Raw genomic sequence first — 288,358 nt, 5'->3', positions numbered from 1 at the left:
AATACAAAAAGCAGCTAGAAGTGAGAAATGTTCAAAATCAAACAATCAGTTTGAACTTATTTTTATTATCAAGCAAAAACAAATCAAAATACTGCCCTACATGAAATCTAGTAATGGTTATATTAACTACAAACTGAGCTAATAATTAATTAAGCCACACATCATGTTATAACAGATTTGAGCACACTACAATCACTCAAATAAGTACCAAATTCTACTCCTCTATTTAAGTATGATGCTAGGCAGCTATAACAATATGCAACTAGGCAAGATAAATTGGAACATCTTCAACATCACTGCAACCATGCCCTTATACCATGCCAGGATATTTTCAATATGCATGTGGCAAATAACAATCTGGAATTTGGAGGTAAAATGGTAGGACAAACAATTACTTTAATGTTATAGTCATATCTCTCAGTAATTTGCCACAAAAGATGTTGGTTTTAAGCAAGCATATCATCATATGCCTGTCCAATTGACTGAAGAAAAACCAAAACAATAATTATATCAATTTCATGATTGATAACAGCCTTGTTGAATACCACATTAGATAACAATTTTTTTTTTTTTTTGATAAGTGAAAAAAAAAAAAAAAGCTGAAAACTAACCTCAATTTCAGATAAGTAAGCCTCATTTTCTTCATTTTTGGATTTTAGAACATCAATTAGCCTAGAGGTATTCTTGGAATAGCAGTAAACAATACACTTGGTAAGAACTTTTATGCCGTTATCAAGTTTATACAATCACCACCTAATGCTAGAATATCAGCCTGCCGGTTAATATAAAGCACCATAGATCCTTATGATGCTAAATGATAAAAAAATAAAAATAAATAAAAAAGAAAAAATCATTAAGTCTTCACACAAAATACCAACAGGCTTAGTAAACTTAGAAATATATAGGAGAACTAAACTCAAACAAGAGAATGGGAAAACTCCTAAATCTAGTCCCCAAAGAGCAAAAAAAGAATTAGAAATAAGAAAAATAAAAGAAGAATGTACATATTAAGGAAAACTAGTTACCTAAAACACAATTTGAAATGAAAATGCGAGTGAGCAGTAATGAAGTGTCATGTTTCAAACACAACACTTCATTTAGGAAATAGCCCTCCCCCCACCCAAGCCAAAAGAAAAAGCAAAGATAAAAGTATCTCAAACATCATACAATTTCACATAGTACATGTAACTCGGGTCCGAAGCTCGAGTACAAATTTTTTTACTTTATTTTATTTTCTCTAGGATTTCAACGACCTAATTAGGCATCATCTCATGCACGTAGAATCTCCCTTAACTAGGGTTACTCTCGTCATCGGTTTTCTCCGCGGCATGCACGTTCCTATCTCCACAATATACACGACAATAGTGAGATTTACATTCATGATTATGAAGTTTTTCTCCCTCTCTTTTCCTCTAGATTTTTCATTTAATCACCTATAAATATGCATGTTTTCCTCCCATGCACTGGAGAAACCACCACTACCGTAAACCACACACCCACGTTGCCGTGACCTAAAGCTTCCCGCCGCTGCATTCTAGACGGACCGAGAGAAAAGGGAGCAAAGCCACGGTTCACTACACGAGGTCGTCCACTGCTCAGCCCCACGAAGGAACTGCAACCACCATGTTATCTCCATTTCCACCCCAAAACTGCCAGCCTCCATCTCGTGTAACCACCCTCTCCCCACCGCAAACCACTCCAGCGCATAGGTTCTTCTTCCACGCACGTTCAGGGTGGAAATGGAGATAACATGGTGGTTGCAGTTCCTTCGTGGGGCTGAGCAGTGGACGACCGCGTGTAGTGAACAACCACTCTCCACGCACGTTCAATGACTTTTAGCCACCACATCGCAGCCTCCTCCCACTGATCAGCCATCGTGCAACGAAAACATCCTCCACAAAATTGCCCACGTCTCCATGTGTAGCCACCGAAAGGAAACCTGAACTGTTGTGCTCTGTTTTTGCACACCCAAAACAGAGGAAGTTTCCTCCCACCTTGAACCACTGCACCCACTCTCCACCGAGAGCTCCATCACGTTGAGGCCCCACAGAAATCACTACTGCCACTCATTCCACCGCAACCCAGCTCTGCCACGACCTCTTTCCCCCACGGTGTCGCTGCCTCTTAGTTTTCCTTGGGTAAGTGCTGTTGCCGCACTCACATCTTGGTCCTTTGTTTCTGTGGTAGTTTACTTAAAAGGAAATATTTTTGTGTCCCAGTTAACCTAATAGATGAGATGTACTATTATCATTTTGCCCCTTAGTATGATGTTTCCAGATATATTATTTCGAATGTTTAGGTTAATAGATTTATATTTTAATGAGTTGATTATGTATATTGGGTTTGAAATCTTGAGTTTTATATTACGTGCAGTAACATTTTTATTTGGACTTATAGTACTAAGTCAGTGTACTAATGCTTTTAATAGAGTAATTATAATTATAAATTGATCATGTTTTAGTTTTTATATATTAAACTCATTTTGTATGGGTTTTGTTTTAAATACAGATTAAATAAATATTTGAAATATATTATTAGTATTAATATATTATTTTAGAAGTACATGGTGGTGCAATGTTTTTATTTTGAACTCTTTAAAGAGAAACTAATTAGTCTATTTTTTATTAAATGAAATATTTGCTCTCCTACTTTAATCAGGTTTGTTATAATGAATCTTTAAACTAGAATTGAATTTTGTGGCATAGTTGAGTTTTGCTAATATTATTTTACAGTTTTAGAAAATGTCTTAGAATTTAATAGCTTAGTCAGAGCACTTTTAGTGGTTATTGTTGGATTTGGAGAAGTGATGGTATTTCAGGGTTAAAGGTTTTGAGGAATTAAAATAGGTTATTTTAGCATCTTAGGCTTAAATATTGAAATACGTGTTCAATTGAAAATTTATGAAAATTGCGTGATTATTTTATAGGTGACGAGTAATTCTTGTTCGACATTATTGAGGAAAATGGCTGAAAAGTTAAGAAGTCCAGGTAAGCAGGGTTTATATACTAGTTTTGCATAAAAAAAAATGAAATGAAATTGACTTTGAAAATATGCATGTTTGCTTTTGAAAAGAAATCTGAAAACGACCTCAAATGTTTGTTCTGCAAATGCATAAATTCTATATAAGAGAAAGTATTTTTTGTCATAACTGGTGTAGACATGAGCTAATTTTGTGCATTTTGTTTCTGAACTAAGCAAAAAGAGCAAATATGAAAATCCAAAAGTTTTTGCTATGAATAAATGAAGATGTTTTGGTTCTGTTTATGTAATATCCTGCTCTTTCCTTCTTACGTACGCTTCTTCCTTCTTACGTACGCTTCTCTCTTTCTGACGTACGTTCCTTCTTTATGACGTAAACAAATCCTAAGAGTAGAGATTATGTGAATTATCTGCCCCTTCTATCTAGCGACTGCGAGACTCGTTATGCATGCTGAACCTCGATGGCGTATTCCTAAAGATACTATGTGACTTCTAAGGCACGCCCAGTGTTTTAAATATGCTGGAAATAATTATAAGGAGTATTTTCAATGTTATTGAATTAAGTTTGATTTTAAATACGACAATTACAATATTTTTGAAGAGCTCCAACAATATTATAATTGTCGAAAAGCTTTTATTAATTAAATGATTTTATCCTTTTAAAGATATTAAATAAGACTTCATCATTTTATTAATGATGAAGAAATATTATTTTATAAACTAAAGTTAGTTTAATTAATATTCTGTTCTTATTACTTTTAATACTTTTAATTAAGTTAATGTTTTATGCATTTTCAAATCAGTGTTTTAATCCCCCATCGTTAGATCGTTTTGAGGATCTCCAGACGAAGGGATTGGATTAAATACCCAGACCCCCTCCCTTTCCTCCTCACTTTTCCCCAGCTCTCTCTCTCTCTCTCTCTCCTCCCTCTCCTTCAAGTGTACGCGGTACGCTGCTTCTCTCCTCAGTCGAATCCTCCTTTGCAAAGCCCGGCGCTGCCGTGCGTTGAAAGACCTCACCACTGCCACCACTAGCTTCACCTCCCTCTGACGAGCTCAACCATCTTGGTCTCACTCTCTCGCGCTCTCTCTTCCTCTCCTTCGACAGTGCACAGCCCGAACGGGCTTCACGTTGCTGTGTCGTCGTGCGCCGTCCAAAGGCGCCACCACCTCCACGGTAGCTTCTCCTTTCATCGGCCATCACCCTCCAGTGAGCTTGGCCTCTACCTTGCAGCCATCTTCCCCGTCACACGAACATAGAGACCCAAGCAGGCTTCACCATGCGCGGCTTCTAGCACCGCCGTATGCGGCCTCCATGGCCACCTAGCGCCATCATGGACTCCCCCTTTTCCCCATTCCTCCTCCACATGACCTGAGGCCCGTAGCCCCCCCCCCCCCCCCTCCACCACACAGCTTCCTCCCCCTCACACGCACGGGTTTCACACCCTCCACCGCCATGCACCGCCACCCGCGGCGTGTAGCTACCATCTTTAGCCTCCTCAGACCACCACCGAGCCATCCCAACCGCCCATAGCCCCGATCAGCCACCCATGCACGCACACTCTCCCTCACTCTCTCACGAGATTCTCCCCCTCTCAGACGGCCATTTCCCCTTCCACCACCGTGGACCGCAGTGCCACCACCATCGAGCCTCCACGGCTCCACCAGCACCCCTTCAGTCTAACCCTAAGCCCGAACCACCACTTTATGTGGTGGGTAGCCATTGCACGTGATGGACAGCCACTGCGCGTGGCTGACTACCACTGTACACGGCTAGATCCGCCGTATTATGCTCCTTGCTGCCATCACAAGACCACCACGAGCCCTTCCAAGACCACACCTAGCTATCTAAACACCTAAACAGCCACTGTACATGGCTGGCCGCCACGTACGACCCTTCTGATGTCAACGGTGACAGACAGCGAGCAACGCACGGGTTATCCCGTCGATGGTATAACCCTCCATCCCTCGCTATTTATGTTAGATGTTAATTAGTTGATTAGGTTGTGGACTGTGCTGTTAGTATTGTGTAGTTTGTTGTGTTGGGATGTTCTGTGTAGTGAAGTGTTGGGTATTCTGTGTAGTGAAGTGTGGAGCATAGTTGGGAAGTGTGCTGTGAAGTGTGGTGGACTGCGCTGTATAATGTGGTTGTGGAGTATGTGCTATATTGGTGACGTGGCATGTGGAATGGAAACAGTACACGCTGAGTGTATTCTGTGTTTGGCGTAGCGTGGGATAAGGAGAATATATGCAAAATATACCCTCCTGACGTATTGTGGAATGGGAAGAGTACACGTGGAGTATATTCTGTGTGGCATGGTGTGTGTGAAGGGAGTACATGCGAGTGTACTCCATGTGGTGGATTGATGCACATATAGCGTGTATGCCATAGTGGTGATGGGTCGTAGAATGTGTGAAGGGAGTACACGAGAAGTGTACTCCGTGTAGTGGAGTGATGCACCATATGGCGGGTATGCCATAATAGTGATGTGGCGTAGTGCGTGTAAAGGGAGTACATGCAGAGTGTACTCCATGTAGTGGAATGATGCACCATATGGCGAGTATGCCATAATGGTGATGTGGCGTAAAGTGTGTGAATGGAGTACACGTCCAGTGTACTCCATGTGGTGGAGTAATGCACCATATGGCAAGTATACCCTAATGGTGATGTGGCATGGTGTATGAAGGGAGTACATGTGGAGTGTACTCCATGTGGTGGAGAGATGCACCATATGGCGGGTATGCCATAATGGTGATGTGGCGTGGTGTATGAAGGGAGTACACGTGGAGTTTACTCCATGTGGTGGAGTGATGCACCATATGGCGGGTATGCCATAATGGTGATGGGTCGTAGTATGTGTGAAAGGAGTAAAGTGTACTCCATGTGATGGAGTGATGCACCATATGGTGGGTATGCTATAATGGTGATAAGTCGTAGCATGTGTGAGGGGAGTACATGCGGAATGTACTCCATGTGGTGGAGTGATGCACCATGTGGCGGATATGCCATAATAGTGATGTGGCATGGTGTGTATGAAGGGAGTAGGCATGGTGTGTATGAAGGGAGTACACGTGGAGTGTACTCTATATGGTGGAACGATGCACCATATGGCGGGCATGCCATAATGGTGATGTGGCGTGGTGTATGAAGGGAGTACACGTGGAGTGTACTCCATGTGGTAGAGTGATGCACCATATGGCACCATATGGCGGATATATCATAATGGTGATGGGTCGTAGCATGTGTGAAGGGAGTACATGTGGAATGTACTCCGTATGGCGGAGTGATGCACCATGTGGCAGTTATGCCATAGTGGTGATGTGGCATGGTGTGTATGAAGGGAGTACACATGGAATGTACTCCGTATGGCAGAGTGATGCACCATATGGCATGTACTCCGTAATGGTGATGTGGCGTAGCATGTGAGAAGGGAGTATGCATGGACTGTACTCCATGAGGTGCAGAAATACACCGTGTGGCGTGTTGCAAAGATAAGGATGGTTGTGTGATTGATGGGCATGGAACATGATGAGTAGTGTCGGGAATTGTGGAACAGTGTTCCGAAGTAGTTATAGCATAGCCTGTAGTTTGAGGTGACAAGTGTCACCGTGATGGACTTATGGCTAGGAGTATGCGTGAAGTAGAAGAACAAGTGTAAGAGTACGCAGCGGAAGCATAACTGGGCAATGTCACGAAGTGATGTGGTTATTAGCAGTCATGCTTATGATGGGTGAAGTGTTAGAGTGTAGGAATGGCATAACGGGAACGTGACAAGATGTCATGATGTGACAGGAGTACGTGAGGAACCGTACTCGTGATGAGTTAGGACTTGACGTAGTAGAATGTTGGGTAACGCGACAAGGTCACGGTGTGGCTTTGACGTGACATAAGGCGTAATTGTGAAAGGAGTCTTGTCGCTCTAAGTGTTGGGATGAACTGTCAAAAGGGACGGGTAGCATGAAGAGTCATGCTAGCCGGGTTAAGAGAAGGTTGGTATCGAAGTATGGCGTTTGTCCCTACGAGCAAGTGATCAACATGTTATATGTTGGTCTCAGGTGATAAAGGGGTGAGGTACATGTGTAATCTGGTTAAGCATATGTGCCGGATGGATTCACCATATGTAATGGGTAATCTGTCCTAAGCATAATTGCACGGTGCTTAAGCCTCAGAGTTGGCTTAGAGCCATGTGGCTTGTATGGATGAGAATGCGGATTAGTATGGGCTAAGGTGCATGAAGATAGTGATGGGTATATTATCTAGGATTGGGATGTGTGATTCCATCAGTCGGAATCATGCGTCGGGATGTGGTTAGTAAGGAGAGTAAGACGAAGGTCCTAGTGTCTTAATCCTAAGGTGAATCATGGGTTCACTTTAGTGGATGAGCACTCAAGGCAAGACTTTGAGTTGGAAGATGTGGTGACCATAATGGGTCCCCGAAGGTCTTGTCATAGTAAGGAACACGTAAGAGCACGAGATGGATGGAGAGTGTTCCAAGTGAAGCATAGTTCTATTTCTAGGTTAAGTTACTTATGCATTAGATAGAGAATGACATTAAGGTTATGTGTATGCATGTAGGTTGTCATCTGACAAGCACATGAATGGACTGCATGATATGAAAGAAGCATGGAGTCCGGGTAAGTGTTACGTTCATACTCTTCTAGAGTTTTCTTAAATAAAAGAAATGAAAACGAAAGCTTTTCTTTTTAAGAAACGAAAGACGCTTTACGAAAGAAAATGCTACGTGTTCAAAGGTATAAGTATGTACAGCCCCTCCTTGGCAGCCCATGTTTACGCACCCAAAGTATTAATTGTACGCATGTGAATGGATGACTATACGCTGTAGCTGTTGTATGTATCTTCTAAGAAAAATCCACAAACTGATATTTTATGATCATAAAACTATGTTTTTCCCATAAAACGATATTTTCTCACGAAAATGAATGTTTTCTCACGAAAAGAAAAGAAAGGCATGAGAACTGTGGCTTGCACGGATCCTACGAACTGACGCTTTCATGGATGCCATGAGGTGATGCTCATAGATGCCGTGAAAGACGACGTTCAAGGTGATGCTTATGGATGCCGTAAGAGACGAAGTTTAAGCCCATGTTTTAAGCGATGCTTTTCCCATGAACTGAACTGTTTTCTCATGAAAGGGCATGTTAAATGAAAGATAAGAAACGAATGGAAGCTCCAACTCTTTGGAGCTGCCATGAATGAAAGAACGAAAAGAAAGCATGAGATGTATGAAGATACGTAACGGCCACATAAATGAATGAAAAGGGGTACCCAACGAATGAATGGGCAGATTGCAATGCCGGGCCGTAGTACTGGTAGTGCACCCAGTACTGCACCCTAACGGAATGGGATTCCAACCCGTGGCCACGGGAGAATCCATTGGCCATAGGGCCGCTAACCCTAACACACGGGGCATAACAGTGTGTACTGGCCTATGAAAGTGATAAGAAAGAATGTATGTATGCATGAATGCACGAATGAAAGCACGACTCTTTAAGAAATGAAGGCACTGACGGGAGACACGTTTTACGACAAGAAAGCCTTTTAAAGCAAAACATTGTCCAATGACATTTTCAAACGAACGCACCTATGACACGTATGAATGCACGTATAGTATATATGGAATGATGAATGCATGAATGAAAACCTATGTTGTTATATTTTAACTGTATGAAGTAATGCTTACAAGTCTTCGACTCATTTTAGTTTTTATGCATGCCCCTCCCCCTCACAGGGACAGGATGAGAAGCACGCATCAAGACGGACATAGCCAATGGGGAAGAGCACGGAAGTCTAGGCATGAATTTTAAATGTACAAGAGGCCTTTTTATTTCACGATTAATGTTTCTCGCTGTAAACCTCTTTTATTCTAAAACACATTTTATTTTATAAACGTAGAGTCTTGCACCCTAGGTATGCACGTAAAAAGTTTTAAATCGAACGGTAATTCTCGTCGTCCTTTCTAAAAATATTTATAAAAAGTCCCACCACAAGGACGGGGGTTACAATTTATTTCAAGCATGTAAAATGATTTGAAGCTGTTCAGTATTTGGTTTTGATATGATATGGCATCTAAAAACCTTGGCATGAATTTCTGACTCTGTATCTGAATATGATCTAGTTCTTATGTTGTTATGTTATGTTTCTGTTAAGACCCTGCCACGAGTATAATGGTGGTTTATAACCCTACCACGGGGTGAAATATGGTATACGGCCCTGTAACGCCCGTCCTTGCGGTGAGAATTTTTATAAAATGGTTTTAGAAAAGGACGACGGGAATTACCGTTCGATTTAAAATTTTTTACTTCCATACGCAGGGTGCAAGACTCTACGTTTATAAAATAAAATGTGTTTTGACAATAAAAGAGGTTTACAGTGGAAAACATTAATCTTACAATAAAAAGGTCTCTCGTACAATTAAAATTCATGCCTAGACTTTCGTACTCTTCCCCATGGGCCGTGTCTGTCCTGACCATTCCGTTCCTGTGGGGGGAAGGGACATGTATAAAAACTAAAATGAGTCGATGACTCGTAAGCATTACTTCATACAGTTAAAATATAACAACATAGATTTTCATTCATGCATTCATCACTCAATACATACTATACGTACATGTATACATGCATACGTGAGTTCTTTTGAAAACATCACTGGGCGGGATTTTTCTTTAAAAATGGGCTTTCTTTTCTTAAAACGTGTCTCCCGTTAGTGTCTTCATTTCTTAAAGAATTTCATGCATTTATGCGTTCATACATACATTCTTTCTTATCACTTTTATAGGTCAGTACACACTGTTACGCCCCATGTGTTGGGGTTAGCGGTCTTCCTTTGGACCCAGACTCCGCCCGTGGCCACGGGTTGGGAATCCCTTTCATGGGGGGCAGCACTGGATGCATTGCCAGTACTACTTACCCGGCATTGCAATCTGCCCATTCATTGGTACCCTTTCCATTCATTCATGTGGCCGTTACGTGTCTTCATACATTAACCTTCAGTTCATTTCAATCCTTTCTTACAGTTCAATCCTTTTCATTTAATCAGTTTGTTCATTGAAAAAACATCTTTTAAAAAGTATGGGCTTAAACGTCGTCTTTCATGGCATCCATAAGCATCACTCATGGCATTCATAAAAGCATCGGTTCGTAGCATCCATAAAAGCATCGGTTCGCAGGGACATTTTAACATTAGTTCATAGGGACCATTTCAAAACACTTTCTTCGCATCGTTTAAAGCATCGATTTAAAGCTCGAGGCATGGGCCTCAGCGTTTCTTTTCTTTTCTTTAGAAAATATATACAATAGATACAACGTATAGTCATCCATTCACATACGTACAATTAATACTTTGGGTGCGTAAAAAGGGGCTGCTGAGGAGGGGCCGTACATACTTATACTTTTGAACACTTAGCATTTTCTTTCGTAAAACGTCTTTCGTTTCGTTTAGTAATGCATCCTAAAGGAAAAACATTTCGTTTTCATTTTTGTATATTTTAGAAAACTCTAGATGAGTATGAACGTAATACTTACCTAGACTCCATGCTATTTGCATATCATGTAGTCCATTCATGTACGTGTCAGATGGCAACCTACATGCATACACATAACCTTAACATCATTCTTTATCTAGCACATAAGCAACTTAAACTAGAAATAGAACTACACTTCACTTGGAACACTCTTCTTCTATCCCGCGCTCTTATGTACCCTTTACTATGCTAAGGCCTTCGGGGACCACTTACGGTCACTACCTCCTCCAAACTCGACGTTCTACTCCGAGTGCTCATCCACTAAAGTGAACTCATGATTTGCCTTAGGGTTAAGACATTATGACCTTTGTCTTACTCTCCTTATTGATCTCATCTCGATGCATGACTTAGACAGACTAAGACACGCATCCCAATCCTAGACAATACACCCGTCACTGCCTCCATGCATCTTAGCTCATACTAAATCCTCATTCTCATCCATACAAGGTACACGACTCTAAGCCAACTCTGAGGCTTAAGCACTGTTTAACTATACTTAGGACAGATTACCCATTACATATAGTGAATCCATCCGGTACATGTGTTTTACCAGTTTACACATGTACCTTACCCCTTTATCACCTAAGATCAACATATAACATGTTAATCACCTGCTTGTGTAAACAAGCACCATACTCCGATACCAACCTTCTCTTAACCCGGCTAGCATGACTTTTCATGCTACCCATCCCTTTTGACAGTTCATCCCAACACTTAACACGACATGACTTCATTCACAACTATGCCTTACGTCACGTCATATAGCTCGAGACTACTCCCAAGCTATACCGTGACCTTGTCACGTCATCCGACATCCTGCGAGTACAATCCTTCACGTACTCCTATCACATCGTGACATCTCGTCACGTTCCTGCTACGCCATTTCCACACTAACTTCTCACCCATCACAATAACGACTGTCAGTAACCACGTCACTTCGTGACGTTGCTAGGTCATGCTTCCGCTGCACTACTCTGATACTTGTTTTGCTACCACACCCATACTTCCAGCCATAAGTCGAATATGATGACACCTGTCACCTCAGACTACAGGCCACATCATAACTACCTAGGGACACTGTTCCACAGTTCCCGATACCACTCACCACGCTTTGCACCCATCAACCACACAACCATCCTTATCTCTGCGACATGCCACTCGGTGTGTCGCTACACCCCTTGGAGTACACTCCACGTATACTGTAACACCCCGACCCCGAGGGTCCAGAGAGTTAACTCATAACACCTGATAATCAACTCTAACAAGGCTAGAGTACTTCCAAATTCAAGAATATATCCATTTTTCCAAACCTCAAATCGAACGTAAATACTTCAATTAAATAAATTCAATAAACTCATTTATCCAATATTCAATCCAACAACCCAAATAAAATCAATTCTTCTTCATGTCTCAATTAACAACTAGAAATTATATAACATTAACATAGTCTCCATAAACCGTCTAAATTCATTGAAGTAAACTTAAGAAAGATAATTACCCTCCAACACCAACACTAATATCATGAGATACTCGACAACAATACAATGTTAATCTTCTCCATAGATTCTAATACTGATCTTCAGTTGTGCCATCGATGTCATCTGAAATATTATGAAGATTAACGGGGTGAGTTATCAACAACTCAGCAAGCAGAGAGCATATACTAGCATGTAAACATGAGCATTTATAACATTTGATAAGCCGAACAAAACGTTTACTTTCAGAATGCAAAAACAAAACTTGTACAAAAACTTTAGAGCGAAATTTTTCAGAAAAATATACTTATTCCAAAAAGAGAATCCGTTGACATTTCTAAACTGAAACATTATAATCTTATCATCATTTAATATCACATCGGAACAATACCATGTTTAACCCCGTGGTAGGGTTATAAACCACCATTATACCCGTGGCTGGGCCATTTTCCATGTTTCACCCCCGTGGTAGGGTTATAAACCACCATTATACCCAGCCTGGTAGGGTTATAAACCACCATTATACCCGTGGCTGGGCCATTTTCCATGTTTCACCCCCGTGGTAGGGTTATAAACCACCATTATACCCGTGGCTGGGCCGTAACAGAAACAGAACGGATTTCATCGAAAATCCGATTACAATCATATACAGAATCAGAACTTCATGCCAAGGTTTTCAGATGACACATCACATCAAAACAAAACATTGAAAAGCTTCAGATCATTTCACATGTTCGACATAAACATAAACAAAATATTCTCATTTGTTCATAACAAAACTTTTAGAATTCCTTATTCGCTCTTTTACATAGTTCAGAAATAAAGTGCACAAAACTAGCTCATGTCTACACCAGTCATGACAGAAAAACACTTTCTCTTATGTAGAATTTATGCATATGCAGAATAAACATCTGAGGTTGTTTTCAGATCATCTCTTTTCAAAAAAAAAATAAACACATTTATTCTCAAAGTCAACCTCATTTTATTTGTTTTATGCAAAACTAGTATATGAACCCCGCTTACCTGACTTCTTCGTATTATCAACACCTTGAGCCGGAACTCTAATAGTAACACCACCTAAACAAAAGGAACATATATCCATCATTTAATAACCAATCTAGTAGGCTGCTATTTATTGAGTAATAAATCAAAACAGTCCCTTCACAGCTCCATAACTATCTAACAATTTAAACTTGAACAACTCTCTCTTCAAACCATTCGCATTTAAAACCCAAAACAGCCACCACCTTCTATTAACACCAAACCAATTATAATTATTTCCAAAACCAACAACTGCAACTCCAATAATTAAAACATAACCCAAACCAAACTTCACTTCCAACCTCCGAATAAAGTAATTTCAGTGTAAGCATCAATACTCTAGTCATTCAATAATTCAAAACTTGCATAAAAGTTCAATACAACTAGCTCAAAACACCCATCCTTTTATACCAAATAGTCTCAAATATAATCCAAAACAGTTTCACAATTCATCCAAAATTATACTCCTCACACTCAGAATTCCAACACACTCTACCGCAATCCAACAAATAAAACATCAACTCAAAAATAAATGTCAAAAATTCTTTTACTGAAAATGCTAATGGTCTGCGCAGAGGGGAAATTATGACTAAGTGTGATGCACGACCAAACCAAGCAGCGTGTGTGTGTGCGATAGACAAACCGAAGGAAAGAGATAAAATGATTTATGGAATGTGTAACGGCAATCAAGAATTAAGAGAAACTAAGGATTTAATGGGTGGCGGAAGTTACCGAAAATAACTTCAAAAACAGAGGCAACCCCGGCTCCCAGACTTGGTGCCCACAGTCTACTGCAAAGTGCCAAAATCCCACGAAGCAAAATCACAAACAGATGGTGAAGCCCGAGAAGAAAACATAGAACGGAAGAGCGAATGATGGCTCACCTTCGAAGAACCAGAAAATTCGAGACCCGCGGAAACAGATATGTCGGCTAAGGATGAAACACCAGTCCACGCAAGAGAGAGAGTCTGAGTGGTTTGTAAATGTGGTGAGGAAGGCTCTTCATGTGCGGAACCGAAAATAGAAATTGTGGGGCATGGGAAGCAGTTGCACGGGAAGGGAGAGAATCACGGAAAAGCAGACCGAAATGCAGAATGAAGGAATCGGCGGAAGAAGAAGAAAAACAGTGCACGGCAGAAAGGAAATTTAATCCCTCCCCAAAACGACGCCGTCCGTCCATCACATGCTGCTCGTGGGCTGGGCTTCGTCCTGACTTCAAAGGGGCTGGGCCTAAAGCCCGATTATCACATATACTCTTTTCTCACACGCTATGCCACATCTCCACTATGGCGTACACACCATATGGTGCATCATTCTACCACATGGAGTACATTCCGTGTGTACTCCCCTCATACACACCACGCCACATCACCATTATGGCATACCCACCATATGGTGCATCACTCCACCACATGAAGTGTACTTCATGTGTACTCCTTTTACACACACTACGCCACACACAGAGTGCACTCAGTGTGTACTCTTCCTATTCCACACAACGCCACGCCACCATTACAGCACATGCTCCACAACCACACTACACAGCACAGTCCACAACATTTCACAGCACACATCCCAACTATGCCCAACACTTCACAGCGCACTACACAGATATGCCCAACACTTCACCTACACAGTACAACACAACACAACGAACTCCACAAATACTAATAGCACAGTCAACAACCTAATCAACTAATTAACATCTAACATAAATAATGAGGGATAAAGGGTTATACCATCAACAGGATAACTCGTGCGTTGCTCATTGATCGTCACGGTTGATGATGTTGGAAGGAATGTACGGGGCGGCTATACAGCGTACGGTGACTGTTTAGGCGGTTGGATAGCTAGGCGTGGTCTTGGAAGGGCTCATGGTGGCCTTGGAGCGTAGCACCGCGGATCTAGCCGTGTACAGTGGCTGTCCATCATGTGCAGTGGCTACCTACCACATAAAGTGGTGGTTTGGACCTAGGGTTCGGCTAAGGGAGGTCAAGGGAGGCTGCTGGTGGAGCTATGGAGGCTCGGTGGTGGTGGCACGGCAATCCATGGTGGTGGAGAGAGGAATGGCCGTCTGTAAGAGGGAGAGATTCGTGAGAGTGAGGGAGAGTGTGCATGCATGGGTGGCAGATCGGGGCCATGTGGTGTTGGCCTGAGGATGCCTGAGAGGGTGGTCACATGCCGTGGGTGGCGGCATACCGTGGTGGAGGGTGAGAAACCCATGCGGTGGAGGAGTCCCGTGCAGTGGATCTAGGGGAGGCTACCGATCGTGGGTCCAAGGGAGGAGGAAGGGGAGACCAGGAGGAGCTCATGGTGGTGTCCGGTGGCCAAAGTGGCCACGCACGATAGTGCAAGGGACGTGCACAGTGAACCCATGCATGGGTAAGGCTGTGTACGTGTAGGTGGAGAAGGTGGCTGCATGGAGGGGGCGAGCTCGCTGGAGGGTGATGGCCGGTGGGAGGAGGAGCTACCGTGGAGGTGGTGGCGCTGGAGGACGGTGCACGACAGCGTAGCAGCATCAAGCCCATTCGGGCTGTGCACTGCCAAGAGACAGAAAGAGAGAGCGTGAGAGAGGGACACCGGTGTGGAGGAACTCGCCGGAGTGAGGTGGTGTCGACGGTGGTGGAGGTAAGGCTTGCCGGCTCATGACGGCGCCAGGCTGTGAGATGGAGGAATCGGGTGAAAGAGGGTGTCGTGCAATGCAAGCTGAAGGAGAGAGAGAGGGGAGGGAAAAGTGAGGGAGAAGGAAGAGGGGTATGGGTATTTAACCTAGTCCATTCGTCTTAGGGATCCTCAAAATGATCTAACGGTAGGGAATTAAAACACTGATTTGAAAATATGTAAACATTAACTTAATTAAAAGCACTTAGAGGAATTAAGGTAGAATATTATTTAAACTAACTTTAGTTTATAAAATAATATTATTCATCATTAATAAATGATGAAGTCTCATTTAGTATTTTTAAAAGAATAAAACCATTTAATTAATTAAAACTTTCAACATAATTTAAATCTCATAATATTTAAATAATTGAAATCATTTTAATAATAATATTAAAATAATTTTCGACAATTATAATATTTTTGAAGCTCTTCAAAGTATTATAATTGTCGTATTTAAAATCAAGCTTAATTTAATAACACTAGAAATACTCGTTATAAATATTTTCAGCACATTTAAAACACTGGGTGTGTCTTAGAAGTCACATAATATCTTTGAAAACACGTCATCGAGGTTCAGCACGCATGACGAGGCTCACAGTAGCTGGATAGAAGGGGCAGACAATCACATAATTTCTGCTCTCGGAATTTGCTTACGTCAGAAGGAAGAAGCGTACGTAAAAATGAAGGAGCGGGGTGTTACAGGGCCAGCCACGGGTATAACAGTGGTTTATAACCCTACCACGGAGGTGAAACATGGTATATGATCTAGCCACGGATATAATAGTGGTTTATAACCCTGACACGGGGGTTAAACATGGTATTTGTCCCCATGCAATGCTCCGATATATATGAAGATGATGTCTCAGTTTATGATATGTTGAAGGATTTTTGAACAAGAAAGTTTTTCTGAAAGTTTCACTCTGATGTTTTGTAATGATTTTTTTTTATGCATTCTAAAAGTAAATATGTTGTTTCTGCATTCTGAAAGTAAATGTTCTTGTTCTGCATACCGAACTTTATAAATGCCCATATTTACATACTAGTATAAGTTCTCTGCTTACTGAGTTGTTGATAACTCACCCCTTATCTCCACAATATTTTTCAGATATTTTGATGACTCAACTGAGGATCAAGATTATAAGACATTAGATGAGATGATTTAAGTATAATGGATTAAGTATAGAAAGTTGTATGCTTCTGATTTTACATTTTCCGGCATCGGACCGGACTCGTTTGTATGTATATATATATATATTTTTAAATTAATTTTTAATATTATATATAATATTTTTTATATTATATATAATTTTTATAGTATATATAATTATATATGAAATAATGTTATATTATAATATATAACATAAATTTTAAATCTTAAATATCAACATTTGTTTGATAATATGCTTTAAATATAAAATGTGTATGTATTACTTACATTTTATGGCTTAATAAATTCTTAACATATTTATTTTGATAAATACATTAGTAATACTAATACTAAAATTGAAAAACTGGACCGAACCAGATCGGAACTTGTAAAACCGGAAGTACCGATTTAGAAGGGTAACTGGTCCGATATCAGTTTTTGAAAATGCAAAACTAGTGTATACCGATTTGGTCCCAAAATTTATCCAAAACCGGACCAATTACACCCTTACTAATTTATACCTTTCACTTTTTCTTCTTGACTTATTATAAAAATTAAAAACACAAACATAAAATGGTAGAGGGAATATAGGATTTTAGTCTTCCTCTTTTTAGATTTTTGTACGTAATTTTATTTTGAATAAATATTTTTAAATTTTTTTAATAAGCTACATGGAACCAAAAGATTCCACATCGGTCAACCTTATTTTATTCAATTTCTAATAACCGATAAAGATAGTTGATATATGTAGGATCATCATCAGTTTTTGAAACACAGATTTTCAAGGGCTCTTAACAATGGAATCTGATTTTTCGAAACCAAAGTGGCATCACAATTATGTTCCTGTTAAATCAATATCATCATCAATTTTAAGTCTTGAAAACTATAAACCAAGGCACCCACAAGCTAGAGTGTATGAGAGAGAGAGAGAATAAGACACATACATATAAGAGTGTAAATCGATCCGGTCTGGTAGTTTTTGGTCCATTTTTTTTGGATTGGATCGGACCGAACATCGATAAGGACCGAACCGATAGCTATCGGCCCAATCCAGTCCGGTCGGTCCGTTCGATTCGACCTAATCATTTTATATTCTTTTATTTTTTTAAAATAAATTAATAAAAAAATTATTTAAATTACTAAATTGAAGTTAAGTGAATTATTAATATGGATTATATAACTAACTCATTAAAAAAATATTTTACTATAATTATATTTATGATGTTGATAGTTGTTACTTACTAACTTAGACTTTACTCTTTAGTAGAGTTGTACAAGAAACTGAAAAAATGACCGGCACAGACTCAGACCGGCCACCAGAGCTCAGAACCAGACGAAACTGGTGTACAACCGGTCGGACAACGGTTGAATTTGGTCAAAACTGATGTCCAGTGGTTCAGTCCCAATTTGAGCTTGGACCTGACTGCTAAACCGACCGATACTTTAAATGTTTTTTTTTTTTAAATTATACATATATGAGACATCGTTTCACTTAAGTGAGTGAAACAACATCGTTTTGGGACTTGACGTTAAAAAAATATAAAGGAAATTAAGTCAAATGGCGCCGTTTCACTCTAGGTTTTAAACACACGCACACACCCTTCTTTTTCCTTGCTTCTTTTTTCTCCTTTCTTATTTCACTTCACAGTTCACACTTACAGTGCCGCCCCCTCCTCTCTCAATCTCTCTCTCTCTCTCTCTCTAATCTCACCTCACAACTTACGGTGTCATCTCTCTCAAATCACAGCCACCTGTCACCACCAAAGATGCCGACAAACCGACCAGAGTTACGCCGAGACTGATGTCGACGGTTTTCTCCCCCTTTACCGACCGGTTTGGGTTGAGGTTTACACCATTTTAAGGTGTCGGTGCGGTTTTGGTTTTGGACCGAAACCACACTGATAGCTTCGGTTTTCACCACTACTCTTTGGTATACATAATTATTAATAATGTCATACATTTTATATATTTTCAATGAATATCAAATAATTTCATTGTACATAAACTATTCATGTTTGCTTGCAACTTAAGCATTTTAAAAAAAAAAATTACCTAATTATTTTAATTAAGTGTAAATAGTAGAATATTTATGAATGTATGACGTATTAACTATTTGCATATAATGACATAAATTATCACATGATTTATGATTTATTATTAATTGATAGCATATATTATTTTATATTTTATATGGTCAATGATAATAAATTTGATTAAAATTACATCATTAATTTATATAATTACTTTATAAAAATAATATATTAAATTATTAAAAATATTTGTAAAAATTTATATAGGATTTCGATCCGGTCAAAAATTCGTAGACCATGAGACCGGACCAAATTTCATCGGTCCATATATTTTGTAGACCAGGTCGCACTAAATGCGGTGTATTTCCCCTTCATAACTCTTCTCGTCTCATTAATGCGGTGTGGTCCCAACCAGGCATTCCTACCTTCCTGTCATGTCTGGGCGCCGATGTTTAGGGTCAGGGAATGTCTTTGTCTGTCGGCCAGTGGGGTGTCATATTGTCCCTCCTGCCATATGTTTATCATTGTTTCCTATCTAACCATCCCTTCTATTTGGGCCTCTTGAGTATGCTCGGCCCAACCCATACCTCATATTTGGGATAGAGACCAGGCCTTTCTCTTGGTCCGGCCCAGGGACCCTGGTTCCTTCTCTTGGTCTGGCCTTGGGGATAACTCCCCCTCACAAAACCTACTTTTGTTTTACGTAGAAAACAAATGGTGTTAGTAGTAGTGTGTGATAATTTTGTGAGAAATATAATTTAAATTGATGAGATATGCAATGGTAGAGTTGACTTTAGTGAAACTTATGAATTTTGGCTCATGCATGCTGGTTATATCGACGAAATTAATATTGTATAAAATAAATGTACTTTCTGATCTTCACTGTAGGCAGCCATTTGGTTCTTTCTATGTGTTTTTTCAATTTACATTTTATTTTTATGTGTTTTAGTAGCCCAATTTTCAATGAGGTTTAAAAAATAAATAATGAGATCGATAATTCACCCTTCGATTGGTCCAATTAATTTGTCATATTCTTTGTCCGATACTGCATACATGAATATTTGACCTCTTATTGGTTATCTCAGAATCATCAGTCATATATAGATATTAGGGGTGTGCAACTAGATCCGGATCCAGATATCCGACCATAACTGGAGCTGGATTCTAAGAACTGGGCAGTTATCTGTCTGGATTAATCCGGAAATAATCCAGAAGGATAACAGGATTTTTTTTTCCCTTTTTGACTATTAATTTGGATATCTAGATTGTAACAAGATTTAATCCGGATTTAGATAGCCGGATTTATTAATACTTTTTTTAAAAAAAATTGTTTAAACTTTAAAAAATATTTTTATAGCACTTTTTTCTTTTTTATAAAATAAGGGACTAGTTATTGCCCTTAGTCTAAGGAAGATATTAAGTTTTTTCTTCCATATTTGTACAGATTCATCTTCGTAAGGTAGTATTTCAATGCAATCAACATAGAATCTGGACTTAGATATCTTATATCAATTTGGGTTTGCATTATTCTCACTAGCTTTGAGAGAATTTGTAACACCCCGCTTCCCAAGTTTAAGAATAAAATCATAGAAATTTCCTGAGAGCTGGAGTGATACTATTGAACCTTGACTTAAAAATATTTTCTTTTATTCTAAAGGAATCGCCAGGTACAAAGATTCTATAAATAAAATATTTTTTCATTAAAATATTGAAATCATTAAAAAAAGTGCACGGAAGCATTTATCAAAATTTTTCAAAGTCCGTACCATAAAAATTCATAACTTAAAATCTATGTACATGGTCTAGGCCACTATCACACCTCCTTGGACTAAGTCCAGTCCTGCAGTTGTACCCTCATAAACATTTTGACCAAGAGTGGTTTAAAAACATAAAACAAACTAAAATAGTCGATGACTCAGTAAGAAATCAATCACAACGTAAACATAATTAACGTAAGATTTTAATAAAATATTTCATGCTGAGAACTAAAAATCATGAGCATTTATACGTATACTTATGTCTTGCATGACTTGTCTTAAATTATCTGACTTATTATATTTATTTTACTGGTCCACACACTTAACCCTGCATGCAAGGTTATACACCAACCCCACATCCCGCGGCTGTGAGGGGAGCTGCTAATAGTATTCTAGCATACCATGGTGGACCACGCTTACATCCATGGCTTGACATCCACTCATAAATCGCATTGGTACCATGTATCTGAATGACTATCTAATTAACTGTTTTGACCTTATCTTACACTTGATCTTATGAAAACTTATGTGTCTTATGCAATGTGAGATCTATGAGATGCATAATACATAAATAACTATAATATGCAAGATAAAACATGATGAATGACGTGCTTGCAAATATTATGACATGCGTGGTACATAAATGCTAGCTTCCGAAGAACTGGCTTAAATAAAAATATGTATAACTAGCTAACGTATGATAATCCTAATTTATGATCAAACTACTTACCTCGCAGCGTTAACCCAATTTTTTTAGCATGGAATCGATCATGTGAACTAGAAGGAGAGAAAAAATGTGATGGATGTTATGAGAGGAATTAGGTAGTTGGCTAAACTTGCCGTGGTGAACGTGGGACACACACGGTGTTGAACTGGGTATCTTGGGTTCGGCCGCTGCACTTACAAGGATTTATGGTTTTTTCCAAATAACACATGGAAGAGATATATTTATAGAGAGATTTGGGAGAGGGTGCTAAGGAGTTCGAGTTCGAGTTGGACTTGGTCTCGATCATTCAAGAAAATAGTTTGAATTTAAAAACATGATCTAGAAGTTCATTCAATGTAAGATTGGCAATGACTGAGACTGCGTAGTAGATTTCAATCAGTGATGATTTTAAATTAAATTAAATTTATAATGGCCTATCTTTAAATAATAAAACGAATCTAACTCGTTCAATAAATAATAAATGAGATTTAACTTAGTTATTGAGCCTAATTAAAGCTCTTAATCAACCTCAATAAATGAGATAGTATGCCTGATGAGGTTTCTCCCTAATTCTGATAACTACTCTTCTTTTGTAGCTCCAAGGTGAAAGTCAAAATCTGATGGGTGACATATTCAGATTGGTGTTTAAAGCCAAAATCTCTGTTTCTATAGTTTTAAATTGGGACTCAATTGATTTCTTTAAAGAATTTAATCCATCTTTTGTAGTTGGTTGGATAGTGTACCTTCAACCATTGTTGTAATTGAAGGATCGATGTCTCTATTACCAATTTATAATAGTCAAATGAGGAAAGAAAAAGACAAGTGTCACTTCAAGTGTGAGGGGCCTCCAAAGAAAGAGAGAATGAAAGAAAGAAATAGAGTTTTGGATTAAAATCATCAGTAGCTATTGTTCCCTTATAAAGGGTATCTGAAACAAACTCTATGAAATAACACTATAAAAATAAAGTCTTCTAGAAGAGTTCCTCCACGTCAACAAGATACTACTTGCATATTGCTCTGATCACCACCATTCCTCCCATCAACGGTCCGCAACCAATCTTAATCAAAATTACATCTCTGAGTCGAAGCCTAAGTCAGACACCAGACTTGATCTGTAACAGATCACTCTCCCATCCACTACTTTCAATTGCAACTCTGACAGGCAAGTTGTGTTCATATCGGGCAACTCAAGGTCTAGCATTCATCGGTCATGTACGTCTTCTGTGGCCACCGAAATTGGCATTGTTGAAGAAAATTGTGCGGATACAGCAATCTAAAAAATAAATGCGACTTTGAGGTGTGTCGAATAATATCTTTAAGGTGATAATTGCCCCCACTCGAAAGAATTTACTATCAGGTTACAAGCAATTCACTTCTAGGATACAACAAAATCACCAACTGCAAATATCAATTCTGAAGTTTTTCCTTCAGAGTTTCTCTACAAAATTGCGTAAGTGACTGAAGATATGGGAGAATAGAATGAATAAATTCGTGGGTCTCATCCCTTATTTATAGAGAATGAAGTGACACCATGTGAAAGATTACAACTCTTAACTTGTGACTTTTCAACTGACAGTTACTGGTTTAAAAGTTATGATGTTTCACTTAAAGACCAAAGGGTATGTGCCTAGCCTAGTGGTCAACAGGTGCCTCCCTTGAGAAGGGAGGGCATTCGTTCGAGTCTCCATAAGTGTCTTTTCAATTAAATTGATTTTTGAAAGATTGTACCCTATCAAAGTGCTTATTCAGCCCATGTGCAAACACCCAAGTGTTGTGACTCTTTGGCCCACGTGCAAGGCTTGGCCGGCCCAAGCATTGTGTCGGTCCAAGTCCAACACTTTACAAAATTATAAATCAAATTGCACTTTGGAGTTTCGAACCCCTACCATTTCATTTGAAATAACACACCATTACCACTGAACCAATTCATCTCTTTGAGATAATGGTTCATGTAAGTAAATAATAACTCATATTCAATAAACTCACATATTTAATATCACAATCTATAATAAATATAACAATCCCCCACTTAGATTGTGATATTAAATTTTCAGTCAAATACTGATATCCTCATGCATACAAGAAGGTATCTCTTGACTTAAACCTTCAATTAGTGTAAGTATTTCAAATTCTTAATAAAGTCAATGGTGGCCTAGGCTTAAACCAAGACTCTATATGCTAAGAACGAAAATACCACACACGATTCTATCCAATTTTAGCGAGATAACTCACCAATAATTTGCACTAATCCATGTGCTCCATCATGACATTCATGAACATTTACAAAAGTAAACCTTAAACTTTTGTTAGAAATTGTCCCCACCTCTTATGTTCACATAGGTAAAGTTTCTTTCTATGTCTCTGTTACTTCAGACACTTATACAACTATTGAACTTCATTAAGAGTATAATACCCATCCTACATTATTGTAACAGCCAGCACTGACCATCCTAGAAGGGTTTCTCATATTAAATTAAATTCCAATGCTATCCCAGCCACATAACTATAACTTGTTATTACCCATTAAATCTTAGACTATTTATTAATAGTGTAAGATTGGATTCCTATTACAGGTGACTTTTAAAAAAAAGGCTTCAAACCCATTCCACTAGATGTATTATTCACCATATCTCTTGAGAGTCCCTTTGTGAAAGGATCAGCCAAGTTTTTACTTGACCACACATATATAATAGTGATAATACCATCACTTATTAATTGTTTGACATATTCATGTCTCAAGCTAATATGTCTAGATTTTCTATTATAGACCTTACTATAAGCCCTAGACATAGTAGCTTCACTATCACAATACACAGAAATGGCTGACATCGGTTGTGGCCACAACTTTATGTTAAATAACAAATTCCTCAGCCATTCTACCTCTTTGCCTGTTGCCGCCAAGGCTACAAATTTAGATTCTATTGTAGAATGTGAAATACTAGTATGTTTCTTAGAAGCCCATGCAACAGCTCCACTACCAAGGGTGGAAACCCAACCAGACGTTGCCTTATATCATTTGCACTAGTAATCCAACTAGCATCACAATATCCTTCTAGTACAGTAGGAAAATTGGTATAATACAGTCCTAACGAATTAGTTCTTATAAGGTACCCAAGGACTCTACCAATTGCTTTCCAATGCTTCGTACTAGGATTACCCGTATATCTAGAAAGTTTACATACTGCAAAGGAAATATCTGGCCTAGTGCAATGCATTGCATACATTAAACTTCCAATTGCACTAGCATATTCTAACTGAGCAACCGCTCTCCCAACATTCGAAGTTAATTTAAATGAATAGTCGTATGGGGTATTTGCTTCTTTAATTCCTAAGTGTTGAAATTTAAAAAGCATTTTCTCAACATAATGAGATTGACATAAAGCATAAACCCCACTATGTTTCTTTACTTTGACACCCAAAATAGTTTCAACTTCATTAAGATACTTCATTTTGAACTTTGAAGATAAATACTTCTTAGTTTCAAATATTTCTTCTATATTTGTTCCAAATATAAGCAAGTCGTCCACATAAAGACATATTATAACACCATAACAATCTGTGAATTTAGAATAAATACACTTATTAGCATTATTATGCCTAAATCCATGAGATAAAATTACCGAATCAAATTTCTCATGCCATTGTTTTGGTGCTTGCTTTAATCTATACAATGACTTAATTAATTTGCAAACTTTCTTTTCCGACCCATGCATAACAAATCCCTTAGGTTGTTCCATGTACACCTCTTCATCCAATTCACCATTTAGGAAAGCAGTTTTAACATCCATTTGGTGTACATATAAGTTATATATTGAAGCCAGTGTCATAAGCACTCTAATGGCTGTAAATCTAGCCATTGGGGCATACGTATCAAAATAGTCTATGCCCTCTTTTTGTTTAAAACCTTTGGCTACTAATCTGGCCTTAAAAGTTTGAAGAGACCCATATGTATTGTATTTTCTCCTAAATACTCATTTACAACCAATAGGTTTTGATCAAGGAGGCAAGTCTTCTAAAACCCAAGTATTGTTTGACAATATTGAGTCCATTTCATCATTTATTGCATCTTTCCAAAATGCAACATCTCTAGAAGTCATAGCTTCTTTAAATATTTTTAGATCTTCTTCTATATTTAATAGAATGGGTATCTTATTTAAAACATTATCTCTATTTCCTTCCAAAAGGAAAACAATAGCATGAGATGACACAAAATCTAGATCCAAACTTTTCTCTTTTCTAACTCTTTGACTTCTCCTTGATTCAGTCAATGTGTTAGGAATTATACAATTTCTTTTCCGACTCAAGTTAGATTCTAGTGTTTGAGTAGGATCTAATACTGCTTTAGAGTTATTATAGAATTTATCTTCAATAAATTCTACGTCTTTTGATTCTACAATAACATTATAATCCAAATCCAAAAGTCTATATGCTTTTGAATTTTCAGCATATCCTACAAAAATACTCTTGATTGCTCTTGGACCTGATTTTATTCTTTTTGGGTCCGGAACTCTATAAAAGGCTAAACAACCCCATACCCTTAGGTATTCCAGATTTGGTTTCCTACATTTCCACAATTCATATGGTGAAATTTTTGAATTTCATAGAAGGTATTCTATTATGCAAATAATATGCCATAGGCAATGTTTATCTCCACAAATTAAAAGACAATTTTGTAATCAAAATCATAGCATTTACCATATCAACTAGTGTCCTATTTTTTTCTTTCTGCTAAACCGTTTTCTTGTGGGGTATAGGGTGCACTAGTTTGATGTATTATGCCATTCTCCTCGCAATACAAAGAAAATTCAGTAGGAAAATATTCACCGCCTCTGTCACTGCGAAGAATCTTAATTTTATTTTCCTTTTGATTTTCAACAACAGACTTAAAAGATTTAAACATATTGAAGGCTTCATTTTTACTTTTCATTAAATATACATATGTATATCTTGAGAAATCATCAATAAAAGTAATAAAATATCTATTGCCTCCTCTAGTTAAAATACCATTTAATTCACAAATATCAGAATGCACAAGTTCTAATAATTGTGTATTTTTGTCTGTTTTAGGAAAAAGGTTTGTTTGTCATTTTTGCTTGAACGCAAATTTCACATTTAGCATCATATACATGATTATATGGAATTAAACTATGTTTAGATATAAACTTTAAATATTTAAAATTCATTGTGCTAAACGATTATGCCACAAAGTAGAATACTCAACAATATAAGCAGAATCAGAACGTATTTTATTAATACTTAGTTTATACATTCCATCACAAGAGTACCATTTTCCAACAAACACTTCCCCTTGGAAAGAATTACATTATCAGACTCGATTACGGTCTTAACACCCTTCTTACAAAGCAAATTTGTCGATACAAGATTTTTCTTTATTTCTGGAACATGAAGAACATTAACAAGAATAAGTTTCTTCCTAGAAGTGACTGAATTTCCATAGTTCTTTTTCCCACAACTTTTGCAGAGTTGTGATTTCCCATTAGTACTACATGTCCATCTGCTCCATCTTCATAATTTTTGAATTGAGATCTCTGATTGCAAACATGAATGGTAGCGCCTGATTCATACCACTAATCAGAAGACTCGGTTGTTGTAGCCATATTTAACTCTGTAATCATACTAATGTGCATTTCAGAGACCATGGCCTCAATTTCTAAAGTCTCATTTTCGATCAGATTTGCACTATTGGGATTGCCATTTTGTTTCTTGTATTTCTTCTTGTACCTGTGTTCACACTTAAAGTGCCTATTCTTTCCGCAATTGTAACAAGTTTTTATTTTCTTGGACTTGTCACCATTGTTGGAAAAGTCATTAAATTTTCTCTTGTTTCCTCCAAAATTACCTTGAAACTTATTTTTTTCATCAACAAAGTTCACTTTAGAGTCATTTTGAGAAAATAGTTTCTTATCACGAATTTGAGTTTCCTTTTCAATTCATAAATGTTTTTGAATTTGCTCTATAGTGAAATCTTCTGTTGTGTGCATAAGTTTCTTTCTATATTTATTCCAACTTGGAGGAAGTTTGGCAATAATAGCCCCAACTTGTAAAGGATCGGAAACTTCAACATTAAGATCTCAAAATTTATTCACCAAAACTTGCAATTCATAGACTTGATCCATCAAAGAAGTATTATCATTCATTGTAAATTCAAAATATTCCATAATAAGGAATTTATCCGTACCTTACTTTTCTGTTTTATATTTTAATTCCAATGCATCCCAAATCTCTTTTCGTGACTTGATTGAACTAAACAAGTCGTAGAGACGATCAAAAAGTGTATTTAGAATGTGTCCTCTACATACCACTTCATATTCTTTGCGCTTCTTGTGTTCCGCCTTGATTTGATCATTATCGTCATGTTTGGGTTCTGGAAGTACTAGCAAGTTCGAATCCAAAACATATGCAATCTTCAATGTAGTAAGAATGAACATCAACTTGCCTTTCCAGGGATTAAAATTCGTTCCATCAAACCTATCTAGTTTGACAAAGTCTTGATTCATCATCTTGGAAGTTGTCATATCAGATTCTGATCCCATTGCAATTATCACCTTAAAATTGTTGAAGAAAATTGTGCGGATATAGCAATCTAAAAAATAAATGCGACTTTGAGGCATGTAGAACACTATCTTTAAGTTGATAATCGCCCCCACTAGAAAGAGTTTGCTATCAGGTTACAAGCAATTCACCTCCAGGATACAATAAAGTCACCAACTGCAGATAACAATTCTAAAATTTTTCCTTCAGAGTTTCTCTACAAAATTGTGTAAGTGACTGAAGATATAGGAGAATAGAATGAATAAATTCGTGGGTCTTATCCCCTATTTATAGAGAATAAAGTGACACCATGTGAAAGATCATAACTTTTAACTTGTGACTTTTCAACTAGCAGTTACTAGTTTAAAGGTTATGATGTTTCACTTAAAGACCAAAGGGACTGTGCCTAGCCTAGTGGTCAACAAGTGCCTCCCTTGAGAAGGGTGGTCATTGGTTTGAGTCTCCAGAAGTTTCTTTTTAATTAAATTGATTGTTGAAACATTGTACCCTATCAAAGTGCTTATTCGGCCCATGTACAAACACCTAAGTGTTGTGACTCTTTGGCCCACGTGCAAGGCTTGGCCGGCCCAAGCATTGTGTTTGTCCAAGTTCAACACTTCACAAAATTATAAATCAAATTGCACTTGTGGAGTTTTAAACTCCTACTCTTTCATTTGAAACAATACATCATTACCACTAAACCAATGCATTTCTTTGAAATAATGGTTCATGTAAATAAAAAATAACCCATATTCAATAAACTCACATATTTAATATCACAATCTATAATAAATATAACAATTGCCAAGTTGAAGCCCTCTACAAGAATGGCATCGTAAAATTCTTTCACACCATTCTCTGCTAACTATATATGTTGATTTTCACCAAAGACGCGGGCGCGGATGCTATGGATGCTAACTCAAACCCTGTTGTCGATAGTTGATCAGATTTCTTTGTGAAAGTTATTCTAGCGGATTGAGCAGTACTACCCGCATGCAACATGTCAAATAGGGGTGTTCAACCGAGCCCGATTTTTTTCCGGTCGGGTCCGAAACCCGGAATCCGGGTGGATCCGGGCTGTTATCCGCCCGATTAAACCCAGGTGGGTAAAAAAACTTTTGTACTTGCCCGAATCCAGTTTTTAACTCGGTTTCCATAACCGGTTTTTTTTTAAAAAACATTGCTTATGATTTAAAATGGCGTCGTTTTTGCTAATGGAAAACTACGCCGTTTGCACTCAATGAGATTTAATCCTCATTTCTTTGAGTCCTCTGCTTTCCTAAGTTTCCTTCTCGTCCATACTCGTTTCTGTGTCTGTCTCTGAAACGGTGAAACCCTAGCCCTCATCGCATTGGCTTAAACCTTGCTTGAGCGCCTCTCTTCCTCTCATTTCACTCGAGTCCTCGAAGGCTCATAACCCCTTTCTCTCAACCGAGCTGAAAAGTGAAACCCTAGCCACTAGCCGTCACTGCGAGCGCCGAGTCTGCGAGCCCCATCTCTCTCTCAACTCCGAAACCTACGGTATGTTCATCTCTCTCGCTCAGTTTGTATAGATATTTTTTTGTTGTGTTTAAAGTTAGATGCACTTTGGATTTGAGTAAGTGGGTTTGGATTTGTGTGAGCTATTGGTTCGTTTTTGGTTCATTTAAAAATGGATAAGAGAGTCATTGATCTGCTTTTGGTTCGTTTAATTTGGGTCAAAATAGTATATACAAATCTAATGCTGTGTTTGTTTGCCGAGAATATTCAAATTGGACAATTTTATTGAATCAAAAATAAAATTGTAGAAAATTCATGTTGGCATTTTTTTGGTTGGTAATTGTTTTTAATTCCCCATTTTCCATTTATCTTTTCTTTTTAATTCTTTTCGGGTTTATCAGAAATCAAAACTACTGTTTGTTTATTGTGCAATACTTCATAGGGAATACATGAATGCTCTGAAGGGAAAGTACTAGAAAATTTCTAAAAATATATATTAGAAAGTAGAAATATATATTTATTGAACTAATGAATTGTGGGTTTCATTTTTTTATTAATAATTAATAAATATATATTAGAGAGATGCATGCACACAGAATATATATATATATATGCAGGTTGTAGATGTTGTTGTAGCCTGATCTTTTTTCCCTTTTTTCTTTTCTGTGAGTGTAGTCAAATGACTCAAATCAGCCTTTAGTCACCCACAAACTTATATAATATATATATATATATATATATATGTATGTATGTATGTATATTCAACATGAGAAAATAATATTGGACTCGAAACCATTTTATATGTCATTTATATATAATATTAATCGAAGATGATCAAAAGTACATTAAAATAAATATTGAATGCAGTGAAATTTTTGGGAGGTCGAGAAGCATGTAGAACGCGTTGACATCGAAAGTAAACACTTTTATTTGTTAAGTTTGATTTTTTATTATTAATTTATCCATTGAACTTAACCTCTATATATTTTTTTTTGCTTAAGGTAACCCTCTTCCTTCAACTTCAGCAACTTAAGCAACTTCAACTTCAACTTAATCCTCTTCTTAAGGTTCCCTTTATTTTTGTAATAATTCATTGTAATACTCTGTTTGTTTGGATTAATGAATTGCTGGTTTGTTCTGATTTCTTGTTTATATGGTCCAGATTTTGATGCCAATAACTGCAAGGTATGATCATATAAGACAGATTTTGATGCCAATAGCTGCAAGGTTTATATGGTCTCAGCCTAGTCTTTTGTTTCAACTTTTTAATGCTCCACTCAACACAAAGGTATCTATCTAACAGATATATGAAACGTTTTACTTGTTATTTCTGTCTTTTTTATACTTTATGATCTTAAAACTCAGATTGAAACTCTTAAATATTTTTTTTCTATAAAATGAAAGCATCACCAGATCAAAGAGAATATGAATTGAATGGACTAGGAAAAAAAAAAGAGGAAGAAAAGAGAGAAGATTGGCATTCTAATACTTACACTACTCCTATATATCTAACCAGTTCTTATGTAACAGTAACACTATACAGTGCTAGAAGATCAAAATTGAGAGTAAAGAAATATATATTCTCATAATTTGTACATTGCTGAAGGCACATAGATAGATCATTAGGGGAAGTTATTTAATAATGCTTTTTCTTTTCAAGTCTCTTCATGCCAGTGGCTGAGTAGCTGAGTAGTGTATCATTTGAAATGAATAGGGGAGGACAATGGAATTCAGGTGGGAATTGTGAGGAAGCTACTCAGCACCTCAACAAAACTTCAATCACCAGCTACCCTAAGAAGAATATCATTGTAGAGCAAGTCATAAAGCAGATGAAAACTCCTGTGACTTTCTTGAATATTACTCATTTATGAGTTTTTTTATCTGGATCCATTTTGCAGGCAGCTTCATTTGTATATTCATCCATGTGGTGCCACCAAGAAATAGTTTAATTAGTTGTGATGTATTATTATTTCTTTTGTTTTTTGTAAATTTATGTTTTAGTTTAATTAGTTGTGATGTATTATTTATTTATTTATTTATTTTTGTAATTTATGTTTTGCATTGTAACAACAATATTATTTATTTTGTTTTTTAATTGATTTTTTTTTATAAAAATCTTTTATAAAGTGTTTAAATTATTTTTTTAAAACAATCTCGGCAATTTAAGCATATTAGAATTTAAAAAAAAAAAAACAAGTGCTATAAATCATTTTTTTAAGTTTTAAAGTATTTTTAAAAAAATAAAATAAAATAAAATAAAAACCGGATTTACCCGGTTATAATCTGGATTAAATCTGGTTATTATCCGGATCCTGATTTAATCTGGATATCCGGTTAAACCAGATATCCGGATTTCATTCGGTTATCCGCCTGGATTAAATTTGGATTAATCCAGCCGGATAACGCTCGGATTTTAGCATCCGGATCCGGATCCGGTTATGACCGGATATCCGGATCCGGATGAACACCCTAAATTGTCCAACACAGAAAGCCAACATATCCATGAGTCTGAAAAAATAAATGCTTAATGACAAAATAAAAGCAATATTTTGGTTCGTGCTAAAACGGTCAAAGAGGAATAAGAAGGCCAAGACAAGGCACGGGTTTCAATGCATCTGGCGTGGAAGATAGTGGCGGAACCATAGATACTTGACATTGGGGGAGTCATATCGGTCTATACGTATAATGATCAAGCTTGCATACATGCATGCGTATGTGTATGTATATACTATACACCTTCTTGTTTATAATTATAAAATGTAAATTGTAGATGCAATTTCATTTCATATTCCTTCAATTTATAACAAATATTGTTTTAATGTTAAAGTTTTTAATTTAAATAAAATAAGGAATCCCACTGTATATTTTTGTTCATGTATTTTTCATTATGTAAAAGAGTGATTCATTAATATTGAAGAAACTTAGGAGAGGATATGCGCGCAAACGTTTAAAGGTTTAAAAAAGACACTTTAATATTTTAAAAAATGAATGACTTTTGGGTTTTATAAAAGAATTATATATATGAATGCATATAGATTTATAAATTCGGCCTGGAGTTGTATTTTTGGATATATATGAATGCATACTCATTTTTATATTTAGAAGGCAAAATTTATAGGCTTAAAGAAAATGTAGAAACTGTGTTTTTTCAAACTTATAAGAAAAACTCAAGAATTTTAGATAGGGTTAGAAGAAAGTTTTCATATTTTTTAAAGATTTGAAGAATTTTTGAAATTTTTTTAGATCAGTGTTTATTATTTATTATTATTATTATTATTATTTTTCAAATTCTGGTGGCGAGCTCGAAGCCCATTATCCTCTCATTGTATTCTGTCAATGGCGAACTCAATGGCTTTTTTTTTTTTTTTTTTTTTTTTTTTTTTTTTTTTTTTTTTTTTTTTTGGTGATACAGACACTAATAAAATGTTATCACAATTTAGAAAATCTGGTTCTGAATCTTGGGCCTACATATGACAATTTAAGCCACTTCTTTTCAAGACTGGATTAATTGGCTTAAGCTTGCGAACCCAAATCTTTTAAGCCCAGATACAGAAAAATGCTCAAATCTTTCATAATTTCTTTCATCTTTTTTATTATCATCTGGTAAACCATGAAAGCCGGCCTCGTGTTATGGGTTAATTTTGATCGATGCAAACAGAGAGATTTTGTACTCCCATGAATGAATATATTGTTGCATACGAAGATGGAGTACGTAGCTGCATACAGATCAAAAGCACTAGAAATTTATATAATTTTTCCATTTATTTAAGAATTTTCTATATGTAGTAATTCATTTTTATTTGTTACACAGTCCATTATTACTATAAGTATTAAGCTCAGAACGCATGCAATATGCATGCATGAATAATTCTTGATCTCATCTCATGATCAAGTACTTCAGGGGAAGAAAGTGATAACATAATTAGGTGCACCAGAGCAAGTGAAGGTGCTGTTCACATCATCATAAGCGTAGCTATAAGCTTGAGGGCACTGGTTCTCGAAGATCATGGAATAGTTCGTGGGAGGACATGTTTGTGGAGTATTGAAATCGCCAGTGCAGCAATATTGTGGCTGATTGAATGCTGTGCATGCGCTCTTGCATGCGACTACGCTCCCATCCGCAGCTTTCAGTTGCAGCTCTGCTGGGCAAACCACGTTCACATTGGCCGGGCAACTCGAGGTCTTGCACTCACCACTCCCGCCTTCTGTGCTCACTGAAACAGGCAGGTTGAAGCCGTCGACAAGGCTGACTACGTAAAAGTCTTGCCCACCATTCTCTACTATGTTTATTTCTACCAAAGGTGCCGGCGGGACAGCACCATTGCCATTGCATGCAACTTGGCCGGAGGCACAATCCGCAGTAGCACAAGAGAACCTTCCCGAGGCGTCAGTGGAGCAACCAGTTCGTGCCCAAAACCGGCCTTTCCAAGGAGCTTGGGCATCCAATGATGTGGATACTTTGGATGCTAACTCAAATCCGGTTGTTGATAGTTGAGGTTTCTGATCAGCGGTTAGGGTTCCCGGCCAGATGGTATAGGGACAGTTGTTTGTGAAAGTTATTCTAGCGGATTGAGCACCTGCAATATTCATATATATGCAACATCAAACAAAATAATTCATTGTCACCATGCATATATGTCAAAAATGAAAGCCAACATATATATCCATCTCAGCAAATGAATTCGATCGTAAATCACACATGCATGCTTATCACCGTGATACATGTGCATATATGACATAGTACTTATGTAAACCACCAATTTTGGTAAGCATGTCATTTTATGATAGGAGAACCATACGAGAGAGAGATTGTTGATCAATAGAAAAAAAAAATTAAAATGTGATCCATATATATATATAATCCATTTTCCAATAGTTAAAGCGTTGAAATAATTTAACATGAGACATACCAGAGAGAAAAAAGAAGGACAAGGCAAGGCAGGAGATCATGAGTGAAAGGGTCTTCATGATTAATGGATAGATAGTACCTAATATTAAAGCCCACGCGTCAAATTAAATTCTTCCTTCTAAATTGGTCAAGAGCCCATATGTACTTACTCAATATTAATTAAGGTGGCTTATGTGACACCCCCAAACTTCCGCTTAGGATGAAACAGATCAGACTTGGAGCGTCGGAATATGTAACATATGGTTACATACCCCTGTTCATGACATTTAATAAAAATTAATAATATTTAAGCCGTCGCCTCAAATTAAATTCTTCCTTCTAAATTGGTCGAGAGCCCATATGTACTAGCTCAATATTAATTATGGTGGCTTGTGTGATGCCCTCAAACCCCAACTTGGGATGGAACAGAGATTTGGAGTGTCGAGACATGCAACACATGATTACATACCCACATTCATGACAGTTAATATACAATGCAACCTAGTATGCAGCTAGCAATATGTAGAAACACAGCCCTTGATTCTCAAGGTTTTGTCCCATTTTAAAACATCTCCAACAACTCCAAAAGTTCAAAAATTTCTTCCAATATGTTCATAACACACTCGAACTAACATGCTTTGAATCATCAAACAAACATCACAAAATCACAAGATCTAACACCAAACTTTCAGCTTCAACACTTATACTCAAAATCGATTGTCTTAAGGTTTGGGTTTTGATCAAATCCTTTGATCCTAAACATACCATGACAAAAATCACAAACCAGCATCCCATGGTTTAAAATCATGTCCTAGAGTAGATCCAAGCATTAAACTCAAGATCATCACATTGCCAAAATTAAACCAAAACATAGATCTATCCAAAAACCTCAAATTTGTGACTTAACCGAATCTCTTCACGCATAAAAAAACATATCTTTAAACCCAACACCAAAGATATTCAAACTAACATCCTAACATGTAGATCAAAGAATTAGGATCATCATATAAAAATATCAAAGCCATTGGAGCATGATTTCTCATCAAAAGATTCAAGCTTACACAAAACAGAAATTGTTTTACTCCTTCTAGTTCATAGATCTAAGTAAAACTTTCATCAAAAACTTATAACATGCAACAAATCCCCATCAACATTTCATATAAGCATGTTAACTATACTCCATAAAAAAATAAGACCAAGAGCTTGCCAATAACTTGGTCAAAATCATCAAAATATTATACACTGTCCAGTTTACCGCTCAGGATGACCTTTCCAAACTTATAACAACTTTTAACCAATTAAATGACCATGAAAATTAACACAAAATCTTCAAAAAGGGTAAAAACTCTTGTGATGGTAACGCCATGAGAAAATACTTACAAAAGCTTCAAAAAGGGAGTGCAAAGTGACTTGGATGAAATGAAAGGAAATGGACTTGGTTGCCTTCTTATGAAATTGAAGGGTGATGAGAGGGTTGTGAATGACAATTTAGTGATGGTTGTGTTAGCCAAAACAAGGGGAAAACACGTAGGCAATAGTGAATGGCTTTCAGCCAAGGAAGCTTCCTTGTGAAAGGTGGTGGTGAGGTGGCCATAGCCTCATCAAGTACAATTTGGGGCAACCTTGGGCCTCAATTTGGGGTTTAAAGAGGGTTTGGCTTGCTTTTAAGCCCAAATATAATTTTTCATGGTCTAATCAAATTTCAAATGTTTAAAGGATTGAATAATGATGTCAGAACATAAATTTGAGTGGTTAATAGCATGTGAAAGTAATTTAATCAAGTAATTAAATACTAAGCTAGAAACTGAATCCATTTACAGTTTGGAAGCAAATTTGGGGTTTGGAGAAACCATTTAGGGTTTCAGTTTCAACCAAGTTTTTGAGGTTTTAATTGGATTCTAAGTGTTTAGTGTTTCTTTAGGGTTGAAACCCTATTTGATTTGGCACAAATTGGATGGTTAGATGGAATAGCATTTTGCTTAGATGGCATGATCTCAATGCTTGATTTCCTTTACATTTCCATCTCATGGTTCCTCTTGATACCAAGTGTCCAATACTATCACCAGGTGTACCTAAGATCTTTTCAAGTGTCTAAATAAAACTTCTTTAACCTAATTTAGACATTTCACACTATGATTTTGAAAACACTGCACTTAGTGCTACTATAAAACTTATTATTCACTCTGAAAAAGTGAAAATAAATTTTATACTGCAAAATCTTAAATATACATACAAACCTTAGGGTACAAATAATTTATCGAAATTTGACTCTAAAGTACTTCGAAATAATCAAAACGCATTTTCGAATAAGAGTGTTTCGTCTGGAAATTGAAAGTGGTTTTATTGAGCCATAAAAATCCTAAATATTCAAAAGAAACCAATAACGTAGACCGTATCTCATTCCAACACTCCTAAGTATCTCAAATAAATAAAATCGTTCTTCTAGCACCATAATAAGTGGCAACACTGACTATGCTAACAGACTAAAACCTACGCAATTGGATTGATTCATGAAAACTTTCAGATTTTCACAATATTTCTAAAGCCTAAAGAAATTCGTTCATTGAATTTCAGGTAGGCTGTTACAAAAGCTCCCCAAACTGTAACAGCCCGCTAGAAATTCAATGGTGGAATTTCTATAGACTTTAGGAACCTCGTGAATCGACCAATCACATAGGTTTTAGTTTGTCAGGAAAGTCAGTGTTGCCACTCACTATGATGCCAGGAGTGCAATTTATTTATTTGAGATAGTTAGAAGTATCAAAATGCTATATGGTCTGTGTCATTAGTCTCAGTTGATTATTTAGGATTTTATGGCATCATAATTTCATTTTTAGTTTTGGACAAAACACTTGATTGAACACATGTTTTATATATTTCAAGGCACTTTGGGGTTAAATTTTGATAAATGGATTGCACAGTTAGTTTAGTATGTATAGTTTTCATTATAAAGTTTATTTTTCACCTTCCCAGAGTGAATAGTAACCTCAATAGTAGCCCTAATGCAGTGTTTTTAGAATCACAGTGTGAAATGTCCAAATTAAGTTAGAAAAATTTTATTTGGACAGTTGGCAAGATCTTAGCCACCCTTGGTGAATAGTATTGGACACTTGGCACCAAGAGGAATCATGAGGTGGATTGTGAAAGAAATCAATGTGTGAGATCATGTCACCTAAGCAAAACCCTATTCCATCCAACCATCCAAATTGAGTCAAACCAAAGAAGGTTTCAACCCTAGTGAAACCTTAAATGGTTGGAATCCATTTGAAACCCCAAAATCTTGGTTGAAACTGAAACCCTAAACGGTTTTCCCAAACCTTAAAGTTGGCCTCCAGACCCTAGTTTTTGATCTGATTTCTAGTATTATGTTTAATCATTTGATTAAATCACTTCCTCATGTTATTAATTCCTCAAATTCATATTATATTAATGGGTTTGGAGATGCTAGAAACTTGCATCCTGATTCAACACTTCTCAAGTTAAGGAGAAACCCCTATCTACCTACTTCGTACATGGCCTACAAATTAAAGAGATCATGGCCTTGAGCGAATAGAAAGGAGACCCTCATTTCTTTATTTATAGCTTTTGGGTGCTGTTCATGACCCGAATTAATTCTTTTATTAACTTTTATCAATGAATTTGAAGCACTGCTAATATATATATATATATATATGTAATTTATGCTTGGCTAGGATTAGATGCGTATGCTGTTAGGAATAAATGTAATCTTAATTGGACTCTAGGACTGTAGTGATCCGATAAGAATAAGTATTTGAATTGTAGCTCTTATCAAATCTTGTTTGTATTATTTGATAAAAGTCAACAAGAGTCCTATGTGTGCTTCGAGTCTAAAAGATAAAGATGCAAACTTTATTGAAGAAACTGAAGCTGATTTGAAACTCGATGCAATCTAGAAGAAGTGATCTAGTCCGAGATGTTCATAAATAGTTAGCAACGTATCTGACTGAGATTCTGGATCTGTCAGCAGAGTCCTTTTCCAAATCCATCACAACATTGCCTATTTATTGTAACGCCCCGTCCCCGAGGGTCCGGAGAGTTAACTCATATCACTTAAGATCATTTCCAAATAATACTTTTAAAATAAACCAGAATCTCCATAACATATTAACCTATTTGTTCAACACAGATATCCACGTTCCTACATAAGGGCACATCAAAAGTGTCTCATTGATATACATAAACTTTTCCACAAAGATTAGACATATCCATTACTCAAAATACCTAGGCCACATAAAATATCAACACTACCAAAAGATTCTCCAAAAATCCTTGTACCCCAAGGCACTTAGCCTTCCATGATCAACAAAACTTGCAAGTACTCTCTATTCCTCATTTCTAGCTGTTGCATCAAAATTATCTGAAACATATTATGGATATAGGGGTGAGTTATCAATAACTCAGTAAGCAGAAAATGTATACTAGCGTGCAAACATGAGCATTTACAGAGTACAATATGCATAACAAAATATTTTCCAGAGTTGTCATGTAGAACAAAACATGTTTTCAAAAGTAACAGAGCGATGGCTTTAAGTCAAGTAAAACCCAGAGTACTTTGGCATAACATAACCTAAACATCATCATCATATCAAAACAGAGCATCTTACAGAGCAGAGACCATATTTCACCCCCGTGGTAGGGTTGTGCTATCCCTGGTGGCCAAACCAGGCAGAGACAGAGGTGAAATATTTCCCTTATTCTTCTCGGAGCCCCGAGTGTGCACACAGGAAAGACCACAAATAAACCACTTTGTTTTCAAAGTGGGTGCACTTAGAGACAGAGAAGTTGGTACCAACCCAAACAGAGCAGAACATAACAAAGCAGAGCAGAGATAGAGTCAGATACAAAATCAGTACACCATGCCAAAGGTTTTCAGATGCCATATCAAAATAAAACAGAGTACCAAAACATAATCAGATCATTCTCACATACTGAAAATAAAAGTCGGAGCATCTTTCCAAATAAATGCACAATTTTTCAGATTCTCAATATCGCTCTCTTTTCAGATTTCAGAGACAAAATGACAAAATTTAGCTCATGTCTACACAATGCATGTCAGAAAATATTTTCTCTTTTTTCATACAAATTTCATGAGTAATGCAAATAAGTGACCGAGGTTGGTTTTTCCCAAGTTCTCATTTCATCACAAAAATATGCAAAGTTTTCAGAAAGTCAACCTCAGTCTCACTAATTCGTGTAAGGTCTAACATAGGAACCCTGCTTACCTGGACGTCTTAGCTTTTCAAAAATTTCTTCAATAACGCTGAATAAAATTAATCGTCACCTATAAAATAATCACATAAATTTCCAATTTATCTCTCATTTCGATATTTAGGCCTAAACATCTATAATAACCTCTTTTAACTTCCTCAAAACCCAAAATTTTCATTCTTCTTAGAATACCAACATCATTGTTTAAATAATAATAAAACAAAAAAATTCTTTTTTTTTTTAGTATTACTTATCAATATTTACTTAGTAACCATTCTAATAAAATATTAGTCCTTTAAAAATACCCACTTAACAAAGTAAATCCACACGTCTACGTCCAAATAAAAACATACTCTACAACTCACGTAATATCTTCATGATTTCAACCCCAAGTACATGATATAACCTTATTAAACTATTCACCCGAAACAATAAATCTGGAAGGAGATACTATAAGGGGTAAACAGGTAATATTACTTCCTATTATATGGTTAACGTAAATACACATATATATATATATAGACCATAAAATGAACTGAATAAAAAAAATACAGAGAACAAAAATGCAACAACAGTGCAGCGGCAGCACTTACGGGGAGATGGGGATACAACGGCACGGAGCTAGCGGTTGACTACAGTGGCGCGACTGGAGTGCAACGGAGGACGTACGGCGGCAAGTCCACCTATGCTGGGCGGCAAGAGCGAGAGAGAGATATGGTGAGACAACGAGGGAGAAACCGAGAGAGAAGAGAAACCAACAGAAATGGCGTGCTCTTACCGGGGAACTCAAGGCGGCGCGCGACGGACTAGGGTGATGGGATGCCCTCCCCGGCAGTTTCTGTGGGAACAAAACGTGGTGGAGCTCACGATGGAGGGCGGTTGCAGCAGCTTGAAGGTGGCTGAAATGCTCTGTTTTTGGGTAATAAAACAGAGGAAAACGAGGCTTGAAAACAGATGCTTCAAGGGCGCTGGTGGCAGCTTCGAGTGGCGGGGCACGGTAGAGGTGATGAACTCAGAGTGGCTGAGATGCAAAAGAGAAGGCAGCGGCAATGAATTTAGGGTTGAGAAAAGCATAGTATATAAATAGGCTATAAATGGTAAACAGATAAAAACCTCAAGAGGATGAACGGATGGACGTGCATGAAAGAGGAAATATGGCGTGAACCCGAGCGACGTGAAATCTGGAGGCGTTTCCCACAGGCCTGGGTCCGGTAGTGGGCTGGGTCTCACATTTATAGAGGAGTCGACTGAGGGTTTTAAATGACACTTGAACTGCACATATTCACAAGTATTTGAGAGCTTGAAGATCTAGGTAGAACTTCAAGAGATCATGCAAGAGAAAATTCTTGAGAGAAGGATTTTTCGAAAAGACTCAATCCGGTAGTTTGAGTGAGAGCATACTCCAAGGAGGAGTTGCCGTATTCAAAGTTCAACCACTGGAGGTTCCAGAAGGAAAGAGAAAGGTTAGAGAGTATCATAGGTTCTGACTACCTACTGCGATAAAAGACAAGCAGGTCGCATGTCTTGGGTAAACGTGTCTAGTTACAAAGGTTTTGTACACGTTTTACTTGTAGTACTCTCAATCGATAAAATATGCTTTCCTGGGTTTGGTTGCCCTGTAGGGTTTTACCTTTGAGGAGTTTTTCAAAGGGTTTCCTTTCGTAACCAAATTATTGTGTTAATGCTCTTAATATTTTAAATTAGATGATGTAATTTAGACCAATAAACACATCGCTTAATATATATTATTGTGGGGTTTATGTTATTTAAAATTATATACGGACATTATTAACTACTTACTGAATGATTGACATAACGTGTCTATCTCTCCAAAATAAAAATAAATCGAATTCATTCACGTTTCTCAATTGAATATGAATCATAACGTAATAGACATGAATTCGATACATACGGATCATTGCCTGGCCGGTATGAATTGGAAGATAGTGTTGGATCAAAGAAGCCCGACACTTGACCAAAATGAAAACATTTTTGGGACCTTTGGTGTTTCTCCAACAGGCAAACTAAGGCGATTAGGCACGGCCGCCCACTAGATATTTTGGTATTCACGACTAAATTAGCTTTGTTTCAAAGTTACATCCATTTGGGAATAGAAATTTGTGTGCGGCATGATGGCATGCACGATGGCTGGCTGGCATCCCAGACTTTCAAATATTGGCTACCTACAATTAATGGTTCTTTCTTCCATTTACTTTTGATAGGATCGGATCGTCAACTTTGGTAAACCCAAGTTAGCTTATGTTAACAAATCTAGCAGGCTTTGACTTCAACTTGGTTTGGTATGTTTAAGTTTTTGTAATTAAAATGATTTCTAATCTATTCTTTCTAATCTATTCCTCGTGTTGAGAATTTGACAAATGAAAGATAGAAAAACTGAAAATTAGAAAACAGAGAGAAGAGGATGAAAAACTATCGTATATTGTATTGAATGGACTGAATTGAATTGATACAAGTGCTTTACATGTATTTATACAGAAATGAAACTAGTAACAGAAAATAACATATAATAACTCTCAAGCTCATTCTCTATTTTGCCATTTTCATATTTTGACTTTAATTCCGTATCTTCTATTTTTGAGGCTATACTCCAACACGCCCCCCTTAAGATGAACATGAATATTAAGGATATTCATCTTGTGAAGAGTATGATGAAAAGATAAAGAACCAAGTGGTTTTGTAAGGATGTCTGCCAACTGTAGTTGAGATGGAATGTAAAATAATTTGATGAGGTTTTGCTGTAGCTTTTCATGAACTAAATGGCAGTCAATTTGAATATGTTTGGTTCTTTCATGCTGAACTAGATTTGAGGCTATGGACATTGCAGACTTGCTATCAGTATACATTAAAGTTGGCTAAGAATGGGTGATTTGTAAATCCTGTAGTGCATAATCCAACCATTGGACTTCACATGTTGTGGCTGCAAGGGCTCGATACTCTGTTTCAGTAGAGGATCGACTTATAGTTACTTACTTGCTTTTTGGACTTCCATGAGATCAATGAGTCTTCCAAAAACACTGCATACCCTGTGACAATTCTCCTTGTATCAATTCACCCTGCCCAATCACTATCTGAAAATGCCTTGAGTTGCAATTTTGAGGATGCCGAGAAAAACAATCCTGTCCTGGAGTTGCTTTCAAGTACCTTAACACTCTAACTGCTGCTAGATAATGACTTACAGTAGGCTTAGCAAGGAATTGGTTGAGGACTTGAACTATATATGCAAGGTCTGGTCTTGAAGTTTTAAGTATAGGAGCCTCCCAATGAGTCTTCTGTAGGCTGATGGATCTTCATACAAATTAAAATCAGTAGCTGTGATTTTTAAATTGGTCTTCATTGGAAAGGCAACAGGCTTTGTACCAATTGTTCCCACGTCTTGAAGAATATCCAATGCATATTCCTTTGGCAAAGAGAAAGGCCTGCTTTTGATCTTGTTATTTCCAAGCCAAGGAAATATTTTAGTGGCCCCAAATCCTTTATAGTGAATTGATCATGCAGAAACTCTTTTAGGAGTTGAATTTCCTGTATGTTATCACTAGCTAGCAACACATCATCAACATATACCAGCAATGCCATGAAGGATGTTGTGGATTTCTTTATAAAAAGAGAGCAATCAGAGGTTCCTTGAGTGAAACCATAGCTAATGAGGGCAGTGGATAGTTTTTCAAACCATTTTCTAGATGCCTGCTTGAGGCCATAATGGCTTTTCAAAAGATGACAAACCTTATTTTTTGGATTTGGAATTCCAGGGGGTAGCTCCAAGTAAACTTCTTGTACATCACCAAGTAAGAATGCATTGTTTACATCCAATTGATGAGGATGCCAATTCTTAATTGCAGCTACAACAAGTAATAGTCTAATAGAAGTCACCTTTGCCATAGGAGAAAATGTATCAAAGAAATCCAAACCCTCTTGTTGATTATAACCCTTTACCACTAATCTAGCCTTGCGCCTTTATATGCTTCTATCAGCTTTATATTTTACTTCGAATACCCATTTACAACCAATAGTCTGTTTATTTTTAGGTAGAGTGACAAGGTTCCAAGTTTTGTTTAACTCCAAAGCATCAATTTCATTGTTCATAGCTTTTTGCCATTCAGGAAATTGTGCAGCTTGTTTATAGGATTTAGGTTCTAGACAGTTTGAAGTTGAAGCAAGAAAAGCTCTATGTGAATTAGACAGCCTACTAGCAGATAAGAAAGATGAGATAACAAATATTTGTGGAATTTTTAAACTGATGCCATGTTAAGAACTTGACAAATGAAAGATAGAAAAACTGAAAACTAGAAAACAGAGAGAAGAAGTAGAAAAACTATCGTATGTTGTATTGAATGGACTGAATTGAATTGATACAACTGCTTTACATGTACTTATACGAAAATGAAACTAGTAACAGAAAATAACAGATAATAACTGTCAAGTCTCATTCTCTTCTATTTTTTAGGCTATACTCCAACACCTCGCATAAACATGTAACTACTTCTATACGTTCCTAGCATTCCATCGTTCATTCCTTCTCTTCTAACTACCTCCACTCTCTATTACTTTCTTTATCTCATGCACTTAACATACTACTCCTAGTAAGTGCCATTCTGACAAGCATGTATTGACTATGTCATACCATAAAATATCATAACATTAAAACATAAACTTTTCATAAACTTACTGCAGGACAAGACATGCCTTGGGAAGACTTCAACCTAGGTTTTTCCTTCACTTTCAGTTTGGCCTTTTCAAAAATTTTCTTTCTTAAAAAAATATTCTCTTTTATTTTGAAAAGTTTATAGAATCTTTCATACCCTGGGTTTTGCTCTGATACCACCCTATAACGCCCATCCTCATGGTGAGAATTTAGAAAATGAGACGAGAATTACTTACCCTTTCAAAACGTTTTCCCTTCCTTCCCATGATATGAAAGGTTCTAAGTGTGAGATAAAAACTGACTCTATAAGTTAAAAGAGAGTTTGCAACGGAAATCCTTAAATTAAAATAGAAGTCCTTTTGCAAAATTACCCTTTCATACCTTACATAAAGCCCACCTAGGCTTCAATCACTCTTCTCTTAGGTCAAGTCTATCCTGACGCTTCTTCCTCACTTTGTCCCTAAGATGGGGAGGGACATACATAAAACCTAACGTGAGTTTAATACTTAGTAAGTATTACTTCATATAGTCAAAAATATATTAACATAGGTTTTCAGTCATACATTCACATTCATCTACATACTTTACATAAGCATTCATTTCATTTAAAACATTACAAGGTGGGATTTTCTTTATAAAGATTTTCCTTCCATAAAGAAACTAAAGCATACATGCATTCATTCATACTTTTCACTTTTCCTCTGGTCGGTACACATTATTACACCCCATGTGTTGGAGTTAGCGGTCTTTTGGATCTGGATTCCACCTGGGCCATAGGTTGGGAATCCCTTTCAATCAGGAGGTAGCATTGGGTGCACCACCAATACTACTTACCCGGCATTGTAATCTACTTAGTCCTTTGGTACCTTTCATTTAGTCATGACTGTTACATATTTTCATACATTAAAATATTCATTTCCTTTCATTCATTCAGTCATTTCCTTTTCATTACTTTCATCAGTCCATTCATTTCATAAACATCGTTTAAAAGCATAAGCTTGAGCCTCAACATTTAAAACATCCTTTAAAAGCATAAACATGAGCATCATCGTAAACATCAGTTCATGGCTTCATTTAAAATTGTTTTAGTCTCGTTTAAAATCCATTTCATAGCGTTAGTTAAAAATACACTTTCATCACGTCAGTTTAAATATCATTTAAAAGCATTGAGCATAAACCTTAACATTTCATTTCATCATTTAAAATAAAGACTGTAGTTACTACATATAGCATCCATTCACATGCATACAACTATTACTTTTGAGTGTGTAAATAAGGGCTGCCAAGGAAGACCATACATACATATACCTTTAAACACTTATACTTGGCGTACTTTCATAAAACATTATTTTATTTCATTTCATGAGCATCATAAGGAGAAACATTTCTTTTCATTTCATATCATTTAGAAAACTCTATAAAAGTATGAACATAATATTTACCCAGACTCTATGTTATTTACATTTCATTGAGTCCATTCATGTGCATGTCAAATGGAAACCTAGATGCATACATAACCTTAACATCATTTCCTTTTCAAGTGCATAAGTAACTAAACTTAGAAAATACATAAACTTCTCTTCACTAGGATTTCCTTCACTTAGACACACTTTATCATCCATGTCTATCTTCTATGCTTTCCTTTATCACGTTTCCTCAATCTTAGGGTCGTAATTTGTGACCCACTTGAGGTCACCTATCAAACACAGAGCCTCCTACTTCACGTTCTTATCCTTCAAAGTGAACCTTCTTGATTCACTTTAAAGGCCAAGATACATAGTCACCTTCGTCATGCTCTTCCTACCAAACCATCCATCCCGATGCATAACATGGACCAAACAAATTATACAACCCAATCCTAGTCAATATATACATTCCTTCTTTCCTTCATGTATAACCTAACCAACACTTCACCGTAATCTTAACCATGCATAATACACAATTTTAAGACAACCTTGAGGCTTAAACATCATGTACTCATGCTTAAGATAGATTATCCATTACATACGGTAAATCTGTCTGGCACAAGTGTCCAACCAAATTCCACATGTACCCTACCTCTTTTATCACCTAAGATCAACATATAATCCACTAATGTCTGCTTGTATAAATAAGCTCCATACTCCAATGCTAACCTCCAACTTAAGCCCATACAACATGACACTTCATACAACCTGTCCAACTACTTAGCTTGTCCTGACACTTTACATGACATACCCTGTAACGCCCGTCCTTGTGGTGAGACTTTTAGAAAATAGTTTTTAAGAAAATAATATAGGAATTACTGATCCTTTTAAAACTTCTTACTTCCATACCCAGGGTGCTAGACTCTACGTTATAAAATAAAACATGTTTTAAGAATAAAAAAGGTTTACAGTAGAAAATATCAAACTTATACTAAAAAGACCTCTTATACATTTAAAACTCTCATGCCTAGACTTCCGTGTGCTTCCCCTTGGGCCATGTCCGTCCTGATGCGTTCTGCTCATTTAGCTCCTGTGGGGGAAGGGGCATACATAAAAACTAAAATGAATTGAATACTCAGTAAGCATTACTTCATACTGTAAAAATATACTATCATAGGATTTCAGTCATGCATCCATCACTCGTACATACATACATACAAGACAATAGGCATACATTCATTTTGAAAACATCACTAGGTGGAGATTTTATTACAAGGGCTTTTCATTTCATAAAACATTTCTCCCGCCAGTGCCTTCTCTTAAAGAACTAAAGAATACATACATTCGCTTATCACTTTCCTTTCGCTGGTACACACTGTTACACGCCGTGTGTGAGGATTAGCAGTCTTCCTTTGAACCTAGATTCCGCTCGTGGCCACAGGTTGAGAATCTGTTTCAGTCAGCGGGTAGCACTAGGTGCACTGCCAGTAATACTTACCCATCATTGCAATTTGCCCAGTCCTTTGGTACTATCATTCACTCAATCATGGCCGATATGTATTTTCATACATTAAAACATTTCTTTCCTTTGCGTTCTTTCCTTTTCAGGCCTTTTCATTTATCAGTCCATTCATTTCATAAACATCATTTAAAAACATAAGATTAAACATCATCTTTTCAAGGCATCCTTCAAAACTCAGTTCATGGCATCCTTTTAAAACATCATCTAAAAGCATAACGCATAAACCTCAACATTTCATTTCATGGAAATAAAGACAATAGATACTACGTATATCATCCATTCATATGCATACAATTATTACTTTGGGTGCACAAACAGGGGTTGCCAAGGAAGGCCATACATACATATCCTTTAAACACTTCGCATACTTTTTATAAAACATCTTTTCATTTCATTATGTAAAGCATCATAAAGAGAAACATTTCACTTTCATTTCATATCGTTTACAAAACTCTAGAAGAGTATGAACATAATACTTACCTGAATTCCATGCTATTCTCATATCATGCAATACATTCATGTGCGTGTCAGATGGTAACTTACATATATACACATAACCTTAGCATCGTTCTCTATCTAGTACATAAGCAACTAAACTAGAAATAGAAGTACACTTCACATGGGAACACTCTCCTTCTATCACGGGCCTCTACGTGTCCCTTACTATGCTTCGTCTTTTGGGACCCACCTAAGGGTACCTCTTCCAAATTCAACGTTCTACTTCAAGTGCTTATCCACTTAAAGTGAACCTCATGATTCACCTTAGGGTTAAGACACTAACACCTTCATCTTATTCTTCTTATTAACCTCATCCAGATGCATGACTCAGGCCGACTAAGTTACACATCCCAATCCTAGACAATATACATGTCACTTCCTACATTTGAGCCTACGCTTCCTCAATGTCATCACCATCCTCATCCACGCATATCACACGACTCTAAGCCAACTCTGAGGCTCAAACATGATGTACCTATATTTAGGACAAGTTACCCATTACATATGGTGAATCCGTTCGGCACACATATCTCACTAGATATCACATGTACCTTACCTCCTTATCACCTAAGATCAACATATAACATGTTGATCACCTACTTGTATAAACAAACATCATAGTCCGATACCAACTTTCTTTTACTCGGTTGGCAGGACTCTTCCTACTTCTCGTCCCTTTACAAGTTCATCCCAACACTTGGCACGACAAGACTCCATTCACAACTATACCTCTTGTCACATAACGTACCTTGAAACTACATCCAAGCCAAATTGTGACCTTGCCACGTCACCTAGCATCCCGCTACTTCACTTCTACACCAACTTCCCATTCATCACAAGCACGACTTCTCACTTAGCCATGTCACTTCGTGACATTCTCCCATCATGCTCCCACTGCGTCACTACTACACTACTCCATCCCTTCACACGTACAACAGCCATAACACTGCTATACGGTGACACTCGTCACTGGGACTACCAGTCACATCACAACTACTTCAAGACACTATTTCATAGTTCCCGACACTCTACATCATGCTCTACGCTCCTCAGCAATGCTATCATCCATTCCTTCGTGACACACCACACGAAGTACACTCTTAGTGTATTGCCTCCAATCCACACTACGCTACATAGAGTACACCCCACATGTACTCTTCTCATTCCACACTACGCCATGCATCACCAATACAACATATACTTCACAACCACACTTCACAGCACCACACTGCACGTCGAACTCCATAACACAACGAACTCCACAAATACCAACAGCACAATCTATAATCCAACCAACCAACTAACATAATAACGAATACTATCGTCAGGACATCTCGTGCATTGCTCGCTATCCGTGATGGCCCGTGGAGTTAAAAGTCGTTGGCTTGGGCAGTAGCCGCTTTGTCAGGGTCACTGTCGTGACCTAGAGGAGCCATACGTGGGCTATTTGAGGGTGGCCGACATGGTGGGGAGTTCATGGGTGGCTCAGGAAGAGCCATACGTGGAGGCTAAAGCCGTGTACGGTGGCGGTTAGCCAAGTACAGTTGCTGTTTTGGGCATTTGGGAGCTGTTTGGGCATTGGGCTAGGCTATTAGGCATTGGGTTGAGGTCCTAGGGTGGTGGCCTCGTAGTGGTGTCAAGGGGGCACACGGCAGAGACACGGTGGCTCGTGGAAGAGCCTGGGCCATGGGTCTCAAACAAGGAAAATGGAGGGAGAGCTTGGCTAGCTATGGTGGGGCATGGAGTGGCAAACGGAGGTGTTGGGAGGCAAGTGGTGGCGTTTAGGAGGCGGCATAGTGGTCTAGGCGGCAGATCTGGTCATGAGGTGGACGAGAAGCCGTGGGAGAGTGAGGGTGCATGTGTAGGCTAGGGGCCTTGACTGGGCATAGGAAGGGTAGAGGGAGGTCGCTGGTGAGAGAGGAGGCTGATGGTGGTGGTGCGATGGCGTAGGGGTGGCTAGCGGCAGTGCTATAGAGAGAAACTCGTGGGTTTTGTGCGGGTCTAGGGAGCAGCTATGGCCTTTGGGTCAAGGGGAGGAGGTTGGAGGTGGTTGTGGCGACGTCATGGTGGTGCTCAGTGGGGTTGGAGGGGCGTTGCATGGTGGCTGAATGGGTGGAGAACCCATGTGAGAGGCTCGATTTCGGGGAGGAAGAGGGAGAGAGAAGGCTGCGTAGTGGGGTTGGATCCTTGAAGGGTGGTCGCTAGTGGTAAGGGGGGATCATGTGGTTGTTGTTCGAGGCAGTGCAGCTGGCCTGCGGTGGCTCTACTACCCGAAGGAGAAGAGATCGGGAAGGGAGAGGGCATCGTGCGGCTACTGAAGAGAGGAGAGAGAGAGAGAGGGGGAAAGGGAAAGTGAGGGAAAAGGAGAGGGAGCTAAACCTGATCCCGATCCTTATTTTGTTGAGGATCCTGATTCCCTTTCTTCGATCTTTCGATACCCTGACCCTCACTTCGAAGAAAAGAAAGCTGCTACTCTCTCCCTTCTGAGTTGAATAGCTGAGCACCTTCCCGCCTCTAAAGAAGAAGGAGATATGGCTCTTGCCATCTCGTTATTCTCCGGCTTAGTACCTATGAACTTCCTTCGCCCATATCCTAATGAGTCAAGCATCTCCCCTCAACCCATATTATCAGAAGATTGCCTTTTAATCCCAACTCTTCATCTTGGGATCTCCGGTCTGATCTAACGGTAAGAGTTTAAACACTGTAATAACTAATTAAACAGAAAGGAATTAAGATAAAAATACTATATCATTAACTGAAACTCAATTTTAGTTTATAAAATAATATTGTTTCATCATTAAATAAATGATGAAGTTTTGCTAAATACTTTTAAGAGAATAAAACCATCTAATTAATTAGAGTTTTTAACATAATTTAAGTACCATAGTATTTTAAATAACTAAAATTATTTAGATAAAATGATTTTCTAGAATTATAATATTTTTGGAGCTTTTCAAAAATATTATATTTGTTTTACTTAAACTCTGGCTTGATCCAATAACACTGGAAATATCCCATGTAAATATTTTCAAGAGATTTAAAATATTTTGAGGGCTTTAAAACACCGGGCGTACTTTAAAAATCATCTGCTAACATTAAAACACATCATCGGGGTTTGACATGCAGAACGAGACTCATGACCACTCATGACTGTTCAAGAGAGAAATGAGCGGGTTGTTACATACCTCCTGACATATGACCACGTCAAGCTTACACATCAAATCACTTTACACAGTTCGCAACCCCCGAATTGTATAATGATCCCATCAACTCACATGGCATCCGGGCATTACATAAATTGCGTAGTGATCACATCATTGTGCACAACACCATCACATCGCAACTCCATTCTTGGTCCCATCACTTCATAGCATACTGCCATATCACTAACTATATCACATGGCACAACACCCTGTCACTTCACACTACTCACGGCCATAATAAAAACTACAAAGTAATGCCCAACACTTTAACCACGTTGCCATAGAACACACTTAACAACTACGCAACCTTCCCAACACTTCAAACTACATAACTTCACACCTCAAGGTGGCACTTGGATTGAGTCACGGGGCTTACCCCGAGTGGCCATGGGTGGCAACGATCGTGGCTGGAGGCAGTACATGGTGGCAGCACAGCTCATCGCGTTAGATCCGTGAGGGAGAGAAAGGCGAGGGACTACTGGGCTGGAAGATCTAAGGAGAGGAAGTGGCTTCTGGTGGGGCATGGTAGCTCATGGTGGTTTGGCGCCACGATCTTGTTAGAGTTGCGGTGGCGATGGGGAACCTGAGGGAGAAAAGAGAGATTGGGAGGGAGAGGAAGAGCTACGGTGGGGTGGTTAGCGAGGCTTAACGACGAGCTCGTGGGCTGCTTGCAGTGGCGCGATGGAGAGAAATCGAGGGAGAAGAGAAAGAGGGCTACGAGGATGATTCGAGGAGGAAGAGAGGGAGAGTCAGTCAGAGGTGGAGGGTCCGGCGTGAAGTGACAGTGGAGGGGTGATGCTATCAATAAGCGGCGAAAGTTAGGTCTGGGCCGCTACGGAGATGCCGAGAGGAAGAGAGGGAATCGGGGCAGGGGGCATTGGCTAAAGGAGGGGAGGAGAGAAAGAGGGAAAGGAAAAGTGAGGGAATTAGGGTTTCCCTTAGGGGTTTTAATCCTAGCCCTACATCCTAGTGATCCTAATTTAATCTATGGGTGGAGATTTAAAAACTTAAAATGATTAACTATATAGTAGGGAAATAAAATAGAAATGCAATGGGGTCTGGTCTAATTTAAACTTCCACTTTGTTTTCTTAGTCCCAAAATAATATTTTTTATCATAAAATAAAATAATAAAGTTCACTAAATATTTTTAAGAGAAATAAAACCATCTAAGTAAATAGAGCTTTTAACATAAATAAAATAATGAATATTCAATAATATTCTTAAAGAACTAAAATTATTTAAATAAAATGAATTTCTAAAACTATATGATTTTCTTTTGTAGCCCCTATTTATGCACCCAAAAGTAATAATTGTACGTATGTGAATGGATGTTATATGTAGCATCTATTGTCTTTATTTTTCCATCAAATGAAATGTTGAGGTTCATACTTGAAGCTTTTAAATGATGTTTAAATGATATGATGAAAGTGTATTTAAATGACGCTATGAATTGGTCTTTAAATGAGGCTATGAAATGAGTTTTAAATGATGCTATGAAAGGATGTTTAAATGATGCCATAAAAGGATGCTATGAAGTGATGTTTACACTTGTGCTTTTAATTGATGTTTATGAAATGAATAGAATGATGAATGAAAAGAAAATGACTGAAAGGAATCAATGAAAAGAAATGACTGAAATGAATGAATGTTTAATGTATGAAAATACTTAACGGCCATATTTGAATGAATGATGGTAGCAAAGGACTAGGTAGATTGTAATGCCGGATAATTAGTACTGGTAGTGCACTCTGTGTTGCCCCCTGACTGAAAGGGATTCCCAACCTGTGGCCACGAGTGGAATCTGGGTTCAAAAGACCACTAACCCCTAGCACACGGAGCGTAACAGTGCGCATCGTCCAAAGAAAAGTGAAAAAGTAAATGAATGTATGAATGGTTTTTAGTTTCATTATGAATGAATGTACAAGGTGTGGGAACGTTTCAAGAAATGAAAATGTTTTCTAAAGAAAACCCTACCTTGTAATGTTTTCAATTGAAATGAATGTTTTAGGTAAAGTATGTAGATGAATGCATGAATGAAAAGTTATGTTAGTATATTTTTACAGTATGAAGTAATACTTACTGAGTATTCGACTCCTCTAATTTTTATGTATGTCCCTCCCCTTCTCAAGGACAAAACGAGGAAGAAGCGTCAGGACATACATGGCCCAAGGGAAGTGTGACAGAAGCCTAGGTAAGTTTTATTTAACTTATGAAAGAGTATTTTTTGTAAAATGACTTTTTAGTTAACTTAATGATTTCCCCTGCAAAACTCTCTCTTATATTTATAGAGTAGATTTTAGTTTTAAACCTAAAATCTTTCATATCCTAGAAATGAAAGGGAAAAAGTTTTAAAAAGTTCAATAATTCTCGTCTCCATTTCCTAAAACTATTTTCCAAAGTCCCACCATAAGGACAGTCGTTACAGATCATAAGTTCCATACTCAAGTTATATATAGAGGCTCCATATGTCGAGAATTGAGGTCGCGACCGTGACCTTCATACATGTCAATCGGACGTATACGTTGGGGCTATGAGAAATTGCAGTAAATGTCAAGTTGTCCTGCATTAAGGTGCCAACCTGCATAGTTTGTTGGTTGCTCGAATTAAGTACCCAACTTTGGCCACTTATTACTTTCTCAAATTTGATTAGTGTGTCATCTACTTAACTTTTATTGAGGAGTAGTAAGTGATCAAAATTTGGCTACTTAACTTTTACTGAGCATGCACGAGTCAAATTTGAGTTTATTTTCAAACTTGATGAACAACTCATTTATTTACTTAATGGCCAATTACTGGTTGAGTGATATTTATGTCCTTGAATTACCTAGAGGGCTGGAGTTCGAGTCACTTCCATGCGTAGGACGGGTTTTTAGTAGAGAGAGGCGATTGGGGTGATTTTTTCCTCCTCTCAAATCTTTCTGTTTTGGAAGGTGTGGATTTCTTGGGCTTTCTTTTCTGGGGTGGCTTCTAGCGGTCATAAGGCTAGGGTTGGCTGCTCTTCAGTGTTCAACCCTCTGATGGGCTTGCCATGGGCGGGGAATGCTGACGCTGGAGATGTTTTAGCAAGATCGTATGCTGTTGTAGTCTCAAAATCGGCATATAACTCATCGTTCCAAATTCCTTTACAGTTTCCTGTGGAGATAAACGGCGAACTAGGCTTTGTTTTTTCAGAAATAAAGATGACGAAAGCGGCAGAAGAGTACAAGTTTGCGATTGTTATGAAATTCCTGCGAGTTCGGCCTTCTATTGATGTGATCAGATTGAACGTGGTGAAAAGGTGGGGTTCAGCAGAGATTCCAACGATCAGTTTCATGGACGACTATCATGTTTTAATTCAGATGAAGAATGAACGTGATTTTATGCATGGATGGGCTCGAGAAGGAAGAGTGATGGAAGGAAACTCATTTCTGCTATTTAGGTGGACAAAGGATTTTGATTTACACAAGGAATCTCCATTGACTCCTTTATGGATTTTCTTACTAGGATTACCTATGCACCTTTATCGTCATGATTGTCTTCAAATTTTTGCAACACGTTTTGGTCATTATCTAGGGATGGATATGCAACTTTGAACCGTTCAAGAGCCACGGGTGCTAGAATTTGTGTAGAGGTGGATTTGACTATGGAACCAATGAAAGGTTTTCCTGTTGTAGTTTCGCCTACAAAATGCATTTGGCAAGAGGCTAGATAAGAAAAACAGGGCTACTATTGCATGAAATGCTTTCGACAGGGTCATAAGGCTATAGTTTGTAGGGTTGAGGAGAGACACAAGGAGGATAGGAAGCCGAAAGATAAAAAAAAAAATATGGCAACTGAAAAATGTTGATATTAAAGATAGTTCCTTGGGGACTAAAGATGACAAAGAGATGGAAGCAAATGTTGAATTACCAGGTGAGAGTTTGCAGGTCACACGAGAGGATAAAAATGCCAATGTAGTCCAAGTTGAAAATATTGAGGGAGCGCCTAATTCTATACATGAAGGGATGGCAGTGAATATTGAGGGTGAGTCTGCATAAACAAATCAGTTTGGACAAGTGCTGAGTAAGATGTCGTAGGAACCTCGCCAGGAGTTGGTAAAAGTAATGGACAATCAAGAGGATGATAGCGATGAAGATTGTGAAGAGGTTTGGTGTGATAAAGATAATGAAGTGGTTCTTGAGACTATGCAGTTGAAAGATAGTGAGTTTTATGTCGTGCCAAAGTCACCAGTTGTGTAATGCCCGTCCTTGTGGTGGGTCTTTTTATAAAATATTTTGAGAAAGGACGACAGGAATTACCGTCCAATTTAAAACTTTTTGCTTTCTTCCCAGGGTGCAAGACTCTACGTTTATAAAATAAAATGTGCTTTTACAATAAAAGAGGTTTACAGCGGAAAACATCATTTTTAATAATAAAAGGCCTCTCTTACATTTAAATGCTCGTGCCTAGACTTCCGTGCTCTTCCCCATGGGCCGTGTTCGTCCCGACGCGTACTTCATTTCCTTCCCTAGGGGAAGGGACATACATAAAAACTAAAATGAGTCGAAGACTCGTAAGCATTACTTCATGCAGTTAAAATATAATAACGTAGGTTTTCATTCAAGCATTCATCATTCGTACATACTATACATACATGCATGCGTGCATACGTGGGTTCATTTGAAAATGTCACTGGACGGGATTTTTCTTTAGAAATGGACTTTCTTTTCATAAAACGTGTCCCCCGTCAGTGCCTTCATTTCTGCAAGAGTGCAGTGCCTTCATTTCTTAAAGTGCATTCGTGCGTGCGTGCATACATACATACATACGTTCTTTCTTTTCACTTTCATAGGCCGGTACACACTATTACGCCCCTTGTGTTAGGGTTAGCGGCCCTATGGCCAATGGATTCGCCCGTGGCCACAGGTTGGAATCCCATTTCGTTAGGGTGCAGCACTGGGTGCACTACCAGTACTACTACCCGGCATTGCAATCTGCCCATTCATTCATTGGGTACCCCTTTTCATTCATTCATGTGGCCGTTATGTATTTTCATACATTTCATGCTTTCCTTTCATTCTTTCGTTCATTCATGTCAGCTCTAAAGAGCTGGAGCTTTCATTCAGTTCTTTCTTTCCTTTAACAGTCCTTTCATGAGAAAACATTTCTTTTCATGAGAAAACATCAATTCGTGAGCATGGGCTTGAACATCCTCTTTCATGCCGTCCACGAGCATCACCTTAGGGCATTCATAAAAGTATCAGTTCGTACCGTCCATAAAACATAAAGCACGGGCTTAAACTTCGCCTTTCACGACATCCGTAAGCATCACCTTGAATGTCGGCCTTTGCGGCGTCCACGAGCATCACCTCGTGGCGCTTGCGACAGCGTCGGTTCGTAGGATCCATGAAGGTGTCAGCTCAAGCTCGTCTTTTGTGCATTTACATCAGTTCATTTTCTTAGAAAATACGTACAATAGATACAACGTATAGTCATCCATTCGCATGCGTACAATTAATAACTTTGGGTGCATAAAAAGGGACTTTCATGGAGGGGCCGTACGTACATATACATTTGAAAGCATAGCATCTTCTTTCGTAAGCATTTTCTTAAAGAGAAAAGCGTTTCATTTTCGTTTCGTAATTTCTAGAAAACTCTAGAAGGGCATGAACGTAATACTTACCTAGACTCCATGCTACTTTCATACCATGCAATCCATTCATGCGCGTATCAGCTGGCAACCTACATGCATACATAACATTAGCGTCATTCTCTATCTAGTGCATAAGCAACTTAACTATAAATAGAACTACGCTATACTTGGAACACTCACATTCTATCCCATGCACTTACGTGCCCTTCAGTATGTTAAAACCTTCGAGGACCACTTACGGTCACCACATCTTCCAACTCAAAGTCTTGCCTTGAGTGCTCATCCACTAAAGTGAACCCATGATTCATCTTAGGATTAAGACACTAAGACATTCGTCTTATTCTCCTTATTGAACTCATCTTGATGCATGACTCAGACCAACTAAGTCACTCATCCCAATCCTAGACAATACACCTGTCACTACCTCCATACATCCTAGCCCATACTAATCCTCATTCCCATCCATACAAGCCACACGGCTCTAAACCAACTCTGAGGCTTAAACACCGCGCAACTCTATTGTGGACAGATTACCCATTACATATGGTGAATCCGTCTGGTACACGTGTCTCACCAGATTACACATGTACCTTACCCCTTTATCACCCAAGATCAACATATAACATGTTGATCACCTGCTCGTAGGGATGAGGACCATATTCTGATACCAACATTCTCTTAACTCGGCTAACATGACTCTTCATGCTATCTGTCCCTTCTTATAGTTCATCCCAACACTTAAGGCGACAAGACTCCGTTCACAACTACGTCTTATGTCATGTCATATAGCTCGAGACTACTCCCAAGCTACACCATAACCTTGTCACGCCACCCTACATCATGTTACGTCATTTCTACGCCAACTTCTAACTCATCACGAGTACGGTTCCTCACGTACTCCCGTAATATCGTGACATCTCGTCACGTTCCCGTTATGCCATTTCCACACTAACTCTTCACCCATCATAAGCACGACTGTCAGTAACCACGTCACTTCGTGACGTTGCCCAGTCATGCTTCAACTGCGCACTCTTACACTTATTCTGCTACTACACCCATACTTCCAGTCGTAAGTCAATTACAGAAACATTTGTCACCTCAGGCTACAGGCCGCGTCACAACTATTTTGGGACACTGTTCCACAATTCCCGACACTACTCACCACGTTCTACGCCCATCAACTGCACAACCATCCTTACCTCTGCGACACATCACACGGAGTGTCGCTGCCTCATGGAGTACACTCTACGTATACTCCGTTTCCACACGCTACCACCTATCATCAATATGGCATACATGTCATACTATGCATCACTCCACCACATAGAGTACACTCCGCGTGTACTCCCTTCATACACACTACGACCCATCACCATCATGGCATACTTGCCATATGGTGCATCTTTCCACCACATAGAGTATACTTCACGTGTACTCTCTTCATACACACTACGACCCATCACCATCATGGCATACTTGCCATATGGTGCATCTTTCCACCACATAGAGTACACTCCATGTGTACTCTCTTCACACACATTACGTCACATCACCCTTATGGCATACTAGCCATATGGTACATTACTCCACTACATCGAGTACACTTCACGTGTACTCCATTCACACACCATGCCATATAGAGTACACTTTACGTGTACTCTTCCCAATCCACAATATGCCAGGAGAGTATATTTCACATATACTCTCCTTATCTCACTTTATGCCACACACAGAGTACACTCAGTGTGTACTCTTCCCATTCCACCTGCCACGTCATCCATACAGTACATGCCCCACAACTACACTGTACAGCACAACCACGCCCTAATTATGGCACAACCTCCACAACTGCATTACACAGCACAGTCCACAACATTTCACAAATATGCCCAACACCTCACAGCGCACTACATAAGATGCCCAACACTTCACATACATGGCACATCACATCACCACACTACACAGATATGCCCAACACTTCACACCGCACTACACAACGCATCTCAATACTACACAGTCATTCCCCTAATACTAATAGCACAGTCTACAACCTAGTCCACTAATTAATATCTAACATATAAATAATAAGGGTTAGAGAGTTATACCGTCGATGGGGATAACCCGTGCGTTACTCGCTGATCGTCACGGCCGATTACGTCGGAGAGGTCGTACGTGGCGGCTAACCCACGTACGGGAACCATTTGGGTGTTTGGATAGCTAAGTGTGGTCTTGGAAGGGCTCGTGAAGGCCCTATGTTGGTGGCTGTGAAAGGATGTACATAGCGTACCTAACCGTGTACAGTGGCGGTCAGTCACATGCAGTGACTGTCCATCACGTGCAGTGATTACCCACCACATAAAGTGGTGGTTTGGACCTAGGGCTTGGCTAAGGGAAATGCAGTGGATCTCGTGGTGGCATCGAGGTGGCGCCACGGTGGCTCACGGTAGCAGATCTGGCCGCACGATGGAAGAGAGGTCGTGGGAGAGTGAGAGAGAGTGTGCACGCATGGGTGACAAATCGGGGCCGTGGGTGGTTGATATAGCTTGATGGTGGCCTGAGGATGCCGGAGAGGGTGGTTACCCGCCGTGGGTGGCGGCGCATAGCGGTGGAGGACGCACAACCCGTGCGTGCGTGAGGAGGAGCGTCCGTGCGATGGAGGAGGGCTACTGGCCATGGGTCACGTGGAGGAGGAAGAGGAAGGGAGAGGGAGGCTCACGGTGGTGCCTGGTGGCCGTGGGAGTTGCACACGACGGTGCTAGCAGCTTCAGTAGCTTGAAGCCGTGCGACGGAGGGGAAGGGGGGCTTCCTGAGGCTTGGGTTCCATGGGAGGGGTTCACCGGTGAGAGGGGAGGTTGTTGGTGGCGGTGGTGGCGCCGATAGGTGGCGCACGACGGTGGAATGTGCATCATGCCCATTCGGGCATTACGCTTCCAGCGGAGAGGAAGAGAGAGCGTGAGGGGGAGAGATTTCCACGGGGAGGCTCGCCGGAGTGGGAGCAAGCCTTTGGTGGTGGAGGTGACGATCACCAGCGCACGGCGGCGCCAGGCTGCGAGGGAGAAGCTTCGGCGTGGGAGAGGGTCGCGTGCTGCGTAAGCCGAAGGAGAGAGGGAGGAGAGAGAGAGAGGGCTGGGGAAAAAGTGAGAGAAAGAGAGAGGGGGTCTAGGTATTTAACCCAGTCCTTTCGTCTTGGGGTCCTCAAAACGATCTAAAGTTGAGATATTAAAATAATAATTTGAAAATGCGTAAACGTTAACTTAATTAAAAGCACTTAGAGGAATTAAGGTAAATATTATTTTAAACTAACTTTAGTTTATAAAATAATATTTCTTCATCATTAATAAAATGATGAAGTCTTATTTAATATCTTTAAGAGAATAAAACCATTAAATTAATTAAAACCTTCAACATAATTTAAATCTCATAATATTTCAAATAACTATAATCATTTTAATAATTAATATTAAAATGATCTCCGACAATTATAATATTTTGGAGCTCTTCAAAATATTATAATTGTCTCATTTAACAACAAGTTTAACTCAACGATACTGGAAATATTTAGTTTAACTCAACGATACTGGAAATACCTCATATAAATATTTCCAGTACATTTAAAACACTAGGCGTGCCTTAGAAGTCACCTAATATCTCGAGAGGCACGTCGTCATGGTTCAGCACACATGACGATGCTCGCAGTCGCTAGAAAGAATGACAAACTGTTGCATAATTTCGTCATCAAAATTTGCTTACGTCAAAAAGAATGAATCTTACGTAAGAAAGAGAGAAGCTTACGTAAGAAGAAAGGAGCGGGGGTTACAAGTTGATGAAACAGAAAAGGTGCTAGCTGAAAATGGATTGCAAGGGGACTTAGCTATGGGATATTTTTCGGACCAAGAAGAAGGAGAATTAATTGGAACAAGGGGTAAAGAGAAGGCTTATGATTATGAGGGAGCTGATCGATCTGATGCTGTACAATTAAAAATTACTTCAGAAAAAATGGTGAAAAAGTCCCAAAGGGTTCACACCAGATTACAAAAGCTGATTTATGATCAAAAACATTTTATACCAGAATGTCAGAGGGTTGGGGAGTTAGAAGAGGAGATTAAAGTCGTTAATTATAAAAAAAAAAATTAATATTTGTGCGATTGCTGAACCTTTTATCGATGACAACCGGATGGCTGCTACAAGTTCTTTTTTGTCTCTTCATTATTTTTGTTCTAACGTGTCCACGGGTGGCAAGTTGTAGATTTTTTGGAAGGAGCCGAACAAGTTTCAAATGGTTTTTGGCACTTCTCATACAATTTATGGATGGTTGTCTTTGGTGCGTCAAAGATTGCTTATAACATTTGTTTATGCAAAATGCTCTTATACGGAAAGAAGAGGCTTATGGGAAGAGTTAGAGAATCGTCAGTTGAATAATATGCCTTGGATGGTGATAGGTGATTTCAATACTATTCGAATCGAATCTAAAAGAATTTGTGGTCATCCTCGGCCATTAATTTCTATGTCAGAGTTCAATGAGTGTTTAGATAAATGCTGTTTGTTTGACCTTCATAGTAATGGGCGCAATATGTCTTGGTGTAATGGCCATTTGGGGGTAAGCAGAAGTTCGGCAAAGTTAGATAGAGTGGTCAATAATAACACCTTCTCTTATCAGTATGTTTTGGCTCAAGTTGTTTATTTGAGGTGGAAAACCTCGGATCATTGTCCTATGGTGGTTCACTTGGAAAGGCCTTTTTCTTTATATGGTCCAGTTCCTTTCCGTTTTCAAAATATGTGGTACTTACATGAGACCTTTTTAGATTGTGTGAAGGAAGCTTGGGAAAGACATGACTCAGGTTCTGGGTTGCAAAAATTGGCTACTAGGCTCAAGCGTCCTAAAATTGCCTTACGAGCTTGGAATAAGCATGTTTTTGGCAAGGTTGATGCTAATCTAAAAATTCTTGAGGAGAGGCAGGAGATTTTAGAAAATTAGCTGCAATTGGGATACTCTGAAGATGTGGAAACAGACTATCTTGTGACTAACATGGAGCTTGCTACTTGGGAAAAAGAGAGGCAGTCTGGTTGGGACAAATTTCTAAAAAGAAGTGGTTGGTGGAAGAGGATCATAACACAAAATTTTTTCACTCTATGATTAATCAAAGGCGTAAAAAGGCTCAAATTTCTCGGATGGTTTTATCGAATGGCATAACACTGGATACTGCCGAATCTGTCCACTTGGGCACTACACAGTATTTTCGGGACTTTCTTTCCACGTCTTGTGACGTGGTGCAAGCTGAATTATCAAGCTTGATTGATCTGATTATTTCAGACGCGGACAATCATATGTTGTGTGCTGAATCGATGGAGCATGAAGTGAAAGAAGCTGTTTTTTCAATTCCTCAACAAAGCAGTCCGGGGCCAAATGGGTTCGGGTTTCGTTTCTATATAAAATGTTGGGAGATTATTAAAGATGACCTTACTGAAGCTGCTAAGGAGTTCTTCCAAGGTGGCCCTTTATCCAAGTTCTTTACGTCATCCTTTATTGTTTTGATCCCGAAAGTGCTTGATCCATCTAGTTTTAATAAATTCCATCCTATTAGTTTGTGTTTAGTGGCCCATAAGGTTTTTTCAAAAATTATTGTGGCTCGTTTAACTCAGATTATTCGGAAGTTGGTTTCTCATGAACAAGGAGCATTTGTTCTGGGACGTAGTGTTTTTGAAAACATCATGCTTGCCCAAGAGATGGTGCACTCTCTTCATAAGAAAGTTTTGGGTGGTAATGTCATGTTAAAGATAGATATGGCTAAGACTTATGATCGGGTGGATTGAGGATTTCTCTTGGAAGTCCATAAGTCCTTTGGCTTCTCCAATATTTTCTGTAAGTTGATTGGTGAATGTATAAGGTCTCCCTAGTTTTCTGTGATGATGAATGGGACCGTTAAAGATTTTTTTCAATATGCTCTGGGGCTTCGACAAGGGGATCCTTTATCCCCTTATTTATTTATTATCATGGAGGAGGTGTTAACCAAGCTGCTTATAAAAATTTTCGAGAATGGTCAAATTGGGAGATTTTATCACCCAGTGGGGGCTCCTTTAGTTTCTCATTTGTTGTATGCTGATGATCTATTGATTTTCTCGAATGGGGAAAAAATCTATTAAAAGGCTTGTTGAGATTCTTGCTCTTTATGAAAGCTGGTTCGGTCAAAAGATAAGTCATGAGAAATCGGTGTTTTTTCCCTCTAAATCTATAAACCCATCTCGGAAGCATGATTTGTTGCGAGTGATAGGATTTAAGGAAGGTCATTTTCCTGTGACCTATTTGGGTGCACCGCTTGTTATAGGTAGACTTACTTATCGCATCATTGAGCCACTAGTTTAGAAAATACGGAAAAAAGTGGTGGGCTGGAAATTCCAGTTGCTTTCACAAGGTGCTCGCTTAATTTTATTGAGACATGTGCTATCTAGTTTACCTATACATATCCTCTCGGTGATCAATGTTCCAAAGGTGACTGTTGATCGGATAAATTTTGTATTAGCCAATTTCTTTTAGGGCAATGTGGAGGGAAGGAGGAAAGTGCATTGGAGATCATGGTCTAAAATTTGCAAACCCACTAATGAAGGTGGGTTGGGGCTGAAGGATTTACATGAGGTTCAGAAGTCTCTACACATGAAGTTTGCCTACCGCTTATTGACATCCGAAGGTTTGTGGGCTGATTTTTTTAAGGCTAAATATCTAAGGGATGGCCATCTTTTGTCTTGTGCTCTCAAAGCTACTAATTCGAGAATGTGGAGATCGCTATTGAAGCTCGTTCCGGAGGTTATAGCCAACGTCCAGATTCTATTTCATAATGGAAACTCCTTTTGGTTTGATAGATGGTTAGCTTAGGTCCCTTTATCAACCAGAATTCAAGATTAATAATAAGTGACTTCATATCAGAGATTGTTGAATGGATCAGGCATGGAATGTGGAACTCTTGAAGGAGCTTGTGGGAGAGGCAATCATGGAAAAAATTGTGTAGACCAAAATTTCTGGGCGCATTGGTTTGGATATTTGCCTATGGAAACAAACTTCGGATGGTAAATTCTCTACTGTTACCGCTTGGGACGTAACTCAGGAAAAAGGGACTCAAATGTCGTGGCATGAGTGGTTTTGGAACAGATGGTTGCCAAAAAATGTTTCCAGCTGCAACTGGAGAGCTCGGTTTCAAAGTCTAACAATAGATGAGAGGGTTCTAAGGGGATCTCTCTTGCATCAGCTTGTGATTGCTGTATGCCGCAAGCTAGGGAGAGCATTGATCATGTTTTAGCCACAAGTCAAGTAGCCTCTCAGGTTAGGGAATTTGCTAGTAGGCTTTTGAAGGTGCCGTGTTTGATGTTCAATACCTGGAAAGCAAGAATATCGGCTTGGATGATTTGTGTTAAAAAGTCCTCTTTTGCGGGTAATCTCATTGGTATGCTACCTTTTATTATCACCTGGTGTTTATGGACTAGAAGATTTAAAGTTCGTATGGAGGGGCTGAAAATTAATGCGATGCAAGTGTGGACTTCAGTTAAAATGTGGCCCAAAAGGTGGCTGCTGAATTGAAAGTGCATAGGCAACTCAACAAGCAGGATTTTAATTTACTAAATGATTTAAATTTGGAGATGCCGAGACTTGCTACCTGGAAATGTCGGCTTGTTAAATGGTCAAAGCCTCCCTCGAGATGGGTCAAGCTTAATTGCGATGAGAGTTCTCGTAATAATCCAGGGTCTTCGGGAGGTGGGGGTATCTTGCAGGATATGGATGGAAATTTTAAAGCAGCCTTCTCGACTCATTTTGGTCTTGGTACTAATAATAAAGCAGAATTGAGGGCTATGTTGGAAGGGATTCGACTTTGTAAACGTCTATCTTTTCCAAAGGTTATTATTGAAAGTGATTCCAAGTTGATTGCGGACTGGTTCCGGATAGGGAAATGCACTCTTTAGTATTTATGGGACTATTGGAATGAGCTTAGTCATAAATTGCAAGGTATGGATACTTGTGTCACCCATCAATTCCATGAAGGGAATCAAACGGTCGATTTTTTAGTTAAACAAGGCGAGCTAGGAAGTAATGTAGTTTATGTAGATCTTCAGCACTTGCCGAGGTTCTTAAAGGGTGTTATTCGGATAGACAAGGCGGGGCTGCCTTCTATACGCACCTAAGGTTCGTTTTTTATTTGTTTTGGTTATTTGTTTGCTTTTTTTAGGCTGGTTTAGAGGATTGTTCTCTAGGCCTGTTTAGTTTCTTTTATTAGGCCTCTTTAGCTTGCTTTTGTTTCTGGTTTTGGTCATTTGTTTTATTTTTGTTTGTTTTGTGTTTGGAAGGTTTTTTTATTTTTTTTTTTCTTATTTGTAAACTCCCAGATGCTTGGTTGTAACCACAGTATTCCTCCGCCATAAGTGAGGGCTGCTTAATAAACTTGGGACGAGGTCGCTATGACGGTGGCTACCGGGCTCTTCAAAAGTAAAAAAAAAAAAAAAATGCTTAGATTTGTTCATCACTAGCTAATTAATTTGGGTAAGATAGAGAACTTGATTTGCTATTTTTAACAAATAAACTTTGAGAGTATGATCATTAGATAATTTTTATATATATATATATAGACATATCCATGACCATATTTATAAAAATTTGAGTAATATGCATTGTAGAAAATGATTTCCCTAATTATTGTTAATTACTTAAGATATTCTAATTATAAAGTTAAATATAATGCTATAAAAAAGTAACTATGAAGTTATTCAAGTTTGTACGTACTCATAATAGTACTCATGAATTCGAGTTTTTTTTTTTTTTTTTATGCAAACATAATCTTCCTTCATGAATATCACAAATCAGTCATTACAATATTTTTCCACAACAATATCATTAGCAATTTCCATTGGACTATCCTCTATCCATACCTTTTCATCACCAAAATTAAGAGCTAACCTTGCTAATTTGAGTGCAGTGTTGTTTGCTTCTCTAAACACCAAACGTAAATCCCAACTCAATCTCCCATTCATGACTCTCCTCACATCATCAATAATGCAACCATACTCAGCCCCTATCTCTTCCCTAGTCTTAGTAGCATTCACAATTAATAATGAATCCCCTTCCAACAATACATCTGATAATCCCAATTCAGTACAAAAGATTACTACCCTCCTTAAGCCCTAGGGCTTCAGCTACATTCGGGTTGATGTTATGAGCGAATCTGGAGCAGAGGCAAGAAAGAATCTCTCCATTTGAGTCCCTGACAACCACTCCAATTCCCACCCAATTGTCCACTTTGGAGTGTTTAAGAATTGAGTGGTAGCCCCTAAGTTGACAAAGAGCAGTCAATGGGCTTCGAATGAGTTCTATTTAAGGAACGCCGGAACGAAGTCAATATGTTATGACACCCTAATACTGGCGGGTGTACACGTTATGATGTTATGTTATGGTACCAATGCATTAAGAACGATGTCTGCATATAATGATGTAGTGCCAACATGAGTTGTGCTACGGTCACCGTCAGGTGTTCATGGTGCATATGGGGAATCATGTTGCTACTAAACGTATGTTAATGATGGCTTTAATAAATGATGAAATGTTATGATTTTTAAAAGTAATGAGGTATTAAATATTCTCTTTCGAAATGCCATATTTTTGGAATGAGAAAGTGAAAATGTTCTCTAAAAGCAAAAGTGCATCAAGGTTTTTCTAAAAATGTTGAAGAATATAGATGGGAGACACATGCACATTTTTTGACATTTCAGGCAATTCATATTTATCATTCTTCATTTATAATTTATCTTTGTGCAAGTTGGTTGTTTAACTTACTGAAATTTCAAGTAAATCTCGCCTTTTGTGAGACCACATTCCCTCCGGAATGATAGAAGTTGTGACAGGACCGGTAGAGGATGAACATGATGGATCGCTGGATGCGGATGGTTGAAGAGGAGCCGAACCTTGAATGAAGACTGCAAATAATTTTCATGCTTATAAGCATTAACTCTTCATACTTTAGAGTGTATAAAATAGTTGATCCAACCATGGAACTTGGTTTAAGTAGTTTGTATTAAGGAAATGTTATCCTTAAGTTTGAACTTATGATGGTTATTAATGCTATTGGGATGTTTTTAGTCTATTTTGGCATAAGTTATAACTAATCACCCTTATTCTGCTGCGATTATTGCATACTATTAGTTGCATACTAGGATGCATTACATATTAATTGTCATGTACAAGGGTATGTAATCTTGTGTTGCATGTCCCGACACTCGAAATCTCCATTCCATCCCAAACGAAGGTTGGGGCGTCACATGGGCTGTAGGGTAGAGATTAGTGAGCAATACATGACTAAGAAGGAGATAGTCATGTGGAAACTCAACTGTATGAATTGGTGTCCAACCATCCCAATTAATTTCATACCCACACAAGAAAGTGGCAATGGCAACCTTACTGGGAGCAAAATTGGAAGAATATGGATAAGGGGAGTTGGTTACACGAGGGACGTTAAGCAAATTAGTTAACATGCTCGGAGTTACTCGGAATTGGATGTTACATAGGCTAACTCCAAATGAGTAATTTTTGGAGATGGCATAAATATTGGAGTAAAACTCTTGAACCAACTCCACAAAATGGAAGAGATGACCAATATAAGATAATGACACCCACTAATGAGAATCAAAGATGCGAGACACTATGGTCTCGTGAAGCTCACTAGAAATCTCACGCTCAAAATAGAAATGTGTTTGGATTAACTTTTATCTCCCGTGATAGCATCATAGAATTAGCTTAAAGTTCACTCCAAACTCAAATATGCCTTTAAATTTTAATCCAAGTAATTTATCTCCCGTGAGTGCCCTTTGGAAGCTAGAGAAATGATAAAACACCAACTTATCTACAATTTATTTTCAACCATTTAACAAAATAATATATTTTTGTCAAATATTATTATATTATTATTAGTTGCAGGTGAGTGTCACTTTTGGTTGGAACTATATTATAAGACCATTACAAAGCAACTAGTTGTTGCCTGTTGGAGATTCAACTGATCCTCAGAATTGATGGGTTTAGCGAGTGGAAAGCAATTTAATGGACTTGAGATGACAAATCTTTCAATTTACTAAACTAAGTTCTCAATGTAGGAATTTAATCAGAACTAAAATTTTCAAATTGTCTTATCGGGGAAGTGGGCTAAACAAATACATGAACCTGCCCAAAGGTAGCCAAATTGCAATGATGGAATGGGACACACCCAGGCCTTATACTGTGTTAGACATTGAAAAAACATCACTAATTGTTACAAAAGTAATGTGGTCTGACCACAAATTGGGTTTCATCTAATTGTTAGGAAGTCAAGTTTGGTAGGCTGTAAAGTAACATTAAAAACAAACAAAGAAATATATAATTAGCCCTTCATCTAGTTTTTGTTGTTGTCGGATTCCTTTGTTCAATCACATGGTAAGGGTCCACAAAGAAATATTAAACATACAATTGATGATGACTTTTCCACCAATGTAAAAGAAAAAACAGGGCAAGTAATCAATGGCACTATCACTGCAACTAATCACTCCATCTCTGCAAAGGAAAGAAACAAAGCAAGTCAATGTAGAGAACGATAACTTCACAAATATGGAAAACTCCATTACGGCAATCAAAGAGCTGACCACTGGTAGGAAAACATTCCATAATGAGTTCCAAACAGAGCAACCAATATCTGCTTCTTTAATGTATTTATCTTTTCTTTTTAGGTTGTTTACAGCTTGCAAACCATTATAAATACTCTTATACAATCATGATTAAGGGCTAATTTGAATAATGAAGTATATTGTTTAGTATTTTATTGTTATTTTTTTTACATACTTTTCACTACTATTCATTATTATTTAATATTTTATAATTACCTTTTTATTACTATTCACAGAATATCTGAAATCACCTCACTACCCAAAACGCAACCTAAGACTTCGTTTGGATCCTTGAATGAGCTTAGTTCATCTCAATTGGGTTTTGTTTTAGACTTATCCTAACATCCAAAAATATAACTCATAAATCACTAAATATCACTCAACTCAAAATCTCTTTACAAGTGAGATCCATAATTTTTGTCAACTCAACACCTCTTTACACGTGTGACCCACAACCTCTTTTCAACTTCTCATAAATACATCTACTCATTAATATCCAAACATATAAACTCATCTTAGGTAGGCCCCATAAAACTCACTCAACCATCTCAACTCACTACTATTCATAAAAAATTCAACTCATCTCAAATCAACTCAACATCCGGCCCTATAAAACTCACTCTACCATCTCAACTCACTACTATTTATAAAGAATTCAACTCAACTCAACATCCAAACTGAGCTTAGTGGATATCCGGTATCGATAGTTGTTTTACTCAGAAGGAGTTTAGTTCAAATTTGTGTAAATGGGTGCAAGTTGGCTTGTCAAGCATGCTACGTTTGTGCTTGAAGAATATATAAACAAGTTCAAGTATTGAAAAAGAACTTTCTCAAAAAGACATAAGAAGCCCTTGTTCTGACTATCTATTATATATACCATACGGAGTGTTTAAAGGAGTCTAGGTGCATTTATGTAGAAAACAACACAAAATACAAAGAAATTACGAGAAATATGCATTATGCACATCAATCCATGAGAAAAGCGCTGCCTTTTAATGTGGAGTAAAAATGTTGATTTCAGAAGAGATGAATCCAAGAAAAATGCATCCCTATTCCCAAACTACCTCTAATATCCTGGATCTCACTCATAATTCTGAAGAATTTTCTCTGTGTTTCGATCCATCTAGGCTGAAAATGAGATATTAAATAGGTGCTGATGATCGTTTTTAGCATAAACTTGTTGTAATAAGAAAATTTTCAGGGCAGCACAACACTTAAATTCATAATCCAATAAACAAACTAATGGTTATAAGTAAAAGAACAAAGTGAAAAGCTTACAAACTAATTGGTAGCAGGAAGATTCTCCACTTTTAGCAATGTTGAAGGTTAACTCCAAATTGTTCAACTGTATAAATACCTAGAGAGAGAGAGAGAGAGAGAGATGGATGACAGTGGCAGTAGTGGAGTGGTCTTAAGATTCAGCTCTTTTAAATGTACAAGTCATTCATCCATCGCAAATAATGGATTGTGTTTGATTCCAAGTCAAAGCTATGACTCCAATTGGAGTCCAAGGTCATTCAAAGTTGAAGATAGATGAAGATATTCCAACCAAAAGAAATAGTAGCAACAGAGGGGTGACTTGGGCTATCATTAATTCATTTGTTGAGGACTTCATGGAAGATCGGTTTCATCCATTTTTCTGTTTTTAACTTTGTCTTCTTTCAAGCTTGTATACCACATAGGCTTAAAGCGGTACCCCTCCTTGGATTATCATTGGGATAAAATCGAACTCGCAAATCGTCCAAAATCTTTAGCCCAAAAGATGCTACATCGGCGTACCCCAACCATACATGATATCCAGATCTCCTTCTAATCCAAAAATCATTAACCAATTCCACTTTATTTTCTTGACATACATGATTTGAGCCATTATAAGTTATCTCAGCATCATAAATAAAACACCTAGACATATCATGTTCTTAAAATAACAGAAAAGGAAACAATACAATTCCACTTATCTCTTCAAACTAGTGTGGCCCTTCAACATCTATTACCCATGCTTCTCTTCCCTTCAATTGGGTACTAATTGAACTCTTAACAATTTCAATTTCTAATAAATCATAAAGTTCGTTGGTATACAAAATTGATATAAACACAAAATACAGAGGGTTAGTACTATATGAGACTGGAGTTGGATGATGAATTTAGAAAACAACACAAAATACATAGACATTACGACAAATATGTATTATTCACGCATATCGATGAATACTTATTTGTTTTTGAAGTATATGTTGCTCTCCAACTTAATGGGATTTTTTTAATGGAACGAGAATAGGTGTTTTCTGATTTTTCAGCTAAGTGTTTTTAGCATATACTTACCATAATAAGGATACAGAAGAAAACTTTCAAGGCAGCACAACACTTGAATTCATCATCCAAGAAACAAACTAATGGCTATAAGTAAACGAACAAAGTAAAAACCTTACAAGCTAATCAATGTTTGAAACGCATGCTTGATACCATGTCAAAGCTCTAACTCCAAGTTTACCTTTGGAAGTTTGATGCCCCCAGTTTAAGAATCCCTCTTTTCTTCTGTGTAAGGTTACGGATTGGATTCCAAGAGTACTGTGAGATATGACATCATTGAGCTAATAAATTGGGCTCTTGTTTCCGGTGGCAAATACCAAATCAAGTCTAAAAGGCAAAGAAAACAAACAAAAATGAAAGGGAAGTCTCACCTGAAAATTCCAAAATAATTCAATCCATTTTTTTTCTTTTATGTGCTCTACTCTTGTCCTTGTATACAACATTGGCTTCGCAACTTCTATAAAAGGGTACCAGCAAAGGATCCCAAACATTGGGATGAGGACGAAGGTGAACTCTCAAATTGTCCAAAACCTTTAGCTCAAACGATTCTAAATCGGAGTACCCCACCTTTACGTCATATCCGCTTCCAGTTGTATAATAAATATTAATCAAATTGACCACTTCATATCGATACGGTGTACATGATTGGAGTTGTTATTGGTTATCTCAGCATCATAAATAAAATCTGAACTTTCATGAGCTTCTTTATTAAACACAAGGGCATATACTACAATCCCACTTATATCTTCCAAATAATGTGGCCCCTCAATATTTATTACCCATTCTTCATTTTTCCTCAACTGGAAATCACCATCATTCCCACTCTTGGCAATTTCATTTTCTAAAAATTCTTTCTGATACCAGAACCACTCTGGAATCTCATTTTCCGATAACGCAGTGGCCTTATAATGTCTCTGTTAGACCAATATCATCATCATCATCATCATCAGTTTAAAAGGCATGCATCTTACAAAGAATTGAGAGAGAATGAGAAACATATATACATACCTTGCACAGTAAAGGATTTGGCTCTTTATAATTCCAAATCTTCTCATGCATTTTTTCGCATCCACCCAATTGAATCATTCTTAGCGACCTGATGTGGCTTCCATTGAATTTCAATATTCTTGATACTTTAGAAAATCTTTGTAACGACATGCATCCTGTAGCATCTACACTTCGTATATTTGGTGGAAGTTCTAAGATTTCTTCAAGTTTCTCGCAATCCCGCAAGTAGAGTTCACGGAGTGCAACAAATCCTTTGATGCACGTGGGAAGGCTAACCATCTCACTTTCTGATAGAATTAACTTGTTCAAAGTGGCTAAGGAATTAAACACAGTAAAGAAACTTGATTTTGGAAAGAAACTTGATTCTAGTTGGGGACAATTTGGAAGATTCAGCACTTGTAATGCAGTGCTTGAATTCGTTGGACGCAACAATTCAAGGAGTTTTTCTTCCCTCGATAAAATCTCGTCTTCCACCATTGGACCACCAAGTCCAAGCTTGCGTAAATTTTGCAGTAAAGGAATGCTGTTAATTGGGAGACGCACAAGGCTTTTACAACCATTTATAAATAAAAGTTCAAGTCCAGTGAGGTTCCTAATAGATATAGGTAGTTCTTCCACTGCGGTGCGAAGTAGATCTAATGAACGTAAATACTTCATTTCACAACCAATTTCAGGAAATTCACGAAGGTTTGAGCAATCACAAAGATTAAGGTAGCGTAAAGATCTCAACTCGAGTCTTCTTGGAAATATTCAGAGGTTAGAGCATTCATGGAAACTCAATTTTAAAAGATTATCCAGGTATCCAACGGAATCATGCACCTCAACTAAACTTGTACACTTTTCAACAATCAATTCCTTCAAATTTGACATGCTTGAAAGATCCGAGACTTTGGTTAACAAATGACAATCATCGAAACCCATAGTTGTCACATTCTGTTAAAAAAGGAAAAAATTAAATTGAAAGGAGTTTACCACATAGATTAAAGAAAAAATTTATTGAAGATTATATTGTACGTACCTTGAACTTGATGAAGCTTAACTCCTTGATGAAGCTACCATGCATTTTAAAGATAATGAGCTTATTTCCATGAAAATTGGGTGGCAAAGATTGTAGCGGATATTCAAACCAATCAAGTACTCTTAACTCGTTGGAGAGATAATTAGGTCCACTTGAAAAACTTGCATTACGATTGATAAACACTCTAAGTCTTTTCATCTGTACAAATGCTTTGGGACTCAAAATAATCATTTCCTCGCCTTTGGGCATTTCTACTATAATGGCTTCGATTTTGTTTGTACCTTGGGACGTGAGAAAATACATGACAAGAGTGTTAGTAAAACTAATGCATAAAATGAAGCTATTTTTGGTATTTTCTGATTGCTGAAATGTAAAATACTAAATAGTTTTGCGTATAGAAAAAATAAAAAATAAAAAACAAAGAATGTCTCTTCCCAACTCACATGACTCTAAAACTTTCCACAAAATAAAGACACTCGTGAAGAAAATAATAGGATATTTGAAATCAAAAAGGACATTTGATACTTTTATTGACGCATCTTAATTAAAATGATTCTATATATAACTAAAAATCATTTCAATTTACAAGATATATATATATATATTCCAGTAGGTTTCACTACTAAAAAAGGAAATAAATGTATAACTAAATAATTTTTTTTGTGACTCTTACCGTACTTTCTTCCAACACGTGACAAAACCATAATCTACTACGTTCGTCAGGTTCTTTTGGTGATTGTAATCAAACAATTTCTCGACCCATAGATTGTAGCAAGTCATGCATCCAAACACTTTTATTCCACTCATCAACAGTGATAAGACACTTGTCTACAAGCCTCCAGATACCATAATCAGGAGAGAAACCTCAATTGTCAAATATTCTAATGACATCAGCCAAAGGTCCTCCTTTGAAGAAACATGCAATATCAAGAAACATGTCCTTCTCATTATCTTCCAATCCATCGTAACTTACTCGAAGTACACTTTGAATATTTACATCGGGTATTTGTTTATATTTATTCAATACACTTTTCCATTGATGAATGCTTTGATCTTTTAGAGTTGAACCTATCACTGTTAAAGCAAGTGGAAGACCTTGAGCATATTCCAATACTTGTTTAGAGAGTTCCACATAATCGTCAAGCGGTTCATCTTTCTCAAAAGCATGCAAGCTAAAGAGTTTAAGAGCTTCATCATTAGCCAGAATCTTCAACTCATATTTTGAAACAGCTTTAGAGAAATTTAATAAATGTTGATCTCTTGTTGTTATGATGATTCTACTTCCTGAACCAAACCAATCAAGAGCTCCAGCTAATGTTTGTAGTTGAACCAAATCATCCACATCATCAAGAATTAGGAGAACCCTTTTAGAGCAAAGTCTATGCCTAATCACATTAATGCCTTTGTCAATGTCATGAAAATCCAAACTTATTCCCAAAATCTCATAAAGAAGTGTTTTTTGCAGCTGGATCAGACCACCTGCTTTTGAAGTTTCTCTAATATTTTTCAAGAAATAACTTCCTTCAAATTGATAAGAGATCATGTTATAGATTTCCTTTGAAATAGTTGTCTTACCAATTCCACCGGTTCCAAATATCCCTACCATGCATATAATATCATTCCTTCCTATACTTAAATGTTGATAAATGTCTCGTACACGTGACTCTATTCCAACTGGATACTTTGCAACATTAAGAAATGTACGATTCACCATTATTGAGTCCACCCATTTAATGATGTCCTGAATAAACTCTTATTCATTCCTATCAATATAAAAGACAAGAAATTAAAATAGTTAAGACTTTTCACCGTAATACACACATAAAGATGATTTGGTAAACATTGTCTTTTTTTATCCATTGCAAAATGACGCTAGTAGATTACCATGTCAAAGGTAGCCTTTCTTCTTCCCAGTGCTCTTCTCATTCTTACATTTTTCATTCTTTATATGAATTATTAAATATTTTAACTATTTTTTTCCGTTCTTGAATTTCTCCCTCCCATAATTCTGAAACTTATAACTAAGGATATTTTTCAGTCTGTATATCTCTAAACAAATTGATGCATAAAACATTTGTTTATTCTTTATAGAACCTAAAAATAAAAGAAAAAAAAAATAGAGAGAAGATTTCGATTTGTATATTTTCATGTTCTTCTGTTCCGTTTCTCATATAAACTTCACGTGGCAGTACGATCTTAAATCCCTCAATAAGAAAAGATTTCTAATTTTAAGTATGGTATGCAAAAGACTGATAAATATCAAATAGTTTGGCAACACATCATATCTCAATCAATTTGCGAATTCTTAGATTCTCTTTAACATCACATGTAAACAAATATAAAAGCATAGCTCATTAAAAGTACCTGTCCCCTAATGTGAATCCGAAAAAATTGGCTACTTTTTGTAAAGCTGCCTTCCACTTTGTAACATTTTCTTCATCCTTGATCTTACATCCAAGTTTAGCAAATGCTTCTCCAAAATTTCCTTTTTGATGTCGTACTTCTGACGAAGATACATCGTAAAACAAGGGTAGAACAATTTGTTTTACATTTTCCTTACACTCAATGATCTTTAATAGCTCATCTAAACACCATCTGGACTCTAAATAGTTTTTAGAGAGTACAATGATAGAAATCATTGATCTTTCAATAGCTTTGAAAAGTTCTGGCGAAATCTCTTCCCCTCTTTCAAGATTCTTGTCTATACCGGTGTTGATTCCCCTGTGATGCAAAGCATGGTATAGATGAGAAATAAATTTTTGGCAAACATCCTCACCTCTAAAACTCAAGAATACATCGTGAGTCCATGAATGGATGGAGGAAGAAGTAGACGAGAGCGAGGAAGAAGCTCCTTGTAAGGCCATGGAAGAAGTCATCTTCTAATGCTCATGAGAGATCAGGTGCAATTATAAAGAAGTGGGTCAAAGAAAGGGGAAAAGTGGGGATGTGCTATTGATAGTAATGGTTGTTTAGAAACCGCGTATGTGGCCCTGCACCTGAGCTCCCCTGTCCGTCCTTTACATAAACAGTACTCTTTCATGCACCTGCCTTGCACATATTTGGAACCTTTGATCTCTGATTTATGCGAAACTAGTCCAACCCCTGAGAATCATATAAGATGTTTGATTAATTAAAGATAATATATATATATATTTTTATAATATTCACTATTTTTAAATATTATAATATTCTTTTAAATGTTTTAAAGATGCAAAGAATTTTTTGTTTATTTTTATATTATATACCGCAAGAAATCAAGAACAGAGTTGAGGAACCATGCATTCATCTTTGTGAAACCATTTTTATTACAATGTCATCTATTAATGAAATTAGTCATAGCTTTATATTCTTTATCAGGTTTATTTTTCTCTTTATAAAAAAACACGTTAAATATATTATCCTTAGATAATATCCCTTAGATAATATCCCTTAGATAATATCCCTAGTTATTTATTGTATATTGAAAGTGGAAATGATCCACCTTAAACTCTTGTAATTTCTTTATTTACCCTATAACATGCTTGATTAGGGAAAAAAAAAGAAGTTGGAGTAGGTGCTTACTTAATGTGATAAAATCTACAATCCTCCCACATTAAGAAATCTCGAAAGTCTAGTAGTTATCGGGTCTGGACGTTTATCTTACACAGAAGAACGTTCAGAACTCTGTGTGAATGGGTGCAATTGGCTAATCAAACATCCTTGTAATGCATGTTTGTGCTTCTGTCCGTCCTTTACATAAACAGTCCACTAGTACTCCCTGAGGATAATATAATAAGATGCTTCATTAATTAAATATAATCTATATTTTTATAATATTCACTATTTTTAAAGAGAAGTGTTTTAGCCACAAAAATATCCCACAAACTGACTTTTACTTAACTCCCTCTCCATCTGTGCATTGTAGTTACTATATTGGAGCTTTTATATAGGGTATCTCACCTCTTCTTGCGTTGCTGTTTTAATTTAATAAAATTTTAATTATCATAAATAAATAATCATATTTTCATAATTTTATTTAAAAAAAACTATCAACAGTTGTAATTGTATCATTTTGACATTTTCCATCAAGCAAACAATATTTATATGGTAACGTGGCACTACCATATGTCCACTCATGGCAGTGCCACGTCTGGCGTGAAATGGTGTTTCTATCCCTTAATGATCCATTGCATATCAAATTGTGAGAGGAGAAATTGTGTTCTTGTTTGTTTACGTTATAAAGAGTAGGGGTATAATGGGTCCGGTCTGGTCTGATTTTGAACAAAATTTAAGATCGAACCGATATGTACCGGTTTTGTATTTTTAAAAATCGATTACGCATCAATTACCCTCCTAAACCGGTACATCCGGTTTTACCGGTTCGGTCTGGCTTTCCAGTTTTAATTTAGTGAATGCATGAGATTTGTGAGAGAGAGAAGCATTGAAAGTAGCTAGCAATGTGGAACTTGGAACAAATATATGTGTGTGAGAGAGACTAATAGCTTAAGACAAATGCATGGAATCTGAAACTACATCAAAAGGATACCTAGCTAGAATATTATTACAGATTAGATTCATTACTATATATGAAAGCAGGTGCTCTTGGAGAACAATATTGTTGATGGATGAGAGTCCAATACAATGCTTGGGAATGTATCCTATCTTCAGAGGTAAAATGCTGCTCTTTGCCCTCACATTTGCATAAACCTTTTGAAAAAATTATATGTTTAGTAAATTTATAACAAATTATTTAAGAAAGGAATAATAATAGTAAATTTAAGAAACACAAAAATTTAAAAAAATTTATAATACAAATTCCTAGAAAAGAATATAATATGTTTAGTAAGTTTATAAAAAATAATGATCTTCGCTATTGACGTTAGACAAATAAAGATCCTCAAGAAGATGATTTTAACCTTTTTTTTTTTTTTTAATCTTGAATCCATCCATGTATGAGAGCAAATAAATTTTTCAAAAGGGCATCCAACTAGTAGGTACGTTTTTTTAACAATTCAGTAGATGTTTTATTTTTCATTTTTGACTTGGTAGAAATGGGAGATTTCATCTTTGGAAGTCATACAAGAGATATGGGACTAAAGGCAATGGAGCAAAGCCACTTGAAAGCTTTCATTCAACTCAAATGCTTGATCAAACATAACAAACAGAGCTTTAAGCTAACGTGATCCTTAGAAAAAAAAAAAAACCTAGGAAGTCCGCAACCCACTATATCATTGCAGATGTAAGAGTCTCACTCAACTTGGAAGTATTAGACTTTATTTGTTGTGTTTGAAATCGACAACCCAAAGTAAAATAGTTTCTCTGTTCTGCTTTCTTTTAACAACTGGGAGCATATGTCTAAACAATCATGACCTCAAAGAAAGATGCACAAAATTGTATAGGAATTAAATCCAACGAGCAATGCCTAGAAAAAAATTCTCAAAGATGTCCAAAGTTCTCATTTAACTAATAAACATTTGAAACAAAAAAGTTCACATAACAATTAAACCAACGGAGATTAAAAATGATATACACATCCGAAATTGTTCCAAGAAAAATTACTGTCGAAGACAGAGAGACATGAGAGAGGGGTTGTCGGCTGCGTGAGAGATGGGAAGACTGCGTGAGACAGTGAGAGACAGAGAGAGCAGCGCGTCGTTGAGAGAGGGGTCGAGGGGTTGTGTGTGCGACTGGAACGGCTCGAGAGGTGAGGTCGTGAGGGGAGATGCAATGGCGAGAGAGCGGGTATGTGTTTCTGAGGGGGCGACGACAAGAGGGAGGGGACTCAGGCTGAGGGGGTGACGACAAGATGTACACAGTGCAACGGCGTGGGTCATGGCCGCGTGAGAGGGCAAAGATGCAGAGAGGCTGCGAGGCAGAGTGAGAGAGTGAGAAAGAGAGGGGCAGGTCTTAGGGTTTGGGAGACTAGAGGTGCAATGGCGCCGTTTAGTAATAATATCAAAATTATTACTAATAGTCTAATTAGACTAAACCCTTATACTATAAATCTATAACTATATCAATAATTTTGTATAACTATAGTCTATATTAGACCATTAGTAGTAGAATAAATATTAGTATTAGTTATAGTTATATCATATATTAGACTATATATTATTATTAGACTATTAGTATAGCTATATATTAGTATTAATTATAGTGATATAGTATAACTATATTAGTATAAGTATAACTACTATATTAAACTATTAGTATTAGAATAAATATTAGTATTAGTTATAGCTATATAATATATTAGACTATATAATAGTATTAATATTAGACTATTAGTATATATATGAGTATTAGTTATAGCTATATAATATATTGAGCTATAAAATAGTATTAATATTAGGCTATTAGTATAGCTATATATTAGTATTAGTTATAGTGATTTAGTATAACTATATTAGTATAACTATAGTCTATATTAGGCTATTAGTATTTGTAAATATATTAGTATTAGTTATAGTGATTAGAATAACTATATATTAGTATTTGTTATAGTGAGTTTAATTTATTATACCTATATTATTGATAGTATTATAGTGATAGTATTAGTACAGTAATTTATTATAGTGATGGTATTAGTACACTAATTTATTATAGTAATAGTATTAGTATAGTAATTTAGTATTAGTAATTAGTATTACTATATCATTCTTTTATATGTGATTATTTAGTATAGTGATTATTTAGTTATATATAATATATCAGTATTAGTTACAACTTAGTTTAACTATAAATAAAATGTTATTAATAATTTAAATATATATTTTATATTTAAAGCATATGATAAATTATATTTTCATCTTTAAAATTAAACTTTTATTTTATAAATTATAATAACATTATCTTATATATAATTAATTAATAACATATGATTAAACAAATTACAAATGTTCGTATTTAATATTAACATTTTATGTTACAATTTATAAATTATAATATGAAATTATTTCATATATAATTATATCTTATATATAAAATTATATATATATAAATCTCATATATAATTATATATTATATATAAAATTATATATATATATAAATATCATATATAATTATACATTATATTTAAAACTTATATATAAAAAATATTTTGTATAATATTAATTTTGTATAAAACTTATATATAAAATATTAATTTTTATATTTTTTTTCCCAACCGAACTGGTCCGATCCAATCCCAAAAACCATGGAACGGGGACCGATTGGGTCCGGCCGGTTTTAATGTTACAAGAACCAGTCCCAAATTGGAACGGTTCAAACCCGGTCCAACCGGTCCGATCTAAACCGGTTTTTCGGTTCAAATTTACACCCTTCAACAGGTGAAAGATACAAAACTGCTAACTGCCTTGTTGGTTTGTCTCCGGCGATTACGGAGAGTTTGGTAACTGCCTTGTTGGTTTGTCTATTTCGCTCAATTTCGGCCTTCTGTCGTGATTTGAGTGTCTATTTTCTTGTCTCTAGTGCAAGATCGTTACTTGTAGTGGTCTACTTTGTTGTTTTGTTGGTCTGATGGAGGACGATTTAGCTGATAAATGGAAGTCTTTTTCCTTGTCTAAAGTTGAGCAGGCAAATGTTGGTATTCAAGACTCGCTGCAGGGGTCCATTGATGATCATAAAGATTATTGCCTCATTTTCAGTTTACTCACCGTAAATTCTTTAACAAGGAGGCTTTTAAGTCTGTTATGCGCACTGTCTGGAGTCCTGTGAAATGGGTAAAATCCTTTGATTTGGGTGAGAACATTTTTCTTGCTTAGTTCACTGATCAGGGTGATAAAAAGAAGGTTTTTCTCAATAGTCCATGGTCCTTCGATAAGAATTTGGTTCTGCTTATGGACTATGTTGGTGAGTTTCAACTGTCACGAATAAAGATGAATTTCGCTTCCTTCTGGGTCCGATTATATGATTTTCCTCTAATGGGGATGAATTCTGAGACAGTACGTAGCATTGGGGAGTCGATTGGTAATGTTGAAGACATTGATTTGTCTAGTCAATCTCCTGGTTGGGGAGTGTTTTTGAGGGTGCGAATTCGAATTGATGTTTGTTTTTCATTGCCCCTTGTTAAGAGACTCTGTTTGAGGAATGGTGAGGTTCTATGGGTACATTTGAAATACGAGCGATTACCCAACTTTTGTTATTGTTGTGGGAAGTTAGGGCATTCTGATAGAGACTGTGAGTTATGGGTGTCTAAGAGGGCTTTATTTGAGAAGAATGGGTTTCCCTATGGAGCATGGCTGCGTGCGGAAGGAAGAAATAATGTAGATGGGCAACGTAAATCCTTTTCAAGAGTTTTATCACGGGCAGTGAACAAAGAAAATACTAACAAGGATATGAGTATGGGTGCTAGTGATCCTTTGCAGACGATTATTGATGAGGAATTACGAATACGGGAGTTTAATGTGGGTGGTTTAAAGGAAATCACGCAGACAAATTCAGGTGCTACTAATGGAATCTGCTGTGGAAGGTTGAAGACGACTGACGTGGGCCTACTTCATGTTGGTGGGCCATATGTTGTGAGTATGAATAGTCTGGATGTGGAGGGCTCTACAAAGCTGTCTGAAGGGCCATTCAAGCCCAGTGGTATGTGGGATATGAAGAAGCATGGATCCTTGGATTTTGGGTCTTTCAAGCCCAGCGGTATGCGGGATATGATGAGGCATGGCTTCGTGGATTTTGGGCCGTCTGTCTTGGGACTTAAGGCTTTGAATATGGTTGACTTGAGTGGGCTAACTGAAGGCCCGTGGGTTGCTAAGGATAATGAGGGGTATGTATTCTTACCAGCAGTGGACAAAAGTGGATGCCAAGTCGTGACGATTGACGATGCGGAAGTGAAGGTTAGGGCTCCAGCTTCTGACCGGAATAAGAAAGGGAGGCCACGACGGAGGGGGGTTACGGCTTCAACAAGGCACAAAGGTAAGACTCTTTCAATTTTACCTCTTAAACATGACGGGGATTTGGGGTGTTTGCTTGGGACATCCACTGGTGATTTCAAGAGGATTAAATCCTTTGATGCCAACAGTTTGGATGAGCTTCAAGTGGCATCGGCGGAGGCTGGAAGTGAGCCCCGCCGACAACCATGAAGATCCTTAGCTGGAACTCCCATGGGCTTGGGAACCCAGGGGGAGTTTGTGTTCTTCGTGATTTGATCCGAAGAGAAGTTCCCAATTTGGTCTTCATTATGGAGACTAAATCTGTTGCTGCCTCAATGGAGAGGTTGAAATTTACTCTGGGTTTCTCAGGGGTATTGTCGGTGGATTGTTCGGGGCGTAGTGGAGGGTTGGTTTTATTTTGGAGGAAGGATGTGGATTTAACTCTGATGTCCTACTCTAAACATCATTTTGATGCTTGGGTTGTGGATAGTGTCACGGGCTTGAAGAATCGCATTACTGCCATTTATGGGCATCCTATTGTCAGTAGACGACAGTTAGTGTGGAATTTGTTGAAAGGCTTATCGGTGGCAACTCCCACTCCTTGGTTGTGCTTTGGTGACTTTAATGAAATTATTTCTAATACTGAAAAGAAAGGGGGAAGGGTACGCCCGAGTAGTCAGATGCGTGTTTTTCGTGACGCCTTGGATTTTTGTGGGTTGAAAGGGATTGACTCTCAGGGTCCCTTTTTCACATGGTCTAATTTACGTGAAGATGGTGTATTGGTTGAAGAGCGTCTAGATCGTTTTCTTGCTAACTCAGATTGGTTCTCTTTGTTTCCACATGCTACAGTTGATAATTTTCTGACTTCACATTCTGATCATCATTGTTTGGTTTTGAATACTATGGGTGGTTTGGAGTGCTCAAGAAGGGGGCGTAGACCATTCAGATTCGAGGCAATGTGGGTTGGTAGTGTTGGGTGTGCTGAAACTATTTCTAGTGCTTGGCAAGAGGCTGATAATGGGGATGCTCTTAGTGGTTTAAATTCTGCTTTAACTTTCTGTCGACTGGGTTTGATGGTGTGGAATGTTGTTCAGTTTGGAGAGATTAAAACCCAGTTGAAGAATAAAAGGGTGGAGTTATCTAGAGCAGTGGGTAATTCTTCTAGTGGTTCTTCTGTGGCCTTAATCAAGTCACTCCGTCATGATATCAACTTGTTATTGGAACAGGAGGAGTTAATGTGGAAGCAGCGATCTCGTGTTTTATGGTTGGATTCTGGTGATCAAAATTCTAAATTTTTCCATAGAAATGCATCACAAAGAAAGACAAGGAATCATATTCGCAAGCTCCGTGATAATGAAGGTATTTGGCATGACGGGCAAGCTTTGGAAACTGTTGTTTGTAATTATTTTGAGGAGCTGTTTGTGAGTTCTAGTACGGGTGCTATGACCAATATTCTTGATGTTATTCCTTTGAGAGTCACAAATGAGATGAATGTAGAATTATTGAAGCCATATATTGAGGATGAGGTCAGATTTGCATTATTTCAGATGCAACCTTTGAAAGCTCCAAGTCCCGATGGTATGTCTCCTTTATTTTTCCAGAAATATTGGTCTACTGTTGGGGATTTGGTGACTAAATCTGTCTTGTGCTGTTTGTCTAATGGGTCTGTTCCGGCTATTCTTAATGAGACTTTTGTTGTGCTTATTCCCAAGAAAAAGAATCATGAATGTATGAAAGATTTTAGGCCTATTAGCTTATGCAATGTGGTCTATAAGATCATTGCCAAAGTTATTGTTAATAGGCTTAAAATTATTTTACCTAAGGTGGTCTCAGATTGTCAAAGTGCTTTTGTGCCAGGACGATTAATTACGGACAACGTGTTAGTAGCGTATGAATCTGTCCATGCAATAAAAAACAGAAATAAGGGTCGTAAAGGTGTGATGTCAGTGAAGTTAGACATGAGTAAAACATATGATAGAGTAGAATGGGGCTTCTTAGAACAAGTTATGTTAAAGCTTGGTTTCCACCAGCGATGGGTGAGCTTAGTACTGTCATGCATTGGTTCAGTTTCTTATCGAGTACTGCTTAATGGTTTGCCTACTAAGTCTTTTGTTCCTTCACGTGGTTTGCGTCAGGATGATCCTCTATCACCTTACTTGTTTGTTTTATGCACTGAAGCTCTTTCCTCTTTATTGAGGAATGTTGTTACTTGCCATATGATTAATGGAGTTAAGGTATGCTCCCGGGCACTTGCCATTAGTCATTTATTTTTTGCGGATGATAGCCTACTATTCTGCCAAGCCACTTGTGCTGAGAATTTGGTTTTGAGGCAGCTTTTGGCACTCTATGAATCTGTTTCTGGACAGCAATTAAATTTGGATAAAACTGAGTTGCTTTTCAGCCCTAATGTGAGTGCAGATGTTATTTCAGCTATTATGGATATATGGCATGTTTCTTCCGCACAGCATCACTCTAAGTATTTGGGGCTTCCTTCCTTTGTGGGGAGGTCTAGAAGTGCTACCTTTCAAGATTTAAAAGAAAAGGTATGGGGTAAGCTTCAAGGGTGGAAAGAACTTTTACTTTCTCAAGCCGGCAGGGAGATATTGATTAAAGCAGTGGTTCAAGCATTCCCAACATATACTATGAGCTGTTTTTTGTTGCCTAAGCGAATTTGTAGTGAATTGGAGTCTATGTTTGCTCGTTTTTTGTGGGGACAAAATAATTCTCAACGTAAGATGCACTGGCTGAGTTGGAAACAGTTGTGTAATTCGAATTTTAGAGGAGGGATGGGTTTTAAAAATCTCAAAATGTTTAATTTAGCTTTACTTGCTAAACAAGGGTGGAGGTTGTTGTTGGAACCTCAATCTTTGTTCTCTCGGGTCTTTAAAGCTAAGAATTTTTCCAATGGAGATTTTTTGCATGCTAGTTACCAAGAAAGCATTCTTATGCATGGAGAAGCATTTATGCTTCTAAACAAATTCTTTGCTCTGGTTGTAAGTGGAATGTTGGTAAGGGTGATAAAGTCTGGATCTTGATAGATAAATGGTTGCCTATGAATGTTCAATTGCGAGCTCAGTCCACTCAGCATATTATTCAATCGGATACCACTGTTGATTATTTATTAATGTAGAATTTACCTTTGTGGAATAGGGAGCTGGTGTTTTCTACTTTTCCTACTAATGTGGCTACCTCTATATGTTCTCTACCTTTGCTGTCCAGACAGGAAGATGATAGACTCATGTGGTTGGGCTCTAAGAATGGGGTATATTCTGTCAAGTCTGGATATTATGCAGCTCTAAAGTTGCTGTCTCAACATGATGGTCCTGAGAGCTCTCATTTAGAAGCTACCAAGTGGTTTTGGAGAAATTTATGGAACTTAAAGCTGCCTAATAAAGTGAAGAATTTTGGATGGAGAGCATGCAAGGATAGCTTACCAACAAGCTACAATCTGCTAAGAAGAGGGATTTTACAATCAGCCCTTTGTGTTCACTGCAAGCAGTCGGAGGAAGATGTTTTTCATGCAATTTGTGGCTGTCCTTTAGTTCATAAAGCTTGGGCACTACGCTGTCCACAGATTTTGCATCATTTATAGAAGGTGGTAAGCTTTTCAGAGTTGGTAGAGTTGGTCTGGATTTTGTTGAAATCTGATCCTAGCGTAGTCCCTATATTTCTCACCATTTCATGGGGAGTTTGGAAGTATAGAAATCTGAAAATTTCCCAGAACTCTAATTGTTGTATCCTTGAATTTATAAATAGATGTCTTGGTTATGTTGAGAGTTATCTTCATGTGAAGAAGTGCCATGTAGTGCTGTATAAGGAAAAAGTCTTTTCGTGGACGGGTCCTCCTCAAGGAAAATTGAAGCTTAATTTCGATGGTGCTTTATTTCATTCTTTTGCTTCATCTGGTATTGGTGTTATTTTACGGAATGATAAATGGGATGTTTTGATGGCTGCAAGTCGTAAGGAATATGGGATTTTTAAAGTTGATGATATTGAAGCTCTAGCAGCCTTGCGGGGTTTGCAGTTAATTCGTCATTTGGGATTGTTGAATCTGATATTAGAAGGTGACTCACTTAGTATTGTTGAAGCTATTTGTTCCAATGAAGTTAACTTAACTAGAAGAGGGTCTGTGATTGATGAAATCAAAAGCCTTCTTAGTCGTTTTAATTCTTTTGAAGTTCTCCATGTTGGTCGTCAAGGGAATGAGGCTGCTCATCTATTGGCAAGACATGCTTATTTTATTGATGATACTTTGCAATGGTGGCATTCTTGTCCAGAGTTTATACAAGCTAGAGTTGCCTTAGACATTGCTGGTAACTATGCAGTGTTTTATTTGTATTGACTTTCTTTTATGAATGAAGTTATGCTGTTGTTAAAAAAAAAAAAGGTGAAAGATACATCATTACAAGAATTCCTACCTTTCTCAACGATTATAAAATTGCCGCCAAACAAATCATTTCGAACTTCTTGTGGCGTCTAAAATCGCATGTGCATTTACACGCTGGGTTTTAATTAAAATATAATATAAAATATAATAAATAATTTAATTTTTTTAAATTTTAAAATAATAATAAAAAAAATAATATTTTAATAATATTTTATCATCTCAATTTAATTCAATTTAACTTACGAACGCACTCTTAACGTGTTACTTACGACCATTTTGTGCGTCGCAAGATAAAAGATTTTATTTCGCTGTGATTTTCCCGGGATTAAAGCATAGGGGCGCCAAAAGCCATGTTTCTCCCCAACTTATTTACCCACATGTTTTCCCTCCTTCACTTCGGCCCTGTGCACGAACAGACTCCATTTTCAAATGCTGCAAGCTCTACCCTTACAGTGTTCTCTCATGGAGTCTACTCCTCCGTAGTGAGCTTTTGGCCCATTTTCCTAGTTCCATTTCCCCCACACCGGCCTTCTCCCTTCCGTCGTTCTTGGTTCACCAATTTCACAGAACTTCAAATCCCACAATCGGCTACCCTAGTGTGCACATGACCTTCTCTCCACTGGAATATTGTCTCTCTTTGGGAAGCTAGGTCCTACGTTTTCGGCTTCCCTTACAAATTTCACTTTTGTGCCTCCATTTTGACATAGAAGTTATGATTTTGGGGTTTTCAAGGATGATCGATCGAGGCTCCAGGTATCTCTTGTTGCCATTGCATTTATCAACCCCCTTCACGAGTAGGTTGCATTACAAAAGTAGTTGTTTTTAGACGTACAATCATTTTTTTCCACTGTGAAATTGATGAGCATGTTACTCTGTTTGAGGTTTAATGTTGTGTATCTGCCTCTTGTGTTTGCGCTGCTCAATCAGTTGTGGGTATTAGATAATTTTAATTCACCAAATATTGCTTGTTTTTGCTGAATCAGAAGCATTTTCTTGTAGAATTTATGGCCCTGTTTTTTACCTTATTTATTGTAAGTAAGTTAATTCTTATAATGCTTGAAGAAAGTGTTGCCATTTTTCCTAGAGTATATGAATTTGTGAAGTTGCTGCACAAAGTTGGGGATTTCCACACGATACGGGGCATTTCACGTAACTGGCCATTGTATATTTCACTGAGTTACCCACCTTGATTGTTTTGTGGGTTCTGTTATGCTGCTAAAAAACATAAAGATAAACAACGTGCAAAGTTTGAACTTGCTAAAAACTAGAAAGTTCACTATCATGAGCTATAGGTCAAATGGCATCTCTTTCCCCTGTACAAATGTTCAGAGGGTGTCATGATTGTTTTAAAAATATACTGGTCTGCTTATATAACTTGCTAGTGACAAGGAAAGAAAAAAAAGTTAAGGCTAGAGTCTAAAGATCCAAAACTTTGCCTCATAAAGATATAGGGATTGATGATCACACCTCAACTATTAGTAATGCTTAATCCACTTGTCTGTACCATCACCACACATAGAAGAAATATACGCTTGGACTTTTGGCAACGAAAAAACCCCTTTTCATACTGACATTTAAAACACGTATAATAAACAATGAATAGGGTAACATACAAGAATTGTGGGTCAAAAGAAATCTGGCCACTACAACAGAACTTTCCCAAACCCCATACAACTGGATATTTCACCCTTTGAATCAAAACATCTATAACATGCAAGCTGCTTAGTCTGAAAGAGAAGTCCAAAGTTACTTTATTCCAGATATCAGGCTTGCATAATGCAGCGATTAATATTTGAAAACTTGAAAGTTGGGAATGCAAAATAACATTAAGCATCCATAACGTAAGGATTGTGCAAAGTAGAAGCAACCTTTTACTTTAGAAGTAAAAAGCAAATTGTTTCTTAAGAAATATCAAAAGAGCACTAGTTTTCATGCTTTGTGAAGCGTTTTGTAAAAGAATAACTTTTCCTTCTTTGATTTTCGTATCCCCAGCAGTCTCTTCTTTGAAAAGCATTGTCAAGTTTTGGTATTAGGGCACAAAATAAATAAGTTAAAGTTAACAAGGCATAAAAAAAACAGGGTTATTGAGAAAATCATAGATGAGCATCTATTCCTTAAACCTTAATTATGTTGCTACTTTAAAATCACCAAAAGATCATTATCTTCTCTACTTAAATTGTTGAGGTGTTAAAAGCATAAGAAGGGAATTTTTTGCTTGTGGCTTTTCAAAAGATTAGGAGTTTGTGTTATTAATGCATTTTGTGGAGGACCAAGGTGGGTTTTGATCACTCCTAAACTCTCTCGCTTTCTCTCAAGCACAAACTAAATCTCCTGATCTATGTTGTTATATTCTCTTCTACTTTTAATCTGTTATTTCTTGTATAACTTTGCTCCCATCTATGAAGAAGCTAGCCACCCTCTATCTTATACTGCTTTTACTTTCATTTTACAAGATTTCCCCTTTTATCCAATCTTTTTCATTTATTTACTGGGAAATGTTTCTCTTTTTTTTTCTTTTAAAACTGCTTCCTGATCCTCCCTTAGCTGATCTCATCTTGATTCTACTTTTATTATCCTTCCAAAAACTATTACTATCTAGGGGTACGAATGATCTATTTTAACCTAACAATAATGTGCAGTCTACCTTCACTTGCTCTAGAAGCAGCAGGAAATAAAGTGAAAGAAATATAAATGGTTTACCTTCGTTAATATGAATTGCAGATTTCTGCTTTATGGTTTCTTTAGCCTTCTGTACTGCATTTCATCTCTAAGCTGTGCCTTCTTGGAAATAACATCTCTATAAGTGAATCAGGACTAGTTTTTTTAACTCCTCACTTTCATGCCTCTCCTCATTGTCCATACAAGCATATTTGGGGGATCCAATTAGCCCCCCCGGGGTGCTCTTTCCCTCAATTATTGTTATAGAAATTTTTTTAGCCTTTCTCTCTCAAAAATGCAAAATTAGTTCCTACATTTGTTGGTGTAGTCAATTATTATTAAGAAAGGATACGAGAATAAGAACATACCTGTGTTATCTTCAATCTGGTTTAGAACCAATCTATCTCACCTTAGTTTCCCCACTTTCCTTCTCCACTTCAAACTTAGGCCTTCTGACTAAGTAATAAACCAGTACGTCGCTGGTTTCTGCCTTACTTTCCCCAATTTTCACTTTTGTGTCTCTGTTGCTTCAATAAACCAGTGGAAGATTGCTCTTCCACTGGGTTATTTTGTGGTAACATATCCTGCATATTGGTTGTCTTCCACCAAAGGCTAGGCTGGATTCATTTGCACTCTGTTGCTTTTGGTTGGGTCAAGCTTTCCTTGGTATATTACATGCTCATTCCTTGATATAATCATCCTGAACTAGCAGATAAATTACAAGCAGACCAACACAGCAAACATGTTGGACAAAATGGATTGAGATCCACTAGGACCACCTCTCAGAAAGGCCTTATCCTCTTCCTCTCCCTCTCTCTCTCCCTCTTGCTCTCTATCTCTCAACATTAAAGGGTTTATACACAATGCCAAAGTCCATACAGACTGTATGTTTAAAATAGGTAAGGATTGGAAGGCACATATATATTTGTGATTGCATATATATCGTTGTCAATATATATGTAATGTATTACCAACTATCCATTCCAATCCTTTATACATAAATCATGAGGACTTTATTTCATATAATATCCATGGAAGCAATGTCTGTAGTTCTGACTTGCTTCTACCAGTATTTTACAATGGCCTTGCTCCTATTAGAAACAAAGTTTTGTCTTTGACTTCTTGAACTTGAGAGTATAGTGCCTTTATGTAAGAAGGGAGTGATCCTTCTTCTTTCACAAATGGCTAGTATCAGATCTTTTGCTGTTAGTGTACTCATATATAGGAGTGTATATATATTATTTTGAGTATAAAACGAACTATTGCTACTGGTCTGTCTAGTAAATATATTTCTATGCTTAATTTCCATAGAAATCTGTTAAACACATGCACCAGCTTAATATATATGACTATATATCTGGAAATTCAGATTTTATTTTATTTTTAATACGATAATGAACTTCCATTCATGATGTCACATTACAAAGTTTTCCTCTGATAACCTTATGCACAACTTACTCAGCACCCTCCTCAGTCCAACATTGAAATCATTCCAAGATAAAGCAAATTTTTATAATATATGTGAAACCCTGTTGTTGCCTTCCCTCTTCACAAACTTGATCTGCCCATTCCTAAAAGCTCTATCAGGTTCATCTTGGCTTGCCTGATTATATATATGCATATACCAGGTCCAGCAACCTACTTCACTTATCGCAGCCTTAAGCTCTATGCTTAGCAACAGATGCTCCTATCTTATCACTGTATACAATTATTATTTTTTGAATAATTTTAATTACATACGATAAATTGCAAGTATTATACTTTCAATATTTATAGCCTGAATTGCAGTGGCTTGTTAAAAATCCATAGTTCTGATGCTCTTGTTGACTATGCAATGAGGAGGATCTCACCGGAACTATTAATGTAATTCACGGGAACAAGTGTCATTGCTGCAATTGTTGTCCATCCGGTCATCATTCTAGTACTACCCCCAACCTTGTAGTTTATTACCTTTTGGGAGAGACATAAAACCAGTAAAATAAGAAAAAGAATGTGAATGAAGAGGACAGGTGCAACATTGCACTCTCCCCCACAAACCACAATTGTAAGACAAGTGTGAATTTTGGCAGATACCTGATAAGCCTACTTCTTGCTAGATCTCAATATTTAGAGTTTGAAGGCAAAAATAAGTGTTTCCATGGAAAAAAGGTTGACTATGACTTCATAAATTACACCCCAAAATTTGTAACAAGTAATGGCTAGAGGCGGTAACCAGGGAACCAACGACATCCATGGGAAGCAACAGAGGAGACGACAGCAGTAGAGAGGAATGATTGAGAAGGATCCTAAATTGAATTTAGGAATCCGTAGGTGTTCTGGGCTCATGGGCTTTGGGCTCGTGGACCTTGGGCAGGGTTGGTTAGAATAATAAGAAGGTTGGGCCGTATGGTTTGAATGCATGTAAGGGCTTGGCCCATAGTCTCTTGTGACCCTTTTTAAGGGACGTAGCCTGTAACAAGTGGTCTGTTATTTACTTCCTGATAGTCATGGTAACTTTAGCTTTTCTATTGTAGTTTGTTACAATTTGTTACAAGTCTGGGAGCATATAGCTACCCGTCAGTAGTGTATTCTGTTCCATCGAAAATCAATACAAGAATATTTCCTTTTCATTTCTCTGGAGGCTCTCACCCTCGGAGTGAGTTATTCCTTTTCATCAATTCTAGTAGGCGTATAACAGTGGTATCTAGAGCCAGCTTATCCTTGGCAGCTTCATTTCCCATGGCAGAAGGTACTAGAATGAACCAGTTGCAGGATGGCTCGAATGGATTGAAGAAGTCCACAGAATCCCAATTCAAAACACTGGAAACTGAGGTGATGGCGTTGAAACGGCAGTCTGATGCAGTGGTCCAGCAGCTTGCAGCGTTAACCATGGAACTGCAGAAAAAGAATGCTAACAATCAGTCTGAAGGATCATTTTTAGGAGGGCACAATAGACAGGAGAACAATGGGGAACTGATTCCGAGGTCAGTAAGGTTAGAGTTTCCTTCATTTCATGGGGATGACTCCCTAGGTTGGTTGTATAAAGCCAATCAATTTTTTTTATTCTACAACACTTTACCAAGTCAGAAACTCAGGTTGGCCTCTTTCCACATGGAAGGGAAGGCCATGATTTGGTTTCAAGATATTGAAAGGTCAGGATCCATAGTGGATTGGGAAGGGTTTGTTAGGGCTTTTCTTGTGAGGTTTGGCCCTAACACGTATGATGACCCTATGGAAGCACTAACTAATCTGAGACAAACGGGTACAGTGGAGGAATACAAGGTTGGGTTTGAGAACTTGTCTAATAAGCTGCATAGATTGTCGGATCCACACAAGTTAAGCTGTTTTTTGAGTGGATTAAAAGATGAAATTAGGTTGGCAGTTAAAATGTTTAACCCACCTAATCTCTTGTCAGCTTTTAGTTTGGCAAAGATTCAGGAAGAACTTGTTAGAGTTGGTAGAAAAACATTCAGGAACCCTGCTGTTGGGGGGTTGGAGTCAGGACAGCTTAAGGGGGGTGGAAGCCTAATGGGGCAGAATGTTAGTAAGGCCATAGTGCCTATGCAAAAGATCAATGCAGGCCAGATGAAGGAGAGGAGAGAACGGGGATTATGTTATTATTGTGACTCTAAGTGGAACCCAAGACACAAGTGCAGAAATCCTAAACTATTTCTTATAGAAAAGGTGGAGGAGGAAGAGGAAAAGAATGGAGCTGAGAGTGATGTAGTAGAGGTGGTGGAAGAAGGAAAGCATCTGATAGAATTTACTGAAATAAACACGAAACCAGAAATATCTTTACACGCTTTAATTGGGTCCAATAATCCAAAAACGATGTGGGTAATGGGGAAGTTAGCTGGCCAGTGGGTTGTTATTTTAATTGACTCGGGCAGTACACGCAATTTCATTGATATTACAACAGCAAAGAAGGCTCGGGTAGTAGTCTTTAACGAAGAGGCAGTAAAGGTGAGGGTGGCTAATGGTAAACAGTTGATAAGTGAAGGGAAAAGTAAGGGAGTTCAAATAAAAATTCAAGAACATGCATTTTCTATGGATTTTTTCTTGCTGAAACTTGCAGGGTGTGATGTGATGCTAGGTGTACAATGGCTACAAACCTTAGGCACTATTTCTTGGAATTTCAGGAAACTTACCATGCAATTTAACCATCGAGAAAAAGATGTTGTGTTGCAGGGAATGATGTCCACTTAGTTGTTGGAAGAAAGTTCCTGCAATGAAATCAACCAGTTAGAAAAGAAGGGAGTCATTCTGCAGCAAATTAATGAAACCGAGGAATGTAAGAAGGGGCAAAGGTGGCCAAAAAATGTGCAAGGCATACTGAACTAGTTTGATGATGTTTTCAAGGAACCCAAGGGGTTGCCACCAAGCAGAGAGCAAGATCACTCTATCAATTTGCTGCCTGGAACTCAGCCTGTGTCTGTAAGACCATACAGGTATCCATTTTTCCAAAAAGATGAAATTGAAAAAATTGTTAAGGAGCTTCTAAATTCTGGGGTAATACGCCCTAGTCAAAGTTCTTATTCTTCTCCTGTTTTATTGGTAAGAAAGGCCGATGGCACATGGAGGATGTGCGTGGATTATAGGGCCTTGAACCAAGTAACCGTGAAAGATAAGTTTCCCATACCCGTGGTAGAGGAGTTATTGGATGAGCTAAGTGGGTCTAAAGTGTTCTCTAAACTGGATTTGAGGTCCAGTTACCATCTAATCAGGGTTAAACCTGATGATGTGCACAAAACAGCCTTCAGGGCCCATGAGGGTCATTATGAATTCTTAGTCATGCCCTTTGGGTTGACTAATGCCCCATCTACTTTTCAAAATCTCATGAATGAAGTTTTTAGACCCTTCCTAAGGAGATTTGTGCTGGTTTTTTTTTATGACATCCTAATCTATAGTAAGGATGAGGAGGAGCATTTGCAACACCTACAAGTGACCTTGGAAACACTAAGGAGACATCAGTTATTTGCTAAGGAGTCAAAATGTTGTTTTGCATGTTTTGAAGTAGCATATTTGGGTCACTTGATTTCGGGTAAGGGGGTAAGAATAGATCCTGAAAAATTAAAGGCCATGGTGGAATGGCCTCAACCCAAGTCGATTAAGTCCTTGAGGGGCTTTCTAAGGTTGACAGGGTACTATCGAAGGTTTATAAAGAATTATGGGGTCCTAGCTTCTCCTCTTACAGCACTGTTAAAGAAAGACAATTTCAAATGGGGGGAAACAGCAGATGAAGCTTTTTTAAGGCTTAAACAGGTAGTAAGTAGTCCACCAGTGTTGGCCCTTCCTGATTTTGCCAAAACCTTTGTAATCGAGTGTGATGCTTCGGGAAAGGGGATAGGGGCTGTTCTGATGCAGCAGGGTCAACCTATTTCTTTTTACAGTCAAGCCTTAAAGGGCAGGGCTCTTTTACTGTCCACTTATGATAAGGAGTTGTATGCTTTGGTTACAGCTATCCAGAAGTGGAGACCCTACCTTGTAGGTAGGTCCTTTGTGGTGAAAACTGACCACCACAGTCTGAAATACATTTTAGACCAGAAGATTGGCACCCCAATGCAGCAGAAGTGGATGAGTAAGATGATGGGATATGATTTTGTGGTAGAGTTTAAAAAGGGGGCTGAAAATAGGGTAGTAGATGCCCTTTCTAGACAAATGGAGGAAGAAGAAGTATCTATAGCCTTGTTGTCAGTACCGAGCTTAGAGTGGCTAGAGGACATTAAGGAGGGGTATAAAGGAGATCCTAAGGCATTAGAGATATTATCCCTGTGTCAGAACAGCAAGGCACCTTATCAGTATTCAGTGAGAGAGGGGGTGTTGTACTATAAAAACAAGGTTTATATTGCCAACAACTTAGAACTTAAGAAAAGGCTTTTAGAGTTCTTGCATGCTATCCTGTGGGGGGGGGGGGGGGGGCATTCGGGGATGGAAAAGACGATTCATAGAGTAACCAGAGAATTTTATTGGCACAACATGAAATCTGAAGTCAAGAATTTCATCAGAAATTGTCAGATTTGTCAACAACAGAAAACAGATCATGCTTTTCCTAATGGGTTGCTACAGCCTCTTCCTATTCCCCTCAACCATGGACTCACATAACCATGGATTTCGTTGAAGGGTTACCAAATGCGGGTGGTTTTAGCACACTGTGGGTGATTGTGGATCGTTTAACTAAATACAGCCATTTCGTACCCCTGGGACACCCATATACAGCTAAGTCAGTTGCCCAGTTGTTTGTGAAACATATATTCAAATTGCATGGTTTACCACAATCAATTGTATCGGATCGTGATAGCGCCTTCACCAGTGTCTTTTGGAAAGAATTGTTCAAGGCCCAGGGGGTTAAATTGGAGTTTAGCACGGTTTACCATCCACAGACCGATGGGCAGTCAAAAGCTGAGAATAAGAGTTTGGAAACCTATTTGAGGTGTTTCGTGGGAGATCGCCCGAAGGATTGGGTGAAATGGGTGCCTTTGGCTGAGTGGTGGTACAACACCACTCAACACATCTCTACAAAGCTCACACCTTTTGAAGCTTTGTACGGGTACAAACACCCTAAGCTAACCTCTTACATTCCAGGGACAATTAAAGCAACAGAAGTTGAAACAGAACTCAAAGATAGGACACTCATCATGCAACTGCTCCGACAACATCAACAAAGCACAAGAAAGAATGGTGAAATATGCTAATTTGAAGAGGAAAGAGCAGAGCTTTACCATTGGAGATTGGGTTTATTTACGATTACAACCTTACCGACAGGTTTCTGTGCCTCAACGCAGAGATTTGAAATTATCACCTCGTTTTTATAGCCCTTTTCAGGTAGAAGCCAGAGTTGGGGAAGTTGCGTACAAACTGAAGCTACCCGAGACATCCCAAATACACCCGGTATTTCATATCTCGCAACTGAAGAAACATGTGGGAGAGCAAATCGAGACCACAACCGTACTACCCCCAGTGAATCAGCAAGGAATCCTACAACTAGAACCAAGTGAGGTGTTAGCTCGAAGGATGCGTCTAGTAAACAACTGACCAGTCGTGGAACTGTTAGTGAAATGGCAGGGGCAAAGAGATGAAGACGCTACCTGGGAGAACTTCTACCAACTCAAGGCGGCGTTTCCCCACCTTGCGGGCAAGGTGTTTTAAGGGAGGGCACTGTAACAAGTAATGGCTAGAGGCGGTAACTGGGGAACCAACGACAGCCATGGGAAGCAACAGAGGAGACGACAGCAGTAGAAAGGAATGATCGAGAAGGATCCTGAATTGAATTTAGGAATCCGTAGGTGTTCTGGGCTCATGGGCTTTGGGCTCGTGGACCTTGGGCAGGGTTGGTTAGAATAATAAGAAGGTTGGGCTGTATGGTTTAAATGCATGTAAGGGCTTGGCCCATAGTCTCTTGTGACCCTTTTTAAGGGACGTAGCCTGTGACAAGTGGTATGTTATTTACTTCTTGATAGTTATGGCAACTTTAGCTTTCTATTGTAGTTTGTTACAATTTGTTACAAGTCTGGGAGCATATAGCTACCCGTCAGTAGTGTATTCCGTTCCATCGAAAATCAATACAAGAATATTTTCTTTTCATTTCTCTGGAGGCTCTCACCCTCGGAGTGAGTTATTCCTTTTCATCAATTCTAGTAGGCGTATAACAAAATTGGACAAAGATTCAGTGAGCTACACAATAATAGAATTGGCCATCTTTTTTTTTTTTTTCTTTTTTTTAAGAAAATAGCCACCATGCACCCACCAATTAAAAAATGGTAGCATGTTGTTTAATTTGTATTTTATAGAGTTATTTATAAAAAAACAAATAGAATGGTATAGAATTATAATATAAAGATTATGATAGACATGTACATGAAGACATAGTATGTTCACTGGAAAATTCAAAACAAATATGCTTTTTTGTTAATGATGGATCTTGAAAAGTTCCCGGTATGAGGTGAAGGACACTATCCACATTTTGGGAATCCAATGCTTAATTTTTTTTTAATAAGAAAAACATGGGATTGTATGCCACCCTCACTAGCTAATCCTAAACCATTTCACCTAAATCAGTCATTTCTATCTTTAAAAAGCTCTAGATAAAGTCACTTTTTTATGGAGTTAAGTGCAGTGGATTAGAATATGAACACTATAGTTGATTGCAAATGCAAAAATAATGGACAAAGCTCTAATTATATGTCATTTTTGTTTTTATTGGTTTTGAACAACATGATGGATATATGTTTGATAAAGAAAGATGGATGCTCATTATTCCTAAAAGGGAAATTATATGTCAATATGTACTTGTTCAAATTACATATGATTGGTTGGGGAATTGGTATTCCTTCTCATGAGCTTACACTCATGTCTTTAATGTTAACTCAAATGTTTTTCACTAGATAAATGATGCTTCCACTGTAACAGGAGGCGGCTACTGTTTATACACTCTCTTTGTATTGACATTATGCAATCTGAGAATAGTCCCAATAGGAAAAAGTTACTTTATTGATGAAGATTTTCAGCAACCAAGTTCCCTTCATTTCAACTTTCTATAAAGTTGTTGTTTAATAATACTAATACTTATGGCATCTACTCAACTAATTTTTATTCTCAATGTTGAACCCCCATGCACGACTACTCATGTTGTTATTGTGGTGCATGTTTTTCCTTATTCCTTTTTTTTTTTTTTTTTTTTTTTTTTTTTGATGGATTAAGGGATAGGACTAGATCATGATCAGGTTGCACCATTTAGGTGTCGTTTGGATTCGAAGATGAGTTGAGATGGGTTGTGAATAGTAGTGAGATTTGTGAGTTAAAGTTGATGAATAGTAATGAATAGTAGTGAGATGGGTTGAAATGAGTAGAGTGACTACTTTTGTCATTGACATTGACATGTTTGCTATTGGAATTACATTGTAATTTTTTTTGAAAATAAATGTTTACAATTTATTCATCTTCCGTTCATTTATCATCCTCTCATTATTCCATAGGGTGATATTAAATGCTTGATAAATTTTTTGCCTTATTTTCCACTTGTTAATCAATCATTAAATCCAATATAATGATAAGCTGGTATCACTCAAATAATATTTTTTTTAAATAATAGTTATGATTAGAAAATAGTAAAATAAAAATGAGTCGAGACGAGCTTTCATATTATAGATGCTTTGTCATATCAAGATTATACAGATTGAACTCTTTGATTTAATAGATCTCTTATAAGAAAACGCAATATGGATGAGTGAAATTCATAAACTCCACTCCACTTGACACTCATCCCAGGGTCTAAATCATTTAGATAAAAGTAGGTTGATTCCAAATCACAATGAGTTTGTGATATATACATTGGGACCCAAATAAAACATTTTTCATGTTTTGGGTAACCAACCTTTAATTTTCTATGGAAGCTTATGAAAAAAAAAATTAACATTATTCTATCCTCTTATCTTTGTGGAATGGATCACATGGAATTTGACTAGAAATATTGTCTTCTAGGGTTACTTAATTAGTTTTATCAAATCTTCATATTTGATGACAAGTTCCTACTTCCTAATTCATACAAATTACAGTCCATAATTAAACTATAAAAATCTCTTAACAATCTCTTGAAATCTCTTACCATATGTTGGTTGGACAAGCATATCTGAACAGATTATTGTTCTCTTTCCTATCTTTACTATTGGTCTCTATATATATGTTGCTGGTATTAATATTAGATTCTGGTAAATATATCATGGCATTTTCTTTATGCATTCCTTTTTATTTCTTATGATTAGTTGTTTCCTAATCAAATGTGTATGTGTATAATTAGGAAAATTTAAAGGATGAGGTGACAAAGATAGTTGGCGCTTTCCGTGCGAGCGTTTTCTTATTATATTGGAAGGGGGCCCTTTTAAGGTAATTACCGTAGACATAATTTTCCATGACTGTTTATTTTTTCTACATAAATTGTTTATATCTGAGGAACAATAGGCATTTGTTTGACTGAATTGTGCTATGCCCATCTCGGCCAAGCCCAGATGTTGTAGCATACGGCTTCTTTTACATGTATACCTTACTTTAATGTAAAGACTTGGTTTTAAAACTAAGTTTTCTTAATTTCTGGAAAAGAAGCATACCTTTGATTAATTTGGACGTACTTTGTATTGCTAAGTTCTAATACACAAGGGGAACATGACATAATGCAACGATGAGCCATAATTTTTATCCAATATTGGTAACATTTTGCATTAATTGTGGTTTGATTCAAGTTAATACATTCTATTGTGGTATTATGGTGTGTATATATGTTCATGAAGATATGTCTCAGATGCCGACATCATGGTAGTTTCGGTTTGCAAGGTTTTCAAGCATGGGTTTAGGCATAATTCTCATATAGTGAAATGTGCAAATTAGAAATTTCAAATGCATTTTGGGTTTGCCAAAATTGGTTTTGTGATACTCATATTTTAAGTCCATCACTATTTAGAGTATAATTACATGTAAGTTTGTGAGTCAAGGTAATTTTCGGCAGGTCAAAATGCAACTTCTCAAACATTTATAGGTCCAATTGAAATTTCTGAAAATTTAGTATATGAGCATATTGCTGTTTTTAGACGTTTAGTAGTGGATTATGAGTAACAAAAGAGGTGTATTAAGGCTTCCTAACCTTAATATACCATTATTGAAGTCGTGGCCAATTTTTATGCACTAACTTGCTTCCATACCCAGAGTATATGCTTCGTGTTTAAGGAAACATTTGACCAATTGTTCCTGCCAATAACATGTATTACTCTCACATCATGTGATCTCAAGGTTTAACTGAGATTAAAATTTTTACAACGTTGAATGAACTTCCTTTCTGAACCATATATCCACACTCTGTCGCTCCCTCCATATTGCGGATGAGGTCGACATAAAAGTACCATATGACATGAAAGGATGATCATTCCAGAACACTAATAATGGTCAAAGTTGTAAAGCAATACTGAATACGATTTGGTTATTAGAGAAAAACAATCCCCCCCTATCGCATCACGCTTTGCTAACTCCTCCAAAATTAAAGCCTCGTTAGATGTTATGGCTACCTCCTGCCATTATAAATTCATGATCAATGCGGGGAAAAGGCGTCCATAAACAAAAGTTCATTTAAAAATTAGTTCTACAAGAGTCATTAACAGCACGTCATTAAACAATCATCCACATCAAGAAACTGGTCCTTCCTTTTCACAACCTCCCTATTACTGCCCAAGTACCGTTGTTTACATTCAAGTACATATGAGCATGAACTTATTCATTGATTAAATAATTAGTGAATATCTTGCCTGGATGCTTGTTTTACGCGAAAGGACTTCAGTTCAAAACCGTGCGTAAATGGGTGCAAGTTGGCTTATGAAACATACTTGTAATATATGTTTGTGCTTGTAAAGAAATAAGAAGCCGGCCTGGTCCTGGCTGTGAATCTCTGCATATATACTGCATATATACTATATACGCAGAGTCTTACAAAGTTTACAAGTCTAGGTGCACTTTTATGCTAAGTTTTGAGCCCAGTGTCCAATAGATCGAATAAAAAGTGATATATATAGGCACAATACCAAAAAGGTTACTATAAGCGAGACGTTACAATAAATATCCGTTATGCATATCAATCCATGAGAACAGTGCTGCCCTTAAATGTGGAGTAATAATGTTGATTTCAGCTGAGATGAAGCCAAGAAAAATACATCCCAGTTCCTAAACTACCACTAATATCATGGATCTCAATCATAATTCTAAAATACTGAGAAAGCATCAATTCTAAGTTGTCACACTACTATTAAACCTATTCTAAACAAGGTGTACAATACCAAAATATTACTAATAATGCATATATAATATATAATTATTTTGAAAATATTTCCAACAAGTATAGCTCCTGAAAATTATTTAGGAGATTAAATTGGAAGGGAACAACCCAAGTGAAAGAGCTAGGAATAGGGGTGCATTGGCTGTTTCCTCACTCCAACGACTGCAGTAGCTAACAGACAAACAAAATCCATTGATTCAATAATTTAGTTATGTTTTAAAATTTCATATAAGAAGCTGTTTCAGTCTACTGATGTAATGCTCTCAAACTCTTGCTTGGGATTAAATGGAGAGTTGGAGCATCGGGATATGCAATATATGGTTACATATTCCTGTTCATGACAATTAATATGTAATGCCATTTTAGTATACAACTAACATTATGCAATAATCGCTGCGGAATAAGGGTGACTTTCAAAAATTTTACGCCAGAATGAACTAAATATCCCAATAGATGAATTAACCAACAATAGGTACTATCTTACTTAAGAGGTCCACATAGTAATGCATGTTTAAACAAAAAGTGGGAGATAGAATCTCCTTAATACAGATATTGCATCAAAGTTCGTAGTCAAATCAATTCTCTCATCCTCTCGATGGTGTATAGAGCCATTGCTATAAACACTAATCCAGCCTCCACTCAGGATCGGGCTCATCCTCAACCATGGTTCATCCTGTTCGTCGTATGCTAGTCCTGATACAACTTCTACCATTCCAAAAGGAATGATAGTGGGACTACCACAGTGAGATTTCTTGAAATCCCAGTAAGTTAAACAACCAACTTGCACAGAGATAAGATATACATGATTATGATAAACATGAGACGCATGCAGAAAAATTTGTATTTGTTTCCCATGCATCCAGATTCCTCAACATCTTTTATAAAAACTTTAATGCACATTTTCTTTTAGAGAATATTTTTTACTTCATCTTTTTAAAAACTTAACATTTCATAGTTATGAAATCCATCATGAATATAACATATGGTATCGTCACAACTCCCTTATATGCACCGTGAGTACCTGCTGGTGACCATAGGACAACTCATATTGAAACTACGTCTTTATCTGCAAACATTGTAACCTAATGCATTGGTATGATAACATATCATCATCATAACATATCATCATAACGTATGAACCCACCAGCATTAGATGTCATATACGACTTCGCTTCGGCATTCTTTAAAAAGAATACATTCGAAACCCGTTGACGATTCTTTGTCAACCTAAAGGTTACGACTCCATTTTTACTCACTCTAGAGTGTACAGATGAGTTCCACTATGATGATTCTCCATCATAGCCTTTGGGGTAGTAACAAAAATTTATTCCATACCATACTTGAAAAATATAGTTCATGACATATGCATATGTAGTAAACTTCATGTGAAAAATGACATTTATATGCAATATGCTAAAATTGTGAGAATTTCACATATCATGTAAGCAAGTAATCAAATGTTCAATGATGTATCATATGATGTTTCATGCTCAAATGACATTTAATAATAAATGTGGCATTTACACAATAATCATAAATAAATTCTCTAATAGTAAGTTTTTTCCGGGTACTTAGTAATTTGGTGCGACTTTAATAAGAGTCATTATAAGTTGGAATTTGTAAAGTTAAGGAAGATCTTCATAATCAAAAGGTTCAAACAATGATATTTACAAAATTGGTCCTACATTTCTCGAAAAGTAATGCTACTCATCATCCCAACTTTCATCATCCTCCCATCATCGTATGATGTGTCATTAGATGATTGGAGATTATTTATTATATTTCACTTATAAACCTATCATCTAATGCCACATCATGGGATGATGGGAGGATGATGGAAGTTAGGATGATGAATAGATTTTTTCTTCTCGAAATTGCCACTTAGGCCCAAAACATTCATTATTTGCATTTTAGACCCAAATTTTAACTAATTTCACAAACCTTATATTTTCCCTGTTCTAAATCTATATATGATCTTAGAATTGCAAGAATCCATCAACTACTATACAAAAATCTATCCAACCCGTGACATGCATTTTGTGGGCCTTTTTGTGATTTCTAGCATATAACCTCTTTGGATGCATGTGTGATCAAGTTTCATCAAGTAGAAAACCTTAAATCTAATCTTGGAAACATGTTTGTAACTTAGGTTCAAGTCACACGAGTTTAGCCCAACACTTATACATTGGTTAACACCAAATCATCATAAAACCTTTAAACTGAGTGCATGCATGATGTTTCTAGCTTCTTTTTGTCAATGTGGGTTTTAAAGCCTAAATAAATCATGCATTCTAGCTCTCATCTTGATAACAAAGCATTTCTAGATGCTTATGACTCATACTTTCCAAACTTAGCCAAGATTTTACAAAATAAACTTGAAACAAGTGGAAACTGAAACATGTTGGATGATCAACACAAGATATAGATTTATAAACCTATGATGACATGCTATTTTCCTCAAATTTAAACCTTTAATAAATATTTCAAGATATTAGTAAAATATATAAGATCATAATAAGACATGTCATGGCTAAAATTTCATCACAAAACAATTTATTCAATCAAAACTCCAAAACTGAACCAAATTGCATCTCTTCAAGTTAAACCTCATATAACTCAATCAAATCTTCATTCTCATGGCATAATTCAAAGCCTAACAAAAAGATAGGGTAGGATTACTCACTTAACCATGGCTTTTGATGCTCCAACAAATCAACTCATTCCAATAACTCACTCTCAACCACTCGGTTTCACATTTCTCTCACACTAGGAGTATTTTGCTCTCAGGAACACAGAGAATGCAACCTGTGTAGATTAGGGGAGTTTTAACATCAAATCCCAAATGGCAACCTTAATTTCTATGGCAAAGATGAAATAAAGTCATGAATATCATATTTCATTGAAGTTTGAAGAGTGTAGTTCTATGATAAAGTCACTATACCACAACATAAATTGGTATCAACATGGCGCAACAATATATCTCAAATAACAAGTCAATATTTCTTTAAGCAGAGGTCATAGAAGTAGTGGATATGTAAGGGAATATGTTCATCGAACTTCAGGCACCAAATTCATGGGGGCAATGTCAAAAAAAGAAAATAGATGCAAGATATCGTGTTTGTGTCCACGCTTGCCATGGGCGATTCTTTTTACTCATATGTTAACGTGAATGGCATATCTTTCATAATGTTCATACCTATCTTGCTTGATGGACAAAGAGATATACCCATCACTGATAACTTTTTTCTGAAAACTGTGTAATTATAGTTTTGAACAGGTTTCAATTGGCACTATTAATTATATATTTCCCAATATTTCTAGATTAAATTGAAATATTGCTATATTTCCCAATATATTCTTCCTCCAAAGCTCTTACTTGATCAAGAAAAGACAGGTTTATCCATTCTTGAAAATGTAAAAATAAATGAGTGGTAAAATCACTGAGCTAATAAAGGAATGGCAAATACCAAATCAATTAAGTCTTAAAGACCAGAGAGAACAAACGAAAATCTCACATGAAATTTCACTTGGGCTATCATTTAATTCAATATATGCTTGTATACAACATTGGCTCCCATACTTACATAATACCATACCGAAAAAGGTTCCAGAAGAGAATCACTTGGAGTGGGAGGAATACGAAGTTGAACCCTCAAATTGTCCAAAACCTTTGACTCAAATGATTCTAAATCAGAGTACCACATCCATACTTCATATTGGTCAAAGGCATTGATACGATTCGTTACGTCCTCACCAGTCAATTTGAGCTGTTAATGATTACCTCAGCTTCCAATGAAAAATCCTCATTACTAAGATCTTCATTGAAAAATGTAACGACATATATTACAATCCCGTTGATATCTTCCAAATAGTGTGGCCCCTCAATATTTATTACCCAATCTTCATTTCCTTTGATCAATTGGACATCATCATCCCCTCTCTGAGCAATTTGATTTTCTAAAAATTCTTTATGATACTGGAACCACTCTGGAATCTCATTTTCCGGTATCACAGTGGCATTATAATGTCCCTGTTAAAACAATATCATCATCATCATTTATTTTAAAGTCATGCATCCTATATAGCATTGAGAGAGAGGATAAGACATATACATACCTTCCACAGTAATGGATTTGGCACTTTATAATTCCAAATCTGCTCATGCATTTTGTCGTAGCCTTTAAGCCAAAAAAAGATAGCGATCTATTGTGGCTTCCAATGAATTCCAATGATCTTGATACTTCTGGAAATGTTTCTAATGACTGGCAATTAAAAGCAAATAAACGTTCTAACTTTGGTAGAAGTTCTGAGATTTCTTCAAGTTTCTTGCAACCACTCAAGTCGAGATCAGTAACTGCAAAAAATTCTTTTATGAGCGTGGGAAGGCTAACAATTTGACTTCTCGATAGATTTAAATCAGTCAAAGTGGCTTTGAAATTGGAAAAAAACTCGGTAAAAAAACTTGATATTGGAAAGAAATCTGATTCTGATTCTGATTGGAAACAATTCAACACTTGTTGTAATTCACTGCTTCCATTGCTTGAATTTGTTGGAGGCGCCAATATTTCCTGGAGTTGTTCTTCACTCAATGTTATCTCGTCTTCCATTGTTGGAGACTCAATAGCTAGAATGGATTGTGGATCATCCACCATCTTCTTTAGCAGATTTGTACAACCACTAATCTTAAGCTCACTTAAATGTTGCAACAGAGGAATAATGCTAATTGGGAGACGCTTAAGGTTTTTGCAGTTACCTAAATATAAATCCACAAGTCCAATGAGATTTCCAATGGACAAAGGTAGTTCTTCCACTGCACTGTGATCTAGATATAAATCATTTAAAGATTCCATTTCACACAGAATTTCAAGAAAGCAACGAAGGCTTGAGCAATATCCAAGATTAAGTATCAATAAAGATCTCAACTTGAGGCTTCTTGGAAAAATTATGAGGTTAGAGCAATCGAAAAACGACAAATAAGAAAGATTCTCTAGGGATCCAACAAAATCATGCACCTCATCTAGACGTGTACACCTATGACAATCTAAATCCTTCAAATTTGGGACGATTGAAAGATCTGAAATTTTTGTTAAGAAATCACAATCATGGAAATGCATAATTGTCATATCCTGTTAAAAAAGAAAAAAGCAAATGGAAAGGAGTTTAGCACATAAATTATAGAAACAAAGTTATTGAAGATGATAATTGCAGGCACCTTAGATTTGATAAAGCTTAACTCCTTTGACGAAACTACCATGCATGTTAAAGATAATGAATTTATTTCTGTGAAAATTATACGTACCTTAAACTTGATGGAGCACTTGACGAAGCTTAACTCCTTGATCAAGCTATGTCCACTCATTCGAAAGATAATGAGTTTTTTTCCATGGAAATTGGGTGGCAAAGATTGTAGCGGATATTCAAACCAATCAAGTACTCTTAACTCGTTGGAGAGATAATTAGGTGCACTTGTAAAACTAGCATTACAAACAATAAGCACTCTAAGTCTTTTCATCTGTGAAAATGCTTCAGAATTCAAACTTATCGCGTCCTCGCCTTTGGGCATTTCAATTATCATGCCTGCAACTTTGTTCGTGCCCTGGTATGTAAGTGAATGCACAAAATTGTTAGCAAAATTACTGCATAAAGTTAAGCATCAATTTTCTAAAAATAACTAGTATATTTTTTCTCATTACTGAATTGTTAGGATATTAGAAACGATAAATGATACTTTTATTGACTAATCTTAATTAAACAAAATGATCTATTATATGTAACTACAAATTCATTTTGATTTACAGAATATATATATATATATATATGTTTACATATTTCATTTATATATATGTATATTAATATATAGGGCCAGAATTTTCTGTTGGATTTCACTTTTAAAAAGGGAAATAAATGGAAATTAAACTCGAGTTTTTTTTACTCTTACCATGCTTTCTTCCAACACTCCACGGATATCCTTGTGAAACCAGAGTCTACTACGTTCACCAGGTTCAAGGAGTGATTCTCGTCGAACAATGTCTCGACCCGTATCTTGTAGCAAGTCATGCATCCAAACACATCTACTTTGAATAGTAATAAGACACTTTTTTATAAGCCTATCAATACCATAATTAGGAAGAAAATTATAACTGTCAAATATTTTCTTGATGTCAACCAAATATTCTCCGTTAAAGAAAAAGGCAGTATCAAGAAACATTTCCTTCTCATTATCGTCCAAACCATCATAACTTATTTGAAGTACACTCTGAATATCTCTGTGGGGAATGCTTTCATACTTATCCAATGCACTTTTCCATTGATGTATGCTTTGGTCTTTTAGATCCTATCCCAGCACTGTTAAAGCTAGTGGAAGACCCTGAGCATATTTTATTACTCGTTTAGAGAGTTCCACATACTCATCAAGTGGTTCGTCTTTCTTGAAAGCATGCAAGCTAAAGAGCTGAAGAGCTTTATTGTCATCCCAAATCTTCAACTCGTATTTTGAATCATCATCTTCAAAGAATTTTAGTACTTGTTGATCTCTTGTTGTTACAATGATTCTACTTCCTAAACCAAACCAAGCAGATCTCCATCTAATTTTTTTAGTTGGTCCAACTCATCCACATCATCAAGAACTAGTAGAACCCTTTTAGAGCGAAGTCTTTCCCAAATCACAATGACTCCTGTAACACCCGGACCCAACCAAACACTGTTTTTATCTATTTATTTATTTTTAGTTCTTTTATTTTATTATATTTTCTTCACATGTTTATTTTTTTGATTTTAAACACCAGATTTAATTTTCTTTTCTTTTCTTTCTGTTTTTATTTTTCTTTTTCCCCTGGGTCTGCTTCTCATCCACAGCATGCATACACACGCATTTTTTTCATTCACGGCATGCATGCACACACACGTCTCTCTCGTCTCACGAGGGTTTTACCTCACATATATATAGATGCTTATGTTTTTCCCATGCAATGAGAAACTATCCAAATACTGCCATCGCTTGAAACTCCTCCCCACGAAAACAGCAACCGCAGCGTTGCATGCCTCCCACCGTCCAACTTCAGTGCGTCCTCTCACCCGCTTGAAGACCAGCCGCAGCACAACATCCCACCCACTACCTCAATCAAACCCAGCCTGAAACACACGAACCACCGTGCCCACTGCCCAGACCACGCGAACGTAAGCCTCAACCACCGCACTGTCTTAGCCTGCGTCCTTGAACGTTTGCAGCAAACTCCTCCGCACCGCCACCTCCATCTCCACGTAAAACCGAAGCAACCCACACGTCTGGCCCCTTGCACGACGGAAAACACTAGCCCGAAGCAGAACTGACCATTGCAAGCCTCCACTGGCAGCCGCACGACCTGTAGATAAACCCCGAAAGGAGCCAAAACTGCTCTGTTTTTACATCAAGAAACAGAGTACTTCCATGGCCAAACCATCTTTCCCAAGCACGCGTTCAGCCACTATCCTCTGCGGAAACGGCCATAACCCCATCTTGCTACGCCCTGCATCACCTTGCTACACTGCCGTCGGCTCAAACCACCACCCTCTCTCTCAATAACAAGTCCATGCACACGCCGTGTGTCACCCTTTATAGCATGACTTTGTCTCTCTCTCATCGTGTTTCTCTCTCTCTCTCGTCCAGTGCTCCGCCGAGATCATCGCCGTCTGCCTAGCCCCTCGCTACGTCGTCGTGTGTCATTTTCCTCCGTGAGTAAGCCCTGCCATGCGTGTTCGGTTGTTTTACGTAGGTTTTGTTTAGTTTTCAAAGAATTACTTGAAATTACCTTATTACCCTCTAATACAGGATATATTAATTAGCTTTTAATTTATATTATGTAATAGTACACTCTTATATATTTAGGATTTCATAAAATCACTTAAGTATTTTTCAACATGTTATTAAGTAAAGATTTATTTTAAGAGTAAATAATACTGGAGTAATGTTGTTTTTACACTTTGGATATGATTTAGTCTATTTAAAAATAGTTATGTTTATTTTAAAATATTTTAGGATAATTATATATTCTAGTATTAAACTTTATAGTTTGTTTTCAATAATAAATAGATCAAACTTTTAAATGTGTTAATCATAGTGATTAAAGCAACAGTGACGATTTTATAAAGTGATTATTTGAATTTTAGGTTTTGAGGATTTTAATAGGCTATTTTAGAAGTTTAGGATTAAATATCGAAATGTGTGATTAATTGGAAATTTACGAGAATTACGTGATTATTTTATAGGTGACAATTAATTATTGTTCGACATTTTGAAAAAAATACCAAAAAAGCTAAGAAGTCCAGGTAAGCGGGATTCCTATGCTAGACTTTGCATTTAAAATAAAATGAGCTGAGGTTCTTTTTGGAAAATGTCCATGTTTTGTTATGAAAAGAAATCTGAAAACAACCTCGGATATTTGTTATGCATTACTCGTAAGATTCTGTTTACGAAGAAATTATTTTCTGTCATGACTGGTGTAGCCATGAGCTTATTTTTGACTTTCTGTTTCTGAACTTTGAAAAGAGAGCGAATATGAAATTTATGCATAAATATTGTAAATATGGTTTGGTTCTATTTTGATTACGAAGATAATATGATTTTGTTCAGTACTCTGTTTGGATAAGATGTGATCTCTGAAAACATTTGGCATGACTCTTTGATTCTGAATTTGATTTTGTTTCTGTTCTGTTCAATATGGCCCTGCCACGGGTTATAATAGTGGATACGGCCCAACTACGGGTAATAATAGTGGATACAGCCTAATCACAGGTTATAATAGTAGATACGGCCCTGCCACGGGTTATAGTAGTGGTCTCTGTTTTGAGTGCACACCTTGGTGACAGAGCGATTTATGTTCTGCTTGGTTATCCGCAGATTGCACAACCCTACCACGGGGGTTATACATGGCTTCTGTTCTGATATGATGTTCTGATGATGATCATCATCATTTATGCTATGCCAAAAAGGATATTTTTGAATGAAATTATTTCTAAATCTTCGCTCTGATATTTTGATAACATGTTTTGCTTCCGCACTCTGAAAATGAAAATGTTTTGTTATGCATTCTGATTTCTGTAAATGCTCATGTTTATATACTAGTATATGTCCTCTGCTTACTGAGTTGTTGATAACTCACCCCTTATCTCCATATATTTTTCAGATAATTTTGATGGTTCAGCTGGAGAACAAGAGTAGGAAGTTTTAGCAAGTTGTGATGATCGAAGTGGAATAAGTGCCTGAGGGTACAAATGCTTATTTGAGAGTCGTAGTTAGTAAATTGATTTTTATTTTTTAGGTATTTTGATTTGATGAGTTAAGGATAAATTCGCGTTTTGGAGAATTTTTAAGTTATGTTATTGAGATTCTCTTTATTGTCCCCATGGAGGAACTTAGATATTTGGTTTGATTAAATGAATTAACATTGTTTCAGATTTTCTGGATTTTTAGTTGTATTATTTAAGTTGATTTTAGATATTAAGAGTTAACTCTCCGAACCTCCGGGATCGGGATGTTACAACTCCTCTATCAGCATCATAAATATGCAATTTTTTCCTAAGATCTCGGAAAAAAGTATTTTTTGCAGCTTAATCAGACCTTCTCTTTTTTATCTTTCTTTAATATTACTCAAGAAACAACATCTTTCAAATTGATATGATATCTTGTTATAAATATCTTTCGCAAAAGTTGTCTTTCCAATTTCACCGACTCCAAAAATCCCCACCATGCGTCTGATATCATTCCTTTCAAGACTTAAATGTTGATATATGTCTTGTATACGAGACTCTATTTCAATTGGATACGTGGCAATGTGTAGTGTAGAGGTGTTTGGTTTAGTATTCTTGAGTTGATCCACTGAATGATCCTTTTGATAAATTTTGACTCATCATCCCTATCAATAAAAAAGAGAAGAAAGTTTTAAAGAGTCAGACTTTTTTCACAGGTACATCACATGTGTGAAATAATATCTTGTTTCTGCTTTATTTTTTTTAATTTCTCTGCTACTAAGTGATAGCATTAGATTACTATGTGAAAGGGTAGTGGTAATATATATTAAATCCCCTAATATCTCAATAGCATCATAATATATATACAAAAAACAGCAGAAATTAAGAAGAAGGACTTAAGAAGAAGAGAAGAGAAGGAAAGAACAGAACAAAATCAGAGAAATTGCATAATAATGAAATTATGCAGCACAAAATAATTAGGCGGTTGAACCAACCAAATGCATGGATGCAATGCAAAAATAGATAAGGAAATTAATAGACACATAAGCTTTTATTAAAATTACAAGTTTAAAATGTACTAGCACAAGGTAGTGCAGATTTGCACTTACAGAATAAGGAGTTCTCAGTATAGGGAGAAAGGATAGAAGGGTTTCTCCGGAAGGTGAGTTCTGCCTCAGCATAAAGTAAGGTTCTCCTTTTATAGCATAAGGAGTTCCTGTTTACAATAATTAAAGTAAAACAGTAAAAGTAAATCCGTGAATGAACAGTAGGAACTGTTTAAGCACGGGCACAGGTACTATCATCATTATGTCTTCCAGCTGTCTCTGTGGGCTGCTGCTTTCGGCATAAGATGTCAAAATATTATTCGGTCGTTCAGTCGTCTCTGTGTCTTCTAGCAGTCTCTATGGGTGGCTGCTTTGGCACAAGTCGACAAATATCAAAAGAGACTGTTAGCCTCCTTTGAGCTCAAGTGGTAGTCATCATCAGTCAACCTTGGGGTGTCTTCTGAATCGTGACCAAATACATTATTGTATGAAGCCTCTGATGATGCATCTGAATTATTGTCTTGTTCAGAGTCATTGCTCAGGGACTTTGACAGTTGTTTTTCAAGTATTTTTATCAAATCCTTTTTATCAAGCCTATCCAGAATGTCAGTAATCTTTTTAGACTTTGAAGATTTTTTAGAGGATGAGCTTGTGGCTTTTCCTCGCTGTGATGTTGTTGGTGAAGTAGAAGCCTGGATTAATGGATGTCCAGGAGCAGGTGATCCGGTCTTGATGGCTGTGAATTCCTTTTTATCTTGCAAATTAGGTGCAGATTGTGGAAAGTCCTTGATCATCCGGTTGATTGTTTTTTCAATATATCCAAACTTATCCCACCATTTTGTGAAATAAGCACGAGATATAATATTAGCATTTCTCTCATAACTCCATTTGAAGATCCACGGAAGTTTGTAGTTTTTGCAGAAATGGAGTTCATAAGGGAACATAGCTGAGTGTCGGTCTAGCTTTGTGCCGACAATCATGGTATAGTGTTTGAAAGCTTGGGAAAGCTGCTCAGGAAAATTCTGGGGAATTAAACCGAATTGGTTCCACCATTGGAGAAACCAAAAAGGAAAAGTTCCTTTGAATCTTGCATCAAAGTTAATGAACCAGGCGTGGCTCATATCAGGTACCTGGAAGAACATGAAATGGTTCCAGGCAGTAATATAATCAAAATAAGTAAAAGAAAGTGCTGTGTCTGAGAGTCTTTTAGGAGTATAGGGATTTGTTCCCCATTCTTCCTCTGTCATGACTCGGAGGATATAAGCACTGTGATAAATCAATTTTGTGGAATCATTCTTGTCATAAACAGGTTTTATGACAAGTGAATTAGTGAGGATTAAAATACTGGAATAATATTGGAGATTTTTTGAAGAATCTTCAGGTATCCAGTGAAAATTAGGGGGGAAATAGGAGGAAGCAATTTTGAATACATCTGTGTATGCAGACCTGTTTGGTTCTACATAGAACAGATTGGAGACAAAAGGCTTGCGCAAATATTCAGATTTTCCTTTTGGGAGGAAAAACTGAGGCTTAATGGAAGCAGTTTCCTTTGATGTAATTGCTTTCGCATATGGATCAAAGGTGGTAGAAACCGTTGACGCAAAGGTCGCTGGTTGCACAATTTTACCAAGAGGAGTGAACCTATTGGCAATATCCAATGCTGTGGATGGAGCACTGGGCATAGGGGTCGATTCAGACTCATTCTTGATGAGTTTTATACTGGGCATTGGTGGGAGAGGATTTGCTTTCTGTTTTTCTTTTCCTTTTTTCTTGCTCATGGTTGGGTGTCTGCAAGAATTCACGGGTAAGAAAATCAGAAATAGAATTATTAGTGCCTTTGATAAATTCAATGTCAAAATCAAAAACACTTAAAATAGCTTGCCATCGTACAAAAATATGTTTTGATGCTATGTTTTCAACATCTTTTTCTAAAACAGATTCAGCACTCATGCAATCAATACGTAATAAAAACTTCTTATTAAGAAGATCAGATTGAAATTTAGAAATACATAATACTATGGATAAAATCTCTTTTTTAATAGTACTATATTTTTCTTATACAAGGTTCCAGACTCCGGAATGGAATCGAACAATTTGTTCAGAAGAGCCTGGTGAAACAGATTGTTTCAGAATGCCACCATAACCAATGTGAGAGGCATCTGTCTCAACAATTTTAAAAGAATCAGAAGTAGGGATACCAAGGCACGGAAGAGTTTTGACATGTGCCTTAATTTTCCTTACCAGATTAGTATGGATTTCTGTCCAATGAGAAGGATTAGAAAGAAGTCGTTTGAACAAAGGACAACATTATTTCCTCATATCCTTGTAGAAATCAGCAACAAAATTGAGAGATCCTAAAAATCTCTGCAATTGATTTTTTTTAGTAATGACATCAGGAAATTTGTTAGCAAATTCAATGGCTCGTTGTATGGGCCTGATTTTGCCTTCAGAAATATCATAATCAAGGAATCTGATATTGGTTTGGAATAATTTGATCTTTTTCGCAGAAACGACAAGACCATTGATTCTAATGATGTCTAGAGACGATTTCAAATATTTCTAGTGTTCATCAATGGATTTATAAAAGACAAAAACATCATGTATATAGACGATAGTGAAAGTAATGAACGAGTTAAAGATGTCGTTCATGATGTTTTGGAATTCACTAAGGGCATCACATTTCACTCGTAGTGACCAAAGGGTGTAACAAAGGCTGTCTTATACCAATCTGACTCGGCTATTTGGATTTGTCAAAAACCCAATTTTAGATCAAATTTGGAGAAGACAACTGCATCATTTAACCTATAAATTAAGTCATTTTTATTGGGAATAGGATACCTAATCCACTCTAAGACTTTGTTCAAAGGTTTGTAATTAATGACTAGACGAGGGGTACCTCTCTCTAACTCAGTATTTTTCTAGACATAAAAAGCAGGACAAGACCAAGGGGACTTGTTATCTCTAATTATGCCTTTTCTTTTAAGATCTACAATTTCGATTTGGCAGAATTCTAAAGTCTGACTATTCATTTGAATAGGCCTGGCTTTAGTGGAAATATCTTTTTCATTAAAACTTTTGATATATGGGAGAGAAACGATGTGTTTCTTTCCATACCAAAAGGCATTGGGTAAATCAGAACAAACATCAATAACAAGATATTTGTTAAAATCATCAATTTTAGAAAGAAGTAGAGAGGAAGATAATTGTTCAGAAATCTTTTTGTATTTGATCTCCTGTTGGAGGAAGTTTAAATGTTTTTCTTTTGCAAGAATTAAAGATTTCAAACTTTTATCTTGATCAATCTCAAAACAAGAAGCAAATTTAAATTTGACTTTCTGGCCAAAATGGTCAGTAGTAATACCATCTTTTTTGGTCAAAAAGGGATATAAAGAAGAAATAAAAGGAATTCCTAAAATCACTTTGTCAAACATGTTTCTGACTAAAACAAAAGGAATTTTAAAACAAATATTGTTTTGACAAACATGAGCATTGTTTAGCTCATAATTGATCTTCATCTAAGATCCATTTGCCGAAAACAATCTTTCAGTAGATTTTTCAAAATATTTGCTAGGAATGAGTCCTTCCTGAATGCAATTCAGGTCTGATCCGGAATCAATCATAGCAACAACAGAAAATTGGAAATCATGGACAACGACAATAGTAACTCGAGAAAACCATTTAGGAGGAATAGTATTGTGGATCAAACAAATATGGTTGTCAGGAGCTGACTCATGTTGGCTTGAACCAGAATCATTTGTTTGTTCATTATCAGAAAGCATGTCCTGATCAAGTTATTTATCAATTTTAAACACTAGAAATTCTTGTTTCAAAATCTCATTTTCAGATTTGAGACTATTGATCTCAGATCTGAGTTCAACGATTTCTTTTTTAACAAGATTAATTTCGTGTTGTAAATCAGAAGTAGAAATTTCTTTGAATTTTTTCTTTTGAAATCTTTCCAAAATTTCTTGAAAACTAATCATTTGCTTAGAAAGTTCTAGTTCTTGACGAACCATCATCTTTTTGAGTTTAAGAAGATATTCTTCTTTAAGCTCAAGATTTATAATTTGAGAAATCAAGGTTAGCAAAAGATTTTCTTGTTCCTCAGCCTTAGTCAAAACATTTACTGATTTGCCTTTAGGCTTACAACAAGTATCATTACAATTGCAACCAAGTTTAGGACCAAGAGGATCAAGAAATCCAGTTTCAGAGTGATATTCTGAATCACTAGAGCTGAATTCGTGAATATCAGATGATGAAGACGAAGCTATTTCAAGGAATTGAAATAGTTATTCTTTATCATTGTTATCAATATCCAATTGATTAAGCTTCTTTTTTAATTTTTTAACTTTCTTAGGACATTTATCAGCAAAGTGTCCTGATTTGCCACAAATAAAACATTTTACTTGAGAAGAATTTTTAGATTTCTTTTTCTTAAAAAATGGCTTAAAAAATAGTTTTTTATAAGTTTTCTTATAGAATTCATTATGGGGTTTTCTCCTGATACCACCATGAGGTTTAAAAAACTTATGCTTCATTTTTTATGGAGCTATAGTAGGAATGCCAAATTGTTCACAAAAAGTTCTCATTTCATATTTGGCTTTCTTGCTATTTCTCATCTGTTCGCGAAGTATTCTTTGATCATTACACATACTAATATCAAGTTTCTTAATTACACTACAAATATCCCCATAGGTGTATTCATCGTAATTGAGAGACCCAGAGGTACTAGTTAGTTCATCCTTCACTTTATATGCAAACAAATGAGGTAATCCATCAATAAACTTTTCTTTCCAGTATGGCTTCTGGCTATCATCGCGAAGCATGACTCTGGAAATGAAAACATCTTGATACCATCTATAATCCAACATCTAGTGACATCTTAGATTATTCAACTGATCGCTGATGCGACTAGTTATTTCTGATGGTATTCCAACAAAATATTTTAAAATAGTATAAATCGAAGTATTGATACCATCAGATTGTGCAGACCCAATAGTCTCATCAAAAATAGGTAACCCTTCATCATTACGCTTAACAGCATTCTGAATGGTTTCCTTTGTATTAGCAGTGAGATGCTTATCCTACCAATTGCGTAAAACAGCAGAAAATCCTTGTGTTAAAATCATAACAATATCAGGTTGTCTAATATTGTTGTTAATATAAGCATTTGTAACAAGTGATATTTTACTCATGGTATTGATGATTTCTTGTTAAGAAAATCTATCAATATTCCATTCGTAAATTTTGTCAGCAGAGTAAGAAGATTGGTTTTGAAAAACTTTTTCTTCAAATTGTAAATCAGGAGGAGTAGGTCTGGAATACCAGTTCTTCGTCAGACTCATTGATTTGGATCTTTTCGAAGAAAATCTGGCAATCTCAAGTTTTAAATCAAGATCTTGAAAATTCTTTTCAAGTAAATCAAATTTGTTTTCTTCAGAAGAGTGATCGTTAGATGACTCATCTGTGGTTTCAACAAGAACTTCTTCTACTTCTTTGCTTGTTAGAGCACTAGTAGAAGGCTGTTCCTTCTTTAGATCAAAAAGCATTTGATCTATCTTATCTAGATTTTTGGCCTGAAAGGTTTTAAAATCCATTTTGGACCGACTCTCTAGTAAGATAATCAAAGGTTTTTCAGAGATTTTCTTTGGCTGATCTTTAGTGAAGGCCAAAGGATTAGGATCAGGTTTTTCTACATTTTCTTCAATCCGATCCAACTGTTATCCGATCGTATGAAGAGCAAGATTCATAAAGTTATTTTGAGAAATAACATTTTTTGTTTCTTTCAGAATCTTGTCCTTCTCTAGATCTCTGGAAATAGTTTCAGGGATTTTAAAGGGGATGCAGGTACTTCAATTCATTTATAGGGAATAAGTACTGTCTACAAAAGTGGATGGCTAGCTTGGACTACCATCTTTCCTTCTTCTTTGAAAAAATCAGTTTTAACAACATTTAAAGTATTGTTAGAAACATAATAATTTTCAACAAAATCGAAGAAAAGAATATGCCTTTACTGCTTATTCATTTCTTCTTTTCATTTTCGTTTAACACGAAGTCTCTCTTTATCAGAATACTTTCCATGATAAGCTTTCCGCTTTTCACGATTTTTGGCAAGTTTATATTCCTAAAAAAGAACAACTAAATCAAACTCAAATGATTTGTTTAAAACAGTTAAATTGTGGTGAATATGAGGTGCAACAGGGGCTACCATATCCGAAGCTGTTGGTGATAAAGATGAATTTTCTTCTTTATCAGCTTCTTCATTTACAGCTTTATCCTTGGAGGATTCAGCATCCTCCGCAGAATAAAATGCAAAAGTAACCTGAGAGGATGTAGAAAGTCCTTTCAGTTTTAAAACAGGATTAACGGGCTGGGCTGTTTGAACAGAATCTTCTAGAAATTGTTTGAGATGATGATCTCTTCTTACTGGAATATTCAAAATAGAATCAAAAGAAGATCTAGACTTAGCAAAAGAATTTCTTCTTAGGCTTGAAGTACTAGACTGATCAAAACTAATTTTAACAGTTTTGTCCATGTACTATCGGATGTAATCAAGGTTACACTCAACAGGATTTTTGGGGATGGGTGGAACTTCTTGCTCCAAAGTCCATTCTTTGGGAAGGATTATATCTTTCCAAAAAATCATCTTTGGGGTTTGAACATCCGCATCCGGGATTGAACTTTGAATCAGTAGAGTGCTTCCCTAGTTGGGTTTTGCAATAGTTTTGAGATTTAAATTCGTTTTTAAAAGACAATAATAAATCCAAAAAATCAAAACAAGGGGTTTACTTTCCTCGATCATATCATAACCAGATGTTAAAATATTCAAAGTTAAAGCTTTAAGAATATGTTTATCATCCAGTGAAAGAGTTAAATCAGGATAACAATTGAAATAAACTGGTCTATATGTTAAAGAGGATTGGATCATTTCAAGAATACTTGTTTCAAAATTATTGAATCTGACATCTCTTAAACAAAATAAAACAGATGTATTGATGTCTTTCCTTGTTAAAGGTTTGACAGCAATTTGAACAGATCCAACATAAATATATTTATATCCTTCGTTTGAAAGTTCAGTTATCTTCTCTTTACTGAAAAGATAACATTTTTCTTGTGATTTTGAAAAAGCATATGTTTGTTCGACAGTTCAAACATTAAAAGCAGTATGAAACGATTTTTCGACTTAGGAGGTCTGATAAATCGTATTAACATTCAATTTTGAAATCTTCCAAGATTCCAACATAATGGGTTCTATCTCTTCAAAAGTGCAATCTTCTTCATTAACGATATCAGGCGGCAAACCCGACCTGGAATTAATTGTTGAATTAGATCTAAACATTCTATTCATTTTATCCAAAATCTAACTAGACGGTCTCATCTCAGAGTCCTGCGAACTATTTATATATATATATATATATATATGCTCACACATACACGCGAAAAACATATATATAGGCAAAGCTTACCGGCCGATCGCTGTATATTCAAACCCGGACGATTCAGCTACTTCTTCTAAAGCTTCCTTCCAAGACTCCAGCTGCTTTTTGTCTGCATCCTTGATTTTCTTTCTAAGTTTAGTGAATGCTTCCCCAAAGCTTCCTTTTTGCTCTCGTATGTCTGATGGTTTTATCCCATAGAATATGGGTAAAACAATTTGTTTGCATAATTTTTTGCACTCAAGAATCTTCAATAGCTTGTCTAAGTACCATTTAGATTCTGCATAGTTTTCAGAAAATACAGTGATCGCAAGCCTTGACTCTTCAATAGCTTTAAAAAGTTCAGACGAAATTTGCTCTCCTCTCTTAAGGTCGACATTATCCTTGTAAGTGTTGATTCCTCTTTGACATAAAGCTTGGTATAGATGAGAAATAAACTTTTGGCGAAGATCTTTACCTCTAAAGTTCAAGAATACATCATAATTCCGTGGATGGATGGATAAAGAAGATGATGATGAAGAAGAGGTAGAAGCTCCTAATCGAAAGGCCATGGAAGGAGATGATGATGAAGAAGAGAAAGAAGAGGAAGAAGCTCCTAATCGAAAGGCCATGCGGAAGGAGATGATGATGAAGAAGAGGAAGAAGCTCCTAATCGAAAGGCCATGGAAGGAGATGATGATGGAGAAGAGGAAGAAGAGGAAGAAGCTCCTAATCGAAAGGCAGGCCATGCGGAAGGAGATGATGATGAAGAGGCCAGGAGGAAGAAGGTGCAATTATAAATCAATAAGCATAGCAAATAAATAATTATAGAGAAGTGGGTAGGCAACAACGTCGACCACGCTAGTTGACTTACCAATAAAAATAAAATAAATTTAGATGTTAAATTATTTGTAATAATATGCTGTCACATAAAATACCAAATTGTGGCTCTATTTTTAGGTATATATATATATATATATATACCTCACCCATCTATCATTTTACATATTTGTACATATATATATAAATTGATTTTTATAAAGAATAAAGTTAACTCAATTTCAGCCTATCATCACTACAAGAGAATTGATTTTTTGGAACCAATCATTTCAATCCAAAAAATCTCATTTTTCGAAACAAAAAAATTTCATCTCTAAGTTATCTCAAGAAGTCTTTCTCATAAAGTTTTTTGTGACGAAATTTGATTTTCGCTCTAAAAAAATTTTTTAAGAACGAAATTAGATTCATCAAAAAAAATTAATTAGAAAATAATAATTTAAGTATCAAATTTAACATATGGTTAATGAAATTGTAAGATATGAAAGAAAAAATTAAAAAGATTATTATTAAAAAAATATTATTATATTATTATTTTGATGAATCCAATAGCTAATCCTATATAGGATTATGGATATGAAGGTTTTACATTTACGAAAAATGTATACTTTTCATCAAATTTGATGACTTCAATGCTAGTGCTATGAGATAACAAATCTTTCAATTTACTAAACGGCCTCATTTGCTTTTAGTAAACATTTCATCTCATCTCATCTAATCATTACAATTTTCTAACTTTCAATATAAAATAAAATAAACAATTTATCTTTTTCAAATCTTAAAATAAAAATAATATTAAAAAATATATTCTAATAATATTTTATTTAAATTTTTAATTTTAATCTCAACTCATATCATCTCATCTCATCTCTAAAAATAAACGAGCAAATATTTCTCAACGAAGAAACCTTCGCATATTTGAGTTTGGAGTCTCTGGAAATTCTCACATATTAGCCATTATAATATTTTTGACAAGATGAATTCTTTCTTTCTTTCTTGTACCCTTAATTTACCTGAGAATGGACTGATGTTTTCGTTGATCGATAGAGCATTGCCCTATGGTTTTATATGTATAGAAAGGTGAGTAAAACACGTACGTTACTTGTTGCAAGATTCATTACAGATATAGAAAATTCAAAAATTCATTACAGTTGTAGAAAATTTAAAACGAATTATTTTAAAGGTGCGTTTGGATGTTGAAGTGAGTTGAGTTGAGTTGAATTGAGTTGAGTTGAGTTGTGATGATAAAATATTATTAGAATTTTATTTTTTAATATTATTATTATTTTAAAATTTGAAAAAATTGAATTATTTATTATATTTTGTGTTGGGATTTGAAAAAGTTATAATGATGAATTGAGATGAGTTGAGGTGAGTTTAGTAACCAAACGCACTCTAAAGTTGCGTTTAGATATTGAACTAAGTTGAGTTAAGTTGAAACGAGATGATAAAATATTATTAGAATATTATTTTTAATATTATTATTATTTTGAGATTTGAAAGAATTGAATTGTTTATTATATTTTATATTAAAATTTAAAAAAATTATAATGATGAATTGAGATAAATTAAAATAATTTGAGTAACAAAACGAAGCCAATGTTGGCATGGTCGACACTGCTGCCACCAGTCACTTCAAACCAAAAGCATGTGGATGGGACAACTACAAGCAATATACTGTTCTAATTTTACAAAAGTAATGTGATCTGACGCACAACGCCAAAACCACAAACTGGGTTTCATCTAATTATTAAGAAAAAATGTTATTTTTTTTACTCAATTTATCTCTCATTTCGACATTTTATTTATTTTATTTTTATTTTTAATTTTTTTTTAATAATTATAAAAGTTATTATTAATGTATTAATTTTTTTTATATTTTTTAAAATAATAAAAAAATTAATAAAAAATTAAATTCAACTCAGTGGTCACTCGGATCGGTGCTGAGCACCACTTTTATTAAGGAAGTCAAGTTCGGTAGGCTGTAAAGGTACATTAAAAAGAAAGAAAGAAAGATATAATTAACCCACCCCTTTTGTCGTAGTTATGAATCCTCTACTTTCGTTGTCATTGGATTCCTTTGTCCACAAAGCAAGTCAGTGCAGACAACATAACTTCACAGATATGGAAAACTCCATCGGCAATCAATGAGCTGACAACTGGTCGGAAAACATTCCATAATGAGTTGCAAACAGAGCAATCATTATCAGATTCTTTAATGTATTTTATCCTTTCCTTTTTGGTTGTTTACCGTTTGCAAAACATTGTAAATACTCTTATACAATTATGATTAAGGGATAGTGGATTATACTATTTAGTATTATTTTTTTATATATTTTTTACTATTATTTATTATTATTATTTAATATTTTATAATTATTTTTTATTATTTTTTATAAAATATTTGAAATCACTCCATTATTCAAACGCAATCTTAGACTTCGTTTGAATTCTTGAATTATCTCAATTGGATTTTGTTTTAAACTTATCATAACATCTAAACATACAACTCTCAAATTATTAGATATCACTCAACTTAAAATTTCTTTACAGATAGGATCCACAATTTTTTTCAACTCAATACCTTTTTACACGTAGAACTCATAAAATTTTTTAACTTTTCATAAATATATTCAAACGTATTTTAATATCTAAATACATATAAATTTATCTTAAGTGGATACGATAAAACTCATTCTACCATATCAATTAACTACTATTTATAAAAAATTTAACTTATCTAAGCTCAACTCAACATTTAAATGATACTTGAGATCGCTATCTCGATAGTTGTTTTCCAAATAAGGACTTTAGTTCATATTCGTGTAAATGGGTGCAAGTTGGCTTACCAAACATGCTACGTTTGTGCTTGAAGAAGATATAAACAAGTTTAGGTATTAAAAAAGAACTTTCTCAAAAAGACATAAGAAGCCCTTGTGGTCCTTCAACATCAATTACCCATGCTTCTCTTTCCTTTAGTTGGATATTAACGGAACTCTTAAAAATTTTAATTTCTAATAAATCATAAAGATTGTTGGTATATAACATTGATATAAATACAAAATATAGAGGGTTAATACTATACGAGGTTGGTGTTGGATGATGAATTTAGAAAATAACATAAAATATAGATACATTACGACAAATATGTATTATGCATGCATATTGATAAATATTCATAATGATTTATGAATATTACGAAGAGAAAAGATATTTATAATTATGAATTGTATAATCGTCGTGTAATTATTTAAAAAAAATAAATAAAATGTGAAATCTATATAAAAAATTAATTTTTTAATAATTTTATTTATTTTTTAAATAATTACACAGTATTTATCATTCAGCAAGAGGTCCAATTAAAGAGTGGTGCTATCGCAAATAAATAGTTGCAAGAGTAGTGGGTAGAAACTTCTCGGCAACTTCTTGGCGGCAACGACAACAACGCTAATTAAGCAGCTGGTAGCATGATATGTCCCGGGCCAAAGTGGATTTTTAAAGTTCAAAAGTAGTCTGAATATAGTTTTTTAAGATTTTTTGTGTTTTTTTTTTTTAAACTTGTATTCAAGTAATGATTAAATAAAAAATTGAAATTTTAAATAAGTAAATTTTATATTTAAAAAATATTTGAAAATAAATATTACAAAAAAAGTTATTTATTTATTGTTAATTATTTCTTATAAAAATAAAAATAATTATTTTTTACAAAAATAGTTTATTTTTATTTAAAATAATCAATCTCATCGTAAATAAATTATAAAGCCCGCTCGTTCTTATCGTAAAGTTATTTTTAAGTTTTTATTTTTGAGTTTTTATTTATTTTTATATTTTTTTAATATATTGAAATATTTTTAAAAAAAATATATATCAATATATTTAAAATTATTTTTTTATCATTAAATAAAAATAAAAAATAAAACTTTTTTTTCTAAACGATATACTTAAGTAGTCACATGGAGGCGATATAATAGACTTTTTTATAAATTATCTCTAATATATATTTTTTTTAATAGTGAAAGTTAAGAAAAAAGTTAAAAAATTTTAAAAAACTGTCTTACAAGACCACGTGTACGTAGCAAGATATGGCCCACGAGGACGAGGAAATTACGGGGCATTAATTTAGGACAGAGAAAATAGGTGGGAAAGATGCCATGACGGTATGGTCGTGTTCTACTAATTCAAACAAAAGGACAAGAAAGTAATGATGAATTCACGAAACACATATGACTCTAAATGCTAATTAATATGCTATGATCATTTCCTTATGAAAGCACATATGACTCTAATGCTAATTAATATGCTATGATCATTTCCTTATGAAAGCACATATACTGCCCAAAGAGCTGTTTCCACATGATTTAATTCATGTTTCTTTTTTTTAAACTGAAATTTCAATGCCTCTTTCGCCTCCGGATGATTAAGTTGAGGACAAAAAATTAATTAAAAAATAATAATTTAAATATCAAATTAAATTATTACTTAATATATGATTAGTAAAATTGTAAGATATGAAAGAAAAAATTAAAAAAATTATTATTAAAAAAATAATATTATATTATTATTTTGATAAATACTAATCTAATATAGGATTATGGATAGAAAGATTTTACATTTATAAAAAACGTAATTTACCTGTGAATGGACTGATGTTTTGATTGATCGATAGAGCACTGCCCTATGGTTTTATGTCTATAGAAAGTTGAGTAAACACGTACGTTACTTGTTGCAAGATTCATTACGCGCGAACAGATAAAGAAAATTCAAAAATTCATTACAGCTGTAAAGTAACATTAAAAACAAACAAAGAAATATATAATTAACGCTTCGCTTTTGTCGTTGGATTCCTTTGTTCACAGTCACATGGTAAGGGTCCACAACGCCTCTCATTCCAAGTAATATCTTCAGCCGTGTAAAAGAAAAAACAGGGCACTAATGCACTATCACCGCAACAAATCACTCCATCCCTCTAAAAAAAAAAAAAAAAAAAGAGCAAGACAAGTTAATGCAGACAACGGTAACTTTACAAATATGAAAAACTCCATTACGGCAATCAAACAGAGCAATCTTTTTAAATGTATTTATACTTTCCTTTTAGGTTGTTTACAGCTTGCAATCCATTATAAATAATACTCTTATATAATCATGATTAAATAATAGAATATACTGTTTAATATTTTATCATTTATTTTTTATTACTGTTTATTATTATTTAATATTCTATAATTACCTTTTCATTACTACTTACAGAATATCTAAAATCACCTCACTACTTAAACATATTTTAAGATTTCGTTTGGATCCTTGAATGAGCTTAACTCATCTCAATTGAATTCTATTTTCGATCTATCCTAACATCTAAATATATAACTCACAAATCATTAAATATCACTCGATTCAAAATTTTTTTACACGTGAAATCCATAATATTTTTTAACTCAACACATTTTTATACGCGTGATCCACAATTTCTTTCAAATTTTCATAAATACATCTATTTATTTTAATATCCAAACATATAAACTCATTATAAGTATGTCTCATAAAATTCACTCCATCATCTCAACTCATTATTATTCATAAATAATTTAATTTATTTCAACTCAACTCAACTCAACTCAACTCTTTTTAATTCAATATCTTACTTTATAAAATTTATTTTATCATCTTAATTTATTACTATTTATAAATAATTTAATTCCTTTCAACCCAATTCAATTTAGACTTAGTGAATATCCGGTATCTATGGTTGTTTTACGCAGGACTTTAGCTCAAATTCGTGTAAATGGGTGCAATTTGGCTTGTCAAACATGCTACGTTTCTGCTTGAAGAATATTTATTTAATTTAGGACAGAGAAAATAGGTGGAAAAGTCATTGATGCCATGACGGTATGGTCGTCTTCTACTAATACAAACAAAAGGACAAGAAATTAATGATGAATTTATCTACCAACGTAGCATGGTATGGCCCATTTACCTACCAACTTTCAACGTAACACATATGACTCTAATATAAAGAATAATTTTGTCACGTGAAAGGAAAACTCTATTCCCCCCTAGGAGAATCCAAAGTCTACAAACCCCGGATGTGGACAGTGGCACAGCTCTCCCCTGTCCCACCTTCACATAAACAGAATTCTTGCATGCACCTGACTTGCAAATATTTAAAATTTTTTTTCATTTAAATATAAAGAATAATGTTAATATATCCTTAATTTATAGAATTATAAAAATAAACTGAAGAACGGGTTCGGACTGGCTAGTTCGGTCCGAGTCCGGTTCTTCTATTTTAAAAATCGATCAAAATCGATCTGTTTTCAATTTTATGTTTTTTGGCACGAAACTGAACCGGATCAGTTCGTATACATATATATATTTTAATTAATTTTTAATATTAAATATAATATTTTTATATTATATATAATTTTTATAATATATATAATTATATATAAAATCATATTATATTATAATATATAATATAAAATTTAAATCTTAAAAGTGTCTATGTATTAATTACATTTGATAGCTTGATAAATTCTTAACGTACTTATTTTGATAAATACATTAGTAATACGAATATTAAAATTGAAAAACCGGACCGAACCAATAAAATCGAAAGTATCAATTTAGGAAGATAACCTGTGTGATATCGATTCTTAAAAATATAAAATTGGAGTATATCAATTCGATCTTAAAATTTGTTCAAAATCAAATCAAATTAAATCGGTTACACCCTTACTAATTTATACCTTTCACTTTTTCTTCTTATTAAAAAAAATTAAAAACACAAACATAAAATAGTAGAGGCAATATAGGATTTAGTCTTCCTCCTTTTAGATTTTCGTACATAATTTTATTTTGAATATATATTTTTTAAATTCTTTTAATAAGCCACATGGCATTCTACATTGTGTACCCGGCCAGCCATACATGATACCCCACTCCCCTTCTGATCCAAAAGTCATTAACCAGTTCAACCTTATTTTCTACAATTTCTAATAACCGATAAAGATAGTTGATATATGTAATATCATCGTCAGTTTTTGAAACGCAGATTTTCAAGGACTCTTAACAATGGAATCTGATTTTCAGAAACTAACGTGGCATCACAATTATGTTCCTATTAAACCAATATAATCATCAATTTTAAGTCTTGCAAACTATAAAGCAAGGCACTCACAAGCTAGAGTGTATAGAGAGAGAGAATAAGACATATATTTTAAATTTATTTTAAGTGGATCCGATAAAACTCATTCTATCATTTCAATTTACTATTATTTATAAAAAATTCAACTCATATCAACTCAGCTTAATATCTAAACAGTACCCAAGATCGATACGTGGTTTCGATAGTTATTTTCCGCATAAGGACTTTAGTTCAGATTCGTGTAAATGGGTGGCAAGTTGGCTTATCAAACAAGCTACGTTTGTGCTTGAAGAAGATATAAACAAGTTTGTCGTTGGATTCCTTTGTTCAGTCACATGGTAAGGGTCCACAACGCCTCTCATTCCAAGTAAAATCTTCAGCCGAGTAGGTCCATCACTTCTATTAAACATACAACACAATTGACGATGACTTTTCCACCGGTGTAAAAGAAAAACAGGGCACTAATGCACTATCACCGCAACAAATCACTCCATCTCTACAAAAAAACAAAAATGTCAATGCAGACAACGGTAACTTTACAGATATGAAAAACTCCATTACGGCAATCAAACAGAGCAATCAATATCAATTTTTTCAAAGGAATTTATACTTTCCTTTTAGGTTGTTTACAGCTTGCAAACCGTTATAAATACTCTTATATAATCATATGATTAAGGGCTAGTTCAGATAATAGAATATACTGTTTAGTATTTTATTATTTATTACTATTTATTATTATTTAATATTTTATAATTACTTTTTTATTACTATTCACAAAATATTTAAAATTACCTCACTACTCAAATATAATTTAAGATTTCGTTTGGATCCTTGAATGCGTTTAACTCATCTCAATTGGGTTCGTTGTCGATCTATATCCTAACATCTAAATATATAAGTCATAAATTACTAAATATCACTCGACTCAAAATCTATTTACAAGTAAAATCCATAATATTTTTCAACTCAATACCTTTTTACATGTGTGACTCACAATTTTTTTTAACTTTTCATAAATACATCTACTCATTTTAATATCCAAACATATAAATTTATCTTAGGTAGATCTCATAAAACTCACTCCATCATCTCAACTCACTATTATTCATAAAGAATTCAACCCATTTCAATTCAACTCAATATCTGGCTCTATAAAACTCACTCTACTATCTCAATTTATTACTATTTATAAAAAATTTAATTCATCTCAATTTAATTTAACATCTAAACGGGACTTAGTGGATATCCGATATCGATGGTTGTTTTACGCAGCACTTTAGCTAAAATTCGTGAAAATGGGTGCAAGTTGGCTTGTCAAACATGCTACGTTTCTGCTTGAAGCTGAATATATAAACAAGTTTAGGTATTGTAAAAGAACTTTCTCAAAAAGACATAAGAAGACCTTGTTCTGAGTGTCTATCATATATACCATATGGAGTGTTTAAAGGAGTCTAGGTGCATTTATGTAGAAAACAACATAAAATACAAAGATATTACGAGAAATATGCATTATGCATATCAATCCATGAGAACAACGCTATCTTTTAATGTGGAGTAATAATGTTGATTTCAGAAGAGATGAACTCAAGAAAAGTGCATCCCTATTCCCAAACTGCCTCTAATATCATGAATCTCACTCATAATTCTAAAGTATTTTCACTGTGTTTCGATCTATCTAGACTGAAAATGAGATATTAAATAGGTGCCGATTAGTGTTTTAATGGACTTATGTTTTCGTTGATCGATAGAGCACTGCCCTATGGTTTTATGTCTATAGAAAGGTGAGTAAACGCGTACGTTACTTGTTTCAAGATTCATTACAGATATAGAAAATCCAAAAATTCATTACATTTGTAGAAAATTCAAAACAAATTATAAGTATTGGCATGGCGATACTGCTGCCCCCAGTCACTTCGAACCAAAAGCCTGTGAAAAGCACTCTCCTTTTCACAGGGAAAAGCTAATCTTCTCACGAACCTGCCCCTTGGGGTAGCCAAATTGCAATGATGATGGCATGGGACACACCCAGTGTCAGACATTGAAAACCACAAACTGGATTCCATCTAATTGCTAGGATAGTCAAGTTTAGTAGGCTGTAAAGTAACATTAAAAACCTAGAAAGGAAGAAATGAGACGTCTCCACCGACACAACATGTAATATCTTCAGTAGCTACGTCCATCGTTAAAGAGCACGCTACGTACAGTCTTCGTTTGAAACTGCAATACAAATTTAAATAATTTTATTTTTAAAATTATAAAAATATTTATTTTAAAATAATATTTATTTTTATTTAATAAAAAATCTATACATACAATCTTTAAATAAAGACTATAAATAAAATTTTTTAATATTAAATATACAATTGACGATGACTTTTCCACCAGTATAAAAGAAAAAACAGGACAAGTCACCAATCGCACCAGCACCGCAACAAATCACTCCATTACGGCAATCAAAGAGCTGACCTCTGCCCATTCCCTAAAAAAAAAAAAAAAGGCTGACCACTTGTAGGAAAACATCACATAATGAGTTCCAAACCGAGCAATCAATATCAGTTTTTTAAATGTACTTATCCTTTCCTTTTAAGTTGTTTACAGCAAATCATTATAAATACTCTTATATAATCATGACTAAGAGCACTTCAAGCTTCTTCATTCTTTGTTTTAAAATATATTATTAAAATATATTTTTTTTATTTTATATATTAATTTTTAGAATATATCATACATCAATTTATTTATTTTTTTATATTATTTAAATATTATATTTTTTAATATTTTTTATTCATTTTAAATATTTTTTCTAACCATCAATAATATTCTCGTATCTTTTAATATTTATAATTTCTTTTTATATACAATGTCATTTAATTATATTATATTTTAAATTAATCTAAATTTATAAGCTAAAGTAAAATATAAATTGATTTAAAAATAAAAAAAATTGTATAATAAAAATATTCTTATTTTATTTTGTTTTGTAATCAAATCCAATTGAATAATTATAGTTACTTACATCACGAATGAGAACCTTGGGATCTCTTTCAAACGCAAGGGTGGACATGAATATTTCCAATGCAAGAGTGGACATGAATATTTACAACATACTAATGTACTAAAGAAGAGGAGGAGGAGTGAGAAATTAATTAAATATGTTTACATTGATGAATATAATCCTCTACATCTAGCAATGTCATGTAGCAAAATGTAAAAATGGCTTTAAAATAGAAGATCCAATGGAGGGTGTTTTGAGAGCATTTCTTTATATTTTTAGAGAAAAATGTATTATACAATATCCATTGGGAGTGCTCTAAGGGCTGATTGGAATAATAGAGTATATTGTTCAGTATTTTATTATTATTATTATTTTATATACTTTTTAATATTATTTAATATTTTATAATTACTTTTTCATTACTATTTACAATATATCTAAAATCATCTCACTACTCAAATGTAACTTTTTTTCTAAAAAAGAAACAGACTCGTTTCATTAATAAACCGAACTTACAAATGTGACTTATACATAAAAAATCTAGACTATAAGCCAAACTACGCATCAGCTCTAGGGCTTCCCCACACACAAATTCCTTTGAGACAGATATTCTCTTAACTTCTAAAAACTCTCTCCTAATAGAGAAAGCGCTCTGTAAAAACAAAATTCACGACCCCCTCTGTTCTTTCAGGGAGGAAGAATTCGAGACACTGCTATGGACATTAAATCCAATAGCCTATTTTTAATTATATTACTAACTAAAATAAAAAAAAAACTACAGATAAAAACACATAACCAACTACAAAGCCACAAGCACTAGCGGAACCTAGACGTCTCGCCTACTGCAAGCATCGGCAAATCGAGCCCCGACGACACGAGCACCCAGCTCACGCACGGACACACAGTGTAACCCCCGTTCCTTTCTTCTTACATAAGCTTTTCTCTTTCTTACGTAAGGTTCCTCCTTTTGGACGTAAGCAAATTCCGATGACAGAATTATGCAACAGTCTGCCATTCTTTCTGGCGACTACGAGCATCGTCATGTGTGCCGAACCATGATGACGTGACTCTCGAGATATTAGGTGACTTCTAAAGTACGCCCAGTATTTAAATGTACTGAAAATATTTATATAAGGTGTTTCCAGTATCGTTGAGTTAAACTTGTTTTTAAAAGAGACAATTATAATATTTTGAAAAGCTCCAAAATATTATAATTGTCCAAAATATTATAATTATCGGAGATCATTTTAATATTAATTATTAAAATGATTCCAGGTACTTAAAATATTATGAGATTTAAATTATGTTGAAAGCTTTAATTAAATTAAATGGTTCATCCTTTTAAATATATTAAATAAGACTTCATCATTTATTAATGATGAAGAAGTATTATTTTATAAACTAAAGTTAGTTTAAAATAATATTAACCTTAATTCCTCTAAGTGCTTTTAATTAAGTTAACGTTTACGTATTTTCAAATCAGTGTTTTAATATCTCATCGTTAGATCGTTTTGAGGACACCAAGACGAAGGGGCTGGATTATAAACCCAGACCCTCTCTCTTTCTCCCTCACTTTTCCCCAGCCCTTTCTCTCTCCTCGTAGCTCGTCCACCTCCCTCGCCGAATGCTCCATGCCTCAGCCCGGCGCCGCCATGCGTTGGTAGCCCTCACCGCTGGCACCATCAGCTCCCCCTTCCTCCGGCGAGCACACCCCCACTGATCTCTCCCTCTCACGCTCTCTCTTCCTCTCCCTTGGAAGTGCAAAGCCCGAATGGGCTTGATGCACGTAGCGCCGCCGTGCGCCGTCCTACGGCGCCACCGCTCCCACGGCAGCTTCTCCTCCTGCCGGCCATCATCCTCCATCGAAGCCAGCCCTTGATGCGCAGCCCTCCCTCTCCTTCCACGGCAAGAACCCGAAATGGGTCTCTAACCCATTTCCTCACCGTGCCTTGCCGTGCGCAGCTCCCACGGCCACCAAGCACCACCGTGGACCTCCCCTTACCTCCTCCCTTGGACCCGAGGCCCATGGCCTCTCCTCCATGCACGGGTCTCCTCCTCACGGGTTGTGCGTCCCCCACCGCCATGCGCCGCCACCCACGGCAGATAACCACCCTCTCCGGCATCCTCAGGCCACCACTAAGCCAACCCAACCTCCCATGACCCCGATCTGCCACCCATGCACGCACACTCTCTCTCACTCTCCCACGGCCTTTCCTCCACTGTGCAGCCAGATCCGCCGCCGTGAGCCACCGTGGCGCCACCTCGACGCCACCACGAGATCCACCGCATTTCCCTTAGCTAAGCCCTAGGTCCAAACCACCACTTTACGTGGTGGGTAATCATTGCACGTGATGGACAGTCATTGCATGTGACTGACTGCCACTGTACATGGTTAGGTACGCTGTGTACCGCCCTTCATAGCCACCAACACAGGGCCTTCACCCTTCCAAGACCACACTTAGCTATCCAAACGCCCAAACAGTCAACGTATGTGGGTTAGCTGCCACGTACGACCTCTCCAACGTCATCGACTGTGACGATCAGCGAGCAACGCACGGGTTATTCAGTCGATGGTATAATCCTCTATCTCTCGTTATTTATGTTAGATATTGATTAGTGAACTGGGTTGTGGATTGTGCTGTTAGTATTAGGGGATTGACTGTATAGTATGGAGGTGTGATATACTGTGAAGTGTTGGGCGTATTTGTGAAGTGTTGTGGACTATGCTGTGTAATGCAGTTGTGGAGTTGTGCCGTAATTATGGTGTGGTTGTGCTGTGCTGTGCAGTGTTGTTGTGGGGCATGTGCTGTATGAATGGCGTGGCGTTATGTGAAATGGGAAGAGTATACGCTGAGTGTACTCTGTGTGTGGCGTAGTGTGAGATAAGGAGAGTATATGTAAAATATACCCTCCTGGCGTATTGTGGAACGGGATGAGTACATGTGGAGTGTACTCCATGTGGTGGAGTAATGCACCATGTGGCGGATATGCCATAATGATGATGTGGCGTGATGGGTATGAAGGGAGTACTTGTGGAATGTACTCAATGCTGTGGAGAGATGCATCATATGGCAAGTATGCCATAACGGTGATGGGTCATGGCGTGTATGAAGGGAGTACACGCGGAGTGTACTCTATGTGATGGAGTGATGCATCGTATGGCGGGTATGCCATATTGATGATGGGTTGTAGCGGGTATGAAGGTAGTACATGTGGAATGTACTCCATGTAATGGAGTGCCGCACTATACGGCGGGTATGCCGTAGTGGTGATGTAGCGTAGCGTGTATGAATGGAGTACACGAGGAGCGTACTCCATGTGGTAGAGTGATGCATCGTATGGCGGGTATGCCATATTGATGATAGGTTGTAGCGTGTGGAAAGAGAGTATACATGGAGTGTACTCCACGAGGCAGTGACACTCCGTGTGACGTGTCGCAGAGATAAGGATGGTTGTGGTTGATGGACGTGGAACGTGATGAGTAGTGTCGGGAACTTTGGAACAGTGTCCCGAAGTAGTTATGGCATAGCCTGTAGTCTATGATGACAAGTGTCACCGTGATGGACTTATGGTTAGGAATATGCGTGAAGTAGTAGAACAAGTATAAGAGTACGCAGCGGAAGCATGACTGGGCAACGTTACGAAGTGAAGTGATTATTGACAGTCATGCTTATGATGGATAAGGAGTTAGCTTTGGAATGGCGTAACTGGCACGTGACGAGATGTCACGATGTTACGAGAGTACGTGAGGAACCGTACTCGTGATGAGTTAAGAGTTGATGTAAGAAATGACGTAGCGGTATGTCAGGTGATGTGACAAGGTCACTGTGTAGCTTGGGAATAGTCTTGAGCTATATGATGTGACATAAGGCGTAGTTGTGAATGGAGTCTTGTCGCACTAAGTATTGGGATGAACTGTAAGAAGGGACGGCTAGCATGAAGAGTCATGCTGGCCGGGTTAAGAGAAGGTTGGTATCAGAATATGACCCTCATCCCTACGAGCAGGTGATCAACATGTTATATGTTGATCTTAAGTGATACAGGGGTAAGGTACATGTGTAGTCTGGCGAGACACGTGTACCAGACGGATTCACCATATGTAATGGGTAATCTGTCCTAAGCATAGTTACACGATACTTAAGCCTCAGAGTTGGCTTAGAGCCGTGTGGCTTGTATGGATGGGAATGAGGTTTTAACGTAGTAAAGGGCACGTAAGTGCAAGAGATAGAAGGAGAGTGTTCCAAATATAGTGTAGTTCTATTTATAGTTTAAGTTGCTCATGCATTAGATAGAGAATGACGTTAAGGTTATGTATGCATGTAGGTTGCCAGCTGACACGCGCATGAATGGACTGCATGGTATGAAAGTAGCATGGAGTCCAGGTAAGTATTATGTTCATGCCCTTCTGGAGTTTTCTAGAAATTAAGAAACGAAAACGAAAAGCTCTTCTCTTTAAGAAAATGTTTACGAAAGAAGATGCCATGCTTTCAAACGTATATGTACGTACGACCCTCCATGAAAGCCCCTTTTTACGCACCCAAAGTTATTAATTGTACGCATGCGAATGGATGACTATAAGATGTATCTATTGTATGTATTTTCAAAGAAAACGAACTGATATAAATTTACAAAAGGCGAGCTTGAGCCAACGCCTTCACGGATCATACGGACCGACGCTGTTGTGAGCACCTCGAGGTGATGCTCGTGGACGCCGCGAAGGCCGACGTTCAAGGTGATGTTTACAAATGCCGCGAAAGGCGAAGTTTGAGCCTGTGCTTTATGTTTTATGGACGGTATGAACTGATACTTTTGTGAATGCCGCGAGGTGATGCTCGTGGACGTCATGAAAGAGGACGTTCAAGCCCATGCTCACGAAATGATGTTTTCTCATGAAAAGAAATGTTTTATCATGTTAAATGAAAGAAAGAACTGAATGAAAGCTCCAGCTCTTCAGAGCTAAGAAATAACTGAATGAAAGCTCCAGCTCTTCAGAGCTAGTATGAACGAATGAATGAAAGCATGAAATGTATGAAGACACGTAACGGCCATATGAATGAATGAAAGGGTACCAATGAATGGGCAGATTGCAATGCCAGGTAAGTAGTACTGGCAGTGCACCCAGTGCTGCCCCCTAAGAAAAGGGATTCCTAATCTGTGGCCACGGGTGGGATCCAGGTCCAAAAGCCGCTAACCCTAACACAAGGGGCGTAACAGTGTGTACCTGCCTATGAAAGTGAAAAGAAAGAATGTATGTATGTACGTATGTACGCATGCACGAATGCACTTTAAGAAATGAAGGCACTGCACTCTTGCAGAAATGAAGGCACTGACGGGTGAAACATTTTACGAAAAGAAAGGAAAATCCCGTCCAGTGACGTTTTCAAATGAACGCACGTATGCACGCATGCATGTATGTATAATATGTACGAATGATGAATGCATGAATGAAAACCTACGTTGTTATATTTTAACTGCATGAAGTAATGCTTATGAGTCTTCGACTCATTTTAGTTTTTATGTATGTCCCTCCCCCCCCATAGGGAAGGAAATGAAGTACGCGTCGGGACAGACAGGGCCCATGGGGAAGAGCACGGAAGTCTAGGCACGAGGTTCAAATGTAAGAGAGGCATTTTATTATTAAAATTGATGTTTTCAGCTGTAAACCTCTTTTATTGCAAAAGCACATTTTTATTTTATAAACGTAGAGTCTTGCACCCTGGTAAGAAAGCAAAAAGTTTTAAATCGGACAGTAATTCTCTTCGTCCTTTTTCAAAATATTTTATAAAAAGACCCACCACAAGGACGGGCGTTACACACAGTCTCCACTGCGCAGGCAGCACCTACGCAAGAGCACCGACCGTAACTTCGTCCGCCTCTCTCGACTAGCTCTTGCCCCAGATTGCGTCCAATCCAAACACTCAACACCCTACTCGGGTCAAAATGAACAAACTGAATAACAAAAACAGAAAACAAAAACTGAACAACAAAACGAATGAACAGTGCACATATATTCGGCAATGGCACGTGCAGTTCACTGGTCACTGTGGAAGGAAAGTCGATAGTCAATCTTGGAAGTCCCGGAGTCGAGGAATCCGGAGAAGCCGAGCGTGGCGTCGGCAGAAGGCTCCCCGGTGGCGCGTGATGGACACGTGCAGACGAGATCCGGAAACTTCCTCCAGCACGTGCGGTCTACGCTCCACTCCGATGGATTCTAGATTCGGTGGTCTTGAAGATCAGCGGCGGGGCATCGTCCTAGTGGGGCGCATGTTGAAAAGTGACGGCCGGAAAGACCCGAACGGCAATCCTCCTTTTATTAGGCTTGAAAAACACAAAAACTAAACCAAAAAAACTACACAGACAATAAGAGATGGGAGCGGAAGGAAAATAGATGAGGGGGGAGGAGAAGAAGCTCCCACCCCCTTTCGCTAACTCTGAGTCTGGGAGGGTTTTGAGAGAAGGATTTTGAAAAGCGACGGTTTCTACTCAAATGTAGCCTTAAAGTTCATAAGGGAGAGCTAATCAATGGATATCTGGCCTGGATGCTTGTTTTACGCAAAAGGACTTTAGTTCAAAACAGTGCATAAATGGGTGCAAGTTGGCTTATGAAACATACTTATAATATATGTTTGTGCTTGTAAAGAAATAAGAAGCCGGCCTGGTCCTGGCTGTGAATCTTTGCATATATACTGCATATATACTATATACACAGAGTCTTACAAAGTTTACAAGTCTAGGTGCACTTTTATGCTAAGTTTTGAGCCCAACGTCCAATAGATCGAATACAAAGTGATATATATAGGTGCAATATCCAGAAAGGTTACTATAAGAGACATTACGATAAATATGCGTTATGCATATCAATCCATGAGAACAGTGCTGCCCTTAATTGTGGAGTAATAATGTTCATTTCAGATGAGATGAAGCCAAGAAAAATACATCCCAATTCCTAAACTACCACTAACATCATGGATCTCAATCATAATTCTAAAATACTGAGAAAGCATCAATTCTAGGTTGTCACACTACTATTAAACCTGTTCTAAACCAGGTGTACAATACCAAAATATTACTAATAACACATATATAATATATAATTATTTTGAAAATATTTCCAACAAATATAGCTCCTGAAAATTATTTAGGAGATTAAATTGGAAGGGTTACAACCCAAGTGAAATAGCTAGGAATAGGGGGTGCATTGGCTGTTTCCTCACTCCAACAACTGCAGTAGCTAACATACGAATAAAATCCATCGACTTAATAATTTAGTTATGTTTTAAAATTTCATGTAAGAAGCTGTTTCAGTCCTCCTGATGTGATGCTCTCAAACTCCCGTTGGGATATTAATATGCAATGCATTTTAGTATACAACTACTAGTATACAATAATCGCAACGTAATAAGGGTGACTTATAAAAAATTTTATGCCAGAATGAACTAAATATCCCAGTAAATCAATTAACCAACAATAGATATTGTCTTACTTAAGAGGTCCACATAGTAATGCATGTATAGATATAAAGTGGGAGATAGAATCTCCTTAATATAGATACTACATCAAAGTTCAAAATCAGATCAATTCTCTCATCCGCTCTATGGTGTATAGAGCCATTACTCTATACGCTAAAATGAAATCCAGCCTCCGCTCAGGATCGAGCTCATCCTCAACCATCTAAAGTCATTCATCCTGTTTGTCATATGCCGGTTCTGACACAACTTCTACCATTATAGAACGAATTATAGTGGGACTACCATAGTGAGATTCCTTGAAATCTCGGTAAGTTAAACAACCAATTTGTATAGAGATAAGATATGCATGATTATGATAAACATGAGGCGCATGCAGAAAAATCTGTATGTCTCCCATGCATCCAGATTCCTCAACATCTTTCATAAAAGCTTTAATGCACATTGGCTTTTAGAAAGCATTTTTTACTTCATCTTTTCAAAAACTTATAATTTCATAGTTATCAAATCCATTATGAACATAACATATGATATCGTCACAACTCCCTTATATGCGGTATGAGTACCTGTCGGTGACTATAGTACAACTCATGTTGAAACTACGTTTTTGTCTACAGACATTGTAACCTAATGCATTGGTATCATAACATTTTATCATAACATATCATCAAAACGTATGCCGCCTGCATTAGATGCCATATACAACTTCGCTCCGACATTCTTTATAAAGAATCTATTCGAAACTCGTTGACTGTTCTTTGTCAACTTAGGGGTTACCACTCCATTTTTACTCAATCTAGAGTGGACAGATGAGTTTTACTATGATAATTCTTCATCTTAGCCTTTAGGGTTGTGACAAAAATTTATTTTGATGCTATGCTTCATGACATGTGCATATGTAGTGAACTTCATGTGAAAATTGACATTTATATACAATATGTTAAAACGGTGAGAATTTCACATGTCATGTAAGCAAGTAATCAAATGCTTAATGATGTATAATATGATGTTTCAAGCTCAAAATGACATTTACTAATAAATGTGGCATTTATACAATAATCATAAATAAATTCTCTAATAGTAAGTTCTTTCCGGGTACTTAGTAATTTGGTGCGACTGTAATAAGTGTTATTCTAAGTTGGAAATTATAAAGTTAATTGAAGATCTTCAAAATCAAAAGGGTTTAGACAATGATATTTACAAAATTGCTCCGACATTTCTCAAAATTGCCACTGAGGCCCTAAACATTCACTATTTGCATTTTAGACCCAAATTTTACCAAATTTCACAAACTTTATATTTTCCATGTTCTAAATCCATATATAATCTTAGAATTGCAAGAATCCATCAACTACTATACAAAAATCTACCCAACCCATGACATGCATTTTGTGGGCCTTTTTGTGATTTCAAGCATATAACCTCTTTGGATGCATGTGTGATAAAGTTTCATCAAGTAAAAAACCTTAAGTCTGATCTTGGAAATATGTTTGTAACTTGGGTTCAAGTCACACGAGTTTAGCCCAACACTTATACATTGGTTAACACCAAATCATCATAAAACCTTAAAACCGAGTGCATGCATGATGTTTCTAGCTTCTCTTTGTCAATGTGTTTAAAGCCTAAATAAATCATGCATTCTAACTCTCATCTTGATAACAAAGCATTTCTAGATGCTGATCACTCATACTTTCTAAACTTAGCCAAGATTTTACAAAATAAACTTCAAACAAGTGGAAACTGAAACATTCCGGATGATCAATACAAGTTATTGATTTATAAACCTATGATGACATACTACTTTCCTCAAATTTAAACCTTCAATAAATATTTCAAGATATTAATAAAACATATAAGACCATATCAAGGCACGTCGTGGCTAAAATTTCATCCCAAAACAATTTATTCAATCAAAAATCCAAATCTAAACCGAAATGCATCTCTTCAAGTTAAACCTCATATAACTCAATCAAATCTTCATTTGCATGCCATAATTCAAAACCTAACAAAAAGATAGAGTAGGAATACTCACCAAACCATGGCTTTTGATGCTCCAACAAATCAACTCACTCTCAAACACTTGGTTTCACCCTTCTCTCACACTAGGAGTATTTTGCTCTCAAGATCACTAAGAATGCAACCTGTGTAGATTAGGAGAGTTTTAACATCAAATCCCAAAGGACAACCTTAATTTCAGTGGCAAAGATGAAATAAAGTCATGAATATCATATTTCATTGAAGTTTGAAGAGTGTAGTTCTATGATAAAGTCACTATACCACAATATAAATTGGTATCAACATGGTGCAACAATATATCTCAGATAACAAGTCAATATTTCTTTAAGCAGAGGTCATAGAAGTAGTGGATATGTGAAGGAATATGTTTATTGAACTTCACGGACCAAATTCATGGGGGCAATGTCAAGAAAAGGAAATCGATGCAAGCTATCTTGTTTGTGTCCACACTTGCCATGGGCGATTCTTTTTACACATAAGTTAACATGAATGACACATCTTTCATATTGTTCATACCTATCTTGCTTGATGGACAAAGAGATACACTAATCACTGATAACGTTTTTTTGAAAACTGGGTAATTAAGTTTTGAACAGGTTTCAATTAGCACTCTTAATTATATATTTCCAAATATTTCTAGATTAAATTGAAATATTGCTATATTTCCCAATATATTCTCCCTCCAAAGCTCTTACTTGATCAAGAAAAGACAGGTTTATCCATTCTTGAAAATGTAAAAATAAATGAGTGGTAAAATCATTGAGCTAATAAATGAATGACAAATACCAAATCAAGTAAGTCTTAAAGACCAGAGAGAACAAACGAAAATCTCACCTGAAATTCCACTTGGGCTATCATTTAATTCAATCCATTTTTCTTCTTTTATGTGCTCTGTTTTCATGCTTGTATACAACATTGGCTCCCATACTTACATAATACCATACCGAAAAAGGTTCCCGAAGAGAATCACTTGGAGTGGGAGGAATACGAAGTTGTACCCTCAAATTGTCCAAAACCTTTGGCTCAAATGATTCTAAATTAGAGTACCACATCCATACTTCATATTGGTCAAAGGCTTTGATACGATTCGTTACGTCCTCACCAGTCAATTCAATACAGCATACACAATTTGAGTTGTTAATGATTACCTCAGCTTCCGATGAAAAATCCTCATCACAAAGAACTTCATTGAAAAATGTAATGACATATATTACAATCCCGCTGATATCTTCCAAATAGTGTGGCCCCTCAATATTTATTACCCATTCTTCATTTCCTTTCAATTGGACATCATCATCCCCTCTCTTAGCAATTTAATTTTCTAAAAATTCTTTATGATACTGGAACCACTCTGGAATCTCATTTTTCGGTAACACAGTGGCATTATAATGTCCCTGTTAAAACAATATCATCATCATCATTTATTTTAAAGTCATGCATCCTATATAGAATTGAGAGAGAGGATAAGATACATACATACCTTCCACAGTAATGGATTTGGCACTTTATAATTCCAAATCTGCACATGCAATTTGTCACAGCCCTTCAAGCCGAAAAAACTAGCGATCTATTGTGGCTTCCATTGAATTCCAATGCTCTTGATAGATCTGGAAATCTTTCTAATGACTGGCAATTAGAAACAAATAAAAGTCTTAAATTTGATGGATGTTCTGAGATTTCTTCAAGTTTCTTGCAATCTCTCAAGTCGAGCTCAGTAAGTGCAAGAAATCCTTTTATGCACTTGGGAAGGCTAACAATTTGACTTCCCGATAGATCTAAATTAGTCAAAGTGGCTAAGAAACTAAACTTGGTAAAAAAACTTGATATTGGAAAGAAATCTGATTCTGATTGGAAATCATTCTGACAATTCAACACACTACTTCCCGATAGATCCTGGAGTTGTTCTTCACTCGATGAACAACTAATCCCAAGCCTAAGGTTTTTGCAGTAACTTAGAAATAAAACCTGAAGTCTAGTGAGATTTTTAATGGACAAAGGTAGTTCTTCCACTGCACTATGCTCTAGCCATAAACCATATAAAGATTTCATTTCACACATAATTTTAGGAAAGCAATGAAGGCTTGAGCAATATCCAAGATCAAGTTCATCTAAAGATCTCAACTTGAGGCTTCTTGGAAAAATTTTGAGGTTAGAGCATTCGAAAAACCCCAATTGAATAAGATTCTCTAGGGATCCAACAGAATCGTGCACCTCAACTAGACATGTACACCTTTGACAATCTAAATGCGTCAAATTTGAGACGCTTGAAAGATCTGAAACTTTTGTTAAGAACTCACAATCTTGGAAACGCATAATTGTCATATCCTGTTAAAAAAGAAAAAAACAAATGGAAAGGAGTTTAGCACATAGATTATAGAAACAAAGTTATTGAAGATGATAATTGCAGGCACCTTAGATTTGATAAAGCTTAACCCCTTGACGAAACTACCACGCATGTTAAAGATAATGAATTTATTTCTGTGAAAACTGTACGTACCTCATACTTGATGGAGCACTTGATGAAGCTTAACTCCCCAATGAAGCTACCACGCATTTTAAAGATAACGAGTTTTTTTTCCAAGAAATTGGGTGGCAAAGATTGTAGCGGATATTCAAACCAATCAAGTACTCTTAACTTGTTAGAGAGATAATTAGGTCCACTTGTAAAACGAATGATAAGCACTCTTAAGTCTTTTCATCTGTGAAAATGCTACAAAATTCAAACTTATCGCGTCCTCGCCTTTGGGCATTTCAATTATCATGCCTGAGCCTTTGTTCATGCCCTGGTACGTAAGTGAATGCACATAATTGTTAGCAAATTACTGCATAAAGTTAAGCATCAATTTTCTAAAGATAACTAGTATATTTTTCTCATTACTAAATTGTTAGGATATTAGAAATGATAAATGATACTTTTATTGACTAATCTTAATTACAAAATGATCTAAATATATAACTACAAATTCATTTTGATTTACAGATCAATATATATATATATGTATGTGTTTACATATTTCATTTATATATATATAAATATATTAATTCATAAGGCCAAAATTTTCTGCTGGATTTCACTTTTAAAAATGGAAATAAATGTAAAACTCGAGTTTTTTCTTACTCTTACTGTGCTTTCTTCCAACACTCCACAGATATCTTTGTGAAACTAGAGTCTACTACGTTCACCAGGTTCAAGGGGTGATTCTCGTCGAACAATTTCTCGACCTATATCTTGTAGCAAGTCATGCATCCAAACACATTAACCCTCAATAGTAATAAGACACTTTTTTATAAGCTTATCAATACCATAATCAGGAAAAAAATCACAACTGTCAAATATTTTCTTGATCTCTGCTAAAGATTCTCTGTTAAAGAAAAAGGCAATATCAAGGAACATTTCCTTCTCATCATCTTCCAAACCATCGTAACTTATTTGAAGTACACTCTGAATATCTTTGTGGGGAATGCTTCTATACTTATCCAATGCACTTTTCTATTGATGTATGCTTTGGTCTTTTAGATCCGATCCAAGCACTGTTAAAGCTAGTGGAAGACCTTGAGCATATTTCATTACTTGTTTAGAGAGTTCCACATACTTATCAAGTGGTTTGCCTTTCTTGAAAGCATGCAAGCTAAAGAGTCGAAGAGCTTCATTGTCATCCCAGAGCTTCAACTCGTACGTTGGATCATCAACTTTAAAGAATTTTAGTAATTGTTAATCTCTTGTTGTTACGATGATTCTACTTTCTAAACCAAACCAAGCGCGATCTCCAGCTAATTTTTTTAGTTGGTCCAACTCATCCACATCATCAAGAACTAGTAGAACCCTTTTAGAGTGAAGTTTTTTCCGAATCACATTGACTCCTTTATCAACATCATAAATATCCATTTTTTTCCCCATCTTTTTCCCTAAGATCTCGAAAAGAAGTATTTTTTGCAGCTCAATCATACCTTCTCTTTTTGATCTTTCTCTAATATTACTCAAGAAACAATGTCCAACAAATTGATCTGATATCTTGTTATAAATATCTTTTGAAAAAGTTGTCTTTCCAATTCCACCGACTCCAAAAATCCCCACCATGCGTCTGATATCATTCCTTTCAAGACTTAAATGCTAATATATGTCTCGTATACGAGACTCTATTTCAATTGGATACGTGGCAACGTATAGAGGTGTTTGGTTTAGTATTTTTGAGTTGACCCACTGAATGATCATTTCGATAAATTTTGAATCATCATCCCTATCAATAAAAAAGAGAAGAACGTTTGGCCTCGTTTGTTTTCGCATATGAGATGAGATGAGATGAGTTGAGATTAAAGTTAAAAAGTTAAAAAAATATTATTATAATATATTTTTTAATATTCATTTCGTTTTGGGATTTGAAAAAGTTGAATTGTTTATTTTATTTTGTCTTAGAAGTTAAGAAAGTTGTAATGATTAGATGAGATAAGATGAGATGTTTTCTAAAAACAAACAAGGCCTTAAAGAGCCAGACTTTCATCACAAGTACATAACATGATGTGTGAAATTATATCTTGTTTATGCTTTTTTTTTTTTTTATATTTATTTCTCTGCTACTAAATGACAGCATTAGATTAGTATGTCAAAGGGTAGACTTACATTTTCATTCATTTGTATGTATTAATAAAATTTTTAACTTTTTTTTTTTGTTCCATTCTCGAATGTGTCCCTCCCTTAGATCATACTTATATTCATTTAAGAGTATGTGTGAGTCTTTAAATATATGAAGAAACAAAATGAAACTAAAAACCAGTACTACTTAAAATTTAAGGCCCTTTTTTTTAGTCACCAGTACTCCAAATCTTATTCTTTCTATAGCTATAACACAAATAATAAACAATTCCCACCCTTTTTTTTTAAATAAATCTTCACGACCTCCTTACACTCCACACTCTACATTTTTTTTTAAGTTTTAATTTTTTTAATTTTATCAAATATTTATTATATGAATAATAAATAGAAAATTTGAAATAATTTAAAAAGAATAAACTCAAAAAAAATTTAAAAAAAAAAATTTAAAAATTTAAAAATTTAAAAAAATATGGAGTGTGGAGTGTGGTGGAGGTTGTGTAAAAAAACTCTTCTTCTAATTCAAACAGGTAGAAAATAGGTAGAAAAGTCATTGATGTCTTGATGGTATGGTCTTCTACTAATTCAAACAAAAGGATAAGAAATTAATGATGAATTTATCTACCAACTTTCAACGTAACTGCCCCCCAAAGAGAAAATATGACTAATGTCTAATGCTAATTAATATGCTGTGATCCTTTCCTTATGAAAGCACATATACTGCCCAAGGAGCTGTTTCCACATGACCAGCAAATCAATATATAGAGAATAATCCGTAAACACGACTCTAGCCAAAGTCCACATGGAAAATATAAAGAATAATTTTGTCACTTGAAAGAATAATACAAAGAATAAACACGACTCTAACCACTCGCATCCTAAAAGAAAAAAAAAAAGGGTTGTTTCCGACAATCCAAAGTCTACAAACCGCGTATGTGGACAGTGGCACAGCGCTCCCCTGTCCCACCTCTACATAAACAGTATTCTTGCCTGCACCGGACTTGCAAATATTTGGATTTTTTTTTTCATTTAAATATAAAATATTATGCTAATATATTCCTAATTTATAGAACTATAAAGATAAACAGGAGAATTGGCCCGGATTGGCTAGTTCTATCGGAGACCCATTCTTCCATTTAAAAAATGGGTCAAAATCGATTTGTTTCCAATTTTACGTTTTCTGGCACGAGACCGGACTGGTTCATTTGTGTATATATATTTTTTAATTAAATTTTAATATTATATATAATATTTTTTATATTATATATCATTTTTATAATATATATACTTATATATGAAATCATGTTATATTATAATATATAATATAAAATTTAAATCTTAAATATCAACATTTGTTTGATCATATGTTTTAAATATAAAATGTGTATATATTACTTATATTTTATGGCTTAATAAATTCTTAACATATTTATTTTGATAAATACATTAGTAATACTAATACTAAAACTGAAAAATCGGACCGAACCGGATTGGAACTAGTAAAACTGGAAGCACCGGTTTAGGAGGGTAATTGGTGCGATATCGATTCTTGAAAATGTAAAACCGATGTATACCGATTTGGTCCCAAAATTTGTCCAAAACTGGACCGGTTACATCCCTACTAATTTATGAAACATTATTTACATCAGCCTACTGTTGGCTGTAGCCGCAGTACACCTAAAGTGTTGAGTAAAAAAAAAAAAAAAAATCATGTATGGTGTGCGAAGAGTGCGGCTGATGTATAGCCAGGCTCCTAATTTATACCTTTCACTTTTTCTCCTTGACTTATTAGAAAAATTAAAAACACAAACATAAAATGGTAGAGGGAATATAGGATTTTAGTCTTCCTCCTTTTAGATTTTTGTGCGTAATTTTATTTTGAATATATATTTTTAAATTTTTTTAATAAGCTACATGGAACGAAAAGATTCCACATCGGTCAACCTTATTTTATTAAATTTCTAATAACCGATACAGATAGTTGATATATGTAGGATCATCATTAGTTTTCGAAACACAGATTTTCAAGGACTCTTAACAATGGAATCTGATTTTCCGAAACCAAAGTGGCATCACAATTATGTTCTTGTTAATCCAATATCATCATCAATTTTAAGTCTTGCAAACTATAAACCAAGGCACCCACAAGCTAGAGTGTATGAGAGAGAGAAAATAAGACACATACATATAAGTGTGTAAATCGGTCCGGTCTGGTAATTTTTGGTCCATTTTTTTCGGACTGGATTGGACCGAACATCGATAAGGACCGGACAGGTAGCTATCGGCCCAATCCAGTCTGATCGGTTCGTTCGGTTCGACCTAATCATTTTATATTTTTTCATTTTTTTTAAATAAATTAATAAAAAAAAATTATTTAAATTACTAAATTGAAGTTAAGTGAATTATTAATATGGATTATGTAGGTAACTCATTAAAAAAATATTTTACTATAATTATATTTATGATGTTGATAATTGTTGCTTACTAACTTAGACTTTACTCTTTAGTAAAGTTGTACAAGAAACCGAAAAAATGATCGGGACCGACTCAGACCGGCCACCGGAGCTCGGAATCGGTGTACAACCGGTCGGATGGTGGTTGAATTTGGTCAAAACTGATGTCCAGTGGTTCAAACCCGGTTTGAGCCTGGACCTGACTGCTAAATCGACCGATACTTTAAATGTTTTTTTTTTAAATTATACATATATGAAATGACATCCTTTCACTTAAATGAGTGAAATAGCGTCGTTTTGAGACTTGATGTTAAAAAAATATAAAGGAAATTAAGCCAAACAGAGCCGTTTCACTCTAGGGTTTAAAGACACGCACACACCCTTCTTCTTCCTTGTTTCTTTTTTCTCCTTTTTGATTTCACTTCACAGTTCACACTCACAGTGCCGCCCCCTTTCTCTCATTCTCTCTCTCTCTCTCTCTCTCTCTCTCTCTGCGCCGCAACCATCTCTCTCTTAGTGTCTTACGGCGCACATAGTCGTCTCCACCTCTGTTGCGACTCGCCATCTCTCTCTCTCTCTCTCTCTCTCTCTCTCTCTCAAATCGCACCTCGCAACTTGCGGCGTCATCTCTCTCAAATCGCAGCCACCTCTGTCGCCACTAAAGACGCCGACGAACCGACCGGAGTTACGTCGAGACTGATGTCGACGGTTTTCTCTCCCTTTACCGACTAGTTTGGGTCGAGATTTACACCATTTTAAGGTGTCGGTGCAGTTTCGGTTTTGGATCAAAACCGCACTGATAGCTTCGGTTTTCACCACTACTCTTTAGTATACATAATTATTAATAATGTCATACATTTTATATATTGTCAATGAATATCAAATAATTTCATTGTATATAAACTATTCATGTTTGCTTGCAACTTAAGCATTTATAAAAAATTACTTAATTATTTTAATTAAGTGTAAATAGTAGAATATTTATGAATGTATGATGTATTAACTATTTGCATACATTAATTATCACATGATTTATGATTTATTATTAATTGATAGCATATATTATTTTATATTTTATATGGTCAATGATAATAAATTTGATTAAAATTACATCATTAATTTATATAATTACTATATAAAAATAATATATTAAATTATTAAAAATATTTTTAAAAAAATATATAGGATTTCAGTCCGGTCCAAAATTTGTAGACCATGAGATTGGACCGAATTTCATCGGTCCATATATTTTGTAGACTAGGTCGCACTAAATGCGGCGTACTTCCCCTTCATAACTCTTCTTGTCTCATTAATGCAGTGTGGTCCTAGCCAGGCATTCCTACCTTCCTGTCATGTTTGGGCGCCGATGTTTAGGGTTAGGGAATGTCTCTGTCTGTCGGCCAGTGGGGTGTCAGACTGTCCCTCCTGCCATATGTTTGTCATTGTTTCCTGTCTAACCATCCCTTCTATTTGGGCCTCTTGAGTATGCTCGGCCCAGCCTATACCTCATATCTGGGATCGAGCCTGGGCCCTTCTTATGGTCTGGCCCAGGGACCCCTGTTCCTTCTCTTGGTCTGGCCTAGGGGATAACACCCCCTCACAAAAACTACTTTTGTTTTACATATAAAACAAAAGGTGTTAATAGTAGTGTGTGATAATTTTGTGTGAAATATAATTTAAATTGATGAGATATGGAATGGTAGAGTTTACTTTAGTGAAACTTATGAATTTTGGCTCATGCATGCTGGTTATATCGATGAAATTAATATTGTATAAAATAAATGTACTTTCTGATCTTCTCTGTTCGTAACCAAATAGCCATTTGGTTCTTTCTATGCGTTTTTTAAATGTAAGTTTTATTTTTATGTGTTTTAGTAGTCCAATTTTCAATGAGGTTTAAAAAATAAATAATGAGATGGATAATTCACCCTTCGATTGGTCCAATTAATTTGTCATATTCTTTGTCTGATACTGCATACATGAATATTTGACCTCTTATTGGTTATCTCAGCATCATCAGTCATATATAGATATTAGGGGTTTGCAACCAGATCCGGATTCGGATATCCGGCCATAACCGGAGCCAGATTCTAAAAACCGGACGGTTATCTGTCTGGATTAATTCGGAAATAATCCAAAAGGATAACCAGATTTTTTTTCCCTTTTTTGACTATTAATCCAAATATCCAGATTATAACCGGATTTAATTCGAATTTAGATAGCCGGATTTATCAATACTTTTTTTAAAAAAAATTGTTTAAACTTTAAAAAATATTTTTATAGCGCTTTTTTTTTTTTTTAAAAAAAAGGGACTAGTTATTGCCCTTAGTCTAAGGAAGATATTAAGTTTTTCCTTCCATATTTGTACAGATTCATCTTCGTAAGGTAGTATTTCAATGCAATGAACGTAGAATCTAGACCTAGATATTCTATATCAATTTGGGTTTGCATCATTCTCACTAGGTTTGAGAGAATTTGTAACACCCCGCTTCCCAAGTTTAAGAATAAAATCACTTTTAGAAATTTCCCGAGAGCTGGAGTGCTACTACTTAACCTTGACTTAAAAATATTTTCTTTTATTCTAAAAGAATTGCCAGGCACAAAGATTCTATAAATAAAATATTGTTTCATTAAAATATTGAAATCATTAAAAAAAGTGCGCGGAAGCATTTATCAAAATTTTTCAAAGTCCGTGCCATAAAAATTCATAACTTAAAATCTCTGTACATAGTCTTGGCCACTATCACGCCTTCCTGGACTAAGTCTCGTCCTGTAGCTCTACCCTCATAAATATTTTGACCAAGAGTTGTTTAAAAACATAAAACAACTAAAATGAGTCGATGGCTCTGTAAGAAATTAATCACAACGTAAATATAATTAACATAAGATTTTATTAAAATATTTCATGCTGAGAACTAAAAATCATAAGCATTCATACGTATACTTATGTCGTGCATGACTTGTCTTAAATTATCTGACTTATTATATTTATTTTACTGGCTCACACACTTAACCATGCATGCAAGGTTGTACACCAGCCCCACATCCCGTGGCTATGAGGGGAGCTGCTAATAGTATTCTAGTATACTATGATGGACCACGCTTACATTCATGGCTTGACATCCACTCATAAATCGCATTGGTAGCATGTATCTGAATGTCTATCTAATTTAACTGTTTTGACATTATCTTACACTTGATCTTATTAAAACTTACACGTCTTATGCAATGTGAGATCTATGAGATGCATAATACATACATAACTATAATATGCAGAATAAAATATGATGAATGACGTGCTTGCAAATATTATGACATGCGTGGTACATAAACGCTAGCTTCCGTAGAATTGGCTTAAATAATAATATATATAACTAGCTAATGTATGATAATCCTAATTTATGATCAAACTACTTACCTCGCAGGGTTAACCCAATTTTTTTAGCATGGAATCGATCATGTGACCTGGAAGGCGAGAGAAAATGTGATGGATGTTAAGAGAGCAATTAGGTAGTTGGCTATAATTGCCGTGGTGAACGTGGGACATGCAAAGTGTTGAACTTGGTATCTTGGGTTCAGCCGCTGTACTTACAGAGATTTATGGTTTTTTTCATATAACACACGGAATAGAGATATTTATAGAGAGACTTGGGAGAGGGTGCTAAGGAGTTCGAGTTCGAGTTGGACTGGGTCACGATCATTCAAGAAGAGAGTTTGAATTTAAAAACATGATCTAGTAGTTCATTCAATGTAGGATTGGTAGTAACTGAAACCGCGTAGTAGATTTCAATCAGTGATGATTTTAAATTAAATTAAATTTATAATGGCCTATCTTTAAATTCTAAAACGAATCTAACTCGTTCAATAAATAATAAATGAGATTTAACTTAGTTATTGAGCATAATTAAAGCTCTTAATCAACCCCAATAAATGAGATAGTGTGCCTGATGAGATTTCTCCCTAATGTTGATAACTACTCTTCTTTTGTAGCTCCAAGGTGAAAGTCAAAATCTGATGGGTGCCAGATTCGTATTGGTGTTTTAAAGCCAAAATCTATGTTTCTATAGTTTTAAATTGGGACTCCGTTGATTTCTTTAAAGAATTTAATGGATCCTGTACCTTCAACCATTGTTGTAATTGAAGGATTGATGTCTCCGGATATCAATTTATAATAGTCAAATTAGGAAAAGAAAAGACAAGTGTCACTTCAAGTGTGAGGGGCCTCCAAAGAAAGAAATAGAGTTTTGGATTAAAATCATCAGTAGCTATTGCTCCTTTATAAAGGGTATCTGAAACAAACTCTATGAAATAACACTTTAAAAATAAAGTCTCCTAGAAGAGTTCCTCCACGTTAGCAAGATACTACTTGCCTATTGCTCCGATCACCACCATTCCTCCCATCAACGGTCCGCAACCAATCTTAATCAAAATTACATCTCTAACTCAAAGCCTAGGTCAGACACCAGACTTGATCTATAACAGATCACTCTCCCATCCACTACTTTCAATTGTAGCTCTGTCGGGCAAGTTGTATTCATGTCGGGCAACTCGAGGTCTAGCATTCATCGGTCATGTACGTCTTCTGTGGCCATCGAAATTGGCATTGTTGAAAAAAATTGTGCGGATACAGTAATCTAAAAAATAAATGCAACTTTGAGGGGTGTAGAACACTATCTTTAAGGTGATAATTGCCCCCACTCGAAAGAGTTTGCTACCGGGTTACAAGTAATTCACCTCCAGGATACAACAAACTCACCAACTGCAGATAGCAATTCTGAAGTTTTTCTTTCAAAGTCTCTCTACAAAATTGCGTAAATGACTGAAGATATGGGAGAATAGAATGAATAAATTCGTGGGTCTTATCCCCTATTTATAGAGAATGAAGTGACACCATGTGAAAGATCACAACTCTTAACTTGTGACTTTTCAACTAGCAGTTACTGGTTTAAATGTTATGATGTTTCACTTAAAGACTAAAGGGTATGTGCCTAGCCTAGTGGTCAACAAGTGCCTCCCTTGAGAAGGGAGTTCATTGGTTCGAGTCCCTAGAAGTGTCTTTTCAATTACATTGATTTTTGAAACATTGCACCCTATCAAAGTGCTTATTCGGCCCATGTGCAAACACCCAAGTGTTGTGACTCTTTGGCCCACGTGCAAGGCTTGGCCTGTCTAAGCATTGTGTCTGTCCAAGTCCAACACTTCACAAAATTATAAATCAAATTGCACTTGTGGAGTTTTGAACTCCTACCCTTTCATTTGAAACAACACACCATTACCACTGAGCTAATGCATCTCTTTGAGATAATGATTCACGTAAATAAATAATAACCTATATTCAATAAACTCACATATTTAATATCACAATCTATAATAAATATAAAAATCCCCCACTTAGATTGCGATATTAAATTTTCAGTCAAATACTGATATCCTCATGCATACAAAAATGTATCTCTCGACTTAAACCTTCAATTAGTGTAAGTATTTCAAATTCTTAACAAAGTCAATGGTGGCCTAGGCTTAAACCAAGACTCTATATGCTAAGAACGGAAATACCACACACACTATTCTATCCAATTTTAGCAAGATAACTTACCAATTATTTGCACTAATCCACGTGCTCCATCCTGGCATTCATGAACATTTACAATACCATCACTAATTAATTGTTTGACATATTCATGTCTCAAACTAATATGTCTAGATTTTCTATTATAGACCTTACTATAAGCCCTAGACATAGTAGCTTCACTATCACAGTACAAAGAAATGGCTGACATTGGTTGTGGCCATAACTTTATGTCAAATAACAAATTCCTCAGCCATTCTGCCTCTTTGCCAGCTGCCGCCAAGGTTACAAATTCAGATTCCATTATAGAATGTGAAATACATGTCTGTTTCTTAGAAGCCAATGAAACAGCTCCACTACCAAGGCTGAAAACCCAACCAGATGTAGCCTTATTATCATCACAATTGGTATAATACAGTCCTAACGAATTAGTTCTTTTAAGGTATCCAAGGACTCTACCAATTGCTTTCCAATGCTCCGTACTAGGATTATCCGTATATCTAAAAAGTTTACATACTGTAAAGAAAATATCTGGCCTAGTGCAATGCATTGCATACATTAAACTGCCAATTGCACCAGCATATTCTAACTGAGCAACCGCTCTCCCAGCATTCTCAGTTAATTTAAATGAAGAGTCGTATGGGGTATTTGCTTATTTAATTCCTAAGTGTTTAAATTTAAGAAGTATTTTCTCAACATAATGAGATTGACATAAAGCATAACCCCTACTATGTTTCTTTACTTTGACACCCAAAATAGTGTTAACTTCATTAATATACTTCATTTTGAACTTTGAAGATAAATATTTCTTAGTTTCAGATATTCCTTCCATATTTGTTCCAAATATAAGCAAGTCATCCACATAAAAACATATTATAACACCATAACAATTCGTGAATTTAGAATAAATACACTTATCGGCATTATTATGCCTAAATCCATGAGATAAAATTACCGAATCAAATTTCTCATGCCATTGTTTTGGTGCTTGCTTTAATCTATACAATGACTTAATTAATTTGCAAACTTTCTTTTCTTGCCCATGCACAACAAATCCCTCAGGTTGTTCCATGTACACCTCTTCATCCAATTCACCATTTAGGAAAACAGTTTTAACATCCATTTGATGTACATATAAGTTATATATTGAAGCCAGTGCCATAAGCACTCTAATGGCTGTAAATCTAGCCACTGGGGCATACGTATCAAAATAGTCTGTGCCCTCTTTTTGTTTAAAACCTTTGGCTACTAATCTGGCCTTAAAAGTTTGAAGAGACCCATTTGTATTGTATTTTCTCATAAATACCCATTTACAATCAATAAGTTCTAATCCAGGAGGTAAGTCTACTAAAACCCAAGTATTGTTTGACAATATTGAGTTCATTTCATCATTTATCGTCTCTTTCCAAAATGCAACATCTCTAGAAGTCATAGCTTATTTAAATATTTTTGGATCTTCTTCTATATTTAATAGAATGTGTATTTTATTTAAAACATCATCTCTATTTCCTTCTAAAAGGAAAACAATAGCCTGAGATGACACAAAATCTGGATCCAAACTTTTCTCTTTTCTAACTCTTTGACTTGTCCTTGGTTCAGTCAATGTGTTAGGAATTATACAATTCCTTTTCCTTCTCAAGTTAGATTCTAGAGTTTGAGTAGGATCTAATATTGCTTTAGAGTCATTATAGAATTTATCTTTAATAAATTCTACGTCCTTTGATTCTACTACAACGTTAGAATCTAAATCCAAAAGTCTATATGCTTTTGAATTCTCAGCATATCCTACAAAAACACTATTGATTGCTCTTGGACCTAATTTTGTTTTTTTTGGATCCGAAACTCTATAAAAGGCTAAACAGCCCCATACCTTTAGGTATTCCAGATTTGGTTTCGTACCTTTCCACAATTCATATGGTGAAATTTTAAATTTCATATAAGGTATTCTATTATGCAAATAACATGCCCTGAGCAACGCTTCTCCCCACAAATTAAAAACAATTTATTCACCAAAACTTGCAATTCATGGACTTGATCCATCAAAGAAGTATTATCATTCATTGTAAATTCAAAATATTTCATAATAAGGAATTTATCCGTACCTTGCTTTTCGGTTCTATATTTTAATTTCAATGCATCCCCAATCTCTTTTGGTGACTTGATTGATGTAAACAAGTCATAGAGACGATCAAAAAGTGTATTTAGAATGTGTCCTCTGCATACCACTTCATCTTCTTTGCGCTTCTTGCGTTCCGCCTTGATTTGATTATTATCGTCAGGTTTGGGTTCTAGAAGTACTAGCAAGTTCAAATCCAAAACATATATATGCAATTTTCAATGTAGTAAGAATGAACATCAACTTGTCTTTCCTGCGATTAAAATTCGTTCCATCAAACCTATCTAGTTTGACAAAGTCTTAATGCATCATCTTAAAAGTCGTCATATCAGATTCTGATCCCATTGCAATTATCACCTTAAAATTGTTGAAGAAAATTGTGTGGATACAGTAATTTAAAAAATAAATGCGATTTTGAGGCGTGTAGAACAGTAGAACACTATCTTTAAGATGATAATTGCCCTCACTCGAAAGAGTTTGCTACCGGGTTACAAGCAATTCACCTCCAGGATACATCAAAATCACCAACTGTAGATAACAATTCTGAAGTTTTTCCTTCAGAGTATCTCTACAAAATTGCGTAAGTGACTGAAGATATGAGAGAATAGAATGAATAAATTCGTGGGTCTCATCCCCTATTTTTAGAGAATGAAGTGACACCATGTGAAAGATCACAACTCTTAACTTGTGACTTTTCAACTGGCAGTTACTGGTTTAAAGGTTATGATGTTTCACTTAAAGAAAAAAGGGTATCTGCCTAGCCTAGTGGTTAACAGGTGCCTCCCTTGAGAAGGGAGGGCATTGGTTCGAGTATTAAGAAGTGTCTTTTCAATTAAATTAATTTTTGAAACATTGCACCCTATCAAAGTACTTATTCGGCCCATGTGCAAACGCCCAAATGTTGTGACTCTTTGGCCCACGTGCAAGGCTTGACCGGCCTAAGCATTGTGTCTGTCCAAGTCCAACACTTTACAAAATTATAAATCAAATTGCACTTGTGGAGTTTTAAACTCCTACCCTTTCATTAGAAACAACACACAATTACCACTGAACCAATGCATCTCTTTGAGATAATGATTCACGTAAATAAATAATAACCCATATTCAATAAACTCACATATTTAATATCACAATCTATAATAAATATAACAATTGGCAAGTTGAAGCCGTCTACAAGAATGGCATCGTAAAATTCTATCACACCATTCTCTGCTAACTATATATGTTGATTTTCACCAAAGACGCGGGCGTGGTGGATGCTTTGCATGCTAACTCAAACTCTGTTGTTGATAGACGTTGATCAGTTTTCTTTGTGAAAGTTATTCTAGCGGATTGAGCAGTGCTACCCTCATGCAGCATATCCAACACAGAAAGCCAACATATCCATGAGTCTGGAAAAATAAATGCTTAACGACAAAATAAAAGCAATATTTTGGTTCAAGCTAAAACGGTCAAAGAGGAATAAGAAGGCCAAGACAAGGCACGGGTTTGAACGCATCTGGCTTATCGATCTATACGTATAATGATCATGCTTGCATACGTGCATGCGTACGTATGTGTATGTATATACTATACACCTTGTTGTTTATAATTATAAAATATAAATTGTAGATGCAATTTCATTTCATATTCCTTCAATTTATAACAAATATTGTTTTAATGGAACTTGATAATTGGTCATGTTAAAGTTTTTAATTTAAATAAAATAAGGAATCCCACTGTATATTTTTGTTTATGTATTTTTCATTATGTAAAAGAGTGATTCATTAATTTAAGAAACTTAGGAGATGATATGCACGCAAACGTTTAAAGGTTTAAAAAAGACACTTTAATATTTTAAAAAATGAATCACTCTTGGGTTTTATAAAAGAATTATATACGAATGCATATAGATATATAAATTCGGCCTGGAGGTGTATTTTTGGATATATATGAATGCATACTCTTTTTTATATTTAGAAGGCAAAATTTATAGACTTAAAGCAAATGTAGAAACTGTGTTTTTTCAAACTTATAAGAAAAACTCAAGAATTTTAGATAGGGTTAGAATAAAGTTTTCATATTTTTTAAAGATTTTAAGAATTTTTGAAATTTTTTGAGATCAGGTTTTTATTTTATTTTTTCTTTTCAAATTCTGGTGGCGAGCTCAAAGCCCATTAGGCAGCCACATCTTTTCAAGACTGGATTAATTGGGTTAAGCTTGCGAACCCAAATCTTTTAAGCCCAGATATAGAAAAATGCTCAAATCTTTCATAATTTCATGCAAGCCATGCAAGCCAGTGTTGCACCAAGTCATGTCGTATGTTGAACCCTTCGAATGTAAGAATGACACAAACGGCCTCGTGTTATGGGTTAATTTTGATCGATGCAAACAGAGAGATTTTGTACTCGCATGAATGAATATATGGTTGCATGTGAAGATGGAGTACGTAGCTGCATACAGATCAAAAGCTCTAGAAATTTATATAATTTTTCCATTTATTTATGAATTTTCTATATGTAGTAATTCGTTTTTATTTGTTATACAGTCCATTATTATTGTAAGTATTAAGCTCAGAACGCATGCAATATGCATGCATGCATAATTCTTGATCTCATCTCATGATCAAGTACTTCAGGGGCAGAAAGTGATAACGTAATTAGGTGCACCGGAGCAAGTGAAGGTACTGTTCACATCATCATAAGCGTAGCTATAAGCTTGAGGGCACTTGTTCTCGAAGATCATGGAATAGTTCGTGGGAGGACATGTTTGTGGAGTATTGAAATCGCCAGTGCAGCAATATTGTGGCTGATTGAATGCTGTACATGCGCTCTTGCATGCGACTACGCTCCCATCTGCGGCTTTCAGTTGCAGCTCTGCTGGGCAAACTGCGTTCACATTGGCCGGGCAACTCGAGGTCTTGCACTCACCGCTCCCACCTTCTGTGCTCACTGAAACAGGCAGGTTGAAGCCGTCGACAAGGCTGACATCGTAAAAGTCTTGCCCACCATTCTCTACTATGTTTATTTCTACCAAAGACGCCGGCGGGACAGCACCATTGCCATTGCATGCAACCTGGCCGGAGGCACAATCCGCAGTAGCACAAGAGAACCTTCCCGAGGCGTCTGTGGAGCAACCAGTTCGTGCCCAAAACCGACCTTTCCAAGGAGCTTGGGCATCCAATGATGTGGATGCTTTGGATGCTAACTCAAATCCGGTTGTTGATAGTTGAGGTTTCTGATCAGCGGTTAGGGTTCCCGGCCAGATGGTATTGGGACAGTTGTTTGTGAAAGTTATTCTAGCGGATTGAGCACCTGCAATATTTATATATATGCAACATCAAACAAAATAATTCATTGTCACCATTCATATATGTCAAAAATGAAAGCCAACATATGTATCCTTCTCAGCAAATGAATTCGATTGTGAATCACACATGCATGCTTATCACCATCATACATGTGCATATATGACATAGTACTTATGTAAACCACAATTTTGGTAAGCATGTCATTTTATGATAGGATAAGTGTACCACATGCGTGTTCTCCGACAGCAACTAATACTTATGCATAAGCCTAGGAGAACCATACGAGAGAGAGATTGTTGATCAATAGAAAAAAAAAAAATTAAAATGTGATCCATATATATATATATATAATCCATTTTCCAATAGTTAAAGCGTTGAAATAATTTAACATGAGACATACCAGAGAGAAAAAAGAAGGACAAGGCAAGGCAGGAGATCATGAGTGAAAGGGTCTTCATGATTGATGGATAGATGGGCGAAGTAATTAATTTGATGATCTCAATGTATATAATATGCAGATCAGCTGGGCTGGTGTGGTAGTACTACTGCTACGTACGTTGGTGCTATATATATACACATATATAGGGAGGTTAGCTCATACACGGAAGGTCAGTTTTCTTCACGTTTAGGCACCACTAGACGGAATAGTATAAGGTCGGGACTATCGGACAAGACATTCGTCCCTAACAAATTCATGTTTTTCAACGTTTTCAGTGTTATGGTTCGCCACGTCTAATTACTTTCAATGTATACTAAATTTTGTAAAGATCATGATCACTTTATTGGTCTATATATCTTCCCCTAGCTGTCAAATTCCAACAAGAACATGATTCGATCGTCCTTACAAATTGTTTGTCAATGTTTTAGTTTTATGGTTAACCGTGTCGTATTACTTGAGTCCCTAGATGCATGTACGTTTCGCCCTTGAAAAATACAGGCCCCGACAATTTATTATTCGACCTGTAATATTTCGTGACAGCTTTATACTGCGGAAAATTTAATTAGCTTGGAGTTTTTGGAGACAAGTCAAACTTTTAATTTATTGCATGGGTTTACACCTTCTTGGTCTTGTGATCTATGGAATGGACAAAATTCATCGTCTAACTTATTTATTGCATGATTGCATGAATTTTCTTCAATCCAATAATTATGGCAGCAACAGGACCTAGCTAGTCCATATATCGTTAGTACCTAATATTAAGGCCCTCGCCTCAAATTAAATTCTTCCTTCTAAATTGGTCAAGAGCCCATATGTACTTACTCAATATTAATTAAGGTGGCTTGTGTGACGCCCCCAAACCTCCGCTTAAGATGAAACGGATTAGACTTAGAGCGTCGGGATATGTAACATATGGTTACATACCCCTGTTCATGACATTTAATAAAAATTAATAATATTTAAGCCGTCGCCTCAAATTAAATTCTTCCTTCTAAATTGGTCGAGAGCCCATATGTACTTGCTCTATATTAATTATGGTGGCCTGTGTGACGCCCTCAAACCCCCGCTTGGGATAGAACAGAGATTTGGAGTGTGTCGAGACATGCAACACATGATTACATACCCACATTCATGACAGTTAATATACAATGCAACCTAGTATGCAACTAGCAGTATGTAAAAACACAACCCTTGATTCTCAAGGTTTTGCCCCATTTTAAAACATCTCCAAGAACTCCAAAAGTTCAAAAATTTCTTCCAATATGTTCATAACACACTCGAACTAACATGCTTTGAATCATCAAACAAACATCACAAAATCACAAGATCTAACACCAAACTTTCAGCTTCAACACTTATACTCAAAACCGATTGTCTTAAGGTTTGGGTTTTGATCAAATCCTTTGATCCTAAACATACCATGACAAAAATCACAAACCAACATCCCATGATTTAAAATTATGTCCTAGAGTAGATCCAAGCATTAAACTCAAGATCATCACATTGCCAAAATTAAACCAAAACATAGATCTATCCAAAAACCTCAAATTTGTGACTTAATCGAATCTCTTCACGCACAAAAAAACATATCTTTAAAACCAACACCAAAGATATTCAAACTAACATCCTAACATGTAGATCAAAGAATTAGGATCATCATATAAAAATATCAAAGCCATTGAAGCATGATTTCTCATCAAAAGATTCAAGTTTACACAAAACAGAAATTGTTTTACTCCTTCTAGTTCATAGATCTAAGTAAAACTTTCATCAAAAACTTATAACATGCAACAAATCCCCATCAACATTTCATATAAGCATGTTAACTATACTCCATAAAAAAATAAGACCAAGAGCTTGCCAATAACTTGGTCAAAATCATCAAAATATTATACACTGTCCAGTTTACCACTCAGGATGACCTTTCTAAACTTATAACAACTTTTAACCAATTAAATGACCATGAAAATTAACACAAAATCTTCAAAAAGGGTAAAAACTCTTGTGATGGTAACTTCATGAGAAAATACTTACAAAAGCTTCAAAAAGGGGGTGCAAAGTGACTCAAGAAAACCGTCCGAGAGAACCTTTAGGTTTCTCTCCAAGAAAAGTGTTGGAAATGGATGAAATGAAAGGAAATGGACTTGGATGCCTTCTTACGAAATTGAAGGGTGATGAGAGGGCTGTGAATGACAATTTAGTGATGGTTGTATTAGCCAAAACAAGGGGAAGAATCGTAGGCAATGGTGAATGGCTTTTAGCCAAGGAAGCTTCCTTGTGAAGGGTGGTGGTGAGGTGGCCATGGCCTTCACATCAAGTACAATTTGGGGCAACCTTGGGCCTCAATTTGGGGTTTAAAGAGGGTTTGGCTTGCTATCAAACCCAAATCAAATTTTTAATAGTCTAATCAAATTTCCAACGTTTAAAGGATTGAATAATGATGTCATAACATAAATTTGAGTGGCTAATAGTATGTGAAAGTGATTTAATGAAGTAATTAAATACTAAGCTAGAAACTGAATCCATTTACGGTTTGGAAGCAAATTTGGGTTTTGGGGAAACTATTTAGGGTTTCGGTTTCAACTAAGTTTTTGAGGTTTTAATTGGATTCTAACTGTTTAGTGTTTCTATAGGGTTGAAACCCTATTTGATTTGGCACAAATTGGATGGTTAGATGGAATAGCATTTTGTTTAGATGGCATGATCCTAATGCTTGATTTCCTTCACATTTCCATCTCATGGTTCCTCTTGATACCAAATGTCTAATACTATTCACCTAGTGTACCTAAGATCTTTCCAAGTGTCCAAATAAAACTTCTCTAACCTAATTTAGACATTCCACACTGTGATTTTGAAAACACTGCACTTGATGCTACTATAAAGGTTATTATTCACTCTGAAAAAGTGAAAATAAATTTTGTACTGCAAAATCTTAAATATACATACAAACCTTAGGGTGCAAATAATTTATCAAAATTTGACTCTAAAGTACTTCGAAATAATCAAAACGCATATTCGAATAAGAGTGTTTCGTCTGGAAATCGAAAGTGGTTTTATTGAGCCATAAAAATCCTAAATATTCAAAATAAACCAATGACATAGACCGTATCTCATTCCAACACTCCTAGGTATCTCAAATAAATAAAATTGTTCTTCTGGCACCATAATAAGTGGCAACACTGACTATGCTAATATACTAAAACCTATGTAATTGGGTCGATTCATAAAAACTTTCAGATTTTCACGGGATTTCTAAAGTCTAAAGAAATTCGTCCATTGAATTTCTGGCAGGGTGTTACGAAAGCTCCCCAAACTGTAACGGCCCGCTAGAAATTCAATGGTGGAATTTCTATAGACTTTAGGAACCTCGCGAATCGACCAATCACATAGGTTCTAGTTTGTCAGGAAAGTCAGTGTTGCCACTTACTATGGTGCCAGAAGTGCAATTTATTTATTTGAGATAGTTAGAAGTATCAAAATGCTATATGGTCTGTGTCATTAGCCTCAGTTGATTATTTAAGATTTTATGACATAATAATTTCATTTTTAGTTTTGGACGAAACGCTTGATTGAACACACGTTTTATTTATTTCGAGGCACTTCGGGGTTAAATTTTGATAAATGGATTGCACAGTTAGTTTAGTATGTATAGTTTTCAATATAAAGTTTATTTTTCACTTTCCCAGAGTGAATAGTAACCTCAATAGTAGCCCTAATGCAGTGTTTTCAGAATCACATTGTGGAATGTCCAAATTAGGTTAGAGAAATTTTATTTGGACACTTGGCAAGATCTTAGCCACACTTGGTGAATAGTATTGGACACTTGGCACCAAGAGGAACCATGAGGTGGATTGTGAAGGAAATCATGGTGTGAGATCATGCCACCTAAGCCAAACCCTTTTCCATCCAACTATCCAAATTGAGTCAAACCAAAGAAGGTTTCAACCCTAGTGAAACCCTAAATGGTTGGAATCTATTTGAAACCCCAAAATCTTGGTTGAAACCGAAACCCTAAATGGTTTTCCCAAACCTTAAAGTTGGCCTCCAGACCCTAGTTTTTGATCTGATTTCTAGTATTGTGTTTAATCATTTAATTAAATCACTTTCACATGTTATTAATTCCTCAAATTCATATTATATTGATGGGTTTGGAGATGCTAAAAACTTGCAGCCTGATTCAACACTTCTCAAGTTAAGGAGAAACCCCTGTCTGCCTGCTTCGTACATGGCCTACAAATTAAAGAGATCATGGCCTTGAGCGAATAGAAAGGAGACCCTCATTTCTTTATTTATAGCTTTTGGGTGCTGTTCATGACCTGAATTAATTCTTTTATTAACTTTTATCAATGAATTTGAAGCACTACTAATATATATATATATATATATATATATATGTAATTTATGCTTGGCTAAGATTAGATGCGTATGCTGTTAGGAATAAATGTAATCTTAATTGGACTCTAGGACTGCAGTGATCCGATAAGGATAAGTATTTGAATTGTAGATCTTATCAAATCTTGTTTGTATTATATGATAAAAATCAACAAGAGTCCTATGTGTGCTTCGAGTCTAAGAGATAAAGATGCAAACTTTATTGAAGAAACTGAAGCTGATTTGAAACTTGATGCAATCCATAAGAAGTAATCTAGTCCGAGATGTTCGTAAATAGTTAGCAACGTATCTGACTGAGATTCTGGATCTGTCAGCAGAGTCTTTTTCCAAATCCATCACAACATTGCTTATTTATAGAGGAGTCGGCTGAGGGTTTTAAATGACACTTGAACTGCACATATTCACAAGTATTTGAGAACTTGAAGATCTGGGTAGAACTTCAAGAGATCATGCAAGAGAAAATTCTTAAGAGAAAGATTTTTTGAAAAGACTCAATCCAGTGGATTGAGTGAGAGCATACTTAATGGGAGAGTTGCCGTGTTCAAAGTTCAACAACTGGAGATTCCAGAAGGAAAGACAAAGGTTGGAGAGTATCATAGGTTTTGACTACCTACTATGGTAAAAGACAAGCGGGTCGCATGTCTTGGGTAAACGTGTCTAGTTACAAAGGTTTTGTAAACGTTTTACTTGTAATACTCTCAATCGATAAAATTGGTTTTCCTGGATTTGGTTGCCCTGTAGGGTTTTTACCTTTGAGGAGTTCTTCAAAGGGTTTCCCTTCGTAACCAAATTATTGTGTTAATGCTCTTAATATTTTAAATTGGATGATGTAATTTAGACCAATAAACACATCACTTAATATATATTATTGTGGGGTTTATGTTATTTAAAATAATATACAGACAGTATTAACTACTTACTGAATGATTCACATTACGTGTCTATCTCTCCAAATAAGAAAAATCTAATTCATTCATGTTTTTCAATTGAAAATGAATCGTAACGTAATAGACATGAATTCGATACATACGGATCATTGCCCGACAGGTATGAATTGGAAGATAATGTTGGATCAAAGACATAAGTTCCAAGGAAAGAAACTCATTGTCTTTCAGATGCGTGATAGCCTGGCAAAGGAGTTAGGGGATGGATTCAAACCCAAGGTACATACACAATTATAATCATCATCAACAACTTTTTTTTTTCTTTGAATTATGTAGTACACTCCATTAAACTTTTCCTCTTTTTCTTTTACAGAATTTGACGACTATGACTTTCTATGATTGTGAATTCTTAAAAAAGATTCCGGATCTTTCAAGCATCTCAAATTTGAAGGAATTGACCATCCAATGTTGTACGAGATTAGTTGACGTGCATGATTCGATTGGAACTTTGGAAAATCTTTCTAGGTTGGATTTTGAAGGATGCTCTAAACTCCAAATCCTTCAAAGATGCCTCAAGTCGAGAGCTTTACGCCGGCTTCTTCTTGGTGGTTGCTCAAGCCTTCGTTATCTTCCTAAAATCGAGTGTAAAATGGAATCTTTAATTCTATTGAGTTTACATGGCACCGTAATAGAAGAACTACCTTTATCCATTGAGAACCTAGTTGGACTCCGGTACTTACGTCTATCAGGCTGCAAAAACCTCCTGCATCTCCCAAATATTGCTTCCATTCTCTTGCAACATTTAAAGGAGCTCAACATTGCTGGTTGTCCAAATCTTGTAAAGAAGATGGGGAATGATGGGCTATCCCTTCTGGCTATTGAGTTTGCAAAAATGGAAGAGGAGATATCATTAGGTGAAGAACGACTCCATGAATTGGCGCCTCCAACGAATTCAAGCAATGGGAGCACTGCATTACAATTATTGAATCTTCAAAGTTGTTTCCAATCAGAAACAAATTTCTTTCCAACATCTAGTTTATGTACCATGTTTAACTCCTCCGCCAGTTTGATTCATTTAGATCTATATGACTGAAATTGTTAGCCTTCCCACAAGCATCAAGGAATTTGTTACACTAACTAATCTTGCCTTGTGCCATTGTGAGAAACTTGAAGAAATAATAGAACTTCCACCAAATATAAGAGGGGTAAATGTTCGTGGATGCAAGTCACTAGAAAGATTTGGAGAAGTATCAAAAATATTGGAATTCAATGGAAGCCACATCAAATCACTAAGTAATATTTTTTTGTACGGCTGCGACAAAATGCATTTGAATATATGGAATGATAAAGTGCAAAATCCATTATTGTGGAAGGTATGTATGTGTGATCTCATTTTTAATAGTATGCATGTATGACTTAAATTAAATTGATGATTATATTTAACGTTTAACAGGGAGTCTATGAATATGATGCTACTTTGTTTCCGGAAAATCAGATTCCAAAGTGGTTGAGTTATGTTCATGAGTTTTTAAAAGATAATGATGATGGCAAACCGAGGGGAGAAGAAGAGTGGGTAATAGATATTGAGGGGCCACACTATTTGCAGGAGATAAGCGGAATTGTATTATATCTCGTAATATTTTTTAAAGATGCTTCGGGTTGGAGGACAGATATTGGTGATGCTAAGATAACCAGTATCAGCTCAAATCATGTGTGTTGTATTCAAGAATGGGTACAATTGGTTAATATAGATTGGTACGGATTGAAGGAAAATACGCCTGGATATACTGTATGGGTGGGGTACTCCAATTTACAATCTTTTGAACTAAAGGTTTTGGATAATTTGCAAGTTCAATTTGATCTCCATCATTATTACGATGGGCTGGTGCGGTTTTATAAAAGTTGCAGAGCCAAAGTGGTATACAAGAATGAAATGAGATCAAATAAAAAAAGAAATATGGATGAAGTAAGTCGCCCCTGTTCCTTTGATTTTCAAGTAATATTTAATTTCCTCCTCTCTATGTATTATATTTTTTCCCTTTCTTTTCTGATACCAAAAAATAAAAATAAAAGTGCTGGTGTTGACATTATTGCTCTGTCTAGAATACATTATATCCAGTTTACAATCTTTTCACTTTGTACATTTAATTTTGTTTCTAGGATGATGATTTACTTGTAGCCATTTCATAGTCGATTCAATGGTGTTTGTTTGAAGCATCACATTGTATTGCTACCAAAATAGCTTGCATCTCTATGCCGTTTTTGAGACATTGCCTTGTTTTAGGCCCTAATAAAATTTTGCCAAAATTGCTCATTTGGTATTCTCTTTTGCACTTAAATTGGTATTCTTCAATTTTTGTTTTCTATTCCCCTGTTGTCTCAGCATCCAAACTGTGTATGGAGAGAGAGACTCATGCGCATGAGGAGATTGAATCAGAGCAATAAATGTGTGGAATGAATGAAGTTGGGACTGTACTTTTGCATTTTGTTTGGTAAATTTCTTGTGGGCTTTTCCATGTTTGTAGCATTGGAGCCTGACAACCCATTATTTATGCTACAATTACATAGACCTCCATCCAGCATTTGACTGAGAACAAGTTTGTGCAATTCGAGTAGTTTCAGGTAAATACGAATTGAGTACGCATGATACTAAGCCACAATTCAAGTAGTTTCAAGTATCAAGAAAGCATGGCAACCCAACTATTTCAGGCAGTTTCAGGTGAGATTTTCCTTTCATTTTTGTTTGTACTCTCTGGTATTTGAAGACTTGATTTGGTATTTGCCACTGAAATTAGGATCTGTCATATGTTTCATATATAGTGCTAAAATTGCATGTTGGTTCGTTGGAATTATGGGCAACTCACTCTATTGATCTCAACTTTTGGGTTTAGGAACATTATATATGCAAATATAATTTTATGATTGGTGCACTTGCGGGAAACTTCTTGCCAAGGGTCTGTGCACCTCTGAGATTAGTCTGGATGCTGTTCCAGACCAGGTGCCAATAAAAAATAATAATTTGATGATTTGTAACAATCATAATCATCTTAGTGAGGTGATATAAATCTTCTCAAGTTTGTTAGTTATGACCTGTAGAACATATGCACTTCGAGTTTTGAGGGACGCTCCAACAGACTAGTTGAAGTGCAAAAATCCATTGGATCCCTAGAAAAGCTTTCTTATTTGAGTTTTGAGGGATGCTTCCACAATAATCACTTGGCTCTTTTACTTTGTTCATTTACTTATAGCCAATAGTTTGTTTCTTGGATGATGAATTCAAGTGTTGCGTTGCTCTGAAAATTTTCTTCTATATCCTTATTACAGCAACTATCTGCTAAATGTTAGAAAACACCGTGTTTTCAAAAAATTGGATTCCATTGTTAAAAGTCCTTGATGATCTATTTTTCAAAAATTGATGATGATCCTACATATACCAACTATCTTTATGAGTTATTAGAAATTGAAATTGTTAAGAGTTCGGTTAATGTCCAGCTGAGGGAAAGAGAAGAATGGGTAATAGATGTTGAGGGACCACAGTACTCTTTTAGAGGAGATAAGTGGAATTGTATTGTATGTTGTTCTGTTTTCTAAAGAACATGGCATGTCTAGGTGTTTTATTTATGATGCTGAGATAAGCGAAATAACCACACACTGGTATTGGAAACGAAAGAGATTCTTGGATTTCAACACTGAACCACAGCTTATATTTTCTCTGATGGGTGGAAACATAAGATTTATGAGGATTCTTTTCTATTTTGGGTACTTCTTTATCAATTTCCAGACATCTGTGCTAAAACAGAGTAAAGTCAATTACTGTGAGACCAAATTGATCATTTTAAACAACTTTGAAGGTTGAAGTCGTATGCCGATTATAAATTAGTTGGCATGTATGGTATGTAAATTTGTATAAAAGTTTGTCCTATTGGATTTATTTGTTTGGAGGTTACAGATTCCTCGAAAATCTCTGCAATAATAATTGAAGTGTTGTGGTTTCTCTCTTCAGTTCTTGATCTTCTTGAAAGTTCCAGTTTTGCTCATTCTTTCCGGTTCTTGTTAATTGTTCTTTCCTTTATCTTAATGTGAGATGTTATATTGATTTAATGGGTTCCGATGATCATGTATGGCTGCATTACGCCATTAAATCTACAAGTTGAAGTTTTTAGTGAACATAGACCAGTGTTCTTCAAAAGATGCGGAGTCCATCTGTTATACAAGAATGGAAAGGAAGGGAAAGACATACGAAGTTCCATGTACGAATGACAGACGAAGTTCCAGGTGAGAATGCGGGGGACAGAGCCCCTGAAGTTGCATGTTTTCTTCTGCAGAGTGTTAAGGTCAAGTTCTTCCAATTTCATTCCTATCCAAAGATTTAGCAAGTTGCTACTTTTTCCGGTCATAATTGCTCAAAGCCTTGTCATCTCTTATCTATCCCAATTCCCAATTCCCAATTAATTTCCTATATTGGATAATACATGCATGACCGTAAAGATCGAAGTTGACAAATCCAACTTTCATGCGCCTAAGATGTTGCTGGAACAGCCTATTGACTTCAATATTCAATTTTCACATTCAAATGTGGGAACCTATTGACGTCAATATTCAACTCTCGTTGCCTTAGAAGCTGGAGGGAACCACGTCCTCAAGAATATGCCTGCCACAATTCTATAGCTAACTCAGCTAATCATTTTTTTTCTTTTTTATTATGCAACTCGATCGGCATCTACCTCTCTACTTGAGATAGCTGTTCTCCAATTATTTCTCATAGATAGTAATCATAACTTGATCTTCCATGGCCTTCCAAGGAGCTTCTTCCTCTTCTTTCTCATCAGCCCCTTCATGAGCGTACTCCATATATTCTGAATATACTAGGAACAGTTTTACTGCTAATCTATACCACGATTTGAATCGAAAGGGAATAAAAACAAGCTTAGAAATTAAGGGAGAAGAGATTTCACCGGAACTTCTTGAAGCCATTGAAAAGTCTAGGATTTCGATCATTGTATTGTCCAAAAACTATACATCATCCACATGGTGCTTGGAGGAGTTGGCCAAGATCATTGAGTATGGAAAAACAAAGCAACAATTGGTTCTACCAATATGTTATGACGTAGATCATTTCTATTTATTTTATGACGCAACTCGATCGGCATCAACCTCTCTACTTGAGATAGTTGTTCTCCAATTATTTCTCATAGATAGTAATCAGAACTTGATCTTCCATGGCATTCCAAGGAGCCTCTTCCTCTTCTTTCTCAGCCCCTCCATGAGCGTACCATGTATTCTTGGGCTTTAGAGGTGAAGATACTTAAGCCATTGAAAAGTCGAGGATTTCAATTATTGTATTGTCCAAAAACTATCCATCATCTACATGGTGCTTGGAGGAGTTGGCCAAGGTCATTGAGTGTGGAAAAACAAAGCAACAATTGGTTCTACCACTATTTTATCATGTAGATCCATCAAAGGTACGAAAACATGAAGGGAGTTTTGGGTAAGCATTGATTAAACATGAAGAGATATTAAAAAAAGACATGAAGGTGCAGAGGTGGAAGACATCCTAAATTGAAGGTATATCGGTAGATATGCCTAAACAAGACCTGATACATTTCAGTCCGAAGGTATTCAAGAAGATGAAAAGTCTTAGGTTGTTTATAAACCGTAATGTTCTCTTTTCTAAAGGGCGAAATTACCTCTAATGAGTTAAGATTACTTGATTGACTAAATATCCTTCAGAGTCTCTACCATTAAATATCCTTGGAGAGAAACTGGTTGTTTTTGAAATGCAAAATAGCCTCTTCAAAGAACTGAAGGAGGGATTCAAGGTAGAGCACCACTTTTAATATTTATTTCTTTGGTAGCTTATGCTCCAATCTTAATTCCTATGCTAATATGGTTTTGGTTTTTTTTTTAACAAAACTTGACAGTCATATATCGACTTCTCCAAGTGAAATTTAGTGAAATTAACTCGTGATTTTTGTATAAATTTACTTGAGGTCCATCATTCTGTTGGGTTCCTTGATAAGTTGGTTTCCTTCAGTGTTCATAGATGCTCTAACCTCCGGAGGTTTCTGAACAGGCTCAAGTTGAGATCACTGGAATTTATTAATCTTGAAGGATACTCAAGCCTTGAAAACTTCTCCCAAATTGAGTATGAAATTAAAGGTTTACGCCGAGTCGATCTGAAAGGTGCTAGTATAAAAGAGCTACCTTCCTACTAGCATTCTTCAACTACAACATCTAAAGTCTAATCATCTCGATTCTTCAGAACTTAAGTTTCAAAAGCAGGTGGGAGACTTTACACAATCCATACAATGATCTACTAGTCGGTTGTGGTTTCTCTCCAGATATTGGTATCCAAGTGCTTATTGTGATTAATGGCTTATTTTTCTCTCGATTGGTCACGAGTCTCATCTACACGTTTTAAATATCGAAGTTGTGTTTTAACTTTAGTTTGTGATTTTTAAATGGAGCCAAATGTGTTGAAGTCTTGGAAATATTTTAAATGTTTAAAATTATTTTAAATGGGGTATTTTTAGTATTGTTGAACAAAGCCTAATTTTAAAGTAAGCCTATTTATATTTTTGAAGTCCCGAAAATAATATAGTTTTAGAAAATCATTTTATTTAAATGATTTTACTTCTTTAAGAGTATTATTGAATATTAATTATTTCATTTTATGTTAAAAACTCTATTATTTAGATGGATTTATTTCTCGTAAAATATTACAAAACTCGGCATTTTATTTTATGATAAAAATTATTAATTTTAATAAAATAAAGTTTGAGTTTTATTTAGCCCCATTGCATTTCTATTTCATTTCCTATTACTTAGTAGTTTATTTTTAAGTGTTTAAACCTTTACCGTTGATCTAGGTTAGGGACCCATAGATGTGGGGGATAGGATTAAAACCCTAGAAACCCTAATTCCCCCTCGCTTTTTCCCTTCCCTCTCTCTCCTCCCCCTCCAGGCCCTCCCCTCTCTCTCCCTGATTCCCCCTTCTCTCGCACGCCCCATCGCCGCCAACCCCTCATCGCCGCCACATGCCGACGGCACCACCTCATCAGTGGCCCCCTCTACCTCCAATCACCCCATAGCCACAAATCCCACAGCTCCTTCCTGAAGCGCCATGAGGGAATTGAACTGAGTCTGTGCAATTCGCAGATCTTATCGAAGAGATATATGTTCTACCATCTGATGCATACAAGGATCTGCAAAATATGAAGGTAAAGCATACATTGAGAAATCCATGACAATGAGAAGAAGTTGGTGCGGGAGTACTCTTTGTTTCTATGGCTAGTGGAAATATGTCATGATGTCGGCAACGAGAAGCCCTAACAAATGGAGGAAGAAGCCGTGTCAAGGGGTCTGTGGAAGTCTGGAAGAGTGCCGAAGTGTGTGGAAGTGAAGTAGTTCGTGGAACTGAAAGTGACTTAAAGCATGATACTGATCTGCATGCATGTTCCTCTGGCCATTAATTGCTCATTATATATTTTGTTATTCTCTCTTCCTTTGGCCAAATAGTAAGATCTTTACTGCATCTCTTCTCACATAAAAGCATGATACTAATTTTGTATGTAGTTGTATTTATGCTAGGTTGCTAGAAATTCTAAGTAATTTCTTTTCACTTTTATACCTACTACTTGGCAAAAGATTCTTCCGTCACAATAATACAATACGTACGTTGCATGTATGGATATCATCACCATGACAACATATGGTACTATATCATCAACCGACTTTAGTATTGCGGTTGTTCCTCAAGCATTAATACTACTTCATGACCAAAATAATTATGAGGAGGAAGGTTTGGGTGAAAACGTACTTGCTGTCTCAAGATCTTTGGTAGGACGTTCAACAAAGTGACGAACCCTTTCTAGGAAGAGGACTGGAGAATTTCATGGCTTTATATGTGATTTAAGACTGTTCATCCGGGCCGGGGAAAAACCCAGCCCGGTCCGTAACCCGAATAACTGGGTTTTGGTTATGGGTTCCGGCCCGGAAAACACACAGGCCGGTACCCGCTTTTTAAAATTCAGGCCCATCCGGCCCGAATGCAGGTTTTGACACCCAAATACCGATTTTAAACCCAGTACTCGAGTTTAGATATAAAACCATCGTAAACAGATGCCCTAGTGACCCCCCCTCCGAATCACACTCAACTCCCATCTACTCTTTGTCTCTCTCCTTCACCCTCTCTCCCTCTCCCTCCTTTGCGAAGTGCGATGCCCTACGCCTCCCTCCCCCCGATTCCTTTCTCTCATCTGCTCTCTCTCTCGCTCTGCTTTGTGCCTGCATCTGCGTCTGTGATGCCCTAGCCCCTCACGAAATCACTCTCATTTGCTCTATCTCTCTCTTTGCTATCTGCGATGTCGAACGGTAGAAGTGCTTGAGCTTGGGATCCAAGAGAATAAAACTGATTTCCGTTTGGGTATGTTTTCTTTCTCCCCTCTGTTTTGTTCTCCTTTTGTTGGTTTTGGGTTTTTTTTTTTTTTTTTTGAGAATGTTTGAATGTTTAAGGAATATTTTTTTGGGTTAGATTGTTTGAATGTTTGAGGAGTATCTATTTAGATCTATTTAGCTGGAAAATGTTATAGTCGTGGGTTATTATTATTTGAAAGATTTGTTTATATCTGTTTAGATTTGTTATATCCGACAACATATATATATAATGAAGATTTGTTATTATTTGGAAGAAATGGTTTTTTGGATGTTGTATCTTTGATTTTTCTAGATTTTTTTTTTTAAAAAAAAATTAGTTGTGTTTCTTGGTGGAGTTTGGAAAAAAAAAATGGGGCCTTTGGGTTCCAAAATATTTTTGGGTTTTATTTCGTCGCTCAGATCTATAACTTGTTAAGTTGTGGTAGTGCATAAGTAGTGTTTTGGTTGGCCAGATCTACTAGTTTCTCTCTCTCTCTCTCTCTCTCTGTCTCTCTGTGTTGAGCTTTTATAACTCAATGATTGTTTGGGACATTGGTATGTGGTGGTATTTGTTAGATTTTTGTTTAGCTTAGATTCTTTGTTGTTATTATTTTGTTAGTTGTGATTGGTGGTGAATAGGGTTTTATAGACTTGTTTTGCTTGACTATTTCAGAGAAAAGCAAATGAAATAGTCAAGCAACTGCTTTTTATAGATGATTGGTAGCCTAATAATGATGTTTAGGTCATGCTTCTTTTTCTAATCTCAATATTACTTGGCCTAAAATGCATTTTAATTTTGCTTACCCAAACAAGCTTATCTGAAAGTTCACTTTTGTGTATTCCACCAAGACACTAATTCCATTGTAGCTGTAGATCCTTTCAGATTTACCCATATACCTGATTTTTATCATTTAGTACTTACTGTATTGTTTGGCTTGATATATAAAAGAACTGGTGCAACCTATTAGTCAAAGGGTGGGTTTCCACTCATTTTTGTGGAAAATGTTCCTTTGCGTGAAGCATGATGACTACAAGCTGGTAGATGGAACACGTTCCTTTCTAGTGAAATGGTCTGGTTTTCATGTAGTAAGCTTGAAAAGGGAACACGATTATTCGATTCATTTGCTTTGCTTATAGAAAAAAATGACTACAAGGTAGATGGAATGAAATATTTCTTTTGTTACTGTTTGGGTGCATTTCTTGACATTATTTTGATGTATCGTCATTAATTTCAAAACCATTTTGAGGTGTTGCAATCTTTATACATAAAACCATAAATTTTTATACTCATTTCCTTTACTCTTTTTTAATATTCTATTTGAATATAATATGCAAAACTAGTTAATGAGCTTTTTGATTTCTTGGCTGCAGGAATTGACAATGGACTATTATTTGATGTGAGATTAAATCACGATGGGAAGACCATGCTGCTGATTTTGTAACTCATTTCTTGTAATTTTGTGTTTGGAAATGTAATTTATAATTACCATTAGTATAATTTATAAATACCACTAGTGTAATATGTAGTGGATTGCATTGTGATGCATGTATAGATGAATATTGGATTTTTTTTTGTTTCACACGCATTTAGTATTTTTAGAACACAAATATTATGTGTTTCATGAACTTGACTTCTTAGAAAAAAAATTTAATAAAATAAAGGCTTTTACTTAAAATAATAATAATAATAATAATAAAATTCGGGTAAAATCCGGAACCCGGATTTACGGGTTTAAAAAATCGGGATCCATTTGGGTTTCAGCCCGGGTCTGACATGGATCAACCCGATCCAGGTTCCGGCTCGGGTTTGAAATCCGGATTCCCGCCCGAGTATACCCGGGTTCCCGAGTCGGAACCCGGATGAAGACCCCTACATGTGATCCAAATTTCATGCAGCCCACAACCATTTTCGAATTTTAAGAACATTACGACTTCTAGAAAAGCTTGGAAGACTTTGGCAGATACGTATGGAGGGCGGCATGTAGCTATCGAGCAAGGTCTCACTCTCTCTAGAAGTCTGGAAGAGTGCCAAAGTGTGTGAAAGTGAATCGAAGTGTGTGGAAGTGAAAGTGACTCAAGTGTCTAAGAGAGACGACGTCATTCTCATTCAATCCAAGTACAAGGTGTTTAACACAGTACCATTTTCACTCAGTCATGGACGCCGGTTTCGGCCACGATTAGGCAAATGCTTCCTCTATTTCCTTCTTATTTAAAATAATTTTCCTTTCAGATGGATTTTGGGTTCTTCTGATTTTATTTAGAGTTTCGATTTCAGAAATTGGATCTTTAAATTTTCAGTTGTGCATGAATTGTTTTTTTTTTAGGACTTCCTTCCAAGTTTTCTTTAAGAACTAAAAAGTGTCATGAAATTTGCAAGGTGAAGCATATGTTTCCTCTATATCATACTAATATAATCTATTTTACATTGTTTTAAATTGAACAATCATATATATATATATATATTACATTTTTAATATTATAAATTGACTATGAAATATTTATTGCTAAAGTGAACTCTTTTATATATTCATGTTCTATTTTATATATGTTTGATATACATTTTTGTAATAGTTGTGAAAGTGATTATGTATAATAAACTATTGAGAGTTATAAAATTCAGTATAAATAACTATTCGCGCATTGTCCGGGTTATAGGCTCGTAGATATAGATATAAAGTCCATTTGATATAAAATATGAAGTAAAATGTGAATTGGATACTATCCATTTGACTTAAAATATATAGCATCAATTTAATTATTATTATTATTATTATTATAATTATATGAATTTGATCATATCCATATGGACATTGATTTGGGAATGAATGACTTCAATTTGTTTTGTTTTGTTTTTTCAAATTCTCATGGTTGGTCAAATTTGAACCTCCACTATTCCAAGAGCCCATCCTCTGTGCTGCCCCCTATTTGATTGCGTTTAGAGGTTGAAAGAAGTTGGAATTGGATTGTGAATAATAATATTTTATGGGTCGTATTGAGATAGATTTAACTTTTTTAGATTGAGATGAATTTAACTTTTAGGTTGAAATGTATAAAGTAGGTTGAGATAAATTTAACCTTTTTATGAGAAGTTGAAAAGATAATAAGTCCTATCAATAATTAGTTTAAGATGAGTTGAATTTGATTTAACAACCAAACACAATCTTAGCGTATTCTGTTTGCGTGGAGTTCAAAGCCCTTTTTTTCTTTTTTATCCAACCACTAATCAAAGTTAGAAAATCTGGTTCTATTGGGCCAACAGATGACAATTAAGCTATTTCCGAAGGAAAATTAGCCGACCACTTCTTTTCAAGAATGGATTAATTAATTGGATTATACTTGCGAATCCAAATCTTTCAAGCCCAGATATAGAAAATTCCCAAATCTTTCATAATTTATTTCATTTTTTTATTTTCTTGTTTAAAAAGTTTTTATTTTATTTTTTTAAAATTTTTTATTGCAATTAAAATAAGAGAGAATTATTGTTCATGTACTGCCTTGTGGCGTTTACTTTTTCGAAATTAGGACCTCTGGCTTAATAAATTTAAGACAAGTACCATAGGGATGCTATCTGCACCGTATGGTGCAGCCCCTCCTTTCTTTCTCCCAACATGGAATGAGCGTGGGGTTTTCGCCCCTAGGGTGTGGGGGCGGATATCCTATCCGTCCACCCCTTTACCACCCAAATGGGTCATGTGTTTAGAAGCTGTTTTTGTGGTCCAAAAACATTGAAATGCCCAACAATAAATATAAACAAAATGTATAATAATTAAATAACAATAAACAATGCATTCAATTTACAATAAAAAAAATACAAATTAAGAGAAAATGAAGTACTAGTAATACTCCTAGTCCTAACTCCCAAGCAATTACAATAATACAATTTATAATAACTAAAATATTATAATAATACAAATTAAGATAAAACAATTACAAAATTACAAACATAAAAGGGAAATTGTATCAACATTACAAATAACTAAATATGTAAAATCTAAATAAAATTGAGTTGTTTGAACTTTGACTTTGACATTTGGGGCAAATGGCTAAGGGTGGAAATAGAATTTAATACTGCCTGCCTGCTGTGACTGTGAGTTATGAGATCATAAAATCTGAAACATTAACAATTGAATAGGAAAATAAATTAGAATTATAAACAAGAAACAAAAGTTAAAATTACAAAGAACCATTAGAAAAGAAAAAATTACAAATTAAAATCTGACTAACTAAGATGAGATGAGAATCAAGATGCGACATTGAGAATATATCATTTGAATTTCGGCTTGGAATTAGGTTTGAGACTTGAGGTGTGCATATGATAGTAAGACTATAAAAACAATTAGATACAAAAAATTATATAAATACGAAAACAATACGAATTGTACGAACCTATGGCAAATGGCAATGGTGGGTCGGGGTCCAATATGGTGAAGTCATATTGCAGTGGAGGTAGACATCATATCATGCATGTCTACAACAATTGTATGCATGTGAATGGATGTGAATGGCTACAACCCCTATTTATGCATCCTAATATTTGTATGCATGTGAATGGATGTTGTATGTAGTAGCTATTGTCTTTATTTTCCATGAAATGAAATGAAATGGATTAATGACTGAAATGAATGAAAATGAAATGACTGAAATGAATGAATGTTCTAATGTATGAAAATATGTAATGGCCATGACTAAATTAATGATGGTACCAAAGGACTGGGCGGATTGTAATGCCGGGTAAGTAGTATTGGTAGTGCACCCAGTGCTACCCCCTGACTGAAAGAGATTCCCAAACTGTAGCCACGAGAGGAATCCGAGTCCAAAAGACCGCTAACTCCAAGCACACAGGGCGTAATAGTGTGCACCGGCCAGAGGAAAAGTGAAAAAAGTTAGGTTGAATGTTGTGTAATCATTTAGCTCTTTATGAAAGATGTACACATGTGGACAATGTTTTATGAAAGGAAAACCTTTTTAAGGAAAAACTCCACCTTGTAATATTTTCAAAGGAAATGAATGTTTATGAAAAGTATGTATGATGAATGATGAATACATGAATAAAAAGTTACGTTAGTATATTTTTACAATATGAAGTAATACTTACTGAGTATTTGACTCACTTTAATTTTTACGTATGTCCCTCCCCCTCCCAAGGACAAAGTGAGGAAGAAGCATCAGGGCAAACATGGCCTAAGAGAAGAGTGACTGAAGTCCTGGCAAGTTTTATGTAACGTATGAAAGGGTAATTTTGTAAAATGACTTTAATTTTAATTTAAAGATTTCTGTTGCAAACTCTCTTTTAATTTATAGATTAGGTTCTTATGTTACACTTAGAACCTTTCATATCCTGGAAAGGAAAGAGAAGAAGTTTTAAAAGGGTCAGTAATTCCTGTCTCATTTTGTAAAAACTATCTTCTAAAGTTCCACCACAAAGATGGACGTTGCAACTGAAACACGACAATAAGTAACCTTCTTTTACCTACATTATATCCAATCGCGGTTTCATAAATTTTTTGGGTCCAATTGATTTCGTTACAAATTTGCATTTCAATGATGCAAATAATTTTCATCAACGTTTTTAAATTTTGCCCCAACTCTAAAACTGACCAAATTTGTTCGCCACAAATTTTAACAAAAACGCTGCAATTGATCTTCTCTTTTACTGACACTGTATTTAATCGCTATTTGAACCTTTTTTTGTGTCAATTTGATGTTGCAATTTCTCGACTGTTGTTGCTATTACAAAATCAAAAAGTCATACCAAAGTTTTTTCATATGCATATCATATCAAATAGAGTGCTGAACATATTCATATCATTTTCATATAATCAAAAACGGATTCAGAACGTTTTCATGTAACATGTATACAATTCCCAGATTTCATATTCGCTCTTTTGCACATTTTAGAAACAACATGTCAAAATATTGCTCATGTCTACACCAGTCATGTCAGAAAATATTTTCTCTTTTATACAAATTTCATGAGTAATACAGAATACATAACTGTGGTTGTTTTCACATTTCTTATTAAAACATATCATGCACATTTTTCACAAATCAACGTCAGTTCATTTTCATTTTATACAAAGTCTAGCATATAAGCCCCATTTAATTAGACTTTTTAATTTCTTTGAATTTTCTCGCAACAGTGCCAATAGAGTATCAATCATCACACATGAAATAGTCATGCAATTTCTGTAAGTTTCCAATTGTACACGTATTTTGATATTTAAACCTAAAATACTAAAATAACTTATTTTTTCTAAATACATCTAGAATTCTCGTAACCAATATCATCACTTCCCACTTAATTTCTCGAGCTAATACTTTAAATTCTAAATCATTTCCGTAAAGTAAGAATAGGGCTAACATATTTACTTAATTAAAATTAAACCGATGTAAAATACATCTCCAACTTAATACCCACCTAACATAATCCCAACTCATACACAAGTTTAATTAAAAATCAAACCGACAATAGGATAGACTCAATATAAGTCCAGCCAACATAAACAGTCCAAACAGGCTTAACCGATTCAAGTACAAGCTCTATGTGCAATTACCCAGCCCAAATTTAGAACACATTTTGCATCTGTTTTTTGAGTTTAGTGAACTACACAACACATGTAGTGGCACTTTTGAAATAACACTAACTATTGGTACACATCTATACTACAAAAATCTCACAAAAAGCAAGAAAATAATAGAGACAAGGAGAGAGGACTGTGCGACGGCAGTTGAGTTTATGTGGGCTTCCAAACTCAGCTAAGATCAATGGCAGCCACTGGGTTGAGGTCAATGGAGGCCAAGCTCGAGAGGGGCAGATAAACCTTGTGACGGCTGGAACCCACTGGAAGACCACGATGGAACAAAAACACACCGCTCGGATAAGGGAAAACGGAATGGATCTGGGCTCGATGGAAGGAGGACCGGTCTGCCGGTTCTGTGACTCCCGAGAGTTCTGACAGCATTTGGTGTTTATTGGTTGTTTCCGGACAGTTTCTAGCATGTAGCAGTGGCTGAAGTGTTTGTGTGGAAGGGTTGTGCAGGGCTTGGGGGTGCTCTGTTTGGGTGTATGAAAACAGAGGCTGGGTTGTGCAGGGTGGCAATGATGAGGTTTTTTTGCGGGTTGTGTTTTTGGCTATGGAAGAGCACGTAGCGATTGGTTTCGGCCGTGTACGATGGTTGGTAATGGGAAAAGAGGTTTGTGACGGTTGTGTGGCCTTAATGTTCCTAGAACCGAGAGGAGACTGGCGGTTTCGGAAGGGAACGACAGCAGCATGGTGGCTTCCGAAAGAGACGTGGCTGCCGGCTTCATGTAGGAGATGGTTGGTTCACTGTATTCCGAGAGAGGAGGTGCTTCGTGGTGGCTAAGGTGAGGCTATTGGAGGTGGTTGTCATGGAATGGAGTCAAGGAGGGGATGCGAATGGTTTGAGGTTGTTCTGCCGTTGGAAATTTAAATTGAGCAACTGAGTTAGTTTTCTATGGGTCTCGGCAGGGTTGTGGCGTGTTGCCGTGTTTGTTGGGTGGTTGCTGGACGTGGAGACCTCTGTGCATGGCCTAGGGGTTGGCCGACGTGGGATCTGGCCTTGGCGTGTGAACGTGGGATGCAGCTAGTTGTTGACTTGGTTCACGGTGGCTTGTGAAAGGAATGGTTGCTGTGAGTGGGATTATAGGGAGAGATATAGAGGGTAGGAAAAAGAAAGCTTAAATTTTTACCTCAAAGCAACGTGGTTTCTTCTAGTGAGCTGGGCTTATCCACTGGCTTCGGCCTGGGTGTTACAGGAATTCTAGTAGTCTCATAATGTCACAAATTGAGAAGTTTAGTGCTGTCCTCTGTTTATTTCCCAACTTTATCAAATCTTAATGAAAATAAGTAGTTTAGATTCCAAATATTTAGGGGTGAATAGGTGTTTTCTAAATTTATTGGATTGTTTAAACTTCTGATCGATCAATCACCCAATCAATGAATTAAATCACAAGAAATAATCAACACATCAATTTTGGTAACAAAGTGGAAACGCATTTGAAGAACATCTTCAAAATCTAAAATTAATCCAGGTGTAAGTCACCATTTAAAATCCACTACAGAAATTGAGTTTGTTACAACCAATTTAGAAACAATTACAAAACCATTGAAGTAACTAAATCTAGCTTGCAATACCATGAGTATCCCATTCTATTTTTGTACCTTGGCAACTCTGGACCACTGGCCTTTCTATAGTTTTATCATGAGAACCAACTCGATCTCTACATCAACGACAGCTCCTAAAATCCTTTCGGCCAAAAAATACTACCACACCAATGGACTCAACAACACTCAAATACATGCACAATATGATGGAGGTTTATTTATCAAGAGAAAGTCAATATTCAATGCACAATGAATCTCCTCATGATTTTTTATGAAGAATACAATCAATATGGCAGCTCTAGCCTCTATCCACGCCCTACAAGTTGTGCATAGTGTTTTATATATACTTAGGATTTGAGAAAACCACTTAAAGAGTTGAAACCCTAGTAAAAAACCGATTCTCAGGCTTTTCACCGAGCAAACTTTCGAGCGTCTCTTCTGTCCATTTTTTACCCTAGAAATGTTGGAGAATTGTTACATCACTCAATTATATATACACATACAAATAAAAGCAAGCTGCACTTCTTACTAATCTCATCACTGTTTGTTCATTGAACACAAAATGAAAGGGGAACTTCCATTTGTTCAGGAGCGTCTTTGCCTACTGGTTCATCGGGCTTTTTCCTAGCTGAGCTTTGGATGACTTTAGGTGAGAAGGGTATGTCTTTCCACCCTTCGCAACTCCGGCTTAGGCTCGTTGTGCTCTTTGCCTCGTAATTCCTGCACATAACATTCCCTAGCTATCATTTGCTTGCCGCAAACCCTAGTCAAAAATCGATTCTCAAAATTTTCACTCGAGCAAGTTGCCGAGCGACTCTTTTGTCTAGTTTTTGACCCCATAAATGGTTGAATTTGATGATCCCTGTAAAAAAAAGAATTTGTAGATAATTGAGTTAGCTTTCCAAAGACATGAATATCACATCAATCTAAAATAAGAATTAAAAGTTACGAGTGATTTACTCTGGCTTAGGCCTCGTTTGTTTTCAGGAAACATCTCATCTCTTCTCACTTCATCATTACAACTTTTCCAAATCTCCACACAAAATGAAATAAATAATTCAACTTTTTCAAATCCCAAAACAAAAATAATATTAAAAAATATATTCTAACAATGTTTTATTCAACTTTTTAACTTTAATCTCATCTCATCTCATCTCATCTCTAAAAACAAACGAGCCCTTAGTCGATCTTATTAGATCTTGTGAATTTATAATCTTTGTACTTTTTGTTCCAATTTCAACCTAGACCCTACTCAACATATTTATAACTCAATTGGACTAAGTTTTGTCACAAGAACAATACCAACATATAATATTTTTCATTAACACTTGAGATATTGAATTGTCAAAGATTGATCAATTTAATAACGTACCCAACAACCAAAAGTCTAGTATAGCTCAAAAAGAATGAGTGTAAGCTCATGCGAAGGAATAACAGAAATTGTCGCAAGGGAGATGATGAAGCGAAAGTACTGATGGCATTCAACTAATTAATCGGCTTAAAATTTGATTGCTTACCAAACTTCAGAAGCTTTTGCTCGGGAAGTTATTCTATCATGTTCCCATATTTGGAGGAAGAATTGTGAGATGAAAACTTTCAGTCATGAGTCCTAAGCACACCAAAGCATGACCTGAATACCACCATACATTTGCTTTGGGAGGAGAAACTAGTTTGATAGCCTGCAGTTTATTCGGAGAAAGGCAAGTCATGTATTATTATTCAATGCATTTCATTTTTTCAGTACTAATTAATCGATTTCTATTACATAATCCTCCGAAAACTTGCAACGCTAGTAAAAATATTATTGTAATATTCTTTTGTGCAATTATTTCGCCTCTGTTTTTAAGATGGACATATTATTTGTTCCCCACTTTTTCTAATCTCGAATTGGAGGTAACATAACCAAGCCTTGTATTTTATTGCATCTTGTTAGAATGAAGCTTTTTCATATGCTTAGGAAGTTCACTTGCTTTCTGAGTTTTGACTTGTTCGATGGGTTTTATTGAGTTTAGGTGAGTTTGTCTTCCCTAACACTACTAACAAAGTGGCCTTAAACTAATGAAAATAAAAAATGGGTTGGAAATGTACTCCAACCGTGAGTGTAACATCTTGCATCATGCAGAATTAGGTTAGTGCTTAAGCATGAAGAGGCTGCACCTTTTAGACCATGTTCGTTAGGTCTCAAGAAGAGGCATCCACAATTAGCTTATGGCTCAAGTATTAAGATCAACAACTTGAACTTTTTAGACCATGTTCGATTGCATTACAAGAATGTAGCTTTCTCTATATGCTTCTCTTCCTTTTTTCCATTGTGATTGATTGGTCTAACTTTTAGTTCCCTCCATCATTCACTCTAATTCACACCACATAAAGTCAGTCATATTTATGTTTCACTGCGGAAAAGCTCATGATCATGATGTCACTAAAACAGAGGTACGTAGTCACTCGCTTCTTGTGTCCATCTCCAATGTGGTTTTAACAAGATATTCCAGTAATTATCTTACCACCTCATGTTTACACATTTGAATGTTCAGCACAAGGTGTGACTGGAGGGCCTAATGAAGATCGAAAGCTATGTATTAAGTACTGAATGATTGATAGAGTAACCAACCATGGTTGACCACATCATCATTTCTGATATGTTCCTTTCTGCAAGAATTTCTTTCCTTGTATTTCCCTTGTGCTTTCTTGTCATCCTAGTGTCAACTTCAATCAGCTTCCTAGGTTTTTGAGTTTGTCTACTTGCACAAAATTTTTTGAACTTTTTTTCTTTTTAATAAAAATGGAGGTCGTTGGTGTAATTGCAGTGACAATTGAATTGAAAAGTTAATGCCACTGTGAAGGGAGAAAATCCCTCCTGTTGGGCCAAATAATAGGCCCAGATCACAACCCAGATATATGGGCTGGGTCGGACTAGGCCAGAGGCAAGGCCTAGTCATATCGCACAGACTGAGTCAAACAAACAACCTGGATCAAGGCTCGGGCAGGAGAGAGACCCGGGTCGGGTCAGGCTGACAGGACAAAGGACGGAGGCAAGGTTGGAGAAGGAAGGGACATGGCATACATCACTAGATGGAAGGGACCCGAGGTAGAAAGCATGCCGTATTTAATGTGGCCCAGGGCAGAAGGCGTGCCGTATTCAATGTGGCCTAGAGCAGAAGGCATGTCGCATTCAGTGCAACCCAAAGCCCGAGCAATGCACAGCAAGCCTGAGCCCCTCATGGCTCGACAAGGTGGTGACACAAGAGCAGCTCGATGAATCAACAGCATAGGCATATTATTCCCTGCTATGCAACACCCCACTATGGTGGGGACTTGGTCGGTAACTATAAATAGGACACTACTAGCAGCAGACAAGGTAATCATCTTTAATCAATCAATCTATTGCTCTCACCTCAAGCTATTATATTCATTACTGTTTTATCCTCTTCTTCTCCGTACGGATTTAAGCATCAGAGGATCAACAGACCTCGAGATCCCCCCTGTAGTAGTTACTGTGTAGATGATCGCTCGTATAATGAAGGTATGAAGTTAACGAAGCCCGCGAAACACGACATCAGTAGTGGCGTCGTCTGTGGGATCTCTGTTGTCTCATAACTAGCGTGTCCTTCGTATGCCGGCAACAACCCGCTCTCAGCATTCGCAGTGTGAAATGATGCAGTCCGAAGCAATGGAAGCAAGATTCAATCGGCAAAATAAAGCAATACAGAAACTCGTGACAGACATGGAGACCCTCCGACAAGAGAACATTGCCTTACGAAGGAATGACAAAGAAACTGAGACAGACCAACAGAGTCCTCACTTCGGGGACCATCCTCGGCCTGATGCAACTACCGCAGATGAAGAACGACGCAAAATCAATTTGTAAATCCAGATAGAAGTAGCAAAGCTGCCTCCATAGTGGATCAGCTACTCACCAATGCTGAACACCCATACAACACAAAGATTCTGGTGGTACCTATACCTCCGAAGTTTAAAGTTCCTGAGATGGAAGCATACGATGGGTCAAAGGACCCATTGGAACACCTGGAGACCTTCAAGGCCCACATGACTCTCTACGGTTTCTCCAGTGAAATAGCATGTAGGGCATTCCTCCTCACTCTAAAGGGGGTAGCAAGAGTGTGGTTCGGATCCCTACGACTTGGAACTATGGATACTTTCAATGAATTGGCACGTCAGTTCTTAATGGAATTCATGGCCAACCGAACAAGGAGAAGAGAAGGCCGGCGGTCTATCTGTTGACTATCAAGCAGAGGGATGACGAGAGCCTTAAATCATACCTCTCCCAGTTTAACAAGGAATGGATGACGATGGACAACCAAGACGAAAAGATAATGTTGAACGCACTGTTAGCAAGGATCTGGCCTCGTAACCCCTTTATGACAGAGATTGCCAGAAGACCTGGTCAACCCTAAGGGAATTTATGGACCGAGCAGACAGCTACATAAATGGAGAGGATACACTCCAAGCGTTAACAACCCCTAGAAAGGGTGACTTGGAGAGGGCAGACAAGAAAATGGCAAACCGACATCAAGGATCGAACCCAGGGGCCTACAAGAAAAGGATTTACGAAACCAAGGGCAAAGGAAAACCTAGCCCTCGCATACATTCTAATCTAACGGAAGAAGCTAAGGAGGACCTAAGTCAACATGAAGAACGAAGACAAAGCTTGTCGCGCCCCAAATATTGTTCCTTTCATAGGAACAGTGGACATAACACGCAATATTGCTATACGAAGTGGAGAAGATTTGACGGCCCAGAGATCCGTGCCGACTAATATAAAGATGAGAGCGATGAGCTGGAATGAGAATACCGTCCCTACTCTTGGAGAAATTAGGTACGAAGCCCCGTTCAGAGAGACCAAGTCTGAAGCCCCATTCGTAGGAATCAGGGTCCAATTTGTAGGAATTACAGCCTAACCCCAAGAGACCAGAATCCTACTCGGGGGAATAATAGAAGTCTCGACAGAGGAAGAACCGCGAACCCCCATGAAGAGAACCTGCGACAAGGAAACTCAAGAAGAGAAGAACCCCCCATAGGTGAAATCAACACCATAGTTGGAGGATATGCTTGGGGAATGACTTCCTCGGCACGAAAGGCCCATGCAAGGAGGGCCAAGTACGAAGAAGTATTCTTCGTCCAACGACCATCATGCAATAGCAGAGACCCATCTGGAGAATATCTGGTGACATTCAGCGAAGAAGATGGACATGGTTTGTCGCACCCTCATGATGATTCATTGGTGGTAGCGACACAGATTGCTAACTATCAGACCAAAATGGTATTGATCGACAATGGCAGTTTTGCCGACATCCTTTTTTGGGAAGCATTCATTAAAATGGGAATCACCCCTAATAGGTTGCGGCCAGCACCTACGTCCCTCAACGGCTTCACAGGGGACACTGTCCAACAGATCGGGGCAATTGCTTTGTTAGTATTGGTAGGAACCGCTCCCAAAACAACATCTCTCATGATAGACTTCTTGGTGGTGAAAGCCACTTCTTCGTACAATGTGATACTTGGACGCCCATCCTTGAACCAAGCAAAGGTTGTAACTTCCACATATCACCTGAAGGTAAAATTCTTGACCCCATCGGGAGTAGGAGAAATGCGTGGCGAACAGTAGACCACAAGAGATTGCTACACCCAGGAGATGAAGTCAAAGGCGATAGCTATACGAACTCTAGAGCAAGGCCACATGGAAGAAGCCACGCCTCCACCTCCAACTGTAACAGAACTAGACCGAGAGGTATGGAATGAAGAGACACTAAGGCAGGTAGAACTCAATGGGGTGGACATGCCTCCACCTCTGGCTATAACTGAACTAGACTGCGAAGTAAGGGACGAAGAGGCACTAAGGCAGGCAGAACCCAATGAGTCACTACTTTTGATACTGATGGATCCTGAAAAACCAGAGCGGATTGTGCGGATGGGATCTAAAATGTCCGCCGAGTTGAGCCAGTCTATGAAGCAACTGTTTGTGGAACATCGTGATGTCTTCGCCTGGTGCCATGAAGAAATGCTAGGTATCGATGGATCAGTACTAGAACACCACCTCAGTGTGAACCCAGAGGCCAAAAGAGTCAAGAAAAAGCGCCGCAGTTTCAGTGCGGAGAAATATGTTGCCATTGCTGAAGAGGTGGAACGCCTTCTAACTGCGGGGTTCATTCGGGAAGTTCATTATCCGGAATGGCTCTCCAAAGTTGTACTGGTCAAGAAGTCAAGTGGAAAATGGAGAATGTGTGTTGACTTCACCGACTTAAACAAAGCCTGCCCTAAAGATAGCTTCCCCATTCCCAGGATAGACTTGATAGTGGACTCGACGACTGGGCATACCTTGCTCAGCTTCATGGATGCATACTCTGGCTACAATCAGATCAAGATGAGCCTCGATGATGAGGAAAAAATTGCATTTATCACTGATACAAAACTTTATTGCTACAGAGCAATGTCGTTCGACCACAAAAATGCAGGAGGAACATACCAGCGTTTGGTCAACCGAATGTTCAAGAACCAGATCGGGAGAAATATGGAAGCCTATGTAGACGATCTTCTGGTTAAGAGCAAGAAGCCCAAGCAACACATTGATGACCTTCGGGAAGCTTTTGTAGTACTGAGAAAATACAAAATGAAGCTAAACCTGCAAAAATGTCCTTTTGGAGTCGAATCAGGAAAATTCTTGGGTTTCATGGTCTCTGAGCGAGGAATTGAAGCTAACCCCAGAAAAATTAAGGCAATCATGGATATGCCTCCGCTCCGAACTATTAACGAAGTCCAGAAACTGACAGGAAGGATAGCTGTCCTGGGCTGCTTCATCGCAAAGTCAACTGACCGATGCCGCCCTTTCTTGAATGTCCTACGGAAAGCACAAGAATGGGATGAAAATTGTGGTAGGGCCTTTAGTGAGCTAAAGGACACTTGGCTCATCCACCATTGCTTAGCCAAATCGCGCCGGGAGAGGACTTGACTGTCTACCTGGCGGTACTGCCTAATGCGGTGTCTTCTGTATTGACCTGAGTAGAAGATGGAGTTCAGCACCCGGTTTATTATGTAAGCAGAGCCTTTAGAGGGGCAGAGACTAGATACCCTTGAACGAAAATGCTAGCATTTGCATTAGTGATCACTACCAGACGGTTAAGGCCCTACTTTCAAGCTCACCCAATAAAAGTCCAAACTGATGTTCCCTTGAGAAAAATATTGCAGAAACCAGATACTTACGATCTGATGACTAACTGGATGATTGAGCTAAGCAAGTTTGAGATCGAGTATCTTTCGCGCACCACAATAAAGGGCTAGGTGTTAGCAGATTTTGTAGCCGAATTCTCGAATTTTACAGAGGAAATAGTCCTTATGCCCCAGGGCAAGCCGTGGCAGGTCTACGTTAACAGCTCATCCTGCCAATCCGGGGGAGTAGTAGGAGTCCATATAATAACAGACTCGGGAGAAAAACTTGATTACGCGTTCAAGCTCGGACTCAAAGTCACCAATAACGAAGCCGACTATGAAGCGCTCTTGTCAAGTCTAACAATTGGCCGATCGTTGCGGGCAACTGGAGTTGAAGTAAAGGTTGATTCTTAGATTGTAGTGGGGCAAGTAACCGGACAATTCCTTACGAAAGGAGAAAATCTGAAAAGATATCTCCAATGGGTAGGAGAAGAGCGGGATCTCTTCCAATATTCTACCATCCATCAGATCCCGATAGGAGAGAAGCAAGAAGCAGATTGACTAGCCAAAGCTGCCTCAGGGCAAGAAGAATTCTCACTCCGAAATCATGTGGTAATCCGAACTATTGATGTGGCAGCAGTAGGAATTGCAGTGTCAACTATCAAGGTCCTACAACCTCCAGAATGGGCAACGGACATTTTAAGATTTCTTCGAGAGGAAATCCTTCCTGACGATTGAGAGAAAGCTTGGAAAATTAGGAATCGGGCAGCTCAGTTCACTTTGGTAGAGGGAGTCCTATACAAAAGAGGCTACGCTGAGCCTCTATTAAGATGTATCTCCTCCGAACAAGCTCTGTACATGCTAGTAGAAATGCCTGAAGGAGTTTGTGAGAATCATGCGAGTGGAAGGGCATTAGCAGTGCAAACTACTCAAGCGAGATATTATTGGCCTAATGCTCGCAGGGATGCCGACGAGTTCACCTGAAAGTGTCTCAAATGCCAGAAGAACACTCCTATTCCTCATTGCCCCCTGAAAAACTCACTTCTGTCACCACCCCATGGCCCTTCGCACAGTGGGGACTAGACCTCATTGGCCCCCTCCCTGTAGGCAAAGGAGGAGTAAAGCTTGTCGTGGTGGTAGTAGACTATTTCACGAAATGGGTGGAAGCAGAAGCTCTAGCAACAATTACGGCTTGGGCAATTACTAATTTCCTCTGGAAATCTATAATCTGTGGCTTCGGAATCTCTCAAAGCTTCATCTCGGACAATGGGAGACAGTTCGATTGTTCCCATTATCAAGAGTGGTGCTCAGAGCTCAAAATCAAGACTATGTACTCATCGCCGGGACATCCCCAAGCCAACGAGTAAGTAGAAGCAACCAACAAAACGTTGCTTAACATTCTGAAGAAGAAGTTGGGAGGCCAAAAGGGGGAATGGGCTGAAGAACTTCCGACTACATTGTGGGCATACCGAATGTCGGTAAGAATCCTAACAGGAGAAACTGCTTTCTCCCTCGTCTATGGAACTGAAGCCATGATACCAGCTGAAGTAGCAGTACCCACGTATCGAGTGCAACATTACGATTTGGATCTTAACGATGAAAGATTGAGAGAGAACTTGGATTTCTTGGAAGAAAGGAGGGAGGATGCTATAAGCCGAGCGGTAGCCAACAAGCGGAGAGTTGAACAATATTTTAACAAATAGATCCGACCTCACAATTTCAAAGTGGGGGACATGGTTTTGAAACAAACAGGAGTTACTACTCAGGATGAAGGCAAACTAGGCCCCAAGTGGGAAGGGCCATATGTGGTAACAACAACCGGAAGACCGAGTTCATATCGACTTAAGGACCACGAAGGACACGAGTTGCCACACCCATGGAATGCCGAGCACCTAAGGAAGTATTTTGTATGAAAAATCCAAGCCAGGCTCGAACAATGTAAGATTATGATTAATTGAAATTTTATGGCCTAATTTCAGGTGTTACATTATTGTGTCTCCTGTAAATAGCTTAAATCAGATAAGCCTGGTCTCTAGATCGGCCACGAAGTATAAAGCTCAGAAACCGAGCAACGACCTCTGACCTGCCAACAGCTATCCTCAATGCAGTCTAAATGACTTGCTGAGGTTCGTGCAATATGTGAAATACATTGGTGAGGGAGTTGAGCCCTCGGGCTCTGCCAACCTATAAGTGTCAATACACGAAGTATAAAGCACAAGAATCGAGCCACGAGCTCTGACCTCCTAACAACTATTCTTAACGCAGTCTAAATGACTTGTCGAGCTTCATGCAATATGTGAAATGCGTTGGTGAGGGAGCAGGACCCTCGGGCAGTGTTTTTGATATCATACCGTACTGGCAGGTAAGGTTGGTATTTTTTGTACCGGCCACTTGGCTGGTACAATTTATGTCTTCGTTCCGTACCGCCCAAAATTGATTTTCTTGCTGAAACACATATTTCAGCCATTACAAAAATTTGCTTGCCGTTTGGTTTGAATTTTGGATGGCAGTTTCGTAATTTGGTTAAGTACTTAAGGGCTATTTCAGAATTTAGACTTTCACATTACTTAGGGTTTTGACAAAACTCTTTTGACTTTTCTTCTTTTTCCCAAAATCGATTTCAACCGTAACTGAGTAACTCTCTCAACTCTCAAGCTCTCCTCTGAGTCATCTCTTCTCTCAAGCCCTGTGAATTGTGATAGTGCGATTTGGGCTCTATTTCACACAAAGGTAAGCTCTTTTTCTTCGTTTTCCTTGATCAGCTACTTCTTCACATGGTCGCAATTCTAATTAATTATTGAAGGGGGCATATGGAGATCGATGGAAACAATATTCATGACTACTGGCCTCTGTAAAAGTATTTTTGTTTTTTTTTTCTTTCTTCTTTATCGGCCTTTCAGTTTCAATTATGTTATCGTCCTTGTAACTATATGCAAGTGGAGGCATGATTATATTTGATTATATTTGATTTCCACTCTATTTGATTGGATTGTTTTAATTTAACATCATCGCATATTACGTATTTATTGTTGTTGAGTTGTGAATATAAGTAGCTAGCTAGCCTAATACCAACAAAATTTGCCAGGCTTGAAACGCTTTCCACTCCCACCTTTATTTTAATCCAAAAAGCATTCTTGTTGCACATTGTAAATCATACTTAAACGAACGAGTCCACGCACAACTCTGTTCTTGCTAATTAATTAAATCCTATGATTTGTTGAACCAGCCAGCCAGCTTATAAATTAAGAAATTCACATCTTGGCTTTTTGTAAATATGCCGAGCCATATATATAGTCTTTTTGGAACCAAACCAAAATGGAAATGAAACTCAAATTATTCTATTTCAAGTTAGGTGTATGGAAGAACGCTTAATTTTCTACTGAAGCAGTCTTATTTGGTGCGTTCTTTCTGATTCTGATTCTAAGTTTCTAAGTTTCTTATTTCTTTTGACTTTTTTTTTTTTTTTAATTTTGCTTACCTATAAGTGTTAATTTTTATACTTTAATAGTTAAAAATGTCTAGTTGTCAATCAACCGGTGGTATGACTTCAACTCCAACACTTGCTCCTATAAGATCAGAAGATCCAGCATGGGCCCATGCACGTGCAGTGCCAGGGGCAAGAAATAATACTGAATGTTTATATTGTAATAAAGTAATTAGCGGTGGCGGGATCACTCGGTTGAAGCGTCATCTAGCTGGGATTCCAGGCGATGTAGAAGCATGTAAAAAGGTCTCTGAAGATGTAAAATGGCAAATGAAAGAGTTGCTTGGTGAAATGCCAAAAAACAAAGAGAAGAAAAGAAAAATAAGGTCAGAGATTGGAGGCGATATAGATTTAACATCTGATGATATTGATGATAGTAATAGTATGGAGGGACAATCTCAGCTTTCAAAAGGTAAGGGGAAGTCGATCGAATCTAGAACTGGAAAGTCAGTAGGGGGATTAAGTAGATTTTTTGCTCCAAGAACAACTCCTGGGGCCCAACAACTGCAAAGATGTCTGTAGCACGCTGGTGGTATGATGCTAATCTGCTTTTCAATGCGGCTCAATCCAAGTTTTATCAACCAGCTATCGACGCCATGACTACCATCGGGCCAGGATTCAAGGGTCCTTCTTTATATGAGTTGAGAGGAAATTTGTTAAAAATGGCTGTGGATGAGGTTCAAGATTATTTGCACCAAATTAAGCAGGTTTGGAATGAGACCGGTTGTTCACTAATGGCAGATGGTTGGACAAACCAGAAGCAACAATCATTAATCAACTTTTTAGTTTATTGTCCGAAAGGTACAATGTTCTTGAAGTCTATTGATACATCTGGCCTTAGAAAAGATGCTGAAACATTGTTTAATATCTTTGATGAGGTTGTTCAAGAAATTGGAGCTGAGAATCTTGTGCAGTTTATAATGGACAATGATGCAAGTTATAAAGCTGCAGGAAAAAAGTTACAACAGAAGTATGGCTCTTTCTACTGGTCCCCATGTGCAGCTCATTGCATAGACTTAATGTTGGAGAATTTTTCTGATCCAAGATATTTTCCCCTTATTGATGATACTATAAAAAAGACAAAAAAGATAACAAAGTTCATCTATAACCATGGTTGGGTTTTGGCATTGATGAGAAAAGACTTTACCAAAGGTCATGATTTGTGTCGTCCTGCAATTACAAGATTTGTGACAAATTTTTTAAGTATCCAATGTTTGCTCTTGTTTAAGAAAGAACTCAGACAAATATTTACTTGTGATAAATGGATTGCATCAAGTCATTCTAAGAGCAACATAGGGAAGGAGATAGCTGGGATCGTTTTAGAAGATAAAGAGTTTTGGGCTCAATGTCAATTTATTGTCAAAGTTAGTAAGCCTTTGGTTCGTGTTCTACGACTTGTTGACGGGGATGAGAAGCCTGCAATGAGATACTTGTATGATGCAATGGAAAGAGCCAAAGAGAACATAAAAGCAAGATGCAATAACAAAGTTAGTTTATTCAATCCATTCACCAGGATCATTGATTCTAGATGGGATAGGCAGCTTCACAGTCCATTATATGCAACAGGTTGTTTTCTTAACCCTGGAATTTACTATAGCCCCAATTTTAAAAATAAAAATGATGTTATAAGAGGTTTTAATAGTTGTGTTATGAAGATGAAACTTGATCCCGATAATCAAGACAAGATCATTGCAGAACTTGACTTGTATAAGAATGCAGTAGGTGAGTTTGGACATTCTTTAGCAATCCACCAGCGTGATAAGATTAATCCAGGTATTATCATTTATCAATATCATTTGTTAAATAATGTGACTTTGTACTTTAAATTTTATCTTATTTTGTTTTTACTTGTATTTAATTAATAATTGATAATTGTATTATTGTTATAGTTGCATGGTGGACCCAATTTAGTTGCGAGGTTCCAATGTTTTCAAAGGTTTGCTGTTCGAGTACTAAGTCAATGTTGTAGTGCAACTGGATGTGAGAGAAACTAGAGCACATTTGATTTTATTCATTTGAAGAAGAGAAATAGATTAGTGCATAAATGTTTGAATGACTTAGTATTTGTTCGTTATAACTTGAAGCTGAGAGAGGTAAATTTATTTTATTCTAATGTTTTCACTATTGAAAAATATATAACATTTTCACTTATGTTTGATTTTATTTTGACAGGAGCATAAAAAAGGGAAGAGATGCTTTAGATCCAATCAATCTTGAAAACATTAATTTGATGGAAGAATGGGTGGGTGAAGAATTTGAGCTTCTTGATGGAGAAGATTTGGATTGGGCAAGTATTGAAGAGCCATTATCCTCACTAAATGAGGAAGAAAATGATAATATTGGTGTTGATGTTGATGATGGTGATGACGTTGATGAAAATATTTTGATTAACATGTCGAATCCTGATCCTTATTGTCTTTTTGATGAGGATTAGTATTTTTGAGAGGAAGTGGTGACGTTAATGATTTTATCATGATAATGTTGGTATTTATAACTTTATGTTACTTGTAACTTAAAACTTAAGACTTGTATTGAGAAGTATTGAGTTTATGATTTATTTTGTTGTTATTTTGGAATACAGTTAATGCTTGTATATATATAATTTATCTAGGTATAAATTATTCCGAAACAGTACACAAAACGGTACCGGTACCGAAACAGTATCGTGACCGAAATATTATCCTGAAACGGTACCGGAACCAAAATATTTCGTTCTAGTGCCTTGACCGGTAAGGCTTCCGGTACGGTATTCAAAATATTGCCCTTGGGCTCTGCCAACCTATAAATGCAAATCCACGAAGTATAAAGCACAGGAACTGAGCTACAAGCTCAGACTTGCTAACAACTATTCTCAACATAGTCTAAATGACTTGTCGAGCTTCGTGCAAGGATGCAGAAACAAACGAATAGGTATACAAAATTATTTTATGTACCGAACAGGCCTTTGCATGATACAAGTTCAGTAGCCCAATTAAACGAAGCAAGAGTTAAAGAAAAAATGGCGGCTCGGAAGAACTTCACATCGGTAGACCTCTTACTATTCAGATTGAAAAAGCTCAACGGGACAAAAGCGAAATAAAAGTGAAAAGTCGTACAGACAGATATACAAAAACAACAAGTCCTTTTATTTCCCTAACAGGGTTACAAACTGGGCGACAAGAAGAGTATTACGTCAACAAAAGCGGAATAAAAGCGAAAATTCATACAAACAGATATACAAACAACAAGTCTTTTTATTTCCCGAAAAGGGTTACAAACAGAGGTACAAGAAGAATATTACATCGGCAAAAGCTACAAAAACAAAAAGAAAAATCTCGTCCGGATAATAACAAGATGACTAGCAGTGCAATATCTCCATTGCAGAGGAAGTTGTCCAGTAGACTCCCATCTTGGCCAGACAGAACAAAGACTCCGCAGTAAAGCAATATCTCCATTAGGGAGAAAAGCATTCAGTAGAGTCCCACCCTGGCCAAACGGAATAGGGAGATCGGCAGAGTGACTCCCCCTTGTCAAAGAAGATGGATGCCGTGTCAGTCTGGGTTCGTTTGAGCAAAACTAGAATCCTCAGCAGTAAAGTTGCATCTTCCCCGAAGGGATAAGCTTTCTTTCTCGGGGGAAGGGAATCCAGTAGCACCTTAGCCAGGTTCTCCGAAGGGCAAACTGGGATTCAAGGTTGGGCAGGGTGGAGGGGTATTCTAGGGAACAGAGGGTCGGTAGGGAGGCAAGAGAACTCAACTCCAAGGATTTTATTGCCCATTGAACTATTTGTTCCTGTCCTCCTCAACCGTGGCTGCCAAACCACTGCCTTGATCGAGCACCGTACAGAACTTGTAGGATGCAAGTTTTGATGCAATGCATATGGAGGTTGACCCTCGTAAGCAAGGGGGCAATAACATGCGAGGTGCCATAAGCAAAGGGCAAGGACAAGACATATGATAGGTTTGTTTCCTCTTCGATACTCTAACCGCCATAACTAGCGACAGCCTGAGCACCAAAGGAAAAGGCATCGCCCCTTTTAAAACACGAAAGGAAAGAAGGAAGCCATAGAAGATTGCCAAGTTTGGGAGGAAGAAAAGAGATGCGAGGTGGGGTGAGTTTCCCAGGGAAAGGGAAAGGTCCCTTTTATAGGCGAGAGCAACGTTTGACGTCCCTGAGGTACCATAACTCTTGGGACCTCCCTGGGCAACCATATGTCCCTAAGGTCTCCCCGATCGTCCACGTGTCTCCCATAGGAAAGCGTAGGCCCTTGAGATTTGAGGATACGGGAAATCCCAACCGGCGCATTATATGGAGTTCATGGAGCATTTAATGAGGAGATTAATTACGGGAAATCCCAACCGGCACATTACGCAGAGTTCATGAAGTAGTTAATGAGGAGATTAATTATGAAAAATCCCAACTAGCAGATTACTCAGAGTTCATGGAGCAGTTAATGAGGAGATTAATTACGGGAATTCCCAACCGGCACATTACTCGGAGTTCATGGAACAGTTAATGAGGAGATTAATTATGGGAAATCCCAACCGGCATATTACTTGAAGTTCATGTAGTAGTTAATGAGGAGATTAATTACAAGAAATCCCAACTAGCACATTACGCAGAGTTCATGAACTAGTTAATGAGGAGATTAATTATGAAAAATCCCAACTGGTAAATTACTCGGAGTTCATGGAGCAGTTAATGAGGAGATTAATTACGGGAATTCCCAACCGGCACATTACTCGGAGTTCATGGAACAGTTAATGAGGAGATTAATTATGGGAAATCCCAATTGGCACATTACGCGGAGTTCATGGAGCAGTTAATGAGGAGATTAATTATGGGAAATCCCAACCGGCACATTACTTGGAGTTCATGGAGCAGTTAATGAGGATATTAATTACAAGAAATACCAACTGACACATTGTGCGGAGTTCATAGAGCAGGTTAATAAGAAGGTTAAATGCAAAGCCTCAATTGACGTGCTGTGTAAAGCACGTGGAAAAATTAACAGCATGCACAGCTGTGCCAACAGGAGTGGAACAACATTCAAATCGAATAGGGAATGAAGAGACATCAATAAAGGTAATATCAGGATAAACATGAAATCAACAGTAGATCAAGACGCCCATGTGCGTAAAAGTGGTGCCGCGCGGTGAAACACTTGCCACGAAGAGATTTTTACGTGGTGAAACATCTGAGCATTGGTTCAACTGTAAAGAGCTATAGAATACAACATAATTGCCACTTGACAAAGCACCATTATAGGAGTATCCGCTCGGTACCAACGAAGATTGCAATCCGCTTGGTACCTACAACCTATGTTTTACGCAGTGCGGCAGATGCCCAAATAGAGGCTCAACAAGTAAAAGACTACAGGATACGGTGGGCAAAAAGGAGGAAAAAACATAAGCTTCGAATCAGCTGAGCCCAGACAAAGCCAGAGGTACATTACTTTGTATAAAGTTATCAAAATTATGTCAAAAACCCAATGCAGGCCTAAAAGTAGTGAAGGTAGCGTACAAAATGTTAGCATCCCTCCATACAAATATGAAGACTCAACAAGGATTCAGATCGGTGCAAAGGACTACCACTCGGCAACTACCCTTCCTAGAGTACCTGCTTCGGTACCCATCTATACGAAAGGGTCTCACCCATCACTCTGTTAGCATTGAATCTCCATCAACGATGAATGGAATTAAACAGTTCAATAAAGAAGAAAGGGTAGCAATACAGTAAGCAGTATGGAAGCAAACAAAAGATACACATATATATGATTAAAGGGCACCGTTTCTTTACTATCGTCAAAATTACAAAAAAAATGGGGCAAATCCATGCAAGCAACATGAGGGGAAACTGGGAACTAAGAGGGAGCATCGTGGAAGGCTAAGGGCATGTCTTTTACTCCCCACATTAGCATTTTCTCAGAGGCATTCATGTTCGGTGAGATCCCTCGAAGATTCAGAGTACGGAGATTGGTCTAAGGGTTCTAAAGAAGCACTTCCTGAAGACGCTTAAGACCCTCCTTATACCCATTGATCCAGGCTTTGTTGCGAAGGGCAGGAGCTTTTCAAAGTTGGGACTCCAGCTGGTCTGCGCGGTCTTGAGCTGCCGCTAAAGAAGACTTCATGCGAGAAATTGAGACGTGGGCTAAAGCCATTATCACATCTTCTTGTTTGGCCATCCCCATGTACTTATGAAACATGCGACATCGAATCTGGGTGGCGTGTTTCTTTTCACTTGCCAGCGTTTCGATGGTCTCCTCACTTTGTCTCAACGCTTCCTAGGTGATTCCTAGTTTGCGCTCCAGCTTGGCCGCACGTTTCTTTTAATTCACTAGTGCTTTAGCAATTTCTTCGCTCTGCCTCAGTGCTTCCCGAGCAAACTCCAGCTCGCACTCCAACCTTAAAGCCTCGGAACGGGCACCGTCTCTCTCGGCAAAAAGGGAACCAGACTAGGCTCGAAGATCCTCAAGGTCTCTCTGTGCAGACTCAAAACCATCGACTATTAAGGACATCTTAGTTTGGAGTATGTCTATCTCCACATCCTTCAGTTGGAGTTCCTTATCCTTAACCTCGAGCTCCATGGCCATTGCCTTCAGCAACTTTCCCGTTACCTTGGCTTCTTTTCATTGGTTATAGATCTTCTAATGACAGAGCATGCTGTCCCCTCTCAAGGACTCATTCTCCACCTCAAGAGCATGATGGTCACCCATCAGCTTCTCCCCTAAAAAATTCAGCTGCTTGTTCAACGCCCTCTGTGTTCTGAAATCTTCTTCAAGGGTCTCTTGCTCTATAGAAACTAGATCAGCTAGCTGATCGGCAGCCTATGAAACCAGTAGTAACAAAATTCCTTAGCAAAGTATGAAAGACCAAAACGACAATATAGGAAAGGTACTCACATTGGTGAAAACAGGTCTGAACTTCTGGGCATATGCTTCAAAAGATTCTGCCTGGGCATTCTTATAACCTGGCCTGGGACCCTGCGAATTCCCTGGCCCAGAAGAAGTAGCTGGCTTGACACACACCAATGGCAGAAGGGCTTCGGCATGCACGAAAGGTAGATTGGATTCCCCCCTCATGCATATCAGGAGCCTCAACGAGAGGATCCTGTGGGAGGACAAACTGGGAACTTGACAGACCCTCAGCTTGGACCGAGCTTCGACCCTGAGCAGCTCCCGAGCGCGCATGCGCGCGGGGGGGGGGGGGGGGGGGGCTAAAGGCAAGGGAAGAGTCATCCTCTGTCTCCACTATTACAATGTCTTCCTGCAAAGGAAAAGACTCATCTTGAGGGACATGGCTCCCCAGAGATAAACAAGTGGCTCGACAGACGATAAAAGAATGATGAATGAACAGAGAAAAGCCAAGGAGGAAGAACAGATACTTGGGCGATGCCAACCAAAGGAGAAACTTCTGGGGTCAACAAGGGAACTGGAACTTTAGGAGGAATGGGTTCTGTAGCCCCCTCGAAACATAGCTCCACAGCCATGAGCCATTCGGCAACCTTCGCGGTGCTCAGCTCTGCAGTCTCCAAAGAGGTTAACCCCTCCCCCTCGATGAAAGTAACTCCTGTCTCTAAAGGCAGGATGGGAAGAGAGGTGGAGACTGATGGAATGGGAATCGAAGGGCCACCAGAGAAAGCTAGGCCAGAGGGCTCTAGGGGTGGAACGGGGCGTCGGTGAAACACTCCCCAAAAGATGCTTCAACCTCAGTCAGAATTTCTTTGAAGTGAGAGGGTCACCTGCACAAGGGGACTTCCTCCTCGAGGAGAGTCTCTTCGAAGGAGGGACAAACACTCGCCGCCTACGCAGGACCTCGAGACACGGGGTCTTCAAAGTCTGAAGCAAAAAGAAAGGCAATGACAACTTCTGCTCCTTCTCCCCTCGCGGGTCCTGCAAAAGAAGGCTCAATACCATAATCCTCTACTCAAACAAATTTAACAAAGGGAAGGAATTTAGAGTCTGGAATAGTTACCTCAAGGGGGTTGTTATCCAGAACGGTTCGGTGGGAACTCTTTGTAGCTTTGTCAGAATCGCCCCCCGAAAGAGCTCGACAAGAACTACTCTTAGGAGTATCTCGGTGAGAACTGCCCTTGGGAACAGCTCGGTGGGAGCTACCCTTCGGAGCAGCTCGATGAGAAACACCCTCTGGAGCCACTCGGTGAGTGCCACTCTCTTGAGCGACTCGACCGGAACTGCCCTCGGAGGCGACTTGCTGGGAGTTCTTCCTCTTCTTACGAGGAACGTCTAGCTTAGTAGGACTCAGTAAAGTGGCTGGAATCTCTCTGGTAGGAATTGACTGTGTGGAAGTAGAAGTCCCATCCTCTGTACGAGACTGCTTGGCGTGGCTATCTTCAGGATGGGAAGCCGCACAACGTTTCTCGCTTGATGAAGAGAGTGGACCTGATAAAAAGTCCTGACCTAACACATGAGTGCGGTGCGGGAGAACAACATAGCAATGAATGTAATCGTCATTCAGTAATGCATTGGTTTCGGCTAAGTCAGGATGCGCCATAACCCAAGATATGACAGAAGCAATTTTGACTTCCTCACTCTCTGATAATGTGATAGCAAGAGATTTGGTGGTCGGAACCTTACCCCAAATGGATCGGACAGGGAACTAGTTGTATTCATGCTCCCCCTCTGGGCATTCCCATCCAGAGCCCCTGACGAAAAAGAATCACCAGTGCCATTCCTTTATCAAAGAATAACGCCTCTCCAAAATAGCGAAGCATCTTTTGGGAGAACAGGATTGGAAGCTACAACAATTCTCATCAAGTTGATTGATTCGATACACACTATGAGTCACTTAGAAGGATCTGAAAGGCCACACAACTGGCCAGGACCAAGTGCCAAGCATTAGGGTTAAGCTACACCGGTGCAAGTTGCAGGAAGTCCAGGATGTCGCTCACGGGACGGCAAAATGGCAGATGCAGGCCAATGAAAACATGTGGGGATAGAGAGCCACCTTCGTCGATAGACCCTGCTCGTCAACCATTGTAGCACGAGGTTGAGGGAGTTCCAGAGCAGTCTCGGCAGGGATGGGGAACTCTCTGCAGAATGATCAAAGTTCATTACTAGTCATAGTCGATGTCCACCCCTTCCCGGCGTAATAATTGAACCAGGCCTCATTCGTGCTTCATTTAGTCATGGTAAGAGTAGACCCAAGAATAAGGAAAACTTTAGGGCTTCAAATAGGTGAATGAAAAGAGCGAGACACAAACAAAAGGAAAGAAGGGGAAGAAGGAGTGAGGTTAAAAATAAATAGGGAAAGAATAGTTGCGTATCTGAAATAGTGACACAGGATTTGACGATACGCCTCGGTTGTAAGAATACGACGTGACGTTTACCTACCACACGTATATGTGGAACAAACCAATCCCAAGCGGTGTGGGCATGCCATAAAGCAGTTGTTAATTAATGAGGCCGGTGTGAGTGATTACGGAGAGATCGGTTCACATCAACAATGAATGGGCAAGTGCCTATTCGCCTTCTACACTTTCAAACAAAAAAAAAATCTTTTAATTTCCAGCCCACAAGTGTGCTAAAAATTCACCGAGTGCAATGAATGGAGAAAATCACTCATGTTGGGCCAAATAATGGGCTTAGATCACAACCCAGATATATGGGCTGGGTCAGACTGGGCCAAAGGCAAGGCCCAGTCATATCACACAGACTGAGTCAAACAAACAACCTGGATCAAGGCTTGGGTAGGAGAGACACCCGGGTCGGGTTAGGTTGATGGGACAAAAGACAGAGGCAAGGCTAGAGAAGGAAGGGACATGGCATACATCACCAGACGGAAGGGACTCGAGACAGAAAGCATGCCGCATTTAATACGGCCCAGGGTAGAAGGTGTGCCGCATTCAATGCGGCCTAGTGCAGAAGGTGTGTCGCATTTAATGCGGCCCAGAGTAGAAGGCTTACCGCATTCAATACGGCCCAAAGCCCGAGCAACGCACAGCAAGCCTGGCCCCTCATAGCTCGGCAAGGTGGCAACACAGGAGCAGCTCGATGAATCAACAACATAGGCAAATTATTCCTTGCTATGCAACACCCCACTATGGCGGGGACCTGGTTGGTAACTATAAATAGGACACTACCAGTAGCAAACAAGGTAATCATCATTAATCAGTCAATTTATCGCTATCAACTTAAGCTATTATCTTCATTGCTGTTTTATTATCTTCTTCTCCATACTGACTTAAGCATCGGAAGATCAACGGACCCGGAGGTCCCCCCATAATAGTTACTGTGCAGGTGATCGCTCGTATACCGAGGGTGTGAAGTTGCCCAGGCCCGAAAAACACAACATCAACAGCCACATTCCATATCTCTTCAAAATCTGACAAATCTAAAAATATCGAATTGTCATGGATTGATCAATTTAGTATCATCCTCAACAGCCAAAACTCTGGTGCAACTCAAGGAAATGACTATAAGCGAATCCAAAAGGATTACATAAATAGTAGCAATGGAGGATGGTGAAGCAAATGTGATGATTACTTTGAACAACTTAACGTACTTGGAACTTGATAGCTTGCGATACTTAGCAAACTTTTGCTCCAGAGATTATAATTCCTTTGTATTGTTTGTATCTTTGGAGAAAATAATTATAAGATGCTGCACCGTGATGAAGACTTTCTGTCACAGAGTCTTAAGGAATAGAAGATGAAGATAATTTGCATTGGGTGCATGACCTTAACACCACCATACATTGGCTTTGGGAGGCAGATTATGATACTCGATTGTTATTTAGGCAAAAGGTAAGTGCGCGTATTCACAATTTCCCACACAACAATATACACACCACGTACAGCTTATATCAATATCTGTATTCTAAACTCTGCTAGTAAACATTGTTAAAGCATATAGAAAGTGATGCACATCCAGATAAATAAGGCCAATCTGAAGCAGTAAGATAAGGATAAGATTTTGCCAAATCAAAATTAATGGGGATAATGAAACAATTTAGTATACAGATCAGTAAGCTATTATTGGTATACAGATCATATGCATATGGCTTTGATCTTAATCAAGAGAGAGAGAGACTTTTTAATCCAGCTTCTCATTGTTATAAGTTTGTGGTGTAGAAAGATATAATGCACGCAAATCAGTGTCATACCGGCCGGGTAGCCGGTACAGACATGTATATTGTTTCATTCAGATCAAAATTCCGACCGTATCGGCCGATATACATATTTCGGCCTTTACTCTTTTTTTTTTCCAAACTGCAAGTTCATTTTTGGACTCCTCAATTCAGATTAGACTATTTAAAATTTATATATATTAATATATAATTTATTCATATATAAATTATTATTTTGATAGTATGTGCTTTTTCCTACGAGATTCTCGATCCACACTATATTGTCAATTACTGTTGTTATGCCTAACTTCGTTTGTTTAATGACAAGTTCTACTCATCTGCCCATCTACTCTACATACACCACACACCTGGTGACGTGGCATTTAATTTTTTTTTAAACACATATGTTTTGGTTCCATTTCCAAAACAGATCTAAAACTCTTTTTAAATATTCTCATCCCCCCCCCCCCCCCCCACGTTCTTCCTCCTCGTCACCAGATTTTACTTAAGTTTCATCCCTCCACTGGGGCCACCGCCAGCTTCCCACCCCCCTCCCCCCTGCCAGGTTCACTCCTCCATCTGGGCCACCGACTACTTCCTCTGTTCCTCACAATAGTCTTCTCCTAAAGATGTACTTACTACTATGACTTTAGCCATTTTTATTAGTAAAGAGATTAACAAAATAGAGATGAACTGCTTGTTTTGAAAATATCCCAATGCATACCTAAAGCAAAGAGGTGAACAAAATAGAGGTGTTGAAATCAAATAAAGGTGATTCAAAAACTCAGTAAATTATACAAACTTCAATCAGTAAATTATACACAATGATAGCCTAGAACAAAACTTAGAAATCAAACATAAATCATGCAATCATAGCCTAGAGATCAGAAATAAAAAAACCCAGCTTTGAAATCATAAATCGTGCAATAATAGCCTACAAATTGGAAATAAGCACAAACCCAACTCATATCTTATTGGATCGAATGACCATCACGGGGGGAAATGGATTTCACAGAGGGATGCGCGACCCACGGGGATGCTTGTAAGGGCTTTTTTTGAAGGAAGTAAGGGGGGAGATGGAGCCGGCAGTGGGAGGGATTCTCGGCAGAGGGAGGGGGGAGAGGGAGTCAGCAGAGGGAGGGATTCTCAACAGAGGGTTCTCGAGGGATGGTGTCTGGGGGTGTTCATCCTGTTTTTGACCCGGGAACCTGGGTATATCCTGACTGGGTTGGTCCGAGTCAGACCCAGGCCGGAACCCAGGTGGATCGGGGTTTTTGAAACCCAAAAATCCAAGTTCCGGGTTGTACTCGAATTTTTTTTAATTATTAATTGGATTTCCAAGATTTTGTCTCCATTTAGAATTTCAAATCATATTCTCAATAAAAAACCAATACAATTCTCTTTTAGTCTTACTTCTTAATACAACATAAGCCTATAAACAATTAATTAACTTTTTAATTAAATGCATGTAAAAAAAAAAATCAATATTCATAAGGTAAAATGCATGTGACATACACGATACAATCAACTACATCTTACATTGTTTGAACTAATTTGCTAAGAATATTACAAAACACATACATTGCTTTAATCAAACTCTAATACACAACAAATTGTTTGGAAAAAATCAGAGATTTTTCCATCAATTAGCTCTTCTTCCAACAATCACAGGATAGTGGTTTTGACAAGCTCTCTTGGCTGAATCAGAAACTAGTATTTGATGCTGTTGTAGGCCATATGGGAAAGGAGCATTTGTTACAACCTGTACAAACTAGAAGAAATATAATAGGTGTACATAAATCTAACAAAAATAAAACTCTAAAAGAATCTGCTTGTTTTGTAGCAATTTTATTCTCTCACCAAGTTTCCTTCACTCCCCATAGGAGGAGAAGTCCCGATTCTAAACTCTCAAAAAGAGCATCTGGAAACAAACACACACTGGCTCCGATGCTATAAAGGAAGTGGAAAATCCTGCACAAAACCACAATGACAATGGCATCTCAGTTTCCTGCATGAATGGATTCTCAATCAAACCTCTCTCAAGTCCATTTTCCTTCAACCCCACCGCTGTCTCCATTATTAATTAGAAGGCTTTGAGCATATGGAGCTACAACTCTAAATGCTGAGCTCAATCCCAACTAGATTTAGAGTCAACAAGGTTCTTCAGTGTCATAAGTGGGTAAGTGTTCAATCATGATCACATGTAAGGTTCTTCAATGTTAAAAGAGTTGTAATCTTTGATCTCACATCAACCCTAATGAGTGTTCTAAAGGAAAAAAAAAAAACCTTAATAGCCAAACTGGGTCCAAAGGCTACCAAGAGGGCTTCTTATTGAAAATACCAGAACATGATGCTATAAGATTGACCAATGAAAAGATGCTTTAAACATCATAAATAGCTATAGCCTCTAGATTATGCAACAAGAAAGCACTTACTCTAGATTTTTTTCCAGCATGAATGGGGAAAGAGACTCATAGCAGCCACTGTTGAAGATGAAGTTTGATGATCATCTAAACAAATATTAAAAATGAGTTAGATAGATAACAAACCGAGATAGATAAATATTAAAAAAATATTTCAAGTTTCAAACTTACATTCAAGGTCCATCGACTATACATATTCTTCCAACTCTCGGATGTCGACAGATTTGGTCCTTAACCAATTTGAGTACAAATGAGGGCTTCGACAGTCTCTGGAGACAATGAAATCCTAAAAGGATCCAAGATGCGTCTTCCAGTACTAAATGTACTTACAACAATTTCTATTATATATGTTGGATGGGGGCCGAGCCGGGGTATGTATTAACCACTGTTCTGATGAATTTTATAGCTCTCATTCCCGAGCCTGGAGATACTTGTCATTGGCGACTGAATGGATATGTTGGAAATTATATGGCAGGATCAAGTCTCAGCGAGTTCCTTTTCCAATATCCAACATCTGTGGATTTATTTTTGTCGAAAGTTGTTGCACGTCTTTCAATCCAATCTACTTACAATAACATTCATGCAAAGTCTAATTACTCTATGTATAGAAGGTTGCAATTCCTTAGAAACTATATTTGAAAAGTTGGAGGCCGGACAAAATGGTAAAGAATCAGCTAGACATTTTGTGCTACCTACACTTACTGATGTTAGTGTTACCTACACTTGCTGATGTTATACTTAATGGATTGAAAAAACTCATGTGGGTTTTGGAAGGGGAGCATACTTTGGAATGGCCTTCATTCAAAGAATTGCGACTGTCGAATTGTGAACCAATTTTGGTTTCAAATTTCTTACACAGTTGCACTCAACAACCCATTTGGGTGGTTAAGGAGGTTAACAATCCTATCAACTACTCTTCTTTGATCTACATATATATATATATATATATATTTGCCCTTACAATTAATTCTAGCAATTAACCAACACATAATCTTCAAGAAATTGAATACTAACTCTTATCATCTCTTTTGTTCAATGTTTTTCTTTTACAGTGTACTTTCCCCAACTTGGTGCCTTTGACATTGGACTTCAATCGAACCATATGGCCCAGCGAATTTTCATATTTTCCTACATCTTTTCTTACAAGATAGCCAAATCTGTTGGAATTTTATGTATGTGGTAGTGGCTGGGAGGAAATTTCCCTTATGAACTTCTTGATCCTGAAGTACAAGTTATGACAATCCCACGATTAAGACGATTATTGCTCGATAGTCTACCTATGTTTGCACATTTGTGGAAAGAAGACACCTATCCATGCCCACTTTTTTATAATTTTGAATTTCTTGACGTGTGCAATTGTGCCAAATTGAGAATTTTAGTGCCATCCTCGGTATCACTTCAAAATTTGACAGATTTAAGAGTATTCATGAATTTTCACGGATTGATCAATTTAGTTACATCGTCAATGACCAGAACTCTTCTGCAACTCAAAAAAATGACTATAAGCAAATGCAAGAAGATTACAAAAATTGTAGCAATGGAGGATGGTGAAGCAAATGTGGCGATTACTTTCAACAAATTAACATACTTAGAACTTGATGTCTTACCAAACCTCACAAACTTTTGCTTGCAGCTTGTTCCCTTGGGTTCCCATCTTTGGAGAAAGTAATTGTGACATGTTGTCCTGAGATGAAGACTTCCTGCTCGGGAATCTTAAGTACACCAAAGCTGAAAGGACTACAAGTAACAAAAGATAAAGATAATTCGCATTGGTTTCGGGACTCAAATCATGATGATACTCAATGGTTATTCAGATAAATGGTAAGTATTACTTCCAAAACCATGAATTTTTATCTTGGAATGCAATAATTCGTAACTGCAAGCAACCAATATACCCTCCAAATTAACACTCAAGATAGTTGAAATATATAAGTATTCCGAACTTTGGTATTTTTAGCAGTGAAATCACCACATGGCCCAAAGACTTTTTTATTTTTTGAAATAAACCTCAGTATTTCATTAATCAAACGTTAAGCATTACATGGTTTGTCTTTTTTCAGACAGTTTACAATAAAAGCTGGAATTTCTTCAATCCATATCTTAGCTTCTACTAACTTCAAGGCTTCCTTAGTTAGTGTATGAGCCAATGTATTTTTTTCTCTATATGCAAAATGTAAAGACCGATTTGGTCTATTTTTGAAAACTGAACGTGTATCTTCAACTAAAGAACCAACACTGGACAATCCTCCTCCTCACTATTGACTGCTGTAACAATAGCCTTGGCATCTCCTTCAAACATAGCCTTTTGAATGTTTAAATCATTACACAGCTCCAAAGCCTTCCAGAGTGCATGACATTCTGCCACCGTTGGGTTCTGAACATACTTCCTCTGATCACAAACAGCCACCATTGCCTCTCCCTTCTCATCTGTAATCATAATTCCAACTCCCATTTTCTTTCTCTTCAAGTCTAATGATGCATCCCAGTTAACCTTAATGAAATCAACCTCTGGTTTCTGCCCTTTATGTCTGTTGTTAACTTCACTTGATAGATGGTTGTCCTTCCTCTGTATCCTTTGTAAATTCTTGAAATCTTCCAGACCTTCTTTTGCTTAAATAAGTATTTTCCTAGGAAAAGAGAGTCTTTCCTCAAAAACACTTTCATTCCTCCTGAACCACAGTCTCCTGAAAAGGACTACCTCTCTTCAAGCTAGGACATATTCAATCTTGCCATCAACTTCTCCCACAACTGCATAAAATCAACTTCCTTACAACTCCATTTCTTTTTTTGATAGTAAGGGATCACAATTCATTCATAATAGAGAACATAGAAATTTGACTTAAACAAGTCAGTTACAAATGTTAATAGCTCCTCTGCACACTTCCGTGGCTGACATGGTCTAGTCCAGATGACAGATCACTAAAGACCTAAGTCTAAGAGATCCGTCGCGCACATCTCTGTCCCCGATAGAGTAACAGTAACCTGGTGACAAAACTCATACCCCGACTACGCAGAGTAGAGTGCACCAACCCCATACACCACCTAAGCGGAGAGGGAGGATCACACCGTTCGGACCAAGGTCTGAAGGGACAAAATTGTTGGATTTTTATTTTTTTTAAAAAAAGAAAGACAGGACACGAAAAAATACAATGGAAAAACCATTATGAAAACAGAAAAGGACAGCACTCCAAGAGGCTGCAGTGGCGCATGCAGTACACGCGCTGCTCTGGGAGAAAAATTGTCGACCGATCTTGGAGGTTTCGGACTCACAGACCCTAGTGGCGCGAGATAGCCACTCGCCGAAGGTCTCCGATAACTTTAGGCCGCACGTGCGAGCAACTTGCCGCTCCGTTTGGCGCCGCCTTCGGTGGTCTTGAAGATCGGCAGCTAGGCAACGCCATGGAGGGGAGCGTGCTGGTGTATGGTCGTCGGAAGTTCCAGATCTGCGTTTCTCCCTTATTTAGCCTGCAAAAACACACCAAACACAAAAACAGAGCACTACAAAGAGGGGACAGGGGTGGGGAGAGAGGGAGGGAGGAGGAAAGGAGCCAAAGCTCCCACCCCCTCTAGTCAGATTTGTAACAAGAGTTTAGAGAGAGACGGGTTCGAGACGAGACGAGAGAGAGACGCCTACAACTCCATTTCTGAACTATACTCCTCTCATCAGCCCAAATATCATTTGCTGCTGTGCATTCCCATAGAGCATGCATGACTGACTCTTCATCTGCAAAATAGACGGGGCATCTTGGATCTTGCACAACTTTCCTTTTGAATAAGTTCTTCTTGGTGCGTAGCAAGTTATTTCCTGCTTTCCATAAGAATAACTTGACCCCTCCTTGTACTTCAAGATCCCAAATATTCCTCCATCTCATGTCTTCCATTTCTTCATCTAAGCATGCACCTCTTTTGTTTCTCAATCTTTCAAGTTGCAAGTAATAGGCACTGCTGATAGTAAAAGCACCTGTCTTTGATGGATCCCATATCATCTTATCTTGTACATTGCCTCTACACAAAGGAATATTAAGAATTTGCTCAGCCTCTTCACTTGAAAAAATAGCTCTAATGCTTCCTTCATCCCATTCCCTACTCTGTTTATCAATCAACTCTTCCACCTTTGAATCTTCCTCTAGTACATAAATTGGTGACTGAAAGCTACTAACAAGTGCACTTCATTTTAGTCAATGTTGATGACTTATGTCCTAAGCTTCTCAATCATTAAAAACGTCCCCCAACCGTCAAGAACATTTAATTTAAACATTCAAATAGAGCACAGGTCCTATATTAGAGGAAATGGTAGCAGAGGATTTGCATCCAACATTAATATCACCAGAAAAGTAGGAAAAATCTTTGTGGCAGAAAATTAGAGAGTTGAGAACTTTTGTGAGCAGCCGTTCAAATAGTGAGGGTGCTGAAAATGTTGGGTTTTTTTTAGTTATTTTATGATCTTTATGTACTTTACTGGGTTTGATCTGCTTCCTTCTATTTTTTTTTTCATAATTGCTTGTATATGTTATAACTGTTTGATCACGCAAAACGTAGTTGACATGCCTAACTTTAAGAGTTTGAGATAAAACTGGAGTTGAAGTAGATTTTGGGTCGTACTATTCTTCATGTTAGTGAAAATGAAGCCATCTTAAAGAAGGGAAGCCAGCCAATTCTTTTTGTTTAATCAAAAGTTCATGCCCTACATGCTTTTCTGAAACAGATACATGTTTTTAATATTCATTTTGTCAAACATTTTATTTTGAAAAAACAGCCATTCACTTGTTTGCAGAGTAGAGCAGTATGCAAATAGGAAATTCCCATTAATAAACATGTCAATTTCTAAGCAACTTTGAAATTATTCAAGTCCCTAGTTAGTATCAGTTATGCTTGCTGCTTATTCCAATAATAAATGTAGTGAATTAAATTCTAGACTATGATGCTACATTTGAAATTAAAGATAGGATTAATTACACTTTACCCCCTTGAATTTTCAATCGATTCACAATGTGCCTCTAAAACTAATAATTGCATCAAAGTGGATCCTTGAACTTTCAAAACTTACCAATCCCCCCTTTCCCTCTACTAGCAGCATCAATCTAACGAAAATTTATTGCACGTGCTGCTTATGTACATTACATTCACTGCAAAGATGTAATTTTCATCTAATTTATTATCATTGACTATATAAAATATAAAATAGTATATGCTATCAATTAATAATAAATCATAAATCATTAAATAATTTTTTTTATTAGTTTATATATGGTTAATGAATATCAAATAATTTCATTCTGTACATAGATTATTCATACTTGCTTCCAACATAGGTATGAAATAATTTTATATATGGTTAATAATTTATGATTTATTATTAATTGATAGCATATATTATTTTATATTTTATATGGTCAATGATAATAAATTAAATGAAAATTACATCTCTGCAATGAATTTCCATTAGATTTGACGTTGCTGGTAAACGGAAGAGGGGGATTGGTAAGTTTTGAAAATTCAAGGGTCCCCTTTGATGTAATTATTAGTTTCGGAGGCATATTGTAAATTAAATGAAAATTTGAGGGGGCAAAGTGTAATTCACCCTTAAAGATATTAATAATTTCTCTTTAATTCTAAGTGAAGGTTTCTTTCAAAGTGGATGCATCGTTAGAAAAGATACAAAGCATCTATGTGTGTGTGTGTCATGTTTATTTTCTGTTTTATGTACATCACTGCATATTTTTAAATACAAGTGTTTTAAAATAACAATCAAGTTTGCTATCTCTGTTACTGTTCTTTTACTACTTGCTGCTTATCTACTATTTTTTTATTTCCTCACTTTCCCATTTTGTTATTGAATATTAGTATATGGATTCAACCATCATTTTAACATGCATTCTTGTAAGTGCATAAGTTTGTTATTGATCCATCTACAGCTCTTTGTGCGGAAAAATGTTGACGTGGCTTACATCTTAAATTTCTCTTGAGTATTGCGTCGTTACTAGGGTTGGGCATGGAAAGCCCCGTCGCCCCATCGTCCTCCTCTGTGGGACAACCTTCTGGTGGGGGGAGGGGGTAACATTAAGGAGATCGCTAGGGTGCACGCTGGACATCTGCAAAATGCTGAAGGGGTCGGTTTTGTGCGTGGATATGCAGATGTTGTTGCCAATAGACCTCAAGTCTTGCCAAGGTAGATATCGCATTTCAGGAGCTGCGATTTAGCGAGGGCAAGATGTTTTTCGTGTTTTCTCAATCGGAGATTATTAAATCGGTGGAACTGTTTTGTTATGCGGTTGTTTTGAAATTCTTGCATCGTGGGCCATCCTTAGATCATATACGTGGATTTATTAAAAACTAATGGGGTCTTAAATCCTTACCGATGGTGGGACAATTGTGGAATGCCCAAAACGTGTTGATCAGGTTGTCTAATGGGAGGATTTCATAACTGTTATGGCGTGGCGGAATGCAGATGTGGTTGGTATCCCATATAAAATTTTCCATTGGACTCCAGCTTTTGATGAAGATGATGAATCACTACTGGTCCCAGTTTGGATATCTCTTCCAGGTCTTCCTCCGAATTATTTTCATACTTCTATTTTAAAAAGCATTGGTGGTGGGTTTGGACATTTTCTGAAGCATGATAACGCTACCACATGTGTGTCGAGACCGGAGGCTGCAAGGATTTGCGTTGAGATGAATGTCTCATTACCATTAAAGCACCATTTTTGGCTAGGTCCGCTAGGCCTTGCATCTAGTCATTATCAAGAAGTGTTTTATGAATCAGTCCCGACATTTTGTGGATGGTGCCATAAACAAGGTCATGTGGAAAAACAATGTCATGCTAAAGAAAAAACAGAGAAGATGGGTAAGATGAAGAAGATGCATGATGATGAAGGGCGAGGTGCTGGTAAACTTGAATGGAAAATTGTGGGAGGAAAGAAGTAAGAGGAGGGGATGAAGAAGGTGACTGGGTAGAAACATTTAATAATCAGGCCAGACGGAAGGAAATACTTAATCGGATTCGTGTGGAAAAAACAGAGCAAGAACAACGTGGAGCGGAGATTTTGTTCATGTCGTCTAATGGAGATGTAGTCACTCAAAGCCAATTTGATTTAGATGATTCATAGCTGAATTTAATGGGTAGACAGGATATTGCAGTCAAGGAAGGTCTGGGGATTGTGGGTAGTCATGATCAGATAGCTCAGGCACTACCATTATCGTCTGGAAGTTGGTTCGAGCAGGTTGACCAAATGAAGGACACGGAACTGGTTGATGATGCGTTGGGAGTTTTTTCTTCTCCGAGAAGCACCTTGAAAATTATCGATGAAGCATTGGAATATGAACTTTTTCGACGTTCGGCAGGGGGTGTTGAAGTAGATGATGAGTTGTGGGGTCGGGATTGCATTGTAGTTTTTTTATAGGAAAGGGAGGAGGAAGACGAAATTAACGAATTGGCTGCCAAGTTCTATGAATTGGATAGTGAAATTGAAGTTCCGATTAAAAAGCTGCGGGGTAGAAAAAAAGAAACCTATGGTTGTTCTTGAACGGACAACAAGGTCTAATAAACATTCTTGAACTGATGAAGATTTTGGTATGGAATATTAGGGGCTTTCGGTCTTCGAAGGCTAGCTTACTGCGTATTATTAATAAAAACCGCCCTTCGGTGGTAACATTGTTAGAACCTTTTCTCTCGTTTAATAAGTGTTCCCATTGGGCATGTTGGTTACATCTTCTTAATTTTTGTCATAATGTTGAGGTTGGAGGCAAAGTTTGGCTATTTTGGGCAGAGGAGATTGAGTTTCAGTTACATTTGGTAATGGAGCAAGTGTTATCCGGTTGGTTTTCTTTGGGTAATCATCAGGTTTTGGCTACTTTTGTGTACACAAGTTGTTTTCAACAACAACGTTGGCTACTGTGGTAGTATCTTAGTGAAGTTAATGAGGATGATAGGCCTTGGTTCGTCGGCGGTGACTTTAATATTATCCGCTCGGAAGGAGAAAAAATTGGTGGTATTTGCCGTTCCTCTCAAGCTCATTTGGAATTGCATAATTGTATTCAAGAATGTGGTTTATTAGACATTACATCTTCTGGTAACCGTTTCTCTTGGTGTAATGGGCAGTTAAGGGGTCGGCGAATTTGGGCTCGACTTGATAGAGTGTTGGTAAACTCAAAATTTTTGTCGACTTTCCCTTATGGCCGAATGGAGTTTTTATCTCGAACTTCTTCTGACCATAGCCCAATGCTCACGACGTTGGTTTAGGAAGGTCAGAGTGGCCTAAAGCCATTCCGGTTCCAACGGATGTGGTGGTATCATGAGGATTTTCTTTCTGTAGTTTGGGATTGTTGGGTGCAGGAGGTGCAAGGCTGTCCTATGGTACAAGTAAGCGTGAAGTTGAAAAGATTAAAACGTGTATTGAAAAGATGGAACTAGGAGGTATTTGGTAAGGTGGTGTTTGAACTTCAGGAGATTGAAGAAGAACTGCTGACTCGGGAACATGCTCTTGTACAGGCCTATTCAATAGGAGATGGAGGTCGAACTGTTGAGGTGTAAGCAAAAACACCTGCATTATATGCTTAGAGAGGAGATTATGAGTTGCCAAAAATCCAGGATGAAATGGATTTCGGAAGGTGACGCCAATACGGTGTATTTTCATGCTTCACTGAGATGTAAAAAAAAAAAAAAATTAAAGTGTTGGATCGTATGACACTTGAGGATGGATAGGTGATTGACTCGGGTGATGTAGTGTTGAACGAAGCTGTTGATTTCTTTCAAGCTCAGCTTACGACATCGCCTGTCATTATGGAGGATGCTGGTATGAATCTTTTGTCCCTGTTATTTCTGCCGAAGATAATTTGTCCTTGTGTCGAGTTCTAGTTCTTTTGGAAGTCAAAGAGGCACTATGGTCAATTCTGCAAGATAGTAGCCCAGGTCCTGATGGTTTTTCGGCAAGTTTCTTTCATCATGCGTGGGATATTGTAAAAGACGATTTATTAAGACTAGTTGTGGAATTTTTTGAAGGGACGTCGTTGTCTACTTTCTTTGGGCCTACTAATATTGTGTTACTTCCGAAAGTTGAAGAACCTAGTAGGTTTTCACAATTCAGCCCAATAAGTCTGTGTTCAGTAGTCTATAAGATTCTTTCAAAGATGTTGGTGTATAGGCTTTCTCCGATTATGGAGAAGTTGATTTCTGAAGAGTAGTGGGCATTTTTAAAGGGGCATAGCATTTTTTATAACATTTCGATTGCTCAGGAGCTTGTTCATAGCATTAATAAGAAAACGAGAGGCAGGAACATTATGATTAAAATTGATATGGCGAAGGCATACGATAGAGTGAACTGCAAATTTTTGTTGGAAATTATGCGAAGGTTGGGTTTTTCGGAGCAGTGGTGGGGTTTGATTTTTAATTGTACTGTAGCTCCAATGTGTTCAGTTATGTTAAATGGCTCCATGAAAGGTTTCTTCAAGCCTTTTTGAGGTATCCGCCAAGGTGACCCTCTATCGCCGTATCTTTTCATTTTAGCTCTAGAACTTTTGTCTTGCATGCTCAAAGATCAATTCCAAAAGGCTAAGGTTAGACCATTTAATTCAAATGGTGGTTCACTGATTTCTCATTTGTTTTATGCTGATGATATTCTTATTTTTGGTAATGGGGAAAAGAAATCTGTAATTCAATTAATGAAGATTAATCATGCATACGAAGCTATGTCGGGTAGTTGGTGAGTTCAGCGAAGTCTTCTATTTTTTTCTCCTTTACATTTCCGCTTGCTAGGAAATTAGAGGTGCTTCGATTAACTGGTTTTGTGGAAGCTCAATGGTCGTTTGTGTATTTGGGGGGTGTCATTGCATGTGGGAAGAATCACTATTCGGCTTTAGAGCCGTTGCTTTTGAAGGTGGAAAAAAAATTGGCGGGGTGGAAGAGTAAAATTTTATCCTTTGGTGGTAAGATTACCCTTATCAAACATGTTTTATCTAGCATGTTAATTCATATTTTATCAGTTATGAATTTACCGAAGGGGCTGTTGAAAGCTCTAACATCTATTTTCTAAAATTTCCTTTGGAGCTCTGGGGAGGAAAGGAAGAAGAGGAAGTGGGTGGCTAGGAGGAACATTTGTTTACCAGTGGAGGAAGGAGGGCTGGGCATAAGAGATATTGCTGAAGTACAAACATCGGTGTTCATGAAATTCGCTTGGAAACTGTTGGACGGTAGTTCTTTGTGGGCCAAATTTTTTTCGGCAAAATTGTTAGAGGAGAGCATCTAGCAGCTGTTTCACAAGTTGTTGGTTCCCCTTTTTGGAAAAAGATCATGTCAGTTCTGCCTATAGTGGTTAAAAACACTAGAATCTTGATTCAGAGTGGGGAGGCAAATTTCTAGTTTGATAATTGGTTGGGTGATGGTGCCATTGTTGATTCACAAGAAGTGGTGGGCGATACTACATTGCAGATTGCTGATTTGCGAACATCGATTGGATGGGATTTGAATGAATTAAGCTCTCTTTTACCTATGTAGATCGTTGAAAAAATTATAGCTTGGCCGGGAAAGTTATGAAGTGGCAAAGATATTATGGTTTGGCAACCGTCGTCGAATGGGATGTTTTCCACAAAATGCGCTTGGTAGCTTATTAGGTCACATGGGGATGTTTGTTCTTGGCGCAAATGGTTATGGCATAAGTATATCCGAAAAAAGATATCCTTTGTTTGTTGGCATGCAAGAAAAAAGGCTCTACAGGTGGATGACATAATTGCTAAACTTGGGATTCTGCTAGTCTCAATGTGTAATTGTTGTGTGTCCCCGAAACAAGAAACAATTGATCATGTTTTAGGTGATGGGAAGCTAGCAACTAAAATCTGGAATTACTTTGCAAGCATTCTGGGCGTTCGGCTACCTCATAACCAAACTTGGAAGGGGATTCTTAATATATGGTGGTTATGTGCTTCAGTGCCTTCACAAACTGGTGTGTGCCGTGGGCTTCTCCCTGTTATTATTACTTGGGCGTTGTGGAGAGCACGGTGTGCTGCACGGATGGAAGGAAGTAATACGGATTGGCAAGGAATAATTCGGTGGATCAAGATTGCTCTGTTAGATGTTTTCTTTAAGGATAGGAAATTTACTCAGATGTCGCATAAAGATTTGGAAATTCTGAAGGAATTAAATATTCCCCCAGTTCTGGTTTAGAGGAAACTTACTAAGGCTGTTGTGTGGAAGAGACCGAGTAGGGGCGGAATTAAACTTAATATTGATGGTAGTTCTCTTGGTAATCCCAGCATGGCTGGCGAGGGTTGTATTTTCCTGGATGGGAAGGGTCGAGTCATGGCTAGTTTTGCAGCACACTATGGAGTGGCCTCGAACACGGTAGCTGAGGGGCGTGCTCTTCTGGATGGATTACGCATGGCTCAACAAATGGGTTTTCCAAATGTTATGGTGGAATCAGATTCGGCAGTCATCATGGGATGGATCAAGGCAGGAGGTTGTAACCTTTAGTATTTGTGGGAATTTTGGAAAGAAGTTAAAATGTTGTTTGATGCCTTGAATTGTAGTATTTGTCATAATTTTAGAGAAACTAATATGGTTGCGGATTTTCTTGCCAAGCAAGGTGCCAATAATATTTGTGGATCGTTTATTGGAGCAGACATAGGAAGCGAGCTGCTTAGAGGTTTGGTGCGCACGAATCACTAGGAACTTCCTTATTTATGTTTATAATTTTTTTCTCGTATGTATTGATTTTGGTTGTCATGGATCTTGTTTTGGCATCTTAAGGTATTCCTCCGCTACAAGTGAGAGTTTTATTAATAAAATCGGGAGGGGGTCACTCGTGAACATGTGACATTTGCTCTTTTTTTTTTTTTTTTTTTTTTTTCTTTTTGGTGGAAGTTGCCGAGAAGAGAGATCATAAAAGAAAGCATCTACGGCTCATGGGTGCTTCTATTTTTATTAATATATTATACATACATCATACATACATACATACATATATAATAGAACTTATATAATTGTCTTTCACTCCAAAGAAGATCAAAATTAATTTCTTGATCGAGACATAAACAATTTGGATGAAACACAAGAGAGGGGATTGGATGGCCATAGACTGATGAGTAGGTGCTTGGGGTGCTGGGGCAAGGAGCCCCTCACCCCTAATAGCTTTCCCCTACTTAGATTGCTTACAATTGGTGGCTCCTAAAATATAAAAGCTTGCTTGATGAAAATAGGCATCGCAAGATAATTGTCTATGCATATATGTACATCTGTATGTATATTTGGTCGAACCATTATTAAGGAAAATCATGACTACCATATCATGCATATAGACAAAAAAAAGGTTTGTGGGGTGCACCTAAAAATGTTGTTTTCACATCCCCTCTTATTGTTGTGAAATTTTAATTATATTCACAAGTGCACCAACCGTACCGAAGTATAGTTTTAGCAAGGACAAAGTCGAATCCACAGGGATTTATAAGAACATAGGAAACTAATCAAATATAAACCAAATAAATTCTAATCTAATTCAGAAAGATGAGTTGTAAAATAAAATAAGAAATTAAGAACTAAATAATCAATTAATCAAAGCAATAAATAATTAGTTTAAAGAACTAATCACAATAAAAAGAACTAAAATAAACTCTAAAGATAAAAACTAATCAATCTTAATGGGGAATGAACTAAGGTTTTGGCCGGAATCCACCTCTTTAATTCATAATAATATATTTATGAGAATTGATTCTTCCCAAACATCTACATGATAATCTAGAAATCAATCTTGTTATCATGGTAAATATCATCGTTGACAGTTGAAATCCTTTGCTAAGAAAATATCTAAGTATGCTCTTTGCCCAAATATATAAAATCAAATCATCACTTGTGTCTATTAAAAAAAATCACAAAAAATATAAGATTTTATTTTTAACAAAATTATAAATCAAGCTCTCAATTGATTAAGATTATTCTAGATCATGAGAAAAACATGATTGAACTCATATCAAGAACTCTATCTCTGTCAATTGATATGAAGCAAGAACAATATTAGATCGTTAATCACATATATAACTGGGAAAAAAAAAAGAATCTCATAAATAATACTACTAATCATCAACGAGGTTTCATCTCCAACCTTATTGAGAAATTTAGCTAGACATTTATGAAAATAAATCCATAAAATTGAACGTAAATAAATATCAAAAAAAGTATTTAAAAGAAATTGAAGAAAAATAGAAATTACAATGCCCTCAGAAGGAAACATAACTGTAAAACTGGAGGTAAAACTCCAATTTTTGAAGACTTTGAAGGTAAGTTTATTTTCTCATCCTTTTCCATTTCATGCTTATTTTTATTTTTTTCACTAGTTCACGTTTCTTTCTGTTTTCTTTGCGTTCCTTTTTTCGGTTGCACACTTGTCTTCTATTAGGCTTCTTTCAAAATGAATTCCTTTGCACGTATAGTCTCCAATGGAACACCTCAGCATCGTATTAATTTTGAAATACAATTCTTTCCGACTTCAATTTCTGATCAAGATAATTTTTTTTTTATTTTTCTGAAAGGGAATAACGAACTTCATTAATCATAAGAAAAACCAGATAACTGCACACATTCTGGACTAATAACCAGATGAACAGCATGTAAGTCTAGCTCTAGAGATGCCTTAGCAAGATTATCGGCAAATTCATTGCCCCTTCTTTTAATAAACACAACCCTCCAACTAACAAAATTAGACAGACTAAGCTTTGTATCACTAAGAACCATTCCTACTCTATCATACCTCTCCCTTTCCTTCTATAGACCAAGAACCACCTGTTTTGAGTCACCTTCCAGTATAATTGAGTTCGACCCCTACTCAGTGGCCAAAACAGGAGCATGATAAGCTCCCTGAGCTTCTGCCAATAGAGGGTCACACAAGCTAGCCTTTGACAGTTTCTTGGTAGCAAGGATCCTGCCCTCTTGGTTTCGAGCAACAAGAGCAGCATCCCAGTTAATTTTGATGCATCCAATTGGAGGAGGAGACCAACTAGAGCATTATGCTATTGACTCACTGGCAGTAGCATTTGAGCAGAACTAGGCAGCTTTAAATTTAAGTGAAAAAAAAATTATTTCAAAACTAATAAAATTATAATTATTAACACTGCATACTTGTGATAATGTTTTATTTGAAGTAGTAAAATTATGCACAATTTGACTATTATCAGTTATGAATACCCACTGTGTCCACAAGAAAGAGGTCCCACAAGCTGATCAACTCATAATATAAAACACATTTAATAGTATATGCAATAATATGCTAACAACTATATAGTTTTCCAATGAAAATGTTGGAATGAAGGAGGCAGCCGGCCGACTGATGCACTTAGGTCTAGATCTAAAACATGATCTGTCAAAACTTGCAGGCAAACCACTCAATGATTACAATGCAAAATGGAAACAAGTTTAGAGGTATATTCATGTATACTTTAACTAGTGTAGGAAAGGGTGTGGAATAAATAGGACGATAAGTTAGTTGGAAAATGGCGACAATAGTTAAGAAATTATAACCATCTCAAGTCAAAACAGAAATTACTGGTATACGGTGCCAAAAAGACAAAAGTCTGAATTTGAAGTCAAATCCTCAAAGAATGTAAAACAAAGGCGAGCCTAAAAATGACCTACATATCTAGCGATCACCACCAACGCCTAGACAAATATGAAAACAACGCAAGCGACATTACCCAAAACGTGGTATTTGGAATAGAAATCAGTTTAATCAAGGAGTAATTATTTGCCTGTAGATCTACCATGTCAATGATGTTATATATATATATATATATATATATATATATATATATATTAATAACATCATGTACTTTTAACAAGCCGTTTGATGGTTCTTCAAATAATTTTTGCAGCCAGATTAATTACCAGAAATATCCATCGGGTGTGTTTCTAGGTATGTCAGATATGCATTTGTAGGGATGGATGCTCTGGTCTATGTTTTGGCCAAAATAACTTGGGCAAAAATTGTGGTGTGTGTTGATGTTTTGTTTCGCGGGCCTGGGCAATTCCACTCGGTCAATGCTCGTGCGATCACCTACACAATAACAAAGGGGGACCTCGGGGTCCTTTGATTCTCCGATGCTTAAGTCAATATGATGCTGATGTTGAAGATGAAGTATATTGACGATGATTTTGTTAGGTTACCTACATGTGTGCTGTAGGTAGTGTTATTTATACTTGCCGACCTGGTCTCCACGGTAATGGAGCATTGCATAGCAGGAGATCATATATTCATGTTTTCTACTCACCGAGCTATCCCTTTGTCGTTAGTTTGCTGAGCTATGAAGTGCTTAGTGCTACTAAGTGTTGTTCGAGCCTTGGGCCGCATTGAATGCTGCGTGTGTTCTGTCTTGGGCCATTTCTATCTCATTAATGCTGGGTGTGAATTGCAGCAAGTTTTCTCGTCTGGCATTGAATGCTATATTCCTTCCCTTTTAAGCCCTGCCAGTATTTCCAGTATTGTTTCCTGATATAAGCATGATCTGACTTGGGTCTTATACCTGACCCTTGACCCAGCTGCTACCGTTTGACCCAGCCCATATTATGTACCTGGGCCATAATCAGTCATGACCAGTAATGAACTTCGTACATTCTGCAGAGAGTATCCTATCCCTCCTGAAACAGTTCTTGAAATCCCTAATCCTCGCATTCCGATGGTGGACGAAGACGAGCTAGCGACAAAGGTGGCCCGTTATCCCCATATGCTTTCCAATGAAATGCGCTTGCCGTTTTGCCGCCCGGTGCGTGATATTCTGGATTTGTTGCAACTAGCCCCAGCGTAACTCAACCCTAATGCCTAGTGTTTCATTATGGCTAGTTGTGTGCCCTTTCGAATCGTTCTCGGTGATTCAGAAAACTACCCCGATCTTATTGCTCGGGAGTTTCTATCGGTGTAGCGCATCAACCGGCAACCCAGAAACTTTGTAGTTTCCAATCCCAATATGCTGAGAAGTGTTTCACTAGTATGGAAAGGCGTTATTTTTCAATAAAAGATTGGCATCGGTGATTCTTTTTCATAAGAGGCTCTGACTGGGAGTTCCCAGAAGGAGAGCGTGAATACGAGGAGTTTCCCGTCTGATCTGTTTGGGGTAACGTTCCGACTACAAAATCTCTCTCCATCAAGTTATAGGTTAGAAAAGAATTCAGGATTACTTCCGTAATGTCCTGGGCATCGGCTAATCCAACCCTGGCTGAGTCTGATTCGTTGTTGAGCGATGAGAACATTCATCGCTACATTGTTCTTCACCACCTTGCACATGAGTTAGGTTGGGACTTCTTAAAGGTTCCCCCTTCTCCTCCGAGGGAGAAGCGCTGTGCAGCTTCTCCACATGAGGATAATCGAGCAAAGAGGTCTCGCACAAATGAAGGTGCTTCTGTGCCCATTCAACCTGGGTTTTCTGAAACACTCATCCGAAACCCTCGCATCCCCCTTTGCCGAGAGTTCCCCGTAAAGAGAAGAGGGATTCCCACCGAGCGGCTCCAAAGTCCAGCTCTCACTGAACTGCTAAAGAGAGCAGTCCCCACCGAACTACTAAGGAGAGCAGTTCTCATCGAGTTGATAAAGAGAACAGTTCTCACCGAGCTACTAAAGAGAGTAGTTCTCACCGAGCTGCTCCAGCAAGCAAACCCCCGAGAGGTAATTTCTTGAGATTTCTAAGACCCTTCCTCCTTTTTATTACGCTTGTTTAAACAAAAGATAATAGAATTTTGCCCTTTCTTAGGCCCTGCCAAAGGAGACGAGGCTGATATTGCCATTGCCTTTCTTTTTTCTTCGACTTTTGAGCAATCGGCATCTCGAGGTTCTGGTCCAGCGATGGGAGCTTTCCCCTCCTTTGAGGAGGTTCTCAATCAGGGGGAGATTCCACCATGCAAGTCGCCAACTCCTTTCCAAAAAAGACTCACCGAGGTTGAAACTTCCTTTGGGGAGTGTTTGACTAACTATTCCATTTCACCTCCAAGCTTTCAAGTCTTAACTCCCCCCAGCTTTCCTTCGGTCCTCAGTTCAATAGTTTTTGCCACTCCTCCAGTTTTGCCCTTGGGAATGGACATGGAGGTTACTCCTATTGGAGACAGGGAGCCAACTCCTCCTGAGACTGTGGAACCTTGTTCTGAGAAGACTGCGGAACTGATTTCTTCTGATGTTCCGGTCTCCTCATTAGTATTAGAACCGACCTGTAAGCTAGTCCCCATAGAAATCCCAGAAGTTACCACTCCTCTTCCAATCTTTCAGGTATTTGCTTCTTACATCTTTGCTCGAATCTTTTTCCCTTCTTCTCTCCCTTTTTTATAGTTGTATCTGATGCCGAGCTGCTTATTTGTTTCAGGAATGCTCAATCCCTCAAGCCAAGAGCACTCCTCCATTACAGGAAGATGTTGTTATGGTGGAAGACAACTCTTCATCCACTTCCCCTTCATCTGGGAATGATTCTCCTCATCCTGGTGTTGCTCACGGTGAGAGTTTGGCTTAGGATGCGGAACAGTCGAGCCCTCTGTTTGTACCTCCCAGGCTCCCCAAGTCGAAGTTCCTCTTCAACGTGAGGAGGAATCTAGTCTGCCTTCCATACCTACTGAGGTTATTCTGTTGTTGGTATGCGTAGAGCCCTCTTCCTCTTATGGGAAAGGAAATTCGCAGGAGCTTGGGCCAGGTTTTAAGAAGGCACAGGCGGCATCTTTTGAAGCGGAGGCCCGTAAGTTCAGGCCCCTGTTTGCCAATGTAAATGTTTCTTCTCTGTATGCTAACTTTCACTTTTTGCCTTTTACCCCTAAAGTAATTTTTCCCGTCCTTTCAGGCCATAGACCAACTGGTTGATATGGTTTCCAGAGAGCGGAAGGCTCTTGAAGAACATTTTAGAGCCCTGAAGGCGCTGAATACCCTTATGCACTTGCAAGGAATGAAAATGGTTGAAAATCTCCGCAATTTAACGGTGGAAAATAATTCTTTGAGGGAGGACAACGAGTCCCACCGTCAGGAAATCCGCGCCCAACGGAAAGAGATTGAGGAGAAGGAACGGCTTATGAAAGCAATGGATCATAAGTTTGAAAAAATGGCTCTGGAAATCGAGCTCAAAGATAAGTTGATCCGGTTGAGGGATCTGGAGATTGAAGAATGCAATACGGAGATTGCTTCTAAGGTCCAAGAGTTGGAGTCTGCCCAAAAGGAGATTGAGGATCTCCAAGTCCACTCCAAGCTTCTCCTGACTGAAAGGGTAAGTGCCCAAACCGAAGTGCAGAGGCTGGAGTGTGAGTTAGAGCCTCTCCAAGAAGAGCTGAAGTAGAGCAAAGAAGTCATGGAGACATTGGCGAAGGAAAATAGGCGTGCCATTGAAATTTGCTGCCGGATGTTCCACAAATATCTTGGGATTGCTGAACAAGGAGATAAGATAAGAGCTTCAGCAATGGTCAGGGTTTCCCGTCTAGAGTCTTCTCAAGAAGTAGCTCGGCTTCACATGGACCTTATCGATTCCCAACTTAGAAAAGCTCCCGCCCTGCATGATAAATCTTGGATTTATGGGTATAGGGAAGGTCTTGAGTGTCTCCAAGAGGTGCTACTTGAAGATACCAAGATCGACCTTCGCACTTTAAATCTTCGAGAACTAACTCCGAATAAGTCCACTTATGAAGAAATGTTGACTTGGGGTGTAGATGGTATGCCTCTGGCCTTCCGCAATGCTCCTCCTTAGCCTTTAGCCTTTCTTTTTGTTGTTTTTTTTTTCTTTTGTTTCCAGACCTGCAATCGATCTTTGATGTAATTTTGATAACTCTACACAAATGAATGTACCTCTGGTTTGCTTGAACTTGGCTGATTGAAACTTTTGATTTTTTCTTCTTTTTTGCCTGTTGCATTTGGTTGTTTTCCATTACTGAACCTGTGTGTTTTGATTTGTTTTTGTAGAAACAAAAAGATGTATCATTCAATTGTCGAGACCCGAGCGTAGTCTATTTTTTGTTGAAGGAAATCCAAGCCAGCATCTTTCTTGTTGATGGGGATCTTAGCTAAGTTCCTTTGCTAAATGTTTATCGAGTTGCTCGACTTTACTGAATGTTTACCGCGTGTCACCACCTCACTCAGCATTTACCACACTGCACCATTTTGCTGAGTGTTTACCGTGTGGCACCACTTTGCTGAGTGTTTACCTCGCGGTACCACTTTGCTGAGTGTTTACCACGTGGCACCATTTTGCTGAGTGTTTACCACGAAGCACCATTTTGCTGAGTATTTACCAGGCAGCACCACTTTGCTGAGTGTTTACCCAGCGGCACCACTTTGCTGAGTGTCTACTGCACGGTACCACTTTGCTGGGTTTTTACAGTGCGGCACCACTTTGCTGAATAAGAATCTTTTAGATTGTTGGATGCCGAGCAAGACTCTATCACATCTCATACTTGCATGATTGTGTACTAATCGTTTATGTACCTTCTATGCATGTGGACGTCTCGATCTACTATTGATTCCACATTGATCCTGAGACTACCTTAATTAACGTCCTTTCAATTCCTGTTTGCTTTTGAATGCTGTTTAATTACGACGGTGCAGTTATGCCTGTTGTTAATTCCCTATTAACCCGACATTTTAATTCCATCATTAACTTTTGCATGAACTCCATGTTGCATGTTGGTTGTAGTTTCTACATTTAACCCTGTCATTAACTTCTCCACAAACTCTGTGTTGTACGTCGGTTGCAGTTTCTGCATTTAACCCTGTCATTAACTTCTCCACAAACTCCGTGTAGAACGTCGGTTGCAGTTTCTGCATTTTTCAAATCTCAAGGGACTACGGTTTCCCATGAGAGACACGTGGACATTCTAGGAGGTCTTGGAGACACGTGGTCGCCTAGGGAGATCTCAGGAGTTATGGTGCCCTAGGATGCCAAACGTCATTCTCGCCTCTAAAAGGAGCTTCTCCCTTTTCCTGAGGAATTCATTCCATTCCGTTCTTTATCCATTCTCTCTAAGTTTGGTGACTTCCAAATTTTCATGCTTTCCTTTTTCATACTTTTTACCATACGGGGCAACGTCTGCTTCTATTTTGTTCAGGCTGTTGTTGGATATGGCGGTTTGAATATCGAAGCAGAAATAAGCCACCCATACTCCTTGTCCTTGCCCTTTTGCTTATGGTGCCTCGCTTGTTCTTGCCCCTTGCTTATGGCGGTTGACTCACGAAGCTGTTGTACAGGAACTCATTGCCTATGAGTTATGTGGGAGCAAGAACAGGATAGTGGCATGGCGGTGGAGACTAAGGAGGAATAGACGGTTCAAGGTGGAAATCAAATCTTTGGAGTTGATTTCTCTTGTCGCTCCACCATCCATCTGTCCTCCACGATGTCCACCCCAGTCGACCCCGAACCCAGTTCTCTCTCTTGAGAACTTGGGTGGGGTTCCACTAGACTCCCCTCTTCCTGAGAAGGAAGATACAACAATGCTGAGCATCCTGCTCGGTGCTGCGTGGGGATGGTACTGCACTGCTGAGTGCCCAATTTCTGCTCAAATGAATCCAGATCAACCGGGCGCCCATCTTTTTGAAGGACAGACCATTCTGCCAATCCTCCTGTTTGACCTTGAAAAGAACGAGATTTCACTAGACGTCCTTCTCCCTGATGAAGATATTGCATCGCTGACCATTCTGCTCTTATCTGGACGAGGCTTTTCCTTGTAATCTTTGATGATGTAATATTCTTGTTTGTAATCTTGTTTGGATAATAAAATGACTTTATGATACTTTTTATGCCTGTTTGCATGATTCCATGTTGTATTTCATTTTCGCACATCGGGCTTGTACTCTACCAGGGTCAGCAAGTTCAATCTAGGGACTGACTTATATTCTGGCTAGCTCTCGAATCTGAGCCATGAGGAGTCCACGCACACGGCGTTTCACTGAGTTGTAATTTTCTTGTTTCCTTGCTCTCCTTTCTGTTTCCTTTTATTTTCCCTGTTTATGGCCAGTCAAGTGACTAGGCTAATACCTTGCAATGGCTGGGCTGTCTGATTAATAAAATAATTTTGTGTACCTGGCTATGTGATTTCTTCTTTTTTTTGTAGTCTTTCATTCTTGTCGCTTTTCCCTTTCGTTTCCTTTGTGGCCAATCTGTCAACTTTGCACGAAGCTCGACAAGTCATTTGGACTTGCATTTCGAATAGGGCAAAGCTCATGGCTCTGATCCTGTGCTATATACTTCGTGGCCGATCTAAAGACCGGGCTTGTATCCCACGAAGGTCAGCAAGTCCAATTTCAGGACTGGCTTGTATTCTGAGTAGCACTTATAGGTTGGTAGAGCCCAAGGGCCCTACTCCCACACCAATGCATCGCAGGCAGCAACCTTGCATGAAGCTTGACAAGTCATTGGGACTTGCATTTCGAATAGCTATTAGCAGGGCAAAGGTTGTGCCTCTAGCCCTGTGCTATATACTTCGTGGGCGATTAAGAGACCTGGCTTATATCCCGCGAAGGTCGACAAATGCAATCTCAGGACTGGCTTATATTCTGACTAGCACTTATAGGTTGGCAAAGCCTAAAGGCCCTGCTCCCTCACCAATGCATCACAGACAGCAACCTTGCACGAAGCTTGACAAGTCATTGGGACTTCCATTTTGAATAGCTATTGGCAGGGCAAAGGTTGTGCCTCTGGTCCTTTGCTATATACTTCGTGGCCGATTTATAGATCGGGCTTTTATGCTGTGAAGGTCGACAAGTCCAATCTTAGGAATGGCTTGTATTCTGACTGGCACTTATAGGTTGGCAAAGCCCTTGGGCTCTGCTCCCTCACCAATGCATCGCAGGCAGTAACCTTGCACGAAGCTTGACAAGTCATTGGGACTTGCATTTGGAATAGTTGTTAGCAGGGCAAAGCTCGTGGCTTTGGTCCTATGTTATATACTTTGTGGCCGATCTAAAGATTGGGCTTGTATCCCGCGAAGGTTGGCAAAGTCCAATCTCAAGACTGACTTGTATTCCGACTGACACTTATAGGTTGGCAGAGTCCAAGGGCCCTACTTCCTCACTAATGCATCACAGATAGCAACCTCGCATGAAGCTCGACAAGTCATTGGGACTTGCATTTGGAATAGCTGTTAGCACGGAAAAGCTCGTGGCTCTGGTCCTGTGCTATATACTTTGTGGCTAATATAGAGACCAGGCTTGTACCCCACGAAGGTCAGCAAGTCCAATCTCAGGACTGGCTTGTATTCCGACTGTCACTTATTGGTTGGCAGGGCCCTTGGGCTCTGCTCCCTCACCAATGCATCACAAGCAGCAACCTTGCACGAAACTCGACAAGTCATTGGGACTTGCATTTGGAATAGCTGTTAGCAAGGCAAAGCTCGTGGCTCTGGTTCTGTGCTATATACTTCATGGCCGATCTAGAGACCGGGCCTATGCTGATTCACTCTATTTGTTCAGAAAATAATAATGCAACATTCAAACTTAGTCCATAAAATTTAATTAACAAATCACAACCTTACACTGTTTGAACTGGTCTTTGGGTTTCTTATACAAAATACTTCCTTAGGTGTTCGGTGTTCCATGGTTGGGGCAATTCATGTCCTTCCTAGTTCTTAAGTCGATAAGAACCAGGTCTCCCGGTTACTGTTACAAAATATGATCCTTCCCATCTAGGGCCTAGCTTGCCTTCTTCATGAGTAGTAACTCCTGTTTGTTTTAAAACCATGTCTCCCACTTTGAAGGTGCGAGGTTTGACTTGTTTGTTAAAATATTGTTCAACTCCTCATTTGTTGGTTGCCGCTCAATTTACTGCTTCTTCCCGCATTTCCTCTAAGAAGTCCAAGTTTTCTCTCAATTTCCCGTTGTTGCTATCTGAGTTGAAATGTTGTACACGATACGTGGGCACTGCCACTTCAGCTGGTATCATGGCTTCAGTGCCATAAACGAGGGCAAAAGGGGTTTCCCCGGTGGGGGTTCTGACAGGTGCTCGATATGCCCAAAATGTGCTGGGGAGTTTCTCAGCCCACTCCCCCTTTGGCTTCCCAGCTTTTTCTTCAAGATGTTAAGCAACATTTTGTTGGTTGCTTCTACTTGTCCATTGGCCTGCAGAAGTCTTGGAGAGGAATACTTAGCTTTGATTTTGAGCTCTAAGCACCATTCTCAGTAGTGGGAGCAATTGAATTGTCTTCCATTGTCTGATACGAAGTTTTGGGGAATTCCGTAGCTGCAGATTACATATTTCCAGAGGAAGTTTGTAATTGCCCGCATTGTGATCTTTGCTAGAGCTTCTGCTTCCACCCATTTTGTGAAGTAATCCACTACTACTATGACAAACTTTACTCCTCCTTTGCCTGTAGGGAGAGGGCCAATAAGGTCCAAGTAATAGAGGTGAGCTTTTCGGGTGGGCTATGGGAGAATATGAGCGTACTCTTGGCATTTGAGACATTTTCTTACAAAATCTTCTACATCTCTAAGAGAGGTAGGCCAATAATACCTTGCCCGTGTAGCCCGTGGAGCTAGTGTTCTTCTGCCAGAATGATTCCCACAAATTCCTTTGTGTATCTCAGCTAGTATGTACTGGGCCTGCTCGGAAGAGATACATCTTAAAAGGGGCTCAGCAAAGCCTCTTTTATACAAGGTTCCTTCTACTATTCTGAAGCGGGGTTCCTTATTTTTTGTGCTTCTTCTTGGTCATCTGGAAGGACTTCCTTTTGAAGGAATTTCATAATATCAATGCCCCATTCTAGTGGTTGTAACCCCTGGATTATAGACATTCGAATCCCTACGGCTGCTACGTCAATAGTCCGAATTATGGTATGATCCGGGAGGGGCACTTCTTCTTGACCTAAGGCAACTTTTGCTAGGCTGTCTGCTTCCTTCTTCTCTCCTATCAGGATTTGCTGGACGGAAGAATATTGGAAGAGGTCGCGCTTTTCTCCTACCAGTTGGAGATATCTCTTTAAATTTTCTCATTTCGTGAGGAATTGTCCAGTTACTTGTCCCACTACTATCTGGGAATCAGCTTTTACTTCAACTTCGTTGGCTCCCAATGATTTAGCTATCGTCAGACCTGAAAAAGGTGCTTCATACTCAACCTCATTATTAGTGACCTTGAATCCGAGGTTGAGCGCGTAGTCAAGCTTTTCTCCTGAGTTTGTTATTATATGCACCACCACTCCTCCTTCGGTCAGGCAGGACAAACCATCAACGTAGACTTGCCAAGGCTTGCCTTGGGGAGTGATGATTATTTCCTCTAGAAAGTTTGAGAATTTAGCTACAAAATCTACCAATACCTAGCCTTTAATTCAGTGCGTGGAAGGTATTCAATCTCGAACTTGCTTAACTCGACCGCCCAGTTAGTCATCCAACCAGATGTATCAGGTTTTTGCAATATTTGTCTCAGGCAGATATTAATTTGCACTTTTTTTGGGTGAGCTTGAAAGTAGGGCCTTAACAGCCTAACAACGATTACTAACGCAAATGCTAGCATTTCTATTCGGGGATATCTAGCCTCTACACCCTAAAAGGCTCTACTTATATAGTCAATGGGCTGTTGAGTTCCTTCTTCTATTCGAGTCAAAATGGCAGACACTGTATTGGGTTATACTGCCAGGTAGGCAGTCATATCTTCCACTTGTGTGGTTTGACTGAGCAAAGGCGGATGGGCCAGGTCTTCCTTCAACTCACCAAAGGCCTTTCCACATTCTGCATCCCATTCTTGCACTTTCTGTAGGACTTTGAAGAAAGGAAGGCATCGATCGGTTGATTTTGCAATGAATCGGCTCACGGCAGCTATCATTACTGCAAGTCTTTGAACCTCGTTGATTGTTCGGGGTGGAGGCATATCCACTATTGCCTTGACTTTTTCGAGGTTGGCCTCGATTTCATGCTCAGATACCATAAATGCCAAGAATTTCCCCGATTCAACTATGAAAACACACTTCTGTGGGTTGAGCTTCATTTTATATTTTCTAAGTACACCGAAAGCTTCCTAGAGATCATCAAGATGTTGTTCCAATTTATTGCTTTTAACCAACAGGTCATCCACATAAACTTCCTATTCCTCCCAATCTGATTTTTAAACATTTGATTGACCAGTCATTAGTATGTTGCCCCAAAGCACTTTTTAGGCCGAATGGCATTGCTCTGTAGTTGTAGAGGCCTCGATCTGTGATAAATACGATTTTTTCCTCATCATTAGGGCTCATCTTGATCTGATTGTAACCAGAGTAGGCATCCATAAAACTGAGAAGGGTGTGCTCGGCCGTTGAGTCTACTATCAAGTCTATCCTTGGGAGGGGGAAACTATCTTTAGGATAGGCTTTGTTCAGGTCAGTGAAGTCTAACCACATCCTCTACTTCCCACTTGCTTTTTTTTTACCAAAACAATGTTTGAAAGCCATTCGGGATAATGAACTTCCCGAATGAACCCCATGGTCAAGAGGCGATCCACTTCCTCAATAATGGCCGCATACTTCTCCGCACTAAAGCTGCGACGCTTTTGTTTGACCTTTTTTGCCTCGGGGTTCACACTGAGGCGATGCTTGATTACTGATATGTCAATGTCAGGCATTTCTTCGTGACTCCAGGCGAACACATCTCGATGTTCAATAAGTAGCTGCATCATGGACTGGCTTAGTTCGACAGGCATCTTAGATCCCATTCGGATAGTTCGTTTTGGATTTTCAGGATCCACTGGTACCAAAACCAATGGTTCGTTGGGCTCTGCCTGCCTTAATGCCTCTTCATCTCTCACTTCTCTATCCAATTCTATTAGCGTCGGAGGTGGCAGAAAGACTGCTTCCCCGTGGTCTTCCTCGAGAGCCTGTATAGCTATCGCTTTAGACTTCATTTCTCGTGTGTAGTAGTCTCTTCCAGTTTGTTGTTCACCAAGCATTTCACCCACTCCCAATGGGGTCGAGAACTTTACCTTTAGATGATATGTGGAGGTTACAGCCTTCAACTGATTCAAAGTCAGACGTCCAAGAATTGCTTTGTATGAGGATGGGGCTTTCACCACCAGGAAGTCTACCATAAGACACGCTGTTTTGGGGGTCGTTCTAGCTAACATGGACAGGGTGATTGTCCCGACCTACTGGATTGTGTCCCCTGTGAAGCCTTGGAGGGGCGTAGGTGCAGGTCGCAACAGATCGGGGGCGATCCCCATTTTAGTGATTGCCTCCTAGAAAAGGACGTCAACAGAGCTGTCATTGTCAATCAGTACTCTCCTGGTCCAGTACTTAACAATTTATGTTGTTACTACTAGAGTGTCATCATGGGGGTGTGACAAACCTTCTCCATCTTTTTCACTAAAAGTTATAAGATTCTCCCTGGTCTGACCCCTATGGTAAAAGGATGGTTTGTACGTAGAGAATACCTCTTCATATCTGGCCCTCCTTGCATGGGCCTTCCATGCCGAGGAGGTCGTTCCCCCTCCATATCCTCCAGCTATGATGCTAATTTCACCTATCAAAGTTTCTTCTCTTCTCGAGTCTTTTCGATGCAGACTTTCCCTGCGTTGATTCATGGCCCTTCTCCCATCAGGGCTTTTATTTCTCCTGATGGGACTTTGACTTCTCTTGGTATCACTTCTCCGAGCAAAGTCTTGATCTCTACGACTCTGGCTGTGATTCCTACAAGTTGGACTCTGGTTTCTCCAAATGGGGCGTCGGTTCTGGTCTCTCCAAGAACAGGGTTGGTAGTTGCGTTGTTGTCCATCCCTCTCGTTTTCATATCGGAACACAAGAAAGGAATAATACCTGGGACGTGACGGACCAATCTTGCCCCTGGGTCTCCCACCTTTCTCTTCCACGTATAGCAATCTTCCATATTATGTCCGCCACTCTTATGAAAGGAACAATACCTGGGACGTGATGGACCTCGTCTTTGCACTTCTCATGGCTCCTCCTCAACTTCCACAGTTAGGTTAGAATGTATACGAGGACCGGGTTTTCCCTGCGGACCTGTTCGCCTTTGACCTTAGTTTCGTAAGTCCCCTTTTTTGTAGTCCCCTCGGTTTGATCCTTTATTCTAGTCCGCTGTCTTTTTGCCTGCCCTTTCCCAGTCACTCTTCCTAGGGGCTGTTAGTGCTCGGAGCGTATCTTCCGAATTTATGAAACCGTATATGCGGTCCATAAACTCCTTTAGGGTGGTCGGGGTTTTCCAAGCGATTTAAGTCCTGAAGGGGTTACGGGGCAAACCACCCTAACAGTGCAGCCAAGGTGATTTTCTCGTCTTGGTCGTCTGTCATCATTCGTTCTTTATTAAACAAGTAGAGGTATGACTTGAGGTTCTTGTCATCCCCTCTTTTAACAGTCAGAAGGTAAGCAACTGGTCTCCTCCTCGTTCGGCTGGCCATGAACTATGTTAAGAAGAGATGTGCCAGCTCATTGAAGTTGTCCATAGTTCCAGGTCGTAAGGAACCAAACCATTTTCGTGCTACTCCCTTCAGAGTGAGGGGAAAAGCTCTGCATGCTACTTCGTTGGGGAAGCCGTGGTGGGTCATATGGGCCTTGAAAGTCTCTAGGTGTTTCAACGAGTCTTTTGTCCCGTCATATGCTTCCATTTGAGGGAATTTGAATTTCGGAGGTATTGGTACTGCCATAATCCTAGCACTGTAAGGCAGTTCAACATTGGTAAGGAGTTGATCTACCGTTGAGGGCTAGCCCATTTGCTTAGCTACTTCTAACTGAATCTGTATGTTGAGTCTGTGCCGTTCTTCATCTACGACAGTTGCATGAGGACGGGCTTCAGAGTGATGACTCTGTTGATTCGCCTCTGGTTCTTCTTCACCCTTCATAAGGCAGCATTTTCTTGTCGAAGGGTCTCCACATCTACCATGAGTTTCCGTATTGCTTCGGTTTGTTCATTGAGTCTTACTTCCATTGCACCATTTCTACGAGTGCTGAGAGCGGGTTGTTGCTGGCATACGAAGGACATGCTAGTTATGGGACAACAGAGATCCCACAGACGATGCCATTGTTGATGTTGTGTTTCACGAGGCTGGGCAATTCCACTCGGTCAATGCTCGTGCAATCACTTGCACAGTAAGAAAGGGGGACCTCGAGCTCCGTTGATTCTCCAATGCTTAAGTCAGTATGGTGCTAAGGTTGAAGATGAAGTATATTGATGATGATTGTGTTAGGTTACCTACCTGTGTGTTGCAGGTAGTGTTATTTATACTTGTTGACCTGGTCTCCACGGTAGTGGAGCATTGCATAGCAGGAGATCATATATTCATGTTGTCCACTCGCCGAGCTATCCCTTTGCTGTTAGTTCACTGAGCTATGAAGTGCTTAGTGCTACTGAGTGTTGTTCGAGCCTTGGGCCGCATTGAATGCGGCATGTATTCTGTCTTGGGTCCTTTCCATTTCATTAATGCTGGGTGTGAACTGCCACAAGTTCTCTCTTCTAGCATTGAATGCTATATTCCTTCCCTTTTAAGCCCTACCTGTATTTCCAGTATTATTTCCTGATATAAGCATGATTCGACCCGGGTCTTATACCCGAGCCTTGACCCAGGTACTACCGTTTGACCTAGTCCATATTATGTACCTGGGCCTTAATCTGGGTCTTGTGTTGAGCCCGATCCAACCCAAACCTAATATCTAGGTTTTAATCTGGGCCTTACCTTTAGCCCAATCTATGGGATTTTCCCCCTTCACAGTGTGTGAAGTGTAGGAAAAGTTCCCAGGATCTAATACCCTTTTCTTAGAACTACCAAACAAAAGCTAGAGGGAGCGTCTATGGAGGATACATTGCCATACTAGTTGCATGCTCAATGAATTTTGACTGGGAAAAAAATACCTCCATTGATCTAGCATCGTGGTCGATTGAGCACCAAATCCAAATCTAGGTGGTAATATCGTAGTACTTTGGGATCCTTCCTCGAGGGGGACCAATCACTTAAACTTCCTGTGCATATGTGGGAATTTTTTTCAGAGAAGAAGTTAAACTGGATTTACACAGGTTTAAGAAAGGATATACGAAAGTTTCCAGCAAAAATAAAATAGATAGAAGTTCCTAAAAATAATTGGAAAACCAACCAGAGTGAAGGGGGAGAGAGAGATACAAAGATATAGAGGTACTTGAGGTGCATGAAAGAGAGTCCACAAGATGTCAATCAACAATCTCTAGCTATGACACTGTTATGACCTCAAGGAAGAGCAGATGGAATGAAGTGGCGTTAGGGATGAGAAGTGAAGTTAGAGGCTTGAAGTCCAAGGAAGCGGAAATGAAGTCAGAGGCTTTGGTCATACGGGGTCGTTTACAAGGCAAGAAATAAGAGGCAAAACACACAGTAGCAAGTGAGGACAAAGCGCACCGTTTCAAGCATTGGGAACGCACCATTTTGCATTTATGTTTTACGCACCGTTTCATTCAAGCATTTTACTCTTTGTTATTTTTACTTTGTGTTATGTAGCAGCGACGGGGGAAGTGTTAGAGGTTGTTATTAGTGGGCTGAAGGAATATAAGGAGTGGGGTAGCAGAATCTTCCATTATCGAATATCTTGTATTGGCTTAATCAGAACATTGGAGGCTAGGGTTCCTCGAAAACCCATCTATCTTTACAGTTTAATTCGTAATATTCAGTATATTTTCTTCCATTTTCCATTCTAGATCTATTTCCATTTCCTCTATTCATTCTTCTACATTTCTTCACAATCAGAATCATAACAATTGGTATCAGAGACAGGTTTCCTAATCGCAGAGAGCATTAGATCCAAACAACAAACAAGAGGCAATCCAAATGCAAGTTGAGTCACATAACTAAGGGAGCTGAGAGAGCACATGCGGGCTATGGTGGCCACCCAGAACTAGACCAATGATATGTTGCGTACTATGGTAGCTAATCAGAATAGGGAACCCCACCAAGACATAGACTTGGAAACATAAAATTTGGACTATCGTAGGCATGAAATAAGGGGAATCAAGATGGATTTTCCACATTTTGCTGGTTCAGATCCAGAGAGGTGAATATTTAAGGCCTCACACTACTTTGACTTTCATCAAACACCTCCAATTCAAAGATTACTCATGGCTTCATATCACATGGAGGGACATGCATTGATTTGGTACCAAGATGCAGAAGACACAGGGCAGTTTACGTGCTGGAAGGCCTTACTTCATGGCCTCCAAACGCATTATGGAACCACCACGTACAATGATCCCATGGAAGCTTTAAAGAGGTTGAAGCGAACTTCATTAGTAGCAGCGTATAAAGATGAGTTTGAAGCACTTTCAAACAGGCTCAAAGGGCTCCAAGATGCTCACAAGCTGAGTTGCTTCATTAGTGGGCTCAAAGATGAGATCTGTCTTACACTTCGTCTGTTGAATCTGGTGAACTTAAGCACAGCATTTGGCCTTGCACAAATACAAGAAGAGTATTTGGTCAGTATAAATAAGGCAGGAAAACCATGGAAAGAAAAGAACTATTCATTAATAGCAAGGGATGGCCACGGAGTCTGTTTAGGGGAAGGTTCAAACAGGGGCACTAAACAAACAGTCCCTAAAAGGAAGGTTTTCTCCACAAAGATGAATGAAAAAAAAGGGCTTATGTTACCGTTGTGAGGAGAAATGGCATCCCAACAACGTGTGTAAATCTCGTAAGGTGTATCCGCTGCAAGGATGTGAAGGGGGTGAAGGGGAGAAGTTAGATGAAGTATTTTATGACTCTACAGATTTTGAGGAAGGAATAGGGTTACCTATTGTCCAAAGGGGACACAAGATCTCTATTAATGCTATCACAGGAACTCCTACTTCAAATACTATAACAATCCATGGGATGGTTGGGGGATAGAAGTTGGTGATTTTGGTGGATTTGGAGAGCACCCACAATTTTTTAGACCCATCTGTTACAAGGAGGACAAATTTGTGTGTAAAACCCACAGCAAGGCTGTCAGTCAAGGTGACCAATGGAGATACCATCCATAGCTTTCAAGGGAGGTAACCACTAAAATTCAAGGTAATTCTTTCTATCCATCTTATTACCTACTTCCCTTGGGTGGTTGTGATGCTATTTTAGGAGTCCAATGGTTGGTCACCTTAGGTCCTATTGTTTGGGATTTCTCTAAATTTTTCATGAAATGCACTTGGAATGAGAAACCAATTTAGTTGTTGGGTATGAAGTTAAGTAGTTACACGCTTGAGGGTGGGAAGAAAGCCTTACTGGATAGTGTAAGTAAGGGTAGGGGTTGTTTTTGCAGTTAATTACAACCCCAATTCACACTATCTTTTTTTTTTTTTTAAAAAACTCCATCAAACTCTTTATTGATAAACCCTCACTTTTGGTGGAGGAAAACCGTGGTTACATCAAGGCCTGTAAAATTCCAAAGACAAAACACAACTCGACAAGGATAAAGGATAAAGGATAAGGCAACATGTCCAACGCCATCAAACCATTCTCAAGTAAGGCAACCTAGCATTGTTAGTTCTTAGAAGACCTTTTAGGAGCTGTGGAACCACGTTGGAGTTAAACCAAGTTTGGTTCTTTCCTTCAGAGTCCATACATGCTAGGCAATTAGCCACAGAGTTTCCTTCCCTGTATATATGTTTAACTGAAACTTGCATACCCTATAGTAAACCAACTATTTTCTCCCAAAAGTCCTCTAGGTACCACACTGGGCATTTGTTCATATGAATCCATTGAACAACAATCAGCAAGTCCATCTCAATTTCTAGGTACAAGATCCCCAGCTCTTTTGACATTTTAAGGCCATGGAGAAGACTTACCAGTTCAGCGTAGTTGTTTGATCCTTGGCCGAGATCTCCAGCAAATCCACCCACCATCTCTCCTTTGTCATTTTGAATTACTCCCCCTACACTCGCTCTTCCCGGGTTTCCTCTGATGCTACCATCAACATTTAATTTATACCATCCTTTAGGAGGGCATTTCCAACAAACTACTTGAGGGATTTGTTTTTCCATAGGTTTTAAAGGGATGTGTAGCTTACCAAGGATGTCTACAACACGGCTCTTTAGACTCTTTCCAGCTTTAAGTTTCTTGTCCACCCTTGATATCCAATATCTAATTCAATTCTAGGTAGCTTCCACCGGTTCTTCCTTCCCCTCCATACGCACCTTGCATCTCCTCATCCATAATTCCCCTGTCACAATAGAGGGGATTATTCCTATAAGACTTCCCCATTGTGTAGATTTTCTTGCTCTCCTAAACCAATTGTTGATCATTTCCCTCCAGCACCTCCCCTGTGTAAAGTGCAAACCTAGCTAGGAGGAGCATTTCTTCCAAATAGCCTGCGCAAATTCACCTGTAGCTAAAACGTGATTCAGGTCTTCATACTTTTCCCTTGTACAACAATCACATTTGGAGGCCATGGGAATGCCAATTCTTTGGATTCTATCATCTACACTTAGAGCATTATTTATAGCTTTCCACATAGTAATAGAGATTTTTTTTGGGAGAGATGAGTGCCAAACCTAATCAACCCACTGCATAGTAGGTGCCTTGACTCGGATTGCCTCCCACGCATTTTTAGTTGAAAAGTTCCCATCTGTATTTGCTACCCAAACCAACAAATCTACACCTATTTTAGCCGAACCCAACATATCTAGGATTTCCTCCATCTTTTCCAACCCCACTAGTCTTTGTAATAAATCAGTGTCCCAACCATTTTCAACTTTACATTCCTTCAACGTTATGAGTGGGCAATCGGTTATAGGCCAAACATCACCAATAGGACCAGATTCAAGCCATCTATCCCTCCAAAAAGAAACCTCTCCATCTTTTATTCTCCATTTGGAATTTCCTAACACAACCGGTATACACTTCATGATCATCTCCCAAAACCTTGTACCTTTCATGGGATTCACCACAGAGATGTGATTGTTCCGGACATATTTGGCTCGAAAGAATTGTGACCATAAGGAGTTGTCATGAATAATTTTCCAAGCCCATTTCATATGTAAAGATGTTTGGATGTCTTGTAAATTCCTCAGCCCTATACCTCCTTCCTCCACTGGTTTGCACATTCTTTCCCAAGCGCACCACTTTCTTTTTGCTTTTTCGTCTTTAACACCCCAAAAGAAGGTGCTCATCTATCTATTAATAGCAACCAATATAGATTTTGGAACCTGGAAAATAGAAAGTAAGTAAATTGGCATGCTAGTTAGCACATGTTATAGGAGAAGAAGTCGAGCACCACTTGATAAGAGATAACTCTTCCAGCCTCCAATTTTGTTTCTAATCTGCTCCATAATCTCCTCTAAGTGCCTAGCTTGAAGTCTACCAGAAATCAAAGGGACTGCCAAGTATTTGAACGAATGATGTCCTTCTGAGAAGCCCATTAACCTCAATAGACCCCTTCGTCTATTAGCCACTATACATTCTAAAAAAATCATTGTTGATTTCTCCTTATTAATTTTCTGTCCTGACCAAGCCTCATAAATCTTCAAAGTCTCCATAATAGCCTGAATAGATTTCTTCCCACCATTAATAAAAACCACTATATCATTTGCATACAAAAGATGAGAAACAAGAGGCGCACCTTTAGGATGAGAATAAGGTTCAACAACATTTGATAGAAACTGCATTTTAAGTAATCTAGAAAGGATCTCCTCCACCATTATAAATAAGTAAGGAGAAAGGGGATCTCCTTGCCTCAAGCCTCTACCCCCTTTAAAAAAACCTTTTTTCGCCCCCTTCATCACTATAGAATACCAAGGAGAAGTCACACAATGCCTTACTAGATTACACATTGGGTTTGAGCACCCGAAAGCTTCCAGGACATGGATTAGGAAGTCCTAGTCCACATTGTCATAGGCCTTGGACTTCTTAGATGCATGTTTCCTCCATGAATAGGCTTATTAATCCTGTGCAGCAGTTCTTGAGTCAAACTAATGTTATCAAAAATACTTCTACCCGGGTTAAAAGCACCTTGCCCCGGGGAGATTAATCGAGGAAGCATAGGAGAGAGACGGTTCACCAAGATCTTGTAACAAACTTTGTAGATCACAGAATAGAGACTTATTGGTCTGAATTTATCAAACACTTTAGGATTCTCCACTTTTGGGAGCAAAACTAAGGAGGATGTCGTGTAAAACCGTGGTAAAGGAGTGCCTTGGAAGAAATCCTGAACTACCTCCACGACCTCCTTACCAACAATATTCCAACATGATCTGAAAAAGCCGGATCCGAAACCATCTGGACTGGGGCTACTATTAACCCGGATAGAGAAAAAGGCTTATTTTATAACCAGGATGGAAGGGATTTGACAGAGAAGCTGGTTATCAGCTTGGCAAATAACTTTGTCCACCAAGTTAGATAAATCAGGCAATCTACTGGTATGCCGTGAACTCAATAAATCTTGAAAGTGCTCCACATCACCTAAGTGAACTGGATCTGGTCCCCTAAGCCATCTTCCATTAGGCAGTTTCATCTCTCTAACTGTATTGTGGTTTGTTTTTTGTAAAGCTTGAAAAAAACTAGGCGTTAGCTTCACTTGTTTGTAGCCAATCTTGTTTAACCTGTTGTGCTAGCCGGATTTCTTCCCTTTGCAACCATGTTGTAAGTACTATTTTGGAAGCAAGGAGATCTTCCTCCACATCAACCGAAAAATGGGTTTGCAAGGAACTTTCTAGCACTTCAATTCTTTCCTCCAAACTTTTAATATTCTCATCAACCCTCCTCCCACTGCTGCTGTATGTTTTCTCCAAAATCGCCAACTTCGTTAAATTCTTGTGCTTCTAATTCCTTAACCTCTAGGGCAACTTCATTAAATTCTTGTGAATCCTTTATCACCAGAGCATTTTCCTTTTTACTGTCACCAGAAATCCATCACTGGGGGCTTCCACAGCCGCCTCTAGATTCATTGGTTTGTCATCTGCAGCCTCCATAACACCCCCTTTATCCCCTGTTTCCAAGATTTTGTCCAAAACTTGCCCCTATAACACTAGAGCAATATTTACCTCTTCGAAACTTGGCTCACCTTGTACCACAATCTTCTCTTGATTAGGATTTTTCTCTTTTGTTTCCATGACTCTGTCCTATCGTGAGCTTTCTCCCCTCAATAAATTTCCTTCCAAAGCTATTTCTTCTGTATTTTTCCTAACCCAGACTTGCTCAGGCTTTCCCCCTTGCGTGTTCTTTTTCTCCTCCAATATGATTTTCTTACCTTCCCATTTACAGGTTTTATTACTGTGCCCTTGCATATGACATCTCATACAGTAAGGCGGCAAAATCTCATAAACCACCTCCTGATGGATGCTAGACGGCTCTTGTGGTAAGGCAATCCATAAAGTTGTAAGAGGGGTTTGGTCGCGTCCATCTTGATACACACTCATGCGCCATCGGTTCTAGTCGCACATCACGTGTTGTTGTCCCTCTTGATGAATTTTCCAATCGGTGCGACAATGCTCTTCAAAAAAGAGCCATGGTAAAAATTGGGTGGGAGCCCCGGCAGAACCACCCACGTGGGAACCATTGATGGTTCATTCTCTTCATTGAAGTTGGTTGTGTAATGGAAAGCCCTATAAGGAATTCCATCTATTTCACAAGCCTCCCTAGAGAATGCCTTGGAAAAATCCTCTTCATTGATCAAGCGAATGAACACATTCCTAGGCTTTCTTATGGCCGAAACAAGAAGCTGCTTCTCCAAGCCCCAGGGGCTACGAATGAATGATCTAACAGTATCGAAACAAGATCTTTGTTTTAAGAATTTCAGGACAATTGAAAATTTGAAAGGAAGTGCAGATTTCTTGATTTCTTCTTGTGAGAACATAATACAGACTTCTCCATCTACGATTTTTGGTTGTCTAAATGGGATCTCAACTTCTGGTAAAGGCTAGGGCGATTGCAAGACCATGTCTGCAAAGCTTCTTTGTCGTATACCCGTTGCCAAGGGGCCTTGGTGGCCCTCGGCGTCTGACATCCTGGAAGGGGGTCCCCCATAAAGGACCAAAACCCTAGGCGAAAAGAAATGCTCTGGGGTTCCTCTCTCTCTCTCTTGTGCCAAACCCCCCCAATTCACACTAAACAACATCCAGTAGACCCAAAAATGCAGCTCCTGCTTAATGAATTTGACAAGATTTTTGAACAACCACCTGGGTTGCCACCCACAAGAAAACGAGACCATAAAATAGTCCTCAAGGAAGGAACCCCTTTCATCTCAACTCGACCTTACTGATATCCTTATTATCAAAAACCAGAGATTGAGAAGATTATGGCTGATTTGTTGAAAACAGGAGTAAAAAGGTCAAGTTCTAGCCCATTTTCATCCCCGGTGATTTTAGTGGGAAGGCGGATGATACTTGGCGCGTGTGCGTAGATTATAGGGCCTTTAATCAAGAGACGATTAAGGATAAATTCCCTATACTCGTCATTGATGAGCTTTTAGATGAGTTACATGGGTCAATGATTTTTTCTAAACTGGACTTGAGCTCCGGTTATCACCAAATCAGACTTGTACCGGAAGACATCCACCAAACTACCTTTTGAGCTCATGAGGGCCACTATGAGTTCTTAGTGATGCCCTTTGGGCTCAAGAATGCCTCGTCTACGTTTCAGGGGTTAATGAATGTCATATTCAAACCATTTCTCAGGAGATTTGTATTAGTTTTTATTTTACGACAATCTGGTCCATAGTAAGGGGGAGGAAGAGCATTTATGCCACATTAGGCAGGTTATGGAGGTACTATTGAAAAATCAGCTTTACACTAAACTATCTAAATGCAGTTTTGGGGTGAGAGAGGTTTAGTATATGGGCCACATAGTGACGGCTAAATGGGTTAAAGCCCTCCCAAACAAGGTGGCTTCAATGCTAGATTGGCCAATTCTGGCAAATACCAAGTCTTTAAGGGGATTCCTGGGCTTAACAAGATATGACAGAAAATTTATTTGCAACTATGGCCTCATTACTGCTCCTTTAACTGAGCTATTGAAAAAGAATGCTTTTTCTCCGAATGGGGTAGCAGAAATAGCCTTTCAACAACTTAAGGCTGTGGTGACACAGTAGTGAAAAAGTAATGAAATAATAATGATAGAATATTGAATAATAGTAAAAAGTAGATAAAAATTAATAATAAAATAATGAATAGTAGTGAGATATTATCAAAATACCTGAGAATACTTGAGTATCCAAACTAGGAATATAATGTGATGCAATTGGGATTGGGTTAGGAGCAGTACTCCAGCAAACAGGGCAGTCTATTGCCTTCCTAAGCAAGGCCTTTAAGGGAAGGGCTCTCTCATTGCCAACACATGAGGAAGAACTACAAGCCATGGTCAGTCCTTTGTTGTTAAGACAGACCAACAAATTCTAAAGTATTTATTAGAGCAGAAAGTAGGGACTATAGCTCAACATAAATGGTTGACTAAGTTAATGAGCTATGATTTAAGATTGAGTATAAAAAAGGGAGGGACAATAAGGTGGCAGATGCTCTTTCCCGAAAGAATCAGGGTTCAGGGTTACAGGAGGCAATTTTAGCTATCATATCGTTTCACACACCCATTTGGATTGAAGAGCTCAAACTAAGTTATACTACTTCGACTGAAATGCAAGAGCGGTTGGCAAAACTGCAGGCTGGTCAGGAGGTGCCTAAGGGTTATGCTTTGCAGCAGGGCCTCATACTTAAGAAGGGAAGGTTTGTCATCAACTCTAAGGTTCCATTTATTCTCCAATACATGCATGATTGCCCTTAGGCTGGTCAGTCAGGGTATCTCAAGACATACCAAAGGGTGAAGCGGGAGTTTTGTTGGAAAGGCATGAAAAAGGATATTAAAAGCCTATTGAAGGAGTGTGACATTTGCCAAGTGAATAAGCGTGAGACAAGCCATCCAACTGGTCTTTTATAGCCCATTCCAGTTCCTGAACAGGCTTGGGAGGAAATATCATTGGATTTTATTGAAGGGCTACCCTTGTCTCAAGGTGCGAGTGTGATATTGGTGGCAGTGGATTGCTTGACCAAATATTCCATGTTCACGCTAAAGGGATCTATTATGAACTATAGCTCGGCCTACCATCCCCAAACTGATGGTCAGACCGAGGCACTAAATAAAACTCTGGAATGTTATCTCCAATGCTATGCAGGGGCTAAAGCAAGGGGTTGGACTCAGTGGTTATCTTTGGCAAAAAGGTGGTATAATAGCTCCTATCATACATCTACAAAGATCTTTCCTTTTGAAGTCCTATACGGGTACCCACCTTGGTTTAGCCCCTGCAGATCAAGCAAAGATTGAAGGAAAAACTCCATTTCACTCAACAACAGGTGAAATCTTATACGGATAAAAAAAGGATAGAAAGAGAGTTCTAGGTTGGGGATTGGGTTTACCTTCGTCTCAACCCTACCAGCAGAAATTAGTGGCACCTCATCACAATCTCAAGCTGTCACCAAGATTTTATCGGCCATTCCAAGTGCTGGGTGTTGTGGCTTACCGTTTGGACTTACCTCCTATCGCTCAAATTCACCCAGTGTTTCACATCTCCAGCCACAAGAGGAAGCTCGGCGAGTAGATCCAGCCACTCCCTTCACTACCACCAGTTAATGTGAGCGGCGAGATTCAACTAGAACCGGAGAGCATCATGGATCGCCAAGTCAAGCGCTATCGCCACCGCACCATCACGAAAGTTCTCATAAAATGGATTGGAGCCACCACCAAAAATAACACTTGGGAACCCTTATGGAAATTACAGGAAACCTATACCCACCTTGTGGGCAAGGTTCTCTAACTGTGGGGGATGTTATGACCTCAAGGAAGAGCATATGGAATGAAGTGGAGTTAGCGATGCAAAGTGAAGTCAGAGGCTTGAAGTCAAAGGAAGGGGAAATGAAGTCAAAGGCTTTGGTCATACAGGGTCGTTCACAAGGCAAGGAATAAGAGGCAAAATGCATAGCAAAAAGCGAGGACAAAGCGCACCGTTTCAAGCACCAGGAACGCACCATTTTGCATTTATGTTTTACGCACCGTTTCATTCAAACATTTTACTTTCTTTTATTTTTACTTTATATTATGTAGTGGCTATGGGGTAAGTGTCAGAGGTTGTAAGTAATGGGCTGAAGGAATATAAGGAGTGGGGTAGCACCATTATTGAATATCTTGTATTGGCTTAATCATAACATTGGAGGCTAGGGTTCCTCGAAAACCCATCTATCTTTACACTTTAATCCATAATATTCAGTATATTTTCTTCCATTTTCCATTCCAAATCCATTTCCATTTCCTCTATCCATTCTTCTACATTTCTTTACAATCATAATCATAACAGACACAAGATAGCTCGCTAGTCACTCAGCCTATAGGTAAAGGAAGAAGGATTGGAAATTGGGAATGGATGGTAGAGGAGAGGGAGAAGGAGACAAGGGAATTAGTAGCGTTTTCTTGTTTGATCTGAAAAAGGATTGAGGCTAACAAGATCAAAGATGGGTTTTTTAGGATGGCAAATGGGAGAAGAGGAAAATAAAATAGTTTGAGGAAGACAAGGAGGTCGGCCAATTGCCTCCAGTGGACGAGTCTGCGTGGCCGTGTAATCTTAGGAGGAGGATCATCATGTGTAAAGCTCTGACTGTCGTGGAATCTCGATTTGACTTCATTTGGTAGGGAAATTGAATATGAGGTAGGGTTGGAAGTAGAATGGAAGGGACATTTGGATCCCTTGAGCTTCGGGCCCATCACCAAGGAAATTAGCCCAATGCTTAGGGTCAGGAGCCCTATGGTCGGACAGCTTGTAATCTCAACCATGAGGCAGATAACTCCCAAAGAGTTGGAGATAGAACCCATAGTTGGATATGATCATCTTAAGCGAGATAACTCCTACGAAACATGAGGTATTCTCTCCATTTAGCAAGGGATCATGAAGGATGTGCACACGGGAATGGTGATCAGAGTTAGTCACCATCACGCCACGTCCTTCTATAAATAACCCCCGAGAGGTAACAAACAAGATCATCTTCATTTTTATACATTTATCTTTATGTTGTTATTGACTTAAGCATCGGATTTTACCCAGGGTGACCAACGCCATCCCTTCATCGTTGCAGGTCATCTGTGCAGTTGGTGGTGTGAAACATGTCCGTTACATAGAAGAAGAATGCGGGATTAAGAGACTGACCCGCCCAAAAAGATAGGGTCTGAGAAATAAGTGATGCCTTTTGGTGCCCAATTAATAAAATCTGCCATTACAAAGTTTCATTACCGAGGAAAGAAACCGTCGCAAAATAAACTTGTTATTTGCGACGAGAAACCTGTCACAATAGCTCATAAATCACTACAACAAATAAAATAATAAGTTCATGGGTGATATATCTCAACTTCATGCTGGAATTCAACGGCGAAGTTGTAATCGTCACGACTACACAATATTATCAGCGATTTCTTTTGCAACAAAATTTAAATCACCATAATAGGCCTTTTTTTCTTGTAGTGAGTGTTGGATTAAGTAATGTATGGACCTAGCTTCAAATGTAAGAATGATAGAAACCTCATGTTATGGGTTAATTTTTATCCATCCAAATAGATCGAAATAAGCTTTGGATGGTATATTATCACAAGATAGTAGTTTGTAGTATCACTAGCTAGAAACCTCATCTCATGATCAAGCTAGACGTTATTCAAGGGCAGAAAGTGATAACGTAATTAGGTGCACCAGAGCAGGTGAAGGTGCTGTTCGTATCATCATAAGCATAGCTATATGCTTGAGGACACTGGTTCTTGAAGATCATCGAATAGTTCGTGGGACGACATTTTTGCGGAGTATTGAACTTGCCAGTGCAGCAGTATTGTGGCTGATTGAATGATGTGCATGCGCTCTTGCATGCGATCACGCTCCCATCCGCAGCTCTTTGTTGCAGCTCTGCTAGGCAAACCGCATTCACATTGGTCGGGCAACTCGTGGTCTTGCATTCACCACTCCCACCTTTTGTGCTCACTGAAACAGGCAGGTTGAAGCCGTCAACAAGGCTGACATCGTAATAGTCTTGCCCACCATACCCTATGTTTATTTCAACTAAAGACACCGGCGGGATAGCATCGTTGCCATTACATGCAACTTGGCCGGAGGCACAATCGGCAGTAGCGCAAGAGAACCTTCCCGAGGCCTTTGTAGAGCAACCAGTTCGTGCCCAAAACCGGCCACTCCAGGGAGCTTGGGCATCCAGTGATGTGGATGCTTTGGATACTAACTCAAATCCAGTTCTTGATAGTTGAGGTTTCTGATCAATGGTTAGGGTTCCCGGCCAGACGGTATTGGGACAGTTGTTTGTGAAAGTTATTCTAGCGGACTGAGCACCTGCAATATTCATATATATGCAACATCAAACAAAATAATCCCTTGCCACCACTAGTGACAAAGCCAAGAGTGGGCAAGGATAGGCACCCCGAAGGCTCTAAGCAAAGGTTAATATTTAAGCATTCTTAATAAAATTTAATATTTTAAGTATATTATTATTCATTTAATTTAATTTTATATAATACATTGATAGAATTCTTAATTAGGAGATTTATTAGAAAAATAATATTTACTTTTATACACATTTAAGACAGGAGAAGATAAATAAAGTATTTTTATTTCTAGTCATTAATATTCTCTAAAATTTTTATGAAGATTTTAAATCATAATTTTAATTTTTATGTTTCCTCAAACTAATTTGTGTATACACTTTTTAATTAGAACATTAGATAAACTTTTTTGTTGTTATGTTTTTTGTGAAATGCCTATATTTTTCTTTAGTTTTTGAGTTATTTTTTATTTGTTGCTCTTGAATCATTTCTTTTGTTTATTATCAGTTTGTTAGGGTTTTTACTAAAATTCTCCAATTGAACTATTTATTCCAATCTAAAATACTTGGCCTCTTCAAAATCATAATCCTGACTTCGTCTGGCCTGCTTGTCACCGTGCATATATTTTGAACATCAGAGCCATTAGATCCTGCATCTTAGATATATGAAGCGAACGAAGTTAGTCAAATATATACCATATCAGCTAGTAAGTCACACATGCATGCTTATCACAATGATATAAGTGCGTGTATATGCTATGACATTGTATTCATATTCTATTACAATATGTCATATAATTAAAATTACTTATATACGTAAACAATCAATTTTTATTGGCATGTAATTTTGTGATAGAATGAGTATGCCACGTCTCTTCTCCAACAACACCTAATAATTACTCATAAGCTTGCTTGTTGGAGGTCTAGGCTCATTTTGGCAACATAACTATTCTCAAGTGTTCTTAGAGATTCTCAGATATTTATTTCCCAAATATCACTCAAACACAAAATACTTTCAATTTTAAATCTTCATATTTTCTATATAATCATTACAACTTTCCTACACTCCCAAATAAAACATAAAAAATAACAACTTTTTTAAATTTCAAAACAAAAGTATTTGTTGAGAGGTGGCTTGAATCTTTGATGAAAAAGCACCTCTAAGGATTGTTCGCTCGAGCAGTATCTCTGGTGCTCGAGCAAAGACTCACCCAGTGAGTTCGCTCATCAGCAGCTCAACAGTGAGCTTGAGCTGGACACAAACAGAGAGTATTGCTTGACACCCACTCAACACTCAGCTCGAGCGGGATGACAATCCTAACATTCGCTTAAGCAAATATTCGTAAATTAGGGTTCGTGCTGCTACAGTGTAAATATGAATGTTTCATTATTCATTCATGACTTTTAAACCTTTTAAGGCCGCCGACTTTTGTATTGAAAAGAGAGGTCATCTTTGTGATATTCCAACAGTGTTTTGACACTTTGGAAAGAGGAGTTTGTAAATTAATCTCTTGTACTCCATCATTTGTTGATAGTGAATTCATTGAGACTGACCCCGCCAATAGACGTACGCTCACATTGAGCTGAACCACTTAAATCTTAGTGTATTGTGTGCTTGTTGTTATTTCTTTTGTTTGCTTTTGCTATTATTTACTTCAACTTAGCCTTTTGATAACCAGTCCATTCCCAACAAACTGGTATCAGAGCACTAGGTTCTATGTGAAGTCTTGAAGGATGGCTATGGCAAAGTTTGAAGTAGAGAAATTTGAGGGTCATAACAGTTTTAGTTTATGGTGCATCAAGATGAAGGCTTTGTTGCAACAACAAGGCTTGTCGAAGGTATTGGATGGGAAGGTATCCAATAATTCTCCTACATCGGCAAGAAAGGATGAAGAGAAGGCACATAGCGCCATTTCATTGTCATTATCAGATGGAGTTTTGAGGGAGGTTGCCGATGAGGAGACCGTTGCTAGTCTTTAGTCTAAACCTGAGAGTTTGTATATGAAGAAATTTCTCACCAACCGTTTGTATTTGAAGCAATGGTTATGCACACTCAAAATGAAGGAAGATACTCCTATCTCTGAACAATCAGATGAATTTAATAAGATTATTATGGATTTGAGGAATGTTGACATTAAGCTTGAAAAAGAGGATCAAGCCTTGATTGTTTTGTATTTGTTGCCTATGTCATTCGATAACTTCGTGAATTCAATGTTGTATAGTAGATATACTATTTCCTTAGCAGATGTAAAATCAGCTTTGAACCCTAAGGAATTGAGAACTAAATTAAATTTGAAGGGGACGAATAATCAAGCTAGTGGTTTGTTTGTTAAGGGTTCCTCTAGCAGGGGTAGATGAAATGAGATAAGTTCAGAGACGAACATGGGTAAATTCAGGGGAAGTTCATAGTCGAAATTTAACAAGAAAAATGTTAAATGTCATTGCTGTCATAAATTTGGTCAATACAAAACTGAGTGTCCTAAACTGAAAAATAAAGATAAAGGCACTAGTTCCTCTAATATTGTTAGCGTTGCTGATGAAAAGTCTAATGGCATAGATATTTTCCTAGCAATTGGCAGCTCAAATAGTTGCTATGGTGACAAGTGGGTCATGGACTCAGCATGTACTTTTCATATGTGTCCCAAGAAGGACTGGTTCACTACCTAAGAGCCAATCAACGATAGCTCCGTTTTGATGAGAGTTGATATGGCGTGTAAAATTGCTGAGATTGGTTCAGTTTGGATTAAGATGTTTGATGGGATTTTAAGGACATTGTCTAACATCCGACACATCCCAGATTTGAAGAAAAATCTTATTTCCTTGTGCACTCTTGATTCTTTGGGTTTCCATTACACTAGTGAAGGTGGAGCTATCAGAGTCAATAAGGACTCTATGATTGCAATGAGAGAAAATAAGACAGATGATCTGTATTTCCTTTAGGGCAGTATAATGACAGATGCAATTGTAGTGTCTATTTCAGATAATCTAGACTCAGACATTACCCGTTATGGCACATGCATTTGGGTCACATGAGTGGAAAGAGGATGTCTATTTTGAGTAAGCTGGGTTTGTTGTGTGATCGAAAAATAGGAAAACTTGAATTCTGTGAACATTGTGTGTTTGGAAAATAGTGTAGGGTTCAGTTTACTATAGGGGTTCACAGAACTAAAAGTACTGTGGACTATATTCATTATGATCTTTGGAGTCCATCTTTTGTTCCATTGAAATGTGGAGCCCAGTATTTGGTTACTTTTATTGATGATTACTCACAGAAGGTTTGGGTTTATTTTCTGAAACAAAAAAGCGATGTATTTACTAATTTTAAATAGTGGAAGCTTTTGATTGAAAATCAGACAGGCAAGAAGGTTAAGCGACTCTAAACTGACAATGGTACAGAATTTTGCTGAGGTGATTTTGATGAGTTCTGCAAAGATGAAGGCATTGTGAGGCCCCACACAGTGAGACATATTCCACAACAAAATGGGATAGCTGAATGGATGAATAGAACTCTCTTGGAGAGAGCCCGCAGTATGCTTTCAAATGCCGACTTGTCTAAAGATTTCTGAGCTAAAACAGTCAACAAAACTTGCTATTTGGTTAATCCTTGTCCAGTCACAACTATTGGTATAAAAACTCCAAATGAGGTATGGCCTGGTACTCCCTCTGATTATTCCACTTTGAAAATTTTTTGTTGTCCTGCATATTTCCATGTTAATGATGGAAATCTTGAGCCAAGGGAAACGAATGGCATATTCATTGGATATGCCAGTGGAGTGAAAGGATTCAGGTTATGGTGTACAGATCCTAAATCACCCAAGTTTTTAATTAGCAGGGATGTTGTATTTGATGAACAATCCATGCTTAATCCGATAAAGGAGTTTACTGTGTCTATAGTGGAATAGCAGGGCAATGGCAAGAAAGTGGAGTTACAGGTTGAGGCTTTACAAGGGGTGCTAGGCGGCATCCAAGATCATGCTATTACTGATGTAAATGACCTTGACTTTGATGATGGTGCACAAGGGGAGCAAGACTACAGTATTGCTACTAGTAGACAGAGGAGGCAGATCAGGCCACCTCAAAGATCTGCTCATAATAGATGGCAATGTAGGCACTTACTACAGCAGTGGACATAGATGGTTAGCAGCCTTCCAGTTATTCAAACGCTGTCAAAAGTAAGGAGTCTACACAATGGTGCGTAGCGATGATTGAGGAGATTGAGTCTCTTCACAATAACCAAACCTGGGATTTGGTTAAGTTACCTAAGAAGACGAAGACTGTTGGTTGCAAATGGGTCTTCAAAAGAAAAGAGAGAATCTAGGGTGTTGCATATGCAAGGTACAAGGCACAGTTAGTTGCAAAAGGCTAGAGTCAGAGAGAAGGTATCGACTTCAATAAAGTTTTCTCTCCAGTGGTGAAACACAGCTCAATCAGGGTATTGCTTGCTAGGGTGGCAGTGTATGACCTAGAGCTTCAGCAACTTGATGTTAAAACAGTGTTCCTTCATGGTGAGCTTGAGGAGATCATTTACATGCATCAGTCGGAGGGATTTATTGTTCAAGGAAAGGAAGATCATGTGTGCATATTGAAGAAATCATTGTATGGTTTGAAGTAGTCTCCGAGGCAATGGTTTTATGACAGGTATTTGAGAGGTACTTTGAATCTTGGCTTAATCTTTGATAAAGAAACTGACTACAATTCAAGGGTGGTTGGTTATGTTGATTCTGATTATGCTGGGATTTGGATAAGAGAAGATCATTGACAGGGTATGTTTTCACTTTGTGTGGTTCTCCTGTTAGTTGGAAAGCAACACTACAATCTACTGTTGCTTTATCAACTACAGAAGCAAAGTATATGGTAGCAGCCGAGGTTGTTAAGGAAGCCATTTGGCTGAAGGGTCTAATCAATGATTTGGGACTACAACATGATGAAATTTCAGTGTTTTGTGACAACCAGAGTGCAATACATTTGACCAAAAATCAAATGTATCATGAGAGAACAAAGCATATTGATGCCAGGTATCATTTTCTTCGAAAATTTTTTATCGAGGGCATGTTAAAAATTCAGAAGATTGACTACTAAAAATCCAGCAGATATGATGACAAAGCCAGTTCCAGTATACAAGTTCAAACTTTGTTTGGACTTGATTAGTATTCGGGGTACGTGATTCCCTTAAGGGATTTGGTGGAGGGGGTCAGTTTTGTTGGTTAATGGATTCTTGTTAGGCTTGGTAGGATTCAAGCCAAGATGGAGATTTGCTGAGAGATGGCTTGAATCTTGTTGAAAATGCACCTCTAGGGATTGTTCGCTCGAGCAGTGTCTTTACCACTCGAGTAAAGACTCACTCAGTGAGTTCGCTCATTAGTAGCTCAACAGTGAGCTCAAGCTGGACACAAACAAAGAGTTTCGCTCAACACCCGCTCAACTCTCAGCTCAAGTGGGATGGCATCCAAAGAGTTCGTTCATCAGTTGCTCGACACTCAGCTCAAGCATTATAACTTCCAGAGAGCTTCGCTCGACACCCGCTTGACACTCAGCTCAAGCGGGATGACATCCCTAACGTCTGCTCGAGCTTCATTTAAGGTCTGCGCTGCTAGAGTATAAATTGAATGTTTCATCATTCATTCATGACTATTGAACCTTTTAGGACTGCTGACTTTTGTATTGAAAAGAGAGGTCCTCTTTGTGATATTCCAACAGTGTTTTGACACTTCAGAAAGAGGAGTTTGTAAATTAATCTATTGTACTCCATTATTTGTTGATAGTGAATTCATTGAAACCGACCCCACCAATGGACGTAGGCTCACATTGAGCTGAACCACTTAGATCTTGGTGTGTTATGTGCTAGTTGGTATTTCTCTTGTTTGCTTTCGCAGTTATTTACTTTAACTTAGCCTTTAGATAACTGGTTCATTCCCAACAGTAATATTAAAAAATTATATTCAAACAATTTAATATTTAAATAATATTAAATTTATAGTATTTCTCCTTCCTTTCCCAAAACCTAATAAGATATATATTTCACTACTTAACTCAAACGATTTCACTACTATTCACATATGTATTAAGATATTCTGAATATTCTAGGACCACCATCCGAGAGAGAGATAATCTTGGAATAAATCAAAGTACAGAGAAAGTTAAAGCCACAAGTACATAAATTTTGCAGTTCTCTATAGTGTTTACATTGTGGATGGATTGAAGGTGGTCTTCGAGTGTGGTTATGTTGGTGTGCGTGGGGGTGGGGTGAGGATGACTGATTTTCAAATGCTGCAATAGAAACCTGAATCCACCGATGCCTACTCTAAGTTTGAGCACGGGATGGAGGAATTGGTGCATGGGCACTTGGATGACTATATGTCATTTCCTTCATGTAACTCTACCCACACTCCTGATGATGAGGGTTATTAGCTAGTTTGGAGGAGGAGGAGGAGGTCTAATTTGGAAGGTGATGATTTGACAGTCATCTGCTGCATGGTGTTCCCACTCTTGTATTATGTGTAGGTGGGCTTCCCGATAGGCGTAGGAGATGATAACCACAATTAAGAGGTGAAACTGCGAGTCTGAGTTGATGGCGCTTGCACATTTGTGTTGAAAAGTCTAGTAAGGGTTAAGAGATTACCTCAAGAACCACACATTCATTTTCCATTGTACTGGCACCACTGTAGCAATGGCGGGAACTTGAGAGAGGAAAAAATTCTCTCTATCCCTAACCACACAACATAATAGAATCCAATTGGCTAATTCTATTATCTATAGGGTGAGGGAAGGGGTATCCACATCTATTAATATTTTTGTCCCATCCGATTTTGATCCTGAGATCAATATAAGATCTATGCTAATCCATAATAAATACAACAAGCTTCCACTTGGACAACTTAAATCATTCAATCACACAATGCCAACCAAGCATCTTCATAACATAACAAGTCCAAAATGTATTTGTAAGTATTTAATTAATTATGGTAACCATATAACAACAGGATGTATGAAGCTCAACAAGTACTCACAATCACATGAGTTAGATAGATGAGATGCAAGTATGACGGAGAAATAATATGAAATAGTGGTTAACACTTACTTTCATAAGAAGCCCAACAAGATAAATCTGAATGTCCTGTGTTACGACTATGTTAATGTCATAAACAGAATGTGCACACAATAACATGTGGCAACATAGTCAAAATTCACAATTCTCACATACATACAAAACTCCTACCGACTAAATACAATAGAAGGCTCAACACAAACCCATGTAGGTTACATGCTCCTGCAATATCTTTGTCGCCAACTTTTTTGTCAGTAGATCAGCCAACATATATTATGTGGAAATGTGCTCAATACAAATATGAGACTCAACCACTCTCTTTAATAAATAAATATTCAATGTCAATATGCTTGGAGTATGAAGAGCTCTTAGAATTTTGAGAGAATGAAACTACTACAAAACACAAAATATCTTTAGTGGTCTCATAATGGTATACACAATACTCAATCCCGAGATAAAAGACTAAAAGTTTAGAAAGCTGCAAGTGCTTGTTTAACATTTGTACAAAAAAAAAAAAAAAAAAACATCCTGCCATCGTGAGCACATAACCCTGAGTTGATCTCCTGTCATCTAGACAACCTTTACAATCGACATCAAACTATCCAACTATATCTAGAATGTTGGATCACCAATATGTTAGCAAAAAAACTTTTGTGCCCTGTAAGTACCTCAGTACATTTTTAGCAAGTTTCTAGAGATTCAATCCATGATCACTCAAATATCTCCCAAGTAAACTAGCAACATAGGCGATATCAGGACGCTTAAATGCTTATTCATACATCAAACTACCAATAATGAGGTATATGGAATAAGTTGCATTTGGTTTCTCTCACTATCATTTTAAGGGTATTGGGGTTTAGTTAGTTTATCACCTTTCACTTAAAGGTGCAGTCCTTAGAGAACTATCATGTATATTAAATATATGAAACCTATTTAAAAGACGGTCTAAGAGTGCCACTAGATCCCTCACGGACAATCTGTATACCTAATACATAAAGGCTTCACCAATATCCTTCGTGTCAAAATGAGAAGACAACATATGCTTTGTGAGAAGACAACATATACTTTGTCTCAAACAAGAGCTCAATGTTATTTGCTATGAGTAATGTATCATCTATATACAGCATGAGAGAAAACATATTTTCTCAAACTAAGCTTCAAATATATACTTTGATCAATAACATTCTCTTTAGAAAAATACAAAACCTGACAATCTCATCAAACTTCAAGTACCATTTTTGTGATGTTTGTTTAGGCTCATAAAAAACATTTTTTAAATTTGCACCCTATATGTTGCTTTTCATTTGATCAACAAAGTCCATAAGTTGATATGGAGTTAGATAATGATTGAAACAACAACAATCTCCCCCCTTTTTAGGATGAAAAACACTTAATAAAATGTCGTTATACATTATAATGTTTGAACTCTCCCTAAGAATGTTCATTAGTAATGCACATATAAAACATTAATCCACATAATAGCCTTGCTCGGTGAGTTGAGTAGGCACAGCCACCCTCAAAGCTAAATCAAAGTTCATGATAGGTAAATTGATAGCAACAGACTTGTACCAATTCTCCTAATTGGTTCTAGTTAACATCTTGATGGCAGACAATTATAGAGGCATAGTAAGATTGCCAAAAGTCGAGAATAACACAATTTATTATACATACACAAAATCACGCTTCAAGCCCAATGAACTTAAAACCCAATGAACTTAAAACCCAAAAGGATTAAATGCAAAGCAACAATGGGCGGAATCACATCTACAAGCTTCAAGCCAAAATCAAATAACACAAGCTTCAATCTCAACTAAATACCTTATAGAAATACTTACTCAAAATTGGGCCAAACACAAGCCCAACCCTTAAAGAATAGACCCATTAAGGAACAAAATCCTACCGGAATCAAAGGCCGATGACTCAGCTTCTATAAATCTTTAAAGAAGATTTAAAGATTTATGGCCTTTAAAGATTTAAAGAAATTCTTTTTTTCTTTTGCTATTTAAATCTTGATTAAAAATTTCAGAATATGACATTTTTTACATAATTCAAAAAAATTAATTCAATCAAGTAATGTTATTATGAGATTTTTAATCCAAATTTAAATAGCAAAAGTGAAAAAAATAACTGGATAGTAAAGGTAGTGTAAGACTATCATTATCTATTGCGATTTATTATAGTAGAAAACTAGCCACGTGCCGTCACTATTTTGGACATTGTTCCGGCCACTATTCCGACCAAACGAACACTATTTTCCGGTAGATCTTGATGAGAAGATGCTAATGAGGACATTTTCGACATCCTCTCGTGCTTCAGGCAACCACCACATAAGACATATATATATATATATATTATATCCACCTATATCCCTCTATCCCTAACCACACAACTAGGGGTAAAACACAATCGATTCGGACTAGAGAAACCGATCGGACCAGAGCAGACCGAAACTAAGACGAGTCGGTCTAGTCCGTGTTTTAGAGGACCGAAAAGTTTATATAATAATTGTACAATTTATTATGTAATTTTTATCTAACCTATCATCATTAACGGTATAAAATTTTAAATATGTTATTAACACTTGTTAATATTCTATCAATTAACTAATATATAATATTAATTAGCTAATTATTTAGTAATTATATAAACTAATAATGTAATTATCATCTAATTTATTATTATTGACCATATAAAATATTTTTTTATTGAGTTAGTTACATAATCCACATTAATAAATCACTTAATTTTAATTTTGTATTTTAAATAAATTTTTATTATTAATTGATTTTAAAAAAATAAAAAAAATAATCGATTTACACCCTTTGACACAACAATCCAAGAGATTAATTCGGCTTCTCATGTGTTAATTAAGAACTTAAGATCTGTAAATTGAACAGTTTGCACGCAGTTTCAATTCTTTACTCATCTTTTTTTAGGGAGTCTCAGTTCCCGACGTCAAGGCGGCAGGGGTTGTGGAGAGGCCGAACACTCAAGCATCTGCGATTTTGCAAAGGGGGCGTGAGTTGGAGGATGAGCATCTGTTGAATCGGAGGTTGAGGCAATATTTCAAAGGAGTGTTGAGTCTAACACCCAGGTGTCAAGTACAAACATCTTAATCGGAGAAGTCAGGCGAGTGAGAATCAAGGGATTGAGCTTGGAAGATGCAAACGAGTTTGGGAGCTGGGCTCGTGCAGATAATACCAAGTCTAGTCAGTATCCTCCTCCGCTAGCTGGTTAGACTGGAAAGCGGAATCGGGTCGGAAATTTGGGTAACGTGACCATTTCGGAATTGTTTGTTCGTAAATCTGCTTTTTGGATCAGGTGAACAGTCCTACTTGATGCATAAATCTAAAATACATACATACACACACATATACACATATAAATCCAATAGATAAAGCGTTTATAATCAAGATTTGTAGGTACCTGGCAGGAGCTCATAACTAAATGAATGCTTAATGACAAAATAAAAGCATATATGCAGTTAAAATTACTGTCAAAGCTATATAAAACGTTGAAGAAATCTCGATGGTACTGATGATAATGGAGGCATACCTGAGAGGAAAAAGAAGGCCAAGATAAGGCAGGAGATCATCTGTGAAAGGCCGCACTTCTTCATCCTTGCTAGATATTGCAGAGCTGGGCTGGGTGCTGTTCTAATTATGAACATGATGGGATCGATACTCGTAACTCGATGTTATATATGGAGGGTCATCTCGTACGCGGTTTACTTTGACCAACGATGGATCATCTATAGGAAGTCTAGGTAGGGCCTACAACAAATTAATGTAGTAAATGTTACGTCGGCCCTAAGAAAAACCTTTTAGTTTTTGTATAACATGTGAGTTAAAATAAAAGAAATGATATTTGTACTAATATGAGATTTATATAAATAAAAATTAATTTTTTGATAATAGATCTTACTTTTCAAAAAAAAATAAAAATACACGAGATCAATACAACCTATAATTTTATGTAGCATTACTTTTAAAATAAATCCTATAATATTTATTGATTATTTAACATTATTAATTTTTTTATAAATAATGATAAATATTATAAAGATTATTTTTATATTTTTATATTTTTTTTCTCTATCAGATTTTGACAAGAACCTGAAAAGACATTGTCGCTACAAATTCTTATCTCATTTTAAAACTTTTCATCTAAAGAATAACTCGAATATAAAATATTTTTTAATTACAATTTTTTAATTTTTTTTATCTAATCATCATTTAAATATTATAATTTTTCCAAACTTCTAAATGAAACATAAAAAATAATACAACTTTATCAAATTTTAAAACAAAAATAATAATAAAAAATTTATATTCTATCAATTTTATTATTATTTTTGTATATCTTAATAAAATATTTTTGTATAACTCAATAAAATATCTTAATTCAAACTATTTTATTTTTATTTTTTTATATCAAAATAATATAAATAGCTAAGTTTTTTTATATCAGAATAGCTTTTTAAAAAACTAATAATTTTAAGTAATATCAAAGAGAAATATGACTTTAAACCAAAGTTTTGAATACCGTTTCGGTGACTATTTCAGTTAAGGCATTAGAATAAAATATTTCAGTACTAGTACTGTTTTGTGATAGTCTATATATAATAAATTAATTATATATATAAATTATATTTCAAAATAACATCAATGCAAGTCTTAAAAACTTAAAACACATATTTATAAAACTGAATAATACTTCTAAATTCTTAATCCAACTATTTCAAAAAATAATTACTCATCTTCATCATGAAAAGGGAAGTAGGGATTTGATTTTCAGTCCTCGAGAAAAGGGGATTAAAAAATGTTAAGAAAATAGTTTCAGATGTGAGAATTAGAGTGAAAGTTATGAAAAAGTCAGAATTTTTACATTAATTACAAAAAAACTAATTTCAACCGGTTCACCAAAATTGGCCAGTACACCAAAAATTGGCCGGCATTGACTGAAAGGTACTGGTACGGCCGATATTTGACCTGCTATGAGACACCTATTTCACCCATATCGGTTACTGTTTGGTACGGTACATACCGGTATGGTATTCAAAATATTGTTTTAAACTTAAGCAATTTGGCCTAAACGACGGAGAAAATATGGAACAAAGTGTTCCCCAATGATAACACTTTTGTGATGGCATGTTTCATCTGTCTATCCAAACGGCATAAATACTTATATGAGGTGAAAGTTGATCGTCAAGATAAAAACCTGATCACAAAAAAAATATTTCCGATGGAAAGGTCCTTGACAAGATAAAAATAAAAAAAAAAAAAAAAAAAAAAAAAAAAAGAAGAGATAAATTGTTACATAAATAGTTATATGCGGTGTTGAGTGAACTCTCTATATGGACTTCTGCTAGAGCTCTATGTCGAGTGAGTGTCGAGTGAACTCTCTGTATGAGTTTTGCTAGAGCCATGTTGAGCTCAGATCGAGCGAACTTTCTATAAGGAGCTTAGCTAGAGCCATGTTGAGCTGACTTCAATCCCTGCCATTTTATCCCACTTAACACTGGTACAACACAATTTAACATAAGTTGTCGCATGTATATGCCAACACACTTATTTTACATTAACAATCTCTCACTTTGGTATTTCTGTCACAAAATCTCTAACTTATACATGGACCTAATCCTGACACACCCCATGCAGGATTCTCAGGTACATGTACAATCTATGAACAAGGTGGAGTATTTCTGCAATCACTTGACAAACATGTAAACGCACCTAAAACATAGATATACAAGAAATATTCGTAGTTGTTTAATCAATGTCTGCTAACAAATCAAAAGGAAATAATTCAAGCATAGACATGATAAGCACAATTTTCATCAAGGAAATCATCATTACAAAATAATCAAACATTGAGTTTAATCAGGAAACACAGTAGCTTAAAAAATTGTGTTTCACAAAAAATTCCAAAACAAGCTACTCCCCCAAATGTATCCTCTCCTACTCCATATGGCACTCCCCCTATATATATGCTACTCCCCTTTTTTGTCATCAAATAACAAATGGCTCTCTTGGTCTATTATCACCACCCTCTTTAGTCGTGGCAACGAGGATCTCCTGCATGTCCTTCAAGCGCCGTGTCATCGGCTGTTTGAAGTTATCGATGCGAGCATCCAAACAATCAAATCAAGCATCCATGTGATCAAGACGAGCATCCATGCGGGCCAAGTGATCAAGCACCATCTGTATGGTTGGCTCAATAGAATCCGATGCAGAATTGATGGTGCCGAGTTGGATGGAGCAAAACTGGATGGCCAAGCAGTGGGTGTAGGAAGATGTTCAACATCCAAAGGATGTGGATGAATATGTGCACAACTCAGCTGGATGGTTTTACGACCAATAGGAGCCTTAAGAGTAATTCTAGGCTCATAAGGAGAAATAGTAACAGACTGGGACAAAACAATACGCGTGATAAGATACACAAAAGGTAATCCAATCTTGGCCTTGCTCAATTGAATAACCCAACAAAGGTGTCTTTTCAAATGAATGGGAACGTCATTAATCAAAACATAGACCAGACTAGCTCTATCTAGGCCTATATCACTCTGATGGGCTATAAGGTAGAGATTAGTGATCACTACATGATTGAGAAGGAGATAGTCATGAGGAAACTCAACTGTATGAATTGGTGTCTGACCATCCCAATTAATCTCATACCCACATAAGAAAGTGGCAATGACGACATTACTGGGAGCAAAAGTGGAAGAATAGGGATAAGGGTTGGTTACACAAGGGATGTTAAGCACGTTAGCTAACATGCCCGGAGTTACTCAGAATTGGATGTTATGTAGGCTAACTCCAAATGAGTCATCTTTTGAGATGACATGTCTATTGGAGTAAAACTCTCAAACCAACTCCACAAAATGAGAGGGATGACCAGTGCTTAGTGACACCCACTGACGATACTCAAAGATGCGAGGCACTACGGTCTCGTGAAGCTCACTCAGAGAAATCTCACACTCAACAATCAGAGTGCGATGAGAGAGGTTTTTAGCGTTACTTGCCCGAGCATCATAGAATTGTGTTTACATTAAATTTTATCTCTCGTGATAGCATCACAGAATTAGCGTAAAGTTCACTCCAAACTCAAATATACCTTTAAATTTTAATCCTAGTAATTTATCTCCCGTGGGTGCAATTGCACCCATTGGAAGCTAGAGAAATGATAAAACACCAACTTATCTACAATTTATATTCAACCATTTAATAAAATAATATAATTTTTTTTCAACTATTATTATATTAAGAAAGGGTGATTTAGTTGTAGGTGATTTAGTTGCCTGTTGGAGATTCAACTTAAGATGACCAATCTTTCAATTTACTAAACTAAGTTCTGAATGCAGGAATTTAATCAGAACTAAAATTTTCAAATTGTTTTCCGAAGTAGAAACCTTCACATGATATTTGAGTTTGGAGTCTCTGAAAATTCTCACATATTAGCCATTATAATATTTTTGACAAGATGAATATTTCTTTCTTTCTTGCACCCTTAATTTACATATTAGCCACCAGTCACTTTAAACCAAAAGCCTGAGAAAAGCACACTTCTGTTAAGTTAACAAAACAAAGAAGATAAGAAATATCCTCCGGAAAAGCTAATCTTCTCGGAGAAGTGAGCAAAACAAACACATGAACCTGCCCAAGGGGTAGCCAAATTGCAATGATGGAATGGTCAAGTTTGGTGGGCTGTAAAGTAACATTAAAAACAAAGAAAGAAAGAAATGAGATGATCTCCACCGACACAACGCCTCTCTTTCCAAGTAATATCTTCAGCCGTGTAGGTCCATCACCTCTGTCCTATTAAACATACATTTGATTATGACTCTTCCACCAGTGTAAAAGAAAAAACAGGGCAAGTCATCAATGGCACTCTCACCGGAACAAATCACTCCATCTCTATATATATAAAAAAGAAAAAAACAAAGCAAGTCAATGCAGACCACTGGTAGAAAAACATTCCATAATGAGTTCCAAACAGAGCAATCAATATCAGCTTCTTTCATAAAAATATATATATATATATATATATATCAGCTTCTTTAATGTATTTATCCTTTCTTTTTAGGTTGTTTACACCTTGCAAACCTTTATAAATACTCTTATACAATCATGATTAAAGGTTAGTTTGGATAATGGAGTATACTATTCAGTATTTTATTATTATTTTGTCACATATTTTTCATTACTATTCACAGAATATTTGAAATTACCTCACTACCCAAACGCAACCTAAGACTTCATTTGGATCCTTGAATGAGCTGAACTCATCTCAATTGGGTTCTGTTTTCAACCTATCCTAACATCCAAATATATAACTCTCAAATCACTAAATATCACTCAACTCAAAATCTCTTTATAAGTGAGATTCACAATTTTTTTCAACACAATACCTCTTTACACATGTGACCCACAACCTTTTTCAACTTCTCATAAATACATTTACTCATTTTAATATCTAAACATATAAACTTATCTTAGGTGAGCCCCATAAAACTCGCTCCACCATCTCAACTCACTACTATTCATAAAGAATTTAACACATCTCAATTTAACTCAACATCCAAACGGGGCCTAGTGGATATCCGGTATCGATAGTTGTTTTAGGCAGAAGGACTTTAGTTAAAATTCGTGTAAATGGGTGCAACTTGGCTTGTTAAACATGCTACGTTTGTGCTTGAAGAAGATATAAACAAGTTTAGGTACTGAAAAAGAACTTCCTCCAAATCACATAAGAAGCCCTTGTTCTGACTGTCTATCATATATACTATATGGAGTGTTTAAAGGAGTCTTCGTGCATTTATGTAGAAAACAACCCAAAATACAAAAACGTTACGAGAAATATGCATTATGCATATCAATCCATGAGAACAGGGCTGCCTTTAATGTGGAGTAATAATGTTGATTTTAGAAGAGATGAACCCAAGAAAAATGCATCCCTATTCCCAAACTGCCCCTAATATCATGGATTTCACTTATAATTGTAAAGTATTTTCTCTGTGTTTCAATCTATCTAGACTGAAAATGAGATATTAAATAGGTGCCGATGAGCATTTTTAGCAAATACTTGTTGTAATAAGAAAATTTTTCAGGGCAGCACAACACTTAAATTCATAATCCAAGAAACAAACCAATGGATATAAATAAACGAACGAAGTGAAAAGCTTACAAGCTAATTGGTAGCAGGAAGATTCTCCACTTTTAGCAAGGGTGAAAGCTAACTCCAAATTGTTCAACTGTATAAATAACCAGAGAAGAGAGACAGAAAGAGAGAGAGATAGATGACAGTGGCAGTAGTGGAGTGGTCTTAAGATTCAGCTCTTTTAAACGTACAAGTCATTCATCCATTGCAAATAATGGATTGTGTTTGATTCCAAGTCAAAGCTCTGACTCCAATTGGATTCCAAGGTCATTCAAAGTTGAAGATAGATGAAGATATTCCAACCAAAAGAAATAGTAGCAACAGAGGGGGAACTTGGGCTATCATTAATTCATTTGTTGAGGACTTCATGGAAGATCGGTTTCATCCATTTTTCTATTTTTTACTTGGTCTCTTTTCATGCTTGTATACCACATTGGCTTAAAGCGGTACCCCTCCTTGGATTATCATTGGGATAAAATCAAACTCGCAAATTGTCCAAAACCTTTAGCCCAAAAGATGCTACATCAGCGTACCCCAACCAGACATGATATCTAGATCTCCTTCTAATCCAAAAATCATTAACCAATTCCACCTTATTTTCTTGACATACATGATTTGAGCTGTTACAAGTTATCTCAACATCATAAATAAAACACCTAGACATACCATGTTCTTAAATAATAGAACAAGATACAATACAATTCCACTTATCTCCTCAAACTAGTGTGGCCCTTCAACATCTAATACCCATGATTCTCTTCCCTTCAGTTGGGTATTAACCGAACTCTTAACAATTTCAATTTCTAATAAATCATAAAGATTGTTGGTATACAAAATTAATATAAACACAAAATACAAATATTGGGCTCTTGTTCCCAGTGGCAAATACCAAATCATGTTTAAAAGGTAGAGAAACAAACAAAAGTGAAAGGGGAAGTCTCACCTGAAAATCCAAAAATAATTCAATCCATTTTTCTTCTTTTATAAATAAAATTTGAACTTTCATGAGCTTCTTTATAAAACACAAGGGCATCTACTACAATCCCACTTTTATCTTCCAAATAGTGTGGCCCCTCTATATTTATTACCCATTCTTCATTTTTTCTCAATTGGAAATCATCATCATTCCCCTCTTGACAATTTCATTTAATAAAAATTCTTTCTGATACCAAAACCACTCTGGAATCTCATTTTCTGATAACACAGTGGCCTTATAATGTCTCTGTTAAACCAATATCATCATCAGTTTAAAAGTCATGCATCTTACAAAGAATTGAGAGAGAACTAGAAACATATATACATACCTTTCACAGTAAAGGATTTGGCACTTTATAATTCCAAATCTTCTCATGCATTTTTTCGCATCCACCGAATTGAATCATTCTTAGCGACCTGATGTGGCTTCCATTGAATTTCAATATTCTTGATACTTCAGAAAATCATTCTTAAAGACATGCATCCCGTAGCATCTACACTTCGTAAATTTGGTGGAAGTTCTAAGATTTCTTCAAGTTTCTCGCAATCCTGCGAGAAGAGTTCACTGAGTGCAACAAATTCTTTGATGCTCGTGGGAAGGCTAACCATCTCACTTTCCGATAGAATTAACTTGCTCAAAGTAACCGAGGAATTAAACACAGTAAAGAAACTTGATTCTTGTAACAGCCCACTAGAAATTCATTGGTGGAATTTCTATTAACTTTAGGAACCTCGTGAAAATCCCTATGTTTTTACGAGGCGACCAATCACGCAGGTTTTAGTCTGTCAACATAGTTAATGTTATCACTCGCTATGATGCTAGAAATATGAGTTTAATTATTTGAGGTAGTTACAAGTGTCAGATGGGTTATGGTCTACGCTATTAGACTCAGTTGATTATTTATGATTTTATAGTGCAATAGCTCATTTTCATAATTCTGGACGAAACACCTGTTTGAAATTATGAAATTATTTTTTAGGGCACTTCGGGGTTGAATTTCGGTAAATGATTTTCACGATAGGTTAATATGAATATTTAGAATTTTTCAGTACTAAGTTTATTATGCATTTTTTTGGAGTGAATAGTAACCTCAATAAGGGCACCCAGTGTAATGTTTTCAGAATCACAGTATGGAATGTCCAAATTAGGTTAGACAAGTTTTATTTGGACACTTGGCAAGATCTTAGCCACACATAGTGAATAGTATTAGACACTTGGCACCATGAGGAACCATTAGATGGAATTGTGAAGGAAGTCAAGGTGTGAGATCATGCCACCGAAGCGAAGCTTTGTTTCATATGATCAACCAAATTGTGTCAAACCAAAGAGGGTTTCAATCCTAGTGAAACCCTAAATGGTGGGGATCCAATTGAAACGTCAAAAGGTTGGTTGAAACCGAAACCCTAAATGGTTTCCCCAAACCCTAAAGTTGGCCACCAAACCGTTTTTAATCCGATTTCTAGCATTGTGTTTAATCGCTTGATTAAATCACTTTCACATGCTTTTAATTAATCAAATCCTCATTATGACATCATTATCCAACCTTTTAAACCTTAAAATTTTGATTGGGCCAATAAAAAAGGGATTTGGGCTTGATAGAATCTCAAATCCTAGCCAAACCCCTTTAAACCCAAAATTGAAGCCCACTTATTTAAGGCCGAACAAGGCCTACGAATTTGGCCACCTTAGTAAAGCTTCTTGAAGAAGTTTCTCCCCCACATTGCAGACCATTCACTGCTATTGGCTGCACCCAATAGTTCCTTGATGTGAAGGAGAAATCCACCCCATCAACCTCCATATCTCACAGTTTCTGCAGTCAGTCCTTGCTCCTCTCTATTCTCCACTTTATGTCACATAGCCACCTCCAATCAAGGGTCATTCAAGCCCGTAACTTCCCTCTCCAGAAGTCTAAAGTCGTGCAAGACACATTTCACTCCCATTTATCACTTCTTCATCCCGTTCTTAGAGAGAAACTCAAAAGAGCCCTCGCTAGCAGATTTTTGGGTCTTTTTGCATGGAGATTTTCAACCCTTTTTCGGTCTTTCCACATGATGAATTGTCATAAAAGTTGTTCATTGAGTGTAGTTTCTGTGTATATATTATTAGTCTCATTCCATGTTCATTTGATCGGTCAAAAGTATTTTTGATTATGGAAATGTCATTCTGTGCGTGAAACTGGGGAGTATGTTATGTTTCGGCATTTTTGAGCAAGCTAATAGACATATCTTGGTTCACAAATTTTATGGAGTGTTGTTAGAATGTGTTTATGAATGTTCATTGAGGTTTTTTTTGCATGAATAAAGTTTTTGATGATAGATTTCCTTAGATCTAAAAACTTGAAAACTGGAAGTGGAAAAATAGTTAGGATGTTATTTTGTGGTTTAATCTTATTCCAAAGGCTTTGATATTTTTATGTGATAATGCTAAGTCTCTTATGTACTTGTTAGGATGTTATTTTGAAGATATTTAGTATTAGTTTTAAAGATATGATTTTTCTATCCAAGAGGATTTCGGTTAGGCCTAAAATTTGATGTTTTTGGGTTAGATCTATGTTTTATTGAGTTTTAGCAATGTGATTTAAGATTGATGGTTGGATATTCTTTAGGACACATTTTTAAACCATGTGATGTTTTAGTTTGAAGATCACATGTCTTTAAGCCAAGGATCAAGAGATTCATCAAAGTTAGTTGAGAGAAAAGTTTCTATTTTTGGACCAAGTGTAAAACCGAGAACTTCAAGTGCTGTTTTGTGATTTTTGATGACTTTTGTTTGATGATTGAAAGTATGGTTGATCTTAGGATGATGTTATGAATATGTTAGAAGTAAGATTTGATTTTTTGGAATTCTTGGAGATTTTTTATTAAGGTCAAAACTTGTGATTTAAGGGTTTAGTTTTTGTAAAAAAGTTTGGATCTTTTTACAAAAAGTTTGGTGTTAGTTTTTTCTTAATGGATATTTTAAATGTGTTTTTAAACTTAGGATAGGAAGATCTTTGTTACAAAATTTTGGTTTAATCATGAGTTTCGAAGATGGAAGAAATTACAACAAAAATCAAAAGAAATGACTATTAATGTTTCGGCCATAGTGAGTTTTTCATAGTTGTGAATGGTTTAAATCTTTCTGAGTTGATATTTGAGTTTAAGACAAATTTACATTACATTTTAGTAATTTTTGGAGTTAGAATTTGAAAATCTTAAGTTAGAGATAAAATGGTCATTTTCCTACATATAGAGGGTAAAATGGTAGTTTTACTCTAAGTTGTCTCTTTTCACATTTCTAATTGTTAGTAATTAAATTTCTAAGCTTTAGAATTCCCTCTTAGAGTTCCTCGTGTTTCACGCTTGATTCTCGAACGCGACGATCGAGGTAAGTTAGCTCTTAACTTACTATTAGCTTACTGTGTATGTGTGACGGGTAAGGGAACTACAATTTATGTTCGTATGTTGTTATATATGCCATGCCATACCATGTCATCACATGTTTACCTATTAGATAAATTATTCTGTCATGAAATACTTATCTGTTACATAATATATTCTGTCTCATGTTACTACATATTTCAAGTATGTCACAATACGTATGCCATCTGTTACATGTATGTCATGTCATGTAATATTCACTTGTTATGCCATGTTATGAAATATTGCCTGTTACATGTATACCAAGTTATGAAATGTTCTCTGTTATACGTTATGACATGTTATGAAATATTGCCTGTTACATATATGCCATATTACGAAATGTTGTGTATTCTATTTATGCCCAAGGTATGTCATGATTGTCGTTTTACGTTCACGTCACGTTACGCTACGTCAGGACTTCTGTCTTTTTGTATTCATGTGATCCCATCTCGAATATATTTTGTGTATCTCAAGAATAATCTTGTTAAGTTATTCATATCAATCATGACCCTAAGTATTATGAGTGGGTAAAATCCTAGTGGAACTCCTTTGTTCACATTGGAGTATCTAAATAGGTGTGAGATTCCCTAGGTTGACGAAGTACAGTCAACAAGATGTGAATAGTGCCTAACTAGTTGGTCACTGGAGTACGCCAGGCACTAACGCCGATGAAACCACACCTTATTTTACGTGTGTCTACAGCAAGTGTGGCACAAACAATTCATGGGGCCACAACAATTGTGGAGTACGTGTTAATGCACTCACAGCTGGTATAGACAACTGTGTTGTGATGCAGTAATCGGCAGGGACACACGGCTCAAGGGGACCCGTGTAGCACCCGTATGGTCACTTTTATTAATTAAGTCTATTGAATAAGATTTCAAGTTCATGTATTTCACATTCAAGTCATGTTTCAAGTTATGTTATGTTCAAGCTCACGTTCATGTTATGTATGCTCACGTTCATGCTATGTTTCAAGTCCATATCATGTGTCAAGTTCACATTCATAACAAGTTATGTTCATGTTCATATTATGTCATGTTCATGTTCAAGTTCATGTTATCTTTCAAATTTATGTTTATATTATGTTATGCTCAAGTTCATGTTATAAAAAAGTTCATGTTCAAATTATGTATGTACATGTTCATGCTATGTTTCAAGTCCATATTATGTTTCAAGTTCATGTTCATGCTATGTTGCTAGTTCATGTTATGTTTTAAGTTCACGTATATGTCATGTCACGTCAAGCTAAGTTTCAATTTCAGTTCAAGTTATGTCATTTATATTATGCGCATGCTATATGTCAAATTGTGTTATTCTTACTTATGACTTTGATTATACATTCATGCTTTTACTACCATGCATGCATCACTAACCTGTGTGGAAGTTTCCTGTTAATTTGCTGAGATTTATAATCAAATCTCACCATAGTAGTTCCAACTATCATTCCCTCCCAATAGTAGGCAATGTGTCAGGATCAGAGTAGGGAACAGACACTGGCAGACTGAAGGAAGTTGACTAGATGCCGTACACACAACACGGAGCTTGCATCCTCCATAGTTAGGTCTTTCGATAGTATGCTGGCATCGTTAGTCGAGTTACGCGAGTTACTCAACAAACTAGACCAATAGTGTATTTTGGCAATGTAATTATGGAGTCAGGTCTCCGTTGTTTTGAGATTATAGTCTTCTGAGACCTGTGCTATAATTGTGGATGTTTATTTTGTTAAGTATGTATGAATTATGTTTTAACTATTTGGGATATTATAAGTTTGGTGCATAGTATTGCTAAAAAAAAAAATTATCTGTTGCGAGTATTGTATAATGATAGATGCATGTTAGGAACATTGCATCTTATATGTCATGAACGGGGACAGGTAACCTTGTGTTGCATGTCCCGACGCTTTGGATGTTCGTTTGACCCCAAGCGAAAACTGGGAGCATCACAACACATACTCAACAACTCCTTAAATCTCTCCCAAGACTGATACAAAGTCTTGCTATCCTTTTTAAAGCCAACTTATGTTGGGGAAAGTATTTATTAAAGAAGACCTGCGTCATCTCATTTCATGACCCAATAGATCGTGGTCTCAGTGAGTATAGCCAACTCTTAGCTCTATCATTGAAAGAGAAAGGAAATAATTTAATTATCACAATGTCAACAATTGCATTTTGGTTATGAAAAGTGACAACTACTTCCTCAAACTCCCTGATGTGCACATATGGATTTTCATTTTCCAAGCCATTGAAAGTAGGGAGTAACTATATCATCCCTGTTTTAAAATCCAGTTGGCGAGTATTAGCTGGAAACATGATGCATAATAGTGTGGTTGTGCGTGTAGGGTGGAGGTAATCTTGAAGAGTTCTAGTTGGTTGATCTTCGTGTTCACTCTTTTCTTCAGGACTAGATGGATTGTCAAATAAATGATTTAAAAAGTTTGATTCTGGCTCTAGCACAGACCTATAAGCAAATCTACCGAATGTCTCTCTATTTTTGTGCATGCAAGGTAATAAAATACTAAAAAAAATAAAAATACTATAAAAGGAAAGAAGAAAAAAATAAAATAATGCATAAAGCTAAAAGAAGGAACGAAGTTACCGCATTTACAAACTGCTAAAAAGAAAAACTATCAAGCAATTCTTCAACCGTATCCTCAGCAATGACGCCAAAATTTGATTGCGCCCAAAGAATAACGCGGTAATTGTAGCACAACTTTGGGGTGTCGATTCCACAGAGAGACAAATTCAAAGAATAGCAGAAAGAACAAAGAAATTAAAGAAAAATTTTAAATGATTAATGGAGAACAAAGATTAATTTTAAATGCAAATTAAAGTAAAGCAAAGTGACAAATGGAAAAAGTACTCAAAGTTGATGAACACTAACACGTCGAGAATCCCTTGCACAAATCCGATATTTTAATTATTCTTTATTAATTGAATAACTCAATTGGGAACTCAATTCCCAAAATTTCCAATCGGAAGGTATAGATTTATAAACCAAAATTAAACCAAATGTAACCTTTTGAAAAATCATTCACCACTTTTAAAATACGTAAATTATTATCACTATTGAGAAAATCCAACGACGACAATATACTCAGGGAGCGATATTGAAGCAAAGAATTAAATTAATATAGTTAAATAATTGAGCTAAACATAATTAAAGAGCTAATCCATTCAATAGAAAAAGTATGACTGAATCCATAAACAGAATAAATTCTATGATTATTTGGCGAAGAAAACATGAACAATGAATTGAGAATAACAAAATAAAAGAGTTTTAGTAATTGAAAATCAAATATATAAATTAAAAATACCATCTAATGTGCAAGTTAATCCCTAGCTCTACTTGAGAATTTAGTTACCCATAAATATAATGGACAACAAAAATCTCAAGAGAAAAATAAAGCGAACGGCAACCATGAAAATTAATTTTGTATCATCCTTCTTCAGTACTGAGCCATCTCCCCTTCTTAAAAAACTCTCAATTTCGTGCTAATGATATGCTTATATAGGGTAAGAAAGAAATCTTAATGTCTCCATATTCCTGCATAAAAAATTGACTAAATTTTAGGACTAATCTTGGCAGCCACGTACATACTTCAGAAGTTTGAATATAGAAATACTTATTAGAGAGCAATTTGTAGCCCTTTAAGATAGCTTTCCAACACATCAAGAATCGCATCAATCCGATATTTGAGTGGAAAGGTATGTTCAAAATACTAAAGTTTGTCTAGACTGTCTCCTAGCACGTTTCAGACTCCGATTTTTTCTCTTGATCCGAATTACTCTCAAACCCATTATTATCCTTATTTGAAGAGTCCTGCACTCATTGAAAGTTCTTAGGTTGTTCCAACATCTTGCCCACTTGAAAGTCCCTTAAATTTGATTGGGCTTTGACTTGCTCTTTTATAGACTCCGAAATTATACACAAAAATTTAATTAGAGTATCCCAAAGGAAATAGAAACTCAATTCAAGAATACACATTAATTCCTATAATTTATATTCATATTTTAGCGTTTTAGTCTAATAATAGGGTATTTAGAGTGCATTTGTATACACTCATCAGGGTGCATTGGCTGTTTCCTCACTCTAATGAGTATAGTAACTAACATACAGATAAAATCCATCGATTCAATAATTTAGTTATGTTTTAAAATTTCATATAAGAAACTGTTTCAGTCCTACTGATGTGATGCTCTCAAACACCCGCTTGGGATGGAATGGAGTGTTGGAGCATTGGGATATGCAACATATCCCCGTTGATGACAATTAATATGCAATGCATTTTAGTATACAACTAGCAGTATGCAATAATCACAGCAGATTAAGGGTGACTTATAAAAATTTTATGCCAGAATGAACTAAATATCCCAATAGATCAATTAACCAACAATAGATACTGTCTTACTTAAAAGGTCAATCCACATAGTAATGCATATTTAGACATAAAGTGGATCTCCTTAATACAGATGCTACGTCAAAGTTCATAGTTAGATCAATTCTCTCATCCGCTCTATGGTGTATAGAGCCATTTCTATAAACACTAAAATCAAATCTAGCTTCCGCTCAGGATCGGGCTCAGCCTCAACCATCTGAAGCCAACGGTTCATCCTGTTCATCGTATGCCAGTCCTGACATAACTTCTACCATTCCAAAGGGAATGATAGTGCGATTACCATAGTGAGATTCCTTGAAATCTCAGTAAGTTAAACAATCAACTTGCACAGAGATAAGATATGCATGATTATGATAAACATGAGATGCATGAAGACAAATCTGTATTTGTCTCCCATGCATCCAGAGTCCTCAACATCTTTCATAAAAACTTTAATGCACATTGTCCTTTAGAGAACAATTTTTACTTCATCTTTTTAAAACTTAACATTTAATAGTTATGAAATCCATCATGAACATAACATATGGTATCGTCACAACTCCCCTATTTGCACTGTGAGCATCTGCTAGCGACCGTAGTACAACTCATGTTGAAACTACGTCTTTGTCTGTAGATAATGTAACCCAATGCATTGGTATCATAACATTTTATCATAACATATCATCATAATGTATGAACCCACTAGCATTAGATGCCATATACGACTTCGCTCTGGCATTCTTTGAAAAAAATCTATTTGAAGCTCATTGACGATTCTTTGTCAACCTAAGGGTTACCACTCCATTTTTACTCACTTTAGAGTAGACATATGAGTTCCATTAGGATGATTCTCAATCATAGCATTCAGGGTCGTAACAATAATGTATTTTCATGCTATGCTTGAAAAATATAGTTCATGACATGTGCATATGTAGTAAACTTAAAGTGAAAAATGTCATTTATATGCAATATGCTAAAATGGTGAGAATTCCACATGTCATGTAAGAAGTAATCAAATGCTCAATGTTATATCATATGATGTTTCATGCTCAAAATGACATTTAATAATAAATGTGGCATTTATACAATAATCATAAATAAATTCTCTAATAGTAAGTTCTTTCCGGGTACTTAGTAATTTAGTGCAGCTGTAATAAGAGTTATTCTAAGTTGAAAATTGTAAAGTTAAGGAATATCTTCATAATCAGAAGGGTTCAAACAATGATATTTACAAAATTGCTCCTACATTTCCCAAAATTGTCAACAAGGCCCAAAACATTCATTACTTGCATTTTAGACCCAAATTTTACCAAATTTCACAAACCTCATATTTTCCATGTTCTAAATCCATATATGATCTTAGAATTGTAAGAATCCATCAACTACTATACAAAAATCTATTCAACCCGTGACATGCATTTTGTGGGCCTTTTTGTGATTTCAAGCATATAACTTCTTTGGATGCATGTGTGATCAAGTTTCATCAAGTAGAAAACCTTAAATCTTATCTTGGAAACATGTTTGTAACTTAGGTTCAAGTCACACAAGTTTACCCCAACACTTATACATTGGTTAACACCAAATCATCATAAAACCTTGAGACCGAGTGCATGCATGATGTTTCTAGCTTCTCTTTGTCAATGTGGGTTTTAAAGCCTAGATAAATTATGCATTCTAACTTTCATCTTGATAACAAAGAATTTCTAGATGCTTATCGCCCGCACTTTCCAAACTTAGCCAAGATTTTACAGATAAACTTCAAACAATTGGAAACTGAAACATGATGGATGATCAACACAAGATATAGATTTATAAACCTATGATGACATGCTATTTTCCTTAAATTTAAACCTACAATAAATATTTCAAGATATTAGTAAAACATATAATATCGTATCAAGACATATCACTCAAAACTCCAAATCTGAACCGAAATGCATCTCTTCAAGTTAAACCTCATATAACTCAATCAAATCTTCATTCTCATGCCATAATTCAAAGCCTAACAAAAAGATATGGTATGATTACTCACCAAAATGTGGCTTTTGATGCTCCAACAAATCAACTCACTCCAAGAATTCACTCTCAACCACTCGGTTTTACCCTTCTCTCACACTTGGAGTATTTTGCTCTCAAGAACACAGATAATACAACCTATGTAGATTAGGGGAGTTTTAACATCAAATCCCAAATGGAAACCTTAATTTCAGTGGCAAAGATGAAATAAAGTCATGAATATCATATTTCCTTGAAGTTTGAAGAGTGTAGTTCTATGATGAAGTCACAATACCAAAATATAAATTGGTATCAGCATGGCACAACAATATGTCTCACATAAAAAGTCAATATTTCTTTAAGTACAGGTCATAAAAGTAGTGAATATGTGAAGGAACATGTTTATCGAACGCCAGGCACCAAATTCATTAGGGCAATGTCAAAAAAAGGAAATAGGTGCAAGCTATCTTTGTTTGTTTGCACACCTGCCATGGGCAATTCCTTTTACTCATAAGTTAATGTGAATGACATATCTTTCATATTGTTCATACCTATCATGCTTGCTGGACAAGAGATACACTCATCACTAATAACTTTTTTCTGAAAACTGTGTAATTAAAGTTTTGAACAGGTTTAAATTGGCACTATTAATTATATATTTCCCAATATTTCTAGATTAAATTGAAATATTGCTATATTTCCCAATATATTCTTCCTCCAAAGCTCTTACCTAATCAAGAAAAGACAGGTTTATCCATTCTTGAAAATGTAAAAATAAATCAGTGGTAAAATTATTGAACTAATAAATGAAAGGCAAATAGCAAATCAAGTAAGTCTTAAAGACTAGAGAAAACAAACAAAAATCTCACCTGAAATACCACTTGGGCTATCATTTAATTCAATCCATTTTTCTTCTTTCATGTGCTCTGCTTTCATTTTTGTATACAACATTGGCTCCCATACTTATATAATACCGTAACTGAAAATGTACCCCAAGAGGATTACTAGGATTGGGAGGAAGACGAAGTTGAACCCTCAAATTGTCCAAAACCTTTACCTCAAATGATTCTAAATCAGAGTACCACGTCCATACTTCATATTGGTCTAACGCTGCGATATTATCCGTTACATTATGACCAATCAAAATTATTAGACGTTCTTCACTATCAATATGGCATACACAATTTGAGCTATTAATGGTTACCTCAGCTTCCGATAAAAAACTCTCATCCCTAAGATCTTCATTAAAAAATGTAACGACATATATTACGATTCCGCTGATATCTTCCAAATAGTGTGGCCCCTCAATATTTATTACCCATTCTTCATTTCCTTTCAATTGGACATCATCATCCCCTCTCTTAGCAATTTCATTTTCTAAAAATTCTTTATGATACTGGAACCACTCTGGAATCTCATTTTCCGGTAACACAGTGGCATTATAATGTTCCTGTTAAAACAATATCATCATCATCATTTATTTTAAATTCATGCATCCTATATAGAATTAAGAGAGAGGATAAGACACATACATACCTTCCACAGTAATGGATTTGGCACTTTATAATTCCAAATCTTCACATGCATTTTGTCGCAGCCGTCCAAGCCAATAAAAAGTAGCGATCTATTGTGGCTTCCATTGAATTCCAATATTCTTGATAGATCTGGAAATCTTTCTAATGATTGGCATCCATAAGCATATACAACTTTTATATTTGGTGGAAGTTCTAAGATTTCTTCAAGTTTCTTGCAATATCTCAAGTGGAGCTCAAGAAGTGCAACAAATCCCCTTATGCTTGTGGAAGGCTAACAATTTGACTTCCTGATAGATCTAAATGAGTCAACGTGGTTGAGAAATTAAACATGGTAAAAAAACTTGATATTGGAAAGAAATTTAATTCTGATTGGAAACAATTCCGATGATTCAACACATGTAATTCACTACTTCCATTGCTTGAATTTGTTGGAGGCACCAATTGCTGGAGTTGTTCTTCACTCGATGATATCTCGTCTTCCATTGTTGAAGACTCAGCAACTTGAATGGATTGTTGATCATCCCCCATCTTCTTCAGCAGATTTGTACAACCACCAATCATAAGCTCTCTTAAATGTTGCAACGGAAGAATGATGTTAATTGGGAGACGCATAAGGTTTTTGCAGTAACTTAGAAATAAAACCTGAAGTCCAGTGAGATTTCCAATGGACAAAGGTAGTTCTTCCACTGCAGTGTGCTCTAGATTTCATCTAGCTAAAGATTTCATTTCACACAGAATTTCAGGAAAGCTACGAAGGCTTGAGCAATCTCTAAGATCAAGTTCATATAAAGATCTCAACTTGAGGCTTCTTGGAAAAATTCTGAGGTAAGAGCATTCGAGAAAACTCAAATGAAAAAGATTCTCTAGGGATCCGATGGAATCATGCACCTCAACTAGACTTGTACACCTCTGAACGTATAAATCCCTCAAATTTGGGACGCTTGAAAGATCTGAAACTTTTGTTAAGAAGTTACAATCATGGAAACGCATAATTGTCATATCCTATTAAAAGAGAAAAAAAACGAAATGGAAAGGAGTTTAGCTCATAGATTAGAGAAACAAAGTTATTGAAAATGATAATTGCAGGCACCTTAAATTTTATAAAGCTTAAACTCCTTGATGAAACTACCACGCATTTTAAAGATAATGAATTTATTTCTATGAAAATTGTACTTGCCTTAAACTTGATGGAGCACTTGATGAAGCTTAGCTCCCCAATGAAGCTACTATGCATTCGAAAGATAATGAGTTTTTTTCCATGGAAATTGGGTGGAAAAGATTGTAGCGGATATTCAAACCAATCAAGTACTCTTAACTCGTTGGAGAGATAATTAGGTCCACTTGAAAAACTTGCATTACGATTGATAAACACTCTAAGTCTTTTCATCTGTTCAAATGCTTTGGGACTCAAAATAATCATTTCCTCGCCTTTGGGCATTTCTAATATAATGCCTTCGATTTTGTTTGTACCCTGGTACGTGAGAAAATGGATGACAAGACTGTTAGTAAAAGTAATACATAAAATGAAGCTATTTTTTATATTTTCTGATTGCTGAAATGTAAAATACTAAATAGTCTCGCGTATAAAAAAAAAAATCAAAGAATGTCTCATACCAACTCACATATGACTCTAAAACCTTTCACAAAAAAAAGATACTCATGAAGAAAATAATAGGAACTTTGAAATCAAAAAGGACATTGGATGCTTTTATTGACGCATCTTAATTAAAAGGATTCTATATATAACTAAAAATCATTTCGAGTTACAAGATATATATATATATATATATATTCTAATAGGTTTCACTACTAAAAAAGGAAATAAATGTAAAACTAAATTTTTTTTTTTGTGCGTGACAAACATCCTCATGAAACCATAATCTACTACGTTCGCCAGGTTCTTTTGGTGATTGTAGTCGAACAATTTCTCGACCCATATATTGTAGCAAGTCATGCATCCAAACACTTTTATTCCACTCATCAATAGTGATAAGACACTTGTCTACAAGCCTCCGGATACCATAATCAGGAGAGAAACCACAATTGTCAAATATTTTAATGACAACAGCCAATGGTCCTCCTTTGAGGAAACATGCAATATCAAGAAACATGTCATTCTCATTATCTTCCAATCCATCGTAACTTACTCGAAGTACACTCTGAATATTTACGTCGGGTATTTGTTTATATTTATTCAATACACTTTTCCATTGATGAATGCTTTGATATTTTAGTGTTGAACCTATGACTGTTAAAGCAAGTGGAAGACCTTGAGCATATTGCAATACTTGTTTAGAGAGGTCCACATAATGGTCAAGCGGTTCATCTTTCTCAAAAGCATGCAAGCTAAAGAGCTTAAGAGCTTCATCGTTAGCCAAAATCTTCAACTCATATTTTGAAACATCTTTAGAGAAATTTAACAAATATTGATCCCTTGTTGTTATGATGATTCTACTTCTTGAACCAAACCAATCAAGAGCTCCAACTAATGTTTCTAGTTGGACCAATTCATCCACATCATCAAGAATTAGGAGAACCCTTTTAGAGCAAAGTCTATGCCTAATCACATTGATGCCTCTGTCCATGTCATGAAAATCCAAACTTATTCCCAAAATCTCGAAAAGAAGAGTTTTTTGCAGCTGGATCAGACCTCCTGCTTTCGAAGTTTCTCTAATATTTTTCAAGAAACAGCTTCCTTCAAATTGATAAGAGATCCTGTTATAGATCTCTTTTGAAATAGTTGTCTGACCAATTCCACCAGTTCCAAATATCCCTACCATGCATATAATATCATTCCTTCCTATACTCAAATGCTGATAAATGTCTCGTACACGTGACTCTATTCCAATTGGATACTTTGCAACATTAAGAAATGTATGATTCACCATTATTGAGTCCACCCATTTAATGATGTCCTGAATAAACTCTAATTCATTCCTATCAATATAAAAGACAATAAATTAAAATAGTTAAGACTTTTCACTGTAATACACACATAAAGATGATTTGTTAAGCATTGTCTTTTTTTATCCATTGTAAAAAGGCACTAGTAGATTACCTTGTCAAAGGTAGCCTTTCTTCTTCCTTGTGCTCTTCTCATACTTACATTTTTCATTCTGTATATGAATTATTAAATATTTTAACTATTTTTTTCCATTATTGAATTTGTCCCTCCCTTAATTCTGAAACTTATAACTAAGAGTATTTTTCAGTTTGTTTATCTCTAAACAAATTGATTCATAAAACATTTGTTTATTCTTTATAGAACCCAAAAATAAAAGGAAAAAAAAATAGGGAGAAGATTTCGATTTGTATAGTTTCATGTTCTTCTGTTTCGTTTCTCCTATAAACTTCATGTGAAATGAATGTGGTAGTACGATCTTAAATCCCTCAATAAGAAAAGATTTCTAATTTAAGTATGGTATGCAAAAGAATGATAAATATCAAATAGTTTGGCAATGCATCATATCTTAATCAATTTGCGAATTCCTAGTTTCTCTTTACCATCACATGTAAACAAATATAAAAGCATAGCTCATTAAAAGTACCTATCCCCAAATATGAATCCGAAAAAATTGGCTACTTTTTGTAAAGCTGCCTTCCACTTTGTAACATTTACTTCATCCTTGATCTTACATCCAAGTTTAGCAAATGCTTTTCCAAAACTCCCTTTTTGATGTCGTAGCTCAGACGGCGATACATCGTAAAATAAGGGTAGAACAATTTGTTTTATCTTTTCCTTACACTCAAGGATCTTCAATAGCTCCTCTAAACACCATTTGGACTCTGAATAGCTTTTAGAGAGTACAATGATAGAAATCATTGATGTTTCAATAGATTTGAAAATTTGCGGTGAAATTTCCTCTCCTCTTTCAAGATTATTGTCTATGTAGGTGTTAATTCCCCTATGATGCAAAGCATGGTATAGATGAGAAATAAACTTTTGGCGAACATCCTCACCTCTAGAACTCAAGAATACATCGTGAGTCCATGAACGGATGGAAGAAGTAGACGAGAGCGAGGAAGAAGCTCCTTGTAAGGCCATGGAAGAAGTCATCTTCTAATGCTCACGAGAGAGGTGCAATTATAGACAAGTGGGTCAAAGAAAGATGAGAAGTGGGGATAGTCATCTTCTAATGTTCACGAGAGAGGTGCAACTGTAGAGAAGTGGAGATGTACTATTGATACTAATGGTTGTTAGAAACCGCGCATGTGGGTCATCCGAGTCACCACATGAGCTCCCCTGGACCATGACGGTATGGTCGTCTTCTACTAATTCAAACAAAAGGACAAGAAATTAATGATAAATTTATCTACCAGCTTTCAACGTAACACATATGACGACTCTAATGCTAATTAATATGCTATGATCATTTCCTTATGAAAGCCCAAACACTTTTCCATGAATTAGAATAAATTTTTTTGTCTTAATTTTTTCCATAAAATCTGGAGCTTGTTTTTCATTAGAGAGAGGGTCATCAGGCAGATTGCGTATCCTAAAGCTCGTGGACCTGATTCATTGCAATATGGGTCCTTCGAACCTTTGAGACAACTGGTGTTGATGGAGAGCCATAGACAAAGCCTGCCAAAAGGGTCCCTTAACACCATACTTGTTGAAGTAATTATGAAAAGTCTCTTCAGACATTTCATCGAACAACTTAGTTAGAACAATAGGGGAGCCTCTTCCGGTGCTAAAAATACCATCCAAGCTCAATTCCCATGTAGCTTCAGCTTTCACATTTTCTACAGAAGTTTTATTCAGTTTATCATCTTTATGTCCTCGACTGCTTTGAGCTTAGCCTCCTCTATGTATTGCTTCTCAAATGAAGTCACATGGCTGCTCACAAGTGTGAAATATATTCTCTAGGATATTCTCTCTTTCATAACTCGTGAGCATAATCCATACCTTAATCTTGAAATTTCCCTAACAGTTGTAAGAACCATAGTAGCATGCTTCTCCTGCCACTTTGTCAGATCTTTCCTCGCATTCAACGTTGTCATAGCCACATTAGACGCCTCGGCTTCCTCTTCTATTGGAAAATTCTGGATCTCATCGGCTTGCTTTAGCACCAACGTATTAATCTGAACGGCCCTCTTGGAGGCCTCGGTGGCTAGCTCCTTGGATTTCTTGGTTGTCCCGGAGACAAGGTTAGATATGGTGATGGAGTTCGTGAGGACCTAGGATCTCTTTACTGCTTCTTCTGCTTCTTCTATTATGCTCTCCACACTGAAAGTGGGTTTTCCTTTGTTCGGGCTTTCCTGTTGCAGAAGAGAAACGGCATTCTTAGTAGGTGGAGGAGGCTCAAGAGGGATACTAATAGCTAGAGCTTCTCCTTTCACAGTTAGTGTATTGATTTTGGTAGGGACGACCCTAGAAAAAGAAAGGAGGAGGAATTCACTTCTAAGAAGAAGTGAAGAAAATGAAAGTCAGAAGGGACAATCTAAGAGCATAGAAGTTAATCTCGGATTTGAATTTCAAAGAACAAGGTAGAGAGGGACTTCTTTGGGTACAACTTCAATGGGCACCACCATAAACTCATCGACCTCCATCGCTTCTACCTTTTCTACGCCTTACTCTGCGGCTTCATCTTCATCCTTCATTCCATTTTCTTCATGCACTACCAATTTTTGTGTTTCTTCGGTTCAATCTGTAGCTGCCAAGTGTTCTTCGTTCTCCTGGTCTTGCCATTCCAAGAAGGATTTTTGAGAACCTTATAATTTTCATGTGTTCGGTTAAGTAATTCCTTGAATTGCAACATTTCTTCAAGAATTTTCACCATCAACAACAAATTTTCTTGTTGTTTCTAAAAAGGTACCCCGTCCCCCACGAAGGATCGTCGGGCTCTAGATACCACTTGTAATGATACTGATATATGTTTGTAAGGTAATTTGGATGGATAAATGTACTGCTATGGTATGATTGTGATAGAGAAGATGAATTGAGTGAAAGGTGTTTGATGAAGAGTATGTGAATGAAAAATAGAATGCTATTAGGGTTCTTCGGGGGAATCCCTTAACCTGTCTATGATACCCCTTGTTATAGTTCCTTCTCTTACACATATTGATTATAATAGTAAATGTAAAACAAGAACTAGCTATGGAATAAGGATGCAATACTTTATAAATTCAAATCCGTTGTAGATACAATGGGGCATTCGAGGAGCCCAAACCTCCTAAGGAAAATACTCAAAATGACTACCAAGTTCTAGATGCCTAGAGAATTCCCCCTCTACTCCCCTATATTTCTAGCAGGGATAACTAACAAGACTAATAACTAGATGACACGTGGAACGTAAATAAAAAACTTCATAATTAAAATGACTATAAGGTATTGAAATGCAAATATCCCAGGGCGTGATACAGTGTGTTGCAACTTAGGTTCATATAGTTCATCCACAAATGACACCATCACAGTCATATTCATAACAAAAGATCGCATAGATCTTGCAATTGAAGAACGCTAGTAATTGGGAGACGTATAAGATTATTGCAGCCATTTAGATTTAAAAACTCCAGTCCAATGAGGTTCCCAACAGATAAAGGTAGTTCTTCCACTGCCATGCCACTTAATGTGGCGCCCCCAATCCCCCTTATATAAATACACAGGGATCGAGACACCAGGATGCTGACAACACGGTCACACATCCCAACGAAGTGTCAGTGTGTGTACATGCAACATTGTACAAATAAAATAACACCGCAGATAGTCAACTAAGTACCAGAATTTATTTACAATCAAACATCAATAAAAATTTAAATAACAGTTATACAGTCATCCATAAAAATACATTACAATAGTTTTCAAAAAAACAAACGAGTGATCCCATATCACTCCTCGGGCGGAGACGTCTCCTCAGGCTCGCCCTCCTCCCCCTCATCTGCATCAAAATCTGCGTTACCACAAAATGGTATTGCAGGGAAGTATGACCCAAAATAACAACGTAATATAAAATGCATTAAATGCAACTAACATGCATGCACATGAAAAATATGCATTTTACTGAACACATTATTTTCCCCGAAAATAATTATTTCAACACACGCCAAAATCTCATTTTGGTCCAAAATATCTGTAAAACATTTTCCCAGAAAATGATTTACCCAAAAATCCAACTCGCACTATTTTCCCAGAAAATAGTGCATTAATTCCATATGCACCATGCATTAATTTCATATGCACCATGGCCTCCCCTATGGACCATCCGCACGTCCTGGCTTCGTAGCGGTGCTCAGTTCCGCGCCCGGCGCGTACATGGCCAAGCACCCACACTACGCAACGAGCGATGCCCATTTTCGCGCCCAGCGCGTACGTGGCCAGACATCCTCTAGTCCCCGCCAGCAGAAGGACCACGGAGTCGGCACGAGACCATCTCGTCCGATCCCATTGTCGCCCGGCGACAACCCAGGGGACGTTACTCAGTATATTCCGCTCCTGAGTAACCAGAGGAGCTCCACTGAGTTAATGCCCCATCTCGGCTCGGGGTCGTGATACACACGCACCCAAAAATATTATCACATAAAATCATAGCTTTTCAAATCACACATGAGCATGAATGCAATGCACAAAAACCCAATTTTCTTTACAAACATGATCATGCATGAAATAATGATATGAACATGCACCAACACAGATCCAACATCCATCCAGAACCAATCCCAACAAATCCAATCAAAAACAACTCATCAACAACCAAACCAATTAAACCAAACCAGCCAAACAACTCCAATCATAAATCCATCCGACCCCCGAACTCTTCGGACTCAGTTCGGCATGCCAAATAAATACAGTGAAATGGGTTAGTGCAAAAATACATTTAAATTAGGAAATTGGAGAAATACTTACAATGCTATAAAATAATTTTTCGAGGATCACGGGTGCGCTCGAAGTGGAAAAATAGCTGTCGAACAGTGTAAAATACACTGTGGCCGTGGGTCACAGATACCCACTTTTCAACGGTGACAAACGAAGACTCAAATTTGATAGAGTAGGGCCTAGGGAGGTCGGTGAAGCTAGTGGTGGTGGTGGTTTGCCGTGGGTGGCGGCGCAATGGGCGGTAGATGACCAAAATACCCAAATCGGAAATGTGGATGGTGGAGCTTCACCGGTGGCGGATCGGAGCTGGGGTTGGGTCCAATGGGTTGCTAAGAGATCGAGGATGAAGTGGTGTGAAGATGGTGGCCAATGGTGGTGCGACGGCAGCGCTGGAACGAAAGTGACGCCGCGGCTTTGAAGGGCTACTGGTGGTTAACGGTGGCGCGAATGGAGGTGAGGTTGGTAGGGTAAGGTCGCTGGCGGCTGGGGAACCAAATGGGGTGGGCGGTGACGGTCACGACGGCGTGACGGCGGCGGGTTGGGTATGGGCTACGGACGCACGGGAGAGAGGGAGAGCGGGCTGGGCTTCGCGCAGGAGAGAATGAGAAATAAGGATGAAAAAGAAAAGAAAGAAATGAAAAGGAGAGGAAAGAAAAATGGAGGGAAAAGAAATGAGGTCTAATTCTCATAACTTGGGTCACAAAAATGATCCAACGGAAATGATTTCAAAACCTCAAGTTAAATAAAATAATTTAAACGTAATGGTAAAGTCAAATTGAAATAATTAAATCCCACAGTAATTAATTAAATATGAAAAACAATTTAAAAGCACAACAATAAATAAATATTAAGAAAGCACATAAAAATTAATTTTCACCAATTAAAAAATCCTAAAAATAATCCAATTAAAATCTAATAATTTTAAAACAAGAGAATAATTTTTGAATAAAATAAAAATAATACTTCAATAAAAATACACTAAAATACGGGGTGTTACATCCTCACCCCCTTAAAAAAAATTTCGTCCTCGAAATTAGCAAGGTCAAACATTAAACCAAGACAGGATCAAGATTCAACCGAGAGCATACTTAGAACATACCGTCAAAATCAATAAAACAAGTACGGATATTGCTCCTTCATGTCGGCTTCTCTCTCCCAAGAGAAATCTTGAGCCAACGGATCACCCCATGACACTTTCACCATAGGTATTATCTTGGACCTTAACTCTTGCTCTTTCCAATCCACGATCTGTGTTGGGGCAACTTCATAAGTAAGGTTGGGCCACAGTTGAATGTGTTCGGGATCCACAAAACGTGGCTCTTGCTATCCAAAACTCTTCTTCAATGAGGACACATGAAACACATCATGAACATCCCCAAAATAATCTGGCAAGGCAACTCAATAAGCAACAAGCCCAACCTTCTCTACGATCTGAAAAGGGCCAACATATCTTGAACTAAGCTTTCATTTCTTACCAAAGCGCTTAACGCCTTTCATAGGAGAGACTTTAAGATAAACCCAATCACCTTCTTCAAAGGATAAGTCTCTTCTTCTTGTATCTGCGTAACTTTTCTGGCGACTTTGCGCTTCAGCCATCTTCTTCCTGATAAACTGAACTTGATCCTTCATTTCTTGAATTATCTCAGGCCCAAACAATTTGTTCTCGCCAACTTCATCCCAACATAAAGGCGATCTGCACTTCCGTCCATATAAAGCTTCATACGGGGCCATCTGAATGGAGGAATGAAAACTGTTATTATAAGAGAACTCAATAAGCGGTAAGTGATTCTCCCAACTTCCTTGGAATTCCATGACACAAGACTGCAACATATCCTCCAGAGTCTGAATAGTACGCTCTAATTGGCCGTCCGTTTGGGGGTGATACGCCGAACTAAACTTGAATTTAGTGCCTAATGCTGCCTGCAAACTCTTCCAAAAATGGGACGTGAATCGTTAGTCCCGATCTGACACGATACTCTTCGGTATTCCATGCAAACGCACTATCTCCTTGACATATAACCGAGTCAACTTACCCAAAGAGTCAGTATTATTAATAGGCAAGAAATGGGCACTCTTGGTCAACCGATCCACAATCACCCAAATGGAGTTCTTCCCACTAGGAGTCCTCGGCAAACCTACCACAAAATCCATAGAAATATCATCCCACTTCCACTCCGGAATAGGGAGAGGTTGGAGTCTACCAGGAGGTCTCTGATGCTCAGCCTTCACCTGTCGGCATGTGTCACATTTCTCAATAAACAAAGCGATGTCCAACTTCATTCCTTCCCACCAGAAATTCTTCTTTAAATCTCTATACATCTTCGTGCTTCCTGAATGAACCGAATAAGGAGCCGCATGAGTTTCTGCTAAAATTTGCTCTTTAAATTCAGAATCTTGGGGAATCACTCTACGATCCCGAAACCGAAGAATGCCATCCTTATCCAAGCTGTAATGCAAGGGTCCTCTAGACTTTCTGACTCTTTTCCTGATAGCCAACAAATTAGGGTCCCTTCTTTGAAGAGTCTTTAATTCTTCAAAATCCACTACTCGGACATCCAAGACTGAAGATAATAATTCTTCTTGCTGTGAACTCTCGATAAGAAGTCTCCTCATTCCACAAAGGAGAGAGTCCACATCTGATGATTCCGCTTCATCCACTTGTTGTGACTTCCTACTCAAGGCATCAGCGACTAAATTTGCCTTTCCTGGATGATACTTGATTTCACACTGATAGTCGCTAATTAGCTCTAACCACCGTCTCTGCCTCATGTTTAGATTTTTCTGAGTAAACAGATGCTTCAAGCTCTTGTGATCAGTATAAACTTCACAGGCTTTGCCATACAGATAATGCCGCCAAATCTTAAGCGCAAAAACTATTGCCGCCAACTCCAAATCATGCGTGGGATAATTCCTTCCATGAATCTTCAGCTGACGAGATGCATAAGCAACAACCTGTCCCTCTTGCATAAGAACGCATCCCAACCCGAATTTGGATGCATCACTAAAAATCACAAATGGCTTGTGTGGCTCTGGAAGTGCCAAAACAGGTGCCGTTGTCAATCTTCTCTTCAACTCTTGAAAGCTTCTCTCACATTTTTCAGACCATACAAACTCAGTATTCTTCCTAGTCAAGGTAGTGAGAGGTCTTGATAGTCGAGAAAAACCTTCCACAAATCTTCGATAGTAACCGGCAAGTCCCAAGAAACTTCGTATCTCACGAACTGTCGAAGGGCGAGGCCATGACAAAACAACTTCGACTTTACTAGGATCTACAGCCACCCTATCTTGAGAAATCACATGTCCAAGAAACTTAACTTCTTCTAACCAGAATTCACACTTGCTCAACTTAGCGTACAATTGATGCTCTCTTAATTTCCCAAGTGCCAGACGAAGGTGACAAGCATGCTCTTCCAAATCTCGAAAATAAATCAAAATGTCGTCGAGAAACACCATCACAAAAGAATCCAAGAAAGGCCGAAACACCCTATTCATCAAATCCATAAAAGCAGCAGGGGCATTAGCTAACCCAAAAGACATCACCTTAAATTCATAATGCCCATACCTCGTCCTGAAAGCAATCTTGGGCACATCCTTATCTCTTATTCTCAACTGATAGTACCCTGACCTCAAGTCAATCTTCGAAAAGATAGCCGCTCCCTGAAGTTGGTCAAACAAATCATCAATTCTCGGTAGAGGATACTTGTTCTTAATAGTCACCTTGTTAAGCTCCCGATAATCTATACACATTCTGAGGGTACCATCTTTCTTCTTGACAAACAACACGGGCGCTCCCCACGATGAAGTACTAGGCTGAATAAATCCCTTGTCGACCAGTTCTTGCAATTGAGTCTTCAACTCTTTTAATTCAGCCGGTGCCATGCGATAAGGTGCTTTATGCACGGGAGCCGCACCAGGTTCCAAATCAATAACAAATTCCATATCACGAACGGGAGGCAATCCGGGCAAATCATCAACAAACACATCAGGAAACTCGCCCACAACTGGAATATCTACTAACGACTTCTTCTCAGATGGCGTAGACACGACTTGGACCAAAAAAGCATCTGCTCCACAAGCTATATCTCTCCTAGCTTGAATTGCTGATATAATTGTTGGTTTTGCCTTCAACTTACTTCTCGCGAATTCCAAATAATCATCATCCGAGAGTTGAAAACCAATTACCCGACTTCTACAATCAATATTTGCTAAATATCGATATAGCTAATCCATACCCAAAATTATATCAAATCCCAGCAACTTGAATACAATCAAATCTGCATCCAGTGTCCTCCCTCCAAAATCCAAAGGACAGCCTAAAGCAACTTTAGAGCACCACACCATCTCACCATTTGGAAGTGCCACTACTAGAGATTGCGATAAAGGCTCCGTGACTAGATTACACATCCGTGCAAAAGTGGCAGACACAAAAGAATCAAACAAAGTACATGCATAGAAATCATATAGGCGAACTCTACCTGAAGCAAACACATCCACCAGACAATTCCAAAGAAAATCCAACCATATCAAACATTAAATCAAATTAAAATAATTAAATGCATACCAGTAATAACCCCAACATCGTGGGTCTCTGGAGCTCCATAATCCACATCACCAGGGGTCACTGCATAAACCCGAGCTTGTACCAACTGTCTCTGGTTGCCCCTTCCACCTTGTCGACCTCCTCGCGCTCCTTGCCCTCCTTGAACTTGACCAGGACACTCCCGAGCAAAGTGACCCGGCTGGCCACATCTAAAGCACTGAATTCCTCTCTGGTCGCAGTCACCCTCACGGGCTCTATTGCACCTGTTACAAACTGGACCTCGACCTCCAGCACGAACACCGGTGGTCGTCTGCGAACGGGCACTAGTCCTTTGCACGAACTTATGAGGCGACCCAGAACTACTCCCTTCACCAACGTAACTCCGCCTCTTCTGACCCGGAGGGGAGCCTACTCCAAAACTATTTTCCCTTTCTGCAATGCTGGCTAAATCCACTAACTCATGAAAGTCCTTAATCCGAAGGCAGGCCACTTGTCTACGTACCTCATGGCGCAGACCCTCCTGGAAGCGCTCGACCCGCAACTCCTCAGTAGTAATGAGGTGAGGAGCGAACCGTCCAAGCTCCATAAATTTTCTTGCATATTGCTCAACAGTCATGTCTCCTTGAACCAAATTATTGAACTCCCGAGCCTTTTGCCTTCTCACTGAAACAGGAAAGAACCGGTCATCAAACTCTTTCTTGAAACGCTGCCAAGACACAGCAGCCAAGGAACCCAACTCCATTTCTAATAATGTCCGCTTGGTCTCCCACCAATTTGCCACTTCACCTTGCAGCATATAGCTTCCATATAATACCATCTGTGCCTCCGTGCATCCACAAACTTCAAATGTTCTTTCCAAATCTTGAATCCACCTCCTAGCTCGCATTGGGTCCTCCTCCCCAGTGAAGGCAGGAGTCCTATGCGTTAGGAAGCGCTCATAGGGGCACCCCACTTGGACTCCTCTACTTAAATCTCCTTGCGGCGGTCGGAAATTTTGTTGAAGAAATTCTGTCATTCTATTTAATGCTCTTGCCATAGCATAATTTCCATCACCTTTAGGTAACTCATCTTCAGGCACATCAGCTTGCCTTCATGGTCTCACCATAGTCTTGTCATAGAGCATTCTCCAACCCTGCTTAAATCCAGATAAATCATACTCAACCAAAAATAAACACTAATTAAAGCGATAAATAAAATAATTCAAATAACATCAATTAACAAAAAATAACATAGCAATAAACTCATAATATAAAATAAATAACTTAACTTACACCACTTAAACAAAAATTTTATTATTTTAAAATAATAATAAAAATAATTTTCTGGTACTATCCTAAGGGACATGTGGTTTTACCCAGAGCCGAACTGCTCTGATACCACCTGTGGCGCCCCCAATCCCCCTTATATAAATACACAGGGATCGAGACACCAGGATGCTGACAACACGGCCACACATCCCAACGAAGTGCCAGTGTGTGTACATGCAACAGTGTACAAATAAAATAACGCAGCGGATAGTCAACTAAGTACCAGAATTTATTTACAATCAAACATCAATAAAAATTTAAATAGCAGTTATACAGTCATCCATAAAAATATATTACAATAGTTTTCAAATAAACAAACGAGTGATCCCAGATCACTCCTCGGGCGGAGCCGTTTCCTCAGGCTCGCCCTCCTCCTCCTCATCTACATCAAAATCTGCGTTACCACAAAATGGTATCGCAGGTAAGTATGACCCAAAATAACAACGTAATATAAAATGCATTAAATGTAACTAACATGCATGCACATGAAAAATATGCATTTTACTCAACACATTATTTTCCCCGAAAATAATTATTTCAACACACGCCAAAATCTCATTTTGGCCCAAAATATCTGTAAAACATTTTCTTAGAAAATGATTTATTCAAAAATCCAACTCGCACTATTTTCCCAGAAAATAGTGCATTAATTCCATATGCACCATGCATTAATTCCATATGCACCATGGCCTCCCCTATGGACCATCCGCACGTCCTGGCTTCGTAGCGGTGCCCAGTTCCGTGCCCGGCCCGTACAAGGCCAAGCACCCACACTACGCAATGAGAGATGCCCAGTTCCGCGCCCAGCGCGTACGTGGCCAGACATCCTCTAGTCCCCGCCAGCAGAAGGACCACGGAGTCGGCACGAGACCATCTCGTCCGATCCCATTGTCGCCCGGCGACAATCCAGGGGACGTTACTTAGTATATTCCGCTCTCGAGTAACCAGAGGAGCTCCACCGAGTTAATGCCCCATCTCGGCTCAGGGTCGTGATACACACGCACCCAAAAATATTATCACATAAAATCATAACTTTTCAAATCACACATGAGCATGAATGCAATGCACGAAAACCCAATTTTCTTTACAAACATGATCATGCATGAAATAATGATATGAACATGCACCAACACTGATCCGACATCCATCCAGAACCAATCCCAACAAATCCAATAAAAAACAACTCATCAACAACCAAACCAATTAAACCAAACCAGCCAAACAACTCCAATCACAAATCCATCTGACCTCCGAACTCCTCGGACTCAGTCCGGCATGCCAAATAAATACAGTGAAATGGGTTAGTGCAAAAATACATTTAAATTACGAAAGTTCTTTGGAGAAATACTTACAATGCTATATAATAATTTTTCGAGTATCACGGGTGCGCTCGAAGTCGAAAAATAGCTGTCGAACAGTGTGAAATACAATGTGATCGTGGGTCACAGATACCCTCTTTTCAACGGTGACAAACGAAGACTCAAATTTGATAGAATAGGGCCTAGGGAGGTCGGTGAAGCTAGTGGTGGCGGTGGTTTGCCGTGGGTGGAGGCGCAATGGACGGTAGAAGACCAAAATACCCAAATCGGAAATCTAGATGGTGGAGCTTCACCGGTGGCGGATCGGAGCTGGGGTTGGGTCCAATGGGTTGCTAAGAGGTCGAGGATGAAGTGGTGTGATGATGGTGGCCAATGGTGGTGCGACGGCGGCGCTGGAGCGAAAGTGACGCCGCGGCTTTGAAGGGCTACTGGTGGTTAACGGCGGCGCGAATGGAGGTGAGGTTGGTGGGGTAAGGTCACCGGCGGCTGGGGAACCAAATGGGGTGGGCGGTGACGGTCACGACGGCGCGACGGCGGCGGGTTGGGTATGGGCGACGGACACACGGGAGAGAGGGAGAGCGGGCTGGGCTTCGCGCGGGAGAGAAGGAGAAATAAGGAGGAAAAAGAAAAGAAAGAAAAGAAAATGAGAGGAAAGAAAAATGGAGGGAAAAGAAATGAGGTCCAATCCTCATAACTTGGGTCACAAAAATGATCTAACGGAAATGATTTCAAAACCTCAAGTTAAATAAAATAATTTAAACGTAATGGTAAAGTCAAATTGAAATTATTAAATCCCATAGTAATTAATTAAATATGAAAAACAATTTAAATGCACAACAATAAATAAATATTAAGAAAGCACATAAAAATTAATTTTCACCAATTAAAAAATCCTAAACATAATCCAATTAAAATCCAATAATTTTAAAACAAGAGAATAATTTTTGAATAAAATAAAAATAATAATTCAATAAAAATACACTAAAATACGGGGTGTTACACTTAAATCAAATGTATTTAAAGATTCAATTTTACACTTGATTTTAGGAAAATTACCAAGCCATTGAGCAATCTGCAAGACTAAGCTGGCATAAAGATCTTAACTT

General features: G+C 37.4%; 8 protein-coding genes and 3 long non-coding RNA genes across 23 annotated transcripts; 3 read left to right on the top strand and 8 right to left on the bottom strand.

Moving 5' to 3' along the window:
- Positions 1–13,019: 13,019 nt before the first annotated feature.
- On the bottom strand, positions 13,020–14,283 carry LOC121242005. The gene is made up of 3 exons (XR_005935873.1): positions 13,922–14,283; positions 13,770–13,828; positions 13,020–13,073 (listed from the first exon to the last, which is right to left on the bottom strand). It is a non-coding gene; the product is annotated as an uncharacterized LOC121242005 (long non-coding RNA).
- An 18,962-nt stretch (positions 14,284–33,245) lies between these two features.
- LOC121242004 (thaumatin-like protein 1b) lies at positions 33,246–34,351 on the bottom strand. The gene is made up of 2 exons (XM_041139891.1): positions 34,283–34,351; positions 33,246–33,949 (listed from the first exon to the last, which is right to left on the bottom strand). The coding sequence occupies exons 1-2, from the start codon at positions 34,338–34,340 to the stop codon at positions 33,270–33,272; spliced, it is 738 nt and encodes a 245-aa protein (XP_040995825.1). The 5' UTR covers positions 34,341–34,351; the 3' UTR covers positions 33,246–33,269.
- Positions 34,352–70,542: 36,191 nt separating this feature from the next.
- On the bottom strand, positions 70,543–72,116 carry LOC121242002 (disease resistance protein RPS4B-like). Its single transcript, XM_041139886.1, has 3 exons — positions 71,370–72,116; positions 70,733–71,275; positions 70,543–70,619 (listed from the first exon to the last, which is right to left on the bottom strand). The coding sequence occupies exons 1-2, from the start codon at positions 72,024–72,026 to the stop codon at positions 70,970–70,972; spliced, it is 963 nt and encodes a 320-aa protein (XP_040995820.1). The 5' UTR covers positions 72,027–72,116; the 3' UTR covers positions 70,543–70,619; positions 70,733–70,969.
- Positions 72,117–72,261: 145 nt separating this feature from the next.
- Positions 72,262–75,461, bottom strand: LOC121242003 (disease resistance protein RUN1-like). 4 transcript variants are annotated; one of them, XM_041139888.1, is made up of 2 exons: positions 74,752–75,461; positions 72,262–72,669 (listed from the first exon to the last, which is right to left on the bottom strand). In XM_041139888.1, the coding sequence occupies exons 1-2, from the start codon at positions 75,261–75,263 to the stop codon at positions 72,642–72,644; spliced, it is 540 nt and encodes a 179-aa protein (XP_040995822.1). In that variant the 5' UTR covers positions 75,264–75,461; the 3' UTR covers positions 72,262–72,641. The 4 variants fall into 4 exon arrangements, with proteins under 4 accessions (XP_040995822.1, XP_040995823.1, XP_040995821.1 ...); XM_041139889.1 differs by lacking the exon at positions 72,262–72,669 and adding an exon at positions 73,101–73,215; XM_041139887.1 differs by lacking the exon at positions 72,262–72,669 and adding an exon at positions 73,223–74,150 and having other exon boundaries at positions 74,752–74,889.
- Positions 75,462–100,513: 25,052 nt separating this feature from the next.
- Positions 100,514–139,730, bottom strand: LOC121242001. 4 transcript variants are annotated; one of them, XR_005935872.1, is made up of 4 exons: positions 139,368–139,730; positions 139,054–139,294; positions 138,236–138,344; positions 100,514–101,141 (listed from the first exon to the last, which is right to left on the bottom strand). XR_005935872.1 is itself a non-coding variant. In XM_041139883.1 (4 exons), exons 1-3 carry the CDS (start codon positions 104,240–104,242, stop codon positions 102,842–102,844), a joined length of 339 nt encoding a protein of 112 aa, XP_040995817.1. In that variant the 5' UTR covers positions 104,243–104,248; the 3' UTR covers positions 100,514–101,141; positions 102,759–102,841. The 4 variants fall into 4 exon arrangements, 2 of the variants coding, with proteins under 2 accessions (XP_040995817.1, XP_040995818.1); XR_005935871.1 differs by lacking the exon at positions 138,236–138,344 and adding an exon at positions 102,759–102,880 and having other exon boundaries at positions 139,368–139,714; XM_041139883.1 differs by lacking the exons at positions 138,236–138,344; positions 139,054–139,294; positions 139,368–139,730 and adding exons at positions 102,759–102,880; positions 103,857–104,105; positions 104,192–104,248.
- A 4,419-nt stretch (positions 139,731–144,149) lies between these two features.
- On the top strand, positions 144,150–162,978 carry LOC121242000. The gene is made up of 3 exons (XR_005935870.1): positions 144,150–144,161; positions 147,731–147,737; positions 162,762–162,978. It is a non-coding gene; the product is annotated as an uncharacterized LOC121242000 (long non-coding RNA).
- LOC121241996 (thaumatin-like protein 1b) lies at positions 155,406–254,545 on the bottom strand. Of its 5 annotated transcripts, none has more exons than XM_041139878.1 (3): positions 254,385–254,544; positions 244,351–244,434; positions 155,406–156,239 (listed from the first exon to the last, which is right to left on the bottom strand). In XM_041139878.1, the coding sequence occupies exons 1-3, from the start codon at positions 254,497–254,499 to the stop codon at positions 155,560–155,562; spliced, it is 879 nt and encodes a 292-aa protein (XP_040995812.1). In that variant the 5' UTR covers positions 254,500–254,544; the 3' UTR covers positions 155,406–155,559. The 5 variants fall into 5 exon arrangements, with proteins under 5 accessions (XP_040995812.1, XP_040995814.1, XP_040995810.1 ...); XM_041139876.1 differs by having other exon boundaries at positions 155,449–156,239; positions 244,351–244,440; positions 254,385–254,522; XM_041139877.1 differs by lacking the exon at positions 155,406–156,239 and adding an exon at positions 242,943–243,795 and having other exon boundaries at positions 244,351–244,440; positions 254,385–254,545.
- On the top strand, positions 163,065–164,436 carry LOC121241997. 2 transcript variants are annotated; one of them, XM_041139881.1, is made up of 3 exons: positions 163,065–163,323; positions 163,404–163,920; positions 164,334–164,436. In XM_041139881.1, exons 1-3 carry the CDS (start codon positions 163,273–163,275, stop codon positions 164,393–164,395), a joined length of 630 nt encoding a protein of 209 aa, XP_040995815.1. In that variant the 5' UTR covers positions 163,065–163,272; the 3' UTR covers positions 164,396–164,436. The 2 variants fall into 2 exon arrangements, with proteins under 2 accessions (XP_040995815.1, XP_040995816.1); XM_041139882.1 differs by lacking the exon at positions 164,334–164,436 and adding an exon at positions 164,130–164,157 and having other exon boundaries at positions 163,066–163,323.
- LOC121241998 lies at positions 189,018–189,566 on the top strand. Its single transcript, XR_005935869.1, has 2 exons — positions 189,018–189,052; positions 189,164–189,566. It is a non-coding gene; the product is annotated as an uncharacterized LOC121241998 (long non-coding RNA).
- A 16,268-nt stretch (positions 254,546–270,813) lies between the features above and the next one.
- Positions 270,814–273,275, bottom strand: LOC121243733. Of its 2 annotated transcripts, none has more exons than XM_041141866.1 (3): positions 272,275–273,275; positions 271,943–272,188; positions 270,814–270,897 (listed from the first exon to the last, which is right to left on the bottom strand). In XM_041141866.1, exons 1-3 carry the CDS (start codon positions 272,323–272,325, stop codon positions 270,829–270,831), a joined length of 366 nt encoding a protein of 121 aa, XP_040997800.1. In that variant the 5' UTR covers positions 272,326–273,275; the 3' UTR covers positions 270,814–270,828. The 2 variants fall into 2 exon arrangements, with proteins under 2 accessions (XP_040997800.1, XP_040997801.1); XM_041141867.1 differs by lacking the exon at positions 270,814–270,897 and adding an exon at positions 271,612–271,848.
- Positions 273,276–274,066: 791 nt separating this feature from the next.
- LOC121242330 (TMV resistance protein N-like) lies at positions 274,067–276,416 on the bottom strand. Its single transcript, XM_041140209.1, has 2 exons — positions 275,822–276,416; positions 274,067–275,210 (listed from the first exon to the last, which is right to left on the bottom strand). Exons 1-2 carry the CDS (start codon positions 276,328–276,330, stop codon positions 274,067–274,069), a joined length of 1,653 nt encoding a protein of 550 aa, XP_040996143.1. The 5' UTR covers positions 276,331–276,416.
- Positions 276,417–288,358: the final 11,942 nt, after the last annotated feature.

This window comes from Juglans microcarpa x Juglans regia, chromosome 8D (genome assembly GCF_004785595.1).
Source record: "Juglans microcarpa x Juglans regia isolate MS1-56 chromosome 8D, Jm3101_v1.0, whole genome shotgun sequence".
NCBI lineage: Eukaryota > Viridiplantae > Streptophyta > Magnoliopsida > Fagales > Juglandaceae > Juglans > Juglans microcarpa x Juglans regia.
This window is presented reverse-complemented; position numbering and strand designations above follow the sequence as displayed.

Bases quoted from the DNA above. Each gene is read 5' to 3' on its own strand.
- LOC121241996 (XM_041139876.1), bottom strand. From the start codon at position 254,499: ATGTTCATAATTAGAACAGCACCCAGCCCAGCTCTGCAATATCTAGCA. The intron at 244,441-254,384 runs GTATGCCTCCAT...CATATATCTAAG, and splicing joins GGCCTTCTTTTTCCTCTCAG to ATGCAGGATCTAATGGCTCT. The intron at 156,240-244,350 runs GTATTTTAGATT...TAAATATTGCAG, and splicing joins TATGATTTTGAAGAGGCCAA to GTGCTCAATCCGCTAGAATA.
- LOC121242004 (XM_041139891.1), bottom strand. From the start codon at position 34,340: ATGAAGACCCTTTCACTCATGATCTCCTGCCTTGCCTTGTCCTTCTTT. The intron at 33,950-34,282 runs GTATGTCTCATG...TGAATATTGCAG, and splicing joins GTCCTTCTTTTTTCTCTCTG to GTGCTCAATCCGCTAGAATA.
- LOC121242002 (XM_041139886.1), bottom strand. From the start codon at position 72,026: ATGAAGTATTTACGTTCATTAGATCTACTTCGCACCGCAGTGGAAGAA. The intron at 71,276-71,369 runs GTATGTATATAT...TTGGTCTAACAG, and splicing joins CAAATCCTTTACTGTGCAAG to AGACATTATAAGGCCACTGC.
- LOC121243733 (XM_041141866.1), bottom strand. From the start codon at position 272,325: ATGCATGTGAAGATTTGGAATTATAAAGTGCCAAATCCATTACTGTGG. The intron at 272,189-272,274 runs GTATGTATGTGT...TTGTTTTAACAG, and splicing joins CAAATCCATTACTGTGGAAG to GAACATTATAATGCCACTGT. The intron at 270,898-271,942 runs GTAACCATTAAT...TAATCTACATAG, and splicing joins GTTTTTTATCGGAAGCTGAG to GTTGTATTATCTGTGTTCTT.
- LOC121242330 (XM_041140209.1), bottom strand. From the start codon at position 276,330: ATGACTTCTTCCATGGCCTTACAAGGAGCTTCTTCCTCGCTCTCGTCT. The intron at 275,211-275,821 runs GTACTTTTAATG...TTATATTGATAG, and splicing joins GGATTCATATTTGGGGATAG to GAATGAATTAGAGTTTATTC.
- LOC121241997 (XM_041139881.1), top strand. From the start codon at position 163,273: ATGCATTTGAATATATGGAATGATAAAGTGCAAAATCCATTATTGTGG. The intron at 163,324-163,403 runs GTATGTATGTGT...AACGTTTAACAG, and splicing joins AAAATCCATTATTGTGGAAG to GGAGTCTATGAATATGATGC. The intron at 163,921-164,333 runs GTCGCCCCTGTT...CTGTTGTCTCAG, and splicing joins AAGAAATATGGATGAAGTAA to CATCCAAACTGTGTATGGAG.
- LOC121242001 (XM_041139883.1), bottom strand. From the start codon at position 104,242: ATGCATGAGCAGATTTGGAATTATAAAGTGCCAAATCCATTACTGTGG. The intron at 104,106-104,191 runs GTATGTATATGT...TTGTTTTAACAG, and splicing joins CAAATCCATTACTGTGGAAG to GGACATTATAATGCCACTGT. The intron at 102,881-103,856 runs GTAATCATTAAC...TAATCTACACAG, and splicing joins ATTTTTCATTGGAAGCTGAG to GTTGCATTCTCTGTGTTCCT.
- LOC121242003 (XM_041139887.1), bottom strand. From the start codon at position 74,101: ATGGTGAATCGTACATTTCTTAATGTTGCAAAGTATCCAGTTGGAATA.